Source organism: Natrix helvetica, assembly GCF_964273705.1.
Source record: "Natrix helvetica genome assembly, chromosome: 1".
Lineage (NCBI taxonomy): Eukaryota > Metazoa > Chordata > Lepidosauria > Squamata > Natricidae > Natrix > Natrix helvetica.
This window is the reverse complement of record NC_138548.1, coordinates 318,494,644-318,783,001: the sequence shown is the minus strand read 5'-3', so window position 1 is coordinate 318,783,001 and position 288,358 is coordinate 318,494,644. Positions and strand designations below refer to the sequence as shown.

The 288,358-nt window shown below is 40.8% G+C and overlaps 1 protein-coding gene across 2 annotated transcripts; it reads right to left on the bottom strand.

Moving 5' to 3' along the window:
• Positions 1 to 69,370: 69,370 nt before the first annotated feature.
• On the bottom strand, positions 69,371 to 285,658 carry SRGAP3 (SLIT-ROBO Rho GTPase activating protein 3). Of its 2 annotated transcripts, none has more exons than XM_081955048.1 (22): positions 284,732 to 285,658; positions 171,883 to 172,078; positions 159,099 to 159,261; positions 145,521 to 145,583; positions 139,686 to 139,871; positions 129,817 to 129,945; positions 123,818 to 124,039; positions 122,950 to 123,051; positions 120,261 to 120,458; positions 117,684 to 117,768; positions 110,918 to 110,945; positions 107,017 to 107,119; positions 104,336 to 104,396; positions 102,531 to 102,608; positions 100,524 to 100,658; positions 95,520 to 95,625; positions 95,049 to 95,276; positions 90,383 to 90,462; positions 87,620 to 87,800; positions 84,223 to 84,372; positions 81,409 to 81,736; positions 69,371 to 74,241 (listed from the first exon to the last, which is right to left on the bottom strand). In XM_081955048.1, exons 1-22 carry the CDS (start codon positions 284,796 to 284,798, stop codon positions 73,825 to 73,827), a joined length of 3,306 nt encoding a protein of 1,101 aa, XP_081811174.1. In that variant the 5' UTR covers positions 284,799 to 285,658; the 3' UTR covers positions 69,371 to 73,824. The 2 variants fall into 2 exon arrangements, with proteins under 2 accessions (XP_081811174.1, XP_081811175.1); XM_081955049.1 differs by lacking the exon at positions 107,017 to 107,119 and adding an exon at positions 104,986 to 105,016 and having other exon boundaries at positions 284,732 to 285,656.
• Positions 285,659 to 288,358: the final 2,700 nt, after the last annotated feature.

Below are 288,358 nucleotides of genomic sequence, written 5' to 3'. Positions count from 1 at the left end.
GGTGGGGCTAAGCAAGTGCATAAAAATTCATTTCAGCTATCATATATATATATATATATATACTCTCCATGAATTACTAGATTCATGCTTGCAGCAACATAGGTACATTTTCTTTACTCACAGGAACCTTGAAATAATTAAAAATTAATGAGATTCTTTCCAAGCATTCCTCTTAATTTGGTTCCGATTATCTGTATGTTTTTAGTAAATTAACATACAATCAGAAATGGCATGAATCACACCTAGGCAACTGGCATGATGTGCTATCCATGTTGTGTCATTTTTAGTGGACTTGACAGATTTCTTATTGTTTCAGCTGCTCTGCATATTTATATTGTTTTCTCTCAAAATCCAGTCCTAACCTGCTCAGAATGTCTTTATAAAAGATGCTTTAAAAAAGACCTCCAGGTGTCCAGGACCTTGTCATAATTTATGTCTTAGACACAGTGACGTGCGGTGAGGTTTATGGCTGGTGAGGCACTGACACAGTGGTGGGTTTCAAATTTTTTTAGACTTGTGGACTTCAACTCCAAGAATTCCACAGCTAGGCATGCTTAGTTCTGATTTAAAGTGACAGCATTTGTTTTTCTCCTTTTTCCTTCTTTCTTTTTCTTTTTCTTCTCCCTTCCCCTCCTTCCTCCCTCTCTCCCTCCCTCCCCCCCTCTCTCAAACACACACACACACACACACACACACACACGTTGGATTGGACTATCTCTCCTACCCCCTTCCATCTCTCTCACTCACTCTTTCTCAAACCAAAACACACACGCACACACACACAAAGTTGGATTGGAGGGAAGAGCACCAGCGAGGAGACCACAGGAGGAGGCAGGAAGCCAGTCAAAGAGCCATGCTGGAGCACACACACTTTCCCCCAGCCCCAGAAGGATCCAGCCCATCTTCACTGATTACAGGTTTGAAAAGGCAATGTGGCTCTGCTTGCAATGAAACTACACTTGGGGAAGGAGGGAGAGCACAAGCGAGCCAGAGTCCATCCCTCCAGCGTTTGCCCAAAGCCCTGCACCAGGAGGATGAAGTTTGAATTCCTCCTGCTCCCTCCGATCCACATGTACCTTTTCCAGCTGTTTCAGAGAGGATTTCAGCTCTGCTCTTGCCTCGGGACCTCTGAAGAAGCCCCGCCCAAATGAGCGCCCTCTACTATGAGGCAGGAGAAATGCGTGCCTCACCTACATCAGGAATTTTTAGGCTTTTAACCCTTGCTTAATTCTGCTCGAGTGATCATAAAAGGCCTAAAGTCAGACTAGATGAGGCATGCAGTTCTCCTGCCTCATAGTAGAGGGCGCTTTTTTAGAGGCTTTTTTAAACAGTTAAGCAGAGTCATCCACGGTGAGGCAGCAACTAGCTGAGCCTGACCTCAGCTCTCGTCTTTTTCCTTTTACACTTTTTTTTCTTTTCATGATGACAGTGGTGAGGCTGTGCCTCCCCTGCCTCACCTGACTGCACGTCACTGCGACAACTGAAGAACACAGTCTATCCTGGGGGGTGGGGGGGTGGGACACCTTATCATGTTCTTGATCAACCATACAGGTACATCCCAGCTTTTCAGTTTGTACCAACATTATAATTAACAAATATATAAAGACACAGGTGGTATTCAGCAGGTTCTGATCAGTTCTGGAGAACCAGTAGCGGAAATTTTGAGTAGTTCAGAGAACTGGTAAATACCACCTCTGACTGGCCCCACCCTCATCTATTCTCTGCCTCCTGAGTCAGAGGCTCAGAGGTTGGGACAAGTAATGGGAGTTCACTCCGTTATGCGGTGCTAGGGATTCGAACCGCCAAACTGCTGGCCTTTCTGATCGACAAGCTCAGGGTCTTAGCCATTGAGCTACTGCGTCACTTCTATGTTTCTATACAAGCATCTTATTATTATTATCTTAATACTCTGAGGTTGTTGGCATATGTAACTTCTGCAGGGTGGAGAATTTGTAATATTTTGCATCCTGAGCTACATGGTGTTCCTATCTTTGCAATCTTCAAAAAAGTACTTAAGATATTTTCATTTCACAGGGCAATCGAGAGTCAACAGCAACAGTTTATTTAATAAAATATGGGATATTAATGTGTTTTTCTTTTTGTTTTTAATCTTGCAAACTAGCTTGAGTCCTGAGAAGGAGGTGATATGTGTGTTTGTATAAGGCTAGATAAATAAATAACACCAACAAACTTTATAGATGTGGAAATCCAAAATACCATGACACCAAGTAAGATTATTTGATGTTATAGGATGGGAGAAAACAGAAGAATGAATGGCAGGGCTAAACAACATCTTGGATTTGATTCCAGAATGTACCTTTTGAATGCATGTCTATTAACATTTGAATTCTTACAAATGTTATGATCTTTTCCAAAATCACATGGCAGCTGAAGAAGGCAGACATGCAGAAGATGCAGCTGCTTTAAAATGTTACAGACAGGGGTTACATTTCCTGTCCTGCAAGTTCTGAATTATGTTTGAAGTACTAGTCACTCCTACTAAATAAAAAGTAATGACAATAGCAGTGCCAGCTGGATCCGGTAGGAAGCTCCCCCACCCCCAAATAAAATGAAATAATATCCATAAGTAACATCATAGAGAACTTACCAGAGATTGCAGCATTTGAAAAGGAGATACATCTGGAGCATCACATGAAATTGGTATACTGTATAATATTGACATACTGTATAACAGATTTCCGATCCCAGATACAAAGCATGGTATTAGTTTGAAGAACCATGAACCCCTTCCTATGATTCCTTTTTTCCCCTATTTTATTAATTTCTGTCCTTGGATATAAACCTCAGTCTGAAATTCGGACTGCCTCCAAGGCTTATTAAATAAAATCCTTGTACAAACGCTTCACTTCCTCCTGAACAACTTGCATATAAGTGTAACAAAGGAAATCCAGATGTAGCTTTAAAAAGTCACTCTTGAAAATACTTTGGAATATGTTGAAATGATCAAAGACAAGTGAAAGAAAACACATTTGGCTCTGAGATTCAATTAATTAATTTTACCCACGCAGCGTTTGTAACAAATAAGCCATGTTACATCCAATTGTTATAATTTGATCATTTTGCTAATATCATTAGGCAATTGAATTGCTCTGTTATTGAGGAAGAAAACAAGAGTGATGTAACACCAGATAATTGCGTCGCTCACTGGATAAGATGTTAGTTTTTGCCAAAAAAAATAAAATATAAAGTCTTCAAAATTTATATTCTATTAGTATTGATAATATTTCTACTTCTGCTCTGCCTCATTCTTGAGTATGATCATCTTCTACTTACTAACTTCACTGAACCTGACTAGAACATTCTAGGAATGCAAATTTACCTTGGTAAAGAATTACAGCCCCAGTGTGATTTATTGTCAGTTAATATGTGTCTCCTGTATCACATTGTGGATTCTAATGATTCCCTGCTCCATTAATCAAAAGCAGATTCAGTATGGAATGTCCTTGTGATGAAGGTCATTTGCAGCTAGTAGCAGCAGGAGATCTTCATACAAATCCATCAGACTGAATTGACTGGCTATAATCTAGACCAGGAGTGTCAAACTCTCATCGTCATAGTGTCATCACATGATGTATCGGGACTCTTTTCCCCCTTCACTAAACCAGGCAGGGGCAGAGCCAGCATGTGATGCATCTGGCCCATGGGACACGAGTTTGACACCCTGATCTAGACACTCTCACAAACCATTTGTTGATGTTAGTAAAAATTGATGTATTGTAATTTTAGGATTTGCTTTGAACTTCAGATACATAAAGCATTTGAGTTTGTATAAGATAATTCCTAACATGACTAATTATTATTTCTTCTTCTTCTTCTTCTTCTTCTTCTTCTTCTTCTTCTTCTTCTTCTTCTTCTTCTCCTTCTCCTTCTCCTTCTCCTTCTCCTTCTCCTTCTCCTTCTCCTTCTCCTTCTCCTCCTCCTCCTCCTCCTCCTCCTCCTCCTCCTCCTCCTCCTCCTCCTCCTCCTCCTCCTTGCCCATGTTTTCACACGGCAACCCTCAACTTGCTCAGGTGAGTTTTTGACTGTTAGCAAAGATAACTGTTGTTATCTTGCTATTTCTGTATTTGGCATTTATTTTGCAATCCAGGTTTGGTAGTGTTTCATTTTATTTTGGGAAACTACAATTTTGAGGGAAAACCTAAAAATCCCACAGGCTATATCTCATCTGAAATACACACAGAGACACCCAAACATATAACAGATTTATTTTTAAAGCTATAGTATCTGACATAAAATAGTGACTATTATAATCTTTCCTTGCCATCATAAACAATACACAAAATCACATGTATTAGGGAAAAGATGTCAGCCTTGTTGTATTTACAGGGAGATCTTGATGAATTATGTGCATCCTGTCTGTAGTTCTAAGTGCCTCCTCAAAGTCAAGAGATCATTTTGCAATCAAATGGCCCTGGGATGAAAAATAGATTACCTCCTGCTAGGGAACAAATCAAGAGACCACAGCAACCACACAAAGTAATATATTAATCAAATGTCAAAGGTAAAATAGGAGAGTGAAAGTTAAACATCTCTGCTCATTCTCTACTACAGCATTCTCGATCGACAAATCCATCTTGGATTCAATTTTTATTGCCACTTTTTGAATGGCATTTCAAATAGGAGACAGCTTTCTTGGCCCGTTCTTTTTTTAATTTCTTTTTCTTTTCTGATGTGGTTTGCCCCTTCATCATCTGGTTGGAGCACTGAAAGGATTGATAATAACAAGGTGGTGCAGTGATCAAGATGCTGCTGCTGCAGTGCCTAAAATATTTTCCACTAATGGAATCATTTTAGTTGAGCTTTCCAAGTTAATCGGTGGTTTTAAGATGGAGGTTGACGTTATATCTCAGAAATGTTTACTGTCCTTTCAATACAGATTTCTCTCCCAACTTTTCTTTCTCAGTAATATTTTTGAAAGAAGTCTGATTATCATTCTTGTTCCAATCCAAGCCAGACTGTTTCTAAAATCCTTTCCTAATATTAATCCATTGCAGCCTAAATCTCATTAAAATGTGCTGCTTTTGGTTTACACCTGACTTCACGTTATTAGAGACTCTCCATCCTTTATGTTCCTAAATGCCTTTGATTTCTTTTTAGCATTCAGTATTTTATTTCTCCCATCATAGCATGATGGTCTCATGAAAGGCTTTGATTATGCCCTCAATTTAGTACATCAGATCGGGTTTGTGATTGGTGATAGCAGGTTGTGGGACGATGGGATTTTCCAAGCTTTATGCAGGTGGCTATATATGACTGGATTGTGGTTTCATTTGGCTGGTTTTCTTAATATCCCTTCAGGTGATTTGGGACAGAAGCATACATGGCTATCAGCTTGTTTTAGCTGACCCTTCAAAGAGTCAGCAATGGCTATTGAAGTGGGGCAATGTGGCTGAAATACCAATCGATGGTTGGCAAGATGGCATGGCAATGGGAATGGACTTGGCAAAGAGGAGTTTTGTCACTCATCTCTGCAAGTAGATGAGTGAGATCATCATGAGGCACAAGATACCATCAGTATGCTGAATATCCAGTTCACTTCTTCACTCCAGACTAACCATGTGATGTTGTGGAGGCTCTATCGTAGACTTCAAGACAAACCTTGCTAGATGTAATGATTCTGAGTTTTGGGGATCTCTAGTTCCAGCTCTTATCCAGAATCAGATTCTTCTTGTGCCATATCCATTATCAGACGTTGGCGATCATGTTGGCGATCCAATTTTTATCAACAGCCGCACGGAAAAATGCTGTTGAGTTTTGTCCAAAGCAGTCCCTTAGATTTTCAAGCCATGATGTTCTTCTTCTGCCTGGACCTCGTTTGCCTTCAATCTACCCTTGGAGGAGTAAGTGAAGGATGCCATATTTTTCTGGGTGTCGCATCACATTGTCCAATCAGATTCAGATTGACCTACCTCAAATAAATTGATTGACTGACTGATTGATTGATGGTGTGCTATTTTCAACTCTTAGATTTTCTCCATGAAGATCTGCTCCCAACCAATCAGAACCAGTGCACAATTGTGCATCCTCCCAGACTTTTCAACAAAGAGCCATAGCCAGGAGGGCTTTTGAACAATTCTGTGGCCTGAAAAAGGAGACTCTGCATCCCAAAACAGTTCTCGGGAGGAGAGGGAAAAGCAGAGAATTAGCTTCCATTCAATAAATACATGGGAGGGGGGAGGATTAATTTCACACTCTATAAGAGACATGTAATCCCAATTAAATTTATGTGAAAGTGAATGAATGCAAAATCTGATTATCAACAAATATTTTATTGCTTTTTACAAGAGTAATACAAGTATTGGCAGCTTTATTACAGTATGCAGTCTTTAGTTAATAGGTATAGATTTATTAGGCTTCCCAAGTTTCTCCTTATTCCAGAGCTCCAGAAGATCATTATGTCTTGTTTATGAGGCTCCTTATCTATCCTTGCCCAGTGAAAAGCAAGGCAGTGAAACAAGATTATTTTGGGCAATGGGGTTCTTCTTTGTAGATCCTTCTGTATTAACTCTACCTCCCTGGATTACAAAACTGCAGCAATAAACGAAGAGCGTTTTCTGAGGCACGCTGTGCATTTCCTCTTTGGGGTAGCAAATACCTTTGCTTAAGCAAATCACCACTTGCTTTGTTCATGCACCTCTTCAGCTTACAAATCGAATACTTACAATCAGAGGAAGCCCTTAAACCGAACTGGTTGTCAGGCCTGTAGTTATGTTCTTTTTAGGATCTTTGGCCTGCCATGTCACGATGTTAAAAAGTTTGCTAGGCCTGAACTGCCTAAACTGACACTCAAGAGTTAAACTAAGAAAGCTTTATTGCGCAGGTCATAAAACAAAAAGTTCTTATCTGAAAGTGATTTATTGCGCATGCGTTACTCATTCCAAAAATTCCTTCTTCTTTGTTCGGCTGCCAACTTGGCAACCGGAGCTTTTTATTATCAAAATGTAACAATTAGTTATTTTCTGTTTCATTTACATTTATTTACTTTTATTAAAGTTTGTTTATTAATTAGAATATACTTGTCAAAGGCTTTTATTTTATTTTTCTTAATATCTCAAAAGATATGCGGAAGGGAATCAGCCACGGTCCATTGATCTCAAATATCAGGCGTTTTTTCCCCTGACAACTTGGTATGCAGAGGTTGGTCGACAACTTACCAGCTGAGATGGCTACAATTTATGGCTGTATTTTCCCTTCATGCTATCTAAAGATAACCGACTAAGCCTAATTAGCAATGTTCGAGAAAAAGAAAAAAAAGAAAAAGAAAGATGGGGCAAGCACAGACGGATCAGCTTCTTCTGACAAAGAATCCATTCCCTCAGACACAGAGGAACAACAAATTCCTTCAGGTGCCGAGCCAGATGTGGGGGAAGGAGCTACAGGACGCGACATCCACGAAACGAGGTCAGTGGTTTCTCCTTCTAAAATATCTCCAGGAGATTATGAATTTTTGGGGGCCAAGCCAAAACTTCCCACTCTGCCAGAGCCACTCCATTCCCAGACCCTCGCAGATTATCAAACGATTGATGAATGGCAACTGCCGGCAGAAAAAAAATACTCCCACGCAGAAAGCAGATTTTATGAATTCCCCCCAGATGTTGATGAAGAAATGCAAAGCTATCTTGATCAAATAGAACGTTTCGAAAAATATGCTAGGGAGGCGAGAATGTGCTTTGAGGAGATAAAGCGAAGTAGGAGGAGCTCCCCCACTCCCAAAATGTCTGAGGACGCCATCTTGTCTTCAAAACAACAGCCTAAGACACACCCCACAGAGTTCATTGGTCAATTAGAACAAAGAGACATGTACACGTCACCGAGGTCATGTGGTCCCTTTGAGTCAACTGAACTTCCGCATACGTATAGACAACTGCAGCCAAAAAGTGAGGCTGCACTGCCATCTGCTGGCGGAGAAAAATCATTACAGCAAAAGATGAAGCAGTTGCACCAGAGTTTTAGAGATCTGGCTATGAGCCCTTTAGAAGCCAAAACTTTGCCCCCAAAGGTTAAGTCTTCAACACCCCCTGGCGGTGTCGAATCCTCCCTAGATGGAAAAAGGCAAAGTCAAAGGCGAATTCGAGGAAGCCAATTTGATGTTGCCACGCAAAGGCCAATGATGCAACCCCAGCATCCCCTGGTTCAACAACCAGATTTGCAACCAGAGCAACAAATTGTTCCGATGCACATTCCTCAGCAGGTATTCACAGTCACCCCCTTGACTGGTGAGTCCAAATTAAAGGAGTCAGGAGAGAATTATAAAGCCTGGGTCAGTGAAATTGCGCTCTTGCTTCGAAGAGAAGGCACACATTCCATGGTTTTTAATCCTCCTCCTCCACCGTGGACACCTGCGATGAGAGACCTCGAAAACAGAGCAATCACAACTTTGCTCATGTCAATGGAAATTGAGATCCAAGGTATCTTTCCACCTGATGCAACTGCCCAAGAAATTTGGGCTATTTTGGAAGATTGCTACAGGCCCGTTTCAATTGAATCTTCATGTTTGCTCATGTCTGAGTTCCATGGTTCGAAGTTGAAACCTGGTGAACGAATTGGTGGACATTTGACCAAACTGAAAAGAATGAGAAGTGAATTGAGACAAAATGGCCATGTAATCGATGATATCCAAATGATTAGCATCATCATTAACTCATTGAATTATGAATGGAAAGATGTTGTTGCAAAGATTAACTACGTGCCTATTGCTCAACGCACAGTTAACCACGTTTGCAGACTTTTAGTGGAAGACGAAGCTATCAGGTTAGCTACACCACATCTGCAACGACCCCCAGCATCAAAGGCTCCAGCCAGACGTCCCTTCCGAGGAAGAGGCTACGCTCCAAGGATGCCAAAATGCTACACCTGCAACCGTGTGGGACATGACACCCGGGATTGTCCCCAACGAGTTCCAGCTCCCGCCACGTACCAGCCCAGAGGAACAGATTCCAGAGGCATAGGTAGAGGCGGAAGACAAGGTCGTCGTGGTCCAAGGCGTGATTCACAAGCTCCACTTGTGACACTGGCCATAACCAACGTTCCACAACCTGATCCAAAGTTCGACAGACGTCTTTTGTGGACTTTAGATAGTGGAGCAGCTGTGCACGTTACCCACAGAAGGGAACTTTTCACAGAGATGGGCGAACCAGAGCCCGAGTATCGAGAACTGTATTCCTTCACCAACCACACTTGCAAGGTCATGGGAAAAGGAACTGTTTACATTGAAGAGCTCGATACACACATCCCTGATGTTTATTATATACCTTCAGCAACCAGTAATTTGCTTAGTCAAAGTCACTTGTCTAGAGATTTAAAGTTCCAGGTTCACCACCTCGAAAAAGCAAGTTACTTAGTTAAAGATGGAGATATTGTTGCTGAAACCATGCTGATTGGTAGTGTTTATTACTTAAAGCCAAAGCCTAAAGGGCAAGCACAGGCAAGTATACAAACTCCAAAAAGGCACAACGTAGACCCAGAGAGAGTTGTCCCAGAGAGAGAAAGCGTTACTGTGCCAAAGGCTCCTAAAGCCAACAAACAGACAAAACAAAAATGGGTTGCTCAAAGCAAGCCTGAGGGTCCTCATGAAACTGTTAATGTTGAGAATTCACTAACTGGTAAACCTTTACATTCCAGGTGTATTCACAAGTGGCACAGAAGATTGGGGCATGCCAGTTTCCGTGTTCTTAGAAAGATGCCGGAGTTCGCAAAAGGTTTGGATCTAAAGGGGTATAAGGTGTTTTTGGATTGTGCGGTTTGCAAAAAGGCTAAATCCAAGGCGGCTGCAATTCCCAAACACGCTACACGCCTGTCAACACGCATTTTTGATTTGGTACACACTGACATAGTGGGTCCTTTCCCACCAACACTTGGTGGCAGAAAGTATTTTTTAACAATTGTAGATAATCATTCTAGATATGGATTTGTATATCCTATGAGAGAGAAATCTGAGACCTTTCAGATCTTTAAAGACTTTGCAGCTTTTGTTTCTACACAATACCAAGTTTGCATCGCCAGAATCCAGAGTGACCGTGGTGCAGAATTCATGTCTCAGCGTTTCCAGGACTGGATGCGTAAGAATGGAATTCTTCATCAGACATCTGCTCCATATACACCGGCTCATAACGGAGTCGTAGAAAGAAGACAAGGGGTTCTACAAACCATGATGCGTTGTCTTCTAGAAGATGCCAATCTCAGTAACGCATACTGGGGTGAAGCAATCAAATATGCAAATTACATTGTCAACCGTACTTGGAGCAGTGTAATCAATCAAACTCCTTTCTACAAGCTGTATGGCTACAAGCCTGATCTCAAGAACCTCCATATTTTTGGTTCATATGCTATGGTGAACACTCCCTTAAGTCAAAGAAGAAAGGGAGGTATAGTAGCAAAGAGACTAAGATTTATGGGTATTGATGATAATTCAAAATGGTACAAATTCATCGATACTAAACATGTGATTGTCATTTCACAATCTGCTAATTTTGAGGAAGACATTGACTGGTCCAGGATTCATTCCAATGATCCTGAAGTTTATTTTCCTAGAGATGGTGTTCCAGATGCCACGCAGCCTGATGGCAATTCGCAGGCAGATATTCCTTCTACCAGTTCTTCACAAACTGATGTTCCGTCTTCGCAAGCCGCGGATGCTGATGCTAGCGACGAACGTGAGGACGAGGATGATGATGAAGAAGAAGAAGAAGACTGGTCTGTTGCTCCTAGACGCTCCAAGAGGGCCACAAAAGGAATCCCTCCACAACGTTATTCATGGCAACTGACAAAGTCACCATTACCTTTGATTTGCAACGTTACTCTTCCTCCAGAGACATTCACACAAATCAAACAGCTTCCTGATTCAGAACAAGACAAGTGGTATGATGCAATGCAGGATGAAATGGACAGTTTAAAGAAACTTAATGTATTCACACCTGCAAAACCTCCAGCAAACAAGAAAGTCATTGGCACCCGATGGGTCTACAGAATCAAGAAGAAACCGAATGGTGAGTCTTTATACAAAGCCAGACTTGTAGCTCAGGGTTTCGCTCAACGTTATCCTGAGGACTACACAAACACTTACTCACCAACAGTCAGAACTGAAAGTGTAAAAATTGCTTTAACCACTGCAACTATTCTTGGTTTAGAAGTTTTCGAATTTGATGTGGACACAGCTTATCTACATGCAGACCTAGATGAAGAGATCTACGTGAGAAGCCCTCCAGGATTCCGAAAGCAAGAAGGGGATACCTGGTTCCTGAACAAAAGTCTTTATGGTCTGAAACAGTCAGGTTTAATGTGGTATTTATGTCTTACTGACAAACTAAATTCAATGGGCTTTATTAAGTCCGAAACTGATGAATGCGTGTTCACAAAAAGATCTAACAATGCATATGAGATAATTCTTGTTTATGTTGATGATATTGTTTATATTGGTCCAAATAAGAAAATGAGTGAGATTTTTGCTAAAAGTTTGCAGAGATACTTCACACTAAAATCTTTAGGACACATTAGCACTTATTTAGGTGTTCAAATTGAAAAGACACAGAAGGGGTTTAGTCTTTCACAAGAAGAGAAAATTGACCACATTCTACATCATTGCAACATGAAAGATGCTAGCACAACAAAGACACCCATGCAAACAGATTTTCACAACTTAACACATGAACCAAGTCCTGAGTTCGAGGATCAAACACTTTATCGTTCAGTCATTGGTTCACTATTATACATTAGTAGTTGGACCAGACCTGACATCGCACTTAGTGTTAATCTTTTATCACGACACGTAGGTAAGGCAACACAATTTCATTGGTCATGCATTAAGAAGTTGTTGAAATACCTGAAACACACTAAGCACATGAAGTTATTGCTAGAACCAACACACACTGATCAACCAAAGCTGATTTGTTTTGCCGATTCCGACTGGGCGAGCGACAAGAAGTCACGCAAAAGCACTTCTGGTTACATGATGTTCCTAAATGGTTGTCCTGTTTACTGGCAAGTGAGAAAACAGAGTTTTGTTTCATGTTCATCTACTGAAGCTGAATATGCTTGTGTTTCAGATGCTTGTAATTCTCTAACGTGGTTTGATGTTTTGATTACAGATATCTGGACACGTCCGATTCGACCAATCACCGTGATGGAAGATAATGTATCTGTGGTTTATATTTCTGAGTCACATTTCACACGTTCTAGGTCCAGACACATTGACATTCGTTATCAAAACACAAAGCAATTAGTTAAGCAAGGTTTTGTAAAATTGCAATATGTTTCTACACATGATCAGCCAGGAGGGCTTTGAACAATTCTGTGGCCTGAAAAAGGAGACTCTGCATCCCAAAACAGTTCTCGGGAGGAGAGGGAAAAGCAGAGAATTAGCTTCCATTCAATAAATACATGGGAGGGGGGAGGATTAATTTCACACTCTATAAGAGACATGTAATCCCAATTAAATTTATGTGAAAGTGAATGAATGCAAAATCTGATTATCAACAAATATTTTATTGCTTTTTACAAGAGTAATACAAGTATTGGCAGCTTTATTACAGTATGCAGTCTTTAGTTAATAGGTATAGATTTATTAGGCTTCCCAAGTTTCTCCTTATTCCAGAGCTCCAGAAGATCATTATGTCTTGTTTATGAGGCTCCTTATCTATCCTTGCCCAGTGAAAAGCAAGGCAGTGAAACAAGATTATTTTGGGCAATGGGGTTCTTCTTTGTAGATCCTTCTGTATTAACTCTACCTCCCTGGATTACAAAACTGCAGCCATAAACGAAGAGCGTTTTCTGAGGCACGCTGTGCATTTCCTCTTTGGGGTAGCAAACACCTTTGCTTAAGCAAATCACCACTTGCTTTGTTCATGCATCTCTTCAGCTTACAAATCGAATACTTACAATCAGAGGAAGCCCTTAAACCGAACTGGTTGTCAGGCCTGTAGTTATGTTCTTTTTAGGATCTTTGGCCTGCCACACTTTTTATTAATTTCCTATGCTGTTTCATTAGTGTAGTAGTTGGGAGGGGGGAATAGAAAGGAGTAGGATTGTGGAATGTTTTGTTGTCATTCTTTTATAGAAGCTCAAGGTCATCTTTTGTCTCCGCACCTCGACATCTGACCGGAAGCAGAGGGGTGTAGATGCCAGCGTGGAAGATGATGATTGGAACATGTGATGGATTATGGGGTGTGGGGATAGATCATGAACTTTCAACTGGGGGGAATTCCAGGAAGAAAATCAGTGTTGGAATTCCATAGACGTGCTAACTTGCCTGCAGGAATAAATTGGACCTTTAAGGATAACTTTGCCTTGGACAATGATTTAATTCTGCATGGTATTTAGAACGCCCGACATTGGTTGCTTTTAATCATTTTAGTTGAATTACAAAGTAGCCCTGTCACTTTTAAGGACTGCTATTTGTCACTGAAATGAATCTGAAATGAAGCCCTCCTCAAGGTTTCTTAGGCAATTTGTCTGGGTTGGGCTACAGTTCTTAGTAGGAAACTCTTACTGGGATTCATACTCTAGATCCGGGATGGCGAACCTATGGAACGCGTGCCACAGGTGGCACACGGAGTAATTTGTCAGGGCATGCGAGGTGTTGCCTTGTCAGCTGGCCAGTGCACTTGCGCGTGCTGGCCAGCTGAGTTCAGCCTTTTTTAAAGCCATTCAGGGTCACAAAATGTTGAGTCGTTTTTAGTCCTCGGGAGCCTTCAGGGAAGCCTCCTGAAGGTCCCTGAAGGCTCTGGAGGGCTTAAACTTCCGGTTTGACCATAGAGCTGGTTTTTTGCACTCTGGAGGCTTCAGGGAGGGGCAGGGGAGACTGTTTTTGCCCTCCCCAGGCTCCTATAAAGCCTCTGGAGCCTGAGGAGGGCATTCCTAAAGTGAAGAAAAAGATTCCCAGCATGCAGTATGATGAGTTAAGGCAGAACCATGAGTCAGCAAGGAAGCCAGGAATAGAAGCCTAAATGATGAAGCAAGACATTTAAAAGCATTAGTGCTAACAGTTGGGGCAAGCCTTTGAGGTTCATCTCAGACAGCAAAATGTGTTGACTAACAGAGATATCTACAGATTCCTTCTGTGATCTTATTCTTAAATTTACTTGCATAAAATAAATGTTTTTTTTCTTTCTCCAAATGACCAGATTAAATGTTGAGTTGGTGGTGTTGGAAGAAAAATCCATCTTGTTCAGTTCCAAAGAAAGGCACTGGACTGGAGATAAAATGGAGGCTGGAGGCCGATTGGGAAGAAAGGTTCTCTTTATTGGTGAAGAAGAACCTTCAATCACATGCGATTCTGGGACAGCTGACAAAATGGAGCTGAGAGTGAGTAGGTTTTTATACCTTCTTTGGCCTTTGTATCTGAGCTTCCTGTTCCTGTGCAAGAACATGTCCTTTAATATTCTATTAACTGTTGTCAGATTCTTATAGGGTCATGGCTGGCTCTTTAGACAAAAGGGGAAATTAAAATCCTAGGTGCTTCTCTGAGCTAATTTTGTCGACCTTTTGTTTGTTATTTATCTGAGTTTCTGTCCTGACCCAGTCTTTCTGAATGGATTACCAACTCTGCATTTCTAAAAGCTGGCCTCCTCAGTTTTGGCTTGGGGCAGGGAAACTGGGGCTGGTTTCTGCCTCACTTAAGAGTTTTTCATTTCTCTTTTAGGGGAAATATTCTATCCTGCCTTTTTAATATCCGCCAAAATATTTCATTCCTCCCACAGTGGACTACATAGTATTGTAAATAAGGCACTGCAAATGAAGGCCAATTTGAGGTAATGGTTAAGGAACTAAGTTAGAAAATAGGAGAGTGTGGGTTCTCGCCCCACCCTTACCCATGGAAACTAATGAGTTGGGTTACTTTGTGAGTCCAACCTACCTTACAGGCCGCTGTGTGGGAAAATGCACACAGGGAACATCATATGCAATGTTTTGAGCTATAAAAAAATAAAGACATCATATAATAATGATAATTGTAGCCAACAGGGACCATGAGTGGCACCCCTGCATGGAAAGGAAAAACAGAAAGTGTTTACATGTAGTGATGTCCTGACATATCACCAAGAGGTGGCCTGGAGCAATGGGATTCCTTTGAGTTAGCAGAAAATTGTACCACCATGAAAGAATTTGCTATCCCCAAGGCTGGTTTTTTTTTTCTAACTTTGTTCTCTCCTCTAGTCCCTGAGGTGGCAGACACACACACAAAACACACATACACACAGAGCCATCCAAAGTAATGGATGGCAAAGCCTAATAGAGCTGACATGCCTTGAGGTTTTTTTTAAAATTAGTGTCAAAATAAGTCACAGGAAAAACTACTGGACTAAAGAAAAGTTGAACGAAGATTGCGATAGTGTACATGGCAATAAAAAGAGATGCTGATTTTTATGTCCTGATTAGGTGCAACTGAGAAAAGGCTATAGGCCCCTACATATCAGGGGTGGGTTCCTGCCAGTTCTAACCTCTTCTATAGAAGAGGTTCCACAAATCTACAGTTCCATTTAGAACTGGTTCCAGCTCCCTCCCCCCGCCCATCCGCCCATCATCAAGATGAAGAGCGAGAGGAGGAATTCTGGGAGTTGAAGTCCACAAGTCTTAAAGCTGTTAGGTTTGAACACCCCTGGGTTTTTTTCCTAAAAGGTTAGGAGTGCAAGGGTCTTGTAATTTGACAGCTTTAAGACTTGCGTGCTTCAAATGCCAGAGTTTCTGAGCCAACATTTTGGTTGCTAAGCAAGAGCGTTGTTAAGTGAGTTTCACCACATTTTACGGGTTGGCCACACCCACCCAGTCACATGGCTGGCAAGCCACTCCCACCCAGTCACTTGGCTGGCAAGCCACTCCCACAAAGTAGGCCACACCTACAGAAGAGGTTCTAAAAAAATTTGAAACCCACCACTGCTACATAAGTATTTGCTACTTGCAGGAACACAGCAACACACACACACACACACACACACACACACACACAGTGTCACAAATCTTTAGCCAATATGGCCTTGGTGAAGGCTCATTCCTTTTCCAAAATCCCCATCCTCTGAACAGAATTTCCCCTTCTGGGCAGACTCACAGTAAGCAAACTGCCAAGTCACCCCAGGGATAAGAAAAAAAATACCCCTGTAAACAAAATCTTTCTTGTATTCCAAGACGCAGTGACCTGAAAAAAGGGGCCACACAGAAATTAGACTTGTTGCTTCTCAATCCTTCATGTTCTTGTAGAGACAATTGGAACTCTTTTCTGCACCCTCACATGCTGCCCAAGGACAACAGATACGTCTTTAGGTTCAATCTTTCTCCTCCCCCTTTTGGAATTCATCCATCAAGTTAGGTGGGATCTAACCAAAACACTCATTTAGCTTCGAAATGCCTTCTGGCTTTTTCTGCAGGAAAAAAGAATGGTGTCTAAGGGACAAAGTACAAAGCTGGTCAGTATTTGTTCTTTATTTCTACGTTAGGCTTTCCACATTGTGTTTTGGAAGCAAGGACTGTAATAGAATTCTTTATTGGCCAAGTGGGATTGAACACAGAAGGAGTTTGTCTCTGGTATATAAGCTCTCAGTGCACACACAAGCAATAAGTGATCAATCATGATCATAACATACAATCATAATAAATCATAAGATACAACACTCAGTGATGATCATAGGATACTAAATAAGCAATCAGTATAAATCACAGTAGGATACTAAATAAAAACAATCAATGTAAATCATAAGATACAAGCAACAAAGTTAAAGTCATAAGAAGATAAGGAAATAGGTAATAGGAAAGATGAAATGGATAAATAGTAATACAGCCCTGCTACATAGTTTGACAGTGTTGTGGGAAATAATTGTTTAGCAGAGTAATGTCTAGTGTGTGTCTAGTTATGTTGCTGTGCAATGTCCTGTAGTGTCATCTTGAGGAAAGAAGTTGAAACAGTTTATGTCCAGGGTGTTAAGTGTATGTAGATAATATGGATATATGAAGAGAATTTTATTTATTTATATATCAAATTTCTTAACTACCCATCTCTCTCATAGCAAAAGCCAATTCAGAACTATTAGTCCTATTTGTCTCTCTTGCAGGATCCAATCTGGGTCGGACTCTGGGACCAGAGGTTTAGTCTTCTGAGGTTTTGGATTTGTGCTGGAGCCCATCCTCAGGGAACTTCTCTCTGCTGGGCTGTGGTGTTTGGGCTGCTTATACATCATTTCTATGTGGTGGTTGGTTGGGGATGGCTTCCTATTGGTTGATTGGTGTGTTGATGGATGGCAATTGGCTGTTGTTTTCCTCTCTCTTTGAGTTACCCATCCTTTAATACAGGGCAGTCAAACTCCCAGCCCACAGGCCGGATGCATCACACACTGGCCATGCCCATGCCCGGGTTAGTGAAAGGAGAAAAAGTCTCGACACATCATGTGACGATGACGGGATAGTGTGAGTTTGACACCCCTGCTTTAATACCACATGACATGAGATATAAAGTAGTTTTATTTTTGTTTGTTTTTGTGCCTTCAAATATTGCCTCCTGGTGATTGGCTGGACAGGGGCCTGGAATGCTCCTGGCAGGATTTCAGACATTTACCCTTGCCTCCTTTCTAGGGCTGAGAGAGCACGACTGGCCCAAGGTCATTCAGCTGGCTTTGTGCCCAAGGCAGATTTAGAAAAAAAAAAACCTCTCAGTTTCTAGCCTGGTGCTTTAACCACTACACCAAACTGGCTCTCCTTATATGATGATAAAACATATTGTGTTATATTTATATTATAGTGTTCCCTCGACTGAAACAGAAGACTCTAATGAAACTGTGCAAAACAGGAGAGATGCTTCTGGCAATGCCCGAGGGCTAAAGGCTCAGTGGAACATAGTTGTTTCAGATGCTTTTTGAAATGCCATTCAGGAACTGCGTGAATCTCCAAGAGTTCCTGAATGAAGAACCTTGACACAAAAGTTATGGTCTCAGAACCTCCCGAGTTAGAAACTCTGCAGAGGGAGGCCAATCAGGCACAGGCAGCAGCTTCACATAATCAGGCAGAGGAGACTCTATACAGAATATTAGCATCCAATTCCTAAGGGAACACCTAGCCTAAGAATGCATTAGCAGCTATGGAGGGCTGAGCAAATGTGCTCAGAACATCACTTTGAGAAGAGAGAGCAGTGATGCCATATTCAAGCCACCTCATTACCTGGGCTAATGTAAGAGCAGCTTCAGTCCTTTTCCCTCTATTGCAAAAATCTCTCTGCATCAGGACCTGTGTTCCTGATATTCATGTCTCTTGATCAGCATATGTCCTCCAGGTGTTTGTTTGTTTGTTTGTTTGTTTGTTTACTAAATTTCTACACTGCCCATCTCACCTGTGACCTGAAATCTGGACCAGCTCCTAGAATTCTCTGCATTTGAACACTGGCCTTCTATGGCCCAGCTTCTGCTTCCGCCTCTCTCTTACCTGTAGATTACTAACAGATTGCAAATTGTTATGGCTCAGGTTGCAACATAAATTACAGTCTTCTTGAACTTTCTAAGGCTTATATGCTCTCTGATGAATTACTCCTTGTTTTTGTCAAAATGTTTTCAGACTTGACAGTAAAACCTTTTGAAATTGTATTTGGTTGTACCTCTGTTTTGCATTGGCTGGCCCAGGATAAGCAAAGCTCTGCTCTTTGTTCCATGCCTCTCTCACCATCAATGAGAGGAGGCCTTTTTAGATGTTCCTACCAAATGGTGTATTCAGTCCTGGCAGAGCGGTAACTGTTTACCCCATTGCTATAGGCAGAGAAGAATTTATAGGTGACTAGCTGATAACCCAGTGTTACCCAGTATTTATTTATCCCAATCCTGTATTAGACAGGAATGGCGATGCCAAGTAGCAATGTAAGTGTGGAATGGGCTGCCTTCCCTCCTGCCATGAACATCGCTGCAATTCCTGAAGACGTGATGGCAAGAGCTACTTCTCCCTGTGCCCGGATTTCAGCCTGCTTTGCCTGCTCCCGCTCTCCCGGTGGGCTTCCCCCGCTTCTGGGGGGGCACAGGACGCCCCGGAGAGGTGTCCTGCCGAGGGAACGGCTCGCGGAGGGTCCTGGCGTCGGCGGCGGCTGGCGGGGGCTCCTCCGCTTCGTTCTAGGCACCGGGGAGCAGTATCGGAGGGCGCCCGTGTGCGCGCGCCTCGCCCCATGCCGATCGGAGAACGCGCTATTGAACGAAGCAGCGGCAATGTGGTGAGAGGCTGCCCTTCTCCATTCCCTCTATCTTAAATTTATGGACCCTTCAGCATCTTTTTAAGAAAAAAAAGTTAAACTTTCGGACTTTTGCCAGAGGTGCGGCTAGAGGGAGGGGGATTTCCCCCCCTCCCTTGGACAAGCGGCTTGAGAAGATTTTGCTTTCGCCCTCAGGGGAAGGAGGAGGGGGGAGAGCCAACTAATGATGCCTCACCCTTATAAAAGTGACTTTCATCGGACTTAGCTCCAGAATCTATGGGTGAACTGAGAACTTTTGGAATTTTTAAAACTTTATTATGCCTCTGAGCCCAAAGCTGGCAGGGCAAGATGGCACACTTCCGTTGTCTTCATGAACTGTGAAACCTGACTCCACCTCTAAAATTCAGGCTTCCGGTCTTTGTCTCCGAGCCACCCAGAGGAATCTTTTGTGGATTGTTCTTCTTTGAACTCTTTGGGGAAAAAATTTTCATCTACTGCTAGACTGACTAAAGAAATCCCCATCTGTTTGGATCCTCTGCCTTCTGGATTCGCCTGCCTGCTCTACTTCTCCAGCTGCCCAGTCTCTATTTTGACAGACTTCCTTGCTTTAAAAACCATGCCTCCAAAAAGACCACCTCCTGGAAAGCCTGGATTTGCTACTTCTGCCCCAACGTCTGCAACGTCTAGCCCAGCTACACAGTCAAAGATAACAGAACTGATGCAACCCAAGACTACAGAGATAGACTTTCAACAAATGCTTCAACAAATTCTACAGGGCCAGGAGGAAATTAAGAAACAGTTAAGGGAAATGAAAGATGAAATTAAACAGAACCAAGCCCAAATCTTTAAGAACTCACAGAGACTGGATCTTGTGGAGGGTGGGGTGGCGGAGGCGGGGGGGGGGTAGAGGCTTTACAGAAGGGGAACAAAGAACTTGACATCCAACAAATGAAAATAGAGTTTGAGAGAATGTCCTTTTATCTTAGATTTCAAAATGTAATAGAAGCAGATGGGGAAAACATAAGGGACATTATGACTAATATTTTAGCTGAATACATACACAAAGATAAACAGCAGATGGATTGGGAGATAGACCTAGCTTATAGAGTGAATTCAGCATATGCCAGAACACATAATGTACCCAGAGAGGTTCACATTAAATTTCTTAGGAAAACCACAAGAGATGAAATACTGGGTGTGCAAAGGGGGCAAACATTGACATACTGTGATAGGGAGATAACCATTCTAAAGCAGATTCCCAAAAAAATTAGGGAAAAAAGGAAAAATTATTCGCAATTGGCGAATAAATTATACCAGAAGGGGGTGTGGTTTAGATGGTTGATGCCTGAAGGTATGCTAATATTCTGGGAGGAGACAAGAATCAGAATTAATACACCCATAGAGGCACAGGCCTTTATGGAAAAAAACAAAGCCAACCTAGAAAAAACAGAAGATACTACAACGGTCATACAGGACACGGGAGGGGCCGGAGCTCTGCCAGCGGGGGGTGAAGGGGCAACACCAAGAAAACTCAGATCACAAAAATAAATAAGGAAATCACAATGTTATAAACAGACCGAAAGTAAATATGAATTTATAACTAGACTATATATTATAATTATATAAATTGATTGAAAATTATTTTTTCTAGAATTAAGATGCTGACTTTTTATGATTATGTATTAAGATTTGATATTTTGATGTAACCTAGGAGTTTGGAGGGAGGGGGCGTCTGCCACATTTGCAACTGCCAAAATTTGTAATTCCACCTACCCCTTTTCCACATAAATGTTTTTAAAAAAACCAATAAAACTTTTTGAAAAAAAAAAAAAAAAAAGGACCTGTGTTCCTGATATTCATGTCTCTTGATCAGCATATGTCCTCCAGGTGTTTGTTTGTTTGTTTGTTTACTAAATTTCTACACTGCCCATCTCACCTGTGACCTGAAATCTGGACCAGCTCCTAGAATTCTCTGCATTTGAACACTGGCCTTCTATGGCCCAGCTTCTGCTTCCGCCTCTCTCTTACCTGTAGATTACTAACAGATTGCAAATTGTTATGGCTCAGGTTGCAACATAAATTACAGTCTTCTTGAACTTTCTAAGACTTATATGCTCTCTGATGAATTACTCCTTGTTTTTGTCAAAATGTTTTCAGACTTGACAGTAAAACCTTTTGAAATTGTATTTGGTTGTACCTCTGTTTTGCATTGGCTGGCCCAGGATAAGCAAAGCTCTGCTCTTTGTTCCATGCCTCTCTCACCATCAATGAGAGGAGGCCTTTTTAGATGTTCCTACCAAATGGTGTATTCAGTCCTGGCAGAGCGGTAACTGTTTACCCCATTGCTATAGGCAGAGAAGAATTTATAGGTGACTAGCTGATAACCCAGTGTTACCCAGTATTTATTTATCCCAATCCTGTATTAGACAGGAATGGCGATGCCAAGTAGCAATGTAAGTGTGGAATGGGCTGCCTTCCCTCCTGCCATGAACATCGCTGCAATTCCTGAAGACGTGATGGCAAGAGCTACTTCTCCCTGTGCCCGGATTTCAGCAACAATTAAATTAGTTTAAAAAATGTTTTCCCTGTGCCTCCAGAATCATAATTTCTAATGTTGGATTTTCCCCCTTACCAGAGGTGCCCCCTTGTGGAGTACTGTGAAGCTGTTACCCTGGCAACTCAACTGCACTGCAGAAGCCATTTTATGGCAGTACAAGCCATTTTAAGGCACTACAGCAGTGATGGTGAACCTTTTTTGGCTTGTGTGCCATAAGTGGGGGGAGCGCAGGGGGGTCATGTGCGGGCATGCTGCACCCATAATGCAATGCGCGACCCCCCAGTGCACATGCACCCACTACAGGCGCGACCCCCCCCCAATTTTACATGGCTTTTTCGCCCTCCCCAGGCTCCAGAGGCTTTATAGGAGCCTGGGAAGGGTGAAAACAGCCTCCCCCGCCCCCTCGGACGCCCTCCGGAGGCATCAGGGAAGCCTCCAGACGGTCCCTGAAGCCTTCGGAGCGCTCAAAACTGTTATATTCCTTTCCTTCCCGACTTACGACCGGGGATTCCCCCTGTTGTCAGTCAGCAACAGCCATGCTGCGCCTTAGCCAATCAGGCGCGGCATGGCTGAAGGCGGGCTGTTCTGCTCTCCTGATTGGTTCCTCGGCCTGACAGCTCTTCGTATAAATAGCTGTCAGGCTAAGGAACGGGCGATTCTCTCCTGTATTGCTTGCTGTTGTTAAATATAATAAAATAGAGTTGGACGTTCCTTAGTGTGTCAAGCCTCGTCTTTCCCCACACTTCTTCACTGGCGACGAAGGTGGGATCCTCCTGAGGCGACGACCCTGACGGAACCCGACCTCTACACACAGCCGCTTGAGTTTTCGCTCCCCGAGCCGCACAACTTCAAGCCGCTATGTCTTCGCTTCCCCCATTCGCTCCTTTCGGAACCGACGGAGAAGGATGGACGGGGTTTTTGGAGCGCTTTGAGTGCTTCCTGCGAGCCAACGGGAAAAGGGGTATTCCGATGGAGGAAAAGTGCAGCTTCTTCCTCAGTAGCTGCGGAACCCCGATGTTCAACGCCGCGCGGGCGTTGGCAGCCCCTTTACCAGTCCACGATCTCGACTGGGATACGCTGATGGCCAAGCTGAAGGGACATTACGCCCCGACCCCATCGAAAATTGCCCGGCGGTACGCATTCCGTCAGTGCGTCCAGAAGCCGCACGAAGACGTCAGCCAGTTCCTCCAGTCCTTGCGGACCACAGCTATACCCTGCGAGTTCCTGGACTTGGAGGACAACCTGGTGGAACAATTTGTCAGCGGAGTCAAGGACCTCCGGCTGAAGAGGCGTCTCCTGGCTCGGCCAGAAATCACCTTGGCCGAGGCGGTCGCTGAGGCACGGGCGGTGGAGCTGTCCGAACAATCCACCGCTGAGATGGACCGCCACCAGTTTTCATCTCTCCCAGCGCGCACCTGCCTCATTGATCAGCTGGTGCCCATGCCGAGCCCGGCTGAAGAAGAGGAAGAGCTCGTGGCTCGCCTGGCAGAACTGCAGAGACGTCGCAATCCGCGACCTCCGCGCCAGGCTTCGACAGCCTGCCTTGGCTGCGGGGGCAGCCACGACCGGTCAACCTGCCCATTCCGGGCGTCCATCTGCCGCCGGTGTTCAAAAAAGGGGCACTTGGCCCAAGTTTGCCGGGCTGTGCTGCCTCCACCACCACCCCAAGGAGCCACGGGCCAGCAGATGACAGCAGGACCGCAGCAGCCCCGCCGCCAGCCGCACACGAGAGCCAGCTGCTACGCCGTGGAGCCAGGCCCAGCAGCCGCCCCTGCTGAGGCGATCTACCAGGCCTCCGCAGGTGCGGACAGGATCAAGGCGTCAGTCCTCATTGAGGGCGCGCCTTGCGAAATGGAGGTGGACTCCGGCTCGTCCCGCTCCATAATTGCCTGGGCTGACTTTAACAAACTTTGCCCCGGCGTCCTTAAACGCCAATTGACTGCCAGCCCCGTGGCCCTAAGGGACTATCAAGGGTCACTTATCCCAACCCTAGGCTGCTATACGGTCCGGGTTGAATAAGGGGGGTTTTCGGGTTGCCTGCCAGTCCTAGTAGTTGAGAAGCCCCTCCCCGCATTACTGGGGCTGGATTGGTTCCCCGCCCTTGGTCTCTCAGTGCAGGGGGTGCACTCCATCTCAGACACGCCCCCTGACGTAGCTGCTGTCATCTCCGCCTACGCGGACGTCTTTGACGGCCAGCTGGGACTATACAAGGGCACCCCCATCTCTCTTAACTTAGATCCCCAGGTTGCTCCCATTAGGCTGAAGGCCCGCAGGGTGCCTTTTGCCTTAAGGGCCAAAGTTGATGAGGAGATTGACCGCTTGCTGGTGCAGGGCGTATTGGAGCCTGTTGACTACTCACGTTGGGAGACCCCAATAGTGGTCCCTGTGAAGGCCGACGGCTCCATACGCCTCTGCGCCGATTTTAAATCCACCATCAATTTGGCCCTTCAGGCAAACCCCTATCCAGTCCCTGTCGTACAGCACCTGCTCCACTCCCTGGGGCAGGGCTGTATTTTCGCGAAACTGGATATGGCGCAGGCCTACCAGCAGCTCCCGGTGGATGATGAAGCGGCGGCTGCGCAGACTATCGTCACCCACCGAGGGGCTTTCCGTTGCCGCCGCCTCCAATTCGGCGTTTCCGTGGCCCCGGGGATCTTCCAGAGCCTCATGGAGCGATTGCTCCATGGGCTCCCTGGCGTTGTACCCTATTTCGACGATGTCCTGATCGCTGCATCCAGCCGCTCAGGACTCCTCGAAGTACTGGGGAAGGTCCTCGACCGTTTTAGGGGCGCGGGTCTCAAATTGAAGCGCAGCAAATGCTCATTTGCTGTGCCTAAAGTGGACTTCCTCGGCTTCTCCATAGACGCCCACGGAATCCACCCCACCCCTGCGAAAGTCGCAGCCATTAAGAACGCCCCCACCCCCGCCTCTAAGGCGGAGCTGCAGTCGTTCTTAGGGCTTTTAAATTTCTACGCGCCATTTTTGCCGCACAAGGCGTCACTAGCCGAGCCGCTGCATCGGTTGCTCGACCGATCGGCGGCCTGGCGCTGGGGCAGCCGCGAAGCACATGCGTTCACGGCTGTCAAAGACATGCTGACGTCAGAGGCAGTCCTAGTCCAATATAGTGACAGGATGCCCCTGACTCTAGCGTGTGACGCCTCCCCCGTGGGTTTGGGGGCTGTCCTGAGCCACGTCCTCCCCAACGGCTCGGAAGTCCCCATAGCTTTTTATTCCCGGACACTCTCTCCAGCGGAGAGAAATTACAGCCAGATCGACAAGGAGGCTCTGGCTGCCGTGTCCGGGGTTAAAAAGTTCCACGAGTACCTCTACGGATGGCATTTCACACTTTTCACTGACCACAAGCCGCTCCTTGGGCTTCTGGCCGGTGACCGTCCGACCCCTCCCATCCTGTCACCCCGGATGACACGCTGGGTGGAGTTCCTAGCGGCATACTCGTATGCCCTGGTCTACCGCCCTGGCAAGCAGCTTGGGCACGCTGATGCCCTCAGCCGCTGCCCCTTGCCCGTCTCCGACCCTCAGACAGTGCCTTGCCTGTCTGTTTTGGCCATTGCAGACCTCGCCTTGCCGCTCTCTGCGGGCGATGTGGCGGCAGCGTCTCTGGCCGACCCCACCCTCTCCCAGGTGATGACCTGGGTTCTGCGGGGGTGGCCTGGGGGGCCGGTGTCCGACGACCACCGCCCCTACAAGGCCAGGCAGCTAGAGCTGTCCCTTCACAGTGGGTGCCTCCTGTGGGGGGACAGGGTGATCATTCCACCCACACTGCGCGAACAGGTACTGTCTCGCCTCCATGAGGGCCACCCTGGCATAGCGCGCATGAAGGCGCTGGCGCGCAGCTATGTTTGGTGGCCCCATCTGGACGACGAGATAGCTACCTGGGTCGCCAGGTGCTCGACCTGCCAGGTCTCCCGTCCAGCGCCTCCGGCGGCCCCGCCGTGGGAGTGGGAGATTCCTCGCGGCCCATGGTCACGCCTCCACCTGGATTTCGCCGGGCCCTTCCGAGGCCAGGTTTTCCTGGTTGTGGTGGACGCTTACTCGCGCTGGGTGGAGCTCATCCTCATGACCTCCACCACAGCCGAGGCCACTGTCCGAGCATTAACGCGCCTGTTTGCCACCCACGGCTTGCCAGACGTCGTTGAGTCGGACAATGGGCCTCAGTTTGCGTCCACCGTGTTCCAGGAATTCCTGGCCACCCAGGGCATCCGGCACGCCCCAGTCGCTCCCTATCATCCGGCCAGCAATGGCCGGGCGGAACGCGCTGTCCGCTCGGCCAAGGACGCCCTTGGACGAATGGACAAGGGCGACTGGCCCACGAGGGTGGCTGCTTACCTCCTGGTTCAGCATTCCACCCCGTGTCCACTGTCAGGGAAAACCCCCGCTGAGCTGCTGATGGGCCGGCGCCTGCGGACCACCTTAGATAGGTTGCACCCAACCTATTCTGAGGCACAGCCGAGCAACCTGGGGCCCCCTCCCCGCTCCTTCCGTGAGGGCGATCCAGTTTGGGCAAGGGCTTTCTCCGGGGATCTTAAGTGGGTGCCTGCCACCGTCACTACTGTAACCGGCCCCTGCTCTTACAGGGTCCGGACCGCCGACGGTGCAGACTGGCGCCGCCACGTGGATCAGCTAAGGCGTCGCCAACCTTCGGATCCACACAACAACCCTGCAGGGTCGGCCTCTGCCATCCCTCCACAAGCCCTGGGGTTGGCTCCGCAACCGATTTCCCCGCCGTGGCCGTTGCCCTGGCCACAAGAAGTGCCAACAGAGACTGCTCCAGGCACCTTCCGCCTTCCACAGCCTTTCAGCGTCCCAGCCCCCGTTGGGCTACCAGCTCCTCCATTGCACCCGATATTGGCCTTCCCTCAATCAGGCCAGCCTTTCCCTAGTAGCGATTCAAAATTCCCTGTCTCAAGCCCGCCAGCGGCCGCGCCACCCCGGCCCTGCCTACCTGCTCCGGAGTCTCCGCCTCCACCTCCGTCTGAGATAGGCCTTCAAGATGGCGCCCGGAGCTCCACTCCCTTCAGGGAGGAGCTCCCACGGACACCACCTCCTCCTCCGACGATCTGCCCAGTTCTGAGGCGTTCTGGGCGTGTCCGACGCCGCCCAGCCTATCTTAGCGACTACGCATGCTCCACTGTTACGCATGCGTCCTCGCTAGGGGGGAAGGAGTGTTATATTCCTTTCCTTCCCGACTTACGACCGGGGATTCCCCCTGTTGTCAGCCAGCAACAGCCATGCTGCGCCTTAGCCAATCAGGCGCGGCATGGCTGAAGGCGGGCTGTTCTGCTCTCCTGATTGGTTCCTCGGCCTGACAGCTCTTCGTATAAATAGCTGTCAGGCTAAGGAACGGGCGATTCTCTCCTGTATTGCTTGCTGTTGTTAAATATAATAAAATAGAGTTGGACGTTCCTTAGTGTGTCAAACCTCGTCTTTCCCCACACTTCTTCAAAAACGACCCTCCGAGCAAACTGGAAGTCACTCCGGTTTCCTTGGATGGTTGTTTTAAGCATTCCAAAGGCTTCAAGGACCGTCCGGAGGCTTCCCCGACGCCTTCGGAGCGCTCAAAATGGCCCTCCGAGCAAAGCGGAACTTCCGGTTTGCTTGGAGGGTCGTTTTAAGCATTCCGAAGGCTTCAGGGAAGCCCCCGGACAGTCTCTGAAGCCTTTGGAGTGCTCAAAACGATCCTCCGAGCAAACAGGAAGTGACTTCCGGTTTGTTTGGAGGGTCGTTTTGAGTACTACGAAGGGGTCAGGGAAGCTCATGAAGCCTCCAGAGGGCCTCTGGGGGAGGGCGGGGGATGCTCTTTTTGCCCTCCCTAGGCTCCTATAAAGTCTCTGGAGCCTGGGGAGGGCGAAAAATGGCTTTAAAAAAGGTTGAGCTCAGCTGGCCAGTGCGCACATGCCATAGGTTCGCCATCACTGCACTACAGGCTGTATCTTAACAGAATACACATCCTGAGGGGTGTTAGGTGTGTCTTACCCCACACAGTATTTTTTTCCAGAGAGTAAGTTTGGTTAAAGTTGCTCAAGGCATTCTAGAGTTATGCTGGAACATACACACACAGCCATTTCATTTCAAGCATGTTTCAGTAATATAAGTGGGTAGTAATGAAGGTATAAGTAACTGTCACTAAAGCTCCTGGGTCCAGGTAGGATCTCAAATGATTTCCCAAAGAAAGTTGGATGAAGTGCTTGCTTCAGCAACATATATACTAAAATTGGAACAATACAGAGAGGTCTGAGCAAGTTGGATGAAGACCACCAGGTCACCATTTCCACTTGCTGTTTAAATGGTAATTATAAAAGTCCCTTGATCAGAGGGAATCCTTCATTGGGAAGCGTGATCCTATTCAGACTAATGGGATTGATGTTCCCAGACAGATCTACAGAACTTGGTCTTGAAAGGATTTTATTTTGCCCTATCCAGACCTTGGCAGTCTCCAGAAATGTGACCTGCCTGATTTAGCTTGTGACCTGCCTGCTTTAGCTCAGAGTATTAATGTACATCTGACTACTATTGACACACTAATGGACCCCATACCAAGTCACAAGCTGACCTCATGTAGCAGTTCCATATAGATGTTAAATAACATGGGGGCAAAAATATTAGTGTATTCTGCTTCACCAAGCAATTGCTTCTTAAAACTTCCCCCTCTCTGCTCTGGCAATATCTCAAATAAATTTCTCTACTGTTACAGATGCTTTCTTATCTCAAACAATCACTTCCACAAACTTTTATTCACATTAGGTCTGACACTAGATCAGTGATGGCAAACCTATGGCAGGCGTGACTGAAATGGCACACAGAGCCATGTTGCCTGGCACGTGAGCCATCGCCCCAGCTCAGCTCCACTGAGCATGCATGCGTACCTCCCACTGGCCAGCTGATTTTTGGGTCTCTGCCATGCATATGCAGGGGGCGTGCATGAGACACATGAGCATACATGGGGGGCAGGAGGGCATATGTGCATGTGTAGGGTGCAGGGGGAGTGCGACACACACACACACACACACACACACACAGCCCTTTTTAGTCTTAGGAGGCTGCAGAGAGGCCTACTATGTCCAAAACAGGGCACGGGGGAGTGTGGCTTTCGGCACGCAATGACGCAAAGGTTAGCCACCCCTGCACTAGATAGTGATAGAATCGCCATTTTAAAAAGTTGTAGGATTTACCTAACGTCACCTGTCTGTCGGTCTGCCTGCCTGCCTGCCTGGAATGCACATTTTAATCCTTTCAAAGACAGCATCTGGAAACCAACCTGGACAAGAACAAATTCTACTACACCTGCTACAAGACATTGTATAGTCTAATAAATTATATCTTCAGCAGTTCTTTCTGCCTATATTTCTTTTTGGAATCCAACACACGATTTTTTTTAAAGCAATTTTCTCTACTACATTTTCTGTGGCTTTAGAGGAAATACTAATGTATTTTTTCCATTAATATTTTACAATGCTTGGACAATGTGCAAACATAACTGCTGCTTTCAACGAATCCAAGTATTCCCAATGCTTACATGAGTAAAACAAAAATAAAACCCTAGAAACTCAGTAAATAGAAATCAGTGTGTTTTTCCTTCATAATTTGCATGTTTACAATTCTCAAGTATTTGGAAATACATGAATTAATAAATATACATTTATCAGCACGGGTCTAATCTCATAGTTATCCCATCCAATTAGAATTTAACTCTTCATTTGTACAAATACTCTGTGTTATAAAATGAAAGTTTATAAGCAGCAATTGCCTAGCTGCATACACACCCACACTAAAAATTGTATTTATGCAGTCCCTTCTTTAAAGACATTAGTAAAAGCAGGTTGGGCTAATTACACATATTAAGCTACCTTGTCCCAAAGATGCTTTTTCAAAAGGCAACTGGTTTTTGTTCAAACTGAAGAAACTTCCTGGATGAGAAGCAAAACGTCTTCAAGGAAAAAGCAAAGTGCTGTTGCCTTTTGAAAGAGAACCTTTGGGACAACCATGGCCTGGATAGCTGAGAATCTCCATGGATATTAATCTCCCTTATAAGTATGGCTAGTTCACAATATTTGCTGGCTACAGACAAGCATGTTTCTGAGCTCCACTTTGTAGTAGCAGGGTCTAAACGTGGGGTCTTTTTTTGCCTCAGTGGCATAAGTATGCTCATCCCTCTCCAAATGTCCAATTCATTGCCTTGTTATTTGAATATATGGAAAGGGATACATGATCTGCAGCCAAACTCATCTGTTAGCTATCCTATTCTGAGCAGGTAAGCTTGCACAAATATGGAAAGTGTCAGGCCTGCAGCCATCTTTTCTTTTGGATCTTTGGCCTGCCACGCTTTCTGTTATTCTACTATGCATTTTCTATTGTGGGAAAATGGGAGGGGGATTGTACGGAGTTAGATGCTATGTAGCCATAACAAAATTCTTTCTAGAAAGCCAAAGTCATCCTTTGTCCCTGCACTTCTGCACCTGATGGGTGGAACTGCCAGCATGGCAGTGGGAGATTGGACCATGTGATGGATTTGTGGGTGTGGAGCAAGATCTTGAACTTTCAACTAGGTGGGGAAAACCGGGAAGCCTTCAGATTTGGGTTTTCCCAGATGTGCCAACGTGGCTCTCTTAATAAATTGGAACTTCGAACAATACTTTGCCTTGGACTCTGATTTACTTTTGGATGCTATTTGGAACCCCGGCAGAAAGCTCTGGGATTTGAGAAGGAAGTATCATCAGATCCACAGCATTATGTGTGTCTCTAAAACTGGGTTCATACTTCACACTATTGTTAGTTGAACGCACCATTTGGCTAGGTTTAACCCTTTAATAAAATGGGCTAAACCCAAAGAAGCAAACCGCATGATAGTTTGCCATGTTGTGGGAACGTGACTGAAGTGACGAGACACTGTCATTAGTTCAGTAGTAGTACTGCACAAATTTCTGCCCAACACTTCAGGATGATGGAAAGCTGTCCTGGAAGTTACAACAGGGATGGAAGAAAAATGATATTGACATTTTTCTTAACTGACAAACCTCCATGTGGCCTAATCCTCAATCCACTTCAGAAACCTCACATAAACATAAGCACAGTACAGTAGCCTGCATTTCTCTAAGCCAGTTTTGATTTGCAGGCTGGCAAAAAAGCATTGTAAAATGGATCCTTTTATTTCAATCATATGGAGTGGCTTCACCCCTTCAAAAGCGTTCTCATCTGCAGGGCTAAGTGGGAAAAGGAAGCATAGCAGCTTAAATATTTTCCTTTAATATAAAACAGTACTGGTTCATTAGATTATCATGCAGGGAATATGGCCAATTTTACTTAGGCAATGGGCCCTACCAGCGGGTGGGGGAAATAAAAACAATATTTCTAAGTATTCCTTGGGTCAACTTGCTGATTTTGCAATTCAAGTCCAATGAATAAGCCTTTCATTATTCCTTCCAACACTGCTCATTCATCAGGTTTCTGAAGCCATTGCCTTTCCCAACCACATAAGATGTGACATGAGATGACGCCGCATGAGACTAGAATAACTGGGGATTTTTAATCAAATTAAATTCTGTACTAACAGAAATCACATGTAACCAGTGGAATTATAAACCTGGCCATAAGTCAGCAAACTTTAAAAAGTTAGTGTTTTATTTTCATTATTGATAAGTATAAGGAATATTGGAAGAACATTGTGGATGAGAGAAGTGGAAAATCTTACTCATATTTGGGAACCCAAACTATCATTGAGATTGAGAGAGAAAATCGATATCCTCAATTTTTAACACAACACCCAAAATGTTCCATTGAGATAATTCAAATTATGCTGGCTTGACCAAAACAGTAAATTAGCTGGAATTCTGGGAGCTTCAAGCCTCCTTTAGAGCAGTAGGTTGGAAAGAGTTGATGTCAATGGAAACAAGGAGAGAATGTTTTGCTGTCTAGATGTTTTCAGATGGGTGCAGGGGTGAAATCAACTTACCTTCGCTGCCTGTATGCAAATGTGAGCACATACACCACCTCCGCGCATGCGCAGAGCGTCAAAAAGGGGACATGATGATGTCCAGGTGGGTGGGCGGAGCTTACCACCACCACCGCTACCAGGTCCCCTGAATTGGATAGAATCAGCTGAATTGCACCTCTGGATGGGTGTAATGTATGCTTAGGGATTTAGATTTGTCTGCAGCGTTGCTCTGAATGGGAACCACTTTGGTGTAGTGATTAAGGCATCAGGCTAGAAACCAGGAGTCTGGGAGTTCTAGTTCTACTTTAGGCATAAAGCCAGCTGTGTTACTTGGGGACACTCACTCTCTTACAGGAAAAAAGTAGGCAAGGGCAAACCATTTCTGAAAATCCTTGCCAACAAAACCACAGGAATTTGTCCAACAAGTCTCCAAGAATTAGACACAATTGAATGGAAGGGGGGGGAAAGTGCTCTGGATATTACAGTCTGTTCCCAAGGATTACCGCTTTGGCATAGTGATTTCTGTACTTAGCCGGAATGAGGATTTCCAAAAGTTTGTTGTATGATTATCTTTAGCTTTAAAATACAGGAGACAATTATAAATAAGGGGTCCTTGGTGCTCTCTGAGTTGGTTGTTTGCTTGCAGACATTTTGTTTCCTGAGTAGGTAACATCACCAATGCTAGAACAAAGAGGGGTTTGCCCCAGTCACTGAAGATGTTATTTAGTTAGATAACAAAACATTTGCAAACAAACCATCACCAAAGCTCAGAGAGCACCAAGGATTCCAAAGTGCCACCCTGAACTTCATATATTCTTTTCTATTGAAATTACAAATGTATTGTTCTCTATTTTCAAGGCACAAGAGTTTTCATCCATAAAGTCTTCTGAGTTTAGGAATAAAACAGAAAGGAACCTCCAAAAATACTAGTCAATTCTCGGGCAACATACAAAATCTTTTGATAAAGCACTCAGGATGAGTTTCTATTTAAGCAACTCCAACAAACACAATCAATCAATAAGCTTTTGTGGCACATTCCACTGCCAGATACTCATACTATCAGAATTTTCTATCCCTTTTTCTTGTAATTTGATCTTGTAATCCCTATCCTCTGGAGTAAACAAAAACACATGTGATCTATTATCTAATGTGAGCATACTTCAGAGGCTTAAGCTTTCCTTCAGATGAAGCCGTTTAGGAGTTCATGGCCACAATGGCAAATAGGGACTTTACCCAAGACATCAAGTGCCTGATACTTTTGACAGTGACACATTGGGTTTTTTAAAATCAAGGCGTAGTGGCAACATGATCTGAATTTGGTAAATTTTAACATCACAATCAAGCCACCATTTTATTGACTTAGATTTCTCTTTATTGTTCCCAACTTGGGGAAATTCTCGAGGCTTGGCTGTACAGTTCATCTAATGCTTTAGTTGCTTCTTGGAAGGTGAGTTTTGGCCTTAAATCATAATCCCCTGTTTGTGGATCCCAGGGGATTCCTTGGTTTTCAGGAGAGTTCAAAGAGATGAAATGATAGAAGAAATACTTGACTGTGACTGAAGAAAGACAAGGAGACAGATTAATCTAGGAATTTAAGCATTTGAGCAATAGCACAAACCTAAGGCTAAACTCTGCCTTGCATATACTGTTGAGGTGATTGAGACATGGTCTAGTGTTTTTTCCCTAAATTGTGACAACTTTGAGCCTATAAATATAAAGGAACTGGACAGAGTCCTTGGGGCTGTGAGTGCACCTGCTGTTTATTAGATCTATATCCCTCCTGGCTGATCATTGCCTCCCAGGAAACAATATATGGATGGATTCAGCACGATGAATTCATCCTTGAGTGAGTGAATGGCATAGATTAAGTGGTTCCTCCTTCACTTACAGAGAACATACAGCTTGTTACTAAAGAAATCATTTTGGACGATTGCTGTAAATGCGTGTTTGTTTTATCCCTGATACAGAATGTGTTTTATTTCCTTACCCATGGATGCTATCAAGGTTCTGTCTTAGTGTCAGAAACTGGGTGAGTGGATGGGAATGAATAGATTTAGGCTCAACTCTAGCAAAATCAAGTGGCTGTATAGATAGCAGTAACACTTAGACTTATATACTGCTTCACAGTGTAAACTGTGCAGTTTACAGAGTCAGCATATTTCCCCCAACAATTTGGGCCCTCATTTTACCCACCTCAGAAGGATGGAAGGCTGAGTCAACCTTGAATCTGGTGAGATTCAAACTGCCAAATTGCAGTCAGCCGGCAGTCAGCAGACGTAGCCTGCAGTACTACATTCTAACCACTGCACCATAGCTTAGACACCATATTTTTCGGAGTATAAGATGCACCTTTTTCCCTCAGAAAAGAGACTGAAAATCTGGGTGCATCTTATACACTGAATACAGCATTTTTTGCCTCCCGAAACCCCGCTCCCTTCACCAAAATGGCTGTGCATTGCCTTTAGGAGGCTTCCAGGGTGTTCCTGGGGGCTGGAGAGGGCAGAAATGAGTGAGAAATTGGCCCTTTTAAGGTCAATTTTGCCCCCCAACCCCCAGGAGCACTCTCTAAGCCTCCTAAAGGCTATGTATGCCCCCCTTTTGACAAAAATGGGCCCATTTTTGCAAAAGAAAAGGCAATCTTTGCTTGTTTTGGGGGGTCACCCTCCAGGAGCACTCTACAAGTCTCCTAAAGGCTATTCATGCCCTTTTTAAAAAACGGGCCCGTTTTCACAAAAATGGGTTGTTTTTGGGAGATCTGCAGAGTGCAAAACCTTTTTTAAAAAAAATTGCCTCTTCAAAACCTTGGTGCGTCATATACTCTGGTGCATCTTATACTCCGAAAAATACGGTAGTTTGTTGTTAGTTCTGGGTGGGATAGCCTTCCTCCAGACATACTTGATGTGCAGCTGTCCTAGAGCCCTGGTGGCAGAGCTAGTAAAGCCTATTCACAGGCAGTTACTGTATACCTTGTTTTCCTTTCATCTGACAAGAGGCTGTCCTTGATGACCACTCAGAAGCTACAGCTGATACAGATTGCAGGAACACAAGTAGTTGTGAGTGTACCTGGGTATACCCATGTCACACTACTTCTGAATGAGCCAATTTGGTTATCAGTGGGCTTCAATTCTAGGTGCAGTTCCAGGTGCTGGTGGTAATCCACTCCCTGGTATTGGACCTTTGTGGGACCATTTGTCTCCAGTTCCTCTGCCCAACATATAATATTTGAAGGGCTTGGCATGCTATTAATCAATTAAACATCACAGCCTTTGAAACCCAGGAGGTATGTCTTCTCTGTCATTGCACTTGCCTCCTCCTCAGCAAAATTGATTTGGTCCTGACAATCTGGTTCTTCCCACAGCCATTGGACCAGATATAACAATTTCAGTTGCATATCTGCTCCCAATATGTTTTATTTTATTATTTTTATAATTTTCCTTTGTATGTGATCTCTTTAATCCTTGTTTGCTGTCTAGAATGATCTGGTGAGTCACTCTGGCCAGATACACCGAAGAAAGGAATCAGTACATAATGCATAAATAATTACCGTGTGCTTTATTACAACACAACTATTTTCTTCTTGTACTGGTGTCAAGGCAGCTATAGTTGCCATCTGACATTTTCTAACTAAATGTGAAATTTAAATGAAAGTGAATATATCATTCCTAGAATTTAATATTTGATCATCGTCATAATAATAATAAATTAATACCATTCACTTTGATCCAACTCTGAATTTTTTTCTTAGCTTGTTGGTTTAATTTAGCATTGTTTGGAAACTTGATTAATATTTCCTTTACAAACCTAGTTAAAAAGTGACATTCTACCAGCTTTCCCACAAGAATGGGTCACAACTATACCTGTGGACAGTGTTTACATGACCCAGATCCTGTTGGTCTTCCTAAGGTCTATAAAACATGCTATTCTCACAGACAACAGAGCCAGGTTATTAACGGAGCCAAACATTGGTGATTTATGAGTGAAGATTTTGTATATAATGTCTCAGCTTTGGTCCTTTTGGATTTTTATATTGATCTATATCAGAGGTGGGTTCCTACCGGTTTGGACCACTTCAGCTGAATAGGTAGTAACTTGGCGGCCTGGGTCACTGGAACCGGCAGCGACCCAGGCCTGCCACGCCCCCAAACCGGTTTTCTCGGTGGCGCCGTAGGCACTGCCATCTTGTCTTTGGCTTCTGTGAATGTGCAGAAGCATTTTTGTAGTACTGTGCATCAAGCGCGCACAGTGCGTCCCTGAACAAACCAACAGTAGCAGCAGCCCCCCCCCCTCCCGATCTGTATTTGTATTTGATTTTCGTTGTATTGTGGCTGTCTAGAGTTATTTGCTTAAGATAGGCAACCATGTAACTTTCCTAAATAAATATATTTCCAAAATACTGAATATTACCAGACACATACTCAAAAGGCAACTTGGAGAAATAGTGAAAACTTACATAGTAAGGACTTGTAGCAATCTAGTGATCTTATCATTTATAGCCTCTCAGAGCAATGGGATAGTCTTCTTTACAAAAGGACTCTCTGAAGACTAATCCAAGTTGGATTCTGACATCTGGAAATAAATGTTAGGAATCAATAAGATTTACTTTCCAGCAAAGAATTGTAGCACTGATTGAGTCTTTAAAACCTTACTATTTGCTCCATTAAAAGAAAAAAAAAGAAACCTCAAAGTACATTACATGATTTCTTCACATGCATCCTGCAAAGCTGAAGTTTGTTTGGCTATACAAGCCTAAGTGCTATTATTATTGTTATAGTATATTGAATAAACCATAGTTCACTAGAGTTATCTGATACCATGTTACAAGGCTTTAAAGTACAAAAATAAGTTCACCTTATATGCTAAAATACAAGCAAATGATATTTTGATTCTGTGTGTTTTGTGTCTGCATGTATACAATTATATAAATCCTACAATCACTTCAGGGGCAAGTAGCAAGGGGAAGGAGTCACTAGGAAACTGTGATTGACTGACTTTAGTTTGGTAAAACTTGAACCCAAGTATTTTTAACTACAATTCTTACTGTTGACTATGCACATTAAGAGAGCTGTGTCTGGAAAGCCCAGAACTCAAAAGTCTGTTCTTAAAGTGGTATTTATGTGCATTAATATGCCAGTAAATACTCCCTTCATCAACTGTGATGCTTATAATGTTATGTCTTTTTTAATGGTATTTTAATTATAAAAAGGGGTAATGGCATACTATAAAGCACAGGTAACCAGGGGAATTCTCACACAATTAAAAGAATGGCTAACTAGAGGTGGTGTCAAAATCTGCAAGATGGAAGGTACGGGCCTATGATCTAAGCCCCATTCCTTTTGTGTAAGTGTGTGCACCAGTGGTGGGTTCCGGATCCCGTTCCAATCAGTACGGTTGGAACGGGCCTGGTGTCATCCACATGGACGCGTGCAGTGTGTGCGCACACACACGCAGCATGCTCATGTGTCATACTGTCCAACGACGCCTCCGCAAGCCTCCACGATGCTCCAGCTGCTCAGCAGAGCATTGCCCAGGTGCTGTATGCGCCGTGCATGTGTGCAGAAGCACTGAAGACTTTAAAGACAGGTAAGGAGCACAGGTGGGTGGGCCCTCCAGAGCACCATACTGGAACGGTACCCGGTGCTCCGGGCAGGCTCCGGTACGCCCGTACTGGGGCGTACCGCCCACAACCCATCACTGGTGTGCACCTTAGCAATAACACTTAGACTTAAATACCACTTCATAGTGCTTTTACAGCCCTCTCTAAGAGGTTTACAGAGCCAGCATATTGCCCCTAACAATCTGGGTCCTCATTTTACCCATCTTGGAAGGATGGAAGGCTGAGTCAATCTTGAGCCGGTGAGATTTGAACTGCCGAACTGCAGCTAGCAGTCAGCTGAAGTAGCCTGCAGTGCTGCACTCTAACCACTGTGCCACTATGGTTCTTTTGCAAGCTTTGATCCCAGCTGCACAAGTGTCTTATAGCTGGCTGCTTTTCAATGCTTTATTTGGAAACATGTTTTACCAGTGACCCACATTCAAAAGAAAGCTAAACTTGAGATTTGGTACCATCTTGGATTTCTGAAGGAAGTACACGTATCAGTAAACCCTCTAGAAATATGGAAGTTTTATTACAAGCACACAGCCATTTTGTAAGTGCACTCGGGGCATATTTTCACAATTTCAGGCGTGCCCCCAACAATCAAAAACATTGGAGGTATTTCTTTTTTGTTTCTTTCCAATATTGTTAAGGTTAGAATCCAAAGTGTTTGAGACTTTATAGGTTAAATTGTGGAAGGAAATTGAGAACTGCTACTGTACGGAAGGGAGCACATCTGAAGAAGTTTGGAAGCTATAATATAATGATCCTATTAATAAGAATGTTGGCTTGGATATCTTGGCTAATCTTCCAGAACACATTATGACCTGTAAAATCTCCAGATGGTGAGATTTTAGTTTCAGAGTTCCATTAGAAAATGGATACCTCAATCAGCATCCAAGTCAGCAAGAGAAGCTCAAATGGCTGAACGCTTAATAACACTTGGAATCAAAGCAATTTTCCCTCTTCAGACAAATTTATCCTGGCGAGGAAAAGAATAAACACTTTTGACAGGAGAATCTCCATGATCCCGTCATACATTTCCTGTGAAGACTGATGTAATTTGAAGAATGTGCATCTATTTCAGATGGCTGCCACATCCATAAATTTGTTTTTCATCTTTCACAGGGTACGTTTGTTATTGTTGACACAAAGGTCATTTTAATAGCATCAGGCTAGCTGACTTGAAATCTCATGGGAATCTGACTGATTTGTGAATGAATATGGAAGAAGTACCATTGAGCAGGAGGGGAGATCAAAAGCCCAATCAATCACTGCATTATTTCAAACAATAGAACTGAGCAAAAAGACTTGTTTAACCCTTCTCAGCCTGGTATTTGAATTCTCATAATCCCTAGCCAAAAGAATTTTCAAGTGTAGTCTTACTATTTTAACTGGATTAATACTTCGGTTGATTGAACAGAAAAGAAAAGAACAGAACAGAGCAACAGAGTTGGAAGGGATCTTGGAGGGCTTCTAGTCCAACCCCCTGCTCCAGCAGGAAACCCTGTACCAAATGATTGTCTAATACAATAAATACCAAATGAGACATTGATTGAACCAGCTAAAATGTGACTTTAGACTATTCCATGAATGGATAAACCATTATTAAACATATCTCATTTTTTCTATACAAGTCTTTCTTAATAAATTAGAACTTTGAGAAAAGCTCTGCCTTGGACTCTGATTTAATTTTGGATGATATTTGGAACGCTGACAGTGTTTTTTATTCAGAACCTTGTTTTAAAGAAGCAGCATTTGTTTGTTTGTTCATTTCAACTTTGAAAAGAAATCATGACAGTTTCCCAGTCATCTCATGCAACTCCTTGTGCTATTTCTTCTCCAGTTGAAGATACGAAGCATTGACCCTTCAATACACAGGATCTGCTGGGTTTCTTACAAACCAAGCTGCTTAACTTGCCAAAACAGAAAAGTTGGTAATGGCCCTCAAATGCTTGCCAAAGTGAAGGCAAGGCCTATCTCTCTGTAAATATATCCAGGGGGTGGGCTGCTATGCGTTTGCCCGGGTTCAGGAGAACCCATAGCTAATGTTATGGCTGGTTTGGAGAATCTCCAAATCCCACCCCTGGCTGGCCCTGCCCACCCTGCCCCGCCCCTCCCACCCCATCACGCTCCTCCCAGGAGTCTCCACACGGCCCGTTTTGGTTGCAAGGTAAGTGCAGGACCTGCACAGAGGCTTAGGAAGGGGGGGAAACTGGCCTCCTGGGAGGCCTCCAGAGCCTAGGGGAGGCAGGTTTTGCCCTCCCAGAGGCTCAAGGAAAACCTCTGGAGTCTGGGGAAGGTGAATCCCCCTCCCCCCATGGTGCTGACTAGGCGATGCCTGCCAAGGCTACGCCCACCCAGCAATGGGGCAGAGAACCCGTTGCTGAAGTTTTTGAAGCCCACCCCTGAATATAGCCATAACTAAGGAATGTTTAAATATTTAATCTGCTCTGCTACTGTGAAGAGCATTCCTTTTGGAGCTGTAGGTCAACCAAGATTTTTCACTGGCTGAAAATCCCACCTTTTCCTAGTTTCCTCCCTTGCTTCCTGATCAGAGGGAGGCATTGCTAATGGGGAAGGGGTTCCCCTCAGAGTGGTCAAGCACAGCAAGGGGCAGGGGAACAAAATACTGGCTGAAATACTGGGTTTTCTGCTCCTTTCCTCCTTTTCCATGCTTGAGGAGCAGAACTGAGGGCCCTGAGGCTGCAGCATCCAAATATTGCAGAGGACAAAGGAGTGAGGCTGGTAGCTACAGTATGTGGAAGATGCCCTTAGACCTTTATTCTGAAATCTGTAAATAAGACTTTTCGTCCTTTCCTCTGGATACAGCCTGAAAACAGAAAAGAAAGGGAATGTATGGATGCTAACCACAGAAACATCCAGGAGCTGCAGGGTTAAATCCACATTATTTCTATTTGCCTCTCTGAACAACTTACGTACAAGCGTATCTATTTATCTGCTTCCATTGATAAGTGAATAGCTTCTAGGAATAGTTAGCCAAGGGAAGGGACTATGATTAGAGAGCTGCATTAGCGTATACAATTATCCATTTACAGTCTGTTTTCTTGACTGATTTTTGTCAATTAAAAACATAGCTCCACTGAGCCAATGCCAACATTTCCATTATTTATTGACTGACTGGTCCCATTTCTTTCCAAGATAATCCAAGGACATTCAGGTCAAAAGAATTATTATCAAGAAACCCTGGAGATATTTTGAGCCAAAAAACATATGGTTTGCTGTCCTACCCCATAGCTAAGCAAACCTCTCCCCATAGCTAAGCAAGCCCGAACAGGGGTTTGGACTAGAAGACCTCCAAGGTCCCTTCCAACTCTGATATTCTCTCCATAACGTAGGTATGCTAAAAATCCATGGGATCCAACAGATTCCAAGTCAGGGACTGTGCTTGTGGTGGGAGAAAATGCAGTAGAAATATCTAAAGATAAATAGTTGCGTTGGCAGAAATTACAGCAAAACATTTAATGCTAACATTGTAACTAACACTTCAAAAAAAGTTAAGTGTGATGACTCAGTGGCCCGTATTGGATGATATAATATGGGAAGTCTTTCATATACAAAAGTTTCTACTGTATATCAAACATGCTATTATGTAACGAGAGAGGAAGAAGAGTATTTTGCAATATACAGTACAAAGAGGCTCATGGTCAGTGCCACAAGTGAAAAGTTTAACAGCTCTGAAGGAATCTGCTTTTCTTTTAGGTTCTTCTCTTAAAGGATACACAAGGATACACATGTTTGCTCTTAGAGCCACTGTTGAAAGTCTAAAAATGCATTCAACAGTTCTATACATCAATGGTTCGCAACCTTTTCTTCACCACAGATCCTCTTTAAATACCTTTTGTGGCCATGGACCACCAAGACTTAACTCAAGATTTAAATCATAACATTTCTTCAAGTCTTCGCAGACCCCCTGTGATGACCTCATGCGCCCCACCCAGGAGTGTGAGGACCACAGACTGAGGACCACTGGGCAGTAAAGGAGAAAAAATTTACAAATAGCAAACGTGCGTATCAGGCACAGGGAATAGTACAGAAGTGAAATGCTACCGGTTTGGCCCAATTCCCTTAAAAAAGTATTTTAAAGAGTTCTGACTATCCTATGGTACCGCTGATTGTCACAGCTGATCATTGGAACCTTTTAAAAAACTTTTTAGCATTTTTTTTACTACCTGTTCGGGCAAATAGGTAGTAAAAAATGCTAAAAATAAGTAAAAAATAAGTTACGATGATCAGCTGTGCAACAATCAGCTGTGCCGCATGATTTATATTCAGCTTTCTAGCAAATCTAAATTGCGCAGCACAGCTGTTCCCCCCCCCCCCCACACTGTTCTACTTACCTTTGCAGACTCAGAAAAGGCTTCTTAGAGGCTGCAGTGCACACGCACAGGAAGTGCACATGTGAAGCGAAGCGGTAGCAGGCTTCAGAGCATTGATCCCCTGGTTCAGTACCTGATTTCTTCAGGCTTTGAGGGCAACAGCTGTTTGGAGATGAAGAACTAACTAAAATCAAGTTCAGTGGAAATGGGTATGTCACCAGCGTCAGAAAAATGAAATCCTGCGTATTTCACCATTACCCTCTCTGGAGCACTGGATTTGTTCTCTCCATTTGGCACATAATCTTCCTTCTCAGGTTCATTTTATATATTACCATTTACAAACTAATGCGGCCAAGCAGAATTTCCATGAATACATATTCAGTTTCAAGGAGAGTTAGCTTTTATCCATACCCAGTAGACTCAGGCCAGAGTGAGAATGACCTGATTTTAAGAGCAAACCACTGTATTATATTCCTTTTTCTTACAAATTAGCATCCTCTTTTCATTGACTGCAGTCTGTTATTTATAGATATATTTTTTCCCTGAACTACCTCATAGTTCCGAGTTTTCCATAATATAATTAACTGAGAAGATCTGAAATACATGTAATATTTATGAAATCTGAGGCAGGCTTTCTATTGTCAAGAGATAAATATGAAAAGGAGGTCTCATGGCCTGAATATCACAAGGACCTCGTTTTTTTTTTCTTTTTTAAAGGAAATAAATATATTAATCCAATTTTAATTCCACTGATATATTGACTAAAATATGCACAACCATTGGATATATAGTAACTTTACTTCAGGAGTCATGCAATGATTTTGAACTAATCAAGGAGAGAAGCAACTTAGAACTGAGGAGAAATTTCCTGACAGTGAGAACAATTAATCAGTGGAACAGCTTACCTCCAGAAGTTGTGAATGCCCCAACACTGGAAGTCTTTAAGAAGACGTTGGATAGCTATTTGTCTGAAACGGTATAGGGTTTCCTGCCTAGGCAGGGGGTTGGACTAGAAGACCTCCAAGGTCCCTTCCAATTCTACTATTGTATTGTATTGTATTGTATTGTATTTGACAAAGCGTTTATCATCCTGTGAAGGGTGATGAGAAAGTTACCATTTCTTTTCTTACTTCAGTTATGAGCTTGATAGAAAAATCTTTTATTTGCTATGAGAGAACACAAATTGCCACTGTAAAAAGTGCTTAGAGATGTACTGTGGAAAGTTAAGTCGTCTCTTAGACAATGTCCAAGTTCATAGAATATATTAAATCGAAATGAGATTGGGTTAATTCCAGAAGTGGTATTCAGCCAGTTTTCTCCAGTTTGGGCAAACTGGTAGTGGCAGCTGGGTGAGTCTCCACCCACCTTCCCCGACGTAATGCGCAACCCTCTATGCATGCACAGAAGGTGGTGTGCATACGCAGACACAGATGTACGCAAAGCGCACATTTGCAAACCAGTGGGGAAGGTAAGTGAATCCCACCACTGGTTAGTTCATCTGTTGCTGACAACATCATGCAAATAAAAATGTTTTCATTGGAAATCGTAAGGATAAACAAATCATGGAGGGGTGTGCTTGGATGATACAGCCAAAGTGTTCATATTTAATCCACTTAACTTGATTTTATCCATAAAATCCAAATCATAGGTTAGTGAAGAACATAATCATTTCATAATCATATAGCATAAGAAGCCAAACACGTTGTTTACAAATGATACTTACATATTATGCAAAAATGTAAAAATAGGCTCTTTTTAGCCTTTAAATACAATCTATGGGAGAACTGATGAAGAACCAAGATTTGCTGCCTTCGACTTTGCAGAAACCAGTGGCTCTGCCCTGGTCATCCTCTTGAGTGACATGTCACACAAAACCTTCAGATCGATATTGTGTACCATTCTGTGCTGTGAACAGCTGTTGAACAGTGTGTTCTGACAGCTACTTAGAATGACATCCAAGTTTAGTCTAAATAGGGGGAAAGTAGCCTTTTCAGATATGCCAAACTACTTATGTCTCATATAGATATTAAATGCATAATTTGTAACTATGGACACTTACACATAAAGTTTATGTTGTTCCTAGGCCAAATCTATGCAGTGGTGGGAACTCCAGCACTGGAGGTTTCTAATAAGAAATTGGACAGCCATTTGTCTGAAATGGTGTAGGGCCATGATGGCGAAACTATGGCATGGGTGCCACAGGTGGCCACCCAGAGCCCTCTGTGGGCACGCAAGCCGCCACTCCAGCTCAGCTCCACCACGTGCCTCCCACCGGCCAGCTGGTTTTCAGGTCTCTGCCACGCATGCATGGGGCCAGGGCGCATGCAGTAGACATGTATAAATGCGTGGGGGTGCATGTGGGTGTGTGCGCATGTGCAGGGCACATGCAGGGGGGGTCATGCATGCATGTGCAGGGGCAAGGGACATGCGCAGGGAGGCAGGGTGCACCGAGGAGGGGTCATACACACATTGCATTATGGGTGCGCATGTGCTTTCGGCACTCAGCGTCAAAAAGGTTAGCCATCACTGGTGTAAGGTGACCTGCTTGAGCCGTGGGTTACACTAGAAGACCTCCAAGGAACCTTCCAACTCTGTTATTCTATATTATGTATTCTACTCTGAAATGATCTCTATCTGGAAACTGAGCCAATTTGTTGCCAGCTTAGCCACACAGTGCAAGGCCAACCACTCTGAAGATGTTTTTTAATCTAGATTTCCTGGAGCTAGGGGGAATGGGATTTCTGTTGCTGGGAGACCCAGTGAAACTTACTGGAGCAGTGATTTTCTCATCTGGGTCTTAATGTTTCTAAATTGCAGGTCATTTTCAGATTGCTTTTGAGGGATTAAGGGGAGGGAATGATAGCAGTGTGGGAGCCCTCTTTGCTTGTCTGCATTCTTCAGACATAAGCCAGTCAAATTAATATACTTGACAAGCACAGCTGAATTCCAGACAAAGCTACATAGAGACACGTCCATCATGTTATTCTCTGTCAGGATAAGTCATATTATGCAAACAGGAAGTAAGCCAAAGAAATCAAACCCTTGAGATAACGAAGGAAAGAAAGAAAATATAGCTAAATCTAGTTTACCCCAGCCTATTTATTATGCTTCTCGTGTTTTTCAGTTCTTGCAAACCATCCTTGCTTCCACCATACCAATACACTACAATATATCTTTAAATTTCTTCCTCCTCCTCTTTTTTCTCCTTTTCCTCCTCCTCCTCCTCTTCTTTTCTTCTTCCTCCTCTTCCTCTTCTTCCTCTTCTTTTCTTTTTCTTCTTCTCTCCTTCTCTCTCTCCATGTGTCTCTGTCTGTTTCTCTCTCTCTCCCTCCCTCTCTTTTTTTAAGGTTCTCATCAATTTCCAACTGCAACTTTCTAAGTCCTTATCTTCCTCTTGCTCCTTTTTTTTGCCCTGCATTAGTTTTGCAGTTCAATCTTATATCATTTGTTACCTGATTTGCAACCTACTCCCCCAAAATTACAACATGCAAGTTGCTCAAAGGTATGCAGGGCAAGAGAGTATTGACTCTGTTCACACCATAAGGGCTAAAATACTCTTTGCAGTAAACAGCAGGTGTAGAGTGAAAGCTGGCACTTTTATGTGCTAGCTGAAGGTTAACAGAAAGATCTAAGGAGTCTATAAAGGACCTTTATATGTCTAAAGCAGCAATGGCGAACCTTTTTTGGCTCACGTGCCACAAGTGGGGGGAGCGCAGGGGGGTCGTGTGCGGGCGTGCCGCACCCATAATGCAACGTGCAACCCCCCAAGTGCGCATGCGCGCACAACGCACAACCCCCCCATTTGTACATGCTTTTTTTGCCCTCCCCAGGCTCCAGAGGCATTATAGGAGCCTGGGGAGGGCAAAAAGAGCCTCCCCGCCCTCCCAGAGGCACTCTGGAGGCTTCAGGGACTGTCCGGAGGCTTCCCTGAAGCCTTCAGAACGCTTAAAACCACCCTCCGAGCAAACTGGAAGTGACTTCCGGGTTGCTCGGAGGGTCATTTTAAGTGTTCCGAAGGCATCAGGGAAGCCTCCGGACAGTCCCTGAAGCCTTCAGAACGCTTAAAACCACCCTCCGAGCAAACTGGAAGTGACTTCCGAGTTGCTCGGAGGGTCGTTTTAAGCGTTCCGAAGGCTTCAGGGACTGTCCGGAGGCTTCCCTGATGCCTTCGGAACACTTAAAATGACCCTCCGAGCAACCCGGAAGTCACTTCCAGTTTGCTCGGAGGGTGGTTTTAAGTGTTCTGAAGGCTTCAGGGAAGCCTCCGGACGGTCCCTGAAGCCTCCGGCGGGGGGGGGGGAGGCAGGGAGGCTCTTTTCACCCTCCCCAGGCTCCTATAAAGCCTCTGGAGTCTGGGGAGGGTGAAAAATAGCTTTTAAAAAGGTGAACTCAGCTGGCCAGCGCGTGCATGCACGCTGGCCAGCTGACAGGGCAGCGCCTCGTGTGCCCTGACAAATGGCTCCACGTGCCACTTGTGGCACGCGTGCCATAGGTTCGCCATCACTGGTCTAAAGCATGAAATGCAGTCAGGACCCTTTTTTAGTGATCCGTCTTGACCAGTCAACTCTAGTATCAATAGAAAATAAATTCATATTACAGAGGATCCAAGGTTGACCTTTCCAAACAAGGGTACAACCATAAGATTGAACCAACGTCTCCATATCTATCCCAGCTATGGCTGGTTGAACAATCGCATAGTCATCTTATAGTGATGGACCAAGGAAGGGCAGCATTTAAAAAAAATATTTTGCAAAGCCTCACTAGGAGGTGAGAGTATTTTACTCTCTAGACCAGGGGTGTCAAACTCAAGGCCCAGGGGCTGGATCCTGCCCACGGGGTGCTTAGATCTGGCCCATGGGGCTGCCCTGGAAACAGTGAAGGAACGGCCTGCAGTGCCTCTGCCAGTGAAAACAGAGCTCGGGATGGCTGCATGTGCCCCCCCTGAACTCCATTTTTGCTGGCAGAGGGTTGGAGGAGGCCTTCACAGCCAGAAATGGAGCTTGGGAGCCCATTTTCACTGGCAGAGTGCTTGGGCACCCACAGGCACCCCTGACATGAGTAATGCCAAGATGGCCACCCCCATCCTGGCCACCCCCCACCCAACCCCCACCCACAAGGTCAAACGCAACCCTGCTGTGGCCCTCAATGAAATCAAGTTTGACACCCCTGCTCTAGACTTCAGCTTTTTGTAATGAAAGCAGCAGAGAATTAGTGTTTATGCAACCTTTTTTAAAAAAAACAAAAGTTCTCACCAAAGCAGAATCGCTTTGCTTCATGAAAGGTAAATAGTCATATCTGAGATTCTCTTTTTGTCCAATATTTGAACAGAGAGCATAGTCTAGAAAGGACATTTTCATTATCGGTCAGTTTCCTTGTATGTGTATGTTTGTATATCTGTGAATACTAATTCAATTCATGATTTCCCCTCTTCTCTACTGTTGGAAAACACCAATGTCTCCTGGAATCCCCGAGACTTGACAAAATAAAAACAACAATGTAAGAATGGGGCAAAAAGCAAACAGCAGGTCAGAATCCAGGATACTCCAATATCCTTTATCACTTTGCAGTAAAGAACAATCTGAACCAAGGATCTTTATTCATGTAACCTACTCTTTTAGCATCATCTGGTCAAAGGTTGTTATTTTGGAAACTCTAGCGCCGTAATGGCAAACCTAAGGCATGTATGCCGGAAGTGGCACGCAGAGCCATCTCTCTGGGCATGCAACCCATCACCCGTTGCTCTTCTGGGTTCTGCCCTGCCGGCCAGCTGGTCTTCACACACATGGGAGTGCAGGAAGCTGGGAGAGCAGGTACCTGGCGTGCATGCGTGCACCAGGAAGATGGTCTTCCAGTTTCTGGCACGTGCATGCACACCAGCCAGCTTGTCTTCACAAGTGCATGAGGTTTGCATGCCGGAAACCATAATATCTTCCCGGCACACCCATGCACACGGGCGACTGCTCTTTCGGTTTCCAACACACACACACACACACACACACACCTTTCAGCACTTGGTGCTGAAAAGTTTCACCAACACTGCTCTAGTGTGACATTTGGCACACCTCTGAACCTAATGAGGAAACAATTAAAATTTTGCAGATCATGAGGAGAGGAAGGGAAGGAGGCAGGGAGAGAGAGAGAGAGAGAGAGAGAGAGAGAGAGAAGGGATGTTGGGAGTTATATACAATTCTGCAGAAAGGAGGAGAAATGTCATCCATCCTGCTAAGAAAATGTTAGGTGTTCTGTTTCACAGGACTCAGTGTGAGCTATATCACATCCATGTTTTTTTTTTAATTTGTCCTCATTAAGAACAAACAGCCAGTCCATCTGTTCCCCTTTTTAAACAGTTCTAGAACTTGGCTAGAGAATGGCCCCGCCTACTAAAACTGCACTTTAGGCATTCATTAAATTTGCTGATGGAATCCTGGATTTTGTTGTTAATTTTTGAAGCCCACTCCTGATTAGGGAACAATTTTTGCATACATTGGTTCCCCCAAAATTGTAATCCTAAGGAGCAGACTGTATACCTCAAATGTGCAACTCAGGTTCAGTCCTCAAATAATATGCAAGCCTAGCTTTAGGGAAAAAATCAGGGCACCGATTCCTAGATGCTTAAAACCCATTTTGGTCTCTAGTGGCAATCAGCACAACTAGTTATCTTTCTCATCTGCATTTAGTTTTTGTTGCCATGATGTAGAAAAGATGCAGAGACTCTAGAAAGAGTGCAGAGGAGAACAACAAAGATGATTAGGGGACTGGAGACTAAAACATATGAAGAATGGTTGCAGGAACTGGATATGTTTAGCTTGAGACAAAGAAGGACTAGGGGAGACATGATAGCAGTGTTCCAATGTCTCAGGGGCTGCCACAAAAAAGAGGGTGTCAGACTATTCTCCAAAGCACCTGAGGGCAGGACAAGAAGTAATGGGTGGAAACTAATCAAGGAGAGAAGCAACTTAGAACTGAGGAGAAATTTCCTGACAGTTAGAACAATTAATCAGTGGAACAGCTTGCCTCCAGAAGTTGTGAATGCCCCAACACTGGAAGTCTTTAAGAAGATGTTGGATAGCTATTTGTCTGAAATGGTATAGGGTTTCCTGCCTAGGCAGGGGGTTGGACTAGAAGACCTCCAAGGTCCCCTCCAACTCTGCTATTGTAATTGTAATAATATTATCATCTGTAAGTTTTGAGTGTTGTTTGTTTTTGAAATTGGTTTTGAAAGCCCATGGTATTTAAGTATGAATTCCAAACTAGAAGGCTTTAAAAGAGACAGCGCATGAACCTGTCCAGGAAAAGGACAGGTGTGCATTGTTTCTGGGCTTAGATCCAAACCATGTTTTTCATCACTGCTGCCAATGACAACAATGAATCGAGATATCAAGACATTTCAGTCTGTGTATAAGGACCAAAGGGCAAAAAGACAACCACGTATTCACCAACACAACATACTGGAATCTCCTGCACACATTGTAACTGCAGAGTAGAGTCCAGATGAGGCTTTCATGCCATCCTAGGTCTTGACCTTCTGAACTTAATGCCCCCTTTCCTTTAAGGTGAGCTTCCCAGGCAGCACAAAAACATTGTAAATAATATTATTGAAGTGTTCTTGTGCAACAATGGAGTGAACATGGATGTTTACTCTTTTAATATCTTGGCAGTCAAAGCAGCTTTCAAATTATGTAAATGTTCTTCTCAACCACTGATTTGCATAGAGAGATTCACTATGCATATAAATGCGGATCGTCAAGCACATGATTTCCCGTCCAGTTGGAATCACATTAAGAAATACACAAGGCTAGGCTAGGAAAGTACTTAGCCAGTGATAAATGCACGTAGGCTACAGCAAAACCATGCATGATATCTTATGATATTCTTTCTGATACCTTAGTGAGGCAATAAATAATATGACAAAGCTGTACAGCTGCTTAGCAAACTGCAAATACTTAATATACCAGAGTCTTTTTCAGGGTGCTAAGTAAATGTTGACATACACACCCCTCCTTTGTTGGTGTTTTTAAGGGCTTTGAAGACCTGACTCTTCAACCAGGCAAGAGTCAAGTCCACCTTGAAGTATGTGAGTTTGTTACTTTTTGTTCCCACCCGGTTTTTATCATCCTTGTCATTTCTTCTCTTCATTTTTGTCCATTCTTCTTTTATTATCCAAATTAATGGTTTGGACAAGGGGATAGATGGGGAACTCATCAAATTTGCAGACGACACCAAGCTAGCAGGAATAGGCAACAGTATGGAGGATAAGCTAAAGATACAGAAAGATCTTGACAAACTTGAACATTGGGCACTATCTAACAAAATGAAATTCAATGGCAAAAAAAGTCAGGTTCTACCTTTAGGTAAGAAAAACGAAATGTGCAGGTACTGTATATGTGGTACCTCGCTCAATAGTAGTAACTGTGAGAGGGAACTTGGAATCCTAGTGGACAATAATTTAAATATCAGCCGGCAGTGTGCAAGCCAACACAGTTGTAGGCTGCATAAACAGAGGGATAGAATCAAGATCACATGAAGAGTTAATACCACTTTATAATGCCTTGGTAAGGCCACATATAACATATAAAGAACGGTTGCTGGAATTGGGTATGTCTAGTTTGATGAAAAGAAGGACTGGGTGACATGATAGCAGTATTCCAATATCTCAGGGGTTGCCACAAAGAAGAGGGAGTCACGCTATTCTCCAAAGCACCTGAGGGCAGGACAAGAAGCAATGGGTGGAAACTAATCAAGGAGAGAAGCAACCTAGCACTAAGGAGAAAATTCCTTGCAGTTGGAACAATTAATCAGTGGAACGACTTGTGAATGCTCCAACACTGGAAGTTTTTAAAAAGAGATTGAATAATCATTTGTCTAAAATGGTACGGGGGTTCCCTGCCTAAGCAGGGGGTTGGGCTAGAAGACCTCCAAGGGCCCTTCCAAGTCTGTTATTCTAATCTATTCTATTGTTTCTTTTTTATTTTGTTCTAAATGTTTTTACTTGTGAGCCACCTAGAGTCATTAGAAAGTGGGTGGCATATACATGTAAATAATAATAATGCTGATGAACAGGCATAATTCCTGAATTTGGTTCATTGAAGGGTTGTGCTTAAAACAAACAAACAAACAAAAAGCTTCCAGGCATGGAATGAAAGGGATTTCAACAGTTGGGTGGGTGTCTATAGCACAGGGGTGTCCAAACTTGGCAACTTTAAGACTTGTGGACTTCAACTCCCAGAATTCCCCAGCTGGGAAATTCTGGGAGTTGAAGTCCACAAGTCTTAAAGTTGCCAAGTTTGGACACCCCTGTGCTATAGCACAATGGCTGCTAATCTCATTCACAAATATTAAAATTATAAACCTGATAGTCAATGCCTGGCCGGATTCTATATTCCACATCATACCCACAATTGAGCCAATTGTGCAACTCCCAAATATTAAAAAATTAATTAATCAATCAATTAATTGTTGTTTAATGTTGCATTGCAAATACAGCATAGCCATGTTTGGCAATGGAGAGGCACTTTAAACCATCCAAAATCACATCCTGGAACATGCAAAACGAGAGGCAATTAAGAAATCATTTAGATTCTCAAGTGCTTGTTCTTCTCTTTTCTTTTTTAAAGATCTTTCATTCCCTGGGAGCCCAACCTGAAATATTTCCCCGTGTTTCCAGCTATGTTTACATCCAACTTAGAGTCACAGTGTCAAACTGCAGCGTCTGAGCGTGACTGACAACTTGCTTTTTATTTCTAGCTAATTTTCCACCTTAGAACCCCCAACTCTTAATAAACATTAATTATGGAGTTAGCTTCAACTCAGGGTGTGGAGGAACAAAAATATTGTGTTCCCGGAGCAGAACAAAAATAGACATTGATTTCATGGGACTGGTGAATCTTCTTGCTGCTGTTTCCAACCGTTTCACTGATCCAACACAAATTCTAAGCTTTCATTAATTAAAACAAATTGCCCCCAACAGTGTAACAGCTGTTCAAAAATTTGGAGCTTTTCAGCTATAGTGCATGGTTACAGGTACAGCTCCAGAGGTGGGTTCCTACTGGTTCAGACCGGTTCGACCAAGTAGGTAGTAACTCGACTGCTCACGCACCCAAACCGATTCTATTGGTGGCGGCGCCATCTTGATTTTGATTCTGCGCATGTGCAGAACAATCTCCACTGCAGAAATGTACATTTCCCCCTTTTCTAACGTTCTGCGCATGCGCAGAACTTTTTGGGTGTAAATGTGCCCCTGCGCAAAGTGCGCGTTTGGCATGCACATGAATGAAGCCATTTTTTTGCGCCGAACCAGCAGTAATTCCAGTAGCAACCCACCCCTGTACAACTCCTCTTCCTTACAGTTATTTTGCACCACTATGAAAGAAATGTCTAATAAAGGTGGGGATTGTCCATCAAACATTATGACCATTGGAATCATCATTCATTCCGAGGAACTCAACATTGACATGAATATGCCTGTGTTGTGATGGGGTTTCAGCATGGCTTTGAAACTCTTTTAAGATATGGTTTTTGTCTAAGACCAACTGGAAGCAGCAGATCATAGTGAAAATGCTATACATATTGAATTACATGGGATGGATTATATGTAACGGTAACATGGTACCCTCCAGGTGTGTTGCTTAGATTTCAAGTCCTAGAATTCTCAGCCAACATGAAAATAAAATATTTATTAGAGACAATTGGAGAACCTTATATGATCTTTGTACGCATTTGCAAATTACTTGCAGCCATGGCTTGCTTAACCACTGTTTACAAATATGTGCAATTGGCTACATTTATACACTTATCTAGTACACTTTAGAGAAAATGAGCAATGCTGCCACAACTTCCTGAAAGATAGGGGAAAGGAGAGCTTACTACAATAAATGCCTAGTCTAGTCTAATGAAGAGAAGGACTAGGGGTGACATTATAGCAGTGTTGCAACATTTGGTAGGCTGTCACAAGGGGGATGTCCTATTTTCCAAATCACCTGAGGGCAGGGCAAGAAATAATGGATGGAAATGTTTTGAAAGAGAGATCTAGTTAATTAAGAAGAAATTTCCTGAAAGTGACAACAATTAATCAGTGGAATGGCTTGCTTCCAGACATTGTGGGTGTTCCATCACTGGAGGTTTTAAGGAAGAGATTAGAGAGCCACTTGTCTTGAATGGTATAGGGCAGTGATGGCGAACCTTTTGTGGCTTGCGTGCCAAAAGCGGGGGGAGTGCAGGGGGGGGGGGTCGTGCACGGGCGTGCAACACCCATAATGCTATGCACACAGCCCCAGCACACATGCACGCACAACCAGCACTCCTCCCATTTTGGTGTGCTTTTTTCGCCTTCCCCAGGCTCCAGAGGCTTTATAGGAGCCCGGGGAGGGTAAAAACAGCCTCCCCTGCCCACCCGGAGGCCCCCCGGAGGCTTCAGGAGCTTCCCTGAAGCCTCTGAAGTGTGAAAAACTGGCCCTATGAGCAAACCGGAAGTTCAGGAATGGACTTCCGGTTTCCTCATAGGATCATTCTTTGCCCTCTGGAGCCTTCGGGGAAGCCTCCTGAAGCCTCCAGAGGGCAAAAAATGGCCTCAAAAGAAGGCATGCACACTGGCCAGCTGACAGGGCAATGCCTTGCATGCCCCGACAAATGGCTGCATGTGCCACCTGTGGCACACGTGCCATAGGTTCGCCATCATAGGTATAGGATCTCCAGCTTTGGGAGGGGTTTGAAGACCTCCAGGGTCCCTTCCAACTCTGTTATTCTGCATTCTTTATGAGTTTTTCAATATGCTGAACCTAAACTGTTACTTTAGTTCATCCATTTTTTAAATTTTACAATACACTGAATCAAAAATTAATCAATGGCTGGGTTTAGAAGATACATATCCTCTCATAGGGCAACAGATGGAAACTCCAGACATTGTTAAAAACTGAAACACACACAAAATCAAAGTTAGCAAAAAAAGGACAATTGGAATATGGAGATATGAACATTCCTCATCTAGATTAGGTCTACCTGTTATATTAGTTGTTACTTAACTAGATGTATTAACCAAGCCACTATTAGCTGAATTTATACAATACACTAAGACATATACCAACCAACCACATTATTGTTTTGTGCAATATATGTGAATCAGTGGTGGGTTTCCAATTATTTTACTACCAGTTTGGGTGTGCTTGCATGTGCGCGACACTTCTGCGCATGCACAGAAGTGTCCGGGCAGGTGAACGGAGCTTCCCGCCGCCACTATTACCGGTTCGCCCGATCCGGGCCAAACGGGAGCAACCCACCTCTGATGTGAATCCAATCATTGGATCAGACAAACTAGCCAACTTCTACCTATGCAGCAGCAAGTCATTAAGATTTCACTGCAAATGGTGAAATGTTGGATAGTGAGGCAATCTAATTAATATGGGATCTGTGAAGTAACTTATAGGTAAGGCAAAAATAAGGATACAGCTTGGCTTCATACCTAGGAATTTTTCTTGGGATGGCGTGGAAAGTTGTTTGCCAAATTCCTTTATCACTGCTCTATGTATTATCTTAAGCTACATAAAATACTATATATTTTTTATAATAGCAATACCCCCATATTACTATTTTAAATCAAACAAAACCTATCCCAGAAACTTTTGATGTGAGCAACTCATAAGAGTTCCTCACAAGAGAAAGCTTTGTTCTCAGACCTTTGCAGCTGCTATAAACGTGTGTTTATTGCCATCTTTTGGATGCAAGGAGAAATCACCAGTTTGAATAAAAAAACTTTTAATGTTGCAAATGCTTTCAGTATTTTCAGGTGCTGCAGGAAAGAGAGAAAGGAATGGGTACAATAAAAGTCCATTTCCATAATTTGATTTAAATTTAATTTAACTTAAGCAGCTAAATTTTGATTTAATTAGATCAGTCTTAAAGATGATAAAACTGACTCCAAATCTATTTGAACAAAGTGGCCATATATATATATATATTATGTTTATGTTATTATCACTTGTAAATTATGTTAAGCACAGAGGAATCGCATTCTTGCAAAGAATAATTCTATGCTGCTAAAAAACAACAACCCCTTTTAAAAAGATTGACAAGATTTGTGCAACATTTGCATGTATTAATTTGATATTATACATTTGGCTTTTGAAATAATTTAACTAGGAATGCACCATATTTCACCCTAAGAGACAATTTCGATCAGATGATCAGCTGAATTACTCTTCCTCCTTCTTAGAGATTTTCATTTTTATATCAGACATGGACTGTAATGCCCTTAAAAGATCGAAGCATCTTCTGTCTTGTAGGATGCTCTTCTCAATCCAAAATGGTATATTTGCTGTAACATTTCATAATTACATTTTTATTACAGTTATTATTACCTACCTATTCATTTTGTTTATTTAAGTTTCTAAAGGAGCCTCTGGGCTGCTTACAAAATACAAAAATAATAAAAACATTAAAAATGGGAATGGAGGCAACAGAACTAGAATAATCGTAACAACTAGGGGTCTCACAAACACATTAGCTTCAAGCCTGAGACCAAAGCTAGGTCTTAAGGGCTTTTCAAATACTCAGGAGGGAACTTTCCATATCTGTGTATATGAAGGTGGGGGGAGAGAGATGCTTTTCCCTCAGAGCACAGATGGTGACAGCAACAAGATGCTTCATTGGTCCTGTTAAGCTGACAACAGTTAAACTTCACTGGTCCTGTTAAGATGACATTTAATAGAAGGGTCCTGGAGTGCATCCACTCTGCCAGAACATACTAGGTAGGCAGAAACAGTTGGAGATAAGCAATCCTTCGGGTATCTGGGCCCCATCCCATGAAGGCCTTTAAAGGTAACCACCAAAAATATTGTTTGATTGAGTTGTACCTGGAAACCAATTGGCAACCAAAGCAGTTCAAATATCAGCAGTGATACATGGGCATACTGAAATGCACCCATTACTGCTTGTGATCATGCAATTTTGTACCAGCTGTTGCTTCTGGATGGTTTTCAAGGAAAGCCTCATGTACAGCAAGTTGTTGTTATGAGATGGATCACAAGATGAACCTCTTCAAGGTCCTCTTGGCCACAGCTGCCAGCTGTTCTTTGAGTTATTGGAATGGAATGGGAGAAGGGAAGGGAAGGGAAGGGAAGGGAAGAGAAGAGAAGAGAAGAGAAGAGAAGAGAAGAGAAGAGAAGGGAAGAGAAGAGAAGAGAAAGAATAAAGTAGAATAGAATAAAATAGAAGGGAAGAAGAGAGGAGAGGAGAGGAGAGAACAGAAGAGAAGAGAAAGAGTAAAGAAAATAGAATAAAATAGAAGGGAAGTAAAGGAAAGAGGGGAGGGGAGAGGTGGGAAGAGAAGGCTAAGATGGGAGAAGAGAAGAAAAGAAAAGAGAAGAAAATAGAAGAGAAGGAGTAAAGTAGAATAGAATAAATAGAAGGGAAGGAAAGAGGAGAGGAGAGGAGGGAAGAGAAGAGAAGAGAAGAGAAGAGAAGAGAAGAGAAAGAGTAAAGTAGAATAGAATAGAATAAAATAGAAGGGAAGGAGAAGAGAGGAGAGGAGAATGGGATGGAATGGGATGGGATAGGGCCGGTCACTGTAAAAACAATGATTCTGTCTGAAGTCGTCAAGGGCCTCTCTATTCACAAAAATCACACTAATCCACATCTTTCTTTTTTATCACCAGTACTATTTGTTTGGCACATGTAACTATGCAAGCTACATTTGCTGCAGAAGACTGAAATGCCAAAATACTGCTTTTCAAGGAGCAGTTTCTTCAATGAATGTGCAACCAATGAATGGTTTTGATGAGTCATTTTGCCAGTCTTTATGTTCTTTTAAAACTAATGATAACAGAAGCCATTGCAGTGACATCTAGAATTCATTTACATGTTGAACTGTGCCATGTAATTACTGATGCCATACGACAAGTCTTTCATGTGCATTAAGTCAACTGGAATTAGGCCATTTTCACCCCAGGATACATGAATATCCAGAAATATTCGGAAGCGATGCCTCATCATGTAACTATAAATTTAACAGACATAATGTGTAAGTAGGAAAAGGGAACAATTTATTTGTAAAACATTAATTTTAATACAAAAATATTTCATTAAAATGATATTGTTAGGGGGAAATCAATTCACAAAAAAGAAACATTGTGAATGCAAAATTATCTAATATTTCCTATTCAGTATTTTAAATATGTGGTAAGACTAAAATGAAGGACAAAGCAAATTCATACATAAATGCAATCTGTTCTATTTTTGAGATGGATAATCTCAAAGGGTTCCCAGGCTTATGAACAGGTTATTGCCTATTCATAAGGCCTTCATTCTCAACCCACATAACTAATAAAGTGTGCAGCCAACTCATTAAAATTCCAATTTTTATACTGTGCCTTTCTTTGCTAGTGCTCTCTGGTTCTCATTTTGAACTTTGATTCCTAGCAATAACACCTTAACAGCTTTTTCCAGCCTTCGGCAATTAAAAGCTGGGCTTTAGGACCTCCTTTTGAGTGGAGCCTTGCTTCTTGAAGTTTCTGATAAATACTTACGTGACTAAGGGTTATCTCTCCAAGGTTGTATCTTGTATAGGAAAGAGGCTGAGCTAGAAAGGATGCACAAAAAGGATATAGTTCATGCATTTTGTGTGGACTCTTAACTCTGTTCCCATGACAACTCAAACTTTCTTTCTTTCATTACTGCTGACAGCTAACAATTCTAACCTTCTGGTCATGCTTGATAAGCAAAAGGTTGTTACTGGAACAGACTACATTGAATAGGATGAAGAAGCATAGATGAACAACAAGCTACCTCGATTTCTGTTTATTAAAAGAATTGTTATTCTAAATCAGTGGTGGCAAACCTATGGCACACATGTTCGAGGTGGCATGCAGAGTCCTCTCTGTAGGCACACACGCCGTCGTCCCAGCTCTGTTTCATATCTCTGCTGCTCATGCGGGCGTGCCTCCTGCTGGACAACTGATCTTCAGGTCTCTGCCACGCATGCGTGGGGTGCAATTTGGGCGCATGCACACACTTTGGGTACTCATTGCCTAAAAGGTTTGCCCTCACTGCTCTAAATCTTTGTGGTACAGCTGATTTGTCTTTTTCGTATCTTTCTCCTTCAAGTTGTCTCTAGTAGGTTGCACAAAACAATAGCAGTTTCTTCTATAGGCACGATAGCTGCATCACATGCCCGGTCCTGAGCTAGTCTTAAGAATATATAATTATTCATTCATGCTCAAACCTGCATTTTACTTTTCTGCCAACAGAGGGCAGTCAGGTCACATTTGAAAACATAAAAAGGCAATTAAAGCCTAAATTGAAAAAAAAATAAAAACCTATTTACAACGAAGCACCACCGCTTTCCAAACACCACTATTTGGAAATTAATTTGTGACGAACAAATTTACCACGAGATGGCAGCACATCGCTTTCTACTGCCCTGCTTTGCCAAGCTGTTAAACTTCATAAGAGCATTTGCATTCTTCTTTTTTCCAAATAATTTTATTAGAGATTACAATGAAAACTATACAAATTACAAAAAATGGAAAAGAAAAAATAATGTAAAAAAGAATATCATCTCTCTTTTTCTCTCTTCATCCCAACAAATATATACAACGTAAGTACGTAAAATTATCGCCATATCTTAATTATAACAACATATACTCACTTCACCTTATATCTCATCTCTTAACAACATCCAAAATCCTCATTATTAATTCCTTATCAAGAAAATTCCAGTAATGTTCAGATTATCTTTTTTTATCCCCTCCCAATATTTCAGAAGTTTAGCAAGCCTCTTTTGTCCATCCAGTAAGAGGAATGTATACTTTTTTTTATCGCTTCTCAAAAAATTCTTCAAAACTTTGGTAGATTTTTTTTGTACATCTAGTAAAAAATAATTCATCTCCCTTTTCTGATTTAATAGTTCTGTAGGAAGTTATCACCTAGCCCTCTCCCAGAAAAATGAAATATCCTAGGAAATATTGATAAGGCAGAATATTATATTTTCCTGTATGTGAAAAAGGGAGAAACACATTTTAAACATAAAGTAAATTCCTGCAGCTTCCGGCCCATCCCCACTTTGTCAATGGGCCATTAAGAAGGCCAAGCTAGTCCACTTTACATAATAAAGAGTTCAGCTCCAGGGGGATGGGTGTAGAGTTCTGGCAGTGACAATGAAGGCATGATAATATAAGCCTTTACTCAACTGACCACATGGCATCTGAACTCAATCAAACCTGGATTCAAAACTCAACAGCCTAGAGGGTTGCCCTTGCATGGGCCCATGTGAGCCTGACAGCCAATCAGAATACATTTCTTACACAGGAACAGGAAACAGAAAGGTGGGACTGAACAGGTTATAAAAAGCCTAGCAAGCCCCTCCATCCACCTTCTCTTCTTCTCCACCAACATTGAAGCATGTGATCACCTTTTCTGTTCAGGGCTCAAGCCATGTCCACCATTAAACCATCTTTCCAAGCAGCCTCCATGTCTCCAGTGTCTTTTTCCCCACTTGGAGCCGAACCCAGAAGGACATTTCTTTCAACAGTTCTATATCTCCTTTAGACATTGAAGCATTTGAAAGTGCAGTACCACTGGTAGGTTGCAGACAGTACGCCCCTGTACAGGCGTACAGGAGCCTGCCCGGAGCACTGGGTACCGTTTCGGTATGGTGCTCCAGAGGCCGACCCACCCGCCTGAGCTCCTTACCTGTCCTTTAAAGCCTTTGGCATTTCCACGCATGCGCATGGCGCATACAGCAGCTGCGCAACGCTCCGCTGAGCAGCTGGAGCATGGCGGAGGCTTGCGGAGGCATTGCTGGAAGGTCTGACGCATGTGCACCCCCGTTCATGTTGAGGACGCCGGGCCCCATTGCAACCATACCAGTTGCAACGGGATCCAAAACCCACCACTGTGCAGTACATATTTTTCTGCATCTTTCTCTTTACATGTGATATTTGTATTCAGATTCAGAATAATCTCACACTTAAGAGTATCTTGCTCTTATTCCATTGCATCCTTAACAGTCTACCTATCATTTCTGAGAGTTTCAAAGAAAGTGTCATAATTTTTTCATAGATTTCCATTAAAAAGAACATTTCCTTCCATTCTTGTTATTTATTTAAATGTAAAGCAACTCTGGGTGGCTTACAATTAAAATTGTAATCCTCTATTGTTGTTTTGTATTCTTATTGTTCTGTATTTTTGTTTTTTATTGTCCTTTTGTATTGTTAGCCTCTAGTTGCCTCTTGTGTTCAAAATAAAGTCCCATTGTCTTATTTTGACTGAGGAAAAATTAAACAATGGTATTTTCTCATGAAAGGAATTCTTCCAAAATTGTAATTCCAAATCCATCTGAGCCCATGTAACCTTCCATTGTTACAATTTCTAAAATCCATATTCTAAGCAATCTTTTGCTGTTTAATCTGCAAAACAATATTTTTCAAAGACTTTTAACACTGTTTCTCTGCCGTTCTCTTTGGAAAAGACAACTTACCTAAGGCACTATAACTTGTTGCTCTGAAGGGACTTAGTCCTTCTAAAGCAACAACAAAAGCAAATCCAAAATGATGAAGAATTAAGACTCAGTCAAATTTAAAGTCCTTTTAAAAGGCTGTGTTAATGACTATGAATGAAGATTGTTCCACACTTGATTCCCAGCCATTCAACCCACAGCCAAACTGTGAAACAGCAATTCATGTGATTTACTCACAAGGAGCCCAAGTGCAGAGTCACTTGGGCTCTCTCAAGATCTCCCTTTACTTCAGGGAGATACTGGTGGCCCGGATCCTGCGTCCAGCTGCCAAATCCATTGTAACACTGTTCTGTTTCAAAAAAAATAGAGTTGAAGGACATACGGCTATCTTGCCACAGCTTTCAACCAGAACTCCCTGTTTGAATTTCTTTTTAATGCTCGAAAGACAGCGTGAGAAAATGGATGTGGACATTTGAAAGTTTCCTATGCTAGCGAAATCTATGTGAATGTTAACTCAAATACACACCTTTCGATTTTTTAGCCATCTGTATTTGCACATGACCAATATCTGTGGTAGCGCTGACTCCGCTTATTTTCCTCTTTTCTTGGCAGACCAATACTAAACAAATGCCATCTGTGAAGCTGACATCTCTCAGGTATTTGTTCCGTTGCCAAGGAGTTGGGATAAATAGCATGAACCAAATTAGCAAAAGAAAGGAGGACTGCAGATCTTGGCAAGCCACTTGTTTATTTTCCTCTATTATAGCACCCGGCAATCATAGGCACACTGGATGGAGAGGCTTAGCTTGATACACTTATGCCAATCAAGGGAACATAATATTATCTTAAGAATTCTATCCTAAAGATTTCAGCAAAGGTTCGAATCATAAAATGTGGAAGATACATCAATAAAATATAATAATGACTAATAGGCCTTTGCAATGCATTGGATAAGTTGGAAGGAGGAGTTTTGCAGTATCTGGGTGAATAAATATAGTAATTCGTTAAATCAATCTCAAGTGTGTGTGTGAGAGAGAGAGGGGGGAGGGAAGGAGAGAGGGAGGGAGAGAGAGAGAGAGAAGTAAAAATAAAATAAAAGGTGCTTCCCATCAATGTACTGACATTCTGCAATTTTAGTTAATTGAAAATGATAACCCTTGATTCCTTTTGTGATAGAGGGGAAAAACGTCTCCCTCAACATTTTCTCTATGCTATGCATGATTTTATATGTTTTAGTCATGTATTTACCTAGTTGCCTTTTTTCCCAAGACAGAGACTTAATTTTCCATTGTGGTTGCTCTTCTATATTTTTCTCATCTCTCTGATGCTCTTTTTTCCAATGTGGCATCCAGTATGATACCACATTCCAGATGTTAATGTTCCACAAGTTAGCAGTTTTATTTTCCCTATTTTCCTAACGATGTCTTCTAACACATTTTTTTTTCTTTCACATTTTCCATTCACTGAATTGATATCTATATTAATCTATGATTAGTTAGTTTCAGGAGAAATTTCCTGACAGTGGGAATAATTAATTAGTGGAACAGATTGCCTTTAGAAGTTTTGGATGCTTCATTGCTGCAGGTTTTTAAGAAGAGACGGGACAACCGTTTGTCTGGAATGGCAAAGGGTCTCCTGTTTGATCAGGAAGTAGAAGTCCTCCAAGGTCCCTTCAACTCTATTATTCTGTATTCATGGTAAAACTAACGGAATTAGCTAAGATGGTGAAGATGACTACTTTGATTAAAGAAATTTTTTTGTCTAGCTTTTTGCTTGAAGCTGAATGAAATGAAACTAATTTTGGGATGTATCATAGATTCATAGAATCATAAGGCTAGAAGGGCAATTTTCCAAAGCACCTGAAGGCAGGACAAGAATCAATGGATGGAAACTAACTAAGGAGAAAACCAATCTAGAACTAAGGAGAAACGTCCTGGCAGTGAGAACAATTAATTACTGGAATGACTTGCCTCCAAGAAGGGACTGAACAACCATTTGACTGAAATGGTACATGGTTTCCTCCTTGAGCAGGGAGAAGACCTCCAAGATCCCTTCCAACTCTGCTATTCTAGGTCGTCAAGCACCTCTCTCTCTCTCTCTCTTACACACCCATATGCTATTCCTTTAGAGAGTAAGCAAAGTTTTTTAATAGAATACAAAAGAAAAGGAATATGAAATAGTAAGCTAAATAAATTGATAGCATTAGCTTAAAAAAAAAAGTACAGCTAATTCTGGTTTACCTGAACAATCTCCCTGTAACTAGATCTGAGCTTTCAAACCATCCTTACTGCTACTGCATTTATTCTTTAAACTTATCACATTTTCTTTTAGAGGATCTCATCAACCAAAGCTTTTTGGATTTTCCCCTTTTCTCTCATCCCCCCCCCTCTTTCTTTCTTTTTTCTTTCTTTCTTTCTACTGTAAATTTGTTTTGCAATTCAGTTTCTCATTCATTCCGTTTATATGACCAGCCCAACTCAACATACTTCCTTTGCCTTGGACATCTACATTTTCTATTCAATTCGCCTTCATGTCTACCCTTGATCCTGTTTTCTTGTTTTACCACGCACACTACTGAATTACCACCCACCACCACCATTCTCATGCATTCAAATTATTTCCAATTCCAAACATACCCAACTTTTCGATACTATAACAAAGTAGGCAGAAATATGTTTTCATAACCAGCCCCTACTTTCAACAAACAATTCTCTCAACATCCACTAACTTTTCTGACATTTGCACATATTTAAACAGTTATCACTCATTTTCCTATCTTTAGTAAACATTCTACTAAGGCACACCAGTTCAATTACTTGCCCCAACTATTCACTCAGTTTTCCAACTACCTTGGTTTTTTTCTGATACATGCTCCTTGTTGTATTGTATAGTCTATCTAACATTTGCTTTAAATAATGTAAGTTTTCAGCCAACAACATGACATGCATACAAAAGCACATGTACTTCTTACAATCCCAACCCATATATACCTCTAATGGACCCTACATTTTATTTCTTATACAGTTCATAATTTGGTGAGATAGGGTCGGCAGTTTTTACAAGCCTTCACGTAAAAATGTGTGCAAGGATTTAATTAGGTGAAAGTCATCCATTGCTAAGTCACATTCTGGAATCATTGTAGCTTGTTAAAGGACTATATTGGCAAAAAGAAAACAACACAGTCTTAGACCATTTTCTGAGGCAGAGACCTAAGAAGACATGACACTATACGAACAGAGGTGGGTTGTTCCCAGTTCGGCCTGGATCGGAACTGGTAATAGCAGCGGTGGGAGGCTCTCCCATCCGCCCGGATGCTTCTGCACATGCGCAGAACTGTTGTGAGCGCGTGCGAGATAGCGCATGAGCATGAGCGAACCAGTAGCACTGGGATTTGAAACCCACCTCCGTGTAGGAACTCTATGGAATATTCTTCCCTGAGAGGGGAGGCATTTTTCTGGGCTTCTGAAGGGGTCAAAATATGGCTCTGCATCCTTGGATGGGGAGCCCAAAGGACTGTGCAGTTGTGGGGTTGGTTAATGCCAAGAGACTCCTCTGTTTGCCTTGTCCATCAATTTTTTATCAGAGTTAATTATTCTTGCCTCCTTTTAAAAAAAAACAAATTTTAATAAGTTTTTAAATTCTTGACTCAAAATTTTAACTCTTAACATTTTAATTTTGTATATACTGTTCTATATTTTGATGTTTTATTGTATATCACCCAGTATCTCCCTTTGAGAAAGATTTTATATTAATATAAAATATAAACAAACAAACAAACAAATACATTTCAAAAGCTCCAAAAGGATCCATCCATTAACTGTGAATGCTATTGGTTTAACTGAAAGAGTAATATTAGAAGTTTGTTACAATAAGACCAGGGTGAAATCTACTTACCTTCGCTACCGGTTCACAAATGTAAGCGCATGCTCACATGCACTACCTCTATGGATGTGCAGGGCATTCTGCGCATGCAGAGAGCGTCAAAAACAGACGTAATTATGTTTGGGCGGGTGGGCGGAGCCTACTACCAAGCGCACCTGAAAGGTAAGTAGAACAGGGGGGGGGGGTAATCCGCTGTGCCATGCGATTTAGATTAGCTAGAAAGCAGGAAATCCTGCTTTCTAGCTAATATAAATCATGTGTCACAGTTGAACTTTGAAAATACCACCTTTACTATAACTTCACTAAAAACTACTAGCATTTTTTTATTACCGGTTCGGGTGAACCGGTCGGAACTGGTAGCATTTCACCCCTGCAAAAAGGTAACTAAGAATTGTATTACATCACCACACTGAGGTGTCATTTTAACAGATAATTCCCATGCGAGGTGACGCTGAAAATGTACTGTGCCATATACAATTAATGAGAATGAAGGCATTCATACTGCAACATTTACTTGGATTGTGCAATTGAAAGGACTCCCATGCATTTTGGGTGTAATAAAGTTTGACATTGCATATTGTAAGGGTAGACAATCAGAGCTTAGCCCCAGCCTGCCATTGGAAGTAACTGCTTTCTTTTGCTAATTGTAGGATTGGACCATCTTGCACACCATTATATCAAGCCGTTACCCATAATGCTTTGAAATAACAAGTATGTGCCCATGACTAATTTTTTTTCTTTGAAAGTATGTTAGTGTATTTACTACTGTTTACATTCCATATGGCGCTGATATTGATTTTTGATAATGAAGAAAGCAGCTTTGTTGCTATGCAATTGTACAGCAGCCTATCTCTTTTTAGTTTTCAAATGAAAAGATATTCAGTAGATTATAATTGCAGTTACAAAAAAGCAAGGAGAAGCTATGCTCATGTATGTTAAATAAATTTAAAATGCCTGCTACAAACTAGATATCATCAAATTCAATCGGAGTAACTCATTTTATGATTTATGATCAAGTAATCTGCAATTACTTATGTGGGAGAAAGTGTTGTTAAATTGAGTCAGTTTTCTGAGAAAGCATCTAAGACTGGATAACCTTATAATGCATGGATGTTCTCCCAAGCATTCAAATAAATTGATCTGTTTGCCATACACATATGATGCTCAGTCCATTATTCTGAAATGTTCTGAAATTCAACAGGCTGAAATATGTCATAATTATTTTAAATAACTATCAGGTGTGGCAGCCAATTTCAATTTTTATTTATTCATTTAATACACTACTAAATGAATGAATGTAATGTATTTTTTGGAGTATAAGATGCTCCGGAGTGTAAGATGCAACTTAGTTTTTGGGGAGGAAAATAAGAAGAAGAAAAATTCTGCCTCTCCCTACCAGCATTCATGGTATTCAGCTGACACATGGTAACAAGGTCAGCCAATGAATAGGCATAGCAACTAAGTCAGCCAATGGGGGCTATTTGCACTCTGAAATTTGCTGTAAGAGCAACAAGGAAATAGGAAGGAGCCTGGCTTAGCCGAGAACTGAAAGTGAAACTGCTTGTGTTTTGCTTGTATTTACTGCTACCTTTGAAAACCTGCTTTTGATAATGTATTGTATATTATTATTACTTTGAATCCTGCTGAATCAGTTACTGTGCTTTCTGAATGTGATCGCTGCTGCAAACTCTGACCAGCCAGGCCAGCTTTAGCACTTATTGCAGCCTGATTCAGCACAGCTGATTAGCGGGTGGATCGGACTGCCGGAATACCCCCAATCAGCTGTTCCAGGCTGCAGGGATTGCCACAGACCATCACTGCTTCCATGCCTCACGTTTTTGGCCTCTGGTGGGGGTGGGCAGGGCTGCATTCAGTGTATAAGACGCACCCAAATTTTCACCCTCTTTTTTGGGGGGGGAAAAGGTGTGACTTATACTACTTTAACAGAGGGTGGTTGATTTGTGATCGACTTCTTTTAGGCACTTTGTGTTTCAGTAAATATCATTTATACTTCTTTCTGGCTTTGGTGCCCCATTGTTCAGATTACATTGCCGTGACACAATTTTGCTTCAATCTGAGAAAAACAAATAGCTAGATTGACACCTCTAATTCAAGTATGTTGTTAAATGTGAAAAGCTGAACTAGGAAAAAGAAAAGATTATGTGATGTTTGGTTATAGAGGGCTGCTGCATAAGCCCATCATGAAAAGGTGAAGCTATTTTAAAGCTTTGTAACAGTTGTTACATTTTGGCCCTTTTTAAAAATTAAATCCGAAACACTGCTAGCATGTGTGAATGTTCATTCCTGACATCCTATAATAACAGTATATTATTCAGACATTTCATAACTAATCCGTGGGATTACCAGAGTGGGGATGAACTGTCGGACCCTGCCCCATAGATCTCCACGTACTGAAATCGTTTCCCTTGGGACTGAGAACTGTAGTCTTCCCAAAGCCAAACTATGATTCGTGCATGTTTCAAACACTAAACCTCCTGTGAAGTCCTTGGTACTTTTTGAATTTATTTTCTTGCAGATGTTTCATTACCTAATTAGGTAACATCACGAGTGTGGGTAAATATGGGGTTCCCTCCCTATTTATATTCAGTACTTTGGTGAGGGGTATATTTTTCTCTTTGGAAGGTTCTTGATTACAGTATTGTTTTCTGCTTGTTTGTCTGGTATTAATCCTTGCTCATCCGGGTGTTGGCTGCTAAAGAAAATGCATCCTGGATTTTTATTCCTTCTTAGATGCTTTTTTATTGCCTCTTTTGAATGGTGTTTAAATATGGCTTACTCTTGTGTGTTTATTGATGACTGATTTGTCTGAATGCCAAGCTTCCAGGAATTCCCTACACTTTTCCAGGTATTTAGCTTGGTATAGGATGCTCAGTTTTCCAGTTGAAATTATAATTGAATCTCTACATGTGTTGTGAGCTTAAGGAGTTTTAATTTTGTCTTCTGACCGCTACTTGGTATTCATGGCTGCATACTGCTAGTCTTTTGCCTGTCTGTCCTACATAATGGCTATTAAGAATACAACATTCAGTACAACATACGGTACAACACACAGCACAACATACAGTGTAAGAACTGTTCATCCCTGAGCTTCATATATTCTCTTCAATTTAAACTTCCTGTTTCACTAAAAGAAAGTACTAAGAATGAGATAGGGCCAATGAAGCCTCTGCGCTTTCCTTTCACGTGATAGTAATCATACATTTAGAAGTGATGCAAACCAAACATTTAAAATAAACAACCATATCCTGAGCCCTGTGCTCTGTCTATACAATAAGCACTGCAGTGGTTTCCTCAAATATACAGTAGGCAGAGACTTTTCGCCAGAATTGAGTTGAGAATTGCAGTCATAAGTCATTGCAGTTGTAAATTGAGGCACCACGTGACTGGAAACCACTTTTGCAATGTTCATAGAGCAAGTCACTGAGAACCACGTGGTCATTAGGCAGATCCAACAGAGCCAATGGGTATTTTTTTGCCAAAAAAAAGTTGAAAACCATGGTCAAGGCTGTGTGACACTGCACTCAGCCCTAAATGCGAGCCAGTTGCCAAGCACCAGAAATGCAATCATGTGACCACAGGTGTGGGTGTGCAGCAGTTGTACTTTCAAGGATGTGTCAAAAGTTGTTTTTTGAATTCCGCTGTAACTTTTAAGGTTTGATAAGGAAACAGTTGTAAATCCAGGATTAACTATAGTACTGCTGATGGCTACAATTTTTATCAGCAGTTCATTTTTAAAAGGGACCATATTACATATGAGTCTATGGAGATTCTCAGTCATCGAGGTCATGTTTGTACCAAAGGTGCTTTTTCAGGACTTTGTTTTTTCTTTTGAAGATGTTTTGCTTCTCATCCAAGAAGCTTCTTCAGCTCTGAAGCTGAAGAAGCTTCTTGGGTGAGAAGCAAAACGTCATCAAAAGAAAAAAACAAAGACCAATTTCCTCCTGAAAAAGCACCTTTGGGACAACCATATTCCATGTTTATCCAACCCATGAGTGAAGCAACAAAATGAATGAACAATACTCTGCTGTATAGGCCTCCTATGCAACCCAAGTTAAGAAAAAAAAACTTCCTTAAAATGTCTAAAATGGTATTCTCTTTGAGGCTTATTTTTAAGGCCATTTAAGAGGGGGGGAAAGGCAGGGATTGAACATTTGCTGAAATATCAGTCTTGAATTCTAAATCCTGCTAGATGGATTGCTCAACATGAGTTTAAAACAGGTAACTTCTACAGCCAAATGCACTGCAATAGAACACATAAAGCTAGGATAGGCAATAATAGCCTTACTTTTATGACACTCTAGAAGTTGAGGTTCCAGAATGTAACAGAATTTGACAAACTCAGCAGCTTTGAAGATGACACTTAGTAGAAAAGTAATCATCCCATTTCTAAATAGATTTCTGTTAAAAGTTTGTTTTAAAACTAGTTATAGAAGAATAAAATATTGAGGTGGCTATTCTTCAGAATTCATGCCTTGTCCATTTTCCCATTTGCCTCACTTTTTCCAATATCATTACAGTATTACTTTTCATATTATTCATCAAAGCTTCCACTCCTTCTCAGCTATAAATATTGTGCCAGGCCTGCAGCCAGTTCCTTTTGGGATCTTTGGCCTGCCACACTAATATTCTGTTCTACTATACTGTTTCATTAGTGGGGGATTGGGAGGGGGAATAGTAAGGAGTAGAATGTGTTGTTGTCAAAATAAAAATTCCTTTCTAGAATCCAAGGTCATCCTTTGTCTCTACACCTCTGCACCTGACCGGAACTGGATGGGTGGAACTACCAGCATGGCAATGGAAGATTGGACCATGTGATGGACTTGTGGGTTTGGGGGCAAGATCATGAACTTTCAACTGGGTAGGGAAACTCCAGGAAACTCAGATTCGGGTTTCCCCCAGACGTGCCAAGATGACTCTCTTAATAAATTGGAACTTAGAGCAATACTTTGCCTTGGACTCTGATTTAATTTTGGATGTTATTTGGGATGCTGACATTAACCCAAATTTGAGTTTCCTGGGGTTTCCCCACCCAGTTGAAAATTCATGATCTTGCCCCCACACCCACAAGTCTATCACATGGTCCAATCTGGCAGTTCCACCCATCCAGTTCCGGTCAGGTGCAATCATACTGGACCACGATCTTAACCCTCATCGAAAGCCTGCTACAGAAACCCCTGCTAGGAGACCTTTGGGCCGCCGAACGCATTCTGGGATTTATTTCTGGAAGAATGTGAGAAATAGGCATAACCACTGCTTCAATTATTTAAGTTATTAAAAGTGTACATTTTTGGGTGTTCGCGAAGTTGGATGTCAATTTTATTCATTTTACCTGCTTTACATCCACCCAAGTATTTGCATTTTTATAAATAATTACATGTGCTACAGAACACTATTGACTATTAAATCATGACCGGAATAATATTTTGAGAAAAGGTAAACTGTTTATTCAACAGGATGAGTCTGTACCCAACCAGTGGTTTGATCTACATGGCATTATAGCATACATAACATAGGATCCAATCAGATACTCTAACTGAATGGACTTTTTTTTTAAAATCATACATTACAGAGACAATATTCATAAGAGGGACAACAATCATTATATAGGGCAGCCAACCAGCAGTTTCCTAGAGTTTTCTGGCAACAACAAGAAGCAGCCACTCAGAAGCAAACTGGATTCAGGAGGCCTATTGCCATACTATGAAAAATGCAGCACTGATAATATAGTCCAAAATATCAGATTTTCCAAAAAAAATGGGGAATTGTTTAGTCTAAAAAACAGAAAAGTGCACAGTCCTTATATTATTAAAGAATCTTTAACATTTACATAGTTTGCTTAGGATAGTTTCTGTACATCAATAATATAAGGGCAGGTGGAATTGCTTCTAAGTCAGCACCATAACATATTTCACTTGGCTGAACAAAAAGAGTGCCTTCACAAGTTATAAGATAAGAGAACAGGCTAGGAGAAGAAAGAAGTCATTTCCCTTGTAAGCTAAAGTAACTCCAACTAAGCATGACATACATTTATGGGAAAAGTCAGTTACTTTGCCTTGGTGGACAGCATCAAGTCCATCACTCCTAGTTCTTACGTAAAAATGTGTGGTCTTGCATTTTCTTCATACAATTTCTATAAATTATACAAATCCCATCCTCTACCTCAGAATGGGACAACTCGCCACAGCCAACTCACCATGGCCAACTTGCTGTGGGACAATTTAACAATTCAATTATATAAAATAATTTTTAAAATGCTTTAACTTTTGTCCCTCCTTTTGCACCCTTTCTTTAATGACTCTATTCCACCATTTCTTTGATATTAGTGTAACACTTGTCCCACAGTGAGTTGTCCCTGGGAAGTTGTCCCTGGGAAGTTGGCCATGGCAAGTTGGCCATGTGAATTGTCATAGACCCTCTTTTCCTAGCTTCCTATATAATGTCTGGGTTTGGTCCAATGTCAGCCAACAGGAATATTCTCATTATTTATCATTAAGGACAGAGATAGTGTCATTGTTTAGCTACAGGGGTATTCTCAACAGAAATAGTGTCTTTATTTAGCATTCTCATCAAATAGCATTGGGGGGGGGGGACTAAAGAATTAGTCAGTAAAAGAAACTTTATTTTTCCCCTTTAAAAGTGAGTTAACAAGTGTTTCCCACTCCTCTTTCTCTTACACACATACACACCAACACATTTTCTTCCCATTTGTACTTGTATATATTTTACATTCTCCCTTGAAATCTTTGCTGGGTTGGGTCAAGCCATGCCCAAATGTGTCTGAAAACATAGAGATGAATCTATCAAGAATTTCCCTTGTGCATGACAATCAGAAAACGGCACTTCTGCAGAACAAAATATGTTTAAAAGAGAAATTGCTGCCAGCTGAAGCCTATGCAACAGGGACACAAGAATTTCCTATCAGGAAGTGTGGTCACTTCATCAGTTTCATTCCAAGTCTTGTTATTTAAAACTATGAACAGATGGACAAAGGACTCTTTTGCAATTCCTAATAGTCAACACCAATTTGACAAGACAGAATAGGGGTTTTTTTCTTAAAAATTAAAGACAATCCTTGTTCTTATAAGAAAACAGAAGAAACTGTACAAGAGATATTTTGATATGTCCATCTCTCCCAAGCACATTTAATCCAAAGATTTGTTCCGGTGCTCAAAAGGCACTTAAAGAGTTTTTTTTTTAAAAAAAACAATCACTAACAACCAATATAAAAGAGAAACAAAAATAATTTAACAAAAGGTATAATGTAGCCTATCTTTAAGGAGAAAAGTAAACCTTCAGATAATTCTTCGGCTCTCATCATTTTCAAAAATATGTGTCACACACCTAAATGTAATCAAAGCATCTCTTCTCCATAAAGCAAAGTAAGAAAAAATATTACTGGCAATGAAAATAGAAGAGTTTGCCAAATGGCTCTCCCTTCCCCACCTGTCCAACTTTGCAATATCCAACCTATGCAAAAACTACATTTGTTGGTTCATTGAATTAGGGCAGCCCCCCCCCCAATCTTTGGGGCACCAGGGACCGGTTCCGTGGAGGGAGCTTTTTCTGTGGACCGTAGGAGGCGTGGTTTCGTGTGCTGCCTGTATTCCGCAGGTAGGGCTTTGTTCATTTGCATGGCCTGTTTTCTGGCATGCCACGGACCAGTGCCGATCCACGGACCTGGGTTGGGAACCCCTGAACAAGGGGCTGTTCCTATGCTAAGGAAGGCTCAGGGACATGTAGGTAATTTGGGAGGGGGGGATTAAAAGAATTTCATAAATGAAAAACTAGCACGGTTAACTAATCATGGCATTAAAAATGCCTACTACATTAGCAGACATATAGATAAACACCATTTATCATTATATTATTATATTGAGGAACAATATTAGAATAACTACATACATTCCTTTCACGCTATATTATATGAGAAGGTCAAAATTCCTTCAGGATTGGAGGTTGTTTTCATTTTTACTGATGCATTTCTAATATACTGAATTATCTATTAAGTGCAAGGATGTGGAGTCACAGGGCCGCAATTAAAATTTAGCATGAAGAAGAAACATTACAGTTCAGCAGATATTCTTCATACTGGAAGCAAGTACAGCAATATATAAACAGGCTCGAACAGGCAAGGGGCAGATTCATGAAGTGAAGGGTTCACAGATGGGATACAGAAAATGAGATTCACACAACGTCATGGATGTTCACGTCATAGATGAAAAGGCTACTTCATAGAATATGTTCCTCTTCTATGCAATTTCTGAAAACAGATGGTATTAGGAATCAGAGGATAAATACGCTTAATTTTTCCTCCTTTGGCAACATGGACTGCAATGCTTACAAATTAAAATTTGGCTGAAAGCATACTATGAGTTAAACATACAGCAAGGCAAATTCAAGTTACTAAAATTGACCTCTAATGAGAAATGGAAAAACATTTACTTTTGTTTCAAGAGCTGGCCATTGCAAAATAAATTAAGAGATACCAAGCAGTGGAACATGCAGATGGATGCGAGTGTGCAGTTTCAGTAAGATTTATCCACGTTAGAAAATATAAGTGTACTGATTGAAAGGAAACAAAACTATCCTAGTTGAAGGGCTGGTATTAGAGACCTCTGATCATAAATGCTGATTAAAAAAAAAGCAGCAAGTAGAACCTTGAGTTCAGTGAAAAGGAAAGAAAAAAGGCAAGCATGCAAATTGCTAGAATTCTTGGTTGTTGTTCTTTGTTTTGCTTTCTTTCTTTTTTTTTTGCCTATATTAAAGTATAGAGACCAATTTTATTTCTGTAAGCCCCAAATCACTGTATATTGTTACAGTAGAGAAAGTGCAAATTGTCATCCTATCAGTTCAGATATATGCTCAGCTCAATCAAGTATGGATCGTGCTGTTCATGCAAGGGGATATGGCCCAGAAAACCCCTTATATACGGCTAAGGAACTTTAAAGAAATATAATTTTATTAAAACCCTCCTTGCCTGTTTTAATCCAGATTAAAACAGATTTTCCCCCCAGAGGAATCATTAGCAAAAGGGAGATGAGAGAATAAAATATTTCAACCACTATATAAGGTAGCCTATTTATTTATTGTTATCAACCAAAGGTTAAAGTCCTCTTCTGTTTTGAAAACAGTGGGAGTTGAGTTTCTTTTGTACACATGTAATACTGTGCTACAACATGAAGTACATACAAAACATCCTAGATTTCCCTTTTATATAAGGGGAAATTGTACCACTTTTTACTGTTTGCATCCACATCTGGCACACTTCTTTAACCAGAAAATGACAAGTTTCCATATTCCAATGAAGCAGTCCTTAAGAGATGAATTTGAAGACAGAAATCCACCCATCTATGAGAACCGAATTGATCATCATCATCACCAAACAAATTCAGTATTTCCAGTACAACTAGTGTTTCTTCTCATTTGTAACTCTAAAGCCAAACTGCACCGATACGAAAATTCAGTTCACAAACTGATCAATAGTCTATTGCTTGATGTATAGTTGCTGTGTAATTCACACACACAGGCAAAAACACACTCTAGCAGATACCTAAGGGTGAGGTAAGTCTATTAAATTGTTACTGGGCTACATAAAAGTTTCATATATATTTCTAGACAGGCTTGAATATTCCAGTGGTAATTACGTAAGATGACAATGGGTAGTACCAAATATTTTCAGCAACGTTGTTATATATGTAAATCCTTAAACCACTTCTACAATCCCAAATATCGTCTTTTTTTTTTTTACAAGAGCCACATTTTCCCTGTCTTTTCTTCTAAGGATATCATTTGTACAATCATACTGCTTCCTTCTCAAAAGAAATGAAGATCAGAATGATCCATCATTTTCCCAAAGAATTCTCCTTTTGCGAGAGCTACATTGTGCCAGATTTATCTGAAGAACTGTTAGGAAAGAGCTTCTCTGTGGGTGTCACCGCAGGACTCCCCATTCCTGAGCTGCTACTGCTACTTGATCGATGCTGGACAACAGGTCTGATGGGGCGCATGGGCGGGGGCCTCAGCTGCGCTCCTGCAAGCCGGGCTGAGAGAGCAGGTTTAAATGTCGTCATCATTTCAGTGGTTGAGCTGCTGCTCCGCCTCATAGCGGCATCAGGGTCTCTGATCATGATGGTATGAAGGGGACTGGCGGGTTCAGAATTGACTGAACCAATTTGTGGGTTCTTCATTGGTTCAAGAGTGTCCAGGACAACATCGGGGGCTTGTTTCACAGTATTTTGCCTTTCAAGCTCACGCAGCTCATTCAGGGCTGTGTTCATGGTTTTTTCAATGTCCTGTAAAGACAGAAATACAAACAGAATGTGACCATTCCTTGAATTAGATGATGATCTAGCTTCTTTTCTTATTTACTTGAGGCAGAAGGTTTGATACAGATAACCTTGAGTAGAACAATCGCTCATGAAATAATTTGCATGGGACCGATGACACTAACCAAGTCTCTGCTTGCCGTAAAACTACAACATATACATTTCATACTCATACAACGGTCTAGGAATTCAACCCTCCTCCAGGCTGGTTCTCCAGCTACGAATTGTAAGAGCTGAAGCCCAAGAGACCTGAAGTGCAAAGACTGGAAAGAGCTCACTACACTGAGACACACTGAGAACGTGAAAAGTTATTTTTGAATCCCATTTTGTAGGTAACTCTCAAAATTTCTAAATAAAAATATGACATTTTAGATACAATCCAATTAAGGACACAGTAGAATTGATAAACAAGTAGATGCAATATCAAGGGAACATGGCTAGTGTACCTAGAGGCTGCATTTCTGATTTCAAATGGATGTGAGCTCTTTCAACTATAACTTAATTTCCACAATGCAATTCCACTTCTTTCAGTTTTGGTATGGCAGAATATCAGGTCAGCCGTTCTGCTTAAAACTGAGATGGTAGCACCACCTATCTTATCTAATTAATATTTTTTGTCTCCTGAAGTATCTTCTTCGATGGAAGGTTTTAAGCTTGCTGAGTATTTGCATCTTACACGAAGCTATCTCTTCTATGTATTTATTATTTTATCAAATTTATACAGCCACTCATATCACACAAGGGGACTCTCTGAGTGGCATGCAATAAAGCCAACAATTAAAGCAGAATATAAAAATGAATCAAAACCATTAAATAATTAACATAAATAAAACAAGGTTGTCAGAGGGTTAATAAGATGCCATACAGCATTTGGGTGGGTCCACCTGCCACCAGGGATGTTCCAGAAGGCAGAAAAGACTTTTTCTCCTAGATCCTGTCAGATGGAACTTCTAAGCAGACAAGGCCTGCAACATGCCTCACCCAGTAGAAGTACCAGGTAGAAGTAATTGGGGAGAAGTGTTCCCTGCCATTGGAGCCTAATAACTGCCACTAAGAGGGGAAGAGGACAGGGGAGTGAAACACTGACAAAAGAAATGAGAGTGAAGAAGACAAAATAAATGAACAAGATAAAAACATGATAAATCTTTGTCAGGGTACCAGCTTCAGTCCCTTTCTGAAGCATATGGATATGGCTACAGCCATCTACGCATTAATCATGTCCCATTTCAATGACTAGAAGGCACGGTAATTGGTTGCTGCCCTTGAAGAATAATAGGGGCTACCCTTGTAGAATGTCCAAAAACCACAGCTGGTACAAATTATTGGGAGCCAGATTGGCTTTCTTGTGTACATTTTATGAGCCATAGTGTACCAATTTTAAGTCAACTGCCCTGGCTTCTAATTAGTTTCATTTATGAGTGATTCCCCCCTCCCGACTCCTGCTGTGCTGCTTCATCATGGGAGAGGGCAGCTGTTCCTGGGAGGGATGAGTGAAGAATGCAGAGAGTGAATGCCAAGAGTGCATATTCCCAACAGGGGTGCCCATGGCATGAAGGTCATCCCAGCTGCCCAGTTAAAGCAAGCAGGAACCTCTATTGGGCAGCTGCAATATAGAAAGATGTCAGAGGCATCACTTCAGTGACAATGGCAAAGCCATCAATTCCCACTGCGCAGGAGAAGATAATGGGAAACCACTCCTGTAGTTTTACCAGGAAAACCACATGGATAGAAAATATAAAATTACTGACAATATACTGCCAGATGATGCTACTGAGGAAAAAGATCTTTCAGAGTACTAAGGGGGTTTAGGTCATGGCAATGGCAAATCGTTTTAAAATATCTTGGGAAGAAAACTGCAGGAATCTCTGTCCAGGCAGTCCCCAGGAGTCAAAACCAACTTGAAGGCACAACAACAACAACAACAAATATTAATCTAGAAATAAGGATGAGTAGAATAGCATGGTCTATGTTCCCAATAGGGTGATTTGTCAGACCACAAAAGGAACACTACAACCTACATCCTTCTCTAGAAATAAATGAAATGCTCTTAAACGCACATTCCAAAGAAAACATGCAAATGAATCAATGGATGTTTTGCTGGCAACTACAAAAAATATTATTTTGTCATGCCTGTAATATCCTTAGCACTCAGCTAGCACACAGCTTCTGCACCATTTTGTAGACCAAAAATTGAATAATGGATGGATGGACAGACGGACAGACAATATATATATATTTATATTTAAAGAAAGATTGTGTGTGTGTATGTGTGTTCCAAGCTTTTGGAAAACAATATATTTAACAATATACAGTGTGTGTGTGTGTGTGTGTGTGTGTATGTACGTATGTATCAGTGATGTACGGTGAGGCTGGTGACGTCATCAAATTATCATCATGAAGGGAGGACTGTGACAACTTTGATCTTTGCAAGCGTGCAAGCAAAATACCCCAGGATCGCGGTGGCGGGGACAGCAACTCCTTCTGCTGCGCTGCGGAGAAGAGCCACAGGAAGGAGGGGAATGGGACTACGTGTGCAGGAGGCTCCTCAGCGCCAGCCTCAGATCAGCGCAAGCTGCGGTCCCCTTCTCCTGCACATGTGGTCCCATTCCCCTTCTTCCTGAGCCAACATGAAGGGGACTGTGCTGATCTGAGGCTGGCGCTGAGGAGCCTCCTGCACACATGGTCCCATTCCCCTCCTTCCTGTGGCTCTTCTCCGCAGCGCAGCGGAAGGAGTTGCTGTCCCCGCCACCGTGATCCTGGGGTATTTTGCTTGCATATAGTTAAAAAGACAGGCTTAGCTTTGAGAGATCAACTTTGACAGCAACTAAATGAATAATGGATTGCACCACATTCAGCAGATGAAACACACCTATAGCGCCTCTTAAAAGAAGTCAGACTTGAATTGTGAATAACACTGTTTACTAAGAAAACTCCACTGTGCATAGATATATTGATGGCAATAGCTTTTTTTATATGATTCTTTTGTCTGTCCTCATTCTTGTCATATTTCGTTTCAGTGCATGATCCCTAAATTCTAACACTCTGGATTTCTCCCACCCCATATTTGATTTTGTGCAGTCTGATTCCTCTTATCTATCTTCAATTTATTCTAAAGAGACCAAAACATTTTACTTTTGCTTGTAAGAGACTTTTTTTTTAACCCTACTAATTGTTTTGGCTAGACTTTATAATTAAACTACTGAAGTGATAGATTGCTTCTACTTTTTACGATCAATAATAAAGGAACAAGTCGTCAAGAAATATGGCTTAGACTAGCACTTGGTAGAGCAGCAATGAAGAGCTTGGAAAAGACATTAAGATGCCATGATGGATTTATATCTATGAAATCTGTGGTAGTGCAAGCCATTGTATTCCCTGTAACACTCTAGGGCTGTGATGGCAAACCTATGGTACACCCGCCACAGATAGCACGCACAGCGCTCCCTCCCTGTGGGCATGCAAGCTGTCACCACAGCTCAGGTCCACCACACATGCACATGTGTCTCCTGCTGACCAGCTGATTTTTGGGTCTCTGCCACAAATGTGCAGGGCCGTGGCATATGTGGGGGACATGCATGCATGCAAGAGGAGGTGGGGGTTGCACGCACATGCATGGGGGGTGGAGGAGCTCAGGGGTGTAGCGCCCCCCCAGACCATTTTTGGTCCCACAAAACGGTGCACAGGGAAGTTGCATGTGCATGCGTGGGGGGGGGGAGCATAGGGGGTCATGTGCACATTGCATTATGGGTATGGCATGCACGCTTTTGGCACATGGCGACGAAAAGGTTAGCCATCACTGCTCTAGGGAAACGAGAAGTGGACTTTGAAGAAGCAGGAAAAGGAGAATATTGATGCTTTTGAACCTCAGTGTTCAAAAAGACTCCTAAGGATATTATGGACAGCCAAGGAAACAAACAAATGGATTGAACAACTCCTCTTGAGGCAAAAATGGCCAGGATCAAATTACCATACTTTGGACACATTATGCAAAGATCCATGTAGCTCTCTGAAGAAGGTGGAAGGAAAGAGAAGCAGACAATGACAAGCAGCAAGATAGAGAGATGCCGTTATAGCGAAAAAGAATGCACTGTTGGATCAAGTTAGGAGCAGATAGTCATGGAGGAAATGTATCTCTATACGAGGTCACTTCAAGAGTCAACACCAACTAGTTAGCACATAATCAGTCAATCATTCCGGTCATTCATTCTTTCTATAGTTCACCTCTTGAAGCCAAAATGGAGCTCCAAATGCAACGTATCATACATTTCTATAATGACGTCACAGATTGGCAGTTTTATTTTTAATCCCCTTCTGAACTGTTCCTGCCATGGAACTGGTATTTTTGCCCTGTGCTTTTTTTTTATTTAACAGCAGTTGCACACTAGGCTGACATTTATGCCTACCTCAAATATCCCTTTCCTGAATAGTCTTTACTAAATCGGAACCCGCAAATACTGTATATGTGATATTTAACTTTGTCATCATGAATCACTTTCTTATTTCTGTACTATTCATCAGAACAAAATACTCAGATACATTTTATGTAATTTTGGGAAAGGTCATTGATAGACTGACATTTTAGAACAGTTTTACGACTCTATCTCTATGCATGTTTGCGGAGAAAGAAATGCTATCAACCTTAGCAGAATTTGTTTTCAAGACTATGCATGATTCTGCACTCTAGCATAGTTGAATTCAGTGAACTACTATATGAGATTCAGAATATCAGGTTGCACTCCAACATTAAATATCAGTGAGAAATGGTTAAATTTAACCAGGATAGACTAATTCCAATCTTCCTTAGCCTTTTGGCCTCCAAAGAATTGTGAATCAAAAGATACCAGGTTGGGGATCATTAGGATGATCTGAAATTTGACTGCATTGCAGGAATTGTTATGCATTTATATAGAAATATATATGAAAATTCCTTTTTCATATTTCTTTTCAATTATATTTTTGTTTGTTTTTCTCTATTGCTCACAATTCTTTACTAACCTTTTGTTACTCTACTCCTTTCCTTGAACATTATACTGCTTTTCTTCTCCAATGTATATTTTTGGTACTTCCCCCCCCCCTCCGCTAATTAATAAGAGGCTCTTTATGTCACATTTTATGACAGAGATAAAGAAGTTGGAAGAATCATCCCTTTCTTTGGAGTTCTCCCTACCTGTTACAGAATTTTGAAATGCTTGATTTGTAATTGTTTCTCAGTTTGCTTCCCTACCAACTTGAGAAGCAGCAGCCTACACACACAATTACCAATTTTTGTTTAAATGATTTTTAGAGCTTTGGACAGAGTCCTTGTCATAGGCATGAAATGCTTACCGCTGTGTAAATTAAATGGGGGAGAGGGAAGCTCCCTTTCCACTATAAAAAGAAAATGGCAATACTAAAACTAAATCCAGTGATCTACAAATCACCAGTGGCTTTATTTAAAAATGGAACGCCGCTATCCGTTAGGTTTTCTGTAATGGAAAGTGTCATAGTACTAAGCAAAAAAGCTAAGAAGTGACAGCATAATCACTCAATCAACAACCCACACAGAAAAAGTCGAAAGATGTCAGCCTGAAAATCAACAGGTCCGCTAACCTTTGAGCAACCCATGCAGCTAAAAGAAAAGAGACGCTCAGCTGAACCTGCACATATACTGTATGGCCATTTATTTTATGTTCAGCCCATAAATTCTACCTACTAAAAGGCTTATTTGCCATTTCAGTTTTTTAAAAACCCTCAGCAAAGATTATTTCCCTCTGCCATTTTTTTTCCTTGATATAAATCAGCAATCTTCTGATATACAGTATAAGGAAAAATATTTGAGCTGGAAAACGTTTGACCTCGATAGATCCGCACAGCCTGTTGCTTGAGTCTTTTTCATGTGATAAATAGAGAGAATGTCCTTTGTGTTTAGCTCAGTTCCAGGTGGCTTCATGGAGATATTGTACTTTCTTCAGAGAGGTTTTTTTTAAAAAACCTCTTAGTCTAACTTATAGAACTCGCATTTTCTGATCCAAATCAGGAATCAAATCAGTCCATCCTAATATTAACCAGGTCCAATCCTGCTTGATCAACCAAGCTTCAGCTGGATGTGATGTGGCCCGCCAGCAGAGCCGGCAGTAGATTGGGGAGGAACATGGGCCAGTCATGGAATCTGAGGAAGGCTCTGATGAGGGCTCTGTGTCAGAGGCAGAGAGGAGGCCAGAGCCTTATGCCAGTTATCAGCTGCCTTCAGGGTCAGACATCAGTGAGGCAGATGAACAGCTGGAGCCTGTTTCCAGTGTATGCATGCGCACAGTTGCCAGATGAAGGGAACAGCTAAAGAACAGGGATCAATTTGTGAGTAAGGCCAGATGATGAATGTCCCCTCCCAGGGGAAATAAAAAAGGAGCAAAAGGAGAGTGGAGTTTGCAAGAGACAATTAGTTTGCTTAATTGGTTTGTGACTCTCTGAGACTCCTTGCCAAGTTTTGCAGATATCGGCCTGTCAGTTCTCCAAGCCAGATAAGGTCTGTGACTGTAAATTCTCCCTTGAAAGACTTTGCTGGATATGAATGAGCAGTATTCACAGTAAATTAATAAAAGGTTTTTTTGTCGTGACAAGGAGTTTGGTTCATGCTCTCGGGAAGTTTTGGTCAGAACAGGATGCTATGACATAATCTTCACACAAGTACATACATACACATGGCACTAACCCAAGGGCTCACAGTTGTACAACAAATGGATTTTCATCAGGACTGCAAAAACAAAGTTTGAGTTATTTAAACTCTCCCTATCCCTCAAAAAAAAAAAAAAAACTGTTGATTAGCAGTGTTCTGGGGATGCAGAAGAACAGTGAGAGCATGTGTTAGAGAGGCTACTCTTAACCAGGAGTATATTCTTAACTTCCTCTGAAGGCAGCAATTTCACTAGGCATATGAAAATAGTAATTTAAAAAAAAGACTTCTATTGTGAAAGACAGGAATGTACCATAAGTAATAAACCATTTGATGTTGGGGAATTCTTGATGCACATTGAGTTCAGAAACGAATAACCCTTAAACCAAGCCATTATAGATTTATTTTTAAAAAAATACATTGCTAAATATCTGATGTATCTAAAATTTCTATAATATGCAGTTTCTACATAGCTTTTCTCTTACCTCTGCCAGTGCTTCAGCCTCTAGTGATTTCTGATCACCAAGACTACTATGCCGAGTTGAGCTACAAGTAGACCTCAGTTGATGGCCGTCGCTCAATGTCTTTCTGTCTGGATAATTGATACTGCCAGCACTTCCAAATGTTGCCATCCTACGTTTCTCTGGGCTTTCGATCCTACCTCTATTCAACGGCAGCATGTGAGGACTGCTAGGACAAGCTGCTGCTCGAGGAGGAGTATCTATTCCTGGACCAAAACCTCTTGGGGGGCTGTGCGTATCACCACCACTTCGACGGCGAGGGATTGCTGCTCCATCAGATCTTAACCTCACCCTAGAAAATAAGACCAACACTCTTGTGAAATCATTGCTCCATGTTTTCAAATTCAGCTGGTCTGATAAGTAAATGTTCATAGAGCTGTTTTAAAGAGGGGAATGTAGTGATTGCCTTGAAATGTCAAGTTGAAGAATCAAATCTCTGAACCTTTCCTGTGTGGGCTAGTACAGGGCTCTCCCTTATGTTGTTTAACATCTGGATATTTGAAGCTGTCGGGCTATCTTCTATTAGTTTAAGGTAATGGATTATCAATAAATAAGCAATACATATTTTTATCCTGACCTGTGATGATTTTTTTTACTCACTATCTAGGCTGTTAGGGAATGAATGGGATGAAAGAAGCTTAGACTGATTTCCATGAAAACAAGACTGTTTGATCAGAAACCATCTGGCTCATTATCAACTGCAGGTTAGAATATTCATGACTGGGAGAGACATGGTAACAAGATCAGCCAATGAATAGACATAGCAACTAACTCAGCCAATGGGAGCTTGAACAGATCTGAGTCTGTGCTGAGAATCGAAACTGAAACTACTCTGTCTGCTCTGAACTCTGAAATGAAATTAACTGTTGTCTCCTGCTTGTGTTCTGCTTGTAACTTCTACCACGTTGAAAGAATCTACCATTGGTATTGTACATTTATTCATCTGCTATTATGTATATAAAGAAGTTAATGAATCCAACTAAATCAGTTATCTGTGTGTGCTTTCTGTATTTGATTTTTCTGCAATAAAGTCACACATCTTCTGAAGGAACAGATCTGTGATCTGGGAATTCTGTCTTCATGGCTTCTGCTTGTTTAACAGATAACATCAATGATCAGAGATGCCTTCACCCCACTCTGTCTGGAGGGGCAGTACTACTATTTTTTGGAACAGAGATCCCTGGTCACCTAAGTCTTGCTCTTGTTACTTTGAGGCTGGATGCCTGCAGTAAGTGTTAAGGGTGGTTCCTCTGAAGATAACTCGAAATTTCAGCTAGTATAAAATAGGATAGCTAATGACTGCAAGAGGTAGGAGCTATTTTAACAGACATTGACATTGAGTCTTTATTGATTATCCCTTGGGCCATATCAAAGTGCAAAGTTCCAGAAACAAATTATTACTAAAATTTGTTAAAAGCAATATTAAATGGAATTTGATAAAATACAATTTAAAATGGAATTGGAATAAAATACAGTCTAAAATGAAATTGGAATAGAATACAATGATGTAATATATAAATAAAATATGATAAAATTATATTTTGGTATCACCCCTGCAATCTATGCCAATCAGACCCACATATGCAGATCTCAACCAAACCATTTTGTTTAAGTACTGTGCTGTGTTAAATGTTATTTTCTGGCCGCACAAAAAGTAAGTTGTTTTGATATGGGGATCCTAATGGGTCATTTGTTTGATATATAGACCAAGGTACCTCTCTCTCACCCCCTTATACAAGCACCAATCAAATAGGAGGTGACTCAAATCTTCTACTTCTGCCGCTCTGCAGAGGGGCTCCTTGTAAGGTATAGAATGGAATCTTCCATATCTGACCATTGTGTCAAGCTGTTCGACTCTTGCTCGCGTAAATATCACCCTAAGATATTTTGGCAGTTGTAACTTCAAGTAGCTGTCTACTTGAAAAGTATGTTTGTATTTACTCAGCCATTTCAAGTTACCCACCTTACTATGTATAGTTATATCATTTTGTGCTTCTACAATATCCTTAATTCTTTGGGCAGCTCTTTTTTTGACTTGTTCTCCTGTTACGCAAGAGACAGGAAGGCCACAGCTTCTTACAAAATTTAATCCAGGAGATTTGTGATTGTAATTTTATTTGCTCTAATAGACATAACTTGGGGATATTTAAACAGAATTACATCAGTATTGTGGGCACTGCATTGGTAGCCTATTTTTTTCCAGGTTTATTTCAAAGCAAATTCCTGCAAGGGACTGGTACAAGCCACTTTTGGGACAGACAGTCTGTTCTGAGAAGAATCCATGCTCTTATGACCCTCTATGATCAAATCAGGATGATGTTCCTCACATTTCTGTCTCTGAAGAAGTTACAATTATGAGAGTGAAGAAGAAGCAAGTCTTTTCAATGGCTGCTATAGTGTTATACAATGGCTTGAACCCTGTGGCTCACTTCTAACCTTTACAAAACAATGGATACTATCATTCTTCACTATATGTTTCGAGTTTAATGTTTTTGCAGGTGCTAATAATTTTAATAATTTCACGTTATCATAATTTTTAAGATTATTTTTGTTGCTTACACTATAATAAGCAACCTAAAGTCTACTGGCTTATAGTGGACACAGTGAAATAAATCAATATCCCTACTTCTTCCAGTTTAAATGTGACGTTAATTGTGCAAGTCAACTCACAACTTTCCTATAATCTACGTATTCAAATTGTCATGCCTGTAGTGAGAAAAGAATGGGGAAGAGAGATAATTGCATCCAAATGAGAATAAAATATTGGGTTTTTTTTACCGTCCCATTACTCCTCCAAATCCATAGTCTGGAAGATGATCAGTTGGAGACTGTATGTCATTCTTAGATGAGGCTTTATCATCCAGCAGAGGTCCACTGCTTGCTTCACTGTCTGCCTTCTGGCTAAGGCTGTCGGAAAAGGCATCATCCCTGTGAATAACAAAAATCTCTGTTAGGCTGAGTTTAATGCTTCATACTTAGGAAAGAAAAACTTGTTCATTAATTTGTGCCAGCGGGCGGGTAAAACAGCAATGGATTTGCTGTGGTTAACCTGTACAATAAAGAGTTAAAGGAACTAGTTATGTCTAGCCTAACAAAGAGAAGGAGTAGGGGTGACATGATAGCTGTCTTCCAATATTTGAAGGGCTGTCACAGAAGGGATCAACTTGTTCTCCAAAGCCCCAGAAAGCAGGACAAAAAGGAATGGCTGGAACTCATTAAAATCCAATCTGGAACTAAGAAGAAATTTCCTGACAGGGAAAACAATTAATCAATGGACAGCTTGCCTCCCAGAGTTGTGAGTGCTCCATCACTGGAGGTTTTAAAGAAGCCATTGTAAAGTCATTGTACAGGATGAAATAAGGCCGTGGTGGCAAACCTAAGGCACGCATGCCAGAGGTTGCTCTTTGTGGGCATGTGCACCATCGCCAGTTGCTCTTTTGGTTTCCGGTTTGCGCATGCGCACCGGGCAGCTGATCTTTGTGCGTGCCGTAGCCACAGAAACCCAAAGACCACCTGGCCAGTGTGCATGCATGTGCCGAAAATCAGAAGACCAGGTAGCCGGCACGCGCATGTGCACCAGCCAGCTGGTCTTTGAGTTTCTGGGACTCTTGTGCATGTTTGCACACACATACACATTCCAGTTTGGGCACTTGGTGCCGAAAAAGGTTCGCCATCATTGGTATAAGGTCTCCTGCCTTGAGTATGGGGTTGGACTAGAAGATTCCTTCCAGTCCTGTGATTCTATTTGATTATTTAGGGGTATTGTATATCAGGGATATCAGAAAAGCTTGGGTTTCTACCCTGTTAGCCGCTCATCTTTGAAAACTTTACATAAATCCCCTGTACAAAATATACAGGCCTAAACATACTTTCTACTGCTATTTCTTTTCCCCTCACTGGGTAACAATCAATATTTAGCGCATGTCCCTAACTTATTGAGAAGAATATGTTAAAAAGATAGATAAACAGTAGCAGCCACTTCTAGAATCTAGTGAATCCGTTTTAGAAAAAGAAGAGTCTTGGTCAGCCTGCATTTTTAAGAAAAAATCTTCCTTAGCTCTTTCAATTAAAAGGTTTCCACAGCTGTCATTGCACATATATTTTTCATATTCCAGTGAATGTTTCTTTTTCTTTTTTTTAAAAAAGGACTCAATTGGCTGCATCACACTGATAACACCGTTTCAAATGTCAACATGGTTAGCTGTCAACAATGGAATTAGTTGCCAACAATGTGTCCACAGCGATCATCTATATCAACTATTTGGTGGTGGTGGGGAGGTCTAATGGGGAGCAAGGGATGAAATGGATGACGAAATGATGTTGCAATGACGCATGTAGGAAATGCTGGGGGTTGTGTTTTGACATCCTAAGACATCGTTTGTCATTTTTCATCTTCACAGTTAGTAGTAGATGCCTAGGATCTGTATTTAAATAGGGAGGGGGAGAATAACACAGAGCCTTCAAGCTTAATTGAATTTCAACTCTCCAGTTGAAATTCCGCCGCAGAGCCCAGGTCAACTTGGCTTCCAAAACAGAAGGTTTGTTTTAGAATTTCTTGTTACATAATTAAAATTATTGCTTGTAAAATTAGAAGAAATTCTGAAGACCAGAGATTATATTTTGACCTGAAGACATGTTATACTTTATGGATAGAACAGAAATATCTATTCCTAACCTCATTTCATTACCACTTAAGTATGTGGTCCTCTCTGGTTATTTAGGTATCAGATTATATCAGATTATTACTGGATCACAGTAATAATCTAGAAAATCTAGAAAAGACTTGGGCTAAATTATGTTCTAATTTTGTCACTTGGGCATAACAATTTCCTTGAAGATTTTGGAAACTAAAACTACCCATTGTGATGCAAATAAAAAACCTAAAAAGGTGGTCTAGAATTCTTTTCAATTTTATTTTTGACTAAGACAATTTAACTCTGAGGTTGGTTGTAATTTTGAGAATCCCTTCCACATTTATTACATTACATTTACATTATAAATCACTGGGTATTGCAGATATCTATGTTCTTGATTATACTCCTAGAGCCTAGATTCCATCAAGAATTGTGGGCTTCTTCTGCATATGGATGATCACATAATGTATTATCACATACAACTGGAACACAATGTATTGTATATCTTCGTTGCTTCTGCTGCTAGTCCTGATCTTTTATATTTGCGTATCTATATACTACTAAAATTCTAATTTCTGTTTGATCAATTGGAAAGTACAGGGCAATAATTATTGAACCAAGGTAACTCAACGGGCTAATTGATAGACTCCTGTCGGAATGAAATTTGGGGAAGTTGTGGCCCCTTCAGCATACCATGTCTTTTGACTACACTTCCCAGAACCCTGGAGGTTGTATGGTGTAAGGGAAGGTGAGACAGCCAAATCCCCACTCTCTTTGCCACCTCCATCTGCAACTCAGTTGAGTGGCGATTGCCTGCTTTAGAACTGAAACCAAAATTTGAAATCCCTTAAAAGTGGTGAGTGGATGAGGGAATGACAAAGGAGCAACTCAAATATCTGATGGCAAGAAAGAGCTAGCTGAGTGCACTGGTGGTCAGCAAACGAGCCTTTTTCCTCCTTGGAGGGAAGGAGTCCTTGGGATACATGGGATGAGGAGGGGGAAAAATTTCCTTGTGGTTTATAGCTCTTTGTTCTTCCCCCCAGAAAACAGACAGGCAGTTCTGCAGGTGAACGAAGGAGGAAAAAGAGTGATTTATGAGCTCTCTGCCAGCTTCCCACAAGCCATGCCAATGGGGAAATCACTCCTATTCCCTCTGCTCTTTTGTTCACCCATAGTCACTCTGCTTCTCTGTTTAGGTAAGGAAATTTTCTGAAAGGATTAGCCCATGGGTTACCCTAATAGTTCAAGAAGTGAGATAGCTCTTTGCCTGAAATGCAGCTTATAGCAAACAAACATGTATATGAGAGGAAGAAAGATAAGGAAAGAAGAAAATCAATATATAAAATAACAGCAATATCCCAACTCAGGCAAAAGCCATGAATGATATACCAATTTCCCATTTTCCTTAGAAAAGAAAAGCAAAAATTGTACTTCATATACCTAAGTGTCTATTTAGCCTCTTGAAAAGACCATCGTATAGTTTTATCTTTTTTACAGAATACAAATACAAACTGCTGTATGATAAAAAAAAAATTACTTACATGTCTTGTACCACAATATATTGATGTGGTATGAGACCATCTACGCCATTATGGCGACCTTCCCACCAGTCTTCAGATGCCCGATGGTACAAGAGAAGGGAAGCTCCTTTTTTGAAGGATAATTCACGTGGGGATCGTCCAGTATAGTCAAACTTGGCGATAGCTTCAATCTGTTCCACTTCTACAAAGTTGGGTGAACAGCAGTAGAAGAAAGATCAAATTACAGAGAATTGATTAAAATTCACTATAGTTTGTTTAATGCAGTAACGTATTCCTGGAACGGCGTGAATGTTTCTTATCTAAATGTATTTCTGTGAAGGATATTTTTTCTACTTTCCCTAGGAAAGAGACTGTTGTCACCTTAATGCTAAGGTACTACATTGTAATTTAAGTGCAGGTGGAAGGGAGGGGTAGTAGCTGACAGCTGGGATAAGATTCCCTACATTTTGATAAATTGAGGGGGTGGAATCTTAGAGTCCCGGGAAATATGAAGTTAGCTTAAATCCCTCAGGAGACAAAGTGGTGATTTGACCTTAACTTGGTGGCACACAATCAAATCAATCATCACTTCTGATGAAATTCTAATAAAAGCTGTTTATCAGAGGCAAAAATGGGAGAAGCATATCTCTTTTTAAAAGTTATAATCTATCTCCAGCGAAAAGCAGCAAATAAAATAAAAATACCCAAGTTTATTAGCCCTAGCCCCCAAAATACATCTCTATAGTTTGAAGAAATTTATACAGGGCTATCTAATGCAGTAATAAACAGTTCTGCGTACTATGAAGCATCATCTTTTTAATAAACTCCTGGCTGACTGCCATTCAAACCAGAATGTTGAATAACATGAACCTTAATCAGATCCAGCAGAACAATTTTAATGTTCTTGTCTGTTTAAAGGCAGAAAGTAACAGACTTCTTATGAAACAGATTTCATATGTTATCATCTTGGTACAGTAATACTGAGAAATAGCCCTCAGTCTAAATTAGCTGGGCCTCTACATTTTCTGCTAAAATGCTCTTTAACATCAGCTGGACATTATATGGGAATTGTGGCCCTGAATGTCTGAAGAGAGGCATTTGGGAACGGTTACCTTACAATATCTGCTTTTGTGTGGTTCAAATGAAGCAACTTTTAGTAGTAATATATAGTGCCAAGATGACTTCCAAAAATAGCCACACAATCTAGATAAAATATCTAATTCCCCATCAGTACGCTGGACCAGGTATGTGGAATTAGACTCAGAGATGTTATATAAATTCTTAAAATAAAACAGCTCTTCCTCTCCATGCTTGTGTTATGGTTAATCACCCAGAAACTCCAATCAAAACTATTAACATAACCATTCAGGCATAAAATTGCTTAAATGGAAGCTTGCTTGCTTCAACTTTTTCAGTCAAGAGAGGCTGTTTGTCACCCACACTGAAAAATGAAGGTTGACATCACCCTGCTCCTTTCAAACATTCATCTTCAATTAGCTGACTTATCCTTTTCTCCTCTTATGCCCTTAGTTCCAATAAACAATTATGTCAATTTTCCCATAACTTGTACTGGTAAGATACGGGATTTGGATATTTGCATCACTAAAGAGAAAGAATTAATGGAACTAAAAGCCATAAAAACAAATGAAACAGGGACATGCTAAGTTCAGGTAAAATACAGGGTTCTATCATAAGGTTTCCTAAATGGTAAAATAAGCCAACATTTGTTTCTAGGCATATTACTTTATACTGATGTCTAAATCATTTTTGGGGGGGGGGGTGTAATCAAATAGCTATATTATGTGTGCAGATTCAGAAAAAATGTGTCCTGAAAGTTAGCATTCAAAAGTAAATGGACATAAGCAAATGTAAAGGTTTCCCTCACACATATATGCTAGTCATTCCTGACTCTAGGGGGCAGTACTCATCTCTATTTCAAAGCTGAAGAGCCAGCGTTGTCCGAACACATCTCCATGGTCATGTGGCCGGCGTGACTAAATGCCGAAGGCACATGGAACGCTAGTATCTTCCCACCAAATGTGGTTCCTATTTTTCTACTTGCATTTTTACATGCTTTCGAAGTGCTAGGTTGGCAGAAGCTGGGACAAGTAATGGGCGCTCACTCCGTTATGCGGCACTAGGGATTCGGACTGCCAAACTGCCAACCTTTCTGATCGACAAGCTCAGCATCTTAGCCACTGCATCCCTAAAAATGGACATAAATAGATATAAATATAACATGGAATGAGGGAATAGAATTCCTCAGGGATGCTGCGATGGTCACGAGTGTGAAAAATGGTTGTAAGTCACTTTTTTCAGTGCTGCTGTAAGTTCAAATGGTCACTAAATGAACTGTTGCAAATCAAGCACTTACAAGCATCGATATCCTGGATGCTCAAGACTTTTTTTTTTCAAAGAACATTTTTCCATTTCCTTTTCTTACCATAAAACCGGAGCTATGTAAAATAACAATCAAACTGGAGGCATCACTTTCATGTAAAATAGAATTTTAACTCATTAAGCAGGCTGTCCGAATAACTTCCATATTGCCTTGGAATTCAATCATGACAGCAGTAGAAAAATCCCATCCCTACGTCAATCACACATATTTCAAGGAATTTTATCAATACCTATTGGCAGTGTCAAACAGAGAGAGACATCCTCCCCTGCAAACAGCCATATGTTAATCTAGGGAAATTTGGTTAATTATTAAATGCATGTTAGCATTCTACCATGTGAACATTGGTAGCTTTTTGTAGAAACATGTCTGGGTTCTACACTCACCATCATCGCTGGTGTGTGGCTCTGTGCCATTGTCGTGATCTCCTTCATCAATAGTGCCAGGTTCACTGTGTGGACTGTCACTGGAATCAAAAGTGGAATAAATAAATGCACTGAGGTTTTTAAAATGGGGATTAAAGGGGAAAAGAGATGTGGGCTCCTTACTAACAAGTAATGGCAGGAAACTTCAATTTTCTCTGAACAATTTCAGAATTGCATACATACATACATACATACATACATACATACATACATACATACACATATACACATATACATATACATATACATACACATGCTGGTTTTGTTGTATTCGGGTCTTTTCCTGTGTAAGATTGAGATTCTTTTTGCAACGTTTTGGCAGGATCTCACCTGCCATCCCAAACGTTGCAAAGACAATCTCAATCTTACACGGGAAAAGACCCGAATACAACAAAACCAGCATACCTACACCCGTGAAAATCTACACACACACACACACACACACACACACACACACATTCAAAAGAATATCTTGGATGAACATGACTCCTGCTAGGATTAGTTTGTAATACATTTTACCTTCAACAAATCTACTACTACATTTCTGCTTCCATTGTATTTCTGTTGTTCAATATCATACTGTTTACTGCTCCTCCTATCCTTCTTTCTCCATATAGTAAGAACAGCCCAATTAAGCAGTTTTCATTGTAACAATATAGCAACAATGATGGGTGGCACTACCAGTAGCCAAATATAATGCCATCTTGCCCATTATGCTTCACTTGAGAAATGGCATAAACATTGGTGTAGTTGGGTGAGTTCTGAAAATGCCAAACAGTCCTAAGCCACTATTTAAGCTGTCATGACTTAACTGCCATGGAGGGAAAATATTTTCACTTCCCTCCCCCCCCAATGGTGGCAAGCTGAATGTCTTGTTGGAAATATATACAGTTCTTTCTCAGAAATAAGCACAAGCATGAGAGTTGATTGATGTCTGACAGTAGTGGCACCTGATGGCAGCATCTATACAATGAGAGTTTTGATCCTAAAGAAAAGGGCTGTTGCAGCGTACTCCGGTTCAAAGTGTAAGAGCCCTTCATTAAACAGTTGTTGATAGTAATCTGTTTACTTGTTCTGCACCAAGTGAATTAAAAAGCTTCCCCCATCTTGCAGTAGGACCTGGGCCTGGTTCCTATGAAAAGGAATAACTCGCCACAGCTATTTCGGCACAGCCAACCCACCATGGCCATCTTGCCAAGGGACAATTCCATGCGGGAAAACTCAACACAATAAATGTTATCTGCCACTGTTTCTTCAACATTATTTCCATTGAGAAAAATGGAAATAATATCAAGGAAACAGTGGTGGACAGCATTTATTGTTTTGAGTTATCCCGCATGGAATTATCTAGGGCAAGTTGTCCCACGGTGAGTTGGCCGAAGGCAAGATGACTGTGGCAAGATGCCAGTGGTGAGATAGCCATGGCATGTTGGTCATTGCGAGTTGTCCTAGACCCTGGTTTCTATTGTCTTGTATTTTATGCAGTGATTTAAAAAAGTTCTTTAAAGGTATCAGAGCTAATTCAAAGAAAAGTCTAAAACAATGTTGGTGGAACTTGTTTATTCTTCGTTTACATATTTCCTTCTCATGGCAATCTGTGTAATATATTTGTTCAAGGAACGATCATTAGGATTGAAGGCATAATCCTACATTCTCCCATTATTCAGAACTGAAGTACTAATTATGTAGCAGAAGACTGGTTATCGATTAATGGGCCCATGCCAAGAAACTGACATAGCCATTGCCTGCTAGCCACATTTTCACCTTAGCAGGATGGGAACATCTGTTTTGTGTTTGAGAAGAAATTTTAAGCTGACCTAATAGGGAACACAGTCTTTGTGGACTTGTCCCATTTTATATAACAGATCTAATGGAAGCAGACATTCATTGATCTGTTCCTTAAGATTTAAGTCTGTCACAAAAGGCCATTAAGAATGCACTGGTACCTGGAAAGTAGGAGCTAGACAGCATGAGATAAACTGTCGTTGCTATCATCACCATCTGCTCCTGCTGTTTTTTGTTCCCATTCCTGCTAACAATTGATTTAAGAAAAGGCTGCTTTGTGCTTTTTCACACCAAGTTTTACAACCATCCTAAGTGGCTTCTGTCACCAGTCAGGATTGCCCTTCTTTTCAAGAACAGCCATCTTAAGTTCTCCATTGCTGTAGAAACCAGAAGTGAGGAGTCCAGGATGGAAGTCACTTTCTGGAGCAAAGTGTCCCAGATAGTTGCCCCCAGATAGTTGGGCAAAGACCATGTAGGTCAGGGGTGTCAAACTTAATTTCATTGAGGGCCGCATCAGGGTTATGTTTAGCCTTAGGGGGCGGGGTGGGCATGGCCAAGGTAGGCATGGCCAGCTCAACGTCACTTGTATTGGGGGCACCTGCCAATGAAAACAGGCTCCTGAGCTCCATTTTCAGCTGCAACAGCCTCTTGTTACCCTCTGCCAGTGAAAATGGAGCTCAGGAGGGCCACATGCAGCCCCCTCAAGCTCCGTTTTCACTGGCAGAGGCACCGCGGGCCAGTCCTTCACTGTTTCCAGGGTGGCCCCACAGGCTAGATCTAAGCACCCCGCGGGTCGGATCCGGCCATGGTCCTTGAGTTTGACACCCCTGATGTAGATGATTACATGAAAAACTGCTGGAAACCTATTGAAACTGAAACAGTTGGCAGCTACATGTAAAGTTTCCTTCAAGTCATGATCAACTCCTTATGCCTTCATGGATACATTTACACGAATTTTATTATCTACAACCTGGAAGTGGTGAGGATCTTTCAGAATGAATGGCCATGGTTTAGTTTTCTAGTGTCCTGATTAATTGGGATTCCAAAAAACTAGAGTACAGCGATTAAGCCAAAAGGCTGATCATTGCTTGATTGACTTGAGTAAAATAAGTAATAAAAGGTGAAGATGTCCCTGCTGATTTTTACTCTACTAGTCTTTGCTGATTATAGGAGGAAGTGCTCATCTCTGTTTCAATACCATTGAGTCAGTGTGTCAGAAGACATTTCCATAGTCATGTGGCCATTATGATGTCATACAGCATTATTATTTTCCCACCATGTGGTACCTTTTGATCTATTTGCATTTGTATGCTTTCAAACTGCTAGTTTGGCAGGAGCTGGGAGAAGGACAGGAAATCACCCCGTTGCATGGAGCTTTGGTCTTGAACCTAAGCTTCCGGCTTTCCAGCCAACAAGCCCAGTATCTTAATCACTGAGCCACCATGTCATAATAAGGAAAAATGGGCTTTAGGCTAGGGGTGTTGGTCTTAGCTTCATTGTGGTTTAAAATACTTTCAGTTCTTTTTCAGTTTTTCTCTCTCAAGATTGCTTCATTCATCTAGACTTACCTGGGACCAAGTCCCACTGAATTCAACTGGGCTTTTTTCTGAGTAGACATGTATAGGATTTAATTGTTAGCTTGGGAATAATTATTAGTTTAGTGTAATTGCTAAGCCCATCAAGACAATGAACTGTTAAACAAGAGTGAATTGTAAAATAAATGCTTTTAAGAACCTTCACTGTTTGCTCTAATGCAAGCAATGACTTCATGATGAACCCAATAATTAAAATCTAACCCATGCCTTTGGCAACCTGGTGCATTCTATAAGTTTTGGACTTCAACTCCCATGAACTGCAACCAGTAAGAGTTGTGGCAGCTATAATCAAGAGAGACTAAAGAAAGACCTGATTTCACTTAAGGACAAAGTGTCATATAGCCAGGAAACAATCTTTAAATAGTAACTTGTATTCAAAATAATGTAAAGTTGATGGAAAAGATGACTCCAGTTAATGGACATAAGATAAAAAGAGAATTATATTTATTCTGTCTAAAGAAGAATTAGGAAACATATGGCTGACCTATTGTCCCCAGCAACCCAACTGTGGTGCCCTAAGCCTCACCAGTGTGGACAAAAGGAGAAAATGAGGTTTCTACCTGAAAAGTCTTGTCACTTGTATCTAAGCAAATCTTACTAATGCATCAAAATGTGTGCTAAAGATTACAACTCTTGATAGAAGAATGTATATATTTGGATCACAGCATTTCCTCATGCTGGAATAAATACTACAAGTCCTAAAAAAGCAAAATCGGTGAAACAAAAAAAGGTGGCAAGAGACAGATAGCTTCTTTAAAAAAATAAGACAGAACTCCACATTCGGAGAAAATAAACTAATATCAATTGATTGAGAACAAGGGCAGTAGGGAGTAATAGATCAAACCCATGCCCTGATTATGGGTTATTAAAAAAGAATTTGGGTTTCCCCTATGGAAAAAGAAGAAGGTTGGACTGAGTGAAACTGGTTCCAAGCAATCTCCTTTTATGTTCTCAAAAGACTTGAAAATGAATTAGGCTCTAACTTCCATTGGGTTCCTACACTCCATTAGCACATTATTATTTAAAACCTTGTTGGGCAACTCAAGAGATTTAGAAACAAAAATAATTATTCCTTACAGTTCAGACATGCACAACAATCCATTCCAGTTTGAGCAGAGAAATAGCCCTGTATCATCTTACTATTTAAATTAAGAACATCTGAAATAAGCATCCCACACTTTAAAAAGAAGAAATTCCTAACCTTCTTAAGATGCTAAAGGCATATATTTCATTCCCAAGTTTCTTACCAGTACTCTTCCCCACCAGTCATGCATTTTTCATAAACAGGTCCTTCCAGTTCCCTGAGGGTAGGGAAGATGGCCTCGTGATTGATTATGATGGTTTTGATGACCTCATTGACATGAGCCTGGCAGGACACTGGATCCTGCCCATCTGGAATATGCATCAAAGTTGGTCCAAAGCAGATGGCTAGATTGTAGGGATCCATCATGTTCTCATCACTGTATTGCGACAAGCTGCAAATACAAGTAACCCACAGCTACGACACCAAGCTTCAAGTACTACACACATAGTTCTCTATAGGCATTTCCTCCAGCTGGTCAAAAGGCAACAATTACAAGTAATGATGGTCAAGGGGCACCTCTCCCTTTTGCCCAGTGCTGGGTTTGAGGAAAAAGAGAACAATGAAAGGGGAAAGTATTGAACAGGGAAAGCTACTACAGCTTCATTCAAAGTAAATAGTTAAAGGAAATGCTCACTGGTTAAGGAAAGCGAAGAGGTATCTCATTACAATGATGACAGCTCGTGGCAAGGTGATAACAATTTGCTGGATCTGGTGTACTCTTTCAGCAGGGTTTTCAATTTCTGTAACATACAAATGAAACGTGTGTTCAGATTCAACCTCTCATTTATTCACCGTATTTTTCGGACTGTAAGACACAGTGGAGTAGAAGATGCATCAAGATTTCGAAGAGGTAAAAAAGAAAAAAAAAAGTGTTTGCCCTCCCTGGCCCTTAGGAGCACTCTGCAGCCTCCCAAACCCTTTGCATGCCCCGTTTTTGTGAAAAACGGAACACAAAGAGGGTTTGGGAGCCCTGCAGAGTGCTCCTAGGGGCTGGAGAGGGCAAAAATGGCACTCCTGGGGGGTTTGGGAGGCCAAAAAGTGGCCTGTTTTTCACAAAAATGGGGCAGCAAAGAGGGTTTGGGAGGCCTGCAGAGTGCTCCTGAGGGCTGGGGAGGGCAAAAACACTGTTTTTGTGAAAGACAGGCTTGTTTTTTTGCCTCCCAAACCCCTCATGCATCATGTTTATGCCCTCCCCAACACCTAGGAGAACTCTACAGGCTTCCCAAGCCCTCTGCGCACCCCATTTTTGTGAAAACAAGCCTGTTTTTGGTGAAATCAGGATGCGCAGGGCGGGGTTTCCAGAGGCCAAAAATGGCTGTATTCAGTGTATAACATTTCCACCCTCTTTTGGGAGGGGGAAGTGTGTCATACTCCAAAAAGTATGGTATTTATTCGTACATGCACCCCAACATGTGTTTACTGTACCTTGGACTTGAAGCAGATCACAGTAACAGAAATGATAACAGAACAAGTCAAGCGGTTGACTGGATTTCTTACAGACACTATCAAATACAAACAACTTGGGAGTCGATTTCCCAAAACAGTCTGCTATTTTGCAGGACAGGGACTTCCTCCTCCTTGCACATCAAGCTGCCCTTCCTCGAACAAGTAGGAAAACTGTCCAATAAAGACATACCCTGTTTCCCCGAAAGTAATCCCTCCCTCGATAATAAACCCAATCGGGCCTTTGAGCGCATGCACGAAAATAAGCCTTCCCCCAAAATATTGCAATATAGCAGCAGCCATGAGGTGACCAAGCTTGCTGCCTCCTGCACCTCAAAAACAATAAGACCTCCCCGAAAATAAGGCCAAGCGTTTATTTCGGGGGTCAAAGAAAATAAGATCCGGTAGTACATGGTAGTAATCCAAGAGTAGAACTGAGAAGAGATGTTGTGTACATTCACTACATTATTAGGTGACAAAATTAGCATTAGAACTGACCAAAGAAAGTTTGGATCCAAGACCAGCAATTCCTCCTCAAAACAAACAAACTGACTGGACAGATGGTGAGGATGGTGGTACTTCTTCTGTTGGTCACCACAGGTAGTCCTTGACTTACAATTGATTGCTTAGTGACCAAGCTATGGCAGACCTCCCCTATAGGGCTAAATATAACCTGGATTTGAAGTTACAATGTTCCCCCTTTAGGTCACATGATTGTAGAAGCTCAGCGGCCTGACTCCATGGCCATATGCAGCATCCCAAGTCATATGATTATGATTTATAATGGTTTTTTTGTCAGAAATTGCCATTTACTTCCTGTTTCTGGCAAAGAAAACCACCCATTGTGGACAATGGATATACTTAATGGCTGTGATGTTTACTTAACCATTGCTGCAAAAAAAAAGTCATAAAATCTTATGCAGTCATATGGTGAACTGCTTAATAACCAACATGACTTATGACTATAATTCTGAGCTCAATTATGGTCATGTCAAAACTACTGGATAGTAGATATAATTTACAGACTAATGTTGCTTCAGAGGTTATTTTATTATTTTTATTTAAGACTTGTGGTGCCACAGTGATTAGAATGAAGTTTTGCAGGCTAATTCTGCTGACTGCCAACTGCCAGCAGTTCAGTAGTCTCACCGGCTCAAGGTTGATTCAACCTTCCAAGGTTGGTAAAATGAGGACCCAGATTGTTGGGGGCAATATATTTACTCTGTAAACAGCTTAGAGAGGGCTGTAAAGCATTGTGAAATGTGTAAGTCTAAGTGCTATTACTATTTATATCTTACGACAAAAAATGGCTTAAAAGCACCTGATCTGAGGGAATTGCACCTGCCAGATACAAAATAAATTGGTTCAACAATTGTTGTTTACAACCAGCTTTTAGATATTGAGGTTTTGATTTATTTTAAAGCAGTGTTTCCCAACACTTTGCAACTATAAGATGTATGGACTTCATTCTGAGAATTCCTCAGCCAGACTTTTTTTTAAAACAATGCACTTATTCCTCTCTCTTTTAATTTATTTACTTGTTTGTAAACAAGGGTTTGGGAATAGTATACCATTTCTTCAAGATTTGTGCATAAATTTTCCTAATAGGACTTAGCAAGAGAGGATGTAAGGCAGGGGTGTCCAAACATGGGAACTTTAAGACTTGTGGACTTCAACTCCCAGAATTCCCCAGCCAGCATAGCTGGCTAGGGAATTCTGGGAGTTGAAGTCCACAAGTCTTAAAGTTCCCAAGTTTGGACACCCCTGATGTAAGGTCTAGAAAGCTCAGTCACAGAAATTTTAGTTCTTTGTGTATGGAGTTTTTAGAAGCAGGAGAGGAGCTTTTAAAAATTTATTTAATCAGCAGGACTATAAAAATGGCACACAGCATAGAAATAAAGAATCTGCACAATTTCAAAATGTATTTTTGTGGAAGTAGAACCTTCAAATTTGGAATGAGGGGTGATTTGGTTTTCCTACCCATTCCAATTTTTGGAATATTTCTTTTTTCTTCTTCTTTGTAATATGCATGAATAAATCTTAAGTATCTCCATAAGTAAGGAACTTGCAAAAATTCAGAAAGTATGACAGGAATTGTAATGAATAAAAGCCATCCAGTCATTTAATCACAGCAGGTAGTTTTTCACTGCTGCAAGCGATTGGTGAAATGACTTATGAGATAGCCTTGTGAGACAATGAATATATACAGAAGTTTCAGTAGCCTTATTGTTAGCTTCTGCAGAGTATATCTAATACTGAACTCAATAATAGATGTCATGTCTTTATATACTGCTTATGTTCAGTGAAGCAGAATGCCACAAATAATTGCTAACTGCAGTAGGGTAACAGTTGATCCCCCATCTCTATTTAATATTTTTTATGTGCTTATAAATTTCTTTATATAAGAAATAATCTTTAATAAGTCTGAAATTGCCTGTTGCATCTTGCCAGGAGGCTAATGTTCTCCAGGTTTATTTTATAATATTGCCCTTGATATTAGTATATTTTTAAACCTAATATTGCTTTCAGGTTCTTTAATTCTGCTGTGGATGGAATGCTCAGTTGATCCAACACAACCATGGACATCTTAACCATAGAAAGGAGACCATTAGTTCAATGCTGCATCACACGACCATCCACAAACAAAGGCATCTATTAGGTCACCAAGGAACATTGCTGACAAAGTAAATGATCTACTGGCGGCCCGAGGGCTGGATCTGTCATGCACAGGCCATGCCTATCCCAGCTCCGGGAAGGGGGAAAACATCACAAAACGTCACGTGACAGCAATGTGACATGGCGAGTTTCACACCTGTGATCTAGCAGATCAAAAACAATTCAACATTTCCTTGATGATCTTCTAAGTAATGAATGCACTATACAATATACAACTGGGGTTAGGATTAAGAAGAGTGTGCAAACCTTAAACCTCATGGGTGACCATTATCATTAAAAAAAAAACTAGATAAAAACAGTACAGTATTAAGATAAAGAAAGTGAGGAAGATAAGAAAAATGTTCCTCTTTAATAAGGATGATTCCCCAAACAACAACCAATGAAGCATACAAAATAAATTGCAAAGAGGAGGATAGTTAAATGACATTACAGATTAGTTCAAGTATGCTTTTTTCTACAGGCCTTACTGTTCAGAAATCAGAACTTTTTTCTCTATTAATAAAAAGTCTAAACAAAGGAAAAAATAAATTTAATATAAGAAAGGTCAAGTTTCATTTTATTTGTAAGCTTGTTTCCACAATATATATGAACAGAAAAATCAACAGGGCATTCAGTAATATAAACAAGATATTACAAATAATACTTAAAAGCAATATGGAACACTAAAATGCAATTAAATTGGTCCTTGAATTCATATTACTGATATTGCTTACAAGAATGCAGTTTTTATAAAATTCCCACAATTTTTTTCCTACTGAAAGGATATTTTAGCTTCTTGCTTATAATAAAGAAAATAGGAAGGGGAGCTTCATTCTCAACCACACAATACATTATAAATTACATGGCAATATGGATATGCAAATACCCTGCAATGTACATAACACGATATTCTGCCAAGTGATTCAACTTACATTACAAATAAAATTGGTTTTTTGTCGTACCGCACATTACTCTTAGCCATGTTTATAACCACTTTTTATGCAATAAACTATAGAAGATTGATTGGCAATAATGCAAAGCTATGTCAGGGGTGTCAAACTCAAGGCCCAGAGGCCAGATCCAGCCCGTGGGGTGCTTAGATCTGACCCTTGGGGCCACCCTGGAAACAACAAAGGCCTGCGGTGCCTCTGCCAATGAAAACTGAGTTTGGGAGGGTAGCAGGAGGCCATCACAGCTAAAGACAGAGTTTGCAAGGGCCGCAGGTGGCCCTCCCAAGCTCTGTTTTTGCTGGTGGAGGTTGCAGGAGGCTGTCACAGCTGAAAACAGAGCTCGGGAGCCCATTTTCGCTGGCAGAGCGCTCAGGCTTCTACAGATGCCCCCAACATGAGTGATGTTGAACTGGTCATGCCCCCTGGCCACGCCCCCCCCCCAAGGTGAAACACAACTCCAATGCAGCCCTCAATGAAATCAAATTTGACACCCCTGGTGTAAAATAATGGTTTACTTCGCATAAGCACCTTTACCACCACATTACAATAATATGCAAAAATCAAGAAACTGACGTAATTCAATTACTTACTTATAGTAGATATCAAATCCTGAAACCTTTCCTTAGGAAAGAGTGGATTTTCCAGTCCCCGGAAATATAATTTTAAGACCCCAGCAACAGAATTAATATCACGTTCATTTTGATCATCAGCAAGGGGATCTTCACCTAAGATAAAAGGTTTATTTATAACATTAGATTCCAATTCTAGATTATACAGGAAACACAACACACCAAAGTAATAAAAAGTTGCTACAAAAATTAGGAAATCAGCTTCCCTGAATTACTCCTCCCTGTTGTTGCTCTTGTCATCACATTATCATCATAATCCTGCTGAACTATAATGCTATAATGTAGGATAATAATACGTACATGCAAACACCTCACTCTATAGTCTTTCAGGGTAAACAACGTTACAGAAAGCACACATGAAAAAAGAAATCAGTACAAATAAGAAATGGAAAAAAATTATCACAAGCATCATTTATTACACTTTTCTTCTTCAACCTTGCAAATCGTCTGTTTCTTCTACATCCAGATACCAATTTCTTTTGTTTTTTAAACCTTTCACCTTTTTCTTTTTGAGAATTCATCAACTATGCTCAATCATGATTTCCTCAATCTTCCTCACTTTTCTTCATGTGTTTGCTATGCAATTCCACCTTCAGTCTTTCTCTTTATATGACTTAATCCCTTCAGTGTGTTTCTCTCATACTGGTCACTTACTCAACTTTTGTTGAGTAAGTGTCCGCATTCATTCAGCACCCATTCATTCTTGACCTTATGTTTTCTCATTTCATTATGCACATAAGTACGCCATTCCACATTCAATTTAGGTAAAGGTAAAGCTTCCCCTCGCACATATGTGCTAGTCGTTGCTGACTGTAGGGGGCGGTGCTCATCTCCATTTCAAAGCCGAAGAGCCAACACTGTTGGAAGATGTCTCTGTGGTCATGTCATTGGCATGACTAAATGCCGAAGGTTCACGGAACACTGTTACCTGCCCAGCAAAGGTGGTTCCTATTTTTCTACTTGCATTTTTATGTGCTTTTGAATTGCTAGGTTGGCAGAAGTAACAGGAGCTCACTCTGTTATGTGGCGCTAGGGATTTGAACCGCTGAACTACCAAACTTTCTGATCGACAAACTCAGTGTCTCAGTCACTGTTCCACCACATTTCCCAACATTCAATTTAACCATGTCTTACTTCTGTGTGATAAAAGAATCATGCCCTTCCAATCAAAAGTTCTCCCTTGTCATAGACTTCATTGTTTCCAACAGACCCCTAACTTTTCTATCAAGATTTTTATGTCTTAATGTTTCCCCAAAGATTTTTCCATCTTTAATCAACTTTCTATCAAGTTACACAAATTCCTTTATTTTTCTAATGTTTCCATTTTCATTTTGCTATATTAAACTTCTGATTCATACTCTTGTGACTCATACAAGAAATCTAATATTAATTGCAAAGTATTTGGGTTCTTAGCCAATGAGGTTGCATGATATGCATGCAAAAATTCACAGGCATTCGTATCTCCTAATATGATTTGTGATGTAATTGTGTCTTTAATAAAGAATGGGCAAAAAAATCATAAAAGTCTTTAGTTTTATGAAGCAGTGTAATAAAATCTTGCAACACATCCCAAATGTTTATATATAACAATGCTAACTATGTCCCAAGGTGCTTTTTTCAAAGACAGTTGGACTTTGTTTTTTCTTGAAGACATTTTGCTTCTCACCCAAGAAGCTTCTTCAGAACTGAAAAAGCTTCTTGGATGAGAAGCGAAATGTCTTTAAGAAAAAACAAAAACCCGAGCTGCCCTTTGAAAAAGCACCTTTGGGGCAACCATGACCTGGATGAATGATCTCCATAGACAAGTATAACTATGGGATGAAGGAAGCTCAAAAGAAGTGGCTTATGTCCATCATAATATATGGAGAAAAGAGAGACAGAATTCAGAATGTATATGTATTCTAACAAGTACATGTAAAATAAAACAACAGCAAATCACTTTGCAAGAATGACTAACTAATTACATACCTCTTTCAAATGAGTTTTTGATATCATTGACTTCAACCTGAGATCCAGGAACTCTAAAAATACCCTGTTGTTGTAAACCTGAAGTGAAAAAATACATATTTTCAGAAGAAAGCTTAGTAAACTATTTGAAATCAATTCCCAATCATTTGAGTTACCTTCACATTTAGGTCTTCCAAATATATATTTTACTTTTAGGATACCAATAACAGTTGGAGGTGGGGGGAGCCCTTTTACTAAGACAAATAAGTTCATTGACCCAAATCTACTTATAGATCACCCCTTATCATTTTTATATGTAATCGTTTTGCTCATATATCCATAAATAAATCATCGAATTCCCTGTAATCCTATGTATGCAATTTGTTTTGATATGTTCAAGCAGATAAGATAAACTCAGATGGTGGAGAAGGCTTAGGTGGACAAACCTGGTTTACAATTCTCTTGCTTTGACACAAAGGTATCCAGAATGATTCTGCATACTCTTGCATGGAAACAATTGACTATAATTCTGCCCATTTTACTACAGCTTCAGTGCAACCTTTTGCTGATTTAGTCCCTGTTCATGGGGAGAAGGAGAGGAGGATTTATGGTGACAGACAAGAAATTAAGTAAGCCCAATATGGCCTAAAGCAATGGGGGTGAACCTATGACATGAGTGTCACAACTGACGTGTCATATCAATTTTGGTGACACGCCTAGAGACTGCATAATTTTGTGTATGCTTGTGTAGCATCCAGACCAGAGGTGGTATTCTGCTGGTTTAGACTGGTTCACCCGAACCGTTAGTTGGAAATCGCGGGTGAGTCCATCCGCCCTAGCTCTATGCTGTCCCATTTAGGCACTTTTTTTAGCCAAAGCGCATGTGCGGAAGGCTGAGAGCATGTGTGGACATTTACGAACCGGTAGGGAAGGTAAGTGAATACCACCCGATCCAGAGCATCTGGAAGTTGTTCAAGAGGACTTTGCTCTCAGCCTTTGAAGCCTCTGAAGCCTCTGAAAATTGTGCAAGAATGTTCTTGCATGATTTTTTCGGTAGCTCCAGAGACTGCACCACATTCTCATGCAGCCTCTCCAAAGGGCAGAAAATTCTCGTGGATTTTTGGAGGTTCCAGAGGCCATAACAAGAATGTGATGTGTTCTCACACAGCCTCTGGAGTCTCCAAAGAGCACAAGAATGGGGCATGCTTTCCTGTTCTCATGTGGCCGGCAAGGCCACCTAAGAGCATTTCCCAAAGTTTCCAGATCTCTGGAGCTGCCTCAGATAAGACAAATTGAAACATATTTACAATTATGTAAGCATTTATTTATTAAATTTATATGCCACCCATATTACTATCCAAAGCGACTCTCTGTTATGAACTGTTTCTGTTTTTAAGGGGTGGGGGAGGTGACATGTCAGCAGAGTGAAATTAGGCATTTTCACACATGGAGCCTAAAAGATTCATCATTACTGACCAAAACCCTGCTACCGTCTAGCTCTAGCTCATACTAGAAGAAAATGAAAAATTTTCAGTCATCAGCAGTGGAGGGAGAAGGAATAGTTCACTGGATTTCAGTCAAAAATGTCCAGACAAATAATTTGGTCAATGAGGACAATTCCACATCCAACTATTTGTCATTCAGAAAGTATTTTGTTTTCTGTTTAAGACAAGCATTTATTAATTGAATATAACAATGGCTGAGTCCCATGTAATTAGTCAAATAAGTTGACATATCATTTTGCATTTTAGTGGAGACACATTCTTGTGCTGGAAACCTTAAAAGAAAATCTTGAGGCCAACGTGGAAGGGAGCAATTCAACTTACCGTATAAATTAATATAACGGATGCAACTTTCAACCACAAGTGGAATTGCTTGTCCCGAGTCCTTGGGAAAGAAATAAGCATTTTTTTTAAAAAAAAATGAATATATTGATTTAGGTATATTGATCTGATGAGAACCGTGGTTTCATGAAGCACACTCAAGCAAAATTGCAGGTTGAAAAATGAGCTCTGTTAGTTCAGTCACTGAGTTAGCAAGAAATTAAAACATGTGAGCTATCAAACAGTAATCTGCAACATCCTTTATACTGTCCACTGTAAGAGAGTTAATTTGGCAATGTTCCCAAGAAGCCAAATCTTGATTACCAAATTGAGGCATCTGGATCAAAGTTATGAGCCAAACCAGACCTTGGCTAAGCTACACTAATGCTTTCCATTTAGCATACTAAATCTTCCAACAATTCTTTTGCCTTTCCACAAAACCAGTTTTAAAGAGCTCTGCAGAACCTTGTATATTTATCTATGTGTATGAATGGGTTTGGGAAAGTTATCCTCTCGTGAACTTTGGCTTTTTGTATTCATTCTTCTTTCTCCTTCAATGAAGGGATCTCTTAAATAGGTCCCTTGAACCCATAGCATCTTCTTATAATAAGTAACACACATATTTTTCTAGATAGGGGGCCTCTAGTCAGTACCTGATTTCTTGTTCGAGCATTCCTTCTTCCTCTGATAAGCAAATAAAGCAGCAAAGTAGGGGAGAAAAGAAAAGGTTAAGCAAGAGTAAGAACAGTTAGGGTAAGCATATTTTCCAGAGGCTATGAAAGCTCAAATGCAATGGCAGCTTAGAAGGAACTACAGTAGTTCAGGCTCCGTCCAACACCCATAGAACTGCTTGGTATGCAATTACTCTGCTTCAGCAATGGACTCTCAGACTCTTCTTGCTATTTTCCCTTTTCCCCAGAGGGAGTTCTTCCTACACTTTCCATCGCCCAGTTCATTTTATTTACGTAACTCTCTTGGCCAAACCTGAAATTCTTGTGTTTTGCATGCAGGGGAATACCTCAATTTGATGGCCATAGTGAGCCGTGGTTAGAGTGCAGTACTGCAGGCTACTTCTGCTGATCACCGGCTGCCAGAAGTTTGGCAGATCAAATCTCACCAGGCTCAAGGTTAACTCAGCCTTTCATCCTTCCGAGTTGGGTAAAATAAGGACCCAGATTGTTGGGGGCAATAGACTGACTCTGTAAACCATTTAGAAAGGGCTGTAAAAGCACTATGAAGCCATATATAAGTCTAAGTGCTATTGCTATTGTTGCTTTAGTATTCTGTATTTCTTAAAATGCTTTCTCCCTCTTCTTTTGCTGGGCTGTCTTGACTTCCTTGCATGTGAAAATGTTTTTACTTTTTGGTTTTGATGTTAATTTCAATATTAAAAGTGTTTAATGCTGTAGGTTTACCTCTTTTATTGTATGGGCTGCAGATTATTCAATTTTTTTTAAAGAAAAAGCTGGAGGTTGTCCAAATTATTTTGAGTACTATCTGCAGCTCCAATATGTATTCCCAATGTGGCACTTCTGTTGGAAGCAGACCAAGCTATGCCACTGTGGCAAGACTGAATTGTGGTATTTAATCATCTGCTTTTTTTCTGTCCAGAAAATCTATCCCCCTTCATTTTCCTTGATTCTTTCTGTTCAACTTAGTAGCTACTGATTATAAGTAAATGGGTAAGATTGGACCTCTTCCTGAATTGTGCAGTATTCCCGAATTTTAGCAAATCTAAGGATAAGGATATTGGTCTCAATAAAACAATTGAGACCAATAAGCTCAATTATTATGCTTTGAGAATTTAGATGCCTATCAGGTTCCCTCCTATCTCTAATCTGTGAAGTATTGGAAATTAAAAGCATTCTACTAGCATTATACTTCGCTATATTTTTCTAAGCTTGCTAAATGAGATAAAAATTAGATGAAGAACCATTTCAGCAAAGGTTCCTGTGGCACCACTTTCCCAGCCCCAGATGAAGAATTGCTTATTAATGTAAATTTTTAAAAAGAGTTTATATTTTATGATCTAACACTCTTGTTTTAAAGGCAAGTTTTAATTATCACATTATTTCTTTATCAATTACTGCTGTAGTTTAAATGTTATATTTGCTTTAGTAGTTGCCTAGGTAAGCTACACGAAGAGCAGATACACGAATTTGGTAAATACTGAATAAAACCCAGGAATTCTTGTAAACGCCACTTTTTATTCTAACTTTGATTTGCAGGAAATATTTTTCTAAGAGAGGAAATCATGCTACATTTAAATTTCAGGATGTCTGTATAAACCTCAAGCTTCAAAGAACCAGGGTAGTTCAGCCTGTAGTGACAAGATATGATCGGCTACAAATTAGCCTGCTGGCAGGAACAAAGGATGCTACCTTAACATTTTGTTCCAGAAAAATATTTCTTATTACCTCATCCCTTCCCTTTGCATAAACAAAAGTACAGAACACCAAGAGTAAAGTGTGTCCTTTACTAGCTCGAGTGTGGCACCAGCAGACTTTGTTCCTGAGAGAAAGAGAGAGAGAGAGAGATAGCATACCAACCATTTTCATGGTGTGATGTGCAGCGCATGGGAAAGGCCGGGTCCAAGGAAAGGAAACAGGTCAGTAGTTAGAAAAGGAAAATGCTACCATTACATCCACAGTGTTCACAGACTCTTACTGTTAAACAGCCAATACCTTAATGAATGTTTCCATATTGCCGTTAAAGAGTTTATGATTATAGACTGAGAGAGGCCTAGGTCTCCTCATTTTCTGTGGCTTAGGGGGAAGACAGGGGGGCCTGGGAAAATGGAACAAAAGAAATCATAAAACATCAGTGTGAGTACAACGGCAGGGAAAGAGCTGCAAGATTGCAAAAGGGAGACCCAGGGAAGCCTCTGTGAAGGGGAGCCCATTGTTTCATGGATCTTGATATCCTTTTCAAAAGTATGTCATTTAACTACCGAAGCCGAGAAGAGCTCCCACTGAATCTTAAGGATACAACGGCCAGCTTCCTTACTTTGGAGGAAGAGGGTTGGCAAATTGCTTACATATTGCTATTAGGAAACTTCTATTTATAATGTAGTTCACTTTAGGTGGGACAAAACGATATTTAAAATAAGATGGGAGGTAAAGACAAATGTTCTCTTCCCTGAAAAGATTCTAAGATTTTATGCCACCAGGATCCTAGCTTTTTAAATTTTTACACAAGCATCATCTTTTCTTAATCCACTATTATCCTTCGCTACAAAGGGCCGACCTAGTATAAATTTAAAGGGTTTCTTAGAATTGCCTCTCCAAATAAAAATAAATAAATCCACGTGCATACAATTAAAATGACACTTATACTACAATTTGAATTCTTGTAGATTTAGGAAAAAAAAATCCACATTTGAAGGCGTCAGGTTTCTAAAAGCTATCTATTCTTCCATTATTAAAGCAGTTCAAAGTTTCTTTGCTAATCCTGCATAGGGCATTAAACAATGAAGCTTTATTGCCGTTGTTGTTGTTGTTGTTGTTTTTAAATTCTTTCTGATTCTTTTGCTGCATTGGGTGTCAGACCTCACAATCTATTGTTGTTCCTTTTTTATGATTGCAAACTGAGCTAAAAAGAAGAGCTGCATTATTTGGGAGTTCTGGAGCCATTTGCTTGTATCTCCTTCCTTGGCAGAAAACATACAGACCTTTGAATGAGTATACAGGCTGGGCCAGAATGAGCAGCTTTGAACAGCACTTCGAGGCATGTGCTGTGCATATTAAGAGAAGAGGAAGCAAGACAAACAGCAACAAAGAAAATGATCTTACTATCCTCAAATCTTGGAGCAGGAGTGAACTTTTATAGCTTAAAAATTGTTCAAAAAGAAACTAAGAAAGTAAGCAAGATTTTAAAGCTAGCATGTGCTTTTCATATAGCATTTTTTCATATAAGAGAGTACTAGGGAGCTTTAAAGGGTAAGGTAAAGGTTTCCCTCACACATATGTGCTAATCACTCCCAATTCTAGGGGAGGTGCTCATCTCCGTTTCAAAGCCAAAGACCCAACGCTGACGGAAGATGTCTCCGTGGTCATGTGGCCGGCATGACTCAATGCTGAAAGTGCATGGAACGCTGTTACCTTCCCACCAAAGGTGGTTCCTATTTTTCTACATGTGTTTTTACATGCTTTCGAACTGCTAGGTTGGCAGAAGCTGGGACAAGTAACAGGAGCTCACTCCGTTATGTGGTACTAGGGATTTGAACTGCTGATCTGCCAACCTTTCTGATCGACAAGCTCAGTGTCTTAGCCACTGAGCACACTCAATTTCTTTGGGAAGGAATCATACTGCACTTAAATTTCAGTGTGTTCAGATAAATCTCTCTTTAGATCCAATCTGTGGGTCAGAAATTATTATTCCTTCTCTATGTTGATTTTATACCTACTTTAAAGAATATAGTACTCAAGGCTCCCAAGAAAACACCAAATAAATGCTGGCTTGGGTTTTTTTGTCCTATTTCTCAGTATCTTCATGTAGCTGGTTGAAGTGTCCTAGCACTCTGTATTTTGATTAGGGATTAGAGGCAGGTACCTTAATTTTGATTTTGTTAGCATAAAAGCACATTAAGAAATGAGCAAACCACAGTCTGAGACCTGGATCAATTTACATTAAGACATTAACTACCAGCACTTTAAGTGCCTGATAGAATATATTATCCATGAATATTTTGGGTTTTGGTAGAAGTGGTTCTGGTGAAGGGAAGCATAGAGGAGCAGTGCTTATGAGAAACAACTTATTAAGAACTGAAATAAACTTGAAATGACTGGGGTTCCCCCCCCCCTATTATATCCACATTATTTAACTTGATCCGTTTGGTCTTCTCAACAGAAGAAGCTAGCTGGAATTGTTTAGTCTTTTTAGACAATAGTGTTCCAGTCAGGGGTGGGTTCCAGCAGAGACTACTGTCGGTTCGCTCAGGAACTGACCACGTGTGCATACGTGCCTGGGCAGTACAATCAAAATTGTTCTGCGCACAGAAGCAAAAAATAAGGGTGCTGCCGCTGGGACAAGTGGTTTGGAGCGTGGCAGGCCTGAGTCGCTGCTGGTTCCAGCCATCCAGGCCGCCAAGCTACTGCCGGTTCAACCGAACCGGTCCAAACCAGTAGGAACCCACCACTGCTACCAGTTTAGGTAAAACGAGCTAGGTAAATTTGAATTTCCCTACATTTCAATCAAAATAACTGAGCTACTAGGAGGGTCTTCTGTATGGTTTCTGCATTCAGGAAATTAAATATCTTGTATTCATTATAAACTTAAGAGTCTGTACATATTTCCTTGCACCTTCTTCTACCATATATTTGGTAACTATTATCCTCTCTCTCTCTCTCTCTCTCTTTTCTATCTTTCAGTGAGAAAATTTAGAATTAGTCCACCTGCTACATCTAGCCAAACTGTTTTTCTGCACTTGAATGGTTACTTTTTTATGCCCACGTATTATGTAGATCAAAGAAATTTGGAAATCTTTCCTTTAGCTGAAAATATAAATGATCATTTGAGTTAATGATTCCCCATTATTGGTGTAGTTACATGAGAATGTGAGCTAATCAATCCCTAATTTAGCAGTAGCTATTATTATACAGCCATGAATGCATAAATCAGATGTGGGTAGGTTAACTCCTATGAAACCCATTCAATTCTTCAATAACTGCTTTTTTTATCACTACAGCCAACTGCTTCTAAATTACCTTTTAATACTTAAGTGAATCATAAGTTGCTCTCCTACCAATTTCTGAGAGCAGCTCACTTTTGTCAATGTCTTTTGTCAATTGTGCTTATTTTTTTCTAAATTTCTTCTGTCTCCCCACCCCCATAAGATGTATTCTTATTCCTAATGCCTATTTTTCACCCTCTTTATTATAGAGAAAAGAATGATTTAGAAACCATCATAAATCATGATCTGGAAATTAATCCCATATCTGGGGATTTAAATTTATTTTTAAATTTTATTTATTAAATGTAGTTTACATAGCCTCTCATTTCACTCACTGTGACTCCAGGCAGCTTTAGGAATTTGTCCCAGAGCATATATTAACTAGCAAAGGAAAGAATCCCAGTTTGGCTAAATATGTTGGTCACTATTACAAGTAGATGAATAAATGCTGATACATCCAAGAATCCTCTGCAGTACTCTCTCCTGACAGAGCCTTACTTGATTTCAGAGCCAGTCAGCTGGAAATTGCCACTGCAGCAAATACAAGAGGCTTTTTCCGTTGTCCTTCTAATTAATCTATTTGAGTAACGTAGCCAGAGGTAAGCCACTCATGCAGGGAGAGAGTTGCCATTTTCTCCCCCTTATAGCTCATGCTTGGAAGATTTTTTATAAATTTGAAGCAGACGGGTTTTAAATAGTTCAGTCCTCCTTATAGAACAGGGGCGTCAAACTCGTGTTGTCATGGTGGCATCATGTGACATATTGTGACTTTTTTTCTCTTTCACTAAGCCGGGCATGGGCATGGCCAGCGCATGACACATCCAGCTTGCAGGCCGTGAGTTTGACAGCTCTGTTATAGAAGGAGTAGCAACCAATCACCAGAATAAAATAGAAAAACAAAGAGTTCCACTTACCTAGTTGTTCCACATTCAGCTCTTTCACCTGTGAAAGGGAGGAAAGAAACTGAATGTTAATTGCAGCCTTACTATTTATTTACCTATAGGAGTAAATATGACTTCAGCAACAGAGTGGTCAATGCCTGGAATGCTCTACCGGACTCCGTTGTTACTTCCTCTAACCCCCATAACTGTAACCTTAAACTGTCTACCGTAGACCTTACCCCATTCCTAAGAGGTCCCTAAAGGGGCCATGCATAAGCACACCAGTGTTTCTACTGTCCATGTCCTATTGTCCTCATTTATTTGTATTCATTTCTTTAGTTTATATCTATGTTTATATTTATACTTGCTATCTTGTACATGTTTGACAAACTAAAAAATACAAATACAAAATACAAGTACTTTGTTGGGGGAGGGAAATCAGTATAATCCTACAGACCAGTGTTTTTGAAACTTGGCAAGTTTAAGGTGTGTGGACTTCAACTCCCAGAATTCCCCAACCACCATAGGAAGGCCACAAAAGTTGCCAAGTTTTTTTTTGGGGGGGGGGGAACAACCCGTCAGAAGCCCATATAATCCTGCATTTTGCAGGATAAAAACTATGCCTAGATCAGATTTTTGAAGGTCTTTTTAAAAACATCAATGGAATTTTAATTATTTATATTTTCATTGTCTTGTTTTAATTGTTAAATAATATATTCAACTATCTTTTATTCTTCTTATATACTATTGTAATGTCTTTCAGAAGGAAGAGTGCTCCCATCATTATCATCCACATATATTCCAAAGAGTGAAATTTAAGAAGTTTGTAAGTTCCCCTCCCAACAGTTGATGTAGTGTTATGCGTCATTTTTTTTCCAGATTTTTTTCCAGGGTCAACTTTCGTGCTATGCTAACTCTATGGCAAACTGTTTTGCCTTCTCTTTATTTATTTTTTAAATAATGTCTAAGAAACAGGTGGGTTCTTTTTTTGAGGAATTGCAGTGCACAGGCAAGAGACATTTACCCTTTAAATGTCACAGAGGCCTCCATGGCTACCAACCGAAGAAAAGTGTTGCTAATAGAAACATTTTTCTGTGGCTTCAAACTGTGCAAAGGAGTTATTTTTCAGCTGGAATTGGGGACGGGACCTCCCTTCCCTGTGCATTGTAATTGTCTCCCCAATGCCTCCAGCAGAAACAAATTAGAAGACAACCTTGTATTGTGCTACATATTTACTATAATATGTAATTTGGCCACGAAATAACATTTTCCTAAGAACAGATTGGGGTGTTTCCTTCAGAATACAAGCCTATTTTGGTTTAGTAGAGTATCCTCTAATGACACCAGCAATTCTAAAAAGTTTAAGTGTAAATGCCAGAGACTGAATCTGGACTCTTTAAAGGTAGTCCTTGAGTTACGACAGTAATTTCCATCACTAAGCCATGTCACATGGCTTCATTGTTTAGTAAGAGGAATACCAGAAGTCTCATTTGTGATTGTTAACCAAATTCCATTGGCCACTAGGTGAGGACCCATCTGCAGCTGGTTGTTAATTTGGAGAAACGTATGTGTAAAGATGGGAGATGTTCACCACTTCAAACCTCCTGCTCCCATTCTCACCTTTAAAATCCCCACAAAGTCTGAGAAATGGCCCAAAATACAGCCAGTTTGTTATTAAATATTGAGACACTTTTTAACTATTTTCAGATTAAAAGAAAGTTTGATTATCTGCAAGAGGCCCCTTGTTCCCTTTCCCATCCTTAATTTTTTGGGGAAAATACCATAACATTAAGTTTCAACTATTCCAAGTAAAATATCACAAAATGACCTTAATTGATGATGGACTATGTATGGGTGCTTTAAACTTGTTGTATGCATTAAACTTGGGACTATATATGGGTGCTTTAAACTTGTTGTATGCATTTCATGGGGTGCTACGTCTAGTCTTAATCACTACATTGCACCACACTTAATCTTAACTACACTACACTTAAACACATTACATTGCACTACACTTCATCATTATATCAATCATTACAAGGCAATGGTTCCATCCCACATTATGTAAAAGAATGTGAAGGAAGCAATGAAGTGTTAAGGGAGTAGAAAAGAGTTCTAATAAAGTGGAAAGTGTGAGAAAGAAACTCAGAATAACCCTGCCTTGATTTTATTTAGTATAACATTCTGACAGGCTTTCATCATTCTAACTGAAGAAGCTGTCTCTAGCTCAGGGCTGGATTGTGGAGTTTTAGGTACTCAGACAACACCAAGAAATCCATACTTCAAGATTCTGTTACTTAACCTTGCCTATCTTGAACAGACCTGACTTACTAAATATTACAGGACACATATTCTGGTTGTGTTCATTTTCTGGATGCTGCCTCTTTAATTTATATGCTTATATTATATAAAATTTACACACAGTGGAAGAACAAAGGCATTTTGATTAAATGTTAGCCCAGGTTGAAATGAGTAGGATTTACTTTAATGAGAAACTTTGTTCTGCAGAGACAACATAGTTCTTGTCAAGGCAAAATAGCACCATGAATTGCTTTAACAAGGTGGTTTATCACTTTATAACCTTGACTGGCATTTCCAATAGCTGGAATGACTACTGCATTTTAGCAGCAGCTTTTGCTTCTGAAAATTCTGGGAAGGCTATTAGAAATAGATAACAAGCATTCATGGCCATGCAGAGCACACACTAAAGGCTGGAACTGAAAACCAGAGCTTACATTTAGCTTAAAGAGAAATGGGCAAAATCTTGGGTGCTTTTTAGTAAAGGAATAAACTTCAAGGAATGTAATTGTGTGTTTTTAGAAACATTAAGCAGTTCGTGATGAGGAACAAAAGCAAAGAGAAACGAATTCAAGAAGTAATAGTCCACAATCAATTAAATATTGGATTAGTATGCAGATCTTGATTCATGAGGATGTGAAAAGACAAGTGCTTGCAGTTTTAATTGACACATCATGCTCTTAAGAACTGCTGTATCATGCATTAACTAGTATTGTAATCTTAGCAGGTTATCAGTCTTGTCTAAACTATGGGAGAAACCCACATAGCTCAACATAAAACTTACTGTAGTCCTGCCTCTCATTTGTCAAATGCATGACTTAGGGAAGGACTCTCTTGAATTCCAAAGCAATATACCTGATTGATTACATCTAATGAAATCCTCACTATTGCTGCTACCAGACATAATAATCACATGAAACTGGATATGCAAGTAGCAATCCTTGATCTCTTAAGGCTGTACCTTTCTGGAAATTACCAACTTCAATGGCAAAGAACGAAATTTCAAAGACAGAACTGAAAGCATTAACAAGTTGCTATTGTTGCCCATATTTGACTCTTTCAGATGGAGTTGAGCTTAAGGGAAAAAATCTAAGTAACAACAATCAAACTCTAATTATGAGTTGAGACATAAAATTTATATGATGGTGATGACAGGAGTACATAGATGGTGCTCATCTTTTGATTGCTCATTTAACAAAGGTTCACAGTTACAATGTGTTCAGAAAATACAACTTGACCCTTTCTCAAAGTAATGACCCTCACACTTCCCCCAAGATTTTGTGGTCACAATTTGAGAGCTAGGCAACTAGCTCACATTTATGACACTTACAGCATCTTAAGATTATAAGATCATGATTTGCAACCTTCCCAGTTGATTTCAGACAAGCAAAGTCAATGTGGGAAGCATGATTCATTAATGTAAACAAATGGTTGTAAAATCGGACTTGGTCACCTGATAACTCACTTAGCAATCAAAATTCCAGTCCCAGTCAGTGAAACAACTTGCCTCCAAAAGTTGTAAATGCTGCAACACTGGAAGTTTTAAAGAAGAGATTGGACAAACATTTGTCTAAAATGGTGTAGTTTCCTGCCTGAGCAGAAGGTTGTACTAGAAGACCTCCAAGATCCCTTTCAACTCTGTTGTTCTGTTATTAACACTACTAAATGTCTGGTATTTAATATCACTTAATATAAACCAACCTTTATTTGTTTAAAGATCCCTTCCAACTCTGTTATTCTGTACCGCTTATAATTTAGGCAAGCTTATAAAGAAGCAGATTCTCTGTTTGGGGAAAGGTAGGCTTAGAACAATAAGCAATTAAAGATTAAAGAAAAAGAAATAGGTAAACAGATGAAGGGATCACTTACAAATACATATGCCATATAACATTACGTCTCATTAATCATTATTTGAATGAAGAAAACCAAAGCTACCGAATCCCCTCTCCCAATGATGAACCATTGATTTTTCTGGACAAATATATATGCCTACAATTTGTCCTATAATCAAACATTCCCTCAAAAGCCAACTCCTGTGGGGAAAAAGTGTAACTAGAGTGAAGTAAATTAGTTTTTCTGGAATATATGCAGAGATCAAGAAGGTCATTGTAGTTTCATAGTCAGTTCCACCAACTTGTCTAAAGATTTTCCCTTAAGCATAAATCTTCAGTGATGAAAGGGCCTCTGCATTAATTTTTCAATTCTCCTTGACAGCTTTCAAGCAGAGTGACAGAAGTAACCCACTTGCAAATAATACACCATTTTCAGTGCCAATGTACATATAACTATTAAAACACTGAAACAGCTCAAAATTCTATACTTAGTAGCATCCATTTTTACTGCCCTTCATTTTTACTGCTTGACTCCGGAAAATAACTACTGCCTTAGACTACTCTTCCCATGCATCAATATATTATCCCTCCTGGTGCTGCTGTTGACTATTATTTTCAAAACTTTAAAATCTCCTTCAGACTACTTTCAAAACTTTGAAATATCCTTCAAAAAACATTGATACACTTTTTAAGCCCAGTGTTTGTATTTGACAAACTTTAGTTTCAGATAAAATGGCTAATTGTTAAAAACATAGTGAATATGTTTTAAAAGAATATACTAGCAGGGCCTGAGTTTTTCCAATGAGCAAAAATAAATAAATAATTTTTATCACTTTGCTAGGCAAAATCATGAATTACATGATTGAGGAGAAGAGAGGAAAGGAGAGGGAAAGAAGAAAGGATAAAGGAGAGGAAGGGAGGGAGGGGTAGCAAGAGTAGGAGAGAGGGTAGGAAGGTGAGGAAGAGGGGAGGAGTAGGGGAGAGGAAGAGGAAGAAGAAAAGAGAAAGGAGAGGAGGAAAAAAGAAAGTGGAGAAGAAGGGAGGGTAGGAGAAAAAAAGACGGAAGAAGAAGTAGGGTTATTGTTATATAAGACGGATGGACAGGATGGCAGGAAAGCAATCTCGAATATATTATTGTATCTTTAGAGGAAGAATGGAATCATAAATGTATAAGGATAAAGTGTAACACTAATGATATCTATGAGAAATGTATATTTGTGAAATGTATATATGTATAAGTAAGAAAAAATTTTAAAAAATTAAAAAAATGAATTACAAGGTCCCTTTCTACTGGGGGAAGGGTTGGATCATTAGAGCCCACCAATCAAAAGCAACTCATGGATATAATGGCGGCAGGAGGGATAACATGCTTTGACCTATAACAGCAGTCCCCAACTTTTCCAGCTTGGCGGTCCAGCGAGGGTGGGAGAGAATGGTTCCATGAGGGCAGCAGGTGTGAGTGTGCACAGCTCCATTTGTGCAAGTGGTGGGCTTGTGTGGCCCAGTTCTGGATGGACCGTGGCCTGGTAGTAGGCCACAGCCCGAGGATTGAGGACCCCTGTTCTATTACATTATTTATAGTTATTTGATAATACCCAGTTATCTAAACTAGGTAACAACCAGTATCAACATTGATTCGTGAATATAGCCTATATTTTAAATATTCCAAAATACTGGTACCAGGACAAACATATTTGGTGGGCACATTTAGTCATGCATTTATATTATTAATAAGATTTTTATGTTACTCCATTCTGGACTAGTATCATCCCAATCCCTGGCCCCATATTTAACTACCAAAAGAGTCTTGAGGTACAAACAAAGCAGAGACAAGCTACTTTTGTGTTGTGGAGAAGACAGGAGGGAGTCCCAGACTGTTTCCTCACTTCTTTCAATTCCCATTGCTATCCCCTGATAATTGTGTGCTTGGCTGGTCTTATTTTCACCCTGTCCTTACCTGGTGCTCTCTTTCCCCAAATCCAGACCAGTGGTGGGTTCCTGCTGGATCGCGTCGGATCGCGTGCTCCCTTTCGGCGCTAAACCCAGAAGTACGTTCTGGCGCCGCCCCTGGCGACGCGCACGACGCTTGCCTGCGCTCCACCAGCTCGGCTGGGAACGGAGACGTTTCTCTGCTCAGCAATGTCTTCAGTGGAGTGGTGGCAGCCTGGCAGGCTGAGCCTGCGTCCCTTTCAGGCGCTCCGCTCCGCTGAGGAAACGTCTCTGTTCCCAGTCGAGCTGGTGGAGCGCAGGCAACCGTCGTCGCGTCGCCAGGGGCGGGGCAAGACCGTACTTCCGGGTTTAGCGCCGAAAGGGAGTGTGCGATCCGGTGCGATCCGGCAGGAACCCACCACTGATCCAGACCAACCATTCTGGGATACCCACCCTGGCTGGAATCCAGGCAATTGGCATCATGGGATACTGGAATTGCTTTTTAGTACCACATGTTGACCTGGCATTGGAAAAGCCTGGATAATATTGGCAAATTGCAGCATGAGGAACAAAGAAGGAAAATGAGCTGTTTTGCATTTAACAACAACCAGATAATACTTCTGGTTACAACAGCAGATGCAAGAGAAAGAACCAAAGCAGATGACATTTAAGAAATCTACGATGTAGGTTGAAACCTGTAGTGGCAAGAAATGCAATGGTTAAATATGCCTGCAACTTACCTTCTCCTAGAGTCTGCTTCAGTAAGTCATGCTTAGCTTGTAGCTTAGTAATAAGATTACTGCCATTCAAAAACTCTTTAAATTTCTAGAGAAGAGAAAAAATAAACAAATCCATACAACTATAAGCAAAATGGACAAAGAATTCGGATAGGACATACTTTGAATTAAAGATAGTCCTCAATTAACAACAGCAGACCAGAGTTGCCATCATTAAGCAACATGGTTGTAAACTATGATATCACATAATCATGCCTTAGCTTAGGCCATTCCAGATATCCCATTTGCCACCATTAAGCAAATCATTACAGTTCATTAAGCAAGAATGTCAATATTGTTGCCATTTGCAACCTCCTTCAGGCTTCCCAATTGACTTTGTCGGAAGCGGGCAATGAAGGCTGAAAATGAAAAGCACGTAACCAGAGAGATGCTGAGACAGCCAGAACTCCAAGGATTGGTCACAAATACCACTTGTTCAGCACATCACAAATTTGAATGGTCAGTGAAAGGGTGGTTGCTAAGCAAGGACTCTACCTCTCTCTCTACATACATGCATACATAATCGTTTTCTTCTTGGTATTCTCAGTATTCTAAACAGGAAAGAAAGAGCAAATTTCTAAGTGATAAGGAATCAGATTTTGGTTGCACATAGGATTTTTTTAATGAAGCTTTCTAGCTTTCCCTCTCTGTGAAATGTAGGTAACAAGTAACACTCCCGTTTATATTCTAAGGTCAAAAAACGTTGTATTCACCCGTATAATTCTACAGTTGCTAGGAATAGAGGGAAAGCATGGGGTGTGGGAAGGAGAAAAGTGTGTATTAGTTGAAGGAACTGAAATAAGGAGACTCAAAAATCAATACACACAGCACTAACTACAAAATGCAAATTCCAGTAACCCCTCTAAATTAAGGAAATGATATTTGTTATGATGATATATTATATATTAGTGAAAAGAATTCCATGGGTTGAATCTCACACTCTAATTAACTCAGTAGATGGCAGATAAATTTAAGTGCTCTCATTTCTAAGCTTTTTGCTGCAATATGTGATAAACTACAAAATCCCAAACTACAAAGTTTGGAAAGATTTTTAGGTGAACAGCTCACATTTGCTAAGTATTATAAATTGTACTGTGCATATGTAGTATCATCAGATACAACTAGTGTAAGGACTAAAATAAACTCTGGATGTTACTTAAGTTAAAATGCTCTCTCCACATTGCTCAAATGATAACAGCTTCTTGCAGATAGTTGTACATAAAAGCATTACTACATACCAGTGGTGGGTTCCAGATCCCGTTGCAACCGGTACGGTTGCAACGGGCCCCGGCATCCTCCACATGAATGTGCGCAGTGTGCGCATGCATCTTACCATCCAGCGACGCCTCTGTGAGCCTCTGCGACGCTCCAGCTGCTCGGCGGAGCATTGCGCAGGCGCTGTATGCACTGTGCATGTGTGTGGAAGTGCTGAAGACTTTAAAGACAGGTAAGGAGCGGGGTGGACGGGCGGGCCCTCCGGAGTACTGTACCGGAACGGTACCAGGCAGGCTCCGGTACACCCATACCAGGGCATACCACCTGCAACACACCACTGCTACATACAGCTCTATTGTATACACATTGTCTTCTTCTAAGTCAAGGCCTTCCATTCTTAGGATGATAAAGCACAAGATCAACAAAACTGTATGGGCTTATAACTGACAGATAGTTGCCTTAGGGCAAGAATGTCTGCAGAAGAATGAAGTTACTTCAGGAATATTGATGGAGGAGGATCTTAACAAGTTTCAACCTGATTTGTCACCTTTTGCTATGAGGCTAGGAGAAAAGTTATCTGTGCTCCTTAGCTGCCATAATCTGTAGATGTCTCCTGCTTTGCCTTCATAACCAGAGTAACAAGAATCAATCTTACACAGTTCTTCTTTGTTTTAAAAAGATTTCCACCAGTGAAAAACAACAATTATTATGAAAGGTTTCTAAAAAGACGTGAATCTTAGAACTTCCAATTCTCACTAGGGCTAATCTAGTAGCATGTGGCCAGCAGAATTTACAAAATTCTTCTCAATTGACTTGAACAATGGAAGAAAGGTACTGTCAGGAATACAGTAGAATATATGAATAGTATCTAATTTAAAGAGATGTTTAAGCAAAATTTGGACATTTGGAATTAAAGGTCCCAGGAGATTACTGTGGCAAGCCACTTCCATACTGTGAAGAAAACAACAAGGATATGTCCTGTAACTGACTGGAAATCGACCTGAGAGGGACTTTACTGTATATGTTTTTTAAAATCCTATATTTTTAGGGGGGACATATATATCACATCTTTACTTCAAAGGCTTGAGGACTGTTGTTAAAAATCCTCCTTCAAACAAGCCACACGCAAATCTCAGAACTATTGTACATTAAAAGAACATTCATGCATGCTTGAGAAGGGAAGGGTAATTTGATGTGCAAATGTCATAAAACTATCATATGGACATTCGAATCTTAATAGGCAACTATATAACTTTATGGGGTGAATATTTCACTAATGTATTTTTAAAAGTACTGGGCTCAAAATAGACAGAAATTGTTCCTCACAGTAAAGTAGAACATTTCAGTTTCTTGTTGGTTGGCTCTTCTCTTGGCAATGTTGATTTTACTCATGTAAGTCTCGGAAGCAGCCGATTTGATGGATTCAGTTGAGCGGCTATGCTGGAAAGCATCTGAGACATCAAAATCTTCCACGGTCAGCATGTCTTGCAGTGTCTGCATTGTGGCATCCAATGTTTTTCGCACCTGCGGAAAATGGATGTACGGAAAAGCAGAGTGAAAGATACAGTTCAGCACTATAAATGTATAACTTTTGTTACACGGACATGGTCTTTTTTAACAAAGGCTTTCCAGAATTAGGCTCTTCGTTTAGCAGGATGTTCTCGCTTACAAATGAAAAATATCTATGTATGACTCAGAGATAAGTGCGTTACTGTATCTTAAGGTTTATGTGGAAAAAGTATCGTCTCTGCATGCTGCTCGAAAAAGTCATAGCATCACGCAACCAGGAAGAAAAATCAAACAGAGCTCTTAAGAAATTCTTTCAATCATAAGGATTTAAAAGTGAACTAGAAAGATGCTGTGTTTAACTTTGTACCATGAAGAGGCTGTGTCATCTTCTCTACACTTACAGAGTCACTGAAACATAAAATTTAATCAGAAGTGCCTGATCTCTTCCATTTAATTGTATACCACTGGATTTATAACCCTAGAGTCATGATGGCGAACCTATGGCATGGTGGCGTGTGGAGCCATACTTGCCAGCACAGCAACCCCAGGCAGCTCTCAATACCGGCGCACATGCCTGTGCCGGCCACCTGATTTCCCGCCTTCCGGAGGGGCCATTGGAGGCCATTTTTGCCCTCCTCGGGCTCCAGGAAAGCCTCCGGAGCCTGGGGAGGGTGAACATTCCCCCACCATACGTGGTGGGGGGTCCCTCGTGCATGCGCAGGTGGGTGGGCAGTCGCAATAGCTGGTCTAGATAGTCACTTATCTGAAATAGTATAGGTCTGTGATGGCACATGCGTTACAGTAGGCCTATGGCACTTATGGCACAAGTGCCAAAGGAGGCACACAGAGCCCTCTTTGCCACCACGCGAGCTGTCACCCCAGCTCAGCTCCACTGCACACGTGTGTGTGCCTCCCACCCAGCTAGTTTTTGGGTCTCTGCCATGCATGCGTGTGGGGGAGGGCTGCATGTGGGGGTCGCATGTGCACACTGGGGGCAGGGGGTCACAGATGCATGTGCAGGGGGATCACACATGCATGTGTGGGGGCACACGTGCCGGGGGGGTCACCCACACTTTGCATTATGGGTGTGCGCACTTTCAGCACACAACAACAAAAAGGTTAGCCATCACTTCCCTAGAGACATCCAGTCATAAAGAACCCCTTCATTAATGTTCACATGACATCAAATGGAAAAGTTTTGTATCCATAAACTCTTTCCTACATTATTTTTTGTTCTTGAAATTTCTTATCTGCTTCTTTTTTAGGATCAAATAAATTCCATTCAATCATAATTCTCTCTGTTTTCTCCTTTTTCTAGACTCATTTACACATTTGTTTTGCAATACAATCTTCATTAATTCTCTTGAAAAACACCTCAATATAGGATACATATTTTTACTGGTGACTTTATTCTTGCAAATGTCCCTTGTCATTCGTCAATAGATTTGCAGGAGCGCTTCCCAAGACTATTTGAATGTTTCTAAATGTTTTACATAGTCCTAATGCCTATGACTAATTAAATTTGTAAAGACTCTGAACTCACAAACAGAAATTTCTTGAGTAACAACAGCCTCAAAATGATCCATAATTATTTCTAGTTCGAACAATTAATAAAAAGCAGCATGTGTAGCAATACGATTACCAGAACCTCTCGAAAACCATAATAGATTAGTATTACTAGAATCATAGTAATGGAAATGGACATCACTCTAATGGCAAACAAAATTCCACAATGCTCAGCCACAGAACACAATATTACCCTGACGATATTGCACGGAATCCCTGTTCCCAATCTTCCTAAGATCAAGAGGGTATGAAAATGATTTTACAAATAAGAGTTAAATAGTAAGTCATGTAATTCAATGGTTCAATTATTACTCTTTGGAAATGATAAGTAAGATACACTTTTGCCTCCTGGGATTTTAATTCAATTTTGTTAATCTATGTAGGGGTAGACCTGGATATTCCTTTGCCTTGCACCATTTATATCCCTTATTGTAAACTGAGGGCCTCACATCTATTGTGAAGACACATCACCTCAACCATACAAGATTATCAGAGGAGGGGATGAGGCTTTGGCAGAGGGAGATAGCAATTCTTTTTAAAAACAGAAAAGAAAAAAATAGTTTAGTAATACATAGCTTAAAACTAATATTATAATATATTAATTAAAAGTAGATCAAATGCAGTTCAGAAGAGGGTCAGGTCTAAATAAACAAATGACCATTTTTGCAGCTATTCCAAAGTAGGAATAATCTGACAGTTCTGCCTTGCGCTCATCAGCAGATTAACTATTATATTTTTTACAACTTCTTGACACTTTTTGAAGAAAGCGCTCTATGATACATATTATAATAGTCACAGATTCTGGACTGAAAACTATATCTTAATCAGGAAGGTATTAACTATCCAAATGACTTTCAAAATCACTTCAAACCGAAGCATTAGCATAACTTGAGTGAATGGTGCTTGTTTACTTACAGTTAAAAACAATTACAGCTCTCACCTCTTCATTCTCTATTTTGAGCGTGGTTAGTCTAGACTGTAGCTGATGATATCGCATGAGCAACTCCGTCTGAACTGGCTGCTGGGCGCTTACTTGGCATACCTGTAGAAAGAAAACATAAGCCTCTGCAAATTCAAGCTAGAGTAGAATATTTGCAGGGAAAAAAAATATCTTCAGTTAAAATGTTTTTTTTTAACTAACAGAATAATTTCTTTTAGACTTTCAAAATGTAACTGAATCACATATGAAATAATGACAGTAATGGTCATTTATTCTGGGATGCCAAATCCACACTAATATTTCCAAATATTCCAAGATGTTGACTCATTCTAGCAGTGATTACATAACGAGTATTCCAAAAGCAGGATCTGAATTAATCACCCTCTAAAAGACCTAAATATTAACTAATATTAAATAAATAAATATTTAATTTATTTCAATGGTGGAAAGAATCCTCAATGCACAGTGAACAATGAATGTTCTAATATACCATGTATCTAAAAAGTTCTAAGTGAAATGGAAAATAGCACTGGTCTAAATAGCACTGCGAAAATGTGGTCCTTGTTCTGAAACAAGTGGGGAATGATGTCCCCTTTATGACTTGTGGACTTCAACTCCCAGAATTTCTGAGCCAGATGGCTCAGGAATTCTGGGAGTTGAAGTCCACAAGTCATAAAAGGGTTGTCATTCCCCACCTCTATTCTTAAAAAAAAAAAAAGAATTCCATTAACTACAACTCCATTTCAAAGCTAACAAATGAAACACAAATGCCACTGAAGCTAAACTCATTCATTCTAATACACAAGAAGCATTACATCTGAAGGAAAGTTGCATGATGAAGCAACACGGACCATTTCTAATTACATACCTCATCCCCCATGTGAGGCTGGTAGTCAAACCTCAGTGGAGGACAGAAGACCTGGTTGCACATGTCCATAACTGTATGTTTGTCACTTCGCGCATCCAAATTGTCTACAGCATTTTCAATGATGTCCAACCCCTCGTGGCGTGAGGTTTCTAGATTGTATTCAGCAGAAAGATATGTTCTGAATGTCCGTGCTAGACTAGCATGGAATCCCAAGTCACAGCACTAAGGAAGAAAAAACAACAACAAGTTTAAACAACAGCACATACAAATTATTTCTAAATAGAATAACAGTTTCTTCACTTGAAGAAATAATAAGTGGCTATGTGTTATTTATTTGTTTGTTTAAAAGAATATCCAATCATTTCATTTAAGAGCTCAAAGCTCAACAAACCAGTACGACAAGTTGGGCTGAGAGTGAGTAACTGGCCAAAAATCACCCAAAGGGCTGCTATGGCTAGGAGTGGAATTTTCATAGAAAACTGACCTGGAGCGAAACTGATACCTTAACTACCACTACAGTGGCTTTTCACTCTACACTTCAATATATTTTATTGTATATTATATATATGGTTCTACGTTGGAAAAAAGAACAATAGCACTGACTTCAGACTTATGATATAAATAGGATTAAAGATAAAAACCAACAAAGGAATGATAAGACATCTAAAGATATCAGATCAACAATGCAATGTAAGTACTTTTGTAGACTAGAAATGGACAGGATTAATGTCCACTTTCTCATCTGACTGAATCTTCAGTAAAATTCCAAAATTACTGTGGTAAAAATGAGAATTGGTTTATCTGATCTTATGCCTCATTGCAACTCAAAAGTGCAAGAATTAGCATTTGATTAAGTATTTCTATCAACCAGAATGATCTATTGCAACTCCTCTGTAGCCAGCAACATCCAGAGACTATGGTGGGAATTATGTTGGTCTTTGTAAAACACACAGTCACTCCTAACATTATTATATCTATGTTTATTCATTAATCCATTCATTTTGCCCATAAGATAAGCAGCAGAAAACATGACCGTGTAACAAGAACATCATTGTTATAATGTAAAATGTTTCCTAGGCATTACATGACAGGGTCTTCTGATATTTTACTCTGGGAAACAGAACAATTTTACAAACCAGCAACAGGTAGTTTTAGTAGAGAAATACGGTTAGAAAAAATATATCCGGGTTTTTACAAACTTGTCCTGAGTTTAATAGATCTATAGGCTTCAAAGGACTTTTCATTGGCATTCTTGGATTAGCCTTCTCTTCTTCTTGAAAGTTTGCATAGGCCCCAACCCTTCATTTCCACCAAATTTAGCCAGCATTACCACAGCTGAAAATAGCGATAGCACCACTAACCACATACTTCCGATCTGAGAAGGCTTCAAGTCCGGCACTACCTAATTTAAAAGGTATCACTTTACAGCCAAGACCAAAGTAGACTAAACTCCCCACATCAAGAGAGACTCTTTCAGCCACACAAATGTCTGCCTTGAGTAATTTTCAAAGCCGCAAACTAAATGCCAACTTTTTCAAATGAAGAGTGGGAGACAGAAATGTAGCTGTTTATAAAGTGAAAAAAATAAATAAGAGGGTCATTTAGCTAAGCAGTTGTCTTCTGAACCTTTAAATATTAAACTCGGGCACGAAAAGCTGCTACACACCCCACGTTTTGAGTTCTTGACACAATTTTTTATAACATACCAACCCAGGACCAAGCTTGATAGTTGAAGCCATTGTTACTTTTCTTTTATTTCAATTTTGGGTATTAATACAGGTAGTCCTCGACTTGCAACAGTATGTTTAGTGACGGTTCAAGGTTAAAACAGCACTGAACATAGTGACATGACCGTTTTTCACATTTATGATCGTTGCAGTATAACCATGGTCACAAGATCAAAATTTGGATGCTTGGCAACTGACTCATATTTATGATGGTTACACTGCCCGGGTCATGTGATCAACTTTTGCAACCTTCTGACAAGCAAAGTCCATAGGAAAGCCAGATTCACTTAACAGCCATATTACTAATTTAACAACTGCAGTGATTCACTTAACAAATGGGCAAAAAAGTCATAAAATGGGGCAAAACTCACTTAACAAATTTCTCACTTAGCAACATAAATTTTGGGCCCAATTGTGGTAATAAATTGAAGATTATTTGTAAGGACAGGATGGGATTTATGTTTTTCCCATCAGTCTAAAACAGAGATGAATATTACATGCTCCTCTGTTACATTCAAAAAAACATGTTGCTTTTTGAGACCTGCAACATTCATTCAATCAATAGGGAAAAAAAGAATAGCTCTGGACAACAATTTCCCTTAGGAAGGATTTTTCCTCTTGGCTTCACAAACAGGTACAATTCTTTTCATCCGAAGTTCTGAGATGCACTGACTCTACAGAAAGAAAATAATTTCCCATGAACTTAGCTATTTATTTCCATCCATCCACCCTATACCAATCTAATCTGCCAGGCTTTGACTTTATCTAAACAATCCTGAAACTAAAGGTGTTTTTAATAAACAATGTACAACGAAATACATTATGTTGATGCACTCTTTCCATCTAGCGCACAGGATTAGGAAAGACTTCTCTGTAAGCTATTGTCAGAGTAGGTATGTGCACCTTTTCAATGGTGTGCTGCTGGTTGTACAAGAAAGTAATAGCAGGACCAGGAATAAATTAAAATCTAAGTACCTTTCATATCAAGCTTTCGATTCAGAGGCAGGAAAAAAAAAGGTACTTTGCGGTGTGTCCAATCTCATAGCTTACTTCGATTATGGGCAACACAAACTATAATTAAACATGATGTCTGAATTCAGCTGATAAGTCACCTATCTAAACGTGTGTGTGTGTGTGTGAGAGAGAGAGAGAGAGAGAGAGAGAGAGAGAGAGAGGGAGGGAGGGAGGGAGGGAGGGACAGAAAGAGAGAGAGAGGGAGACAGAGAGAGAGATTTGTATTGCTCACCAGTATTCCAAGCTCTGCTTTTAAAGCCTGTTGTAATGCTAATAGGGGATATATCATACTGGCTATGGATTATGGGAATTAAAAGCCAAGACATTAGTGCAGCAGCAGGTAGGGGAAAGGCTAATCTACATTCTTCATTTGTAATTCAAAATATACAGTACATGCTATAAAATTACAAGTAACTCCTTGACTTTTAGGAGGGCAAGGAGAAACCGAGTACTGAAAGTTTACAGAGATTGCCCTTCTTATATTCGTTGTGACTTCTGGATGCATAGAGCATTTCTATTTTACACCCATTTTGTTTGTTTTTCTTATGATTCATGAGGATCTTTTTAGCCAAACCAGGTACTTTTGCTCATCATAGCCACTAAGACTATATTTATGTCTAATTTTACAAATGGAAAACAAACAATGGTGGGTGGGTCCTTTTGGTTTGCCTGACTAAACATCGTCTTTATGTTAGTGGAGAAGAACTTGAGAAAAATCGTTTTCCTTACAAATGTAAGAAAAGCTGACTTCTAAGCCTCTATTCTGATAGCAGCTTCAAACATTCGCAGTAGAAATGGGGGGTAGTAATAGGTTCAAATGGATTATTATCACCCCGTTGGTTTGTTAAGGTTCTGCATTTCAGAAGCAATATATTATTGAATTAATAATTAATAATTCTTAAGAATATAATTCTTAATTTTTGCAAAGTAATGTTCATATGGGTAATATTAAAAGATGACCCTCCCCTGCTGTGTAAGACATAACTCTCAACTGCTGTCTGAAGTGATCAAGGCAACTCATTCCACTGCAATATGCAGAGTAAAAATGCTGAGATCCATAAATTGATAATGTAAGTATCCTGTTTCCCTGAAAATGAGAACTCTGCAGATAATAAGCCCAATAGGGCTTTTGAGCGCATGCACTAAAATAAGCCCTTCCCTGAAAATATTGCAACACAACAGCAGCCATGAGGTGACCACGCTCGTCACCTCCTGCACCTCAAAAATAATAAGACCTCCCCGAAAATAAGACCAAGCTTATTTTGGGGGTCAAAAGAAAATAAGACCCTGTCTTATTTTCTATGGTAGAAGAAGTTCTTATTGACTATCTAAGGCAGGGGTCCCCAATCCCCGGTCTGTGGAATGACCCCAGTCAGAGAGATGCTAGAAACCAGCTGTGCAAACCAGTGAAGCCCCATCCGCGGGATTCAGAAACCCCCCCTCTGGTTCGCGGAAAAACCTCTCTCCACAGAACCGGTCCCTGGTGCCCAAAAGGTTGAGCACCGCTAACCTAAGGTATGAAATATTCCTTATATTAACATATTTTGACACTGTATAATGTTGTTTGACACACATTATTCATATGTGAATAAGAGGCTGAAGTGCCCTTTCTTCAGGAAAGCTGAAATTAACAGCAATAGCACTTAAGAATTATATACCGCTTCATACAGCTTTTACAGTCCTCTCTAAGAGGTCTACAGAGTCAGCATATTTTCCCCAACAATCTGGGTCCTCATTTTATCAACCTTGGAAGGATGGAAGGCTGATTAAGATAGATATATGCAAGATACACAAACTTAAAAACATTGTATATGCAGGCAAACTACATATAATTAGCCAAATTTATTTATAATGAATCAAATATGGCTTGGGTTAGGCCCCTAAGGAAATTTTCTGTACAGATAAGAAAAGACTTCTGCTGGCTTCTGGATCCAGAATGTGAAAACCTAGCTCCTTCGAGAAATCCATAATATTGAGAAGGAAGGAAGGAAGGAAGGAAGGAAGGAAGGAAGGAAGGAAGGAAGGAAGGAAGGAAGGAAGGAAGGAAGGAGCAGTTGACCAAAAGTGTGGTGGACAGAGTCAATTAAAATGACAACTGGTACACTATTGAGAAACCTAAAGAGCTAAGGTGGGAACAGTTGCTCTTGGATGATGTCAGTGTATGTGGCTGATAAGAATCATAAAAGACTTCATGATGCATAACATTTAATGGTACAGTTAATTATTAATATGATTTAAGAGGAATAATTAAAGGAAATTAATGTTCAGCCATTTAAAACACTGCAAAGATTTGAGATTAAACATCATTGTTTTTATTACTTTTTAATGACTTGTGTTTATCTAGAGTCCAATTTGTATTTCACCAGCAAGATGATAACCCTTGTTGCAAGCTACAATTGGATTCAGTGCATGTTTAAAGTTGGCAGAAATCTTATTTGAAATGCCTGATCAAACCAAAGCACGAACGTGGATAATGCTCTAATTCTGAGCTATCTGCAGACTTTCAATGAGGTACAAAATAAAGGGGTTTAGATGCACAAACTCCAGAGGTCCTTACTTTCCAACAATCAGTGAGACAACTCATATCTTATTTTTCACTGTGGATTTTAAGAATTTTTTGGTAGTTTTGTGGGCAGTTCACAACCTAAAGTTTGATTTACAATGCTTGAGAAATAGTACCTGGCATTAGGAGCAGTTATTGTTCTTATCTCCTGTGTCTATCTTATCAGCCCTATTTTAAAACTTCTACTCTTTTATTTTTCTTCCAATACATAACAATTATCACAACCAGTTTTGTTAGGACATTATTATCACTTCTCTCTGTTCTTGTGCGATAGCATTTATATATGCTGAACTCAGTCTTCATTTGCCTTGGCTTATATTCCTCTGTCACTTCACTGTAATCAGTTGGGGGAAAAGTCATAGTCAGTATAAAATATTTTGATAAATAAAATGTATAAATGAACATAGAACTGTGCAGCTCCAAGGATCTACGACCCCCACCTTTAAATTCATCAGTAGCTGAAAAACCCTGCGTGTCTGAATATCTTTCTACTTCCATTGCTTTTAAGAAACCACTAGAAGGGGGAAAGCATCAAGATATGAATCCATAGACAAATAGGTCCTGTATGCTGAATACATTAGCAATTGGTCATAAATTAAGACCGTATCACCGCATGTCCACAGTCTAGAATGCAACCATTTTCATTGGAAAGGTGAATGACATTGCTGTAAAAGAGAATCACTTTTGGTACTCACATCAATTAGATCGGAAACATCATGGATGTAGTATTTACTGACTGCTGCATTTGTGGCTGCTAGGTTCAGCAGATAATCATTCCTAGCTTTAGTGCACTTGAGCTTGTTTTCAGAATATTTTGCTTGCCTCTGAAAAATGGAACACAAAATTCAAACAAAATGTATTCAGTTTCCCAATCTTTGTTTCCCCCCCCTCAAAAAAAATTCATGCTCTTAGAACATAAAAATATCCCATTAGATCAGACTGCAGCATATCTAGTCCAGCATTCTGTGGCCAACCACAGGTCAGAGGGAAGCCGCCAATCAAGGCGTGGGAATAACAACTCCTTTCTGCTGTGGTTTCTTGATGCCATGCCATCCCCGATCTTGGGGTTATATATAGCCATAATGACTGGTAGCCATTGATGGCTATATGCTCTATGAATTTTTAAAGAGAAGCACTTTGCTAGTTACAATGTAAAGGGGGGGGGGACGGGACCACAGGATAATTTACAACTATTTCTTCTGAATATTTCCAAGCAGAGTTAACCACCTGACAGGCAGGTTTCAAATTTTGTACAATGTATATAAAGTATAGCTCACCACATCAAGAAATGTTTGGCAATCCCTCCCGCATCAAGTAGTAAGCGAGGGTTCAAGCCAGGGGTGATATTCAACAGGTTTTGACAGGTTCTAGAGAACCGGTAGTGGAAATTTTTAGTAGTTCAGAGAACCGGCAAATACCACTTCTGTCTGGCCCCAGAGTGGGGTGGGAATGGAGATATTGCAGTATCCTTTTCCTTGAATGGGGTGGGAATGGAGATTTTGCAGTATCCTTACCCTGCCATGCCCACCAAGCCACGGCCACAGAACCAGTAGTAAAAAAAATTGAATTTCACCACCGGTTCAAGCTGTTTTGGAATTCAAATATAGACTAGAGTTCAGTTACAGCATCCAGCATAGTACACCATTGTGTATATCACCTGCTTCTTTCTGAGGGCCATATTCAAACATTCAATGAATAATCATCCGTGTATGTGAATGGAAATTTATGTTAAATCGCCATATGGCAATGTAGGTTTTCTGCATTAGATCTCTGGACCATAGTTCATAGCAAACATGGGACATGAAAACCAATCAGAATAACCGAAAAACAGTCTTAGTGTAGAGAATGACAGAGTCATCAAACAACAGCTTTGCTAACAACCAAATGCTAACTTGGTTTAATTCACGTTGCTGAAAGTTGAGAAATATTTGTTAATTAAATCCACAATGAGCAGCAAGCTTCATATTAACAATGTCTCAGAATTCAGGAGCAGACAGGTAGACACAAAGATAAAAATTCCTTAACCAAACGTATACCAAGATATTATTTGTGGAAATATCTTAAACACTTACCGTAATGCCACCCAATAGTATGTCTGAGTTCACACCACATATTATATTATTGTTTGCTTTCAGGTAGTAAACCCCTCAATTTGAAACCATGATTTGCTATTGCTCCTCCTAACTGCAACTATGGCTTAGCATGACGTAGGCATTACAATGAAAAGACAAACACCAAAATATAAAGAAAAATAAAAAATAAACCATTATTAAGAATAAAATGAACAGGAAGAAAACAATTAATGCAGATTGGAAGTGAACATATAGATAAAGAAACAGAATGTCTAACCAGGAATCAATAAAAAAGTAATAGCAATAGGTTTCAGCAGCCACTCTCCTTCCGGCTGAAACAGTAAGTTGTAAAAATGTGAATTGCGGCATGCTAATTCTGTAAGAAATCAGATTTAACCCCCAGTAAAAGCCATGTGGTATCAATCGACTAAGCGTTTAAATCAACCGATTGAGCGTTTAACTCCTTGGATCCAGTCAGGATATGATTTTATTTCTGTAGCTATGACATTTACATCCAACAGACAGTAATTCCCATAATTAAAAAGTTGTACAACTATATTAATGTTAAATCATTATAGGACATTATTTCTGTAATGAGTACATGGATCAATGATGGTTTTATATCCAGGAGGTTTGCAATCACTGATGTGAATGGTGTTTTATACGATCTACCACTTATGTTCTGTCTCCAAAAATAAATTATCCCAACCACTGCCTTATGAAGGCCTCATAGGCCATCTAGAAACAGATTAAAATTCAGTTGCTTGAAAAGGGATTTAGACCCAATATCCCCTTTTTTGTGCTAGTGTCAGACCTGTTAGTTTGCTTTAGTTAATGTAAATGCATTTGATTCTCATTGTTAAGCAATACACAATGCTTTTCTTAATGTGATAAACACAGCAGAAGTTCCAGTTTAGGTAACTGTTAATATACATATGTCTTTAAAGAATCTTCTAGCATTTCCCCCCTTTTTTGCCATTGTAAAATGGCATCCAAAATGATGCTTGGGGAACTACTATAAGTGCTATTAAATGTAAAGTTGATAACTGGATAAAAGAAGTCGCTGCAGTCTATGTAAGTCCAAACATCAGATGCCATCTATATGATGCCACTAAATAAGTGGTTTATCAGTGGCTCTTCTAAAAAAAACCACATTCTACTCTTCTCATAAATTAGTTAGCACATAATGATACCATAATACTGTTCATTAAATCAAAATGTATTGCCAGCCAGGACAACTTCAACTAAGGGAATGGAAGTCCTAGGGGGGAAGAGGGGAGTTTGGAATAGTGGTTACATCGTCAGGCTAGAAATTGGAAGACTAGGAGTTCTAACCTCACTTTAGGCACAAAGTCTTGGATCAGTCACTCTCTCTGTGTCCTAGGAAGGAGGCAAATCACTTTTAAAAAAACGAAAACTGCAGTACTAGATAGGCAGTTACTAGACCTTCTATCACTGAATAATTAATTCGTTTAATTCTCATTTGGGATAATTGAATAAATGATGTAAAATGTAATAAGAGGGATGCTATTCTGTTCAAAATGATACTGAATATATAGACATTGTGATTCAGTGTGTGTGTGTGTGTGTGTGTGTGTGTGTGTGAGAGAGAGAGAGAGAGAGAGAGAGAGAGAGAGAGACTTCATTTGATTTTATTTGATTTTAAGAATACTTGATTTTAAGGATACAAATATTTTGAATATCCAGCCTCAATATTTCTGTCTAGAATGACATTCGTAGAGATAAATGGATCTATGGAATTAATTAACTATTAGCAGGGCATATGTTCTACCATTACAGATAGAATCCTGAACATTCTCATTTCAGATCATTTTAGGTAGAAACGATTCGGAATAGGAAATGGGATGAGATGAGATGGGATAGGGTAGGGTAGAGTAGGGTAGGGTAGGGTAGGGTAGGGTAGGGTGGAATAGAATAGAATAGAATAGAATAGAATAGAATAGAATAGAATAGAATAGAATAGAATGGAATGGAATGGAATGGAATTTTTGTAATCCAATCTGCTTCTTGCAATGGTAGGTTTTTGTTTTGGGGGGTATTTTCAGGAAATTTTACAATAGGAAAACATTTACAAATATTATTCTCATTCAGGAATATGCAAAGCTATCTGACCAATAGTTCCAGTAGTGGGTTTCAAAAATTTTTAGAACCTCTTTTGTAGGTGTGGCCTGTTTTGTGGGAGTGGCTTGGCAGTCATGTGACTGGGTGGGAATAGCTTGGTGGTCATGTGACCGGATGGGAGTAGCTTGGTGGTCATGTGGTGGTATAGCCAATTTGGGAAATGTGGTGAAACTCACTTAACAACGCTCTTGCTTAGCAACCAAAATTTTGGGCTCAATTGTGGTCATAATTTCTCTTTCTTTTTCTTTCTTTCTTTTCTTTCTTTATTTCATCTCTCTATCCTACTTTCTTTAATTTCTTTCTTTCTTTCTCTTACTCTCTTTTTCTTTCTGTCTCTCTCTGTGTCTGTCTGTCTGCCTGTCTCTGTCTCTGTCTCTCTCTCTCTTTGTGGCTCTTTGTCTCTCTCTCCCTCCCTCTCTGTCTCTCTCTCTGTCATTCTGTGTGTGTGTGTATGTGTGTGTGTGTGTGTCTATCTGTCTGTCTGTCTCTCTCTCTCTCTCTGTATCTCTCTGTCGCTCTCTCCTCCCTTCCCCATCTCTGTCACTCTGTGTGTGTGTGTGTCTCACTCACTCTCTGTGTGTCTCTCTCTGTCTCACTCCCTCTCTCTCTGTCTCTCTACCCTCCCTTCTTATCTCTCTGTCACTCTGTGTGCATGTGTTGTGTGTGTGTGTGTCTGTCTGTCTGTCTGTCTGTCTCTCACTCATTCACTTAATCACTCACTCTGTGTGTGTCTCTCTCTGTGTGTCTCTCTGTCTCTCTCTCTATATATATATATCTGTGTGTCTGTCAGTCTCTCTCTGATTCCCTCCCTCCCTCTCTCTGTGTGCCTCTCTGTCTGTCTGTCTCTGTCTCCCTCCCTCTCTCTCTCTGTCTCTCTCCCCTCCCTTCCTCTCTCTCTGTCACTCTGTGTGTGTATGTGTGTGTCTGTCTGTCTGTCTCTCACTCATTCACTTAATCACTCACTCTTTGTGTGTGTCTCTCTCTGTGTTTCTATCTGTCTGTCTGTCTGTCTCTCCCTCCCTCCCCCTCTCTGTCTCTCTCTATCTCTATCTCTCTGTGTGTGTCTGTCAGTCTCTCTCTGATTCCCTCCCTCCCCCTCTCTGTCTGTCTGTCTGTCTGTCTGTCTCTCTGTGTGTCTGTCAGTCTCTCTGATTCCCTCCCTCTCTCTGTCTCTCTCTGTGCCTCTCTCTGTCTGTATGTCTATCTCTGTCTGTATGTCTGTCTATCACACAGACACACACACACACACATATATATATATACATACATACATACATACATACATACATACATACATACATACATACTGTGGTCATCTTGTTGAGTGTTCCAATCACATTTGACACACTCAACAGCTGGCCTGCATGTATGGTATTTTGCAGCATTCTGCAGTCATAGGACCAACATATATGGTTAAAAGTACCAGGCAGCGACGTTTTTCCCTGGGGGCTCTGCAGAACATCCCAAGACTTCGGAGGGAAGTTTACAGCCCGGAGCAGGACCAAAGCCTCTCTCCCAACTGGTATTTCCTCCCTCGGAGGGCTTTGGAGGGAAGCTTCTGCAGAAGCCTGGGCGAGTGACAACAATTTCCCGCCGTTACAAAGTCTCCGAGGCTGTAATTTTATAAGCTGTGCATGCGCGCCTATGTTTTCCACGGTGTAGAGCAGCAGCGAGGGTCTGTGCGGCCGGCGATGACTCCGGAGCCATCCGGGAAGATGAGGAACACAAGGGGGACCCTGCACCCTGCGGATGGCCTCTGGAATCATCACTGGCCGCGCAGAGCCTCTCTCCTGTTCCACACTGTGGAAAACATAGGCGCGCATGCACAGCTCATAAAATTACAGGCTCGGAGACTTCGTAACGGTGGGAACTTGTTGTCACTCGCCTGGGCTTCTGCAGAAGCGTTCCTCCAAAGCCCTCCGAGGGAGGAAAGGCCATTTGGGAGAGAGACTTTGGTCCTGCTCCGGGATCTAATTGCACGGGGTGTGCGCACGCCTATGTTTTCCACAGAGTGGGGCCACAGTCGGAAGACATGAAACGTGAGGTGGCGCAGAGATGGCAGTGGCGGTGGGGGGAGTCGGGGTGCTTCCCTCTGAGCAGCACAACCCACAGCTAGCCTAGAAGCAGTAGCCACTGCCACCAGCTGCCCCACCATTGCTCGCTACCACTCAGGCCGGAGCCTGGGTGGGCACGCAGAGGGGCCATGGCAGCAGCGACGGCAGCTGAGCAGGGGGGACGCTTTGGTGAGGGAAGAAAGGAATGAAGGAGGCTGCAGGCTCCTTTGCCCTTGGCTACACTATCTCCTTTCATTCTCTGCTGCCCAAACAAACTACTGCCCGTCACCCCGTGCTCAGCAAAGCAAGTCTGGGGAAGTCCTTTGCTGGCGGCCAGGTTCTAGGATGCCTAGCCACCAGCAAAGGACCTCCCCAGACAGGCGGTAGTTTGCGCAGTGCAGCTGGTGCCTAGGAGGTCCTAGGAGACCCGGTCATGCCTCGTAAGTTCCCGCCGCTGTCTCCACCCCCACACCCCTGCTTGCTGGCGGCCAGGCATCTTAGGCAAGTCCGGAGACCTTGCAAAGGCCTTGAGAGGTCCCCGAACTTGCCAAAGATGCCAGCCGCAGCGCGTAAGCTCCCACCGCCATCCCCAACCCCGCGCCCATGCTTGCTGGCAGCCATGCGGCCCTGTGCTATAAGCGAGCCTGGGATCCTTGCAAGGCTGCAAAAGGTCACCGGACTTGCTTATTGTGCAGAGCCATGGCAGGCCGCTCCAGCTAGCCTGCCACCACACCCCCACTGCCCCGTGCTCAGTTGCAGCTTATTTATCTCCTCGGCAGGCAGCAATAGAGAGCCAAGCAGGAAAAAAGGTAAGTGGGTTTAGATAGGGCTCTTAGAGGCGGGGGGGAGCGATTGGTGAGCCAGCCAATCAGTGAGCCAGCCAATCAGTGAGCAGCGGGCGGAGCAAGCGTGGTGCAGACAGATGGGGGGGAGGGAGCGAGGGGGCAAGGCAGGTAGATTTGTGGAACCTCTTCTATAGAACCGGTTAGAACCGGCAGGAACCCACCCCTGAATAGTTCCCTAATCTCTTTATGGAAGACTAGGCAGACAGCTGTGGAAAAAAATGATCCCTTGCTCTGCGTATAGACATAAACTTTTCACTGTGATTGGCTATTAGCAAGATGGCACCCTAGAGCAACTCACCCCAGAGCTGCTTATTCTAATTTGATGAAACAGATAAATTGAAATTGAATTCCAAATATTACGAGCCACTGGGGAGTTCCAACCCATTTTGTAGGCATCAACATGAAGAAGACTGCTGCAGAGCAACATCCAGATCACGATACAGCACAAACTTAATTCAGAACCCCAACGTAGACTTTCACATACTGGCCCAAAGGCAGTTTCCTCCAACTAGTTGACTTCTGATCATGGTAGAAAAATTACCGATTTAGGTAGCACTTTTACTGTAAGCAACTCTTCATGTTTTCACTATTAATCCACCTTGGAAGAGGTTGTGTTATGAGACTATTCTCTCCTGCAGTAAGGTGTTTATTTAATGGCATTTTAATTATTATATAAATGTAGGTAGTTATTTTTGTTATTATTGTAATTGTTACTCTGTTGCTTTAACTGTAATTACAGATATTGGGTGTACAAGCTGCTCAGAGTCAATATCAGTTCCAGCAGCATATAAACCGAGCAAACTAAATATCAAAATTAAATTAAAACAAGCTACATATACAAATTATTTATATTAAGCAAGGGCATTTTAAAATCCTGTTTCATTTTTCAGTGTGAAGATAGTTGTAATACTTTAAAATAGTTTCTGTAACACTAAGATTTTCCAAGGATATTTCTTCTTTATTGCTAATATACCTGATTCAAAGGGAAAACATTGTGAATTATAATTTATTAGATATATTAGCAGGTTATTATCAGCCTTAGATTATTATTTTGTCTGCAATGTCATTGCCTCAAAGACATCTGATTTCTTTTCTTTTATGATCCTGTAATCTCTTAATTCGGGGTAGACTTGGGACGACTGAATGGAGCTGGGTGTTTACTGGCCAATGTAAATGATCTTATCCTTCCTGATTCTATGTGGAAACTCAGCAGCAGATATTTTCTCTTTGCACTCTGAGAGAGAAACATCTGCTGCTACTAGTATTGAACTCTTAACTTTCACCACTAGGCCACTCCGCCACTCCTAGAAAGACATCTGATAAACTTTAAAAATGCCCCAAATTTATCTTTAGGAAAACTGACTAAAATATCCAGCCTTTTTTTTTTTATGGTCACAATAAAGAAGTAACTCGACCATGAAATTTCTGCCTTCTTGATACTTTCGACAGAATTTACATTAGGACAGTTCTAGGACCTGTCTCTAATCTTAATTTCAAGGAATTATAGCATCGAACAGAATATTATATTGACTATCCCACATCTCCTACCATCTGTAGGGCTGAAGCTTTTACTGTATGTGGAGAGCAGGGAGAAATTTCATTAGAGATAGAAGATCCAAGGAGAATCCAGACTTAGCTGAAAGTCCATAACTCTGAGAAAATATTCTAGATACTTAGAATACAGCATATGGCCATGCATGCTTCACAACCCAGCACAATATTCTTCTTTTGCTCTTCAATCTTGAAAGACAATCAGTGGCTCTCTCAAGGTTAACTGTGGTTGGCAACATGAGAGGGAAAGTGCACATTAACATATGGCGTTTTCTATTCCTTTGGTTGGAGAGGCAGGGATGTTAATAGTTAGGCAATAGCTGAAATATTTCTCACATCTAGCTAATAGGGGGAAAGAGTTCCCAAACTGAGAGTGCCTCTCAAGTCCAAGGTTCATGATTTTTTTTTAAAAATGGTCAACTGCACATCTGTTACTCTTGACTAAATCTGGATTGCTGGAATGCTGCCTGCCTGCCTGAATTCTTCCGTGCATTTTCACTTAAGATCTTGAGACTGTTATATATTAGCTGCTCTCTTTACTGCCTGTTAGTGGTGGAAAAGTGCCAAAAAAACAGCACGTAGCTGGAGCTTTGAGTCGGGCAGGCACCATTCAACAGGAAGGAGCGCCTGGGGGCAAATTGTGGAGCATTTCCACAGAGAGGGGTACATTACCTCATCAAGGCCTGATGTGCTGAACCATTAAGGAGAGTTGAAAAGAACAACCTGTCAGGGAGGAAACCTTCAGAGAGAATTCCAACAGAAGCAAAAAAAAACTTTTAAGGTTTTTCATAGACCAAGGTTCCTAGAACCAACAATCATTTGTTGTTATTATTTGTTAGATTTATATCCAAGCTTTCCTTGAAAAGCACAAAATGACCCATACACCTACTTCTAATTTTATCTCCCCCAAACCCTATGAGACTAGTTAGACTGACAGAGAGAAGAAAAAAATAGCATAAAGCCACACAATAAATGTTCGTGACTAAAGAGAGCTAAATTTGTCTTTCTGCAGTAGCAAGCTAACATCTTAACGAGTATGTTATACTGGCTGTTCTAGACACTTTGCTGCCTGTGGTCAATTACATGCAGTTTATGATAATCCAATTAACTACATTTATTTGTTTGTTTGTTTGCTTGTTTTTCACACTTCTTAACCACCCATGTACCTCAGGGCTGTGTACAATTTGATCAATAAGTATTTACATAGGGCATTTCATCTACTATATTGTAGAACACTGTATTATATATTCACATAATGTTTTCTCAACCACTGTAATATAGTCCATAATGCACTGGACACCACTCTTTATTACTCTCCTTTAATCTCTGTGTCTACAGGAGATTTTCATCATCCAAGATCAATAGAGAAATGGGTGAGATCAGAACTATAAATATTTGATACTCAGCCACATCCCAAGTGTTAAGAAAGTAAGCTCCCCATTAGGAGAGCGAGTGTGCAGAGAAGCGTAATGAGAGTGGTATGAACGAACACGCACAAACCAGCATACAGGGACACTGAATAATATAAAATATAGTAGTTTACTATGTGGAAATATAGAGGTATTCAGAGTCCAGTTAACAGTCCAAGTCATGCACGGCTCAGTCATTCAGTTATCAAATAGTCAGTCTAGCATACAAAACAGCTAACAGTAGCAAACCACAGTACCTCACAAAACACCGATCAACGTCTAACAAACAGAGAGCTAACAGTCATTCTGGCTCCCTCTTATAGCTCTTATGGCTACTTGAGGTAACAAACCAGTAACAGATACATTTGTTACAATCATAGCTTATATACATTGCCAAGCCAAGACTAGGGTTACATCCCTAACACCAACAATATATTCCTCTGTTCATTTGCCAGTACCCAGCCCCATGGAAAACATGTCATCCTACTCACCTTTTCCTTCATCTTCTCAATCTTCTTAACAGAGCTGCGGCGCTGAGGCCTATCTTCATGCCGCAGCAAGTTCACACTAATGTCTCCTGCTTTGTTGAACTGCTTCTCTTCCTGCTTCTCAGCTTCCTTTAGCTTGCTCTCAGCACTGATGCTCTCAGCATGATACATGTGATAGGTCTTCATCACCTAAGATGAGGAAAGAACAACCTTTGGCACATGGAATGCGTCTTTCATTCAAAAGTTAATGGAGGTGTATTAATTGTGGCTAGCTAATACAGTAAGTGCTCTGAATCTGTGGTGGTACAAAAAAAAGAGACCCCAGAATTTTTTTAATACTATGATTAGGATTTAATAAACGCATTATGACCCTTAAAGGGACCATATTTTTCCCATATAGATTAGGACCGGATGGATTACACCCCAGGATTCTGAAGGAACTAGCAGACGAGATCTCAGAACCACTGAATTATATCTTTCAGAGATCCTGGAACACCGGGGAACTACCAGAGGACTGGAAAAGAGCTGATGTGGTTCCCATCTTCAAAAAAGGGGAAAAAATAGATCCAGGAAACTACAGACCTATCAGCCTGACCTCAATACCAGGGAAGATTCTGGAAAAAATAATCAAACAACGAATTTGCGAACACCTAGAAGCAAACAAAGTAATAGCCAAAAGCCAACATGGGTTTGTCAAAAACAGATCATGCCAGACTAATCTTATTGCATTCTTTGATAATGTGACAAAATTAGTGGACCAGAGGAATGCCGTCGATATAGTTTACTTGGACTTCAGTAAGGCATTTGATAAGGTAGACCATAACCTACTACTAGATAAAGTAGAAGAATGTGGGTTAGACAGCATCACCACCAGACGGATTCATAACTGGCTGACCAACCGCACTCAATGTGTAGCCCTCAATGGAACTGCATCTACATGGAGGGAAGTATGCAGTGGAGTACCCCAAGGCTCTATTTTGGGCCCAGTACTCTTCAACATCTTCATCAATGATTTGGATGAGGGAATAAATGGGGAACTCATCAAATTTGCAGATGACACCAAACTGGCAGGAATAGCTAACACTCCAGAAGATAGGCTTAAGATACAGAAGGATCTTGACAAACTTGAACATTGGGCACTATCTAATAAAATGAAATTCAATGGTGAAAAGAGCAAGGTTCTACATTTAGGCAACAAAAACGGAATGCACAGGTACAGTATAGATGGTACCTTGCTCAGTAGTAGTAACTGTGAAATGGATCTTGGAGTCCTAGTGGACAACCATTTAAATTATGAGCCAGCAGCGTGCAGCAGCTGCCAAAAAAGCCAACACAGTTCTAGGCTGCATAAATAGAGGAATAGAATCAAGATCACGTGAAGTGTTAATACCACTTTATAATGCCTTGGTAAGGCCACACTTGGAATACTGCATTTAGTTCTGGTCGCCACGATGTAGAAAAGAGGTGGAGACTCTAGAAAGAGTGCAGAGAAGAGCAACAAAGATGATTAGGGACTGGAGACTAAAACATATGAAGAATGGTTGCAGGAACTGGGTATGTCTAGTTTAAGAGAAAGAAGGACTAGGGGAGACATGATAGCAGTGTTCCAATATCTCAGGGGTTGTGTGTGTAAATTATTAGTCACTATAAAAAACAATCCCATTCTTTTATAAGATATTTAAATATATTATTCATAAAGGAACTTTCACTAAAATAGATAAACAACTGGAAGACCATTTTCCCTTATAAATAGACATTCTGTGAATTGCTTACTTGTTTGAATATATATAGCTAACTGTTTGTGTTTAAAGGGAGTAAATTCATAAAATTAAACAAGAAATGTGAGCAAAATGTTAAGAAATTTTTTAGTATACATGCAAGGCAAAGTACATCAGAATTATATGCTTTTATGAATATTAAACAGGAACTTAATTCTCTTTTATACTTGAAACAGAATAGCCACATAAAGCAAAGATTTAGCAAGTGAGATCAAAGAATGGTAAATTACTAACCATTATCTCTACTATTAAAGACATCAAGGATAAAGTATTTAACTATTCTGACTCAATAAATCAGCTTTTTAAAAAATACCCTTGATTTTGTAATACTGAGTTCAACATAATTGAGCAAAATTAATCATTTTCATAGAAAACATCACTTCCTAAGATTTCATATGAACAAATGGTTAAAAGAAATTATAGATATTGTAAAATCTATAAAAACAAGAAAAGTCCTGATTCAAATTGTTATCCCATTTAGTAGCATAATAATATTTCTTTGCCCCACTATTATTAAAGGTTTATCAGTATAAATTTTTTAAATAGCATTTTTCATCCTTCTTCAGTGAAGCTTCCATAACTGATCTTTTTAAGACAAATAAGGATCCAGCTGTCTGTGCAATCTATCCTTTTTTTTAATTAAATACTAATGTGCAAATTTTGATTGCAATCCTGACATATAGACTGCAGAGATTATTATCTTCAGTCATTTATCTTGCAAAATCTGGTTTTATCAAAGGTCATCACCAAGTATACCCACCCTTATTCATATGATAAACTTAAATTATCTGACAAGCCTGAAACTGCAGGAGAATAATTCAGAAAGGTAGGTCGTAGGCAAGGAGCAATATTAATACTGTAAATCAGTTTAGTGCCTACCATCATTAACCTTTTTCTAAACTGTTTTTATATAAACAATTAAAAAGTATCATTAATGTGCCTTGTCACAGGTTCCATTTGAATTTTTCTTGCCCAAGCAGGACAGATGAATAAGGTACAGGTTCCATCTTTTAAAAAATGCCATCTGCTCCACAGATGAACAGACAGTGCTTAAATTTCACAAGCATAAAAACTTAATCCTATTTTTATAACCAATTTAATCAACACACCAGGTACCGTATTTTCCTATAAGCCCGCTACCTTATTTACAGAGATTTCAATGTTTCTCTTAGCGTGATGGGCCGAATTTAAATAATATGCAATATCTGCTTTTATTTCTGATTCTGCTGCTTTAATTCTGGGAAATATATTTTAAATCTTTTCTCTCATTTTCACCGTACTCTTTACATAGTCTTAGCCTATTCATTCATGCTATGGAAGACCAATTTCTCCTGAACATTATATATGGGTGAGTCACTTGGAAGTATAGTTCACCTCAATTTATTTCAGATTGTAGACTGATTCTCTTTTTCTTGCACATAGCTCTTGGCTGCCTCTGCCTATTTGTGTCAGTCCCATAATAATTCAGCTCTCGTCCTTGCTGTCCGATGTTGTTTTCTTCTTGGACAAGTCTTCTTTAGACAAACCGATACACTTTATCTCCTTCTCTAATACGCTCCACTCTCCAGCAGTGTCAGCAAGTCAGCAATAAACATGCATACCCTCCAGCCTTCCTTGCCTCTGACTTAACAACTAAAAAGTAAATGGAGGATATACAGTTTTTCCTGTTTTTGTCTAAATAGCTGTAAATGTATTGTCTAGGAAGAACGTATATCTTCTCAAGCTTTGGTACCTTTCAAACACATAACACAAATACAAAGATTGCACTTTTACAATCTACTATAGCTCCCCTCTGTACACATATGGGAAGAAGAAATTCACCCTCTTCTACATGGATATTTGCTATTTGTAAGAACTCCAGGATGTGGTGACTCAGTGGCTAAGACATTGAGCTTGTCGATCAGAAAGGTTGGCAGTTCAGCAGTTTGAATCCCTAGCGCTGCATAACGGAGTGAGCTCCCGTTACTTGTCCCAGCTTCTGCCAACCTAGCAGTTCGAAAGCATGTAAAAATGCAAGTAGAAAAATAGGAACCAGCTATACTAAAAGGTAACAGTGTTCCGTGAGTCTTCGGTGTTTAGTCATGCCAGCCACATGACCACGGAGATGTCTTTGGACAGCACTGGCTCTTTGGCTTTGAAACAGAGATGAGTACTGCCCCCTATAGTCGGGAACGACTAGCACATATGTGCGAGGGGAACCTTTACTTTACTTAAGAACTCTGGAATAAAAAGTTATTAACAAACCAGTGGCTCACAGGTTTAAGGAATATTATATTTATTTATTTTACAGGTTTTGTGTGCAATGTCAGTCTTGGTGATGCACAATCAGAACAAATGAGAAAAGAAGATGTAAGATTAGTCTAGACATTCAGACTCTAGTAACATCCACATTAGTCAACTGTGATACACTTTATGTGAAATTGACTTGGTCAACCAGAAACGTCCCTTTAAAAAATGGCACTCATCAAGTTATTAATTGAGGCTGTACTGGCTATGTAATTTTACTATTATAGGGAACATGGCATCATCTTCCCTGGCTGCCATCCAAAGTTGGTTGAAAGTAATAGATTTAATCTTTAAAGCCTCAGAAGAGCATTAAGTTATCCATGATCCTCAGAATACATATGATTCTTGAATCCATTATTTTGGAGTAAACATAGGGAGTAATTAATCTTCCCAAAATGTTTTTTTTCTCAAATTGAATTAGAAACTACAATAAATGCAGGCATAATTTCCTATTATTTTTTTTCAGCAAAGTTTGTAAGGCTCATTAGCCTTTTCAAATACTTTTAACAAGTTTTATTTTCAAAACAACAGCAGTGGTAGCAAGATGCCTAATTAATGTATTCCACCCAGTAGACAATATAATTGGGAATACAATAAAATTAAAGAAAGAATACAAATGGTGACCATTTTTAAATAACTCCGCACAAATTTTGCAAGTGCATTTTTTTTAATGCTGCAGTAGCTTTTGGCAGACTCCTTCACTAAAAAAAAAAATCCAAAACAGAACATCTTTGGCTTAGAGCACCTCATGTTATGTAACTATCTACTCACTTGTCAACTGGAATTCAATCAATGTTCTAAAAGGCTTGGCTGGATGTGCCTTAGCTGACATTTGAACTCTGCTCTGGGCTATTTTCATTTTAGATTAGACCAGTGTTTCTGAATCTTGTCATCTTGAAAATGGGCTTCAACTCACAGAACTCTCCAGCCAGAGAAAGATGGCTGGGAAATTTTGGGAGTTGAAGTCCACACATTTTCAAGGTGACAAGAAGCACTGGATTAGAAAGTTGATTTCAATTATAATGTATTGCTTTATTGCAGTGTCTTATAAAGTAAGCACATACATTAGTGTTCTCCAATCCACACAATTATTATTTTCCTGCAAGAGCTATAAGTACAGTTTTAATACTCATTATCTATTTTTAAGAAGATACTGCTTTTTGTCTCATTTGGTGTACATTCCCATGAGTTCTCTACAATAAATATGAACATCAACTACAGGGGTGAAATCAACTTACCTTCACTACCAGTTCGCAAATGTGAGAGCACATGCCACCTCCGCGCATGCATAAGACCTTCCATTTCTGATGATCAGCTGTGAAATCACACTTAACGGCTGATCGTCAGAAATACGCCCAAACTGATAGCAAGAAAAATAATACTGTATTGCTACTAAGTACCAGAACTTCAGAAAGGCTACAATGGAAACAGAATTGGCCCAATGAGAAAAACCTTCTAGAAAAATAAACCCCCAAAATAAGATAAAATCACCACTCCCATCTTTTACTGTAATAGATGATGCAATTTCACACTGATCCACGAATCATATTTAAGAACATCTGTTTTAAGGATTGAAATTCAATTCTGGTATAAATAGCATCCTTTTCCCTGATGCATCCTAATTACTTGAAATACATCTGGAAATTTTCAAAAATGATCATACTAACTGCATTAGAAGACCACACACACAGACACACGTATATACACATACATGTCATCATGTACATTTATTCCTAAATGTTATGACATAAGTACCCAGGGTAAAATTACTCACAGTGTAGAGTTCATTCGTAACCTTCAAGAGTTCTTCATGCATCTGAAGACCAATTTCCTTACTCTGCAACACAAAATGAAAACAGTAAGCTGAATATATGCTAAGTTCCCAAGATCTGCTGTAAAGAAAAAAACTGAATAAATATGCACTTTCAACATTCTTGAAGCTGCAGATAGACAAGGATTAGCTTTCATCCTATAAAAAAGTGATCCTTAACCAGCCATGTAAATGTCCACAGGTTATAGCAGAGGTGGGCAATTAATTTTCCCAAGGAGTCATATGAGAAATTGGACTTGTTGTGGAGGGATGCCACATCACCCCCACCGATACCCAATTCCATTATGTATCCCTACCTAAAGAAAAAAGGAGAACATTTGCAGGAGCTCTTAAACTGCAAGCAGATGGAAAAAGGCCTCCTCCTGTTATCTCTGTTCAAACATTTAGTTTGCAACTGCCGTTCAGTGGCCAAGGAAATAGACACCACACAGATATCAGACCCAAAATCTCAATACTTATTATGGATGGTGTTTCAACTCCCCTCCCTCACGTTAAAGTGTTTAAGTTACAAATCTTCTTTCCCCCCACCCTTTTTTGGGGAGTGCCGTTAACCCATGCCATGAGCACATTGCTCATGTGTACACCTATGTATGTGGCTTTTAATGAAGGAAAGTGGAAAGCCAACATCAAAACAAAACAAAAAAGAAACAAAAAAAGCCACCCGTGCTTTCTCTTTCCCACTCATTTTTAAGTCCTTTGTTGTTGATAGCTTTTACATGAAGAAGCCAAAGGAAAAACAGGGAAATGGCTCGTGTGATCTGCAGTCGCGGGTGTGTGTGTGTGTGATTTTATTATATATTTTAAATATATAATATAAATATTATATATTTATTATATATTTTATTATATTAATTTATCTGATTCATTTATTAGTTTTATTGTTTTTTTTAATATGGTTTTAAATTATGTAAGCCGCCGTAAGTCACCATGGGCGAATAGGCGGCAATATACATTTATTTATTTATTTATTATTTATTATTATTTATTTATTTATTTATTTATTCATTCATTATTTAGTGTTTGTTTGTTTGTTTATTATTTATTATTTATTTATTATTTATTTAGTGTTTGTTTGTTTATTATTTATTTATTGTTCATTTATTTATTTATTTATTTATTTATTTATTTATTATTTAATCTTCAAGGTATTAATTATGACCTTTAAAGCGCTCCATGGCTTAGGCCCAGGGTACCTGCGAGACCACCTACTGCCACCAGTAGCCTCCCACTGTCCAGTACAATCCCACAGTGTTGGCCTCCTCAGGGTGCCGTAGGCCAGACAGTGTCGGCTGGTGACCCCCAGGGGGAGAGCCTTTCTGTGGGAGCGCCTTCCCTCTGGAATGAGCTGCCCCTGGAGCTTCGCATAATCCTGACCTCCGGTCCTTCCGACGCGCCCTAAAAAGTTGGCTTTTCCAGCAAGCTGGCCTGGCCTGTTAATTTTATTTAATTTTTAAAATGTGAGTGTTATATAAATTGGGTTTGTTTTTTGGACTGTTTCTAATTTCCTTTTAACTTTTGTACTATGTGTTTTTTAATGCTGTACGCCGCCCTGAGTCCTTGGGAGAAGGGCGGCATATAAATCCAATAAACCCAAATCCAAATCCAAATCCAATCTGGTCTCCACCCTGAAATTCTCAATGCTTGGACTAGGACACGAGGAAGGGAAAGATCATGGACCAAGAAAAGCTCAACCCGTTCTTTTGTGCTTTCCAGCAAGCAGTTCAGCTTGTTAATTGCAGCATGTTAATTCATATGGAACAGAGTTATTAGGGGAGGGGGGGGTTAAATAATTTAATGTCTAGTCCTTTTTCCTATTTTTCACATATTTCATATTTTTCAAATCTTTTCTTGGCTGAAAACAAAATAGAACAGACTTTTATGATAATTCGGGATTACAACAGTGGGAGGCACTATCTTTCCAAAAGATTACCTTTAGAACTATTCACAATCCTCTTTTTCTGGATAATTCATTGTAGATTTTCTAACAATGGCAAGTACTATAAGCCACAGTTTCGCCACATAAGTATATGTGCATGTGTGTATCCATGCCAAGAGGCCCCTTTCTGTCAAAAAAGACCTGAATCTAAAATCCATGACATAAATATGGCTTGCTAACAAGTAAGATAAGTGACCTGTCACTACTCCAGAGATAAGATGTTACCAAGTCACTACTACAAAACAATGTGAGCATTACAATCAATGGAATAAGGATGCTGTGGATGAAAACTATCACCATTTGCATAGTCACACATATCTATCCCTGTTACTGAATATATGCTTTGGAGAGAAAAAAGGTCCCTCAATTTACATGAAAAGTATCAATGCCTAGTCAAAATGAATGGTTTAATCAAGCCAGTCATACTTTTTTTCATTTGTCATCATTCACTCAGCTATTGAAAATAAATACAATGCTTGTCATATGTCAGCAAGTAAGCTAGGGCAACTTAAAATTGGGAGAAGCACACAATATATTTCTCCATAAATATGTTGTGTTTTAGGCTCTACCAGATCTGGAGAAATTCAATTGTTGATTCTCAGAAGGGTTGCATGTCCTTGTTTCAGACTTATCACAATCTGGGAGTCCTTTTAGACTCTCATAAAGCAGGTGGAAGCTGTGAGCAGAGTGTTTTGCACAAGGGCATCTGGTGTGCCAGTTGCGGGGGTTTCTGGATTGGGAGGATCTTCAGGAATTCATTCATGCCCTGTTTTGTCTCACATTTGGACTACTGTAATGCACTCTTCATGATGCTGCTTTGAAGGCCATTCAGAAGTTACAGCTAGTCCAGAACACAGCAGAACAGCAATGAGGGATGCACTGTATTAGATACATATAAGCTTGCTGATTTTTCACTGGTTGACAATTTCAGTGTGCCATGCGCTTTAAAGCCCTTCATGGGGCAGGCTATTAGAAGGACCACTTATCTCCAGTGGTCTCTGCCCATCCAGTTTGGTCCAGCAGACTGGATGTACTCCCATTGATTAAAGAATGTCATATTTCAGGATGCAGAAAGTATGCCCTCTCTGTTATGATTTCTATCCTCTGGAATTTATGTGGCTCCCACCCAGTGGTGGGATTCAGCCAGTTCGCACCACTTCGGAAGAACCAGTTGTTAACTTTCTGAGCAGTTTGGTGAACTGGTTGTTGGAAGAAATCATTAGGGCAGAGAACCAGTTGTTAAATTATTTGAATTCCACCACAGCTCCCACCCTTAAGACATTTAGGAAATTATCCAAAAACCTAGTTATTCTTCTTGAGGACTCAAAGACGGGGTTATTGTGGTACACACAAAATACCCCACCCACCCTTCTCCCCCTTTGTTTTGTTTTATTTGGAAATGATTTATTTTGATTTGGTTTTGGTATTTTTCCTATTTTACTGGGTTTAATTTTTAATCTATTTTTTTAAGTAAGCCACCCAGCGTAATTGAGGAGTTGAGCATCCTGTAATCTAAATAAACAAATACATAAATAAAATATGAAAACACCATCAGTCGAAGGACACCTTGTTTGACCGTGAGTATGACAGTTTCTTTGCAAATAATTTTTCAGGGCCTTTTTGTTTTTCTATAAAAGGATGATGTTAGGAAGAAAAAGGCAGCAATTGTAGCACAGAAATACTTTCATTGCAAAGATCCAAGATTTTTCCTAGTTTGTAACTTCCAGTGTTTAGTTCTCAAATGTACTCTGCCATAAACCTTTCCTAAGAAAATTTACTACTTGCGCTAGGGAGGACTTGAGTTTTATGTAGCAACAAACCACAAACACTGGAGGACAAGTGCCCTTTGTCATGATAGTTTTACATGACCATTGCAACAAGGAAATCAGTGTCACTTCTAAACAATATAAAGAAGTTGAGAGACAGGTTTATACCTCCGTGAGCCACACCATCAAAAGAAAAGAAAATGCTGTTTCAGTATACCAGCTCAGGGTAACTAATGAAAAGCCGTAAGCCTGAAAATAAATCATGTCTTTCAGGCAAAGGTTTTCATAACAAATGCTTTTGAAAGATGAAGCCTTCCGACCCATCAGCAACCCAATCCTGAATGCCTAATAATAATAATAAAACCCCAGACCTGAATCATAAATCCAAAGTCAGCCAGTAGAACTTCTTAACTACTACGGTATGCAGTTCTGGTTTGACCCATGCGTTTACACAGGATGTTATTCCACTCAGAACAGTAACATAATGCAATCACTGTACTATTAGAGACGGGAATCTCTAGCAAAAATAGTGCTATGATATCATAAAACAGGTTGCACTTTATGGCTGCTGAAGGAAAGCAAGCCAGGAAATTCTACCAGGAACAGAACTCTGATTGTGAAGAAGGGGGGGAAATATTTTTGTTAGGTAACAAGAGCTTTTTCAGAGTTATGGTCAATTATGGAATTATCCAAGGAATAGCTAATCTTTTTTCTCCCCTATTATTTCTACTAAACCCACCACATCTAGCAGAAAGGTCATGCTCCAAGGCCCCTTTAGTCAACAATATTGCCTTGTTGGACCTGGAGACATACCTTATCTGTGGCAGTGCCTGCCTCATGGAACAGAATTCTCCTAAATAGCCAGATAGCCCTATTCTGGTAGCCTTTCATAAGATACCGAAGACCATGCAGAGTCCCTGGGAGTCAAGCAACATATAAATGTAATATAAATTTAATTGAAGGTGATGATGATGACCTAGCTGCTCCTCAGTAGTATATAAACACTATTGTTGAAGTCATTTCATGATTGGAAGGTGTCATTTAGCTTAGGCTTAATAGGTTGCTGTTTTTAATTGTTAGGGTTTTAATACATCGTTGAGAGTTACCAGTGTGGGATGGGCAGCCATATAAATTGAGTAAATAAAAATAGATTATTAATTGGACTACTTTCAGAAACAAACAAAATATGACTGTTTAAATAATAGAAATAATGGGTTATATGAATTAAAATGGATATGGTTGAGCAACTCAACTACGCTTACCAAATTCCCTGTCCCCGCCTTACTTTTTATATTTCCTTTGAGTGTACATGTGCACCGCTGTGCCAGCGGGCGACGCCCAGGGGAAGGGCCTTCTCTGTGATGGGCCCGACCCTCTGGAATGACCTTCCCCCTGATATCAGAACAACTACAGACCTCCGCTCCTTCCGTAAGAAGCTTAAAACCCACCTATTCAATTTAGCCGGCCTGGCCTAATTCCAGCTTACCCACCTCAAGCCTGTATTTTTAAATTCTATGGGTTGGTTTTAGGCCGAGTTTTAATTTTTATCAATTTGTACAGGGCATAAGGTTTAATTTGGTTTTAAGGGTATTTATTATGTATATGGTTTTTTAATGTGGTACCTGTACACCGCCCCGAGTCCCTTCGGGGAGAGGGGGCGGTCTAGAAATCAAATAAAATTGAAAATTGAAATTGAAATTGCATGTGCATGTATGCAAAAAAGTATTCAAGCTTTCTTAATTCCAAAAATGGCTTCGGATCTATATGATCCCATTTTTGCAAAAGCATATAATCTCCCATCAAAATTCCAAACATCAGTCCAACACAGTTAGGGATCCCTGAAATAAAATATGGATTCTCAAGGTCAGGAAAAACTGCCCAAATTAAAGATAAAATCATCATCATCATCATCATCTTGCATACATGCATTGTCTGTCCACTGCAGGATAAAGACCTCTTCTACATGTCTTCAACCAATACGGTCCTGAGCTTTCTTTTGCCAATTGGAACTGCAATACTTGCTGATGTCATCAATCCATCTTGTTTAAGATCTCTTTCATGGACACTTTTTCTCACGTGGGATCCATTCTATGACTGCCTTGGTTCACCTGTCATCTATTTCTTCTTGTTATGTGACCAGCCCTTTTCCATTTCAATTCTAGTACAGGCCAATATTTCACAGCTCTTTGTCAGAGCTAAATGGACCATTTTTCCCTCTGAGTCATCCATATTTTACTTGAATAAATCTTTTCAAGACTTTTGCTAGAAGTATTTTGTACCAGAGATATTAATGGAAAATTTACAGCTCATTTTACCCTTACTTGAAGTATTAATCCCTACAAGATCACACTTCGTTAGATTGCACTCCATCATTTAATCTCTGGAAGTATGGATTGAAAGTTCTATCTAATTATATAGATAGACCTTTCTTATGTGTTACATCCTTCCTCTTTTGTAAAACCACAGGAATCAGGAAATGATTGTTCTATATTGTTATACCAGTGCTAATGAGAAGAGCTAGGGGCTATCAATTAACCAGCTGCCATGATAAGGACAAGACAAGAATTATCACATGTTCCCAGGCCCTTATCACAACATTCGTAACTTTGGGTGATTGGATGCCTTCTCCATCTGTAACACACCAGCAATGCAAGAGACAAGCAGTAACCATTACCCAAAGGCTGACAAAAGCAATTTTATGTCCTTACTTACTCAATATATTCAATTATACTTGATTTATTTTGAAACGGGGGGGGGAATTACCTTAAAGTCTTATTTCATTGTATTTCTGCCATACAGCTATTAAAATTAGGCTGGAACAGACATTTCCCAAGTAATTTCAGACTTCTGCCATTAAGCTTTGGTTCGCAACAAAGCCTTATATAATACCATGATTTTGCTATTAGCATTTAGGCCATTCTGTACTCAGTTTTTACATCCTTTTAGTTGAGTTTAGTATTAACAATAGTGTGAATGATTCTCTTTTCTAGTCCCTCATCCATTCATTGCACATCTCAATTAAAATACAGGTAGCCATTGACTTACAGCCATTCATTTGGTGACCGTTCAAATGACTTATGACCGGTTTTCACACATATGACCACTGCAGCATCCTCATGGTCATGTGATCAAAATTTGGATACTTGGCAACTGGATCATATTTCATTGCTAAGTGAGACAATTCTTAATTGAGATTGGCCCATTTTATGACCTTTTTTGCCATAGTTCTCAAGTGAATCATTACAGTTCTTAAGTTAGTAACACGGTTGTTAAGTGAATCTGGCTTCCCCATTGACTTTGCTTGTCAGGTCGCAAAAGATGACCCCCCAGGACACTGTAACCATCATAAATATGAGCCAGTTGGCAAGCATCTAAATTTTGATCACATGAAGATGGGGATGCTACAACAGTCTAAGGGTCAACAATGGTTACTTTTTTCAGTGTCATTGTAATTTCTAAGAGTCACTAACCCTAACCCTAACCGGATTCTCTTTTGCATAAGAGAAGTATATTGAATCTGTTCTCATAATTTAAATTATATGTTCCCCTCTAAAAAAAATCTTACAGAATGCATTCATGTTGTATTCCCAAGAACCAAGGCAAATGATGATCTCGCAACCATCACGAAACCAGTAGCGATTCTTATATGAATCAATTATGGACGTGTTTATATCTTTCACTGTTTATGGTAACTGTTTTTATTTACACAGTGAAAATACCCATTTGCAATGGAGAAATTCAGCATCTATTACCATTTCTACCTCACTAGATGTCACAGCCTGTTAATAACTCAAAGGAGGAAATTAAAAGTGACATTTTTGAAACCAAATGTTACTCCAATTTAGAATCAGGGAAAATTTCAAACAGCTGCAAAACAATTAGGACTGTTCTTAATCTTTAAGGAGCCAACCATTTCATAGCACATATTATTGAAATGGATTTGAGCACAGCCTCTGCAAATTGGATAAAGTCCTGGAAAATTTATTTCAAGAAATAATCTTCCATTAACTGAAGCAGGGACAGAGGCCTTATTCAGGCAATCATTTGAAGTGTCAGGTGACTTCCATCCCCTACAATTTTCACACGATATACTAATCCTGTTTGTGTGCTGCATTCTTATCAAGCTAGTTCAGGTTAATCAGCCTGGCTTAAAATACAGTGGACAGATCATTAAAGCTACATGGGGTATAATTTCAAATTTTTAAAAGGCTAATTGTTCCTAGAATGTGGTAATTGATAAAAAATATCTCTTTTTTTACAAAATCAAGTCTTTTTTGTCATAGGTATCTACTTTGGTTTGCTTATGGTTTGAAAGATCGTAAATCCTGCCCTCATTGGCCAGCAGGGCCTGCTGATATTTTAATGTCAAGCAGTAATGCCATTATGTCCAGAGGTGATATTCTACTGGTTTGGACCAGTTCACTCAAACAGGTAATGGAAATCATGGGAGGTCCGTGGCTCTATGGCATCCCATTTAGGCCCTTTTTTAGCCAAAAGCGCATGTACGGAAGGCTTAGCACATGCGTGCGCACTCACATTTGCAAGGGAAGGTAAGTAAATACCACTCCTGATGATATCAGAGATGTGCTTTCTTTTTTTGAACCCTACCCAAATATAATAAAAACAGGCAATCCTTCTTTAACATTTAGTGTGTATTTGCAGTTATGATGGCGATGAAAAAATAGCTTGGCAAACAATCCTGGCATTTAAAACCTTTGCATGTCTATAAAGGAGAGGAAGGCTGAGTAAGATCATAAGCACAACCATGATTTCACTTAGCCACCAATTCACTTAACGACTGGTTTGCTTGTCCCAATTGTTAAACTAGGACATGGGTGTCAAACTCGCCACATCACATTGCTGTCATGTGACCTTTCGTTGACGTTTTTCCCATTCGTGGAGCTGGGGTGGGCGTGGCTTGCATGTGACGCATCTGACCCACCGGCCGCCAGTTTGGCATCCCTGAACTAGGAGTGTCTGTAATTGGGAAGCAAAGATTTGGAGTAATGTAAACTTGATTAAGGGAAAGAAAGGCTAAGTTTGTCAGTATAAGGTACTGTTTATACCTGGGTAAATTTCTCCAATAAGAGCTTATTCCAACAACAACCAAGCCTTCAGCTGTGGCTTTAACTCATTATTTCCAGAGACATGTGAACTCTACTGATATCTCAAGAGAACATAATCTCAGATGCACATGAAAAAGTGAATAACGTGGCTTCAGCCTGATTAAAAGCAGGTGTTACATACAGCAAGCTGCAGATGGAGTCAGGCCTACTGTTACTTGCTTTTCCGTGTAGTTAGCGGAGGAAATATTGTTAATACAGATCTAATCAACCAACCAGAAAATCTGCAATTGCAAATTATTTCCCCAAGAATTACTATTGAAACGGTACCCATAATTATGCCTATACATTTAATCAAATAAAAGTGCCGCAAAATAAATGCACTTATCTAGCCATGCATTTTAAATATAGCTTTAGCTAGCTAACAAAAATAGAGATGAAAACACAGCATGTATTTTTAACAGTTTTAAAACAGTTCAAAAATGATTGAGACATCTCACAGCTACCTGGTAACATAAAACAAGATATCCATACCAAGTTCCACTAACATTCCAATCCCATTGCTGAGGGAAAAGCCAGGTCTTCATGGACTTCTGACACCCTATGAGATTTGGGGCCGTCTAATCTCATATGGGAGGTTGTTCCATAAGGTGGGCACAATGAATGAGAAGGTACACCTCCTGGGTCCCATTAAATGATATTGTGCCACAGAAGCCAAATCGGATGAAAAGGCAGCAACCACCAGAGACAGATGGTCTCACAAATAACCTCTTCCTATTCCATGCAGGGCTTTAAAGGTGACAGCTAACATACTGAAGTACAACTGGAAGCTTATGGGGTACTAATGCAGCACTTAAGGCAGTGTGATTATGGAGGAGTGCTGTGATGTATGGCATACCCTGCTGTATTCCTGACTAGCTGCACCTTCTGAATGCTTCTCAAGGAAACCCCCAAGAAGAATGTGCAGCTATTGTGACTAAAGCATGAGTGATCCTGAATAATGCTACCTAATCCAGGAACAAGTACAACTGATGCAGTTCAAACTGAAGACGTTTCTTGGATGAGAAGTGAAACATTTCTGAAGAAAAACTAAGGAAGTTCAAGTGCTTTTTGGAAAAGCACCTTTGGGACAACCCTGCCTGGGGAAATGCTGCCTCATTCAGAGTTAACAATGCAAAATGTCCAGATCCACGAGTCTCCAAAACCCACAGCTACTCAAGTCTTTTTGGGGTAGAGCCAGAGGTGGTATTCAGCCAGTTATGGCCAGTTCTGGAGAACCAGTAGTGGAAATTTTGAGTAGTTCAGAGAACCGGCAAATAGGTTGCCCCCGCCTCTGCTGCCTCCTAGCTGATCTTCTTTTGTTGTCCTGAACAGGAGAACGGAGCTGGAAAGCAGGTTAGTAGGGTAGGGAGGGAATTTCAAGTACTCAGAAATAACCTTGACAACATTGCTTGGGTGACTTGGGAGAGGTATGCAACTAAATATCATCAATATATTGATGATACTTGACCAGTACTGATGACTTCACCCAATGTTAAAAATAGGAATGGGGCAGACTCGGGTTTTTGAGGCATCATTGAGGCACTCAAAACACAGACCTAAGTCTAGATCTTTTACCAACAACAACTAAAACCAGCCACAGAAGAAAGAAGAGGAATCTTCATAAAACTGTGCTCCTCACTATACTAATCAGGGATAGCATAATTGATCAGCTGCCAAAAGTTAAAGGAATTTCTAGATGGAGATACCATCTCCATCACAAAGCCTCCAGAGATCATCTACAAGGAAGATTGATGCCATCTCAGGAGTATAACAGGACCCAAAAATGATTAATAATCCATTTCCTCCAGGGCTCTTTTTGAAATTCTCAGGGGAGTTAGACACAGTGATTGCATTTTAACAGCAGACAAACCACTGCTTCCCGTAAAGGAGTCAGAACTGTTTTAATGCCCGCGGTGGTGCAGTGGTTAGAGTGCAGTACTGCAAGCTACTACTGCTGCCTGCCGGCTGCCTGCAATTTGCCAGTTCCAATCTCCCCAGGATCAAGTTTGACTCCGCCTTCCATCCTTTCAAGGTCGGAAAAATGAGGAGCCAGATTGTTGGGGACAATATGCTGACTCTGTAAACCGCTTAGAGATGGCTGTAAAGCACTGTGAAGTGGTATATAACTCTAAGTGCTATTGCTATTCCCACAAGGAAATATTTCCCACCGAGGGTATCCAAGTCATTTCTTGAAAGATCTAAAACATGATTCTTATCTTAATTGGTTAAAACTCTGCCCAGATCATTAGGCACAACAGCTTCTCATTCAGTTCCATAACTCCAAGCAAATCCAAATGTCTTTATCCAACAGATGCCTAGAAAAGTCCACATAGAGAACCTTCAGTGGTCCTCATGGTCTCTCCTTACTCAGGAGTTACCTGCAATAGACTCAACAATAAGAGCAGAGAAAAAAGGTTCCTAAGATAAACTTATTGGATAAATTCCTCCTCCATGAAATGGGGTGAGGGGGAGCTACGAAGAACTCCAAGGCTAATTGGCCACAATTGAACTCAACATTTCTGTTACTAAGCATGAGAGTTGTTAAGTGAACCACTGTTAAGCCCCATTTTACCATCTTTCTTGCCACAGTTGTTAAGTCAATCACTGTAGTTGGCTTTGTTCATCAGAAGCCACATGACCCCAGAACACTGCAGTCATCATAAATACATGCCAGTTGCCAAGCCTTTAAATCAGGGGTGTCCAAACTTGGGAACTTTAAGACTTGTGGACTTCAACTCCCAGAATTCCCCAGCCAGCATGGCTGGCTGGGGAATTCTGGGAGTTGAAGTCCACAAGTCTTAAAGTTCCCAAGTTTGGACACCCCTGATTTAAATTCTGATCATGTCACCATGGGGATGCTGCAACGATTGTAAGTGTGGTAAAGAATCATAAGTCACTTTTTTTCAGAGCCATTATAACGTCAAACCTTCGGGGAGAGGGGGCGGTCTAGAAATTCGATAAATAAATAAACGGTCACTAAATGAATGGTTGTAAGTTGAGGACTACCAGTAATGATGTTATCTTCTAACTCCCAATCACATTCCTACTGCCTCAAGACAAAAAAAGAAATCTAGCACCTCTCCCCCGCCCTCTCTCACACACACACTCAAATAATTGATATTTTGACTCAGGTTTGTGGAAGCCATCAACTCCCGAGCTGCCTCTAATTCCCATTCAAGATAAAGTTTGGGTTAAAGCCCCCACACTGTTAGGCATAAATTCAGCCACAACACGAAGCAACTTACGTAGGAAAGAACCCGGGCTGCTTCAGTTTCATTTCTCTAGATCGACCTAATATAAGTCAGCTATTTAATATAACACTGCATTATGTTCCTCTCAGGATTGCCATAAGCTAACAAAACTAAATAAATGGAATGGGTATTAGCCAGCCTAAAGCATGACATTTTGCATATTTTATACCCATCCAGAACAGGATCTCTTGCATTCATCCTGATAACGTTTTGGTTTAACTTGCCCAGATAAATGCAGGCAACTCTGATGCTCTTGCAAAAGTAACCAATTCTATTCAATTTGTTGCTGTTTTAACCATTCAGTCATGTCCGACTCTTGGTGACGTTATAGGCAAGTGCTCTTCAGGCTACCCTGTCAAAGACAGCTTCTTTCAGTTGTTCATCTTTGTATCAGTTTTGATGTTATCAAACCAGTGTGTTCTTTGCTTGCCCCTTCTTCTCATTCCACTAACCATTCCTAGCATCATTGACTTCTCCAATAAATTTACGCACACAACAGGGCCAAACTAAATCAGACATAGTCTTGTAATGTTGGCTTCTAATGATGTGTCTTATTTTATATGATTCAGCACCTCTCTGTTGGTTGCTCTGGCTGTCCAGGGTAAATCTACTATTACAATAGAATACAGATTATTACAAAACAAAGAAGGAGAAATCGGTAAGTGATACTTATTATAATTTTAGCTGTCACTTTTTCCCCATGTTAAAATGGAACTTTTTAACTTAGAACTGAGGAGAAATGTCCTGACAGTTAGAACAATTAATCAGTGGAATAACTTGCCTCCAGAAGTTGTGAATGCTCCAACACTGGAAATCTTTAAGAAGATGTTGGATAGCCATTTGTCTGGAATGGTATAGGGTTTCCTGCCTAAGCAGGGGGATGGACTAAAAGACCTCCAAGGTCCCTTCCAACTCTGTCATTCTATTTTATGTCAACAGCAGCAAATCCTTGTCTACCTGCAAACAGGTGAATGCTAGGGAAATGTTATACATTTTAGGAGTTCCGAATAGAAACAGAAGTCCTTTAATAGAACAAGACATGTCCACGCAGATCTCCTTATTAGTAGGCAAAGAGTGGACAATGCAGCCTTCAAAGCTTCTTTCTTTTTTCTCCCCAGCATCATTTTGTTCTATTCTCATTTAGTCCTTCTATTCTCACCCATAACCTTCAGAGAAAATGCCCCATCAACATTCATTCTTATTCTTCTATATATATGATATGCAGGGCTGGTATTAACTTACTTTCCCTACCGGTTCGCAAATGTGAGTACGCACGCAGCTTGCACATATGTGTGTGGCTTGAAAACGTGTCTAAATAAGACGGCATAGAGCCAGGGTGAGTGGGCAGGTCCGAACCGGCTGAATACCACCTCTGATGATGATGATATCCAAACACAAAACTGAATTGGTTTTAGGGATGACCCTTCTTTTGCCAGAGAAGCTACAGTAAACAACGCATTTACCTTTTTAAACAGCCGAATAACATCCTCACTTATCTGGGAAAGTCTGACAATAACATTATTCATGAAGATATCATTCAGTGTGGCATGGTCTCTGCTCTCTCTTCGGGTCTGTGTCAACACTAGATACCAGCAGTTCACGGGCGAAAGGAGGTGTTGGTCCTTCCTATAAGCAGAGGGGAAGGAAAGGTGAAAAAAGATTTTTTAGAAAAACTCAGTCTACATGTGAGGGCATTTTCTTTTATCTCAATAGTCAGGATGTTTGGGGGATATATTCTGCTTTCACAAAGTTTGCCAAAAGAACCAGAAGAGCCTTAATTCATTCTTTCTGTGAATTGGGCTTTTTTTCTGGATGGCTGCCTCAGCCTACTACAGATCATTAGCCAATATGATGTTACAATTCTTAATTGAAAAAGAAAGTACAGAATAATAATATCAAGTTGGTATTTAGGACTGAACAATAATTGTGCTCTTTCACAGTAGCAATCCAATCTTATAGACCAGTGATGGCGAACCTATGGCACGCGTGCCACAAGTGGCACGTGAGGCGCTGCCCTGTCAGCTTGCGCGCGCTGGCCACCTGAGTTCACCTTTTTAAAAGCTATTTTTCGCCTTCCCCAGGCTCCAGAGACTTTATAGGAGCCTGGGGAGGGTGAAAAGAGCCTCCCCCGCCCCCCGCCCCCCCGGGAGGCTTCAGGGACCGTCCCTGAAGCCTTCGGAACGCTTAAAACCACCCTCCGAGCAAACCGGAAGTGACTTCCGGGTTGCTCGGAGGGTCGTTTTAAGCGTTCCGAAGGCTTCAGGGACCGTCCGAGGTTTCCTGATGCCTTCGGAGCGCTTAAAACGACCCTCCGAGCAACCCGGAAGTCACTTCCGGTTTGCTCGGGGGGTGGTTTTAAGCGCTCTGGACGGTCCCTGAAGCCTCCAGAGGGCCTCTGGGGGGTCGGGGGAGGCTCTTTTCGCCCTCCCCGGGCTCCTATAAAGCCCCTGGAGCCTGGGGAGGGCGAAAAAAGCATGTAAAAATGGGGGGTCGCGCGTTGTGCGCGCATGCGCACTGGGGGGGTCGCGCATTGCATTATGGGTGCGGCACGCCCGCACTCGACCCCCCTGCGCTCCCCCCCTTGTGGCACGCGAGTCAAAAAAGGTTCGCCATCACTGTTATAGACCCATAATGGGGAACCTACAGCATGCATGCCACAGGTGTCAGGTGGAGCCGTATTTGCCGGCACAGCTGCCCTCAGCTCTGGTGCACATACAGGTGCTGGCCAGCTGATTTTCAGCCTTCCGGAGGGTTGGGGAAGACCATTTTCGCCCTTCAGGAAAGCCTCCAGAGCTTGGGGATGGCAAAAACTCCCCCCCATGTGGGGGAGCACATGAGCAGGGGCGTATGAGTGGGCTCATGCATGCATGCACAGGTGGGGGGTCGTGTGCATCCACACACAATTTTGGCATGCCTTTAGAAAAAGGTTAGCCATCACAGTTATAGACACTTATTTGAAAGCAACTCTCATATTTTTTTCCAAGCACAATTCACTTCCTATATGCATACAAGGTTCTAATGACTGAGGGATTCATATTATTGTAGTCTAGGTGGTCCTTGATGTGCAACCACAACTGAGCTCGGAATTTTGGTCGTAGGTCATTGCTATCACGAAGTGGGTAACCAGGAGACCTGACTCAATTTTACAACCATTTTTACAATGAACGTTAAGCAAATCACATGGTTGTTAAGCAAACAGAGCCGGCCTGGAAATATCAAAGGACTGGCCTGCAGTGCGTCTGGCAGCTAAAATGTCCTGCGTGCACTCCCAAAAAAACAGGCTGAAAAACGGGCCCGAAAAGTGCTGGCAGAGTGCTGTATGAGGCCATTGAAGTTGAAAACGGGGCGCAGAGGGCCGCATGCACCTCCTCATGCCCCATTTTGGCCAGCAGGGTGTTGCAGGAGGCATCCAACTCCCCCACCCTCGTTGCCGCCCCCCCCAACCAGCCCACAGAGAATTGCAATGCTGATCTGGCCCTCAAAGAAATCCAGTTTGACACCCCTGCTTTATGTGGAAAAGGAGCAGGCCACATCATAAATCTCTACATTTCATCAGACAATGTGATAACAGTAATTTTTTCCAAATGTAAGACAACTAATTTACCATGATAGAGCCTGCTGAATCATAAGTTCTTTCTTGTTTTTATGGACGATGTATGTACCCCAGTAGCATGCTTAGGGCTTTCCTATTTTATCAACACAATTCCTTTTTGAAGAAGTCATGCTGAGAAACAATGACTGCCACAAATCTTTGAAAATTAATAGCAGGGCATTATTATTTAATGAGGGAAGGAAAATAAATCACAAACAGCACTCTTATACTTTCTTCTCCTAAATATTGAAGAAGACACTTTGAAATTTGCTACAAATTTCTCTCCATTAACTGCATTTATGAACAAAATACCCTTAAAAATTTGAACATTATCCAAATGTGATACTCTGTTCTAAAGTACTGAGGGTGGTTGATGTTTTATGGAATTGCTTTACAGATAAGGGATGGGTTTGGGAAAGAAGAGATATCTGTGTCCTCAGAGAAGTTCACAAGGGGAACCAAACTTTTTTTTACTTGAGGTTGAAGGTTCATTCTCCAAGCTTGTGGACTGCTTCGAACATTTCATTACCAGACTAGGTAACAACTTCAGCAGAGTTTAGGGGATGTCAGTGTCAATGTTCTTTATTTATAAGTTAGGGTATTGTAATGGGCCAGGTGTAAGTCATCAGTGAGAAGTCTTGTGATGGGGAGGTTACATCAAGTGAGGGTCATTGGGAGGTGAACTGCTTGTTGGGGGGGTTTACATGGGTTGGTTGAGGGTCGGTGCGGTCTCTGGTTGGCTGTGCGGTTGATTTGGATTCCGAAGGGTTCGTAGGTCAATGTGTCTATTGAGGGAATTTCTTGTGGAGTGCCAGGCTCCGATGAACTCACGAGCATGGAAAGTGGTAGTGTGGCCAATGATTTTTGTGTTGCTCCAATCAAACTGATGCTGGTTGGTGTTGGTGCGGGTAGAGATTAAACATTTGGGATCGTGGCATTTGACTGCCAGCCGGTGTTCGTGAATCCTGGTTTTTAATTGATGTGATGTTTGTCCCACATAGAATTGGTTGTAATGATTACAGTTGATTTTGTAGATTACATTGTTTTTTTTTTTTCATCCTTCTGTATCTTGCCTTTAGTTCTGGATATTTGCCACTATTGTTTATACTTGTGAAAGAAGACTTGAAGTTAGTTCTTCATATACTTCTTTTTATTCATTTCACCCTTTCCTTTTTTTTTCCTTTTTCTTTCTTTGCATTTTTTACTCTCATTTTATTTGCTCTTTCCAAGTTCAGTTCTTATTCGTTTTTATTATTATAATTAAAATCATATGTAATATCTTTAGATTCACTCTTATTCTTGCCATCTTTTGCCATAAATCATTTATGTGTTTTCCTGTCTAAAACATCCATGCAATAACTGGCTATATAATTGCCACTGGCCTCACAGCATGAGGAGAGAGAATGTTTTCAAGTAATCAGTACAGGGCAACTCCCTGAAATCAATCAACCAAACTGCAAGGAGGAGGAGGCCTCAGTTAAACTTAAATTTATACGGGCATTAATCTGCGACACAAGTATAGGTAGGCCTCGACTTACAACCACAACTGAGCCCAAATTTTTTGTTGCTAACTGAATGGTCACTAAATCAGCTAAAGCGTTTCGTTTAGTGATCAAAGTTACAACAGCACTGGAAAAAGTGACTTATGATCATTTTTCACTGACAACCAACCTTTTCAGCATCCCCATCATCGCATGATCAAAATTCATTGGCCAATGACTCATATTTATGACAGTTGCAGTGTCACCTTTTGTGATTTTCTGACAAGCAAAATCACTGGAGAAGCCAGTTTCATTTAACAACCGAATTACTAATTTAACTGCAGGGATTCACTTTACAATTGTGACAAAAGATGTCATAAAATGGGGCAAAACTCAACAAATGTCTCAACAGAAATGTTGGGCTCAATTGTGGTCATAAGTTGAGGATTACCTGTATATATTTATTTTTCCTGAAATCATAGTTTTTATGCTGCTTTCTAGAACTTGACCTCTGGTACTCAGGTGACATATCTTTACCCTATTTTTCTTACCCAGATAGAATTTGGCTCTTCTGGGAAGCCTATTGACATATTTGCAGCCAGCACCCCAAATTTATTTCAAGCTGCATCTAACTGCTACCCATAAGCATTCACAGTTTCTGCATGTATAATATTTGGGTCACTGGTGATTGAACGCCTCTTGAATGCTAAGAAACAATTCCTTTTTGGGTTCCCCTTATTTTCAAATAAGATAAACAGGTGCATTGTGTCTTATTATAGGAATACCAAGAATCCTCAAATAATATTATTTGTGTTAATCCTGTTAGCATACCTCATTTGTTCTGTTCACAGTACCCCATTGCAAAGACATCTGAAGACATTCTGGTTTCAGAGCACACAGCTTTATCTGCATGCACTGCATAATATCATATATTTACCCACATGGTATAAGTCAATGAAATATAGCAAAATATATTAGGAATTCCCGTAGTCATTTAAATAATATTCCCAAATCTTGATTAACCTACTTTAAAATGGGCCATTTTAAGGTTTTGACAATTCAGCTATTTTGAGTATTCAATCAGCTGAGGGACCCTGGAAGAACATCTGGGAATAACTGAATAACAGGTTTTGTGGTGAAAGTAAATTAAGAGACCAGATTTTCAGAAGCTAGCTTTATTTATCCCAGTAGGTCAGATCTGTACTATAAAAATATAGATATCAACTAGATAGAAGTTAGGAGATAATAAAAACATTGACTCCTTGCTGCTATCTACTGGTTGTCCAGATGACTTCAACCCTGATAATCTACAGACATGTAGGTCAGGATTGGCCTTCAAAGTTTATGCAAGGTGACCAATGCTGGAGTAAGTCTGGTGAATTCAAACTTAATCACCAGGGAAAGAAAAGATACAAATGAGCAGGGTGCTGAGAAATATTATTAATGTGTAAAGCAAATAAATGATTCAGCTTTGTTAAGCTCATATTCTGTTTTCCCTTTGAAACCATTATGTTCAATAATATATTACTTCTATTTAAAATTGATGAACCACTTTAGAAGCTTCAGCAGCAGCACAATTACTCCCATTCATTCTACTCTTTGAGGCCTCTGGAAACAGGGAAAGTATCATGAATTCACTACTACATCAGGGTTTTATCATAGAGAAGACACTCTTAGATAGCAAAATAAAGGAACAACTCTGCCTTTGACCTAAGGTGGCATGTTATAAAAATCAAAATATTTTAGGAAACAAACTATATTTAATAAACTAGGGAAGTTTAGCCCTAATCTGCTTAATCCACAAGACGTTCAATAGTCAAAGCAAGTATGAGTTAATTCCTCTTGAGGCCATGATATAGAGTATCAAGGTTACAGAAAAATACAACAAAATGAATTTTAGATCTAAGCAGTAAGCTAAAGGTTGTTTATGTATTCTATACATAAGAATACAGTGCTGACTATAGGCAGAGCACATTCCTGTGGTTCATGCATAAGAGCGTCCATGGCTGATTAGTTGGTTTGCTATAATAGTTGCAAGCTTTCTTAATTGTAATGCAAAGCAACCATCAGCTCTCCTTATGTATATAATTAAACTACATGAAGCTGGTATTTTGTTTCCTCAACGGGAGATGACAAACTAATATTTTTCTATGTCTATTTCAGCAGGCTAAGAAGTAGGTAAAAGTCTACACTTAGAGGGTGTGTGTGTGTGTGTGTGTGTGTGTTTAATATTTTCTAAATCACTCTCTTCACCAGGATGATTCAATAGAGCACGGGTGTCAAACTCGATCGTGTCACGATACATGACGTATCGCGATGTTTTTTGCCTTTGCGGAGCTGGAGTGGGCATGGCCTGCATGTAATGCATCCGGGCCCTGGGCCACAAGTTTGAAACCCCTGCTCTAGAGGACACTAGACTGGGTTAAAACATTCTAGATTAGTCATCGTTCCCATCTATTAGCTATAGTAAGAAAGTACAAAGCAGAGAGGAGCACAGCAGCATTTGGGAAGGTTTTTTTCTTCCAAGAACCTTTCCTATGTACTCAAGGTAGCAGGGATTCAGTACGACTAGACTGTGCTCAAAATACACCAATTCACTGAAATAACATTCTCAAAGCTAGCAAGCCTCATACATTATTACTACTTACTCCTACTACTTTCATTAAACACTTTTCTTTTAAAATATCAGTCACAATCTTCAAGTGACCACTTCATTTTTTAAAGATATTTTAAACTAACCTGGAAATATTTTAGAACCAGGCAACAGAACAGTAATTGTTGGAATAAACATAATAAACTTATTTGCAGCAGCAATGCAGAAACTTCAATTAACCAGATTTCCCTTTAGCTCCTCCACTTTTGAGTGTCACAAGGGAGGAAAGTACTTAGGCCTCCATACAAAGCCTAGATCATTAGCACAGCAGAGATGGATGAAGAAACAGCCAATGGCAAGAATATCCACATGAATTGTTCTGCTCTGTCATTGCCTTTTCCTTTCTCTTCAGTAACAATATATTTGAGATAATATGATCTCAAGCAAAATGATGAGATGGATTTCTCATGTTCAAACATTTAGCCCCTTTAAGGATAATATACAAAAAAAAAAAAAACAGCAGGACTGTCTTCTATTATGTTTTTAAAATACCGATAGATTCTCTTGTCCTTTCTTCCTTAAAGCAACAGATCTTTGTCCAGCCCCTTAGAACTATTGCCGTTTGGAAGATTACCTCTGAATCAAAAATATCTTCCTTTCACAAGCAATGAAGGAGGAGGTTAGAGAAACATATCAATACACAACTACTTTGGGTTAAACTAGCTTCAGAACAGGCCTGTGATTTAACAGCACCAATAATTAATGATCAGGAAGAAGGAATAAAAACACTATTAAGAGCGTGTTTATATTTACATTTCTTTTTAAAACAACAAAATAAAACTCAAGATGCAAACAATAGTTCAATGCCTTTTCCCTGCCCTTCAAACACATTAGTCTGGAAGAGCCAACACCCTCCAGCTGCTTTTGTTTGGGGACTTAGAAATAATTAGTTCAACATTTGCAGTATGTTCCAGGGGCTTGCTCAATCCATTCACCAGATGTTGCTCTTAGCTCCATCTGGCTGCCAAAATGAATGGAAAAGCCACAATGAGCTAGCTGTGCTCTTTAACTGAAACAACAGCCACCAACTTCATGGGTCTCATAAGGATTTCAAGCCCATTAAGTTTTGGACCCTTCTTTCTTTTCATCTTAGTCTCTCCTAACCTCATTATTAATGCCCTTAGAAAAAGATATATACATGAATATAGTTTTCTTTCTCAAGCAAGAAAAATATGCAGTGTGCAAATAAGAAAAAAAGAAGCAAGACCAGTTCTGAGGTTTAGGCAACTGGCTGGCACAATATAAATTGTAATCCTCTAAAATAATGATTGTTTTAAGCACCTGGATATCCTTGTCTTGTCAGATTTGATGGCTTTCCCAACTATAAATGACATTAATCCTTTAATAAGTTAGTATATAGACATTGCTCAGTTAGACAGTCTGTCTTTTGTAAAAGGCAGCTTTGCGTATGCTTTTATTTTAAAATACTGAATTGTTTAGAATTTTATCTTGAATTTCCCATCATCCATAAAGTCCAATCAAAACCATTTTGGCCTCTCCCTCTCCCCCCCCCCCCCCCCAACATCATTTAGTTAAGCACAAAGAAACAGGTCCTTATGTTATTTCTGGGAATTTGACCAGATTTCATCTATATTTCAATTATTGTAGTAGTAGTAGTAGTAGTAGTAGTAGTAGTAGTAGTAGTAGTAGTAGTAGTAGTAGTAATAAAAACAGCAGCAGCTCATCAGAAGAAGTTATAGCTCATGTGGTTAAAAGCACTGAAATTTGCGTTATGTTATTACTTAAAAAGAATTTTTATAAAATGATGTCCTGTTGTTACATGGTTGCAGACAAATGTTCTAGAACATATAAGGGGACTTATGATTTATGTTGAAAATATGGACAGCATGAATAATCATTTTGTCATGCCTGGTGGACTTGTAAAAATGCTAGAAAGGATTTAAGTACTTAGAACAACATAAAGAATTTTAAAGATAGACATTCAACGGAAAACAAAACTTTTCTTGCTCAAATTAATGGACAGTCAATTTGAAAAGAGTCGAGGAAGATTATTTTTATATATGATTACTGTTGCAAGTTGGGGGAGGAGGGGCTCAGCAATTAATATTCTGGCCTACTTGCTAGAAAGCTGGCAGCCCAGGTTCTAGTCCCGAGACCCATGTGATGGGGTGAGTTCCTGTCTTCCTGCCAACCTAGCAGTTCAAAAGCATGCAAATGCAAGTAGATAAATAGATACCACTAAGGTGGCATGGAAACAGTGCTCCGTGATGTCATGCTGGTCACATGACCATTGAAATGACTTCGTACAATGCTGGCTCAATGACCTTGAAATGGAAATGGACATTGATTCTTTTGATCGGCAACGACTACCAGAACAAAATCCGCAGGGACTCCTTTACCTTTACTGTTGCAAGAGGGATATATGCACAGAAATGGAATGATTGTGAAATACCTTCAATGAAGGAATAGTTGGTAAAAACAACTGAATTAGCACAGATGACAAAATTAACTTGTTTGATTAGATAAAGATGCGACTGGAAACCTATAGGAACATTTTGGGGGGAGGGGAGATAAATAAACTTCTGATTTAAGATTAAAGGGGTAGCTTATGGGAGAGAAAGAAATTATAATGTAATCTTGGAAAAGGAGGGTAAAATATAAATGCATTTATAACACTTCACAAAATGATCAGAAATACTTCTTCATAATCTTTTTTTCTTTGCTTCTTTTCTAATGTTTGTATAGATATACTGTACACCATATATCAATTGTGTATAGATTCTGAATATTACGAAGTCAATTAGAATGTTCCCTTTAAAAGTAAGGTATTGGCTAAGTGCCAGTTTAGACTACTGGAGAAAGTGCTGGCTAGAAACCAGGAGACTGTGAGTTCTAGTCCCACCTTAGGCACAAAAGCTGACTGGGTAACTTTGGGCCTCGCAGCACAATTCACTTCACAGGGTTATTATATTTGTAGAGAAAATAGGAGGCAGATAGTTTGGCCATATTGGGTTGATAGTTAAATAAAAAGACAAGCTAAAATTGTAATAATATGCCCTTCTTAAGTTATATATAAGTCTTCATTTTGACCAAGAAAGCAAATTAAGGATAACTCAGATGAAGAAGTTGCCAATCATTATCCTTTTTTTGATTAACCAGAGAATAACCTTCCCTTTATCATTAAGCTCAATAATGTATTGAGCCAGTGAAATCAAATCCATCTCCAGATTAATTCCACTCACATACTTTTCTGTCAGCGTTCCATCCTGCAGTCATCTTCATTGTTTTATTCTTGGCATTGCTATGGTTCCAAATTGACAGTTTTCCTCTAAGAATCTGCATTGCACTAAAATACTGCAAAGAGCCCGATTGGACACAATTGCTCCTTGAATGCCTCCTGAAAACAAAATGGTCTGTTTGAAGTGACCTTGTCACGCTTATCCCAGGAATAGGTAAAGACCTAGATTTTTCAGACTTGGATCCCTTATTCATCACCTTCACGATTGAAGGCTCACAGACTCACTTAGCTGATGATGTTACCTAGTCAGGTAATCAAATATCTACAAGCAAACAACCAAGCTTGGAAAGCAACAAGGACCTCACAGTTCAACCCTGAATTACAGACATTCTCTTTTATTAATATGTTTACTATATCAGCAGATGTCATTTCTTGGAAGAAAAATATGTGCCTCCAAGGTTTTTTTGGTCTTTCTGGGTCTTTTCTTCTTCTTGATCTTTTGGCTAAATCAAACAACAGTTTCATCTGTTTATAATGCCCCAAACCAGACACCACCTCACGTGCATCATACTACCATTATTTGGCAATTTGTAGCCAGATTTCAAGAACATGACCTTGGAAGACTTTAGGAGGCACAGAAAAAGAGTGGGTGGAGGCCACATCCAACCAAGCACCACATTAGTTCCATTACACTGTTATTGCTCTTCAGTTTTCATCAGTGTAATCTTGCTAGGCTCCAAAGTGTGCAAAGAAGTACTCAGGAGCAGGGAAAATGCATTATGGAAACTGCTGATTCTTTACTTATATTTTCCAGTATCCAGTTTCCTCATTACCCTCTAACAATTGCTCAGAAGTCAACAAACATTATTCTCATTAGTCAACAAACAAGCAAGGCATAAAAATGCTTTATTCTGTGCTCTTTCTGAAAGCTTGTATCTGTTGCTACCCTACTTGAAATGGAAAATATGTCTGCCTAGAGAAAGGGCAAAATTTCAATCATTTGAATATCTCTTTTGCAGTATGGCAGTATTTTTTTTATCCTTAGCAACTTGAAAGTGTGCCAGCAGGGACACAGCCAGCTGAGGAATTCTGGGAGTTGAAACCTAGACATCGTAAAGTCCCTGAGGTTCAGAAACATATTTTTTTTAAATAACATGCTTTATTACTTCCATCCAGACTATATTAGTTTTCACATTCAGGTATACCAATCTCAACACAACTGTAATTATTATCATTTTACACAGCACTGAATGAATTATAAGATTGCAACCATCCTTGGCATCACAGCTATATAGCCTTTTCTTACATAAGAAGCTAATATGCAGTGCTTAACTTACAACTGTTTGTTCAATGACCATTTGAGCTTACAATGGCATTGAACAAAGGAACTTATCCCTGCCCAAAGATATGGCCATTGCAGTACCCCCATAATCACATGAACAAAATTTAGGTGCTTGGAATTCCACCTATCCTTCCAACTGACTTCAGGAATGCGGTAGAATCCCACCTACCTATCACCTTCCCATGAGTCTCTTCAGACCTTGGGTCTGCTTCCCATCTCCTGACTCCCGCATCCTCCTTCCCATCTCTGTCACAGCTCAGTAAATCGGTAAATCTCCTTCAGGAAGCAGCCAGTACACCTCTCAGCCTGCTTGTAAAATGGAGGCTATATGATGCTATCCCAGAAGCAGGCACCATTTTGGAACAGCCACAATTCAATGTGGTTGCTCCCAAAATGGCAGCTGCTTTGGGGGTGGTGCCACACAATCTCCATTGTGTAGAAGGCTGGACTTACCAAAAAAAAAATAAGTGACTTTAGCTAAGAATATACATTTCATAATGACATGCTGATTTCACTTATGTATTTTAGCATTGCACTGCTGTTCCAAAAGAGACTTGGAAACAATTAAATTTGGAATAACCAGGGTTGCATCATCAACTAACCAATGCAAAAAGGCATCTTTTCAGCAGGAAGCTAGACTAGAAGATCTCTAATGTACCTTCTAACTCTGTTATTCTGTTATCAGAGTACCAACAAAATGAACAATAAAGAATGAATGAGATTTCAATAAAAATGTAACACAAACACATTCAGAGCAAAGTTGAATAAAATAGAGCTAAGGACTATTTCCCAAACATCACATAGTTGAAGGTTTGAAACTTGAGGTGGGTGTCATTGAAGTACAAGATGGTTTGGACCAGCAAATAACCAATAATTGCATTTTAGGAAGACTGGTGGAAAGGAAACATAAAACTTCAACTAATGAGCTGCAAAAGAATCCACAGTATGAATTTATTTTTTCTTATAACATGGACATTTAGAGTTCATTTGGAGTTCAGAATCTTAAAGATAACATCAGAAAATGATACACACTAAAAAAATATCAGTCACACTTTCCCAAAGCAGACACCAGATTAAAACTGGAAGTCAAAGGGAATACCTAATAAAAGAATCCTGAAATACTAATGAAAAGGAAGAGAAAAGTGTCTATTTACATTCCTGGACATTACTGTCTAGATTCTGTAAGACAAAACAACTTTGGAAAATAAAGACATCTGCAATAAATATTATGCCAGTTAATATAAACATACATTCAGAACCTCCACAGAGAAATTTCACTGAAGGGATTAAGGTGGTAAAGGTTTCCCTCACACGTATTTGCTAGTTGTTCCCGACTCTAGGGGGCAGTGCTCATCTCCGTTTCAAAGCCGAAGAGCCAGAGCTGTCCAAAGACATCTCCGTGGTCATATGGCCAGTATGACTAAATGCCGAAGGCGCACGCAACGCTGTTACCTTCCCACCAAAGGTGGTTCCTATTTTTCTACTTGCATTTTTACATGCTTTCCAACTGCTAGGTTGGCAGAAGCTGGGACAAGGAACGGGAGTGCGCGGCGCTAGGGATTCGAACCACCAAACTGCTGACTTTTCTGATTGACAAGTTCAACATCTAAGCCACCGTGTCCCTTATGAGGAATTACATTAATATAAATAATTATGTAAGTTTAATTTGTGCAAACCTTATCCCCATAAAGTATCTAACACATCCTTCATCAAATACAACCATGCTTTGTCCTGTTGAAGACATCACAAAACACCACCACCAATGACTGGACCTTAACCTTTATTTCTTTTACCCAGCTATACAGACATTCCAATATTCTGAGAAGCTTCATCAATTGTTGAAATTTATTTTGTTCAATCTCCCATTTCTATGCCTAGCAACATTATAAAAGAGTCTGTCATGTAGAGATAGCAACCAAGGGCACATTCTTAAGCGATCCTCTGGGACAGCCAAAATCAGTAAATGCACTACCCACTTACTTGAATTGATGGTGTTCTCTGGAACTACGAATCTTGGAAGAAAATCTTTCTGCTAATTTTTCCAGATTCCTGGAATACTCCAGCTCAATCTCAGCCTTTCTGCGGAAAAACTCCTGAAGATCTTGCAAAAGTTGCAATCGGGATTCAGACTGTTGTTCTAGGCATTTGAACTGCTCCACCAACTGGATACGAATTTCTGCAAGCATCAGAGAACAAAAAGAATGTATGAATACACAGGAATAGCAACAACAATGCATTCAATTTAGTTCATTTTATTCCAAAAACAGAGCAAAGCAATCAAGTCTGCAGTGTAGGAGTCATAGAAATACAGGTTGCCCTCAACTTATGACCACAATTGAGCCCAAAATTTCCATTGCTAAACAAGACAGTTGTTATGTGAGTTTTACTCCATTTTATGACTTTTCTTGCCACAGTTGTTAAGTAAATCACTGCAGATGATAGGTTAGTAACACTGTTGATAAGTGACGTTGTTTCTCAGAAGTCCCAAAAGGTGATCATATGTCCCTGGGACATTGCAACCATCAAACATGTGCCAGTTGCCAAGCACCTGAATTTGGATTAGGTGCCCATGGGGATATAAGGTTTCTAAGTGTGAAAAATAGTCATAAGTCTCTTTTTCTGGTGACTTTGTAATGTAAATGGTCACTAAATGAATGGCTTTAAGTCAAAGACTACCTATATCGGGGATGGTGAACCTATGGCACGCGTGCCACAGGTGGCACGTGGAGCCATTTGCCCTGGCACACGAGACATTGCCCTGTCAGCTGAGTTCAGCCTTTTTTAAAGCCATTTTTCACCCTCCCCAGGCTCCAGAGGCTTTATAGGAGCCTGGGGAGGGCGAAAAGAGCCAGAGGCCCTCTGGAGGCGTCAGGAGCTTCCCTAAAGCCACCGGAGCGCAAGAAACCGGCCCTACGGTAGGGTTGGTTTAAGCCCTCTGGAGGTTTCAGGGAAGCTCCTGAAGCCTCCTGAAGGTCCCTGAAGCCTCCAGAGGGCCTCGGGGGGGGCTGTTTTCGCCCTCCCCAGGCTCCTATAAAGCCTCTGGAGCCTGGGAAGGGAGAAAAAAGCATGCAGAAAATGGGGGGAGCACCTCTCATGCACGCATGCGTACTGGGGGGGGTCGCGTGTTGCATTATGGGTGTGGCACGCCCACGCACGACCCCCCTGCGCTCCCCCCCACTTATGGCGTGCGAGCCAAAAAAGGTTCGCCATCGCTGACCTATATTGAGCGTTCTCTGTACAAGAGCAATGATCCATGATTATTCATTCTGTAAAAATGGGTGTTTTTGCTCAAACATTATGGAGTATATAAAAGAAGAACCATTTGAGTTATATGGAACAAAATATAAAGCGACAGCAAAAGGTCTTATAAACCTAAATAAACTGATCCTTACTAATTTACAAATCTCTTGTTCTTATAGCATAATAGGTCAGGTAGCTAGACCAAAGAAAATGATCTTGCTCTGCAGGTGTCCCATGGTTGCAAACTAAGTCTTCTCTCTCTGTCTCCCTGAGACGAGACCCTTTGTAGGCCTCTGGCTTACCTCCTCCTACAGCCGTGATGGTGAACCTATGTAGGGATGCCACAGGTGGCACGCAGAGCCCTCTCTGCAGACATGTGAGCCATTGCCTCAGTTCAGTTCCACTGCACATTCGTGCACGGCTGCCACCAGCCAGCTGATTTTTGGGTCCCTGACACACATGCGCAGTAGGGTTGCATGCAGGAGACACGCAGGCATGTGCGGGGACATGCATGGGGATGTGGCACGCCCCCATGGCTGATTTTGGTCCCAGGAGGCTGCAGGGAGACCTACTAGGTCCAAAATGGACCTAGCAGGGGGGGGATCACATGCACAGGGGGGAGGGAGAGCATGGGGAGCATGCATGTGCAGGGGTGGGGTATGCAGGTGGGTGTCACACACACATTATGGGTGTGGGCACGGGCACATCCTTTTGGTGTGTGATGACGATAGCCATCACTGTCCTAGAGCCTTCTCAAAGGAATCTCCTCTCTGAATGCATAATGTTCATGCAGGATCTGTTACTTCTGACTGGTGCCTTTGCTTATGTATAGACTGGTCGTCACAAGTGCAGGACCCTGATGTCTGTTTCAACAGGCTTTGCACAACATTTCTGTGAAAGGTGCCTTTTCCTTCTGAAAATGTTCCCTTTGTCACTGTTTTGACTTTCATTTCCCATAATGCGTGAAACGGGGGCCTTGTTAACATTGCTTCCTATCGCTTTCCCAGCTATCTTGATATTCTTTGCCTGGCCTTGTTGATCGTCTTTCCCTAGCCATATCTCATCCCTGGCTTCAGCCTCACTCTTGTCATTCACTTCTGTCATTTGTGTCTGCCCTGTAGGATTTTCCCAGCCTCATTTCAACACCTTTAAAAATTTATTCTCCACTCGCACATTAAAATGACTATGTTCAAATCAATGCTTTTCATTACAGCCAGTTGCAATATATGTAATAAAATACAAATGATAACATAAAATGTAATAGCTTTATACCAAAACATGTTTCCCTATATCTGCACAAAAGCTGACCTCACACTTTCTCTTATATTATGCATGCCCAGATGAGCATGAATGAGAAGGATACATAATTAAACAGACTGACTTCACATAAGTACATAAATACACAATGGATTAAAATATTCACGCTGAATAATGGAAGGACAATCTTCCCTTCCTGCTCTGATAGGAAAAGAACAATTGGGCTAGGATTGAAGTATGCATGGTGGAATTAGAGAGAGAAAGCATTTTCATTGCCTTGAAAAGCAGCATGAAGTGATGGAAAATCTCTTCCGAATGTGTGGCACATTAAAACAGCTTGCCCTTATCTCTTTTGATATAGAGGGTTACAAAATTAATAAAAGCCATGCAATCAAGCCATCTGGGTTTACAGTGCTTCCAATATCCACTATCACGTTGAAGAAGAAAACAATGGAAAAACACTCTTTCAGAGGAAGAAATGGCAGAATGAAAACAGCTCCACAAAAAAGAAGGGGCAACAATAAAGAGCCAGTGAGTAAACATATTCTTTAAACCTCTCTCTGGATAAGGAGAGGACAGAATATCACCCGCAAGTTACTCCTTGCAAGGAGAACAGAAAACTGTCCTCTCCAGCAGATTTTGAGCACTGGAGATGAGGGAACAGCCATTTTTTCTAAACCGGACTTGGCACCTTTAAAAGGATACTGAATTCACATAATTTCTTTTGTAAACACATTTGGAAACTGCCTATTAGCTATTTCTCAGTTATTAGAACCTTTGGATCAACAAATCTGAAAACACGGGGTGAATCTGCCTTAATGAAAGAAAAATGTAATTACAATCTGAAGTGCTTAAAAAAATGAAATAGTAAAAAAAAACCAATTGATTTTTTTTGTTTTTTAATCATAAAAAGTTATAAACAGGTTGGGAGTTCAGATAAATTAAGATTCTCTCTGCGAGGGAAGTGGGCACTTTGTAAGAGAGGGAGGGAGGGAGAGAATTTGAAAGAAGATTTTGGACTTGGTTATAAAGAACCTTTCTATGAGGAAGTTGACTTTTTTTCTAAGACATAAAAGAGATAAACAAGTTTAGAAATTGGACACCAGAGGGAACTACAGATTTGATCAATTTCTATAACCACCCATCCCAGGCTAGTTTATTTTTAACTAAAGAAGAAGAAGAATACATAAATCTGATTAACAGCTACAGAATTACGTAAAATACCACAACATTCAAAATACTGAAGTATGCGGTACCTTTGAAAAATAGAATCAGAAATTATTATCAACTATGTCAATAGCGATGTTAGCTTCTACAGATATACTGTATCCAATTGATGTTTTAGAAGAAATGGTAGAAGAAGAATAAGTGTTAACCAGGAAAACAGAGGAACTGTGACTGAAAGTGGATAACAGGCTACAAGAATGACATGAAAAAGCTTGTTTTATTAGATATACAAAAGAAATTGGTTGGCACTTAAAAAATAAAAAGAAATTACAAATAATAAACCAAGAGAAGGATCTGAATAATTGCTTACTTTAAATTTACACAAGAGATTGGTCTTGTGAGAAGAGATAAAAAAAGAAATGAAAAGAAATCAATTTCAAGACATTACTTGAATAGACAAAAGATTAGAGCTGTCAGAAGTAAAAGGATATTTCCATATATCAAATATATGGAACCTTATTAATAAATAACATAAAAGTGAAAATGTAAACCTTAGGAGGAAGAGGATAAAAATGATCAACACAACAATGCAGCCATCTTAGCTGTTCCCTGTCATTTGGGAAACCCAGGCCTGACAACATAGCCAAGACCTCAGGGCTTTTCAGAATACCAAAAGGGATGGAGCTAGTGTAACTTTGGAGGAAAGAATGCTCCACAAGATGCACAAAGAAGGCATATCTCTTGGGACTCATCAAATGAAGTTTCTTGGCCAATGGTGCCTACTCTGCAAGATTAGTTGGTTTCATGCCATGAAGGGCTTTGAAGATTAAAATCAGTGCTTTCAATTGAACCTGGAAGCAAATGGGCAACAGATGCAATTCATGGAGCAGAGGTATGGCATATACTAGCGATGGCGAACCTTTTTTGGCTCGCGTGCCACAAGTGGGGGGAGCGCAGGGGGGTCGTGTGCGGGCGTGCCGCACCCATAATGCAACGCGCCCCCAGTGCGCATGCGCGCACAACGCGCCCATTTTTGCATGATTTTTTCGCCTTCCCCAGGCTCCAGAGGCTTTATAGGAGCCTGGGGAGGGAGAAAAGAGCCTCCCCCGCCCCCCCCCGGAGGCTTCAGGGAACGTCCGGAGGCTTCCCTGAAGCCTTCGGAACACTTAAAACCTCCCCGCCCCCCCCCGGAGGCTTCAGGGAACGTCCGGAGGCTTCCCTGAAGCCTTCGGAACAATTAAAACCTCCCCCCCCCCGGAGGCTTCAGGGAACGTCCGGAGGCTTCCCTGAAGCCTTCGGAACACTTAAAACCAACCTCCGAGCAACCCGGACTTCCGGGTTGCTCGGATGGTCATTTTAAGCACTCTGAAGGCTTCAGGGAAGCCTCGGGACGGTCCCTGAACAGGCAGGAGACGTGCGTTTCCATCGCCCAGGCCCGGATCGCCTCGGCCGCACCGCCCTCGCCTCCTCCTCCTCCTCCTCTAGCCGTGCCATCGCAAGGATTAAGGCGAAAGGGGGCGGGGGCGGGGAAAGCGAAGGGGGCTTTGCATGATTTTTTCGCCTTCCCCAGGCTCCAGAGGCTTTATAGGAGCCTGGGGAGGGCGAAAAGAGCCTCCCCCGCCCCCCCCCCGGAGGCTTCAGGGAACGTCCGGAGGCTTCCCTGAAGCCTTCGGAACACTTAAAACCAACCTCCGAGCAACCCGGACTTCCGGGTTGCTCGGATGGTCGTTTTAAGCGCTCTGAAGGCTTCAGGGAAGCCTCGGGACGGTCCCTGAACAGGCAGGAGATGTACGTTTCCATCGCCCGGGCCCGGATCGCCTCGGCCGCGCCGCCCTCGCCTCCTCCTCCTCCTCTAGCCGCGCCATCGCAAGGATTAAGGCAAAAGGGGGCGGGGGCAGGGAAAGCGAAGGGGGCTTTGCATGATTTTTTCGCCTTCCCCAGGCTCCAGAGGCTTTATAGGAGCCTGGGGAGGGCGAAAAGAGCCTCCCCCGCCCCCCGGAGGCTTCACGGAACGCTCGAACGCGGCGCCGGGGCCCGGCAGGCAGCGAACGAGTCGGAGCCTGCCGACTGGAGGAAGAGGGTGAGAGGCGGGTCCTGTGAACAGCGGCAGCAGCGGCGACAATAGTCGCAACTCGGCTGCCTGCCGCCTTTCCCCTCCTTTGTCTCCCAGCCGGGGCGGCCCGCCGGCAAGTTACGACTATTGTCGCCGCTGCTGCCCCCGTTCACAGGACCCGCCTCTCACCCTCTTCCTCCAGTCGGCAGGCTCCGACTCATTCGCCGCGTTCGAGCCGGTGGGGGAAAGGCGGAGGAGAAGGACAACAAAGCCCCCTTCGCTTTCCCCGCCCCCGCCCCCTTTCGCCTTGCGATGGCGCGGCTAGAGGAGGAGGAGGAGGCGAGGGCGGCGCGGCTGAAGCCTGACGGACTTCCCTTCGGCCGAGCCCGTCCTAGCGGCAGTGGCGGCGGCGGCAGCGATGTGAAGGCTGGGCGCAAGGACGCCGAGCCTGAGGCGCCGCGCAGTGGAGGCGATCCGGGCCTGGGCGATGGAGACGCACGTCTCGTGCCTGTTTAGGGACCGTCCCGAGGCTTCCCTGAAGCCTTCAGAGCGCTTAAAACGACCATCCGAGCAACCCGGAAGTCACTTCCGGGTTGCTCGGAGGTTGGTTTTAAGTGTTCCGAAGGCTTCAGGGAAGCCTCGGGACGTTCCCTGAAGCCTCCCGGGGGGTCGGGGAGCCTCTTTTCGCCCTCCCCAGGCTCCTATAAAGCCTCTGGAGCCTGGGGAAGACGAAAAATAGCTTTTAAAAAGGTGAACTCAGCTGGCCAGCGCGCACGCGCTGGCCAGCTGACAGGGCAGCGCCTCGCGTGCCCTGACAAATGGCTCCGTGTGCCACTTGTGGCACGCGTGCCATAGGTTCTCCATCACAGGCATATACTATTCTAGGAGTTCACACAGCTGCCTGCACTACTGCATTCTGCTTCCAGATATTGTATAATTTATAAATTAAATTATAATTCCAAATAAAATTATTTTTTTTAAAAAAGAGGAAGGGATCTTTAAATAAAGAATATTTATAAAGAGCCTTTATTCTGCTTCCCAGCAGAGTGTGGTTAGCCAACATCTCTTAACGCTGGCTACCTCTCTAGATAAAAGCTATTTAGTGCTGCTATGTAGAAGAGCCCTCAGCCTCTGTGAAATGGCTACTGAGTGGCTTTTCATCTCTGCCTTTATTGCATTCATGGATAGCAGATGTGGAAGAGATAAATTATGTAATTTGCAGGCATTGTATGGAAAGCAATTTTCTATGTTTCCGCTTAGATCAGGGTGCTGGAGGGGAAGAACACACTTACACGTCCTAAGTGCTGAAAGTTGCAAGACCCCTGCTTCAATTTTGCTTCATCAAATAGCCATGCATGTTGCACAGACTGTGCTGGGTCTAGGAGCATCCCATACAGATGTGCTAATGGTTTGCAACTTGTGTTAACAGCAACTAAACCTTTATATCAATTTTACTGTTCATACTTTCCAGATCTCTATACTTTGACTCAAGTATAAAAGTTAATCTGAAATAGTCAACAGATTGAATCTTAGGTTCACGGTCCTGTTGGAGGCACATTTTAAGGCACTTTCAGTTTGAAAGGATTAGCTGGTGATGTCACCATCTCCCAGTGGGGGAAGACAGGGGAGGGGGGGCTTATTAATGTTCCCATCAAGGAGCTGGAGCAAATGAAGGGAGCTTATGTCGTAATTACAAGAACCACCACACTCCTTCAAGCTTAGGTGAACTGGAAATATCTCTTTTCCTACTTTCTCTCATCTCATTTCTGCTCTATTCCCTCCCATACATTTAGAACCAAACATCAGGAACCAAATTTAGGATAACAGTTGGAAGGGACCTTGGAGGTCTTCTAGTCCAACCCCCTGCCTAGGCAGGAAACCCTACAACACTTCAGACAAATTGTTATCTAATATCTTCTTAAAAACTTCCAGTATTGGAGAATTAATAACTTCTGGAGGCAAGTTGTTCCACTGATTAATTGTTCTGTCAGGAAATTTCTCCTTAGAGGTTGCTTCTCTCCTTGATTAGTTTCCACCCATTGCTTCTTGTCCTACCCTCAGGTGCTTTGAAGAATGGCTTGACTCCCTCTTCTTTGTGGCAGCCCCTGAGATACTGGAACACTGCTATCATGTCACCCCTAGTCCTTCTTTTCATCAAACTAGACATTACCCAATTCCAGCAACCATTCTTTATATGTTTTAGCCTCCAGTCCCCTAATCATCTCTGTTGCTCTTCTCTGCACTCTTTCTAGATGCAGTATTCCTTACCAAGGCATTATAAAGTGGTATTAACACCTCACGTGATCTTGATTCTATCCTTCTGTTTATGCAGCCTACTGCAGAACTGTGTTGGCTTTTTTGGCAGCTGCTGCCCACTGCTGGCTCATATTTAAATGGTTGTCCACTAGGATTCCAAGATCCCTCTCACAGTTACTACTATTGAGCAAGGTACCACCTATACTGTACCTGTGTGTTTTGTTTTTCTTGCCTAAACGTAGAACCTTACTTTTTTCACCATTTAATTTCATTTTGTTAAATAGTGTCCAATGTTCAAGTCTGTAAAGATCCTTCTGTAACTTAAACATATCTTCCTGAGTGTTGGCTCTTCCTGCCAGCTTGGTGTCATCTGCAAATTTGATGAGTTCCCTATCTATCCCCTTATCCAAATCATTGATGAAGATGTTGAAGAGTATTGGGCCTAAAACAGAGCCTTAGGGTACCCCACTGCATACTTCCTTTCATGTAGATGCAGTTCCATTGAGGACTACACATTGAGTGCAGTTGGTCAGCCAGTTATGAATCCATCTGGTGGTGATGCTGTCTAACCCAGAGTTAGATAAATGCCAATTAATGCCTTTATTGTTAGAAATCTAACATACTAACAATGAGCCATAGTGGCACAGTGGTTAGAGTGCAGTACTGCAAGTTACTTCTGCTGACTGCCAGCTAACTGCAATTTGATAGTTCAAATCTCACCAGGCTCAAGGTTGATTCAGCCTTCTATCCTTCCACAGGGGGTAAAATGAGGACCCAAATTGTTGGGGGCAATATGCTGATTCTGTAAACTGCTTAGAGAGTTGTAAAGCACTTTCTTTTTCTTTCTTTTTTTGTTTCCACTATAATTTTGTACCAGTGAGGCTAAAACCAATTTTGTTGCATTTATTTTGTACAATGACAATAAAGACTATACTATATTATAAAGTGGTATGTAAGTCTAAGTGCTATTGCTATACTAACATTCCTCTCTTTGCTCCTCACTACTGCAGATCAGTGGTGTCTGCCAGCTGTCTGTCAATTATAAATTAAAAGGAACAGATAAAAATATGATTTAACCAAATCTCATAAAACTGATCTTATAATTCAAGGATGTTTTATTAAATTGCCCCAATAAATGCTTTTATTCAATTAGTTTCACTAATTTAATCATTTCACTATACATCATCAACGCATACAATACAATCCCATAAACCTGGTGAGGTTTATTTATGATAATTTACTTATTTACTTTATTTCTACTTTGCTACAATCCAGAGACTTTCAGTAGCTTATGTAGGTTAATAAAAAAACCAAGTGAAACATCTATTGCATAGATGTTATAAAAAGAAGTAATGCAATATTAGCCAAACATCAGCCACAATGAAAACAGAAAATAAAAATGGCATGATAAAAATCAGTAAAAGGCTCTATGGAGCAATTCTATCTTTAAAAGCTTCTGAAACATGAACACATGGGGCGAACCTGATCTCTACCAGGAAACCATTCCACAGTGTTGACGCTGTCACAGAAAAGCAGTGACTTCTCATTTCAGGAATGAGTAACTAGTAATTAGTAACTGTTTCCCTCTGTTGATCTAATTGGTCAGGTCTGCACTTGTTGAAGTTGACACTCCTGGTGACAAACGATAAAGAGCTTTAAAGATTACAATTAGAATCTTAGATTGTACCAAGAAACCAACCGGCAACCTATAATGTACTGGGTCCTAAGAACTTGAGACCATCAGATCAACTTTGCCCTTATGCCTTGTTCTTATTGTGATCATTAAGGACTACATGTAGCAAGAACTGCTGAATGTCTTTAGGATGCCTTCACTGGCAGGCATTGAGAGTAAAGGAGATGACCCTGACAGAGATACCCAAACTCATTGCCAAGGCAACAAGGGATAAAACATTTTTGTTAAGTCCACAATGTTCAGGCAACATTTGGAAGTGGCTAATGCAGACCTCCATCCCTAATTCACTGAGGAGAAGATACAGATAGTTACTGTTCAGAGTTACAACAGTCACACACAACAATGTGTGACCATTCAAAGTTACAACAACATTGAAAAAAGGGACCATTTCTCACACTTAAGACCGTTGCAGCATCTCCATGGTTACATGATTTACATTTGAATGCTGGAACAACTGACTCACGTTTATGATGTTTGCAATATACCGGGGTCACATGATCTCCTTTTGTGACCTTCGGACCAGCAAACATTGGGCGCTATCTTACCAAATGTACTTCAATGGTGAAAAAAGCAAGGTTCTACATTTAGGCAAGTCAATGGGAAAACCAGATTCACTTAACAACCGTGCTACTAATTTAACAACGACAGTGATTCACTTAACAAATGTGGCCAGAAAAGTCGTAAAATGGGGCAAAACTCACTTAGTTTCCTTTAACAACATACACTTTGGGCTCAATTGCAGTCATTCAGTTGAAGACCACCTGTATAACACAGACTTGCAAGTGTTTGTGGCCAACCTCAACAAGAGTCGTTTTAACATGTCTATGAAGTTCATTTCTTGGGCTGATTTCTTGGGGCTGATTCTTCCTCTGTGGAGGCACCTGCAGTCCAGAACATTCTTTCCTTGAAATTCAGAAGGCACTTTTCGAACATTCACCTCTTCATCCATCCTCCCCAGAAGGAGTATTGGAAAAATGCATCTTTTTTTCCCTTTCCCTTACTTTGTAATGAACATGGTTTACTGATTTTGTGTATTATAACTCTGCATAGGAAAAGTAATCTCATTATAGTATTTGTTAGTATAAATTCTGCTGAATAGATCTAAAAGCAGATAGTCACTTGCCAGGTCAAAACTTCACTATTAAAATTGGCACTAGTCATATAGGGTCCCCTCAATTGTATGAAGATCTTTATTGTTGAGTGTGCCAAGACACCCCACTCCTCTCCCTCCCTTTCCTCAAGGCTTTTGTCTTCTCTTGTGTCGAAGTTACCTGTTGATGGGAAACATGCATCAATCAAGATAGTATAAAAAATGTGGGGCTGCTATGACTACCCAAGCCAGCACCATTCCTTATTTACATAATTCCAGTTTGGAACAGATTTGCCTCTATCTTGTGTTCCTTTTCCTTTGACTCATTTCGCTGTGGTAATTTATGAGCTGCCCGAAGACATGAACTGATTACCTTGTGCTAAGGAAAGTCACTGACAAGGAATAGTGGGCATTTGGAAATGTGTCCATTGTTCTTTTTGGGCTCCTAAATTCTGGACTTTGTGACTTTGTAAAGCTATCACTTTTCTGGCACGAGTGGAGTGCCAGAAAAGTGTAGTGGAGCCATAGTGAACAAATACATTTGGGTGTTGTGAGCCACTAGAGAAAGAGAGGTGGCTTGAGAAAAATGCCAGGGCTTAGATACAGCTAAATATTCTAGATCCCATAGAAAGAGAAAAATGGTGACAGCAATGGATGCTAGTTAGCCAGCTATGAATACACCTCATGTAAACTGATAAAACTAAGGAGGCGCACTTGGAGAAACTATATGATGGTAGTTAGCAAAACATGATATGGCATAGCTAGTCTAGTGAAGAGAAGCATCAGGGAAGAGATGATAGCAGTGTTCCAATATTTGAGGGGCTGCCACAGAGAGGAGGGGGTCAAGCGATTTTCCAAAGCACCTGAAGGCCAGACAAGGAATAATGGATGGAAACTGTCCAAAGAGGGATTCAACCTAGAAATAAGGAGGAACTTTCTGACAGTGAGAATAATCAATCAATGGAACAGCTTGCCTTCGGAGGTTGTGGGAGCTTCATCACTTGAGACTTTCGAGAAGAGATTGGACTGCCATTTGTCAGAAATGGTGTAGGGTCTCCTGCTTGAGCGAGGGGTTGAACTAGATGACCTATAAGGTCCCTTCCAACTCTGTTAATCTGTTATCTGTTATATAAACCCAGGACAGAAAGAAAATATTAGAAAGAAACTCAGACTAGTTCTAACTTAACTGTCTTGAATATAAGAGAGAAGGAAGAAAAACATGTTCAACCTTCTGAGATTCTGTTATCCAGCTGGTTTCAGTCACGTAAAAGTTGCAGGTTTTTTTTTTGGGGGGGGGGGAATCTGATCCTGGATCTGGTCTGTCTCAAAGGACTGACATAGGACAACATCCAGAAGTAGGCTGACTACCTGACTAAGCTTCCCACAGGAACCTGCAAAACTCCATAGATATAGATACGCAATAAGTAGCTGTTATGTGAATTTGAAGTGGGGAAAAACTATTTTTACCTATGGTCGCACAGTAGTTAGCAATAGCACTTAGACTTATATACCACTTTACTGTGCTTTACAGCCCTGTCTAACCAGTTTACAGTGTTTTTGCCCCCAACAATTTGGGTCCTCATTTTATCCACCTCAGAAGAATGGAAGGCTGAATCAACCTGGGCCTGACGAGATTTGAATTGCCAAATTGCAGGCAGCCGCAGGCAGCAGAAGTAGCCTGCAATACTGCCCTCTAACCATTGCGCCACTGTGACTCAGTTAGAATGCAGTACTGCAGGATACTTCTGCTGACTGCCGGCTGCCTGCAATTTGGCAGTTCAAATCTCACCAGGGTCAGACTCAGCCTTTCATCCTTCCAAGGTCAGCAAAATGAGGACCCAGATTGTTGGGGGACAATATGACACTATAAACCACTTAGAGAAAGTTATAAAGCAGTATAAAGTGCTATTGCTATTTTAATCTAAAATTCCAATTGAAGGTAAGAGAAGGCTGGTTAAAATCTGAAGAGAGATCTACAGTAGATAAAGATAGCATCTTATCATTAAATGGAAAACTTGGAGTTCATGGAGCATACTGAGAGTACTTTAAATTGCAAGTAAGAGTAGGGTTTCACTTAGCCAAAATATCATCTGAGAATGAAAACAGCATATGCAGGAGGGGGACAAAAAAGAGAACCCTAAATTTATAGATTTTTTTTTTAATGATGGAGGGAAAACTTTAAGGAGAGGAAGCAAAAGTAGCTGAATGCAGGAAATCAAACACAGTTGAATGCAGTGATCATGGAATGGCAATAGGCCATGGGGGAGAGTACAAACCTAAACAGCAGCATTATACATGGCAACCATTTAATGCAAACCCCACTCCCTTTTTCTTAACTTGTAAACTTCCACATATAGGTTGCATGTGTTTGGCATCCTGTGATTCATCTGACAATCACTCCTTGTTTTTCTGTCAGCAGCCAAATGAAAAATGATAGGGGAAGTTACCATATTTCCCCTCCAAAAATCCAGTGGGATCCAATTTGTTGAAAAAGCTTTGGAAAATAATATCCACTTCCAAGCATGCCTACAGTATCCCCACACATAGCAGCTCTTTTGAAAGATCTGGCTTTAACCAACAGAGTAAAAAATTGAGGATTGCTAACAGCCCTTTTCCTCTAAGTTTGCAATTCAGCTTTTATCTCCAAAGCTCCCAAATGTATTTGGGGTTTGAAATGACATGATTTCCAAGAGATTTCCACTCGAAAATATCCAGTGTTTAATAACCATCATCAAGGCAATGATGCATCTACCACTTTATAGAAAACTAGGCCAATGAAAAGTTAAAACAAAAACAGGTTGGAGAGTAGGTCATCCAAGGGATACAAAAACAACAATATAATATCTTTTCTTCAAGTGCTCAGTAATTCAAGTCCCTTTTTTAGCAGCCATTTCTAAACTGCAAGAGAGAAAAGATCAGTGTTTTGAAGAATGTAGCCATTAAAAGGCAATGAAGGGAGACAGAATTGGCAGTTTCCATCCAAGCTTTTCTGGAAACAATCAAAGAATTTCTGCTGAGCCCAGCTTATCGGTTCATTTCCAGATATATTACAGAGACAACGTTAAAACAAAGGAAGCTGTTTTCTTCCAAATGAGGGCCCAAAAGTTAACTTAGGAAAAGCCCACAGTATGCGAGTCATAATGTACCAAGCAACAAGGAATGATACATCAATGGAAATGATTAGTTGCACTCAGAAGATATAACTTAAAGGAAAGATAACGCTGTCATTGGTTACGATGTATAATAGATGTCAATGTAATCTTTACAACCAAAGGGAGCTAGCAAGTTAATAGCAATGCTAGCCCAGCCTTAGGCATGAAAGCCGGCTGGGTGACGTTGGGTCAGAGGTGGTATTCAGCAGGTTCTGACCAGTTCTGGAGAACCGGTAGCGGATATTTTGAGTAATTCGGGGAACCGGTAAATACCACCTCTGACTGGCCCCACCCCATCTATTCTCTGCCTCCCGAGTCCCAGCTGATCGGGAAGAAATGGGGATTTTGCAGTAACCTTCCGTTGGGGTGGAGTGGGAATGGAGATTTTATATCATCCCTTCCCTGGAGTGAGGTGGGAATGGAGATTTTATAGTATCCGTCCCCTGCCACGCCCACCAAGCCATGCTCACAGAACCAGTAGTAAAAAAATTTGAAACCCACCACTGCCTTGGGCCAGTCACTCTCTCAGCCCAACTCATCTTGCAAGGGCATTGTTGTGGGGAAAATAGGAGGAGGAGGAAGGAATATTATGTTTGTTTATTGCCCTGAGTTACTTATGAAGTAATAAAAGGGGAGGGGGGATAAAAATCTAATACATAAATAAATAAATAATAAGCTGGTGCAGAGAACAGTATGCAGGAGCAATGGCATTCTGTCTGAAGGGGCTTCCCGAGAAGCATTTGATGGCCAAAGTGGGCTATGAAATAAAAAGACTTCTGGTATGATCCAGCACACCAATTACTACATCCTCATCTTTAAAAAAAACAGCTGTTACTACTACTACACAGTCCTTTCAACAGTTCCAAGGCTCCACACCAATTTGCACCACTCAGGCAACCCTGATGACACAGATAGACCTCCAGGTGACCTTAATGACCCGCTAAAAGGATGCGAAGGTCCAGCTGTCTGCAAGGAGTATAAATTCCCCCACTATCTAGCCAGAGCTGAAGAAGCTTCTTGGATGAGAAGTGAAAGGTCTTCAAAGAAAAAATAAGAAAGTCCATTTGCCTCTTGAAAAAAGCACCTTTGGGACAACCATGACCTGCATGACTGAGATTCTCCACAGACAAAAGAACAACAACAATGCAGAGAACTCTTTCTTCCAGAGCAAAATCACTCTCTGGCTGGAGTAGCAGCTTATTTCCTCTTTTTTCCTCCAGACTGGCTTGCAAGTAGGCAATTGCAGACAAAAACAGATCCTCTTCGTGTAAAGTGCACAAAATTTTACTGTTGAAACAACAAGCAATGCTTCAGTCCCCTAATATTTTGTAGGACTCTGCGACAAGGAGGTGCTAGTTCTGAATCCAAAAAGAGCTCAGCTGTGAGCACACATAAATGCAGGGAGACAATGAGGAAGCCGGTAGAGTCACAGGGCTATTGAAGAAGAGGAAGAGGAAGAGGAGGAGGAGGAGCAGGGAGGAAGGAGGAGGAGGAAGGAAACCAAGCCAGGATGGAGCACAAAAGATTCAAACTACCCCAGAAAACTGTTTCTGGGAAGCAGAGGGGGGGGGGGAGAGAAACATCTGATTTAAACATTATATATTTTTAAAACCAGTTTTTTAAAAAGGCAACAAAAGCAACAATATTCCACTGTTTCAAATGGACATTTGGGCCATGAAATTCTTTGCGTGATTTGAGCAAACTTCTCTCAACTTAATTCACTCAACAAAGTTGTGAGAGCTAAAAAGTGGAGAGGAGAGTATAGGTAGTCCTCGATTTACAACCACAATTGAGCCCAAAATTTCTGCTGTTAAGTGAGACATTTGTTAACTGAATTTTGCCTCATTTTAGGACCTTTCGTGCCACAGTTGTTAAGTGAATCACTGCAGTTGTTAAGTTCGTAACACAGTTGTTAAGTGAATCTGACTGCCCCGTTGACTTTGCTTGTCAAAAGATTGTAAAATATGATTGCATGACCTTGGGACACAGCAATGTTCATCAGTATGAACCAGTTGCCAAGCATTTGAATTTTTATTACAAAATCATGGGGATCCTATAAAGGTTGTGACTGAAAAACTGTCACAAGTCACTTTTTCAGTGCTGTTTGTAACTTTGAATGGTCACTAAACGAACTGTTGTAAGTCAAGGACTACCTGTATTCAGTGCATTACTATGAGGAAAACTGGTATTTAAATGTAACCAATAAAACAATTGTGAAAAACTGTGGAGGTCCACATACTGTAATTTTAAATACTAACTTTACTGAGAATAATTTATACCTCATAATTTTGAAACCGTTTTTTTTTTTTAAATCTAAGCCCTTTTAAATATTTTATAGTACAATTTCTCTTTCCTGGCACTGCAAAGTAGTTCTGAGAAAAAGTTGTAGTTTCAAATATCTATGGGTTGCAGGATACTACATTAAGAAAAGATTTATCGCCAATTACACTTTCAACCAACATCAGCTTCTGCTAGTGCAGTTAGTTGATTTACTTTACTTTACTTTATTTTAGATTTTTATACCGCCCCCACTCCCGAAAAATTTACAATTTTTCAGCACTCCAAAGGAGATGTTAGCTCCTAGACTAGTGATGGCGAACGTATGGCACACGTGCCACAGGTGGCACGCGGAGCCATTTGTCAGGGCACGCTAGGCGCTGCCCTGTCAGCTGCCCAGCGTGCATGCGCGCGCTGCCCAGCTAAATTCACCCTTTTTTAAAGCCATTTTTCGCCCTCCCCAGGCTCCAGAGGCTTTATAGTCACCTGGGGATGGCGAAAACAGCCTCCCCTGCTCCCCCGGACACCCTCCGGAGGCGTCAGGGAAGCCTACGGAGAGTCCCTGAAGCCTTCGGAGCGCTCAAAACGATCCGGTTTGCTCAGAGGGTCGTTTTGAGCGCTCCAAAGGCTTCAGGGACCGTCCGGAGGCTTCCCTGAAGCCTTCGGAGTGCTTAAAACGACCCTCCGAGCAAACCGGAAGTCACTTCCGGTTTGCTCGGAGGGTTGTTTTGAGCACTCCGAAGGCATCAGGGAAGCCTCCAGATGGTCCCTGAAGCCTTCGGAACACTTAAAACGTCCCTCCGAGCAAACCGGAAGTGACCTCCGGTTTCCTCAGGAGGTCATTTTGAGTGATCTGAAGGCTTCAGGAACTGTCCGGAGGCTTCCCTGACGCCTCCGGAGGGCGTCCGGGGGGCCGGGGAAGGCTGTTTTCACCCTCTCCAGGCTCCTATAAAGCCTCTAGAGCCTGGGGAGGGTGAAAAAAGCATGTTAAAATGGGGGGGAGCACCTGTAATGCGCGCATGCGCACTGGAGGGTTGCGTATTGCATTATGGATGCAGCATGCCCGCACATGACCCCCCTGCGCTCCCCCCACTTATGGCACGTGAGCCAAAAAAGGTTCGCCATCGCTGAACTAGACTTAGAGAAATAATAGTCATTTTTGAACCAATTCAGATTTGCACATTTTGATATAAAAGCCATTGGTTTTTAATTTTTGTGTATGTCACCTTCGTGTAAATAAACATCTTCCTTACTCTGTAGTCACTTCCATGAGGAAGAAAATGTGACAAAGGATTGTCCCATATTTAGCATCAAATTAAAAAATGGGGGGGAAATGTTTGCACAAAGGAAAAGTCATCTAAATTAATAAAAATGTTGAGATTCAGTTTGAAATTTAAACACTCCATAATTATAAGCATATAACGTAACCTAAGATACTGCGAGATTTATGTGGCAATAAGATTCATGATTAATTACCCTCAGTGACGTGCGGTGAGGTTTATAGCTAGTGAGGCAGCAATTTTTTTAGACTTGTGGACTTTAACTCCAAGAATTCCACAGTCAGGCATGCTCAGTTGCGACCTGCGGCCCTCCGCCCTGGGATTCGGCCACGGCACCGCCTGCCAGAGCTGCACGGAATCCGGGGCGGGCTTGTTGGGCGAGGGCAGTGCAGATGGGGAGCAGACGGAGCGGAGGAAGCCTCTCCCCCCCCTCGAGTCTAGGGCAGCGAGTCATTCGATAGGAAACTTGCCTCTTGGAAGGAATGACTCGACTTGGCTCCTGCTTTATCTCTCCTGCCTCTTCGCTTCTCTGTTCGGTCGTTGGGCGGCAGATCGAAAGCGGGAGCCAAGCTGGGTCATTCCTCCCAAAAGGCAAGTTTCCCATCGAATGACTCGCTGCCCTGATGATGAGAGGTTAGGCAGTGCCTCACTTGCCTCACCTGACTGCACGTCATTGATTACCCTTCACCTGTATTGGTTTGCTTGTTTGTTTATTTGCTTGTTCAGAAGTCAATAGAACAGTATTTTTCAATCTTGACAATTTTAAGGTGCCTGCACTTCAACTCCAGCTGGTTGGGGAATTCTGGGAGTTGAAGTTTAAGCTTCTTGAAGTTGCCAAAAAACACTGCACTGGATGTTCAGAGCATAACGTGAACAAACTGATGAAACATGTGGAATTCTTATTTGCAATTTAAAAATCCAAACCACAGAGAATCCCCCCCCCCCGCACACACACATATTGTTAATGTCTAATTTAGGAAACCATCAGTTCTAATTGTAGACATTAAATTGGAGGTGACAGAAACAGTCTTCAGCAAGCAACATTTAATAATACTGCAAATTACGTATATGGAGCATGTTTATTTCAAAGGCTGGTTACACTATTTTTGACAGCAATTAACACCCCTGGATATCACTGGAGCAATAGTTGCAATACTAATACTGAATTATCACAAATAATTCTTTTTTTAAAATCACTATAATCTACATTATTCATGGAATAGATCAAGGGTGCTACTGTCTGAATCCTTTACTTAAATATTTCACATAGCACTGTGGATCAAAAGGATCAATTAGTCCACTCCTCTAGAAAATACATCAAACCATCTGTCAGGCCTGTAGCTATGTTTCTTTTTAGGATCTTTGGCCTGCCACACTTTCTATTAATTTCTTATGCTGTTTCATTAGTGTAGTAGTTGGGAGGGGGGAATAGAAAGGAGTAGGATTGTGGAATGTTTTGTTGTCATTCTTTTATAGAAGCTCAAGGTCATCTTTTGTCTCCGCACCTCGACACCTGACCGGAAGCAGAGGGGTGTAGATGCCAGCGTGGAAGATGATGATTGGAACATGTGATGGATTTGTGGGTGTGGGGATAGATCATGAACTTTCAACTGGGTGGAATTCCAAGAAGAACATTAGAGTTGGAATTCCATAGACGTGCTAACTTGTCTGCATGAATAAATTGGACCTTTAAGGATAACTTTGCCTTAGACAATGATTTAATTCTGCATGGTATTTAGAACGCCTGACACCATTGAGATATGGCTGCTAACCTTTTTTTTTAAAGTGCCAAAGATGGGGAACCCAACCCCCATTTCCACCTTTATGTCTACTTAGCCAGGTTAAAAAAGGAAATGTGTGCATTAGTCACTAAATATATGCAAGTTACACAAAGAAAATAAGTTTATAAAGTTCCTAAATAAACAACTACTGTCTGGGTCCTCTTTTTAGAAAGAGAACAAAAAACTCAGCAGATGTTCCTAGGAATTATCCAGTTGTCCAAGAATTAGAAAAATGGACAGAGGGTGACCTCCCTGTTGAATAAATGCTTGAAGGATATAACCCAAAACAAATATATTACCATGATTTTAGAAAGATAAATGCTGACTAGCTATGCTCTAAAACAGGGGTGTCAAACTCACATCATCACGGCGGCATCACATGATGTATCGTTGATTTTCCCCTCTTCACTAAACCGTGCATGGGCGTGGCCAGAGCGTGATGCATATGGCCCCGCAGGCCGTGAATTTGAGGCCTTCCTGGGCAAGAGATTGGTCTCCTGTCCAAAATAAGCCTCCCCTAATATAGAGAATTTCAGACTTGCCCTTCCATATCTGGTAATTTCAGAATGGAGAAGGTATCAAGCAAGTATTTTCTTGGTTACAAGTTTGAGATAAAATAAAGGAGTTGTAAAATAGAATTCCAATTGTTCGTGTCAAGAAAGAAATGAACTTATTGGTCAAAAATGCCTTTAAAATGCAAAATCTATTTACCTAACAAGCTTTACTCTGTTACTATATACTCATGAATAGTTTTAAGGCTTTCCGGGGGTGGGGGGGAGGCCTGCCACTGAATCTCCATATCCATGAAAGTCTCTCAAATATCCAGGTAATAAATTATTTTAGATTGTTGTTTCAACTTATTTCATGTTCAATTAATTCAGCTTGCTCTACGCCCTCCTGAGAAGATTTGTGTTGTGAAAAGGGCAGCTGTTCTTGGCATAGGCAGACAAAAGAAGGTGGTTTCTCTAGCAACCAGGATCAGATGAAAGCTTTCTGAATCTCCTCCCTTCTCTGATTTCTTTTCAGTGTACCGGTATCCATACAACTCCCACAGAGACTTCGTCTCAAATACTCAAGAATCTGTGGGTTTTTCAGAAGGGGGCTAGGCAGACAGAGGATGAATCAATTAAATGTGCATTGAGCTTCTCCAGTTTCCTGATCTTTTCAGTAGCTTTAGAAACAGATGGCCCAGAAACTGACAATTATTCACATATTGTAACTTCCCTACCAAAAGCAGAAGCAAAACAAAAAAAAATTATCCTGGGAAGTTGAAGTAAAAAACCAGATTGTTTTCCACTAGTTCTCTCTTTCATTCAATGACCGCAGGATATTCAAAAAGCAGTATTTTAAGTCTTTTCAGCTTTGGGGCATTTGCTATTTCTCAGCTCAGCCTATCACTCAATTTGCGGTTGGGATGATATCATGAAGAAGACAAATACACACACAGGGCTATCACTTTTAGTGCCTCAAGCAGCACTAGAGCGTTGTTGCAAGAGTAAATTAAGTAGTTCAGGTCCTTCATATAAAATTACACACCATTGAATTAACATCTTTATAAATTATGTTTAAATTTAAATTGGTTATCCGAGGGACCGTCTCTTGCCGGTCACATCTACCCAACCCATCAGAGCAGGGAGGCAGGGAATGTTGCGGGTCCTATCCCCTAGGGCAGTGGTCGGCAAGCCGCGGCTCGCGAGCCACATGCGGCTCTTTACACCCTTTAATGCGGCTCTTCTGTGTGCCGGAGGGAGAGACAGAGACAGACACACACACACACACAGAGTGAGTGAGAGACAGACAGACACACACACACACAGACTCGCCCGCATTCCGGGGGTCGAGAAACAGAAAGTTCAGGTAAGGAGAAAAAGGGCACGATCCCGCCTCTTTCACGGCAATGGGAGGGCGCCCCTGGAGAGAGGACGGGGCCGGCGGGCGGCGAGGGGAGAAGAGGAAACCACAAGGGGGAAGAAGCAGCAGCAGAAGGCGGCGAGGAAGAAAGAGAAGCGGGGCGGCTGTAGTGAAGGAATCCGACCCGCGTGCATGTGTGTGTGTGTTTATGTAAGCACACCATGTGCAAGCTGCATTGCACGGGAAGGGAACGAGCTGCTCGCAGATTTCCCCGGTCATTGGAGAGGAGCTGGGCCGATCGTCCCCCCGACACACAGACACCAGAGGCTGGCTAACCGTTAGCCAGCCTCTGGTGTGTGTGTGTCGGGGGGACGACACACTGGTTTTTGGGATGCTAAAACAAGTGGACGGAAGAAGGACGGGCGAAAATCCGCCTGTGCTCCAGGACATGGAGGCCAAGACGGCGTTTCTCTGCGCGCGAAGTTGTTTGTCATAAAGGAGGGGAACGGGAAGCATGGCGGTGATGGTGGTGGGAGAGATTACGGAGGAGCCGCCTTCTCCCCCCGCTCTGAAGGACACGATCCGCCGTCTAAGCGCATCGAATGGCTCTCCGATCGACAAGAACGTCCAAGTTCCGAAGAATGGGGGCGGGGGGAGGCGATTTCCCACCATATGTTCAGGCAAAGCTTCTTTGATAGAGAAAACTCGTTTTCGTCAGGCGGGAGGAAACTCTGGGAGTCGCTGTGTCGGAGCTCGGTGTGGTGACTGTTGCCTCCCCTTCGGCAGCAAATAAACAGGCAGAGGGAGAGACAGAGACAGACACACACACACCCAGAGTGAGTGAGAGCCAGACAGACACACACACACACACACACACACAGAGTGACAGAGATGGGGGAAGGAGGAAAGAGAGACAGAGTTACATAGAGAGAGACAGACAGATAGACACCCAGAGAAAATGACAGAGGGAGACAGAGAGGGAGGGAGGGAGGGAGAGACAAAGAGCCAGAGAGAGAGAGAGAAAGAAAAAGAAAAAAAGAAAGAAAGTGGGAGAGATGAAATTAAAAACAACAACATACAAACCTGACTTACTCAAACTATCCAAGGAAATGCAAGGCCAATGTTCACATTAGTGGTTGTGACTTTGTCAGTCATTGTCAGGATGTAATTTTCTCTACATTGTAAGGCAAATTTTACGGAATTTAACGTTATCGATAAATAATATCATTCTAAAGTTTTTGTTTTATTAGTTGTGTTATTTGTATCCTCCCGACCTATGTGGATACTTGCATACAGAATATTCTCAATAAAAACTTATTGAAACTAAAAACAGTGTACCATCCTATGTATTTTCGGTTTTAAAAATGTGGCTCTCAAAATAAATTTCAATCATGGTTTTGGCGAGATTTGGCTCAGTTGAAAAAAAAGGTTGCCCACCACTGCCCTAGGGAAATACACCTGGTGGGACCCAGAAGAAGGACCTTCTCCATGGTGGCCCCCTCTCTCTGGAACATCCCCCCCCCCGATATTAGCATGGCTCCCACTCTAGCACTCTTCCGGAAGCCACTGAAGACCTGGCTTCTGCCAGCAGACCTGGGGAACCCAGAGCGAGATGGAGCCCATTAAATGGCATGTGAGCTGCTGTCGCCGGGAAGGAGGTTGATTTTATTATATGAATTTATTATATGACTCTTCTTTTAATAGTTTTATTGTTTTTATATGAGGTTTTACATTCTGCAAGCTGCCTTGAGTTCACCATGGGCAAATTCAATAAATAAATAAATAAGTAAGTAAACAAATAAATTTAAGATTGACTTCATCTTTTCATTACAAATCTTTCCCATCCAGCTTGTATTAGCCATATTTCTTCATGCCGTGGTTGTTGTTTGCAATGCAATGGTTTTAAGATTGTACCTTGGACGCATTCCCAAGATTAGCAATATCAGTTAGCTACTATAGTAGGAATCTGTTGATTTCAGCTATTCAATTCATATGATACATGTCAGGGATTCCCAATCTCCGAGCCATGGATTGGTACATTTGAGCCTGTTTAGATCTGGGCCACACAAACAGCAGGCGAGGGCACGAAGTTTCATTTGTGCATACACGGGAGCTAGGTTGCACATATGAAATCATCCCCCCACCAATCCATGAAGCAAGAAAGGTTGGAGACTGCTGGTATATGTCCATACTATAGTTTGAAAAATATATTCAAAATATATTCTACCTTAGGCTTGAAAGCCAGCTAGGTGACTTTGAGCCAGTCACTCTCACAGTCCAACCAGCCTTGTTGTTGCAGGAAAAATTAGAGGGGGGGGGCATTAGGAGAGAGCGTTTGTCACTTATGAAGTAATAAAGGTGGGATTAAAAAATGAAATAAATACATAATAATATTAGTGGTACTTTGCTTCTGAAAACTTGAGTACTCCAGATCAGCCAAAAAAAAAAGCATGTGCTGAATTCTATGTTCATCCAGGCAAATTTCCTGAAACCATTGACACCCAAAAATATCTGGCAATGTCAGTCACAATGACAGTAAAGCAAGAACCACTGCAGTCTTCCACTGTTCTTTTATTGCTTTTCAACTAATTCATCTGCTGGACAGAAGTTTACTGAATTCTACAACTCGCTTTGGCAGCAATTCAACTGTAATGGCTCTGTAACTACCAACATTTCTCTTTCACACAAAGTAACTTTTGCTTTAATTTCATACACATGTTTTATTTGGGGGTTTTTTGTTTTGTTTTTGTTTTGCCTCATATAAATGGAACACAAAGTCTGTAACTGTGTTTCAAAACACTGCCAATGCAGACTGTCTGTGAACAAGATGGAACGTATTGCATTTGAAATGAGGCCTACATAGGCTGGCCTGACAGGATCCTTTAGCATAGTATATTAATCAAGGCCCACACAGAAACATATTTAAACAGAACTAATTCCCCCCCCCCTTTCTCTCCTACACTTCCATACATAATGAATTATTTATCACCCTCCTTTGCAAAAAATATATGCCTGTGAGTTCCATGCCTTGGATACAGGTGGCAAATAATCTTGAGCTCTGGTTCCTGTCACGTACTAGCTATATATTGGGAAACTATCCAGACTGAACCAACATCAATCCCTAACTGTTCTCAGCTAAATTCGTCAAAGTATATATTTTCAAAAATAAAGACTGAAACATACAATTTCCAGGAATTCTGTTAATGTAAATAAGAATTGTAAAACATTTTCTCCAGCAAGTATAGTATAAAACAGTTGCAGTTAGCTACAGAATTCTGTGTTTATAGTTAAAATATATACTTTCCAAATTGAGTTATTTACTTATACTTTATCCAGTTAAATACTGGCTGGATTTATTCTTATCCTTTTTAAACCAAGGATATTCAAAGATCGACAAATAAAGCTGTTTGGGTCAGAGATCACTGCTACAACTCATATTACAATTCACTCTAGAGGCATATTCTATATTTGTTTTTATTCACAGAATTGTCCCACTTTCCCTTCAATTGTTTGGTAAACAACTTCACAGCTGGAGAAACAGAAAAAGAATTTTACACACCCTTTCCCATTACCAGATTATGATCTCTGGCTTTACCCTTTGGAAGCAAAAATCCCTCAATTATAGTAAACATTTTCAGATAAATCCACCCCATCTCAATCACTTGTTATCCAAGTCCAAGTAACATAACTATGTATCTCTTTCTCCTCTACAATTTTGGTGGGACTCACATCACAGGCATCAAAAATATGCCAAAGGCTCAATCATTAAATACCATCCAATCCATGTGTTTTACAGAGAAAGATGCATCTAGGAGTTCCCATTTTATGGCAGATTTCCCCAATCTACTACTATCCAGATGTTGCACTCTCAATTCATCTGGAGGTATGAATTATATACACAAGCTCTCCTTATGGATCCCATCTAATTTAAAATAAAAACCTATGGCTCTGAGTACCCACTCATCATGAAGCAGCATCTTTATATTTAATCATTTACAGCAGGCCTATGAAAAATGTAGGCCTGAGGGCTGAATACAGCCCACCTGGGCCATGCCCATCCCAGCTCCACAAAGGCAAAAAACATCCTGATATGTCACAATATGGCCTGCGATGAAGTTGGGTTTGACACCCCTGACTTACAGTAATAGATCTAGGCTACTTTTCAATGTGATGGCTCAGTGGTTAAAGACACTAAGCTTGTCAGCTGGAAAGCTGACAGGCTGAGTTCAAGACATGAGCACCACATGATGGAGTGAGTTCTGTCAAGTCCTCGGACGTACGACTGGAGTCGGGCAGAACAAGCTGGGACTTCCCTGATTGGTTCAAGCACGCCTATCGGCAGGCGTGGAAATTGCAGCCATCTGATTGGCTGCCTGCCTGACAGCTGCCATATAAATAGCTGTCAGGCAGCCCTTGTTGTTGCTTGTTGTTTCTAGTGTTGATTCGTTAATAAAGAGTTAACAGCAGTACGGCGTTTGTCTTACCTCAGCTTTAGCAAATAAAGCATTGGTGATGAGGATGGCGGGATTCTTGACCAGACGTTTGTTCACTGAATGCAGCCCTGACCGCGAGTCATGGGACACTTTCTTAGAGCGTTTTGAATGTTTTCTTCAGGCACAGGATTTGGCAGCCCTCTCACCTGACAGAAAAAGGGGATTTTTTTTTGAGCTCCTGCAGGCCTGAAATATTCGCGGCCGTCCGTGCTCTAGTTGCACCCACCCCAGTGCACGCTGTCAATTGGGAAGTCCTTTTAAACAAATTGAAGGGGCACTATGCCCCGTGCCATCCCGTTTTGCCCGGCGTCACGCTTTTCATCAGTGCGTGCAGCGCGAAGACCAATCTGTAAATCACTACATTGTTTCCCTCCAGGCATCAGCGATACATTGTGAATTTGCCGATTTAGAAGACACTCTGCTTGAGTAGTTTATTTACGGCGTTCGGGACATGCGGCTGCAGCGGAGATTACTGTCCAGGTCTGAACTGACTCTAATCCTGGCTGTGGATGAAGCGTGAGCATCAGAGATAGCTGAGCGCACTACTTCTATCCTTCAGAAGTTTCAACAAGGCTATGCCTCTTATGCCAAGCCGTCCTCCATTCACCACCAGGATGGAGACGACGACCTCGCCTCTGAGGGCAGCTCCAAGGTTAGCCACCTCAGGGCAACGGGTCGACCTGCTGATTTTCAAGCCATGGACGGAAAAGTTGCCTCAGTTGTGGTGGAAAGCATCTCCGTTCACAGTGTAAGTTTAAGGCTGCGATCTGCCGCCGTTGTGGAAAAAAGGGGCACTTGGCTGTTGTTTGCAGATCTCTCTTGCCGTGTTCCACCCCAGCGATCCACCAACCTGAGCCACGCTGTCACGATAGTGTCTACTCAGCCTGCGAGGACATTGACTGCATGTCTGATAAAGCTTGCGGGTTCTATGAGTGGTCTATGAGCACATCAATTACTCGGTGGGGCCGCTCGAAGATTCACCTCGTTGTCCTAATTGAGGGGCGTGAATGCGAGATGGAGCTGGACACGGGTTCCGCGAAGACCATTGTGTCCTGGGACACTCTACAGAAGATTGTGCCTTTCGTCTGCTGTGACTAGCTCGCTGCCTGCCTGTGCCACCTCCACGGCTACCAGGGCAACACCATACCCGTCCTGGCTGTGGACAGTTTGATGTTCAATACGGCAAATTAAAAGGGCCAACTTCCCTTGATTGTAGTTTCCAGGCCTTTAGCTTCGCTTCTGGGAATGGATTGGTTCAAAGCTCTGGGGTTTACTATTGAGGGGGTCCACAGTCTTGGCCCAGGGAATGTGTTCTCTTCACTGATGCATGAGTTCGCCGATGTATTCGATGACTCAATGGGCTCCTACACAGGTACCCCCATTTCTCTCAGTCTCGATCCCCAGGTGGCGTCAATTCACCTCAAGGCACGGCACGTTCCTTTGGCACTACAGGGGAGGGTGGATGCTGAGATTGACAAGTTGGTCTCTCAGGGCATCTTAGAACCTGTAGACCACACCCCCTGGGAAACCCCTATCGTTACACCAGTGAAAGCCGACAGCTCCATCAGAATTTGTGGGGATTTTAAGTCAACCCTGAATAAGGCATTACAGGCCCATCCATACTCTGTCCCTTTAGTGCAGCACGTATTGCACTCATTGGGACAGGAAAAGGTTTTTGCCAAGCTCGACTTGGCGCAGGTGTATCAACAGCTGCCAGTTGACGAGGCCACTGCAGCTGCGCAGACAATAGTTACCCACTGCGGGGCTTTTAATGCCGGTGACTCCAATTCGGGGTCAGTGTCGCTCCCAGTTTGTTCCAGAGTCTCATTGAGCAGTCACTCCATGGGATTACTGGTGCCGTCCCTTATTTCGATGACGTTCTTGTCGCAGCGTCAAACTGAATGGAGCTTGCTGACAAGCTCCGCCAGGTGTTCACTTGTTTCCAACGGGCTGGCCTCAAATTGAAAAGTTCTAAGTGTAGCCTTGGGGTTCCATCGGTTGAATTCTTTGCTTCTTGATTGATAGCCAGGGGATACATCCGACTCCCTCCAAGTTCGACGCTATCCTAGCAGCTCCCGTACTGACATCAAAAACCAATCTGCAGGCTTTCCTTGGTTTGTTCAATTTTTATTCGGTGTTCTTGCCGCATAAGGAAATGGTCGCGGAGCTGCTCCACCGTTTGCTAGATAGCACAGCCCCTTGGGTCTGGACAGACTGTGAAGCCCGGGTGTTCACGGCTGTCAAACAATTACTGATCTCTTCCACTGTGTTGGTACAGTATAGTGAACGGCTGCCTTTAGTATTGGCCTGCGACGCATCGCCTTTGGCATTGGCACTGTGTTGAACCATATACTGCCTAACGATCTCGAGGCTCCCATTGCATTTTACTCCCACACCTTATAGAGGGCAGAGCATAATTATAGCCAACTCGATAAGGAGGCTTTGGCTGCCGTTCCGGGAGTGAAGCGCTTTCACTACTACCTGTATGGCCGGTCGTTCCACCTAGTGACTGACCATAAGCTGTTGCTAGGACTTTTGGTGGAGGATCATCCCACCCCGCCAATTCTGTCCCCATGAATGTTGCGGTGGACAGAGTTTCTGGCTTCTTACAACTATTCCCTGTCTTACCAGCCTGGTAAAGCCATCGGGCATGCTGATGCCCTCAGCCGCTACCCGTTGCCCACGTTAGTATTGGATCCCGCTCTGGTCTCAAATATCTTCCTTGTAGATGAGGGTGACCTACCCCTAACGGCCATTGACATAGCCCACTGTTCTAAGAAGGACACCGCAGCCCAAATTGTTCTCGCTGGCTTGTTTACCTGTAGTTGGACGCCAGGTTCCAGGGGCGGAGTCTCCTGTTGAAGTCTCCTGTCAGTTCCGTCCACCGCCAGAGAACTGCAACACTCCTCCTCTGTCTGTGTCCACACCCAAACTGCTCAGATTGGAGCGGATCCATCGTCGCCCCACCTATCTATCTCAATACGCTTATGCAATCCAGGGGATGGAGTGTCAAGTCCTTGGACTTAAGACCGGAGTCAGGCAGAACAAGCTGGGACTTCCCTGATTGGTTCAAGCGCGCCTGTCAGCAGGCATGGGAATTGAAGCCCTCTGATTGGCTGCCCGCCTGACAGTTGTCATATAAATAGCTGTCAGGCAGCCCCTGTTGTTGCTTGTTGTTTCTAGTGTTGATTTGTTATTAAAGAGTTAACAGCAGCACGGCGTTTGTCTTACCTCAGCTTTAGCGAATAAAGCAAGTTCCTGTTCCTGCCCCAGCAACTGCCCACCTAGCAGTTCAAAATCATGCAAATGCAAGTAGACTAATAGGTACCACTTTGTTTGGAAAGTAACAGCATTCTGTGTGCTGGCCACATGACTATGGAATACGTCTTTGGACAACACTGGCTCCCTCAGCCAAGACACAGAAATGAGTAACGCACCCTAGAGTGGGACACAAATGGACAGGGAAACCTTTACCTTTGGTTTTACTTCCACCAAAACTAAGGTTCCCAGAAGCTAAGGTTCACACTTTCCCCAGAAGTTCATAACTCCCTTTTTTCTATTTTTCCTATTTAGATTTAAATTCATCTGAAAGCTATTTTATTCAGTTATTTCTTGTAGCTTTTAAAACTTTCTGATCTAGAGCATATACAAAAGCAACTAACAAGATCCATCAGTCATTGAATTGTAAAGTTGTAAAGTTTGATTTTAAAAGAAGCAGAACAATGACTAGGAAAAGTCAAAACACAAATGCTGTTCTTCTATGCAAAGATATGTGATAATTTTCTAATTGAGAGTAGAAGATCCATGACTTTGCAGCAAAGCTGAAATATATTCCATTTTTAATTGTTTATATAATTAATTACATGTGTTTGTATCAAAGAGCTTTGTAGAATACTTCACCAAAGATACCATGAAGATGTTTTAAAGAATTCCAAGGCTATGTTCAGATCTGATTTATATGTTCCATAAGCCATGCCTTATTTAATTCTGGTTTATTGAATTAAACAAAATTGGCTCCAGCTGAATGACACACTAACTTTGATTAAGAAATAATATTATGACTTAACACAAAATATGAGGAGCCAGCCATATAGAACAGTGTCCCACAGGACTAGTTCACTGTAGCAAAATGGAAACAGAAGGTAGAGATATATACCATGCAGCACAAGAGTTTGTTTAATGCTTAATTTTGATGTTAGAAAGTGGTCCCACTGTCCAGGTCTCAGCTTCTACCCTCTGGGTCAGAAAAATAGATTCTTAGTGTCTTTGCACTTCAGGTGTTGCTTTTGAATATCAGGTCGATGTGCTGTATAGCAACATTCTCATTGTTACCCTATTTTAGAGGAGGGTGCCAATCTGGCATGCTTTACCAAGACCTGATTAGGTCCAAAGGCAAAGTTCCCTCTCAGAAATATGGTCATCCAGTTTTTGGGTTTTGTACCACCCCAGAGCACAGGGGAATGGCTATTGTCATCTGGGAGTCATTAAACACTTTCAGTGGCTCCATTCTCAGATAATTCTTCCCTTATCAGAGCTGCTGAATTGTGTTGTTGGGGTGGTAACTAGAGTCCCCAAGAGTGTCTGTTCTTGGGGTCTCAATTTGCCACCCGGAAATGTTGACTCCAGAATATCTTAGAAGTTCATGGCTTCTAGGTTAACCATGGATCTATCCCAAAACACTGACAGCCTGACACATACTGAAGGCCACACATTACAACTGATTTTGGTCTGGGGGAGTTGAGACATGATCTAGCAATGAAGGACATGGACACCAGTCTGTTGCTGTAGACAGACCATTCCCCCATTTTTCAGCTCACTGGTGTCACTTGTTCAATTGATTTGCTCCAGGCGATTGATGGACCCAATGGAGTTCCAAAGAGAACTTGGGATTTTCCATGAAGATCAGGTGGGCTGTTTGGGCAAGGCACCGTAGCTGAGTGGAACAGGCAGGTGGCTGAGGCCTTGGATCATATTGTTTCTATTGAGCCTCTCCCTGTGTGCCCATCTAAGGACAGACCTTGGTTTAATAAGCAGCTGTAGGAGATAAAGGCACCAGAAGAGATGCTTGGAGTGCTGTTAGAGGAAACTAAGAGTGACTCAGACTGGATATAGGTAAAAGTCCATATTAGGGATTATCTCAGGGCAATATGGCAGTACCATGTCAATATATCTCCACCCTTACTATGTCTGTTGACAGACATCCAGTGGCCCTGTTTAGATTGGCCCATTCCCTACTGGATAGGGAGGGCTTTCTAGAACATTTGCTGGTCTGTTGTGAAGATTATTTAAGCTATCTGGTAGATAAAATTGATCAAATTCTCTGTCTTGGAGTCTGACTAAGCAGAGCAGGCTGAGGTGACTGGGATACAGTCTGGTGATGTGATTTGGGATGGGGTTGAGCTGGTGACTCATGAGAAGTCTTTTTTTTAAAGGGTGGTAAAATAAACAGAACATCATTCCATAAAAGTAAATATGTATCACAGAATTTGTACTTTATTTCAAAGTTAGTAACAGCAGTTTTAAATTCTGCTGATTCAAAGGCAATAGACTATTTTGCAAGTACTAGTAATGCTAGGCCAACGGTTGCTAGGGCAGCCCTTCCTTTGCAAGTCACAACTCCTACTTGGCAACTGAACAATATAACTAAATGCATATCTCTTTCTTTATCTGTATTTTTTTTCTTTATTCTTTTAAATCTCCTTCTGCTTGGAAGTCCAGAACAGAAAGAACACAGAACTGCAAAGCAGCTGCCTAAATTACCAGAAATCAAGTTTCAGACTTCATTAGAGTTGGAAAAGTTGCCCTTTTATCTTTACGTACAATGAGGAGAGAATGCAGTAAAGACTCAAGAAGAGACATTTTGGGAATTTTCCAAATCTAGGAGAAAATTCTGAGGTAAAATTGGATAGTGTGTTCAATAATTTTCCCATATATTTAAAATCTAAATTACTTAAAGCCAATTGCACATATTTTGTCATGAACACCACGATAAAATAAAAGCTCAATTATATTTGGATGCTGCACCTCATAAAAAAATAAACTGAATTTTCAGGCTGGAAAGGTTAAGGGAGAAAACTGAATTAAAATATGTCCACAACCCGCCTTCTTTGCCTTTTTCTTTTAAACTAGCTTTTTGCCTGTCTACACAAAACATACCACATAAGATGCTGCAGCTTTTAAGATTTCAGATGGATTTTCATCTGTTTCACATTTGATCCAAAAAGGTCCCAAATCACATCATAGTTATTATCTTTGGCTACCAGACACCATGTATGCACTTAAATGAATCTGATGTAACAACAGCTGCACCTGCATATAACAGCTTTCTTTTTCACTCTGCCATCTCTATTCTTGTTAATTATTCATGGAGTAATAGAATTCCAAATTCAGAAATAAGAATAGATTAGATTTCCAGTTACTCCCCCATGACTGAGCTTACTATCTTATTCTGCTAATAGGGAAGATCTTCCATTTATTTCCATTTATAATATCCACTGAAGACCATTTCTGTACATTATGCAATTAGAAATTCCACCTACCTAGTTCCCAATGATGCAAAGATCAATCAGTAGACGCAGGTGAATATAATTACATATATATAAGTATTGTGTCACAACCCCTGGTATGCCCAAATATGGGAGGGAGCATACTGCTTCTCTTTTCTGTCTTTCAGCTCACCCTAGGAGCCATCCAGGCAGAAAGCCATTTTTTTATGTTGCCTTTGTTACATTTGTGTTGATAAATAAATATAAATAAAATTTAATAAATAGAGCAAGTAGAAAAATAGGAACCATCTTCGGTGGGAAGGTATCAGAGTTCCATGCACCTTTGGTGTTTAATCATGCCAGCCACATGACCACGGAGACATTTTCGGACAGCGCTGGCTCTTCAGCTTTGAAACGGAGATGAGCACCACCCCTAGAGTCAGGAACAACTAGCACATATGTGTGAGGGGAACCTTTACCTTTGTATATATAATCTATGATATTATGATAGATAGATAGATAGATAGATAGATAGATAGATAGATAGATAGATAGATAGATAGATAGATAGATAGATAGATAGATAGATGAATGATAGATAGAATGGTTAAAAAACCAGAGACTATCTATGGTAGAGATAGTCAGAGCAAGTAGTTTTGTGATGCTGACTTTTTTCTAAGAAAGCCACAAAAATGCACTTAGATGCAAGGACTGCATAATGCTCACTTCAGGTCTTACAGCAGCCAATAATTCCTCCAAGCTCCTAAAACCCATAGGCGTTTTAAAATTATATAACCTCCTATAATAGGGGAAGGGGGATTCAAAGCCAGAGGAACTGTCATGCAGCAAAGGAAGAATTGCTGAGAGTTACCATGTGTTGCTAGATGCTATTCTCCAGGCAAAAAGAAGTAGCACAGACGTCTTACAAATTTTATGTGTTCAGCTGTGTGGCTACTGCACAAACGGAAGGAGCCTGACCTGGAAGGCTATCCTACCTTATAACTGAAATTATAATTTTTCTCTATGGAGAAAAGAGGAAAGGGGGTAACATTTCAATAAAACTTTGCAAGCTGCATTGGTTGCCAGTTTGCTTCTGGGTGCAATTCAGGGTGTTGGTTTTATAGTGCCATAGATGGCATAGTCATTACTTGAGGGTTTACCTTCTCTGCCACAGAATCTGCCCAGCCTATTTGATGTTGCTGGATTGGCACACCCTGGGTTCCTTCTATTAAACAATTAAACTATTGGGAACCAAAAGCATGCTTTCTCTGTAGCAATGCCTGCCCTCTAGAATGAGCCCCCCTCCAAAATTGAGATGGCCTCCATTACTTAGAAGAGCTGTGAAGACTTCAGGGAGAGTGATTCAATCTTTAATCCTTTATTGTAATTATTTCATTTAATCCAGCCCACCTTGAATTCTATTGACTCTTATCTACCACCAATTTGCTTTGACTGTTAGTAGTTCAGATTATTCTAAAGAGATTGACTTTGCAGTAAATCTTTGTTCTTTTGAACTGTCTGGATTTCCTGATGTCCAGTGCTTGACAATATACCTTCCATAAATTTCTAGGTGCCCACCAGGCTATGACCCTGTCAATTTTTAAAAGATTGTTTTTTAAAAAAAATGTTAGGAAGCTAACAACCACAAGATAAAGCACTAAACTCTGGCATATTTACAGAAAAGTCTTTGATTCCTGTAAAAATCCTACCACACAGCTAAACAGCAACTTGGGGATGGGAGATTAACTCACCTTCCATAATTACCTTAAGTGCTTGTGCCTAGCCTTGCTAACAATGCCAGCCATCCCTGTGAATCGTCTTCTCACAGGAGCTGTTTTATATATGTTCACCACATCCCCTTAAAATTTCAATCATATTCTTGGCCCAAAAAGGCTGTCTATCTTACTATCCATAGTTCTTCCTACTCTTTTTTTCTTACCTGCATAAAGAAAGTTAAGTTAAAAGACAGCTAATGTAGTTTAGTGACCTTTAAGAATGATTGCAGCTTAAAATCTGGATTTCTCCACTTTAATCACTAAATTATTGGTTTGGCATGAGTTTTATGAAAGAATGACCAATTAATTATTGTGGAATTCTACCAGCTCAATTCATTTGATCTGACATTAATAGATTTCAAAATATTTATGTAAGTTCTACTATTCACGTTCAAATGTAATTATACATTGGGTTTTTAGGAAGAAAGTTAGAGGGAGGTGGCTTCTGGGAGAAAGATTAAAAAGAGATCTGTCACCTGGTAGAAGCCAGGATCTTCTTGTAAAATATCTACTGTAAACATCCTCCTATTTGCTATGTATAATAAATAAGAAAATCTCCACTGTCTTGGTTTCTATTTGTCAGCTGCTGTCTTTGTAACCCTAAACACACACCCAGTTTTAAAAGAACCCAGTCACGCCATGAACAAATGTACAAATATTCAAATATGTTCTTATAAATCCATAATTCAAATAGACAAAAACAATCACTCAGAATAGTATGTTCTGCACTCTTCTTGTATCTTACGGAGTCTGTCATGAACAAGAATTTGGCTGCACTTCTAAGACAGAAAACCAGTGTTTTAACATCCTAGAAAATAATTATTATTTTACTCTTTCAAGTGCTCTGAACAATATTACATCTGCCCTCTAAGTAAGCTCTGCATCTCACCCAAAACTGAATTCCAAACTGATTGGATTCAAAATTACAAGGGGAAGTTTTAGGTTGTAAAAGGATAGGTCTCTGCATGATTTTACTTGTCATATTAAATCACAAGGGGAAAAAGATATAATCAGGCTACAGGAAACATGTAGGGATAAAGGAATAAGTTGAACTATAGTACCCTGGCTCTTGCCAGCACGGTGAAAAGACTATGTATAGGCAGAACATACTTGTAACTGTGGTGATCTTCACACATACATAGCTCCATGAAGACTTTTGTTGTTGTTGTTAGTTGCAAAATCATGTCTGACCCATCGCAACCCCATGGACAATTTTCCTCCAGGCCTTCCTGTCCTCTACCATTCCCAGAGTCCATTTAAGCTCACACAGACTGCTTCAGTGACTCCATCCAGCCATCTCATTCTCTGTCGTCCCCTTCTTCTTTTGCCTTCCATCTTTCCCTGCATTAGGCTCTTCTCTAGTGAGTCCTTCCTTCTCATTAGGTGGCCAAAGTATTTGAGTTTCATCTTCAGGATCTGGCCTTCTAAAGAGCAATCAGGGTTGACCTCCTCTAGGACTTACTGGTTTGATCACCTTGCAGTCCAAGGGACTCGCAGCACCATAGTTCAAAGACCTCAATTCTTTGGCACTCAACCTTTCCTCACCAGGAGCAAGTGACTACAGTAAGATTATACAAATTATTTAGAGGACAGATCCAAAATTAGAATTCTCGAAGACCGAACCTAAGCCTGAAACCAATAGCATGTACGCAAGTAACATTTGCAACTATCACAGTGTGGGAGATAAAACCCACAGCATTTTAGAGAGGAAATTTTAACTTTTTCCCACTGCTATAATCCATAAAATATTCATCATTTGAAAATTCATTGCTTCAGGGCACCACTTGTTTTAAGTACATTTGGAAAAGAGTAGATCAATCCAGCTATGGTTGCATATCTAAATGTCTGCTAAACTTATTTTGCTTGAAATGGTACTGATCAAAGGGTAGGAATGCGTGGAAGAAAGCATGGGAGGGAGAAATAGCCTTCTTCCTTGCCTACCATCGGTCCAATCCTAGACTTTCCTCCTACCTCACCTCTAGCAGCACTGTAGATTTTAAATATATACTTTCAGAATTCCTATATAAATGTGCCACATTTAATTTGGCAGAAGTCAGAAACAATCAAATTTTCGTGTTATCATGAAAAGGGGTATTGCCTTTATTAGGATACCTTAGTATCCTTTACTGTTCTGCATGCACTAAAAGCCCTGGGAAACACAAAGGATTCATGAAGCCAAAATCCTTAGATTAAAAAAACTTCTGCCTATCAAGTAATATTCCCTGCTCTATAGAATATTGAGTCCCCAGAGGTGAGGTGGATCCCAGTCTTTTGACCTTCCATAAGAGCACCAAGACCTGACAAGGCCAACTGGCATGGGTGCTCAAGACTGGCATGCAACTCTTAGAGTGGCTGGTAGGTTGAGGGTACACCCTTTGCCCTTTTTACTGTTCAAACTTTCTTTTCATCTTGCTATCTAACTTTTTTTGCAGTCTCTTTTTATATGACTAATGGTTTTTATTTATAATCACCCAAGAGTCACATTGGTGAGATAAGCAGTATACATACTCCTCAATTGAACCCAAAGTTCCTGTTTTCTAAGTGAGACAGTTGTTAAGTGAATTTTGCCTCATTTTATGACCTTTCTTACCATGGTTGTCAAGTGAACCATGGAAGGTAAGTAAGCAACACAGGTGTTAAGTTAATCTGACTTCACCATTGACTTTGGGTTTTTTTAATTTACTGTATTTGTTTTTAGGGGTTTGAATTTATTTTATATCTGCTTTGTACAGTTCTTTTAACTACATTTTAACCTCCTCCATGTCAATTGTCAACTGTACATATTTAATTTAATTTTATTGTACCCTGTTATATTTTGTATGAACTGTACACCGCCCCGAGTCCCTTGCGGGAGAGGGGGCGGTCTAGAAGCATTAAATATTATTATTATTATTATTATTATTATTATTATTATTATTATTATTATTATTATTATTATTATTATTTGCTTGTCAGAAGGTCACAAAAGGGGATCACATGATCCAGGACACTATATCCATCATAAATATAATCCAGTTGCCAAGCCTCTGAATTTTGATCATGTTACCATGGGGATGGCTGCAATGGTCGTAAGTGTGAAAAACAATCATAAATCACTGTTTTCAGTACCATTGTAACTGAACGATCACTAAACAAACTGTTATAAGTTGAGGACTACTTGTACAGAAATTTGACAGACAAATAGTTTGTAACTTTGAAGCCTGCCTTTGTACAGGGAAGAAGGTAGATCGCCATTAATTCGTTTCTGTTCTGTAGAAAATACAATTAAGTTCAAGTTAGTGCAATTAAACACAAAAATAAGGAAGCAATCCTTTTAATTCATTTTTCAGGGCATTTATATCTGCTTCTCATCCATCTTGTGTCCAAAGTTCTGGGTGCATTAATAATAATCAATCATCCTCTTGCAAAAACCCAGGCATCTCCCTCTATAGAGCCAATAGTGAATGATTTCAGGTAACAGGAAAGAAACAGCCAAATCAATAGACAGAAAAATAGAAATAGGTAAAGAGAATCATTCCTCACCAGCCAGCAGAACTGACAAAAACTATTTCCACATAGTTGCCAATAAGTCTTTCACACTGAGCCCTAAATGTCAACTAATCCATAATGAAATTCAAAACTTTTGATGCAAAGCTGTTCCCTCATAAATCTGACAACAGAACCAGCATCAGCAATGGAAGTAATGTTTTCCTAGTCAGGTTGTGAAATTATTCTTTGTATATTAAATGACTGCATTATATTCAGGAGGAAGGGATGCAGGGCTAAGTGGTTGGCTTTGAATGATGGGCGAAACTCCAGCAAGACATTTCTCAAGGCTGCAGATTTTAGGCATAGAAAAACATGACAGAAGTGGTCCAATTATCCCAGAGCCAAAATACAGCCTTGAGGCCATTAACCAATGCTGAGTTCTTACAGCTTCCTTGTTTCTTGCCAGAAAAGATTTCCTCTTAAAAGGCACTGATTAAAAGAAATCGCCTCCACAGTAAATAGCTTAGCTCCTGGTGATTCTGTATAATCTATGTAGCATCTATATAATTTTCTGGGTAAGAATATGAAAATGGTTTGGAATGGTCTTGCCCAGGTTTCTATTTCACAGGCTACCTTATGGCACTGAGGTGTCTCCATTTCCAGACAGAAGTCTGATCACCCTTGGCTTCCCAAGCCAGACAAGAAGAGCCAGATGTCACTGCTTACGGGAGTGTTTCCCATCTCAGCAACTTTAAGATGTGCAGACTTCAATTCCCCAGGCTGACTGAGGAAAAATGGAAGTTGAAGTTCACACATTTGAAAGCTGCTGAGACTGAGAAACACACAAGTGACCTAACTTTAGGGTAACCATGGCATGAATTATAATTCTGCTGAAGTTGGTTGGGGAAGGCTGTTTTGAGAGCTGTTTGCATTACTTTGATAACTAGTACATTATTGATTCTGCATTGCAAATATATTGAGAGGATTAAATTTAAATTACAATGAAGCTCCTCCAAAATTTGAAAGAAAGATCAGCTCTGGTTGGTTTCTATGACCTAAAATGAATACATTTTCTCCCCTGGCATTTATTCATGTTGGAAAATGATTGATATGTCGGCAGCAGTGATAGAGGTCAACAACAATTGAATGCTGTTACATAAACCTTGTCTAATGTACTTGTCAGAACAAGATTCAAGAAATCCTCTTCTGCTTTTAATTAATGGTCACTTTTATGCAAATTGAAGCTATGGTTACAAACAGCTCTCTGTATTGGTTCATGATTCTAACTAACACTAAACTCTGTTCATTTGGGCTCAGACTTAAGAAATTTCTATTCGTTAAAATGTTATGGCTTCCAGATTTTTATTTGAGGGCACATCAAGAATTAGAGAGAAAGAGGAATGGTAATATACCAAATTTTTCAGAGTATAAGATGCTACAAAGTAAAAACGCACCTAGCTTTTGGGGAGGAAAACAATGGAGGGAAAATCTGCCTCTGCCTCCCAGCAATTTGCCTCCTTCCACCAAACAGCCTGTTTCAGTTTAGCCTGTTTAGAAGAAAAAAAATCTGCCTCTGCCTCCCAGCAATTTGCCTCATTTCAGCAAACAGCAAGTTTCACTTTCAATTTCAGCACCAGCCTCCCAATTGCCGTCTACACAAGCCCCATTTTCTCCATTTGCCGCAAGGAGGTAAATTGCTGAGATGTAGAGGCCAAAGGGTGGACAGGGCTACATTTGGTGTATAAGACACACTCAAATTTTCATCCTCTTTTAGGGGGAAAAGTTGCATCTTATATTCCGAAAAATACGGTACCTATGATTATTTGTACACTTAAATGTGATTTACCTGACATTAAAGTGTATAGATTTACATGTAATCTACACAGTCAAATTATATTAATGCCTGTGATGTTCTACTGTACATTAAAATAACTCTTGATAGCTGATCTCTAAAAATTACAAAAGTCAGGTTACATGGATCTTCACATACAAGAGCAATACATTGAATCAAAGTATCCTTCTATACAATCTAGTGTGCTTTTTCAAATTGTGTCTCAGTTACCATTATAAAATAATCACATGGTGGAATAGTACATAGTGCAATAAACAATTGTGCAAAGCATAATGTTTTTCAAGGGGAGGAAAAAACCCTGAAATTTTCAATTCTGGAACTCACAACCTGAATATAAATGGAGAAATAAGATGCTTATGCTATAGCCTCTAGAAACAGTGCTAAAATAGATCACACATTTTAAATAAAAACATTATTTAGTTCCAGGTCTCAGCTCATACTGAGCTCATATTTAGGCACTGAAAAAATCATGCTCATGGACAACAACCCCTTCTTCTTGTTTCCAATGTCACTATGGTAACTGTAAAGGCATCCAAAGTTCAAATAAAGCAGGAAAACTCCAAATAGAAGCAACTGTGAATCGGTGGATCAACTTGACCATCAGAATTATTCGGGAGCTGGGCAATGAAAAGTCTATGGAGAAATTAAACTTGAAGACAATTTTTTTTAAAAAAATGCAAACTGATTTTCCCAATTGGATTCATTCACTGAATTAATTTCTTTTGATTCCCATAATTCAATGGCCTTTGATGCCCGTGCAGGGAGACTGTTTTCCAAATCAAATCAACTTTCTGAAATCAGATTGACTCAATTCAATGATCCAGGTTAAGATCTAACCTGAAGTGATGAGTGAATGATTCAAATCAGATACAGCACAAACCACAGCAAAAATGCCTCAGGAAGAACAACCAGTAATGATTGTCTGGCTATTTTAATTGAGGAGAGGGGGGTAAAAACTAATTTAGCTGCCATTTCCTAGCACCCAAGAAAAGTATTTGCCTTTCCTTTGCTTAAAATTCAAACATTGTGCTATCAAAGGTCCCCTATTGAATTGCTGACTGTGTTAAAAGCAATAAAATAATAGCCTTGCTTCAGATATCCTCACGAAAAGCAAGACAAAGTGCAGGCAATTTGGTAAGCAGAGGTTAAGAACTGCTTGTTTTACTATCTAAGGTGGATGTGAGTTAGTCCTCATTTAGAAAGCTCAATTGGGCTCACCCACTTGGTCGTTAAACAAAATGGCTGCTTAATGAATGCATGATTGCGTTGGTGATCTTTCATCAGCCTTCCTTTGCTTTACAGACCTGTGAAAGTCAAAGACAAGGATCGTCTTTGGTTATTTTTGTCATCGCCTTAGTAACTGTCACAGAATAACAGAATTGGAAGGTACCTTGGAGGTCTTCTACTCCAACCCGCTGCTCAGGCAGGAAATCCTATACCATTTCAGACAAATAGTTATCCAACATCTTCCTAAAAACTTCCATTGTTGGAGAATTCACAACTTCTGGAGGCAAGTTGTTCCACTGATTAATTGTTCCAACTGTCAGGAAATTTCTACTTAGTTCTAGGTTGCTTCTCTCCTTGATTAGTTTCCATCCATTGCTTCTTGTCCTGCCCTCAGAGGCTTTGGAGAATAGCTTGATTCCCTCTTCTTTGTATCAACCACTTAGACATTGGAACACTTCTATCATGTAACACCTAGTCCTTTTCATTAAATGATGAATGACTAAGAAGGACTAGGGGACTAGGGAAAGGAGGACTAGGGGAGACATGATAGCATTGTTCCAATATCCCAGGGGTTGCCACAAAGAAGAGGGAGTCAAACTATTCTCCAAGGCACCTGAGGGTAGAACAAGAAGCAATGGGTGGAAACTAATCAAGGAGAGAAGCAACTTAGAACTGAGGAGAAATTTCCTGAAAGTTAGAACAATTAATCAGTGGGACAGCTTGCCTCCAGAAGTTGTGAATGCCCCAACACTGGAAATCTTTAAGAAGATGTTGGATAGCCATTTGTCTGAAACAGTATAGGGTCTCCTGCCTATGCAGGGGGTTGGACTAGAAGACCTCCAAGGTCCCTTCCAACTCTACTATTGTATTGTATTGTATATTGTATTGTATTGAATGGTCGCTGTCACTAAATGAGGCAGTCACTAAACAAGGACTACTGGTGGTACATGCCACTTGTGATAAGGACACTGCGATTCCAAGGAATGGCAATATAATGTAACAATTTTCATATTAACAAAGCTAATCATTCCTAGTTGATTAAGCAAGACTATTTTATAAAACCCAAAATCTGCCAGAGAGATTTTTACCAGATGGTATCTGCTTTTCAGATCATGTAATAAACAAAGTTGGGCATCAAAAACAGAAGAGGCAGGGAAGTGACAGGCACAACATTTTGCAAATGCTCGCCACTCAAGAAAAAGACTGAATGCAAAGTAAAACAAAATTCCATATTCAAAACATGAACTTTTTTTATTATTCTTCCTTTCTTTTTTGATGTGCTGGCAGAGGGGAAAAAACACTCTCTTATTGCTTGCACAATCTTTGGTCATAATATTTGAAGTGTTTCCTAAACAACTTGTCACAGAAAGTAGTTTCATGTTGCCTTCATTTTAGCAGCATTATTTGTTGCTTGTTTCATGGAACTTGTTGATGCTACTCTCTATTTATACCCTGTTCAGTAAGTGGAATTCATTTTAACGATAAACAATCTAGAGATGTTTTAAAATAAGTATTTGTTTTCTCCAATCAGCACTACTGCTTTTTTCTCTCCTGAATCATATTCATTAAGAATGTTCTAGTAATTTCCCCAAAACTCACATCTGCTCTTTTAATTATCACATTACTGGAAATCAGCATGAAAATACTGCCAAACTATAGATTCCTACTTTCAAATAAATCCACAACCCAATGACACATTTACTGTTACATTATTTAAAAGATCAGAAAGAATCCCCAAACAAGAGCTCTCAAACTTCCACTAACTAGTACACCTTTTTCTCCCTCATTTGGCATTCTTTTCTCTGATTTAGGTTTTCTTTTGGAGGGAAATGGAGGCAACATGATAGTTTTAAGAAAGAGTCAGAATGGGGATAGAAAAGCTGGAACAGAAAAGCTTGATTTATAGCTATTCGTTTAATAACCAAAGCTTACAATGGCACTGAAAAATGTGACTTATGACTGTTTTTCTCACTAACAACCGTTGCAGCATTTCCATGGTCACGTGATCAAAATTGGCAACTGGTATATATTTATGACGATTGACATGTCCCAGTGTCATGGGATCACTTTTTGCGATCTTCTGACCATGAAAGTTAAGGGGGATGCCAGATTCACTCAACTGTGTCACTAACAACTGTGTCACTAACTTAGCAACTGCAGTGATTCACTTATCAACTGGGTCAAGAAAGGTTGTAAAATGGGGGGAAACTTACATAACAACTGTCTTGCTTAGCCGTGGAAATTTTGGGCTTCACTGCGGTCGAGAGTTGAGAACTATCGGCAGGTACCAATAAGCGAGCAGAAATTATTGTCCTTTGTTTTCATTGGCTGAAATTTAGCTCCTGAGCTGACTTCACTCATGCAATGCAGTTTCACTTCTTTTCTCCTTCCTGTGTTTGACGCCACTTGTCTGGAAGTCCCACCAAATTTCTGAAGCAGTTCAGAAGTAGCAAAGGGTTCCGGAAACCCATTGTAATATTTTTTTATTAAAATAATAATAACAAGAAATAGACCTATTCTACTGCCTATCAGAACACTTCCTTCATGGCACCATTATCATTTTAGAAAAGTCTTTCTACTGCTTCATGCTTTCTACAGCAATTTGAAAGATTCCACCCAAGTAACAAAGGCCAGATTCCCAACATGGAACATAGATTGGTTAAGTAATTAAAAAGAAGAAAATGCAGGAACACAAAAGCCTGGAAATGCTGAACAGTTACATTTAACCCAGTTGATTCCAATGAAATCAGCAGCACTTCCATGAAAGCCATTTATTTCATCTAATTATTCATCAATTAAATTAAAACCCACAACCATAACTAAATGTAAATGGCATCTGGCATATCACATACATACACCCCCCTACATATCAGTTCAGCAGCAACTCTTTAATCATCACCCCGTCCTTTGCACACGCATTTCCCCCTGGGAAGTGAATCAAACATTCCTATTAGATAATTACTATGCATACGGTATAATTCAGCAGAACCTATACTTCAAACAATCCCAAATTACACAAGAGAGAGAGAAAAAATACACCTTAGGCCAAATCATCCAACTTTACCAAACTTCCTTTCATCATTGCTCAACATGCTTGGCCATTCTCTCTGTCATGGCTAAAGATAAAGCTCAAAGTGGAATTTATATTAGAGCAGCCAAGAATTCTCCAGTAATCTCTGACAAAAAAAGTTGTCTGCAACTCAATTTTAAAGGGACTACAAAAGGAATACGGAACTAGGCATCAATTTAATGTGATGATAAGGGATATCCATCAAATTTAGTTTAATAGCAATTTAGTTTAATAGTTTCAAAGAGTTTGCACTTTTGGGAGCAACACATGAAGACTTTTTTTGCATGCACACAATCTTCATAAGCATCCTTTTGATATAACTGGAGTCCCAAAGGTGCTTTTTCAAGAGGCAAACTTTCTTGTTTTTCTTTGAAGATGTTTCATGGAACTGAGGAAGCTTCCTGGATAAGAAGCAAAATGTCTTCAAAGAAAAACAAGAAAGTGCAGTTGCCGCTTGAAAAAGCACCTTTGGGGCAACCATGACCTGGATGATTGAGAATCTCCAGATATAACTGGAGTATTGTCAATGTTCAGCTTTCTAGAGAGGATAGCAATTCCAAATGATTTTCCAAATCATCTGACCTGATATACTGTAAAATGTAGCAAAACCACCAAAATATGATCAGTGGTAATTTTAATAAATTAAACTTCAATGCAATAATTTTTTATTATTATTCCCATATTTACCAACATTTCAACACTACTTGCATTCACTATTCAATATATTATCATTCAGAAAACTTTGAAAAGTAAGACTGGATTACTATACAGCCGTGGTGGCGCAGTGGTTAGAATGCAGTATTGCAAGCTAGTTGTACCAAGTGCCAGCAGTTCAATCCTGATCAGCTCAAGATTGACTCAGCCTTCCATCCTTCTGAAGTTGGTAAAAAGAGGCCCCAGATTGTTGGTGGCAGTCCTCTTTATAAACTAGTATGGCTATAATAAGGACATGAAAAATCATCCTGGGGAAAAAACAGTGGAAATCTTCTAACATGCTGCCCAAAACTCCACACAGATGCTGTCACCGGGAATCAATTTCACTCTTAACACATACATGTAACCATCCTGCTATTCTCTTTCAGGGAAATAGATGTCCAAAAAAGCAGAAGTAGCCAAAGGAATCTGGCCAAACATAGTTTACCCCAATACTAAAAAAAAACCCCTCCCTTTTTATGATCCTGTAATCCCTTAATTCGGGGTAGAGTCAGGGTGATTGGATATAGCTGAGCGTTTACTAGCTGGATTCCCTTCCTGAAGCCAAGGCAGAGTTCACAGTAGATATTATCTTTTTGTACCCTGTTAAACATCTGCAGCTGCCTTGAAGTGAACTCTCAATCTTCCGAGTGGGAGGCAAGTGTCTTCACCGCTCAGTTTACCCTAATAAATAATAAACTAATTTTCAGACCCATACTTCTCAATGCATTTCAATCTAAATTTTTCTGTACCTCAATTTCATTTTATGCTTTTTTTGATGGCAATCATATTTTTATTTATCTTTTTCCTCCCATAGTCTTTTTCATTCCATCATTCCACCAAGCATACATTTTCACTTTTATACTTTAGTGTACCACTGCATACAGAAAACACACGTTCTCTTTCTACAGTCTTACTTTCACTCCAATTTCTTTTTACTACTTTTTCTTCTAAGCCATTTTTTTCCTCTTTTATGGATACTATCAAAATAAGGTTTGGTTCAGATAGAGAACTTCTCATCCTTTGTTAATTCTCCTAGTCTTTTCATCAGAAACAAGCAAATCAATCTTATTTTCAAATTTGCATTTGTTTCTTTGCCATGGATATGTAATAGAAAGATTTATGCTTAAACAACTAATTCTAAATATGTATCATGTTTTTCTAATCATATCACCAATCATTAATCTAATTCATTCTTTGATCTCTTGAATCTTTCGCCTTATTCCTACTACTTGTGTCACCTAACGTCCCCAAACACACAATGGATCACACATTATTTTAAAATGTGCTATTTTCTCCCAAATTCACATCTGGTTGTTCAAGTATCACTATCAGAGTTTGATCACAAACCCATGGATTCTCACTTGTATATGCAGCCATTGCCTGTTTTTATATGCACTTTCTAACACACATTTTAGCCCCTTTGCTGATAACTAATCTCCTCCTTCACTTCCCTGCATATAATTATCAATGCCATTCCCCAAGATCAGATCACATTCATTCTTCAATAAGTGGAATTGTCCAATTCATTGGCTGGTTTGAGAAACTTCCAACCTGCTGTGAATTCTCAGTTCTATGGACTTGCCAGCAAAACTACCTTTAACACAAAACATCAGCATATATTAAGAAAAATCAAAATGCAATGAATCAAGTCAAAAGGAAAATAATTGGTCTAAGGCATTTCTGCTTTGATAAGAAACCATACGTAAGAAGTAACATGCTGTTACAAAAAGGGTTGGCACAGATGCAAGCATAGCACATCCAAAACAATTCTTGTTCCACTCAAGTAACTTTCCTCTTCTATTCCATTTTCAGGATAATTAATACTGCAATTTTTCCCATTACAGTCAGAGCCTGTCTAGGTATATTGGAAAACAATAAAAAAAGACAATATAACTTATAGGGAATGCAGCACCTAACACCTGACTAAGGACTGTAAACTGTATATTAATGAATAAATCCAGCACCATAAAAGAGACAACACAGAAATAAAATACCATCAATCCATTTGTAATTGACTTTCCCTCAGCCACTGTTGTCATCACAAAAGCAGTTAAGGGAATTGTAGATAGCCTTTCAACATAACTGCCTTTCTCACGTAATAATTCCTAGACAAGACAATTTTGAGACTGACTGAAATAAAACTCAGCCATTAACCCTACATCCTACAATTACTCCATCAGCTGGAAAACATGTATAACCCCTATTGTTACCAAAGAATAAAATTTGCTCTGAGGTTGTCTCAGTTTGAGCTCACTTTGGCTTCTAGCTTTGAGAATGGTGAAGAAAAAGAAAACCATTGCTGGCTGAGAGGGAGATACTCTGGGAGAGCATTTGAGCTTCCTTTTTTCTGATAACTAAGACACTGTCTCTTAAGATGAATAAAATCTATATTGAATTAGTCACATTGTCACATAACAAGAACGGCTGAGCTATTCAAAGCAAAATATCCAGGCAGCCTTACTTAACTTATGCAGCATGGGCACATAATTTACCCTGACCAAATAAAACATTTTTTTTAAAAAAAACACATGCACACCTTTGCATCTACCACCACTGTTGCCTATTCTTGAGGTTTCATGCTGCAAGGACCAAAATAAAGCAGTCCAAATAACAAACCTTGCAAGATCCCAGTGATTTTGCACTAGAATGCCAAACCCATCATACAAAGTCATATTAATTTTATTTTTTAATGTTTTCATTTAATTTTAGTTAGGGCATTTTTGGAATATTACGGAGGCCTTGGTGCCTGCAAACCCAGTGGTACTAGCTTCTGCCATTGATTTTGTTCATCCCACATACTGATAGCTTTCAACTCCATATCATATTTACTTTTAGATTGGGTTCTTAAATTGCACTAATATTTATTTTTAGATTGGGTTCTTAAATTGCACTAAGCCATGATTTGGCTTTCACCTTACTATTGTGCAATATTTGATTTTATGGCTGTTAAATATAAAATATGTTTGACACCTCCTATGGAAGAGCAGCTTACTGTAAAATGCATCACAAATATACCCAATGAAGTCAGGATAGTAGTAATTCTCAGGCACATTCCATTAGAAACAGAAAAGCCATCTGTGTCAAAGTATTTAATTTTTCTAGGCTAGTTTATGAGATAGCTATTTTGCTCTTTGTTGATAAGTTCTTTTATATTCCTTATGAAGCAATGAATAAATTAACATTATTAAAATGAACAGCAAGGTTTAGTTGCCCAACTTTCATTTATTTATCAAACACACACGGCCACCCATTTCACATAAGGCAGCATACAATAAAATCAATTATTAAATGTAATCGTTATCAAGTATAAAGAAGAAAATAATTAAAATAAGAAAAAAAAAAGATTGCACAAGAGTTAATTAGCATGTCTTATAAGTAATCCTGAGTAGAACTACACAATACTGGCACACAATACAAATTTGTCATGGGTCCAAAGGGACCCCTAGATTGCATATAAGATCAGTATGAAACCGTTGAACCCCATCCAATACCAGAGATATCCCAGAAATGGAAGACCCTAAAACTCATAACCATTCAGTCAGTCAGAGTTCAGATCAAGCCTCTTGTTTTCCATTTAGACTCCTACACCCTGTGGGACACCAGGACAGAACATTAACCCCATGCTGATGTATGATCTCCCTCACCAACATGGATTCATTTTATTCCCTACCATCTTTCAAAGTGGAGAAGCAGAAATGTTGGCATTTTTTTTTTCAAATGAGAGGGAGAGGGGAGGAGAGAGAAGGAATCTTAGCCTTCAAAACAGGAGAATATTCTTCCTGTCCCTACATTTTTGCAATGTTTCCTCCTCGTTCTTCATTCCGGGTTGTCTTCATAGAACAGAATTAGATGGCTGGTCCACTACATAACTGGACTGAAGCCCCTTGGCTTCAAATGGCATTATTCCGTGTGATGAAGGAGAGAGCTTATACTGCCAACATGACCATCTTCTGTTGCTACAGCTAGTTCTGTTTGACAGCTGATCCAGAACAGCTTTGAAGTTGTCTCTAAACAATTAAAATCTAAACCATCAATAAATAATTTTATTTCTGTCAAGAACTAGCATAAAATTACAAAATAAAAAATCAGGATACAAGGACCAAAGCCATTTCAGCAGTCAATGAAACTTAAAGTTACATATATGTTGCTGTAAAATATTAAGCCCCATATCCTACGAGTAAAAATACAGAATAAAACTTGTTAAAACTCTATGGCTAAAAACTAAAAATTATATATTTATAGTTAATATAAATAGTTCTATAAATGTAACTATATTATAGTTAATATAGACTAATCAGAAATTCTATATCTGTTTAATTCCAATGCGTAAGAATTTTTTTCTAGGATTACTCAGACAAAATGCTTGATGCTTCTAAGCAATAAGATAAAAATAGAGAATCGTTTATTAAAGGATGCATCCACATAATCTGGCTGTACATATCCACACCTATACAAACTTGCAATCTAAAATTCCAAAATAACCTGTTAGCAGTCCACAAAGGTGGCTTAGATGTTATTTCTTGTTGCTCTATAATGCAGCATGAGTAATAAAGTTGTTGTGCGTCATAAGAATAATTTTGCTTGAAAGCAGCAGACACACAGACCTACTCTTATTAGCCTCAATGATGGAACAGGAAAGACATGATATTCTTGCTCCCTTAATATCCGCAGAATACACAATGGGAGTAAAACATGGGCAATGATTTCAATCATTTCTATTCCATAAGGCCAGGTACTCTAGACCAAGAAGGTAGACAAGTTATCCGGGCATTTTTTTCTTGCTACAGCAGATAGTATTCCTTTAAAAAAAATTATTATACGAATATATTTTCATCAATACATAGGTGGTTACCTTTCCCAAGGAATATTAAAAGGTTGCTTGCAAGCAGACAACATTTCTGTTATAATCACAGAGACCATTCTCCAACCAACTTCGGTCTGCTCATCCAAATTTTTATCTTGAGTTTTGGAGATGTGGGTTTAAGGGATAAAAAGACGCCTTAAAGCATCCCTTCATTTCCCCATTTAAAATCCCACTCTCTGCAAATTCTAACAATTAGCCCCATTGACATTTGGAGTGAGACCCTCAGCATGGCAAGCCTAATGCAGTTTTCAAACCAACCAATAAATATTTCAAACTTTTGGCTCTAAATCAGGCAACAGCATCAGCAACTAAATATATAAACCTGGGCTAAATCAATTTAGAATGACTGCTTATCACAAAGGTCTCCCACAATTAGGAATTATATTATTAACAGACAAAAATTCCACCCAAAATGGATCTATAAGTTCTATCACACCAGTAAAAAAACCATTTGAAATATTTTGTTTTGGACTCAATGTCTAAAATCGCATTGACTTTTGCCATAGAGGCAAATATATTGCATCATTTCTAAAAACATATCAAAACAGACACTTTTCAGATAGCTTTCAATTCCTCTACAGTATTAACCGTTTTTTTAAAAAAGGAAATACAAACAAAATGGCTTAAAATTCAGCCTGCTTCCACTCAAACAAGCTTCAAAGACTTCTGTTGCTGAGCCTCAAATAAAGATGAATGGAGGAAAAATGAAAAGCAATTAAAGCAGAAGCTCATTGTGTTCGCCAAAAGATGCACAAAGGCTCAAATGAAACATACTGTAGCTGCATTACAGCTTTTCAATCCATAAACGTATGTTAAACCAACAGACCACATGTAAAAGATCAAAGTTGGAACACCGCAGAGACTGTTGCAAGGATGCAAGAGCAGGGATGTGAAAATAAAGATAAAGGCCAATCTGCACACTGTCCATTGACAGAATGGGACAACTTGCCGCAGCCAATTTGCCACAGCCAACTTGCCATGAGTTAAGTTTCCATGGCCAACTCACCAAGGGACAAGTCACTGCAGGACAATTCAACAATTCAATTTTATTATTTTAAATAATGTTTAAAATATTTTAATTTTTATCATTCACATCTTATTTTGTCCTTCCTTTAGCATATTTTCTTTAATGATTCCATTGGATTATTTCTTTGAGATCAGTGTTAACTCTTATCCAGTGGTGAACTGTCCTGTGGCAAGTTGGCCATGGAAATTTATCTCATGGCAAGTTGGCCATGGCAAATTGCCCCACCTTTGAGTTGGCTGTGATGAGTTGTCGTAGACACGTCCATTGAAACCACAGGATTCATTATTCACTGTATAACAGAACCATTTCAGGGACAGAATACAATCCTCCTGGTTATGGCTCCAACAAAATGTTTTTCTATAATTTGGGATTGAATACATCCATTTCCAAATCTGCCTGTGAACAGTAAATTGCTTGCAGATCTTGCAAAAAAAATGTATGTTGCACGCAATTTTGTTATTTATAAATATTTTGCTGTGGGAATTCTATGGAAAATAAAAATCTTGCACCAAGAATGGCCCCATCAAGGATTTGCAGAGATTTCATACCATTATCCACAAGTTCTATATACTTTGCCCATGATTCAGTGCTACATGTGATGGTTGCAGTTTTTAAAAGAAATCTTGGATAATTGTTTCACCAGCACAAAAGTCCATAAAAAGCAGTACATTTCCTTACCGTTTAAATATGTTTTAATTGTTACACAATAAAGAAGTCATATAAACATCAAACTGGAACTTTTCCAAAGGAACATTGATTCAAAATGCTTAAGGAAAACCTGAATGCTTTTAAAAAGAAATTCAAGTGTTAATTTATTGGTCAACATGTATTGGTCCAGTCTATCTTTTGTTATGGCACAAAAACATTTTCTCTGAAATTGTACTGAAAGTTCAGCAGAAGACATTCACTGAACTTTTGAATTGAATCATAGCTCTCTATATAAAATGATCCATCCAAATTATATAAACCGATAAGCCATGGCATAATTAAGATATAAAAAGGAAAAAGTTACTTCCATCAGGAGAAGAGAAATGTAGGCAAAACTCTTATCTACTTAAGCATAAAATGACAAAGCAAACTTATGAATATTGCAGTAAAACTGCTTAGTTCCAATCACTTGTGCATAGAATTGCATCCTGATAAATGGATTGGTGGCTCAGTTAATTTTACTTATGTTGGATTATACTGAAATCTAATGTGCTTTCCATCAGATTAAAATTCAGTCTTCAGGGAAAAAAAATTGTCATGCATAATTTTGACCACAAATTTTTGTAAGTATTTATTTCTGAAATATATTAGCTTTGTTTGCTTTTTTTTACTATAATGCATATTTTTGTATACATCCTACAATTAGATGTCTATGCTCTAAAATTCAGAGAAAGGCAAGTTATTTTTATTTGTCAGCAGACTGTGATCCTGACATACACAAACACCGGGGGGGGGGGGGGAGAGATGCACACACATATTGATATGATAATTCCATCCTGTCCCTACTTCATCAGTCTTTCTTCTTCTCCCACATGCCTGCAATTCAAATGCTGCTGAGACACTTAGAATCTGTTTAAAGTTGTCTCATACTCAAAAATTTCCCAGATGTCTGAACATTACCTAAGACAGTGGATGAGTTGACATACCATTGCATGTTTTACACTAACTTGATGGATGCTAGGTTATTGAACCAAAGTATATTATAGGAATTGAACCATATAGTAGAAGAGAAGACTATAAAATCATTGGTGCTCTCTGATCTGTTTCATGATTACCCAACTAGGTGATGTTACCTATTGGGATAATGGAATGTCTGCAAGCAAACCACCAAACTCAATAGAGCAGAGAACTGTGGAGCACTCGACAGTTCAACCCTGAGCTACAAATATTCTGTTCTCTGGAATAAAACAGCCCAGAGTATGGTTGCCCAATGCAATAAAAAGGCAAAAGATAAGCTCCTCTGGTTCTTGTTCTTTCCATGGTTCTTGTTCTTTCCACTGAAAATTATGCTATTCACAATCTGGACTCTCTTTTGTAGCTACCCTCAAAAATGTTTCTGGTCATTCCTTCCAGCCCGAGAAAAGGAAAGGCTTTCTACTCAACTCTATTGTGGTCTCTTACTATTTGGTGCAAGGGGCTTTTCATTAAAGCCTAGTGAACATTCTTGGGTGACAAAGCAGGAATGTATTCTAACTGTGAGAAAGAAGAGGGGGAGGGAAGCAGCCAGATGCTTAGAAAGCAAATCATGCCATTCTTCAGACCCAGCATAAGAATTCATTAAGCACTTGCTGAAGAATAAAATGCATTCTTTAGCACAATAGGGAGCCTTTATAATCTTTGATAGAAACTAGCAAGAGTTTTCAATGAAAACTGAAAATGAAAAGATGCCATCAGATATTTGAGGGGCTTTCGTGTCATTTCCAAAACTACAGTATATGAAAGGAAAAATAAAGGTTGTAAAAGTGTATGGAAATTGTACATGTCTTGCAAATGTGTTAATGGTTCTATATCTGGATGTATTTATTTTAAAAATAGGCATTCTGCTTTTCAAACCTTTTCCTAGAATGGCTAAATTGAACAGACTTTTTGAGGCTATGCTCCATTGTATTGGTATGTGAGATGAAAATATATATATAGTGCAAACTCTATTTTCAAAACCACGATTTTCTTTATCTTTTTACGTTTCTTTCCATATTTCAGGCAACCTCAAGAGATTAGCCAAATTATATATCTACTAAAGCTATCAGTCATGTCAGGTAAACAAAGGAATCAATGTATGATCAGGTTCAATGAAATCCATGAAGCATGGAGAAAACTCTTTGTAAGTAGCTCAACTTGTTGTAAGTATTGGAGGGGGGAGGGATTAAAGAAGAACTCAAAACAAAATCCCTAAGCAAACATATATATTGCTTATATACCCCATAACTTCTGCTTGAGCTGAAATTTGTTTTTTGTTTTTTTTAATCTTAAAAATTTCAGACTCAGATTCATAAAAAAGGTAGAAAAGTAAACTGGATTTCTGAAGATTCGTACTTCCTTAAAAGCTACAGAAAATGGCTACACATACCCAAGCACCACATTTTCCTTTTTCCTTTGCAGTTGCTGCAAAAAAGCAATGCAGAGGGGTTCTTTTTAATATCAGTAAAAAAAAATCAGTGGCAGTAGGAAATAACAATAACCCAACAAGCTTTTGTTAAGACACAGAGTAAAAAAAAAATGAAGGTACAAGAACAGTCGGTCATTTGACAAATAGCAATAGCAAAAGCACCTAGACATATATACCGCTTTACAGAGCTTTACAGCCCTCTCTAAGCAGTTTACAGAGTCAGCATATTGTCCCCAACAATTTGAGTCCTCATTTTACCAACCTCAGAAGGATGAAAGGCTGAGTCAACTTTGAGCCTGGTGAGAATCGAACTGCCAAATTGCAGGCAGGCAGGCAGGCAGCCTGCAGTACTGCACTCTAACCACTGTGCCACCATGGCTCATAGAATACATTAATATTCCAACTTACCCAGACTTAAATACAAGAAATGATGCCAATGATGCACTGGGCATATGTTGGGCAGCTTAAATTAGAATTCCAATATCCAATGAAATAAAAAAGCAGCAAATCAATAAAATTTAAAATTTACAAGAAAAGGCACCAGAAGTACACTACTACAGTAAATTGTCAAGGTGCTATAAATTTATATTCTTCATTTATTTTATTTGCTTGCTAGCCAATTTTCCCAACATCACAGCAGCTCATATACCGGTATGCAAGGTCAATACAATAGGCATGATACAATAAATATGTGAATTTTAGGAACAGCATTTAACTTTAAGACTAGTATCTCTTAAAAGTATTGTCTCTAGAATTTTTCAAAATACTTTTAAAAGCATTGTCTCTAGAATGTTTGTTCCCTTTTTTGTAGATTTTGGAATTACTTTTTCTTGTCCTGTCTAAAAATGCAAAGTAACTACTTTTTAAAAAGATCTCATTATTGTCATGAAATCTCTGAGAGAGGTGGAGGGCACTATACATTTCAAAGCCTGTTCTTTTAAGTGAAAGAGAATTTGGTTATCTACAGTATAAAAATCCATACTTGCAGCTAAAGCACCTTAGTGAATTATGAAGATGAATAATCTGTGTGTCTTCGGAGAGTTAAAACAAAGCACTTGACTTCACTTGACTGAAGAAAAAGAGGGTAGAAGAAAGCAATTACAACCCCAAGAGAAAATGAAAGAGATGGTGCTGAGTGAGCCTCTTAAGAAAATTATAGGCTTAAAGAGGAAATAGCTTATTCTGTCCCAGGACCTTACTAGATATTTATCTGAAGCTTATGTTGATCGCTGAAAATGCACTCTTTTCTAACTTGAGAATATCTGTAGGAGATTATCAGGCTGAGCCTGAGGGAGGGGTCAAACACATCATTAGTCTTGAGTCCCTTTGTGCCCATGAGGCATCTAAGTCCATCCCATCTTGAATTCCCTTGGCTCTTATCTACCACCAATTTGTTTTGATTTAGTATTTCAGATTCTTGTAGTGAGCCTATACTCATTTGTACTGCCTAGACTCCCGAGTCACTTGGCAATATCCCTCATATTGGAGAGGACAGAGGAAAATCAATATATTGTCCCATGCAGCAAAGGTTCTTCAGCTTGTTTTCTGCAGGCAAAATTTTTCATGTGAATGATAGAAGAAAGCCAAACAGCTATTATACACAAAGTAAGTGAGGTTACAAACTAGGAGTATTTTATTTAGTCAGCTTGAATCCTGTTTTTCTTATAGATCAAATACTCAAAGTGGGTTCTGTTCTTTAAATCAATCAAGGATCCCACTGGGCGAACAATTTTGCCTGCTCATAGACAAGTCTAGGTTTCTAGCTCAACTTTTGTTTCTAATAAATCTCTACTCTCATACGAAAATGAAGAAAACCAGAAAGGAGGGTTGGTTTTTGCTGCTGCATGCACTTAAGTATACTTTACAGGAAGTTTTTTTTTTGTTTAATTTGTCAAACTTGTACAGGATAACAGCTATAAGTATAAACATGGGTATGAACAAGGAATGAGTACAAGTAAATGGGGATAGTAGGACAGGGACGGTAGGCACGATGGTGCGCTTATGCACGCCCCCTTTTACAGTCTCTTAGGAATGGGGTGAGGTCCATGGTAGACAGTTTGTTGAAGGTGTGTTTGTGTTTGTGACCAATCTGGACTCCATTCCTTTTCTTTGTTGGTTTGCTTCTTTGTTTAATGTATTGTATTTATATGGCTGCCCATCTCACGAAAATGTGACTCTGGATAAGGAATAACAAAGAAGTATAAGCCTTGTGCTGGGCTTTGCCTTAAAAAGCTTTAAGGCCACTGGAATAAAATAGACACCTGTAAAAAGTCAGGAATATGACCTTGATGGCAATATGGAAGAACTGTTGCCTAGGCAAACATATTTTTAAGCAGAAACAGAAGCAGGTTTTAAGCAGAAGCTGAAGCAGTTTTGAACAAAAAGATGGCATTCTAAAGCAGCTCAGACTGAAGCCTCCCAAATACATTAAAAAGGAAAATGAGGTGCAATACAATTAGATTTGCAAGATTTTGTCATTATCGCCAATTTCTTCCTGTGGCATTGATCTCCTAGCCTGGTCCACCTCATAGGGCTGACAGCATCTCAGGAGTGAAAGAACCTTGGCATTTCAACCATAAAGAACTAGGCACTTAGTATGTTCCAGGCAAATCCCAGAAGTATGGAAAGTAATGCCCAGGTATATAAGTTTTAAACCTACTAAATCTCAACTTAATTAATGGAGTTGCTATTTTTAATTATCTTTTTTCACAGACAATGATTTTTGTTTTCTGGGTTGTATTTTTATTGCCCCTTGGAGCGTAGTTTTGGTATCAGAAGTTGGGACAGTGAAGAAGGGAGAATGGGCTCTTCTAACTCTAAAAAAGAACCAAGGGTAGTTGAAGCATCTAATAACTATCTCTTTTTCTACTTGTACTGAATTAATCCCAGCCAGCATTTGGAAATGTTAAAACAGACAAGGCATGTTCATGATCCACATTTATACACAAATATGCACTGATAGCTCCAAGAATCATTTCCAACATTTAATCATCTTAGAAATCATGCAGAACCATTGTAGCATTTAACAGCCTTGCTTAAATGCAGAGAAGGGGCCAAAGGAAAAGTTTGCTAGATAGTTTCCACCCCTATTCCAGGAAAGGTCAGCTAGGTCGTTCCCACCCCTTGGGGGAAAAGATTCCCATCAGTCCATCTCTGAATGTTGACCCAACAAGCACAATCCGTTTTGGCAAGACAGTATATGACTCGTCCCCATTCCCATCTGAGTAACGCAGTAGAGGATTAACATCAAACATTTAGAATCATACCTCACATATAAAGCAGGCATTTCTTGTAGAGCTTTCCAAGTTTTAAATTTAAATTTACACTTGAATATTTTGAATCACTGCCCAGTTTTGCTGAAGGCTTGGTTTTTTTTTCTTTATTGTTCTACAGCCTGATTTCATAAGTAGAAAAAATTAACAGCCCTACCAGCTCCAAGTGCTGAATTCTAATATGTATTAATTCCATGCCAGTGATGACAATGTTGCAGTAATAAAATATATTTAAACAAAGAGAAATTCTTAAATCAGTTTAACCAGTAAAAGTGAGCAACCATTAAAAACACCCCAATGCATATTTTCCTTTAGAAGAGGAGTGGCTAACCCAGGGGCTCTTTTACAGACCTCAGAGAACCCCAGGTTTTTATTCCTATAATCCAACAGAAAAAAAGACATTTTCAACATTGTAATTTTGGTTAGTTTTTTTTAAAAAAATAATTGGAACGATAAACTGTATGTTGAGTCTCATACCATGGCTTAATTCTTTTCTCTTCTTGGCTCTACTAATACTGAAATGTAAGAATGTTAACTCTACCCATTCCAAAGATGACACAATTACCATACCTCCTCTGTCCCTCAGAGGCCAATTCATACTTGGTATTATGTTCTCCCACTTTAGATACTTTACTATTCTTTTCTGCCTTGAGTAGGAGTAAGGTCAGGGCTCTCCAGGCAGATTCTTCACAACATTCCTGCTTTCACAATTCCTGTTGCAAGTGCCTCAGTAAATGGAAAAAGAACGTTGGTCTTACCTGAACGTTTTTTTCTGGAGTAGTGGAGGGAGGGGTCACAGCAGGGTTAACACAGCCTGATTGGTCCATTTGACTGAGAGAAAACTTCTTAACCTTCGCCTTCTCCCGTTGGTTCCCAGTTTCCGCGATGTCACGGCCAGCATCTGCAAGCAAACACAAAACAAGGACAAGCCCCCCCGGGGCCTCCCGATTCTACACCTCCCGGACCCTGTCTAACTAACTAGGGCGGGAAATGTGACCCCTCCCTCCACTACTCCAGAAAAAAACGTTCAGGTAAGACCAACGTTCTTTTTCCAGTAGAGTGGAGGGAGGGGTCACAGCAGGGACATACCCACGCTACGTCCCCGGGCGGGCAGACTGGGTCCCAGGTGAGGAATCGGCCACCACCCTCTGAAGGACCCTCCGGCCAAAAGATGCCTCAGCCGAGGCATAAGAATCCAAACGATAGTGCCTAATAAAAGGAGTGGGGGAGGCCCAAGCGGCCGCCCTACAAATATCCTCGAAGGGTGCCCTGGTGGCCCAGGCCGCCGAAGTAGCGGCACTGCGGGTGGAGTGCGCAGTGATCCCCGATGGGGGAGTCTTCCCAGAAGCTCCGTAAGCCTCAAGTATGGCCAACCTAATCCATCGTCCGATGGTGGAAGAAGAAACCTTGCATCCTAACGAGCCTGGGCGAAAGGAAACAAATAATGCCTCCGTCCTCCTAATGCCCTCAGTACGCTTTAGGTAAATGCGAACAGCCCGGCGAACATCCAGCTTATGCCACACTAACTCCCGCTCCCTTGAGGGATTGGGACAAAAATTCGGGAGTACGACCTCCTGGGCCCTGTGAAACTGTGAATTCACCTTCGGAATGAACGAAGGATCCAAACGAAGGACCACCCTGTCCTGGTGTATAACACACAAGTCACTGCGTGAAGAAAGGGCCCCCAACTCTGAAATGCGCCTGGCCGATGTAATGGCCACTAAAAACACCACCTTAAGGGTAAGCAGACGCATGTGTACCGTCCTAAGTGGCTCGAACGGGGAGCTCGTCAGAGCCTGGAGAACCAGGGTCAGATCCCAGGTCGGAAACCTATGGACCGGAGGTGGACGGATGTTAGCCGCCCCCTTCAGGAAACGCTTAATCAGAGGAGAACGGGAAAGGGTGAGGGAACCCTCCCCCCCCAGAATGGTGGCTAAGGCCGCCACCTGACGCCGGAGCGTATTATGCGACAAGCCGTCCTCCAACCCCTTTTGGAGGAACTCCAACACGTTTGGAACGGTAGCTCTAGAAGGATCCAACCCCAAAGGGATACACCACTTCGCAAACGCTTTCCATGTGGCATTGTAAATCCTAACCGTGGACGGCCTCCTAGACGCCTCTAAGGTGGCTATAACTCCCGATGACAGCCTCTGCCCCCTCAGGACCCTCCGTTCAAGAGCCATGCGGTCAGATGGAGCCACTGAGGCCCTGGGTGATGCAAAGCCCCCTGACTCAGAACGACCTCCCCCGGGGGAATCCTCCAGGGGTCTGCTACCGACAGCTGGACCAGGTCCGCGAACCAGGGTCTCCTCGGCCAGTAAGGGGCTAACAGGATAACGAGAGCCCTCTCTGTGACTATCTTCCCTATCGTACGGGGAACGAGGGGAAGGGGAGGAAAGGCATAAAGAAGGCCCGGGGGCCACCGGCTCCTGAGAGCATCCGCTCCTTCCGCCGACGGGGACTGGAACCGGGTAAAGAACCGGGGCAGCTGAGCGTTGTCGGGAGAGGCGAACAGATCCACCAGAGGCGTGCCGAACCTGCTGCATATCTTCTGAAACAACTCCGGGCCCAGTTGCCACTCGCCATCGTCTAGGGTTGTGCGACTCAGCCAATCCGCCTGAAGATTGGACACTCCTGAGATGTGCTCCGCCACTATGGAGGCTAAGTGTCTCTCCGCCCACAGGCCCAACAACTGCGCCTCTCGCCAGAGAGAACGCGAGCGGGTGCCCCCCTGGCGATTGACATGGGCCTTCGTCGCCACATTGTCCGTAAGCAGGAGGACATGGTGCCCCCGCAGGTGATGACGAAAAGTCCGTAGGGCAAGTCTCGCGGCTTTCAGCTCCAGCCAATTGATGTTGTGGCGGAGATCCGAGGCAGACCAACGTCCCTGGGTCATGTCGGAGTCCATCACGGCCCCCCAGCCGAAGAGGCTGGCATCCGTCGTCACGGTGACTCTCTCGGGCTCCCAAAAGCAAGCCCCCTGTTGCAGCGCCGGGGACATCCACCACTGAAGAGATAGTCTCACCTCCGCTGGTAGAGGAACTGGCCGCAAGGAGTTGCTCATCATCCTTCTCTGGACCGGGATCAAGGCCCACTGGAGAGGCCGCAGATGGAGCCGGGCCCAGGGCACTATCCCTATGCAAGAGACCATCTTCCCCAGAAGTTGAGACAAGGTCAGGATGGAAACAGACCTTCTTTTTTGTACGGAGGAGACCAGCTGGCGCAGGCTGGACAAGCGTTCTGGAGACAGGCGGACCCTCCCTGACTCGGAATCTATCACTGTCCCTAAGTGTAGGATCTGCCGGGATGGGGATAGGTGGCTCTTGGGGAAGTTCACGGAAAACCCCAACGCCTGAAGCCAACGGATCGTCAGCCGAAGATCCGACTTGGCTCTGGATAGGGACCCCGCCTGAACGAGAACGTCGTCCAAGTAGCACTGAAGTCTCACCGGAATGGAACGCAGGTAAGCCGCCAGTGCTGCCAGGACCTTGGTGAATGTCCGCGGAGCTGAGGCCAAACCGAACGGGAGAGCCCGGTATTGGTAATGCCTGCCCCGGTGAGAAAACCTGAGATAACGCCGGTGGGACTGAAGGATGGGAACGTGGAGATAGGCCTCCGTCAAGTCTACTGAGGCCATGTAATCCCCCCTCCGAATGCCCTGCAGAATCGATTTCAGGGACGCCATCTTGAACCGCCTGTATACTAAGTAGCGGTTCAGGCGTTTCAGGTTGAGAATCGCCCTCCAACCCCCCGAGGATTTTGGAACTACGAACAGGTGGGAGTAGTAGCCCAGACCCCTCTCCTGCTCCGGAACGACCTCCACCGCCCTGATTTCTAGCAGATGGGCGACCGCGAGGTCCATGAGGAGACGTCGCTTCGGATCCCGGGCCGGGGGAAAAACCTTGAAAAAACTTGGGGGATTGGAGAGGAATTCTAACCTTAGGCCGTGGCGAACGGTCGCCCTGACCCAACCGTCTGACGTGATCCGATCCCACTCGTCCGCATACAGTGCCAGGCGGCCTCCGATGGGATGACTCGGGTTTGAGTCATTTCCCTCTGCGGAAGGGGCGGCCGCCCCCCCCACGAAAGGGCCGCTTGGACTGCGGCTGAAATCTAGAACGGTCCTGAAACCCCTGTCTGTTGAATGACCTGTCCTGCCTGTACGGTTGGTATCGCTGGTCCTGATCCCTGTCATAAGACTTGAACTGGGGCCTGCGATAGGGGTGACTACGTGACTCTGCCTTCTTGGTGGATGTAGGCATGACTTTCTTTTTATCTTTATTCTCCACCAAAATCGGATCCAAGGAAGCTCCAAACAAGTTTGGACCCTCAAAGGGAGCCGCTACTAGATCCCACTTGGCTTTATAGTCTATCTGCCAGTTCCTGAGCCATAGGAGCCTACGAGAGGCCACCGAGGTGGCCAAAGCACTAGAACCAAATCTAACAGCGTCTAGGGTCGCATCAGCCGAATACTGACACGCTGCCATTATTTTAGCTAAATCCTGGTGTACGCGCTCATCCTGGATCGGAATTCGATCCTGAAGCTGGCGGAGCCACATGACCGTGGTGCGGTTGAAGTACGAAGCAGCAGCCGCTGCCCGCACCGCCCAAGCTGAGGCCTTAAAATTTTTACGTAAGGTGAGCTCCGCCCTCTTGTCTTCTGGCTTGAGTTTGTCAGCTGCGTCCCCTGAGACCACTGGGGAAGAGGAGACTAAAGCTGCTATGGGCTGATCTACAACTGGGAGCTGAATAGCCTGCACAAAAGACTTTTCCATGTTATAGGCGCGACGGTCGTTGCTGCCAGGTGGGGAAAAATTAGAAGGACGGGCCCATTGGCTAGTAGCTACCTCTAAGAAAAGAGGAGGGGCAGGAATCTCCTCTTTATTAGTGGCCGTCGCTGAGAACATGACCATGTCTGGATCCGTGGGCGGTGGGACCGTGGGGTCCCCCGTGCCCACCTTGGTGGTTCTCCTAGCCTTCTTGAGTAATGGCTTGAACATGGCCTGGAGGAAAAGGTTAGAAGAGCGAGGCAGCTCAGGGGCCGCATCTTCCTCCTCAGAGAACCCCCAATCATCCCTCCGTGCTTCCCCCCTAGAGGAAACCTCACTCATGAGGGAAGGAGAGGAAGCCCTAGATCTGGACCTACTAAAAGGAGTAACTCGACTGTGATGGGAAGGCCTGTCCCTTTGAGCAATGCCCCTAGAGATGGCTGCAGAAATAATCCTTTTGAGATTCTCAGGGAGGTGTTCTAGATCCTCCTCATCACCTTCAGTATCATAATCTGGAGCCACGTAGGCCCTGCTGGATTTCCTACCCCTAATGGGACCTGCAGAGGTGCCTTCCAATGGGTCCCCCCTATCTGCCTCTCTAGTCCCCAGGGAAACAGAAGGAGAGCGAGGGCCCCCCCGCTGCTGACTCCTATCCGATCTATCTGAGGAAGCAGAGGAAGAAGAGGAAGGGCTGAACCCCCTGGCCACAGGTGGGGAAGGGCAGGAAGCCACAGGGCGTGGAGATCTGGATCTAGGCCCAGGATCCCGGGCCTGTCTTTTCTCCGCTCTTTCGATGACCTTCTCTATAGCCCTGGATCGCCTGAGCTCATCCCTTTGCAGAGCTCTGGAAGGTCTTTCCTCTGCTGAAGGCCTAGAAGCCCGAGGCCTAACAGGGGGAGTGGGCTCAGCCTTATCATCGCCTGCCTGAGATGGTAAGGCCTGCTGAGCCTCTGTTCTATCCGCCATCGCCCCACTCACGTGCACCAAATAAATTTGAGACAGGAACAGCCCTTCAGCTGGTGGGAATCGCCTGCTCCGGGCCTCCGGTAGACAACAAACAGCACGGCCACGTTGTATTCAGCCTCTCCGTGCTGCAATGCCCAGACACGTGATTCAAAATGGCTGCCGGCTTCTTTGGGCGGTCCCTGGCCAAAGCGCGCCTAAAAATGGCCGCCGACCTCGCCCTTCGCTTCCTCTGGCTGCGGGCGGCCGTTTGCACGCTCGCCGCCCCCAGCGGCACCAAAGCAAGACACTGGAGCTCCTACTCACCGGGAGACCTCCAAATCCCAGAAAAAACGGCCCCGCGCCGTCGCCGCAGGCTGTAACCGGCCCCGGACTGTGCGAAATTCAAAATGAAGCCGATTTGTCGCTTTCGCGCTGAAAAGCCCCGGCGCGCTGCGACTTTCACTAAAAGGCATGTGTGCATAGCCGTAAGGTCGCCCGGCACGCCCGAGACACCAGGCATCAGACCGGAGCGACCTTCTAAGCGGGGGGAGTAAGCCAGCGCCCCCCCCCTGCAGAATCTCTCAGCCTTCTAAGGGCAGCCAACAACAGCCCTGCAAGGCAGACCCACTACAAAAAATACATTTTCTAAAGGTAACCAAATTAAAATTTCTAAATTTAATCAAGATCAATTAACATACATTGACTAACTAGAAAACCTACTAGGAACCAAACCTGAGTCTTGGACCTTGACTGAGAGGAAACTGGGAACCAACGGGAGAAGGCGAAGGTTAAGAAGTTTTCTCTCAGTCAAATGGACCAATCAGGCTGTGTTAACCCTGCTGTGACCCCTCCCTCCACTCTACTGGAAAATAGAAGCATTTCCCCTCAACTCTGGCTGTCTTCATTATTGCCTCTTCCTTATTGTCTTCCTAAAGAGGAAGTGTGGAACTCAGGTGACACAAGATGTTGAGGTCTAATGCACTAAACCGTGCCAAAGTCATCTGCTTGCAGAAGACAAGATGCCACCCCTTCCCAATTCTAGGCATAGCTTCGTCAATTAAAACCTCTATCGGCTTAAGATCAGCGGTGGGATTCAAACATTTTTTTACTACTGGTTCTATGGGCGTGGCTTTGTGGGCGTGGCATGGCTTTGTTGGGCGTGGCTTGGTGAGAATGGCAGGGGAAGGATACTGCAAAATCCCCATTCCCTCCCCACTCCTGGGGGAAGGTTGCTACAAAATCCCCATTTCCTCCTCACACCACTAACCTGCTTTCCAGCTCCTTTCTCCTGTGCAGGGCAACAAAAGAAGATCAGTTGGGGGCAGGGAGGCAGCAAGGGTGGGGCCAGCCTATTTGCCGGTTTTCCGAACTTCTCAAAATTTTTGCTACTGATTCTCCAGAACCTGTCAGAACTGGCTGAATACCACCTCTGCTAAAGACATTCTGAACCTATAAATCCCTGAGTAAGAAATCCTTTTTCCCCTACAATATTTCTCTATTCCCTTTTATTCTCTGGTATTTTTTTTTCCTGCTGCATTTGTTACCCAATAGAGAATTAAAATGAAAGCTTGGTGGCATGCTTTTAAAAAGCATAAATGGATTTTCAGTATATATAGAACATCACCTTTTCTGTCTGGTTAAATCATGTTACCGATGTCAGCATATGGTTGGTACTCTGCCTTCATCCACAGAGCACACTCATTGTTAAAGACCATGTGCCAGATGATGGGAAGGCGAACCAGTGTGTAATACAAGCCACTGATTCATAAGCACTTCTTTAAAAGCAGAAAGTAATACAAAGTACTGTAGAAAAATGAATTATAGACCCTTTTGCACAGATGATTCAACAAGTCAATTCCTTCCATAATATTATTGTTAAACTGTTCCTTCACCTTAGAAAATACAATTCTCCTTTACTGAAGGGTCATAGCATCATCCTAGAACATTACTGCTATCTTCAGTCAAGAACTATCTGTGCAGCAATGCCTCTCCCCAGGTTTACAACTTCTGCTGTCTCTTCAAAGGCAGATTCTCCAACAAAAATGATAACGTTCCTCTCCACTCTTCCCCCTACTTTCTCTCTGTGTTTTGGGAGCTATAACTGACAGCATGTTTCTCATCAATTGCAAGGATTTGTTTCCCCCAAGTTTTAGTCCCCAAAATTTACTTATACTGGTAATATATACCAGGCTTTTTCAATGAGAACACTGTCCCCATCCCCCTAGTTAGCAACTAGGACAACTTATATAGCACAACACATCTATCCTTGAGACAGCCAGGCTACTCGCTCCAAGGCCATACCATTTCTCCTGATTTTTTAAAAATCTTTTTCTCTGCTGAGTCAGCAACAGCAAGCCTGAACACAAAACCCATATGACACAGCCTCTTGATAGCTTTGTCCTAAAGTTTGATTTTCACGTATGAGACAAACATGACTCTACAAGTTTGATGTCATTTCCATGTTTGAGAAATACTGTCGATGTACTGAAAGCTACAATATGCGCTCTTGCAATCTTCATTCTTGGTTGGGTGCTGAAGCACGCATAACGTATTTTCAGCTGAAAGTATTTCGGGATAAGGCAGGCTATCTAGACTGAATTCAGGCCTCATTAAGGGAAAGCATTTTTATATCAGTGTGATTCTACAGACCCGTGATGGCGAACCTATGGCATGCATGCCACAGGTGGCACGCGGAGCCATTTTGGGTGGCATGCAGTCAGCTCTGACGCGCATGCACATGCTGGCAGCTGATTTTTCACATTTCCGGGGAGCCAGGGGACATGGGCTGGCCGGGACTCCCGAGGCTCACAACCACATTCTCCTGAAACAAAACGGCTTCCCCCAGCCTCCCGGAGGCCCTCCAGAAGTCAGAAATGGTTTCAGGAAAGCCTCTGAAGGCTGGAGAGGGCAAAAAACAGCCCCAACGGGCCAACCAGAAGTTCGGAAACAATCCGTTTCTGACTTCCAGAGGGCCTCTAGGGGGCAGGGGAGGCCATTTTCGCCCTTCCCAGGCTTCAGGAAAGCCTCCGGAGCCTGGGGAGGGGGTGTATGTGCATGCACGGGGGGTCACATGCGCATGTGCAGTTGGGTGGGGAACTGAGTGGGCACACAGGTGCGCATGGTAGCACGCACGCGCAATTCTGGCACGCCATTAAAAAAAGGTTCGACATCACTGCTATAGACTGAAAGGCAGATAATGATCATCAACCTCTGTTCATTCTGCTGGATTATTTAGAAACCTTCAGGACTGGAAATCATCCGTTCCCTGGAGATTAGATTGGCCATTTGCAAGGCCCCAAATATATTGCGTTTAGGGGCTTAGAGATCAGATTGTCAGTTAGAGCCCATGTGATGGTTATGTTAATTGTGGTTTGATTAGTCTTTGCCTTGCTCATCAATTACACATTTTATTTCTTGCTGTTTTTTGCTGCCTATCTATTTCTAACTCCTTTTAGCAGCCTGGAATGCCAAAATCAGATGGATGGACATATAAATTTAATGAAACACAAAAAAAATGGATTTGAAAATTACTGAAGTGATGGAAATAGGAGTTTCTTGAGTCCTGTGAATGAAGATCATCAACTAACCCTATTATAGGTAGTTTACATAACATGAGAGGGATGTTTAATTGGAAAGATAGTTTAATGGCAAACAGAAAACCAAGAAAAACAAGGATTCAATCTAATGTCTTCTGGATTAATTAAATGGGTTATTTATGCAGGATAGGGAGTTCAGACATGTTTACTGCCTACAAGACCGAGTTAAGCATGTTGTGCAAACAGAACCATTGAGAAAAGGACCATGTTCTAAGAAGTAGACACCATGCCTGAAAAGTCTCACTTCCTGGATTAGCTGGTAATCTTTGATTGATGGGATCTGTAACATGCTCTTCTGTCAGATCTAATGGGTTGGACAGGATCAATCAAAAAGAAGCAATCCTGCAAATATCTCAACAGAAAAGTATGGAAGCTGTTAATGCTCAAAGTAACTCACAGAATTTTTAAGTTCTATCTTGTCCCTCGAATATATATTTTCCTCCATCTAAATAAGGGGGGGGGAAGACAGCAATTGGCAAAACAAATGGAAGGGATGGGGGAAACTGTCATTAGACAGTTTCCTACAATATTTTATTTGTGTTTATTAGTTGTATGTCTTTGTTTTAGTCTAATGCCACTAATGTAGACATTTCCTCTGTATTCACAATTCTAATAATAAAATATCTTTTTAAAAAAGAAATGCCTCTTTCATGCCATTTCAGAGGATAAAAATCTCTGTTGCATGACATAATGTTTGAAATAAATATATTATCAAAAAAAAATCAAGACATAATTCTGCTGTTTTAGCCTTGTTTTATGCTTTTCTGAGCCTCATCTTCTTTCTTCTGTTCTTTTTCTGTCCACTTCTGCTATCTTTCTAGATCTAAAAACAACATTCATGAACAGCAGGAAGTCTTCCATCAGCTTCAAGCATGTGAAGTTCGGGGAAGCTCAACAGGTTGCCCCATATCCTCTATACATTATCACCAAGATCAGAGTTAGGCATTTTTGTACCAATTTTCTTCAGGAAACTGCTTATCTTCCACAACAGGTTTGGCAATGCTGCTGGGCTACAGCATCCCACTCTCACAATTGGCATTATTAACAGCAGACCTCACTCATATCATGATTGTTCTGCTACCTTCTAATTATGATCACATTTTTTCCAAATCTCACTTAATGTTCCTAAATTTACATTGCCCATAACTAACACATAATATTCACTTCATAGATTATTCCCACAACTGCTCCTATTTAAGGTTATTTTTACCGGCCTAGAATGAAGATTGGAAAAGGGTATCTTTTCAAGTCCAGATGGAGCTTCTATATACTCTCCCAGATGCTGCCAATCACTAATATTTTATGTAATAAAATGCTAACATTTCAGCTCCTGACCAGCATATGTAATTACAATGCCACAGTGACTGGGGGAACGAAACATTATTTGCAGACAAAGCAGAGAGTAGGTTCAATATTACCAAATTCTTCAAACATCTGTATGCCAGTTTTTGTTTTTTGCCCCTAAGAGATGAAATTCCACTATCATTCAAACTCCCTATGAATCCACACTATTAGGTTACCTAACCATTAAGACTAGCATGTAAAGAGTGCAATAGTTTTTTTTTTTTAAATGCAACATAAAGCGAAAGAAACATCATTTTTTTCTGGCCACTAAAATCTTCATGTTCAGGCAGTGGACTAAGGAACTGGCTATTCAAAATAGGACTACATTCTCTTGGAAAGAACACATATCATTTGAGGAGCTCAAAAAGTAAATATTGTAACAAAAGGTCCAAGTAAATTCAATAATTGAGAGTTTCTAATACCGGTTTCAGCTGAATATCTATGGAGGTTCTCAATCATTCAAGTCACAGTTGTCCCAAAGGTGCTTTTTCAAGAGGCAACTGGATTTTCTGGTTTTTCTTTAGTTTTTCTTCTCTGAGCTGAAGAAGCTTCTTGGATGAGAAGTGAAACATCTTCAAAGAAAAACCAGGAACTCCAGTTGCCTCTTGAAAAAGAACCTTTGGGACAGGTTTCAGCTGGTTTATTTATTGTATCCCTTTCTGGACTAGTGATAGTAATTCATGCTCTAGTAACATTTAGACTCCTAGAGTGTGCCGTACGAAGTCTGTTCTAGTGCTTGATCTAGAACAGTGATGACTAACTTTTTCTGGACTGAGTGCCCAAAGTGCATGCATGCACCCAAACCACCAAAATGCAATGCGTGTGTGGCCTCCTGCATGCACCTGCCCCCCCCCTGCAAATGCACGGGCAGGCCCCCACAACCAACCTGCCACCCTGCACATGCATGGCAGAGCCCCAAAGACCAGCTGGCCGGTAGGAGGCGCACACACAGATGTGTAGCAGAGCTGAACTGGGGTGACGGCTTCTGTACCATCAGAGAGGGCGCTGCGTGCCACCTCTGGCACAAGTGGCATAGGTTCACCATCACGGATCTAGAAGCTTCAGGATTTCCAGAATGAGACAGCTAGATTGCTGAAAGGCACACCTGATCATGCATGTTACACTGTACAATAGCTGAAACAGCACTGGTTACAAATTAGCTATAAATCCAGGTCAAATATTTGCTCTGGACCAGTAAAGTCCATCAGGATATCTGATAGATTGCTATCACTGTTAGAGACCCATTTGGGAAATCTCTGCTGCAAGTTCTGGGAATCACAGAAAACCTTGTGGTTACTCACATGGTGCACTTCATTCTCAAAAATTCTCCTTCCTAAGATTAGAGACTTACCAAGTCTCCTCATTTAGGCTCCTCTTAAAAACATTGCAGCATCCAGTATAAATGCCACATGTATGGTCTTACATGCTACATGTAAGATCATTGAGGATTACAATTTATCTTACTGGGAATCTTTTTTTTCTTATTTGATATCTCATCAATTCCAACAAAATTAATTGGAAAAACTGGTTGTGTTACAATCCTGGGGCATACATATAAGGAAAGAACCTTTATGTGTTTTTAAAAAAAATGATAATTAACATGTAGTCAATATTCGACCTGATCTAACCGTAAACATCTAACTCTAACTCTAAACATCTTTCAGAAGGTACTTTTTTACTCTGTTTAAAAATGTAAGATCCATCTTGGGGAATAAATCAAGTCAAGCTTTTCACTTCTTAAAAGTGCTTAAAGTTATGTAAGTACTACTTTGTAGGAATATATTTTGTAAGTACATACTTTGTAATTGCTCTTCATTTTGGATGTAATTACAGCCATTTATTGGTCTAAAACTTTATTGCCTACAGTGTCCTTTCTGACAATCAAAATTCTGCTCAGTTGGATATTTGCCTTTTCCTAAAGCTATTAATCCAGCATTTATGTTTGGATGTTTTGTTACTTCCATCTCATTCCTTTTTTTTTTTTTTTTTTTTTTGGCAATAATCTTTGCTGACCTCAACTTTGGGACAGAATTCTTCATTTAAGAATTCTGCAACAAATGAAAAAGGGGGCACAATTCTCTGGCTTGTAACCATTCACTCCACTGCAGAATTTGAATGTTCTGTACATGCAGGGATTGAGAATCGCCCATTCTGCTTATTCCATAAAGAAAATTATCCCTTTCTGCAAATTGCATCTTTTCTATCAGTCTTTCCTTGCCTAAGAGATTCTAGATATTCTGAGAATGCAGAACTGCCTGGAAAGCTAAGAGCTGTAATCAGCATGGGATTCCAAATCTTTTCCTACTGGTTCTATGAGAGCAGTGTGTGGGCGCCTAACGCGCGCCTTGTGCAAATGTGCAGCACTCAAAGACCGCCCTTGGTGTCAGCGCTGGTGAGCTGAGCTGTTGTTTAGCTCAGCTGAGGCACAGATATCCGCTCTGCCGCGCGAATCAGCTAAGCTAAAAAACAAGGGAATATAGGACAGAGAACGGGGGGGGGGGGGCGAAGCCAACTAGAGGTGGTATTTGCCAGTTCTCCAAACTAGTCAAAAATTCCGTTATTGGTTCGCTGGAACCAGTCCGAACCGGCCAATAACACCTCTGGCTGTAATCTCTTGAGCAGATTGAAAAAGACTGATTGGAAGTCAAGCATGTGGTTCTGTATTTTACTCAGATTTGTATTGACTCTCCAGGGGACAATCCTCTCCTCAGCTCTTCTTTCTTTGTCAACAACTTGGATGCCAACTTAAGGAGTCCGCTGTATCTCAGGAACCTGAACAGAGATGGTAGAACAGTGACATACAAATATAGCTGCTCTGTACTTGATTCGGCAATTGCAAATAATCTGATAAATTACGTTTAACTGAAAATTCAATGCTGCAAAACACAACACAAGTGAATCAGGCCTGACAATGTAATAGTGACAAATAGATCTTGGGGCCCAGTCCTTAACAGGGCCTAACTATTATCCTTCTTTAATTATTAAGTGACATATTTGACCACCGTCTAAATAGAAAGGTATTGCAGGCTTGACCTTTCCACCTCAACTGCTCTTTCTGCTTAACAATTAGAAAGGGAGTGAAGTCACTGATGAAAATTGGCAGGTTTAGCAGCAGAAAAGGTTGCTGTACTGACACAGGACCATGGAGCTAACCTTTTCTGACAATGCATCTCATTGATCAGAAAATAATATATGGGGAACACAGGTATAACAGCACGGAAAGGCAATTGCAGACTTATTTTTAATACGTCCCCACCCAACATATATAAAATTTCTAAACAGATTCTTGTATTTAAGCACTAATTAGTACTGAACACAAGACCAAGTATTAGATTAAAATAGTATTTTGTGTTCTGACTGTTATGCTCTGGAGTATTAAAAAATGAAAAGCAAGAGAGAATTATGCAGGAGAGTGCTTTTAAAAAACACAGAGCATTTTGAGTGTCAATTCATTCTGCCTGTCTTCATAGTCACTCAAGGAAGACAATATTCCTCCTCATTATTCCAACAGACATGTAACTGCAATGAAAATAGCACGACTTGGTTTTGAAATGAAACCCATGAGATTCATAGTTAGATATCATCCCCATCAGATGGAGTTCAAATAATTACAACCCGAAAGAGAAAACTACCAGTTATTTGACATGGTCTGCTACATTAAAGCGCATCCCATTTCTTATGTGATGGGTCTTTATTCACTTTGATATATGATCACTGCTTGCACTCCTTGATTGCTTTTCAAAAGCAATCTAAATTAATGTGGATTGGTAAAGGGTAATTATCGCTATGAATAATTAGTGCATGCTAATAAATGCAAATAGGACAAAGCTGACTAGTGCTAACAGAGCCTGTCCTTTTCGCTAAGAGAGTTTGGGTAGCAAGAAAGGAAGCTATGTCTACAGTTACAGAGAGCATTTGGAGGGCAAGAAGCAATTTAAGCAAGGAATGGGATCCAGAGAAGGATTTAAACATTTGGACTGAAAACTAAAAGTGTAATAGAGTAGTTCTAGTATAATAAATAACCTGAATACGTTTCCTATTAAGGGACGTGGTGGCTCAGTGGCTAAGGCTCTGAGCTTGTCTATCAGAAAGGTTGGCAGTTCAGTGGTTCAAATCCCTAGTGCCACGTAATGGAGTGAGCTCCCGTTACTTGTCCCAGCTTCTGCCAACCTAGCAGTTCGAAAGCACATAAAAAATGCAAGTAGAAAAATAAGAACCACCTTTGGTGGGAAGGTAACAGCGTTCTGTGTGCTGGCCACATGACCACGGAGACGTCTTTGGACAGCGCTGACTCTTCAGCTTTGAAACTGAAGAGCACTTCCCCCTAGAGTTGGGAATGATTAGCACATATGTGCGAGGGGGACCTTTATCATTACCTAACATTTCCTATGAAGCATACTGTATGGCAGATAAACTACAAAAAAAATCAGAGATTTCAAATTTAGATGGATCTTAATGATACCCTGAAAAATGTATCATGGGTAAAAGAGAAACAGCTTGACAACATTTCCCGGGCTGTGGATCACCCTAATATATGCATCAGCTTGTATGGTACTCCAAAGCAAATTTATAGATTGGGGTGCATATTTTATTATAAATACAGCTTGCTTCAAGTGGCTTAAACCTTCTAAACATATATTTGCAGAGGTCTTACTTTACCATCAGAATAAAAGGATTAACTAAGCATCAAGAGTCACGTCTGCATTAAACTGTGAGTGTCCCATTTGGGAAGCATCTGCTAATTAGAGAGAACAATCCTGAACAAGAGGGATCAATCAGCCGATTTGTATGGGTGAAGAAAACTGGTTTATGCCAGGAACATATTATGCAAACTTAGAAAAACTGCAGAAAATGGAGTAGTTTATGTTAGGAATACACAATGTTTTGCACCAAAGATTGCAGAGGTCCTTTGAATGGTGTGATGGGAGCTGTGATCCAAACAAAGGAATGGAGAAAGCCAACAAAGACATTGGTTATTAAAGAGACACTCATTCCCCTCAAGGGTTATTGGAGAAAACATTTGTCTCCATGTTTCCAAGACATACCATGGATGCAACAGGACTTCTCTTGAGGATAATAGGTATCTGAGAGACTAGTGAAAATGAACTTGGTCTAGAAGCCAAACTGTTTGGATAAATCAACTGATATTTGTAAGTACCCTGAACAAATAAATAACCTGAATCTGGCTCAGCAGCTGTTTTTTTTCTCAAACACCTGATTACACGTTGTCCTAGTCCAGTGATGGGAAATCTTTTAAACACCAAGTGCCCAAACTGCACATGTGCACGCCCAAACTGTAAGGCGCACACGCACACACATGCACAGCAGAGACCCAAAGACCAGCTGGCCAGTGGGAGGCAGGGCATTCCAACACCAGCAGCTCTGCAAGAGGTGAGATCTTTTCCTTTCGTGAGCTTCTATTTCCCTGCAAACAACGGCGACAAACACCATGGAGAAAAGCAATGGAGCTGATCTGGGCTGATGGCGCATGTGCCCACATAGAGGGCTCTGCATGCCATCTCTGGCACACATGCCATGGCATAGGTTCACCATCACAGTCCTAGTCTATTAGCCAGTCAACGAATGTAATTGAGAAGTTGCACCTTAATTTTTAAGCTGGAAGATTATCATGGCAATCGTTAGCACCAACATGGCCAGAGAAGCTGTTTTATTCCTCTCTGCCAAATAATTCTTTTTATTTGACAGTTCCTGAAAAGTGAAAGGGCAGCATACACCGGTCTCACATGCCAGTGAAAAGACCAAGGGACACCAGCTGCTATTCAGACAAAACTGAGAGTGCTTCCTTCCCCCCCTTTCTTTTCCTTCCATTTCCCTTTCTTTGCCCATCTTTTAAATTGGTACGACACACTTCCAGTTATAATTGCCTGGAAAACAGGATAAAGTATGCAATACAGTATGTACATATTCAGGTGTGTGACTCCTGATACATAAACCTATTAATCTAACAGCAATTAATTTTCAGCAATCTGCAACACAAGGTTTGTAAATATGTCAAAAGTATTATCTCTCTTGCAATCTATTTGTATCGTATTGTTTGTATTCTCCCATATACTTCTATGATTATTGTTCATATAATATAATCTACACACATTGGACTTCAGAAAAAGATAACAATAAACTTGTTTCTCCAAAGAAACCCAGAAGTTTTCTACAAGATTTTGACATTTACAAAGCAAATGTGAAAAAACACTGTTGCCACAAATTTGACTACTGACTTTTCCTTTGCACAAAATCTCATGAATGTTGTAATATTTCAGATTTCAGTTTCATAATCTTGTTTTTTATTTATATTAATACATCAAAAAAATCTGCCAAACTAAAAACACTAAAACAAAAGTTAATAAAAAAGAGGGGGGAAAGGAAACACTTTATTTAGTTAGGTAGATTTGTTACATAGTAAAATGCATAAATAACAAAATAACACAGCTTTTAAACAGTAGATTTTAAACATCCACATAGAATAGTATTACACAGTCTTTCTAAGGCACTGATAGTAGGCCAACTCATATAGAGCCAGTTTGGTGTACTGGTTAAGTCATCAGGCTAGAAATCTGGAAACCATGAGTTTTAGCCCTTTTCTTGTACTGCTGGATCATCTTGGACCAGTCATTCTCCTTCAGTCCTAGAAAGAAGGCAATGGCAAACAATCTCTGAAATTTTGCCAAGAAAACTGCAGGGACCTGTCTAGTCAGTCTCTAGGAGACTAACTCAAAGACACACAAAACAAAGCCTGCTCTGGTGAAGAAGCTTCTTGGATGAGAAGTGAAACGTCTTCAAAGAAAAACCAGACAGTCCAGTTGCCTCTTGAAAAAGTACCTTTGGGACATGTTTTCTACTAACATTGCCTCCTTAAACTTTTTTTTTTGAGGGGGGAAAAACAGGTGATCATACTTACAAAGAGATTCCAATGGGTTGCTTTTCTCTGTGGTTTCTTTATTTTCTAAAAATATCAATGGGGCTCAAAATAATTCTGCAAAATACATAAACTTATAAACTTTCTTTGCAACATGACAATTTCCAATTCAATTTGCTTTTCTCAAAATTAAAACCGCTTATCTTTTTTAGGAATCTTGAAGAGAGCTAAGCACAGTGCCTATAAGCATACTAGGGGTTTTAACAGTAGACACATAGCATTCTATGGGCTTTTCAGTACATGCACTTCCTTGCTAGTCCCTCAAATTATCTGACAGTGCTACAGTAAAATATAAAGTCAGAACAATCCCCATTCTTGTGGGAAGCTCTACTTGTATTTAAGCAGTATGAGTGACCTGCCTCTTCACAGTCTAACACTCCCTGTGACAGGCTCAGAGGCATCAGAGTTGGTCTATCTCATACCCACTTTAGTCCTTACTAGACTAAGTTCCCAAAACAGATACTGTGTATATAAATAACTGAAGCTCCTCTGAGCCTAGAATAAAACAAACAGGGTTGTACAAAGGATATAAATGCATTTTACCTTGACTTATCACCACAACTGAGCCCAAAATTTCCATTGGTAAGCTAGGCAATTGAGTTACATCCCATTTTATAATCTTTTTTGCCCCACTGTTAAGTGAATCACTGCAGTTTGTAAGCAGAATAACAGAGTTGACAGGGACCCTGGAGGTCTTCTTGAACAAATCCCTGCTCAAGCAGGAAACCATGTACCATTTCAGACAAATAGTTATCCAATCTCTTCTTAAAAACCTCCAGTGTTGGAGCATTTACAACTTCTGAAGGCAAATTGTTTCACTGATTAATTTTTCTGTCAGGAAATTTCTTAATTCTAGCTTGGTTCTCTCCTTGACTAGTTTTCATGTATTGCTTCCTACTTAAAGGTGGTTTTGGAAAATAGGTTCACCCCTCCTCTTTGTGGCAACCCTGAGATATTGGAATACTATTGGCACGTCATGCCTAGTCCTTCTTTTAATTAAACTAGACATACCCAATTCCAATAACCGTTCTTTATATGTTTTAGCCTCCAGTCCAGTGGTGAATCTAAAAATTTTCCCTACCGGTTCTGTGGGTGTGGCTTGATGGGCGTGGCTTGGTGGTCATGTGATTGGATGGGCATGGCTTGGTGGTCATGGTCATGTGACTGGGTGAGCTCAAAAACCAACTTTCACACTTCCCACACAAACAATACAAAAGCCACACAACTAACTCACACACAATGCAAAAGCACTTTTTTACTACCAGTTGGGCGAATAGGTAGTAAAAAATGCTTATTAAAAAGTAAAAAAAGAGTTCATCAGCTATGACAATCAACTGTATCGCGCATGTGGGAAACTTTTTTTTTATTTTTTAAAAGCATTTTTTACTACCGGTTTAGGAAACCAGAAGCATCTGTTACTAATGGTTCCAGCATACCGGGCAGAACCGGTAGCATTTCACCTCTGCTCCAGTCCCCTAATCATCTTTGTTGCTCTTCTCTGCACTACTCCTAGAGCCTCAACATCTTTTTAACATCATGGTGACCAAAACTGGATGCAGTATTCCAAGTGTGACCTTATTATAAAGTGGTACTAACACTTCATGTGATCTTGATTCTATCCCTCTGTTTATGCAGCCTAGGACTGCATTGGCTTTTTTGGCAGCTGCTGCGCACTGCTGGCTCCTATTTAAATGGTTGTCCACTAGGACTCACAATTAATAAGGAAGAACTTTCTGACAGTGATAACAATCAACCAAAGGAACCGCTTGCTTTCAGAAGTTGTGGGAGCTTCATCACTTGAGACTTTCAAAAAGAGATTGGACTGCCATTTGTCAGAAATGATGTAGGGTCTCCTGCTTGAGCGAGGGGGTTGGACTAGATGACCTATATGGTCTTTTCCAACTCTGTTAATCTGTTATCTTTAATTACTACTATTAAGTGAATCATAGTCATAGAGCAAATCTGGATTCCCCCATTGACTTTCTGAGAAGCTGGCTGACAAGGTCACAAATGGTGATCACATCACCCCAGGATAGCGCAGCCATCATAAATACATGCCAGTTGTGATCGCCCAAATTTTGATCATGTGACCAACTGGATGCTGCAATGTTTGAAGTGTGGAAAAACAGACATTTTTTTCAGTGCTGTTGTAACTTTGAACAGTCACTAAATGAACTGTTGTAATTCGAGGACTACCTGTAGCGTAAGTGAAGAACTCCTCCTCAAAGCACTGAGATAGCAGGGATGGCTAAGGATTTTCCAAGATATTCCATTTGTGTGGATAGACATGTTGATAAATGTCCCTATTACAGTATAGTCAAAGCAGGTACTCGTACAGATAGCCAACTGGGAAAGCCCTTGAAACAGCTACAGAAACAGGAGCCTTTTAGAGGAAGCAATGCCTCTAAATGGAAATGTGCTTTACTAAAGAGCTTTAAGAAGCATCTATTCAAATGTTTTACCCCGGCAACAACATCCATTGTAATTTTACCTGCAAGAGACCTTTTTTAAACAAGCAAACAAACTTTTATTTTGCAAGTAATTGAAAGCACATAAAACATTTTAGTTCTAAAGATTCTCTGAATACGATTCACAGCTCTTAAGGGACAAAAGAAAAACCTTCAATTTTGGAGGCCGTATACTTGAAGAAGAAAAAATGATGAGCTTGTTTCATTATTATCTAAGCCAGTGTTTCTCAGCCTTAGCAACTTCAAGAGAAGTGGACTTCAACTCCCAGAACTGTGGAAATTGAAGTCCCTACCTCTTAAAGGTTCCTAAAGTTGAGGGGGGGAAACTGATCTAAGGAGTTGGAACTTGGCAAAGAGTTACAATTCAAATTCTACAGGTAGCTTTTTTTTCCCATCAAGCATGAACTAAATAACAGATATAAGTATAGACATGATTATGAACACATGAAATGAATATGAATACAAGAAATATTAGGAAAGGGACTGTAGGCACTCTGGTTTGCTTATGCACACCCCTTAAAGACCTCTTAGGAGTGGGGTGAGGTCAACAATAGACAATCTAAGGTTAAAGTTTTGGGGGTCTGGGGAAAGAAACCACAGTGTCAGGAAGTGCATTCCAGGCATTGACAACTCTGTTATTAAAGTCGTACTTTCTGCAATGAAGTTTGGAATGGTTTACCATAGGTTTGTATCTAGTGTGACCTCATGTGTTGTCGTGGTTGAAGCTGAAGTATTCATTGACTTCCTACCATAAATGAAGGCAAATATGCATGGCCCAGGGCAATGTTGCAGGATCCAATCTGGAACAGTCACCAGGACCAGAGGTTTTGTCTTCTGAGCTTTCGGACTCATGCTGGAGCCCATCCTCAGGGAACTGTACTTTAGGCTGCTCTGTGTGTGGTATTTATATAGTGTTTGTTGTGTGTTGATTTTTAGATGTAGATTGGGGTGTTGATAGCTGGCTATTAAATCCCTGCCACACCTAATTCCTAATATGACCTTATTTTAACAACATGATCAGTTTTCTGATTTAGTTATGTTGTGTTATTTCATGTCAAAGACACCAAAGGCTGCAATCTACATATCATCTGCATTTGTAGATCATCTGCATACCACTATTCACTTCATATCTACATCTATACATGTAGAGCATCTGCATATCGCTATTTGCTTTTTTGGTTGGATGGTAGAAGTCATAGGTTTTTAAACAAAAGGTGCCTCCACCTTGTAAGGACTACACGAATCTAGATGAGTATTAAATGACAGTAAAGAATTGGCTATTCTGTACCTTTTAACATCTGGTCACCCAGGTTTCCATAGCCCAAATAGGGACACCTACAGAGGGTTACAAAGTCAATCACTGCAAAGTTGCAGAGCAAAGACATCGCAATTGATTGGCTGCAGTCTTCCCTGTTCCATGACACACTTAGGTGATTTATACATCTTTTATCGTGCAGAAAATCAACTGAAAGCACGATTTTACTTTGATAAATTGTTTATGAGCAGTACTTCTATTTTTCTGCTTACCTACTATTTCACAAAACAATCTGGAGAGATTACTATATACAAGACATAAAAGACAATATTCAGGAAAATGGTTTCTTGGGGTTTTTTTTCTTTGAGAAAGTTTTGATTCTCATCCAAGAAGCTTCTTCAATTCTATGTCAGGCCTGCAGCCATCTTTCTTTTGGATCTTTGGCCTGCCACACTTTCTATTATTCTACTATGCATTTTCTATTGTGTGAAAATGGGAGGTGGGATTGTACAGAGTTACTTACTATGTAGCCATAATAAAAATTCTTTCAAGAAAGCCAAGGTCATCCTTTGTCTCTGCACCTGACCAGAACTGGATGGATTGAACTGCCATCATGGCAGTGGGAGATTGGGCCATGTGATGGACTTATGAGTGTGGGGGCAAGAACTTGAACTTTCAACTAGGTGGGGAGAACTGGGATGCTTTCAGGTTCGGGTTTTCCCACATGTGCCAACATAGCTCTCTTAATAAATTGGAACTTTGAGCAATACTTTGCCTTGGACTCTGATTTACTTTTGGAACACTGGCATTCTGAGCTTCACCATCTTCTTCCTCCCACCTCTGATGAAGAATACACAGCCAAGGCAGCTGTTACCCTTCCACTATGGCCAGCATGCCTAGTCAGCCACAGGAAGATGAGGATGAAGGTCAACTGGGGGTGACACAGGGCATTTGGGGAGTGAAGGGAGATGAGAAGATGGCCATGTAAAGGCAAGCAGATGCAGAGGAAAGTGTGGTAGAAGAAGTGGTGTGAAGACCTAGTTTGAGAACCACAGCCATTAATATCGGAACTGCAGCTATAACTAGTGCAATCAAGTGGTGTTTCATCTAATGTCAACTTCATTTAGCAATGGACTTTTCAGTCCAATTACGGTCATTAAGCAAGGATGACCTGAATGTGGAAAGTTAGCCCCACTGCGAGATAGGTGACAAATAAATTTAACAAATAAAGAAATAAATAGAACCACATAATACTATGACTGCTATAGAGCTGTTTTGATCTTATTATATTCATTTATTTATAGCATTTATTTGCTGCTCATCTAGAATTTAACAATTTTGAGAGGTTACAGCAGTGGTGTCCAAACTTGGAAACTTTAAGAAGACTGGTGGACTTCAACTCCCAGAATTCCCCAGCCAGGTTGGCTGGGGAATTCTGGGAGTTGAAGTACACCAGTCTTAAAGTTCCCAAGTTTGGACACCCCTGGGTTACAGCATAAAGATATTAATCCTTCTATGTGGCATTTCATTTGATCTTTTTCTTTACAGGCCATTTTGGTGGAATGTCATTGGATTCTGACATTTCCTTTCCCAATGAAGTTGCTGAGACATTTTCATTGTCTCAAATCATCCAGCTACTCTGAAACTGAATATGCTGCTGTTTTTCCTCTACAGCTTAATTACAATTCAACCTAATTTTTAAAAAAAGACAGAAATCAACTTCTGGTTACTGTAGTGTTCTTCCTTCCACCTTTCTCCTCCTTGATTTTCATCCTGCCAGGTTAGTCCAGGCAAAAAATAAAGGCATAAACTCCAGTAACCATCTGGGCTGAAGAAGAAAATTACAATACTGAAAGTTTATGCTAATGAAAAGGACTGTACCAGCATGGGAAAAGGGGAAGGGAAGCAGCTCTGGAATAATGTCAAAGGCCCAATGGAAGGATCCAAGCCATAGTATTTAAGCTTCTCTGAAGCAAAACACCCCCAGACAATGTTCATCCACAATGGTTCATTCTAGATATAAGATTTGTTTATTGATTATTACAATTTATTTGGCCACCCATCTCAACTCTATGGTTCTGGATGGTAAACAGTTAAAAACACAAAATAATGGTAACTCCACAGTAAATATGTAATCATGGCAGCCAAGGTAAAAACTATCATTACTATCACCTCACAACCTCAGCCACAGGTTCGAATCCCATGCTCAGTTGCATAGCTTCTTCTTTCTCATTTGAAGTTGAGAAGATCCACAGCCAGTAAACAGCTAATACGCAAAATCAGCTATAAAACCCTATCTATCATCACTTACTAATATGAGACATGTTTATCCTCTTAGGAATTAGATTTCTATAATTTGGAAATAAAGGGCTACTGCAATGACTAGGTTTTTTTTAAAAAGTAGGGTTTTTTTTTAAAAAATGGCATGGTAAGACGTGTATATGTCACCGTGAAAGACCGAAATTGGTGAATGTCGACATTCACCGGTGAATGTTGGTGAATGTCGACATTCACCGGTGAATGTCGACACATACCAATTTCGGTCTTTCACTGTGACATATATAACGAGTCAGCGTAACGCTTTACTTTTGCTTTTCAATTCACGGTGTTCTAACCACGGCGTTCTAACCGCGCAGGATCGCAGGTTTTCAAAAAAAAAACTCCGCGAACAGAAGACGCTTAAAAGGAAGAGAGGAGCCGAGGTATTAGGTTAAGGGTATTAGGGTAAGGGTGTCGAGAGGATAAGGACATACACCAAGCGACTATGTGAATGTCGACATTCACCGGTGAATGTCGACATTCACCAGATTTCAGACTTTCATTCACCGGTGAATGTCGACATTCACCAGATTTCAGACTTTCACAGTAACATATATACGTGTATAAATTAATTATCTCAATTTTTATGGGTGCCTATCTCAAATTCATGAGTCTGAGTGAGTAGCAATAATTAAAATAGATGTTTAAAAAACTAAGAAACAATAATACAGATGAGCCATGGTGGCGCAGTGGTTAGAGTGCAGTACTACAGGCTACTTCTTCTGATCACTGGCTGCCAGCACTTTGGCAGATCGATGCTCACCAGGCTCAAGGTGGACTCAGCCTTCCATCCTTTCGAGGTCGGTAAAATGAGGACCCAGACTGTTGGGGGCAATATGCTGATTCTGTAAACCGCTTAGAGAGGGCTGTAGAGCACTATGAAGAGGTATATAAGTCTAAGTGCTATTACTATTGCTAATACACATATGATTTGCATCCAGGGTAAAAACAAACAAATCAACAAGAAGAATGTCATCCTGTAGCTCATAGCACTATATTATTATCAGGAAGTTAAGCTGGGATTCCTGATAGTAACAGAAATGCAACTGTGACTTCTATAAATATATTCCATGAGGCTCCAGCGAACATTTTGCCTTCTCAGCAAAGGATAGAGTCATATCAAGTTCGCTAGGGTGTGGGCCTGCATGCTTGAAAATATCCTTTGCCAACTGAAGAATTATATCAGATGCAAATATATGCTATTCATAGAAAATAATCTCTGAAGGATGGGAAATATAATTAGAGCCCAAATTATACTGCTCCCGTTATGTGTGAGAATGTGGCAAAGAGCTGCCATCTTCAACACCTTTTTTAAAAAATCAACCAAGCATTGAACTGACATTCTCCACAAGTTTGATTGATACATTACTGGCCAATCCAATTTCTTATACTATCTTAACAGATATGTATTTGACAACAACTAGCACCAAAACAAGATATTAGACCACATTGAGTCAATTCATAAGGAATATTGACCTGAAGCTGTGAATATCCAATTTATACTGTTTACCTTTCCCCATCATTTTTGTCACAGCCTTAAGCATACAAATCCCTTTGCTTTAAGGCAGTGTTTCTCAAACTTGGCGACTTTAAGTCCTGTGGACTTCAACTCCCAGAATTCCCCAGCCAGCTATGCTGGCTGGGGGATTCTGGGAATTGAAGTCCACAGGACTTAAAATCGCCAAGTTTGAGAAACACTGCTTTAAGGCATAGCTAGCTCTAGGTAATAATATGAATCTATGAATATTGAATGAATGAATAATATGAGTAGACCTACCATCTATTGGAGTTTTTCTCAACTTAAAGTTTAGCACCTTTAAGATATGCCAGCTAGGGAATTTTGGGACTAGATGTTCACATATCATATTTATATGGGATTTGAGATTTATATTAAATTAGTAGGGATTGATTTATAAATGGGTTTAAATTCATATTTGCAAAGGAAGCAAGTTTATATCTCATGTATAAATGTTCTCATGTTAATATTGTCAAGTGCTTTGCTCTTAACTGAGTGTCTAACGGATACAACAGTAGTACTAAAAATAATTGAAATATTAACCACAGATTACAACCAATTCTTTTCAGTACGTACTTTGGGTGAGGGACTCATCCTTCCACTGCCCCAGGAGCCACTCAAAATATACTCCAAGCTACTTTCCTAAAATGAAATACCTAGTTGTTTAAATTACAATCACAAAATTCTAAAATTTCTCGTACTTATGTGGTCAGTAGAGGGGGGCGTGCATAAGTGCACTAACGTGCCGATCCTCCCTGTTATTGTACTTTTTCTTTTTTTTCTTGTTCTCGTTTTTGATTGACAAATTCTAATAAATAAAATAAATAAATAAAATTTATCATCACTGACTATTTAGCATAACATCTGAATGATCCAATGTTCTTCTTAAGGAAATGTATCTCCCAATTATTAATTACTTCAAATGCTGGCAGGGCATATGCCTTTTTTAACTATAAAGTTCTCCTTAATTACAATTAAATAATTATATAAATAGTTTGATAATCAATATCCTTGGACATACTTTCATCTGAACAACTTCATCAACTGATGCCCTACAGATGTTCTGGAATGCTATTTCCTTGTGGACTAGAGAGGGTGCACACAATGGTCTTTAGCCATTTCCACTAATGCGTGATGGGGCAGGAAGTTAGCTACATTCAGGTCTTGAAATCTATTTGTTTGATGAGTTTGAATGCACATTCAATTTGGCTGTCAGGACACATCTTGGTTATGATTGGCAGCATCCCAATGTCTTGGAGAATCTTGAAAGCAAAACTTTTCTTCACTAAACATTTGGCTCCAAGATGAAAAATCTGAATTTAAACGTTGAGTTGCAATATAAAAGTATCGGGTTTAAAGTACCTTGTTAGTGCCATTAGTTGAATCATTTCTCCAGAGACTTTTACTGGAAATAGACATTTTTCCTATTTATGTATGTAAATGCCCCACTTTTAATTTTCCAGTTTTTCAATCAACTCCTTAAGGAGTGGTTTACATGCCTGGGGATGGCTAAATCTCTGAATATTGCTATCAAATCATACTAGAAATCAGGCAGAGGTGAGGTAGGCCTGTATACATTACTATGTATGCTAGTGAAATAATATACTTAAAAATTCTTATGCCCATCTCCAAATAAACATGGAAAGGGCATTTCTTCATTCCCAAGGAGCAGATTCTATTATCAAGTAATTTCTCTGTCTTCCAATAAGAGGAATCTGTTGTTTCTTTCCCCAACTTCAGTGCCAAATGTGAACAGTGATTTTTCTTTTCTGTAAATAGCTGTCTTTTATCCTCAGCAGGGTTGTCTTTTGTTAAACAAATCTGAAAACAAGAAAGCCAGATAGAAGCGCCAAGAAATGTTTCTCTCTCATCCCCACACTTCATAGGAAGCATCTACTGGCCTGTTTGCACAACACACTTAATTAGATCATGGGGTTTGAATGTTAGCAAATGGTACACTAGGAAAAACTGGATCGATTAATCTTAAAGAACTTACACTGAGTCCCCAATCTGTTCCCTCACCAGACATCTCATCTTTGAAGTTTTTCTTATTTTCACACTCACTTACCCCAGCTTCCACAAAAGAGGTGGAAAGGAGAAGAAAGGGAAATTAATACGCTTTTCCAGACCTGTCTTGATGCTTGCAACCTGATTTTTCTTTAAGTATGCCTCCACCCATTTGGGTGAAAAATGGAAGAGCAGGAAGTTGAAAGGGGGTCTAGCCTGTTTCTCCTTCTAACATCTGAGAGAAAGTGACTTGCCCAATGTCACCCAGTTGGCTTTGGGATTAAGGCAGGACCAGAACTCAGAGTCTTCTAATATCTAGTCCCATGATGTCGAACCTGTGGCACGCATGCCAGAGGGGGCATGCAGCACCCTCTCTGTAGGCATGTGAGCCGTCGCCCCAACTCAGCTCCATGGCACATGCATGGTGTGCGCCTCCTGCCGGCCAGCTGGACTTCGGGTCTCTGCAATGCATGCAGGGGCAGGGCGCATGCAGGGGCACGTGCATGCACAGGGCATATGCAGGAGCTGTGGGCGCATCCATAGGGGGCCGGGCACACGCAGTGTGTGTGTGCACATTGCATTTTGGGGATTTGGGCACACACGCACTTTGGGCACTCGGTCCGGAAAAGGTTAGCCATCACTGATCTAGTCTGATGCCTTAACCATTATACTAAATGGCTCTCAGTATTATAGTAAAAGACAAAAAGATTCTTATAAAATATGATCCAATCTTTGCCAAAGAGGTATCTATCTTTCATTCCTTGATTACTATATTATTTTTTCCAAGACAGATAAACTACGTATTTATTTATAAGTTATTTCTTGACATCTGGAATAATATCACTTTTGCAATTTCTCAATGTATTTTAGCCAACCAACACTTATGCACAATACAGCTATAATTCCTGATAAACAATCAGATTCCAAAGTCTTGGAATATAATGCATCACATCAACATTTAAATATTTTCCCAAAAATCTACCAATATTTAGAACCACATTTTCCAAAATGAAAAATAGTAACAGAAGCATTATTATAAGAGGTGAGAAATAATAACAGATATTACTTTGCAAGATTGAGCCTTACTGTAAAAGTCTTCAAAATAAATAAAAGTTAATTAGGACATTGGCAGATTATGCCCATTCTAATTTATTCTCTCTCTCTCTCTCTCTCTCTCTCTCTCTCTCTCTCTCTCTCTCTCTCTCTCTGTGTGTCTCTCTGTCTCTCTGTCTCTCTCTCTTTCTGTGTAGCAGTTTTGCAAGAAATCACAAATTGGGGATGTTAGATATACAGTAGTTTCCTTTCAGAATTTCAGTCTCTAATTGTCTAAGCATTATGAAAGAAAAAGGATTTTAAAAGCCTCCGTCACGAAGACTCAGCAGCCCAATGAATAAGACCAGTAAAGCAAAATTGGGAGTAGATTTGCTATCCCTGCCCCTCAAAAACTAGTAAAACCTGATGAAAAGCAGCCAAGTAAAGGCACTTGAAATTAGCTCAGTTTCAATCGTTTTACAGGATTTAGCTCTTTCCAGGATAGCCATGCTTTGGTGAAAATGTTTCTGATCACGACATGCACCCCTTCTAGCCATAATTCACTCTTGACCAATGCACGGCCAGAGAGAGCTTCCCAAAGGTATGAAATGATTCTGTGGCCATAGCAACAGTCAGTGTCTTCCCTTTATGCAAACACTGCCAAGTCAACTGAATCATGCAGCAGAGATTGGGTATAATATTAAATGAAGCATGTTAAAAAGCATGGACTTAACAAAATCAGTATAATTTACTGAAAACACCTTCAGGGAGAATGTGTATGTTTCTGTTACCAGATGAGAAAAAAATTGTCTATATTCCTTTTGCTTTAATGTTTTTATCTATTATTAATTGGGGGAGGGGGTCCTACATTTCCAATGGTAAATTCCCCAAATTCACGTGGAACAAGCAGGCACACAATGCTATGATCCAGCATCCTACATCAACAGCACATTTTTCTGTTATTTCTCCTCCCCAACAGTATTGGCAAGCAACCACATTCATTGCTCCAGGTTAGGAACAAACTGATTGTGCCATGGAGGCAGTCACCATCAGACATAAGGAATCAAATCAGAGGTGGTATTCAACCAGTTCTGACTGGTTCTCGTGAACTGGTAGCAGAAAGTTTGAGTAGTTCGGTGAATGCCACCTCTGGCTGGCTATGCCCCCATCTATCCGCTGTCTCCTGAGTCCCAGCTGATCGGTGGAGTCTTCTTCTGTTGCCCTGCACAAGAGAACGAAGCTGGAAAGCAGGTTAGTGGCATGGGGAGGGAATGGGAATTTTACAGTATCCTTGCCCTGGAGTGGGGTGGAAATGGGGATTTTGCAGTATCCTTCCCCTGGCACACCCACCAAGCCACACAACATCCACAGAACCCATAGTAAAAAAATTGAATCCCACCACTGAATCAAATGTGTAACTAATCCCACACAATACTCTGGATGCACTTTAAGGAAACCTGAAATATTGGCCAACATCCGTCCATCTGATTATCATCTGCTACATAATCCCGTGGACTTTTCCATTTGAAACACAATGGTTGTCATACAATGACTTGCTTTCCCTTATAATGCACTAAGGCACAAATGAGATATAAGTCAAATGGCTGCTTGACAGGAAGAGGAGTCGCCCATCTGTTACTGCAACTCTAGGACAAAACTGAATCAAATGCTCTGCAGACATTTCTTGGCATCTGCACTGATGTCGCATTCACTCTTTACCAATATTATTTTACAAGCTCTCCTTATCTCAAGTCAAGCCATCCGGAGTTTTAGAGTGGTTTGCAGATAAGATAGTGTAGCAGATTTTTCTAAGATGAAGACAAATGTTTTTAACTCTCTTGATAAAATAAGAGCAGGAAGCCCAGCAAGCAAAGGGAGGCATTGCTCACCAAATGTCAGCTCTGACATCCGAAATTGAAGAATGATTAGGCAAATTGAAGCAAGAGGCTTAAAAAAAAGAACCTTAAGAGCTGTTGCCTTTTAAGGTTAAGTCTAACCTGGTATCATTGAATCAGTTGAATTGCAGTTCAGCTAGACAGCGCATAATTGGCAAGGCCACAAATTTACAGAACATAGAAGACTTCATTTTAGTTTTATCAGTTGTTTCAAATAAAACTGTCTTGTAAGTGAATAATCTGTTGTACACCGTGGGGCATCTTGTGTGTACATTATATATACATGGATCAATGCATGCACTGACTATCCCATTTGGAAACTTCAACAAGAACCACACGAGAAAAATATGTCTTAAAACTGACATAAATGCATATACATGGACAAACACAAAATTGGAAAATGCCATTATCTTGCTTCTCATCTGCTAGGTTTGTGTCTCTCTTTCTCAGGCTATCAATTCAACAAAAACAATGAACAGTACCACCCTATATGGGACAGCTTGTTTGGCATAGTGGTAAAGGCATCAGGCTAGAAACAGGCAGGCCGTGTAGTCTAGACCCATCTTGGGCACAAAGCCAGCTTGGTGAAATTGGACCAGTCACTTTCTCTCAGCCCTAGAAAAGGAGCAAGGGAAAACCACTTCTGGGAAATCTTGACTAGGAAAACTGCAGGCACTTATCACCAGGAATCAGCACTGACTCAAATGCATACAGACACACACACACACAACCAAATTTTATACTGTACATATAGTGAAGTGCAGGGAGTTTTACAGGCAGATAAGTAGACATAACATTGTAGCTTCACTTAGGAAATTCTTATTGCGATAAAACCGGTTGCCAATTAAGGGTGCACAGAAGCAAAGCTTCATCTCTTCTCATCTCCACCCATCCCCATTTCCTTTTATTGCCTGCAAAAACACTGAAAGAAGCCATTTGATAAAGGAACATCAGTCAAAGTGTTCTTCAGTAACTGGGAAACTAATGTGCATCTTTTTTCCTGCTGCAATTTTGAATGGCACAATGGACAATAAGACCCTTTCTGGCGTTACCAGTATTTGGGCCAACAAAGAACAACAAATAAGGAATGATGGAATACGTGCATCAGATTAAGCCAGAACTAAATAAATTGTATTGTGGTACAGGATGGCTAGGCAAATTAGAACAGTGTGATAACCTTGGTTTCAATTCCTAATGCACACAGCCATGGTGCCACAAAAAGAATAAATCAGAAAGACTGCAGAGGCCACCAGGCTGAATATTAATCATGGGTGGAGGCAGTAAGGCTAACCAGCCCTCTTAACACTGATCAGTTGTGATAAAGAAGCTGAGATTAGATTGTGGGGTCCTTGATGCTCTATGAGCTTGGTTGTTTTCTAGTAAACATCTCTGCAAGGAAACAGCTAAGCTCAGAGAGCAACAAGGTCCCCACAGTTCAACCCTTAGCTACAAACATTCTCTTCTATGAGATAGCTTAGAGGAAACAAACATGTGATTCTTTTGTGATTCCACTCACAGGAAGACCCTGTTCTAAGATAAACATCAGCAAGACAATTACTAATGAAGTTTAGCTTAGTATATGTGCATACACAAACACTGTGTTGTTCTCTTTCAGAATGAGCAACATTATGCAATGTGCAGAAAAGAGAAAGAAAGAAAAATTAAATCAGTTTGTCATCACAATATGATGCCATATCTTTCCATCCTTGCAAAATATCCTTGCTTCCTAAGCATCCATATACTGTCTTCTATATTGCCTTTTGTTTTTCAAAATATCTCCTCTCTCTTTTCATCCTCTCCATCCAACCATGACTTCTGCTTCCCCTTCCTCTCAACCCATTCACTCTTCTTTCATCTTCTGGTTTTTGCGCTTCAGTCATCATTCATTGTCTTTATATGTCTAAACCACCTCAGCCCATTTAATTTCATTCACTCACTTTTGTATTCAATCTACATTGATTTAGTACTACTTAGTTTTGGTGGTGTGGTGGTTTTCTCTTTGGTAGTTCTTTTTAGGTTTCTCCAGACATACCTAATCCTCTCTTCCATAAAATGAAGTGGGCAGAAGGCTGTTCATATACAGAGACATTTTTGCTCCTTTTCACAAGCATTCATTTCTTGCAACAGACCACATATGCAATAGACTTTACCTTTGTAACAATACTTGTACATCTTAAAATTGCTCCATTTATTTTCTCATGTTTATTAATCACTCTACCAAATTTATCCCCTTCCTCTAGTTTTTTGCAATTTGTGCATAATTTACAATTATTCACTCTGTTTTTCTTGTCCGACCCAACTGCCTTAACCTTTGATTTATTAATTTTCAAATCAATACTCCTTGTTGCATTATACAATATATCTTACATGCTGTAAATCATTTGGGCCCTCAGCTGACTGTGAAAATTAGATTTCACGCTATCAAAAGTAAACAATTTGATTCTGCATCTGGTCATTACTAAAACAGAAAGAAACTGTATCTCCTGATTAAGAGAGAAATATTTTTAGCTCTTTACATAGCATTCCTTTCAATGTCCCTGTTTGACATATCACTGTTATTCTCACACATCTCTCTAAATATTCCTTCCGACATTGCCTCACTTCAGTTTCATTACCAATCACTTCATCACTTTTTAGCTCCATTTCCTCTACTGCAGGTTTCTTGTGTAATCCTTTTAATATACTTCCACAATTTTCAGTTCCAAAAAGTGAATGAGGCCTTTTGCTTCATTTAATCATTCTTTGTCTGCAATATCTTGTTTTCTCTATAAATATTGTGCAAATAACTCATTTTCTGGAGCAATCATACTCTGTTATTTATGGTTCCTCACCCACAGACTCTTTCACATCATTGTTCCAGCAAGCATTCCGTTTCATACTTCCAAAAAGCATGGTTCTATGGTTTTTCTGTGGCACTCATAATTCATAATTATTTCACATTTCAAGCAGATTTGATATGCTCTTTTTTAAGGCCACTTTCCACTGATTGTGCTAGAAAATTAATTTAAGTTTCTGTAGTAATTCTGCTTTCACTTTTATATTTCTTCAATGTTTGTTTAGTTCAAAAATCCATTCCACTAATCATGTATCCCGATTCAGAACTTCTCATTTATCTTTCATGTCTTATCTTTCAGTCAACGATCCAATCAATCATGCTTCTTTATTCATTCCTGTTCCACAATATGCATGAATAACTATTCACAGCTGTTGGTGAGTGGGCAACCTTAAATACTGATAAGTGAATAAAATATTCGCAGTTTATATTTCATAAGCAACCTTTGCATTCATAACTAAACCCATAACTTCATTTTCCTGCATGGATTCATTAACTGTATCAGATTAAATCTCTTTCATTCAGAACTACTCCCTCCTTCCCTGTTCTTTTTGTTATCACTCATTTTATATGTCAACTCATACACTTATATTGTCTACTGGTGTACAACCTTACTTAAACCATGATTTTCATTAAATGAGCCCATAGAATTTATCTCTACTGCCAATCATGGATTAATGCCCCATGTCAAACAAAGCAGTTACTTAAAGCTTTTTACTAATATAAAATTTGTATAGACTAATTATCACATGTACTTGTGCCCATATTCATTATTCCCTAATTGTGATGACAGTAGTTTGGTACATTTTATTCAGGATGTTCAAGGATATCCTGGATCTAGTTTAGCCCAATGCATATTTATGCTTTTCTATGCAAGCTAGAATGTTTCTCTAGAGGCCACCTGACAATCCCAAGTACTATTCCTACCTCCTTCCAACTAGGAAGTACTTAAAATATACTGACATACACTCATGGAGAAAATTACATTAAAGTTGTATGCAAATATTCCTCTAGCCCTTAATTTCAAGCATCTCTGATTGCCTTTCCCGAGAGACCAGATAAAGTTCCAGTATTCTACAAAGGTGCCATAGATAGACAGTTCTCACACACTCTTTCCAAGAAGTAACATAATAATAGTTCTATGTGCTCTTTAAAAAAGAAGTGCCTTATAGGGTTTAAGTTGGCATATTCAAGGCCAGCTTTGCATAATCAGAACCAACATATGTGGATACAATGGTGGCTATTATTCTCATTGGCAACCCATTTTTTCATGAAATATGACACAAATAAATAAAATATGAATTATTATGGTTGCCTTTACATTCCATTCAAAAATACATAGGGACGGCCCAGTCACAGTTTTATTAGAATTCCGAAATATGCCGTTATTGATGAGCAGTGGTTATAGATAATAAAAAGCATTATATACAGTATGTTATTTTTACAATACTGAATAGCAACAGTTTTCTGATTGGATTGGAGTTGTTTATAATTGCAGTAATAAAATACATTACTAAAGAACATAAAAAGATAACCTGAATCTTAAAACTGGACATCATTATTCCATTTAAATATAGGGACCTAAATATAATCCAAAAAATTGCTCAAAATGAACCAGAAATTCTCTTTGATGAGAGAGCAAGCCCTCTCTACCAGATTTCAGTGGGTGGATAAATTCAACTCTGATAAAGCGATCTGAGATACCTCCAGGCCCTAGGCCAGCTACGGTTTTAAAAGTGTTACCCAGTAGTCAGAATTGCACCTGGAGGCTAACTGGCAATCAATGCAGCTCCAGCCAACTGAAGGGGAAAAACTAACTTGAAAAGAGATATCTAAAATGTTTTCAGCTCAGAAGAGCTCTTTCAAATATTCTGATCTTGAAGCAAAATGTTCCAGTAATTTGTTCTGAGGTCGGAAACAAACACACTGTTTTGTTCCAGCCCTGGAACCAAGCATGGACATTTTTATAATCACAGTCATACAAAGCAAATTTGAAACAAAGTTTCAATCTCAAAACAGGCCGGGTTTCTTTTTTGTACGTTCTGACCTGGAAACAAAGTGAAACAGAGGTCTTCAAACACACAAGAAAGTCAGAATAAAACAAGTTTTGTTACAACAGAAGATAGCAATAAAAATGTTCACATGAGTTATTTCAAACGCAGTTGCTCTGTTCCAAGATGAAAAATGAAGAATGCCTCCCATTTCATGCATACCTTTAGGAAATCAGAGTTGAGCAGCTATAATAAATTTAAATAATATATAAGAGTTATTTTAGTTATCTGAGCTGTTCACCCTTATTATGTCATTTGTGACCTATATGAACTAGAAACAATATGCATCACACTTCTAATGATAGAAGACCTGGTTTTTGCTGTCTGCAACACCCTTCATAAATGACTTCTCTACAAAAAGGTAGCGACTATGAACACTATTCTTATGAAGAGTGCCAATATGATTTTATTTCACTGACCATCTCCCAAAATTACAAAGCCAATCTCACATCCATTTATTATGCGCGCAACTACACCATAAGATAGAGGTTCTTCACTGTAATTCTACATTATATTTAAAGCACTTGCTTTAAAGACAAGATCAAAGTTGTCAGTACTTAATCCTTCACAATTCAGATATTCTTCAAAGCAACAGAGACTATTCCACCTTGACTTGCAAAGTTTTTTAATCATAAGAGCCAGCAAAATACTTTATATGGTGCACTAAGCTTCAATCTTCAAGTTCTGTTCATTAGTTTTACCTTGATATAACAAAAGCAGTAGGATTTTAAAATGCCCTTTGATTTAAACTTTATTTGCAAGATTAAAAAAGACTAGCACATAACCAAAGCAAAAAGATAATTAAATACTCAATACATTTTGATAACAGAGAAATACCTAAGTTCTTTGCTCTTATTGTGTGGTGCAATGATCCCTTAAAGTAATGATTCTCAACCTTTTCTTTACCACAGACCCTCTTTAAATATCTTTTGTGGCCACAGACCCTCAAGATTTAACTCAAAATTTAAATCATAACATTTCTTCAAGGCTTTGTGGACCTCCTGGGACAACATTGCAGTTCTCCAAGGATCCACGGACCACAACTTGAGAACCACTGCCTTAAAAGATTGTTGCAGTTTAATTATTACTAATTTTACACCTGAAAGATTTCTACTGTGATTTTCTCAGGCTCTATATCCTCCAAATATGCACATACTGTATATACAAGACATTAACAAGATTTCTATCTTTCCCTGTAAGTGCTTCTAATGCTAAGCTATCTAAAGACTAATCCTTCATTACAGGAAGGTTTGACTTAAATAGACCATGGACACAATCAAGAAACCAAAAGAAAAAATACTAGCAGTTTGAACTAACCTCCCTTTATTTTAGGTATCAAAAACAGAGATCCTTTTTTTTTAACCTCATTCTTAAATAAATTTGCAAAAAAAACAAGTTCAGTTAAGAAAACGTTTAGCAAGGCATGTGAATAATTGTTCCACTATTTTTAAGAATGCAGAAGAATTGTTTTTTAGAAGTAGGGATCTTCTACCAACATTTCTCTACTGAAAATTAATGTTATATTTCAGATTCAGGTAATCAAATTTACCATCTAACTCTGTAACCAATATGTACTGTGTAACTGTTCTTTCTTCCCCAGTCTCCAAAGTCTCTAAAAATAGGCAATCGTAGAACTCAATCAAATTCTCAGGACATATGCACTGGCTTCATCCCATGTGTTTGCCAGTCATTTTACTCATCTTCTCAGCAGAAAATTCTCTACCAGAGACCAGAATTTCTTGTAATCAAGAGTTTATCTGGATAGCATATGTAAAGAAAAAATCACACTAGCCACATTCTCTTTGGCCTTTTGCTTCTCTTAAACCAGGGGTGTAAACTCATGGCCAACAGGCCAGATGCATCACACACTGGCCACGCCCAACTTCATTTTAGTGAAGGACAAAAAATGTCATGATACATCATGTGACAACAATGTGACGCTGCAATTTTGACACCCCCGTCTTAAACCATGCACAGGTAATGGCTAGAATCCACTCACCTAGTCCCATTCACACAAAATATTTCTTTAGCAGTTCAAGTGATATTCAGTTCATATCATATTTATGACACACACACACACACACACACACACACTCAAACCATAGAAAAGAGAAAGAGCTAAAGGTTGAAGAAGCTAAGAAATAAACTCAAAGTAACCATGTTATTGTTGTAACATATTGTAATAACAATGTTATTAGTAACAATGTTACTAATACTAGGTTGCAGACAGACCTGGGCATTTTACCGCCTGTGTCAGGGCAACAACAGCAGTCCCAGATCCTCATGAGGTCCCTTGGAAAAATTCATAGCCCAACCCTGCTGGAGAACAAGAAATACAGGAGGCTGGGATCAAAAGGGAAATCTAGTTCTGTTTGGATTATTGAGTAAACAATACCCCAATGAAACAGGAGCAGGAAGAACAACTGGTTTTCTAGATGAAAGTAAACAAAATATTTTTGTTTTTGACCATTCTGCAGTATGTGACCACATCCTTCCACTAAGGACCAGTAACCAGGAACAGAGTAAAATCCAGAATTTTTTTTTAAGTAATGCATGATGAAAGTTTAAATAGCATGCTGAAAAGCAGCAATTATATCTGTACTCAGGAGAGGAGGGAAGTGGTTTAGGAAAAAGTTGGCCTTACTCAAAACAGAGAATACATTTTCTCCCCTTACAATTAAAGGTACAGGAAAAGATATGGAAACATCTTTCATATTGAGAAGATACCAATGCTCCTCTTCCCAGAAGTCCACCTCCTTCTCAACAGAAAAAGCAAGGATAAGTCTTAGGAAGAGACCAGGTTGAAAAATCTTTACTTTTTTTTATCTTCATGTAAATGCAACAATATCATTAGTCTGCCTCCAAAGCCTTCAGCCTCTTCAGAATGGTGTGGAAGCCCTAGCTAAAGAGTGCCCATCCTTGGCTTAATCCATAACATCTTTCTTCCACCCTAATAATTCTTGAGCTTAGATAAATTACTTTATTATTGAATTGTTAAATGAATAAACATGCACTAATGCCATACAGTTTGCTTCTAGAGTTCAGTCTTGCATATAAACAAACACATTTTCAGTTGCTTCTCTGCAGTGCCAGCTGTGATAGCCAATGCCTTCCAACTGCTGAGTGGGAAAAAAAGCCAATTTCTAGGCCATTTTAATTTCTATCTAGTCATCCGCTAACCCAAATATTAATACAAAGGGAGAGTTTCCAAAAACCTGCTAATAGTTGAACTCCCCTGACTGACATGCAAAAGTTGTTCTGTATATTAGTTTAGGAGGAAACACCTATGATAGATTTAATTTGTTTCCATTAGAGGAAGCAATTAATCTCTATTACAGATGGTAAAAATTGCACCGTGGCTCATAGTTGGTGCTGCTTTTTAATAAGCGTCCTTCACTTATTTGTCAAATATTCTCATGTGAACTATATTGTGTTTAAATCACATATCAACAGAGGGAAAACCATCATTTAATAATAGTACTTTTAACAAACGTACCTCAAGATTCAGGATTATAGCTTCTTGCTCATATGTAAATTATACAAAAGGACAAAGAGTGTGCTATTCAACTCCAGTGCCAGCTGCCACTTTTATTACTTAAGCTATAGGTCTACATGTAAATAGAGTATTAGCCAATCATGATGTCACAGATGTCTGGAAAGCTTCACTATGATAAAAAGTCTATAATAAAAGAACAATCAAACCAGAAATATAAAGAAAAACCACACACAAACCGCGGTATCTTTTTAAAACTATGTGTATTCTTTAAAGGCAATGTAATTAACCCTTCCTCGCATATCTCAAATGATTTTGAAGGCAAAATAATTTCATAAAGCAGCGTAAGATTTTCTACAGGCATGAGAGATACAAATCTAACAAGCAAAACAAAATATTCCATCAGGAAGTCATCCTTTAGAAGAAGATCTTACACTTTTTAAATTGGATTTTATTATGCTTAATTAAAAAAAATGCTTTAATGCCACAAAGCCTTAAAACTGATAAGCATAGCCATAAAAAGGAAAAAGAAAGAACAGACATCCTAAAAATAATGTTATAAACAGAGCTACACAAACTTTGATCATATTGCTCTTCTTCTTCTTCCTTGTCCCTTTGCTGGAAAAAAGACTAATTCAAATATTGACAAACAAAATATATCAACAGTTCATTGTAAACGAGGTGCCTTCTCCTTACAAGGTTATATAATGACTAGCTAGATACCCATGCTTCGTGACGAAACCATGTGATTGGTCTATGCAGGAGAAATTGGCTCAGTAGTGGTTGGTGATTGAAACAGATAAGGGAATATCGCTCCCACTGCCTTGAGTCCGGAAGCAGTTCCATAGGTGGAATGCATAGACATTTTGGTGAGGTACTGACATTAAGCACTGTAAGGAGCCCCAGATCGCTCCTGAGTGAAGGAGTGGAATATCTGCCATTTTGAACTGAGGTAACAGAATGTGAGGCAACTGGCAGTTGGAACAGAGTTCTTTTCAGTTGGGGAGGAGGAGTAGAATGTCTAACTCCTTAGCATCAGAGCATATTAATATAAGGCAACTGGCAGTTGGAACAGAGTTCTTTTCAGGTGGGGAGAGGGAGTAGAACTCCTTAGTATCAGTGTGTTAATTACTGTATAAGAAATACTAACAATCTGATGGTCATTTCGAAAAATCTTTTCTTAGCAAGCACCTAGAAGCCAAGGGGAACATACGTGCCAAATTTCAAGTTTGTAGGCTTTATGGTTTTGGAGATTTCATGATGAGTGAGTGATATTTGCCTATCTATCTATCTATCTATCTATCTATCATCTATCTATCTATCTATCTATCTATCTATCTATCTATCATCTATCTATCTATCTATCTATCATCTATCTATCTATCTATCATATATATATATATATATATATATATATATATATGTATGTATGTATGTGTATGTATGTATGTATGTATGTGTATGTATGTATGTATGTATGTATGTATGTATGTATGTATATATATATATATATGTATGTCTTTGGTTGTTCGGGTTTTCTCCCGCGTAGAATTGGAAGTATCTTCACGACGTTTCGATGAAGTCTCATTCATCATCTTCAGGCTGCTGCTTCCGGCTTGGTGCTTCTGGCTTGGTGCTTCCAGGAGCAATGTGAGATCTCAGCCGGTTCCTCTTTTTAACTGCCAGTGGGGGTTTGTGCTGATTGGGTGGGAGCTTGGCTGCATTCTGATTGGGTGGAGGTGTATTCTGATTGGTAGGGGGCTTGGCTGTGCTCTGATTGGATGGGAGTTTGGCTGTGCTCTGATTGGATGGGGGCGTGTTCTGTTTGGGTGGGGGCCTGGTTGTGCTTGTGTTAGTCTGAGTTGCAGAGGGATTTGAGCTGGTGAGCTGCGTTACTGTTGTTTGGCTTCGTGTTTGTGATCGTGCCACATCTCCGTGGTGGGCATCAGTTTGCTTCATGTATGGATTGGAGGGGTTTAAAGTGGCTAATAATGCAGCTGTGGTCTGGCTTCTGGTTTGTGGTCGGGCTTCTGGTTTGTGGTCATTATCGGTGTGGGTTTGGGCTTGCTTTTTGCGTGGATGTGTGATAGTGACATCCTGTGTGGTTTTCGTGAGTGTGGGTCTGGTATCATTCTTAGTGTTAGGGACTCGTTTGTCAGTGAGGGCGGGTTTCCAAATGGCTGGTAGGCGGGAGGTATCATCTCGTTTATTCATGCTGTGTGGTCGTTTTTCTATCTCAATAGCTTCTCTGATTATTCTGTTGTTAAAGTGTTCAATTTTGGCAATAGTTCTGGTCTTTTTAAAGTCTATATCATGTCCTGTGGCTTTGAGGTGTTGGACCAGGGAAGAAGTTGGTTCCTCCTTTCTGACTGAGTTTTTGTGTTCTTCAATGCGTGCCTTTATTCTTCTGTTGGTTTGTCCGATGTATGTGGTGGGGCAGGTGGTGCATGGGATTTCATATACTCCTTGATTTTCTAACTCTATTTTGTCTTTGGGGTTTCTCAGGATAGTGGATATTTTTCGGTTTGTGTAGAATGCTGTCTTGATGTTGTGTTTGTGGAGGATCTTGCTGATATGAAGAACGGTTGCAGGAACTGGGTATGTTTAGCTTAAGAGAAAGAAGGACTAGGGGAGACATGATAGCATTATTCCAATATCTCAGAGGTTGCCACAAAGAAGAGGGAGTCAAACTATTCTCCAAAGCACCTGAGGGTAGAACAAGAAGCAATGGGTGGAAACTAATCAAGGAGAGAAGCAACTTAGAACTGAGGAGAAATTTCCTGACAGTGAGAACAATTAATCAGTGGAACAGCTTGCCTCCAGAAGTTGTGAATGCCCCAACACTGGAAGTCTTTAAGAAGATGTTGGATAGCTATTTGTCTGAAATGGTATAGGGTTTCCTGCCTAGGCAGGGGGTTGGACTAGAAGACCTCCAAGGTCCCTTCCAACTCTACTATTGTATTGTATTGTATTGTATTGATTCTGTCTGTGGTGCCTCTTATGTATGGGAGGAGGGCTTTGCCGTTTTCTTGTTCACTGTCTTGGGTTTTAGTGGGGTTTTCTTTTTGGATTAGGTTAGTGATATTGTTTCTTCGGAATCCGTTGGATGTTAGTACGTTGGTGAGAGTGTGTAGTTCGGTTTTGAGGTGTTGTTCGTCAGCTAAGCGTTTTGTTCTGGAGATGAGTGTCTTGGCTACAGAGTTGATCTGTGCTGGGTGGTGGTGTGAGAGTGCGTGCAAATAGCGGTTTGTGTGTGTTTTCTTCTGGTAGATGGTGTGTCCTAGGGATCCATTGGATTTCTTATAGACTAAGACATCCAGGAAGGGGAGTTGGTTATTGGTTGTTGGATAGGCAGTGGTTGGTCAGATCTAGCCTATCCAACACATACTTCATCTATAACGGACAAAAATACAAACAAACAGAAGGAGCACCCATGGGATCACCCCTCTCACCTGTCATTGCTAACCTCTACATGGAACACTTTGAAACCCAAGCTCTAGAAAAATCCGATCACAAACCCAAACTCTGGCTCAGATACGTAGACGACACCTTCATAATCTGGCCACACGGGAAAGATAAACTGGACAACTTCCTCACACACCTCAACAGCCTACACCCCAAAATACAGTTCACCATGGAAACAGAAGCCAATAACCAACTCCCCTTCCTGGATGTCTTAGTCTATAAGAAATCCGATGGATCCCTAGGACACACCATCTACCAGAAGAAAACACACACAAACCGCTATTTGCACGCACTCTCACACCACCACCCAGCACAGATCAACTCTGTAGCCAAGACACTCATCTCCAGAACAAAACGCTTAGCTGACGAAGAACACCTCAAAACCGAACTACACACTCTCACCAACGTACTAACATCCAACGGATTCCGAAGAAACAATATCACTAACCTAATCCAAAAAGAAAACCCCACTAAAACCCAAGACAGTGAACAAGAAAACGGCAAAGCCCTCCTCCCATACATAAGAGGCACCACAGACAGAATCAGCAAGATCCTCCACAAACACAACATCAAGACAGCATTCTACACAAACCGAAAAATATCCACCATCCTGAGAAACCCCAAAGACAAAATAGAGTTAGAAAATCAAGGAGTATATGAAATCCCATGCACCACCTGCCCCACCACATACATCGGACAAACCAACAGAAGAATAAAGGCACGCATTGAAGAACACAAACTCAGTCAGAAAGGAGGAACCAACTTCTTCCCTGGTCCAACACCTCAAAGCCACAGGACATGATATAGACTTTAAAAAGACCAGAACTATTGCCAAAATTGAACACTTTAACAACAGAATAATCAGAGAAGCTATTGAGATAGAAAAACGACCACACAGCATGAATAAACGAGATGATACCTCCCGCCTACCAGCCATTTGGAAACCCGCCCTCACTGACAAACGAGTCCCTAACACTAAGAATGATACCAGACCCACACTCACGAAAACCACACAGGATGTCACTATCACACATCCACGCAAAAAGCAAGCCCAAACCCACACCGATAATGACCACAAACCAGAAGCCCGACCACAAACCAGAAGCCAGACCACAGCTGCATTATTAGCCACTTTAAACCCCTCCAATCCATACATGAAGCAAACTGATGCCCACCACGGAGATGTGGCACGATCACAAACACGAAGCCAAACAACAGTAACGCAGCTCACCAGCTCAAATCCCTCTGCAACTCAGACTAACACAAGCACAACCAGGCCCCCACCCAAACAGAACACGCCCCCATCCAATCAGAGCACAGCCAAACTCCCATCCAATCAGAGCACAGCCAAGCCCCCTACCAATCAGAATACACCTCCACCCAATCAGAATGCAGCCAAGCTCCCACCCAATCAGCACAAACCCCCACTGGCAGTTAAAAAGAGGAACCGGCTGAGATCTCACATTGCTCCTGGAAGCACCAAGCCAGAAGCACCAAGCCGGAAGCAGCAGCCTGAAGATGATGAATGAGACTTCATCGAAACGTCGTGAAGATACTTCCAATTCTACGCGGGAGAAAACCCGAACAACCAAAGACATACATACAAACACCCGCGAAAACCTCAGAAAACAAATATATATATATATATATATATATATATATATATATATATATATATATATATATATATATATATATATATATATATATATATATATATATATATATATATATATATATATATTCTTTCAATCAACTCCCCTACCCAAACAATCCATAATTCTTGATACATAGAATCAGATAAAATATCCTGAGCTTAAACAGTTTCTACAGAAAGGTGAGCAAATTCTGACCAAGAAAAGAACGTCTGAGAATTGATCCATACATAAAACACACTTGTCTTATTTTTTATACCATTCTATTCCTTCACCCTTTATTCAACCTGGGCTTGCTTCCCACAACTCAATGGTTTCTTCTGTTTCTTGATTTCTACTGCAGTTGATGAATCCATGCAGAATTACCAAAAAGGAGAGAGAACTGAGTAAGTTGAGCAACAGGGAAAAACTGAAGGGAAAAGAGATTCCCCCCCCCCAAAAAAAAAACCCCACAAAACAGTCTCCCTTCCCTCTCTCATAATCACTGATTGGCCAACTACTGAGATCTGGGAAAAACTAAGATTGGTGAAGTGGATTTGTGCTTGAAAAGTGGGGTCTTAAAAGCTGTAGCATCTCTACTCTTACTCTTAAAGATGAAGCATTGGACTTTGATTGGAAAATACTTAACATTTACTTCTGTATCATGTGATTATCTATGTATTTATTGAGTAACGAATGGTACTCAGAAAGTAATTGGCAACCAATAATACTCAGTGTCCTGCACAAGGATGATTCATGCATGGCAAATTGAAATGTTTTGTCTGGTCTTTCTGACAATTAGGCAATCCCTTTAAAGGCTACCTGCAATTTGCTTGTAGCTAAATGGGTAGGCAGGATTGCACCTTAAACAAAGGTTGAGTGGAATAATAGTCCATTCTTGTTTGTTGAAGAAAGAAGAAAAAAGGTGGGGGAGAGGAAAAGGCAATTATAGTCTTGATCCAAGGAAGAATTAACTTTCTCAGGCAGGCCAACATTTTCACTCTTTCATGACTAGATAGATTAATTCTCCTCCAGCCCATTACCCATGTCACCTGCAAGATTCGCAGAGCAGGACACTCCACACACTGTAACGACTGATGAGTTGCATGTGAAGATTGTTGTTCAAGGCTAATAGCTATGTGCTATTGGAAAGAAACGTATTGTTTCTTTGCTCAAAATGCTTGGAGTTATTTAGACACAAACCAGCCCTCTTCTCTAATTGTCTGTCTTCCAAATTTCTTGGTTTATTATTGCAAACATTCCAAATACATATTCTGGTCATGGTGGCCCTTATATATTTGAAAAGCAGCAGATGGGAAAGATTGCACAAATCGGTGTCCGTGCCCTCCATTCAACAACAGTTCCTGGACTACAATATCCTGATTATGACAAAAGCAAGAAAATTCTGCTTCTGAATTATTGTCCTGGATTATTACTGTCCTGAATTTATTCTCTGTGAATATTCTGGGAAACACTCAACCCATCAATCAATTTTCTTTGAAGTTTCTTCGTCACTGATACACTAGCTGAGTTACCATTCACGGTTTATAGATCAACTATCTGAAAAGCGATTCCAACCCTCCATTTTATTGGCTCATATTTTTTTCAGCTTTTTCAAATGTTTTATAACAAGATCCTGTTTCAGCTATTCTCCTGCCATTTCAGTTTGGTATGTATGAAGTATGTCTATGCCTTTTAAACTTTTAAAATGAGCTATTTCTTCCCCATATTTCCAGTTGTACTAAAGCAGCTTTCTCCAGTCTAATATCCTGCAGCTGTGCTACGCTACATTATGGGGTGCAGATTCCTTATGTCTAAGGGGGCCAGGTTAGGGAAAGGCCATCAAATTCGATGGCTGATTGGGGGCTGGTCCCTCTCTCAGTTCAAGTTCAACTCACAGACCAGTTGTTCTAAAGTTAAAATGGAGAGGGAAACATTTCTGCACAAGCTATGTGGAAAAAAGAAGGAAAAAGAAAGGAATAAATAAATATGTTTAGGCACTTTAACATTAACAGTATTGGCTCATATAATATAAACATGCTTTCACTTGTACCCTTGCAATAGAATCAAATGTACTTCTTCACACATCACACTTCAAGGTATCAGTACAAAACTACTGAACAGCTACTGGATTATTGTTTTTAAAATTCAAACTCCTGCCAACGCACAATTGGTTGGAATGTAGATTATTTTATTTTATTTTCCAGAAAAGTTTTATTTTTTTATTCTCTTACATACCATTTTAAGTATACATTCACATAATTATTTGTCTTCTTTACATTTATCATTCTTATACATTTGTTATTCCATTTTATAGATTATAATATACATATACAGTTTGGGTTGTTTTGTTTACCATCCCTCCCTCCTGTTGTAACACCACCTTGTTTTCCCTTTCTTTTCTCCCTCCCTCCATTCTCTACTTTCCTCCTTCCTCCTCTCCTCTCCTTCCTTCTTCCCTTCCCTTTCTCCTACTCCTACTCTTCCTTTTCCCCTACCTACCCTCTCTCCTTCTTTCCTCTCCCTTCCATCCTCCTCTCCATACCTCTTTCTTCTTTCCCCCATCTTCCTTTCATTCTCTCTTCCTCTCTCTCTTTCTTTTCTATTATTATAGGTGTCTCTTTCAGGTCTCAGCTTATGTTTCCTTGGAATAGTATTTTGGCAAACCCAAATATAATTGGTATCATTTCTTATTATAGATTATTTTATTATAAAGTTATATCCCACATTATTTATATAATTTTTTTAGGGTTAAACAACCCTTTTGCTTACTAAAAACTGTTAATATCCTGTTAAACGGATTGTCTAAAAGAATATCCCTACACCATTCTAAAGGCATTAAATTAACAATTTAAGACTTATAAATCAGAGCAATGCAATACAAAAAGATTAACTTGCTCCCAATCACATTGTTCCCATTTTCACCCATTAATACGCAGCCAGCTTGCAGCAGCAACTCAGTTCTGCAACCCATGACAAGATTTGCTCATAAAAAAAAATACACTGTGATTCATGCCCCAGACACTCAGAAAATCTCATGCTAGTATAATCCTCTGCCCAAGATCCTGGAAAGCCAAGACTCAGATATACAGTACAAGGGTGAGATAAATGGATTACCGATGTGCTTAGGAGTACAGCATAGGCGGTTTGCCGTTACCACAATTTCTAGTGATGATAAGCAAGCATGACTTACTCAGGTGCCAGACATGGCTTCTGCTTCATTCAACAATCATTTCAAAGATTTTGCAGTGAAAGTCATTTGCAGATGCAGTTAAAAATCACGTTACGTTCAAACCACATAAGATATATGCCATGTTGAGCCCTTGCTCAATGTTTAAGACAGCTGAGTGGGTTCACAGTGCATATTAAGCCATAAATCTTAATTTACAAATTACAATGCCTGGGTTAGATATTAAGCCAAAATCAAGCAAACCACTAGCAACCATGGCAAATGGATCAGAAGTACTTGATTTTTCCCTACTGAAACCTGATTTTTAATTTTTCTAAATGAACGCAGTCAAAGTACAATGCATGCTGATTTTCTTTTGTCAATCACGCTGTCATCAACCTTAATGATGCAAAGAGTATATGTTTAATATCTTTTGCTTTATCTTCTATGTACATTGTGTAATTACCTGGAAGTAGTGAATTAGAATTGCACATGGGAAGGAACATATAATTTTCAGAAATCAAGTTACACTTCTAGAGATCAGAGCCAACCAAGTGAATTACAATAATAATGGACTAGTAGCCAACTCATTTCTCCAATCCACCTCCTGCTCCCTCGCTCATTTTCATATGTACCTAGGCTGTGCAATGAACCAGATTTGAAAAGGAAACAGTGATATATACATAACACCTATTGACATATCCTTAAACATTTGTATCCTTTCTTGGGATACAAAAGAAAATAAAATGTTGGAATCCTTATTATATATACAAAATTCACTGCTTATCAAAAACAGTTGCATCCTCTTAAATGGATATGTAAAATCAAAATTATTCCTACAGTAAAGGGAGTTAAATTAACAATTTCTCTCAGACTTATAAACCAGAGAAATGAATTATGCAATACAAAAATACTAATTTGCTCTCAATTACATTGTTCCTATCTTATCTATTAACATTGAGACAACTTGCAGCCACTCAGTTGCACAACCCATGACTAAATCTCAAGTCAGTACAGGCCTCATATAAATTAAAGATTAGCTTCTTCAGTGCACATTCAGTACTATACTTTTGGTTTATCGCTGTTTTATTTATGTTGGAAAAAGACTTCCATTAAAACCTTCAGAAAGGATGTTCCACACCTGTCCCTTTTAACATTTAGGATCTCATCTGGGCCTCTTTATGTTTGGGATCAAATTCTGCATAGCAGTATTTTTCAGGACAGGCAGTCTTTGACTTACAACGATTCATTCAGTGACCATTCAACGTTATGACAATGCTGAAGAAAGAGATTTATGCTTGCCTCCAGAAGTTGTGAATGCCCCAACACTGGAAGTCTTTAAGAAGATGTTGGATAGCCAGTTGCCTGAAACGGTATAGGGTTTCCTGCCTAGGCAGGGGGTTGGACTAGAAGACCTCCAAGGTCCCTTCCAACTCTGCTATTGTATTATTGTATTATTGTATGATCAATGACAGAACTTAAGGCCATTGCAGCATTCTTGTGGTCATGTGATCAAAATCCAGATGATGGGCAGTACTTATGATTGCAGGGGACCTGAAGTTCCCCTCACCCTCCTGTCTCCACCCACACCTATGACCTTTTGGCCCTTGCCGGCCTGCACTCAGTCACCCTCGCTCACCTGTGCAATCTTCTTCCGGTCCACTGATGATGAGGCATGCCCGCCATATTGAATTGGCTTCACACAGTAAAAAGAAAAATGGGAGGGGGAGCCCAAGGCAGTTTTAAAAAGACAGAGTGCACCAAATCACCTCTTTCTGCCATGTTTCTGGACCTTTTTTCCCTTTCTTAGTCCACAAAGCCAGCCCTAGCTCCACTACTGTAAAGCAGTGTTTTGTCGCTTAGCAACCAAACCTCTGGTCCCAATTGTGGTTGTAAGTCAAGGATTATCTTTATAGCATCTAATGGTTATTGTACAGCATTATTTAGCTTCACGTATGTTCCCAACACAAAGAGGTCAGAAAGCTAATGATTATCACCATATTTGTCACAGTTAAATGCCTCCAAGACTTTCACCATAAACTAGACTGCTATGATGGCTCTTATGCATCCTACAGGGCACGTTGTAAAGCCCTCTGATTTTGACCCTGAGATCATAAAATACCTTTGTTTCGTAGCAATAGAAACAATATGCATAGTGGCACTTAAAAGTTTGTGAACCCTTTTGAATTTTCATTATTTCTGCGTAAAACAGGCTAAACCAAAATAGTAAATGGGAACAAATGAGCCATTTAACGTTCCACAGAGTCTGGACTGATTGTAATTTCCATTCAGCATATACAGGGATTTGAAACTGATTATTAGTTTTGATTTCAATTTTCATTCCCACATGAACCAAGATATAAGAAGGAATGCCTGTTCTATGCATTTCTGATGCCTGTGTATCATCTGAAAGCCATAGAACATATGACTCTCACTTCTTCCTTTGGGTTTATAATCTTCAGTTTTCCTTTGCTTTACAGGCTTTAAAAGGTAGTGAATGCAAAGATTGGTCTTAAAATCACTTTTTCATCACTATTGCAATTGCAAATGGTTGCTAAACAAGGCAATCCCTAAACTATCATTATTTGTTATATAATGTTATTATGCACAATAAGACTTAATATCTTAGGTATTATGTGAGTCCACCCATGATTAGAACAAATCACTTAGTAGCACAAATATGAACCCAGCGTAAGTGAATAGCAGGCAGAGCTGGGTGAGGGTGGAGTTAAGTGCATCATCAGCTTAGTGTCACTATGTTGCCACAAGCAATCCAAGTCCAGAGCCCCTGCTCTCTAATCTAGCACTGACTGTTAGTTGAATAAAGCCTTGTGTATAGGCTTGAGAAGTAAATCTTCTCAACTGCAACTTAATGTATAGTCCTGATCCTTTGTGCCTGTCACCCAGAAACTCAGGGTGCCATTTTGGCACCAAACAAAATTGATCTTCCTGGTTTAGAAGATGGGCTGTATTTTCACATGATCTACTTTTGAACTGTTGACTTCAGCTTCCAATCCTTCCCTCCAATTTGAACTAAACCAACTGCCTTCTGAAAAGGACTATAGTTGATTGTACAAATTGATTTGTATTAGAGTATCACTTGTTTATAAGTTTGGGTGAATCCACACTTCAGCACCTGATTATGTGTATGCCAGGAGATAAATGAATAAGAGCAAAATATGCCCTTTCAAAAAAAACAATTAAAGCTTCCCTGCACAAGTGTTCCATATGGAATTATTAGTGGACCAGAGGAATGCCGTTGATATAGTTTACTTGGACTTCAGTAAGGCTTTTGATAAGGTAGACCATAACCTACTACTAGATAAAGTAGAAGAATGTGGGTTAGACAGCATCACCACCAGATGGATTGGTAACTGGCTGACCAACCGCACTCAACGTGTAGTTCTCAATGGAACTGCATCTACATGGAGGGAAGTATGCAGTGGAGTACCCCAAGGCTCTGTTTTAGGCCCAGTACTCTTCAACATCTTCATCAATGATTTGGATGAGGGAATAAATGGGGAACTCATCAAATTTGCAGATGATACCAAGCTGGCAGGAATAGCCAACACTCCAGAAGATAGGCTTAAGATACAGAAGGATCTTGACAAACTTGAACATTGGGCACTATCTAATAAAATGAAATTCAATGGTGAAAAGAGTAAGGTTCTACATTTAGGCAACAAAAACGGAATGCACAGGTACAGTATAGGTGATACCTTACTCAGTAGTAGTAACTGTGAAAGGGATCTTGGAGTCCTAGTGGACAACCATTTAAATATGAGCCAGCAGTGTGCAGCAGCTGCCAAAAAAGCCAACACAGTTCTAGGCTGCATCAACAGAGGGATAGAATCAAGATCACGTGAAGTGTTAATACCACTTTATAATGCCTTGGTAAGGCCACACTTGGAATACTGCATTCAGTTCTGGTCGCCACGATGTAAAAAAGATGTGGAGACTCTAGAAAGAGTGCAGAGAAGAGCAACAAAGATGATTAGGGGACTGGAGACTAAAACATATGAAGAACGGTTGCAGGAACTGGGTATGTTTAGCTTAAGAGAAAGAAGGACTAGGGGAGACATGATAGCATTATTCCAATATCTCAGAGGTTGCCACAAAGAAGAGGGAGTCAAACTATTCTCCAAAGCACCTGAGGGTAGAACAAGAAGCAATGGGTGGAAACTAATCAAGGAGAGAAGCAACTTAGAACTGAGGAGAAATTTCCTGACAGTGAGAACAATTAATCAGTGGAACAGCTTGCCTCCAGAAGTTGTGAATGCCCCAACACTGGAAGTCTTTAAGAAGATGTTGGATAGCTATTTGTCTGAAACGGTATAGGGTTTCCTGCCTAGGCAGGGGGTTGGACTAGAAGACCTCCAAGGTCCCTTCCAACTCTACTATTGTATTATTGTATAGTTACACTGTAATTTGGGGGCTAAGGTTGGTAACTCCACAGGCTAGAAACATTACGTAACTATTACTTTAAGTGTTCCCACTCCTGAAATTTAGTTTCACCTTTTAAAGAAAAAAAAAAGTATTGAGATAATGAGCACTGAAAACTAATTAACTTTTTTACTATCTCAAAGTCACAGGAAAGCATTTGATCATCTCATTTAATCTATTGTGTAGCAAGGTTGAACCCCTCCTATAACATCCAAGGGTGGGTCCTTCCTAAAAAAAATTTAGGGGGCTCCTGCCTATCTTCGCTGATCGTTTCCTAAAGAGCATCTCTTTCTCTTTCCCAAGGTCCCCCACACGTTCCATCACATATATTTGTTTTTATATGAAGCATGAACTAAGCCTTGCCTTAATTATAGAGTGCTTTCTGCCATTATTATTGATATTATTATAGAGTCACTTGATTGTAGGATGGGTAGATATATAGATGAGATGAATGAGAAATTATTATCTTTCAGAACAATGCAAAGTCACAGCTGCCCATTCTTTAGCTCAAAGTTCCCAAAGGTTCCTGGCTTTCTGGATGGGGAAGGGGGAAAAGAGGGGAGGGTGTTGGGTGAGTGGCCGGCAAGCAAAGGCTGGGGAGGGGCCCCTGCTTTAGCTGGTGTTGATTTTCATATGCATCAAGTTCACCATTGGTCTGAAATGGTATAGAGTCTCCTGTTTAAGCAGGGCTTTGGACTAGAAGAACTCCAAGCTACCTTCTAACCTTGTTATTCTGTATCCCTAGAATGCCATAATGTATATAGATCCAAGCAATGTGGCCTTTTGCAACTGATGTGGAAATTTTCTCAATGTGCAGATTAATAGCGCTGTCCAAGATTTTTTGATATGGGACCCAGTGTCCCAATAACTACTGAGACCATCACACCTGGTTTGTTTATTTACTTTCTATAGCCACCTAACTTAACCTGGCCATTTTTACAATCCACAATGGGTCTAGATCTCTTACCCCTTATCAGACGGAATGATTGTATTACATCATTCTAAAAACTTACTATCCAAATTGCCATTTTCCATGGCATAAAGAAAGTTTCTAGGTTCTGCCAACAAAAGTGCATATAGTCAAGGCTATAGTTTCCCCCGTTGCAATGTATGGCTGTGAAAGTTGGACCATAATGGCCAAAGCACCAAAGAATTGAGGTATTTGAACTATGGTGCTGGAGAAGACTCCTGTGAATCCCTTGGACTGTAAGGCAATCAAACCGGTAAGTCCTAGTGGAGATCAACTCTGACTGCTCTTTAGAAGGCCAGTTCCTGAAGATGAAACTCAAATACTTCGGCCACCTAATGAGAAGGAAGGTATTAGACCTGGAAGCCATCTTTTACTCACTGGAGAAGAGCCTAATGCTGGGAAAGACTGAGGGCAGAAGAAGAAGGGGACAACAGAGAATGAGGTGGCTGGATGGAGTCACTGAAGCAGTAGGCATGAGCTTTAATGGACTCAGGGGGATGGTAGAGGACAGGAAGGCCTGGAGGAACATTGTCCATTGGGTTGTGATGGGTTGGACATGATTTTGCAACTAACAACAACAAGGTTCTTCCTTCTTAAATCTATAAGTAGAGTTGATGGAAAGAAGCAAAAGTATTCATGGATTCCCTGTTAATCAGATGAAGTCACTTTTTTGGAGTCTCAACATCTTAAATCTTAATAATCTAGTGTATTATTGGGATAAGGGCTTTGATATGTTTTTATAATTATCTTCCCTGTTGTAAATATCAATAACACTTAGGTTTATATACCACTTCATAGTGCTTTACAGTTGCTCTCTAAGTTGTTTACAGAGTCAGCAATATTGCCCCCAACAATCTGGGTCCTCATTTTACCAACCTCGAAGGATGGAAGGCTTGGTTTAAAACTATATAAGAGCCAAGCTATTGTGTGAAAACACTGTTACCATTCTGAAATGATAAGTGCATAATGCAAATTAAGGCCCTTATCTGGAGACAGCCAAGGATAGCTACAAGCCAATTTGTTTCTCATTCTTTCTTGTCAACTGAGAAAGCAACACAAATACAATGAACCAACAGCTGCTGTCTATCCATTGTCTGGAGAACAAATGGAGAGAAGTTACATGTTAAGTGGTCAACATGAATGAATGATTTATTGCAGATATTTACACATACACAACAATCTAGGTGTTATATTGGAGATGTAAATCATGTATCTTAACTGCCTACAATTTGTGGCATAATTTAAGGTCTTCACATTTTTAATGAGTTTTCACATTAGACTAACCCATAATTTACTTATATTGTATACTTTAATTGCATACAGCCAATTCTATAATGCATCAATAAACAGTTAAAAAACAATCCACAATAACTAATTGTTAAAATAAGTTCTTGATATATATTCAACCTCTATTAGAACTCTTCTAAAAACCATGCAGTTTGTTTGACTTTGATTAAATACAGACTGTGAAGCCAACTATTATGGCTTGTAAACCATGACTTACAGCCACTGTATAAATCCCATCTTGCTTTTACCTGCTCTTCCAACAAGATCCCATTACTATAGATCACAGATAAGAAGAGGATGAATCAATTTGTGAAAGAAGCATAATTGTCTTTCCTAATAAAAATTGGGCTCAATTGTCTCAATAACTCCAATTTAAATATTTTTCTTTTTAAATTCCATTCACATTTCACACAACCTGAACAACTATCATAAATAAAGGAAAATGAACGTCTGCTAAAGTTGCTCAGAAATAAGGGTACATTCATACCCACATTGTCCTGCTAAAAAAATATTTTAGGATTATTACTTACTGCAAGAAAAAAAATACTTTTTGTAATTCTTTCCTTTCTGACAAATATCAATAAGGAAAAAAGGCTACATTGGGTTACTCAATTGTAAAGCACTGTGATATAAAAATTGCCCAAATTATGCAATTAGATGATATGTGACACAGAACAATCTGTTATGGCATCCAGTCACTAAAAATGCAGAACACAAAAACAGAGGCCAGAAGTCCTTTTCCCCAATCTGGCACTTACTACTTTACTAATTCAAGTTGCAACCTGATTCATTGAAAGCACCTAAAATATGCTGAGGAGAACTTAATACTGATACCAACTGAACCTAAATTCTACAGTTTTATTCAATGGTTGAATAATGTCAGGTGGAATTTCAAGTTGTGTTCTGCTAATACACTAGAAATTCGATATGTCTCTCTTCTCAGAATTAAATATACAATTACAAGTAAAAAAGACCACAGAGAAGAGGAATATATAAACACATTTGTGGAAAGCACATTGCAAGCCACTGAGTAACTTGCTATAAAGCAGCCACTAAGACCTGTTTTTGCAGTGAGAGCAGATTAAGAAATTTCCTGAAGGAACTACTACAGGATATCTAGGAACAATTATGCGGTTATTAGCTTTTGGAAATATAATCAGTCATACCTCACCTCTACTTAAATCAAAAGGCACAACAGTAGATGCAGAATTATCTTCTGGTGTGTCAGGGAATTAATGTAGAACTACATTCATTAGAGAGTCAGAAATGTATATCCAAACGTAGTTTGTAACCAGAAGAATTGGGATTCTGATTCCAATAATTCCCTATCCATGTGGTTGAATATTTCAATAATGAATTACCACCCAGAGCTTCCCAGCTTGGAGAAAGACAGTCTAGTATAAAGATAAGGATTTTTTCAAAAGAGCTGAAGTTCAGGTGTGATTTAGACCTTGAGTTTTAGCATCAAATCTTTCCAGGTGGCATGTGTAAGATTCATGTACCATCCCAAGTTTGCCAAGTTTGTGGTGAACTATAAACAAGCTTGCACAATAGGACCTTACGTGCATATCAAGGCCTTAATCCTGAATGTTTGTGAAAAATATTCTGAATTATTCAAATTAAAGTGCGCACCCAGTTTTGCAAGTTATAATTTACCATACTAAGTAATATTCCTGCAATAAGCATTAACCACCGGACTCTGAAACAGTGTTGTGAGATCACTTTGCAAACCAACTCACTCCCATCTCCATCTGGAAATCTCTTTTGCATAAGCACTGCCCATTCCAAACAGCCTAATAAATTGTGCATGCAAAACTAAACCCCCCTCTGTTCTTTCAAAATTACTCCAGCAAAAAAACCTGTGAATTAGGAAAGCAGCACTTATACAGCACAAGTTCTACAGCAAACACTCAAGGGCAAGGTGTAGATTCAGCACCATGATTACATTTAAGCTACTAATGGTCTCAACTATGGAGGGGGGGGGGAAGTATTTCTTTTTTAAATAGTATCTTACAACAAAAACAAAAAAACAAAGCCAAACCAAGAAAACAGTGTATTTTGTGGGTTGTCTACTGTGTCAAGAGTGTTGCATAACAGGGAAAGGGGAAAATGTAGCTTATGGTAGGTTATAGCCAACCTATTTAAGTCAAGCTTTAGTCCAAGAAGGTATCTGTGAGTACTGGAATCAGAATGCAGCCAGATAGACTAGTTTCCCCAGCATACACCCTTCTCTTTATGCCCTGTAGCAGAGAACACTCCCTTCAAAATCTCTTACGGGAGCACTTCCATTCCCAGTGTTGTATGACTTAAGAGCTGTAGCAAAGATCCCAAATCGGGGAGGGAAAGGCCACGGATTTTAAGAAGGGAATCTTTAAAATGCTGACAGTTCTCAATCTCTTCGGCACATAGGCATTGACCGCTTTCTGCAAGCAGCCTCCCTAGAGGGAGATACAAGCCTCACGCCTACGTCTCCGGCAGAGGCTCGATGCAAAGCGAGCCTCCAGGCGTATCTATGGTGTACGCACCACAGATGGCTGCCCCCACCCCACCACCACCATCACCACGCCTGCCCTGAAACGGGGCTTTCATCAAAAGGACGGCACCAGGCTTTTCTTTTCCCGAAACAGGCATCGAGAAGGCGAGAGAGAGGGGGAGAGAGAGAGACCTGGCCGTCGAGAAGAGCTCACGACCCAAGAGCCCCCCCCCCCACCTCCCCGATCCACCATTCACACAACTGCAATGCAGCTTTTACAACCCTGCCCCCCCCCCACACTTCCTCGCGACACACCGCCCGACCTTTGGGCTTCGGCAAGTCCCGCTCAACTGACACTCCTAGTATGCCCCCCCTCCTCCGTCCCTGGTGCCTTCCCAGTGCGAGAACCGAGGCAGAATAAGATACAGAACAATGAAGGGACCGGTGAAGGAGGAAGAAGAAGGGGAGGAGGAAAAGGGGAGAAAGCTTGGGAGGGGGAAGTCAGGCTCACCTTTCACTTGAGTTTCATATTCCGTGATAATCTCTTTGTCTTTCTTGAACTTTGCTTGCGATGACATCTTTGGGGGACAGCGCTGCTCTGCTCAGTCCGCGCGGGCGAGCTGGATTTTCGTTTCCTCCTCCTTCGGCGTCCTCGCCCGCTGTTCTTGCCTTCGAGTCCCCCCCAAGCGCACTCCCGCCGCTCGCCCTCCTTTTTCCTCCTCCCTCCCCTCCCCGAGTCCGATCTGCTCCGGAGGAGAGAGACTCTCAGCAAAGAGAAGAAGGGCAGCTTCTCCCCTCTCCGTCGGCCAGCCGATTCCCCGGCATTTGCCTTCGGGCCAGCTCGGAGGCAAGACAGGGAGAACCTGCTGGGAACGCTCCGCCGCCGAGAAGCGGGGTGAATGGAGGGGAGGAGCGAGGAGGGTGTGTCACCTGCACCCAAGCAGGCTTCGGCGAGGAAGTGGTGGTGGAGGGGGAGAGGTTTGTGTAGAAAAAAAAAGACCCCGATAAATAAATCGATAAATAAAGACGAGCGCCGGAAGCCCCTCCGCGGAAAAAGGCTTGCAAGGAGAAGTGGAGGAAGCGAAGGGGAAACTCAGGCTCCTCCTCCGTTTAGCGTGTAGGTAATAACGCCGCGGCTGAGGAGGCGCGGAAGAGAAGCTCAGGGAGCCGCAAAGAGCCCGTGCGCTGCGCCGTTCTTCCTCTCCCAGTGAACTTAGCCGGGCAGCGGCTGAGGGTTTCAGCGGGGCTTCTCGCGCGCGGGAGAGCTGCCTCCTTCTGACGGGCAGGCTTGAATGAAGTTGGCTCCGCGTCACTCACCGAGCCAAAGGCCCGCCTCCCCTCTTTTGCAACCACTGACACATTGTGGGCTACGGGGGCGTTGGAAGTCGCTGCGAGGGAGGGAGGCCGGGGCAACGGGGTTCGGCCGAGGCGGCGTACGCGCAAGGGCGAGACGGGGCGGAAGGGAAAGCTCTGCGGAAGGCTCTGGCCTTGGACTTCGGGGTGAGCCGCAGCCGGTTTTCCGCTTTGCAAGTCGAGGGACGCGATTCGGTGGACGGCGCGTCCGAGGGAAAAGGCCAGGGTGGGGAGGGGGGTGTCGGGCGGGGGGGGGTGTCTCTCCTTCAAATCGTCATTCACTCTCGAACAGTCTTGTAACTTGGCGACCTCGAGTGAAGTCTTGAGGGGAGAAGGGGGCTTAATCAAACTCTCCACTCCGCCCAGAAACTTCCCTTCTGAATGCCTTTCTCTCCCCTGTTGTAACCAACTTTTGAGGTTGGTTGCTCCATATGCGGAACTGCGCTTTGCTGTCTTGTAAGAGCTGCAAAATCAGGTTCCGTAATCTTTTGGGACTTTGAACGTTCACGGTAAGGCCTCAAAGGACACGGCTACTCAGCACTGTTGAAAACAGGGCAGTTTACTTCTAGGTAATTATGAACAGAATTGCAGTCTTGGCCTTATTACATCCAACTTGCGGCTATCTTTGCAGACTTGTGGGACTTAAATGAATCAGGCTTTGCTCCAGTTTGATGGGTTTCCTTAAGATACAGTGCTAACCAATAAACTGATCCAGCAGATCAGGCTCCCAAATCCTCCAATTGCTTGGTTTCGGGATCATCCTGCAAACACCCTGTTTATCAGAAGCTGAAGTTCAGATATAACTTAGTACTGAAGCAGGGTGTGCTTTGCCTTCAGTCTATTAAAGAAACAGTAGGTTTCTCAGATAAGAAAGCATAATATATATCCACCACTAGCTGGGTTCATCAGTTGTGCTAAGCCAAAATCCATAAAAGAACATAATGCTGTGCTTGAAATTGGTCAGTGAAGGCTGTAGAGCAGTGGTTCTCAGACTTCCCAATGCCGCAACCCTTTAATACAGTTCCTCATGTTGTGGTGACCCCCAACCATAAAATTGGTGTCTCGGTTCCTAAGGCCATCGAAAATTTGTGGTTTCCAATGTTCTTAGGCGACCCCTGTGAAAGGGTCATTCGACCCCCAAAGGGGTCCTGACCCACAGGTTGAGAACCACTGCTGTAGAGTGAATGCAAGGAAAAAGTGGAATTTGAATCATCCAACAGGACTAAGTTGGGACATAAGATATTCTTAAATAAATACAATAATCCATCTAAACCAGGGGTGTCAAACTCAAGGCTGCAGGCCAGATCCGGCCCATGATGTGACTAGATCTGGCCTACGGAGCTGCCCTGGACACAGTGAAGGACCTGCCCAGGATGGCTTCTATAACTTGATGGCAGCCACCCGGACCAAAATGTGGTGAGCCTTAGATCCGTGGGGCAGCTCTGGAGCCAGCAAGGAGTTGTCTCAGCCCTGCCCCCTGTGCACTTGCTGCCCAGTGGGTGCGGGTGGGGTGGCCCCAAGCTGGCTGCAGGGCTGCCCCACCCATCTAAGGCTCACTGTGTTCCAGGCCAGATGGCCGCAATCAAGTTATAGATCAGTGCTGCGCCCACCACCAGTGCCTCCATGGCCTGCTCACCAGCCTGATCTTGCAGTTTGTGCAGCTTCCCTTTCACTGGGACCACCCCTATCCCATCCCATGTGGGAAGGCCACAGCTTAAGCACGGCCACTGGCCCTGCTGTCAATCTCGCTCCCTCCCCTCGTCGTTTCCTGAGTGTGGAGGAAGGACAAGATGAGAAGGAGAAGGAGAGAGGGAGGAAGGAAGGCGATGGGAAGGAGGGAGGGAAGGAGGAAGGAAGGAAATGGGAATGAGAGAACATGACATTTTAAGAGTTCTTTCATGTAAATTTCATAACCTCAGGTGCCATGAAAGGATACGAGGATTGCATGTGGCTCTCAACCCCTTCACAAGTTGCCCTCAACCTGGAATTTTGAATGTGACAGTAAAGGGATTATATAGGAGGGAACAGTTAGATTGTAGTTGCATTAAGTGAATGGAATTTAACTTTTATGAAATGAAATGTAGTTTCATTGTGCTTGGCCCATTTTTTAAAATTGTTGCTCCGGCATAGAGGGAAACTACAGGTAGTCCTCAGCTTACAATCATTCATTTAGTGATCATTCAAAGTTACAATAGCATATAAGTTTTCCAAATTATGACCATTGCAGCATCCCCATAGTCACATGATCAAAATTCAGAACTTGGCAACTGGCATACATCTATGACTGCGGCAGTGTCCTAGAGTCATGTGATCACATTTTGCGACCACACCTGGAATCCTGCATCCAGTTTGGGTCACCACATTACAAAAAAGATGTTGAGACTTTGGGAAAAGTGCAAAGAACGGCAACTAAGATAATTAAAAGCCTGAAAACTAAAAGACATGAATGGTTGGAGGAATTGTGTATGGCCAATTTAGAGAAAAGAAGGACTAGGGGTGATACGACAGCAGTATTCCAATATTTGAGGAGCTGTCCCAAAGAAGAAAAAGGTCAGTTTATTTTCCAAAGCACCAGAAGGCAAGACAATAAATGATGGATGGAAACTAATCAAGCAGATAAGCAATCTGGAATTGAGGAAAAACTTCCCAACATGACAATTAACCAGTGGAACAGCTTGCCTCCAGAAGTTATAGGTGCTTCATCACTGGAAGTGTTTAAGAAAAGACTGGACAGCAACCTATCTGAAATCGTATAGGATCTCCTCCCTAGAAGACCTCCAAAGTT

Excerpts from the sequence above, each read along its gene's own strand:
- SRGAP3 (XM_081955048.1), bottom strand. The coding sequence starts at position 284,798 with ATGTCATCGCAAGCAAAGTTCAAGAAAGACAAAGAGATTATCACGGAA. Across the intron at positions 123,052-123,817 it reads AGCCTCACATGGGGGATGAG|GTATGCCAAGTAAGCGCCCA; the intron begins GTATGTAATTAG and ends TTCTTTCTACAG. Across the intron at positions 104,397-107,016 it reads ATATGGAAACATTCATTAAG|GACTCGGGACAAGCAATTCC; the intron begins GTATTGGCTGTT and ends TTCTTTCCCAAG.